At 35.0% G+C, this 288,358-nt stretch overlaps 7 protein-coding genes across 7 annotated transcripts; 3 read left to right on the top strand and 4 right to left on the bottom strand.

Annotated features, from left to right (window-relative positions):
- Positions 1-32,108: 32,108 nt before the first annotated feature.
- LOC124541940 lies at positions 32,109-44,213 on the bottom strand. The gene is made up of 5 exons (XM_047119878.1): positions 44,011-44,213; positions 41,379-41,459; positions 34,577-34,675; positions 33,492-33,583; positions 32,109-32,452 (listed from the first exon to the last, which is right to left on the bottom strand). The coding sequence occupies exons 1-5, from the start codon at positions 44,051-44,053 to the stop codon at positions 32,129-32,131; spliced, it is 639 nt and encodes a 212-aa protein (XP_046975834.1). The 5' UTR covers positions 44,054-44,213; the 3' UTR covers positions 32,109-32,128.
- Positions 44,214-60,732: 16,519 nt separating this feature from the next.
- LOC124541828 (mitogen-activated protein kinase-binding protein 1) lies at positions 60,733-214,076 on the bottom strand. Its single transcript, XM_047119737.1, has 36 exons — positions 213,793-214,076; positions 176,327-176,887; positions 112,835-112,926; positions 103,249-103,408; positions 101,185-101,253; positions 100,409-100,513; positions 99,527-99,637; positions 97,341-97,523; positions 95,575-95,735; positions 95,047-95,182; positions 93,609-93,779; positions 92,944-93,059; positions 91,983-92,187; positions 90,670-90,804; positions 89,493-89,603; positions 88,169-88,258; positions 87,301-87,431; positions 86,607-86,735; positions 85,974-86,096; positions 85,224-85,351; positions 84,718-84,815; positions 83,402-83,518; positions 81,339-81,428; positions 80,429-80,553; positions 79,680-79,794; positions 78,734-78,883; positions 77,347-77,460; positions 76,569-76,695; positions 71,123-71,230; positions 69,190-69,323; positions 68,499-68,640; positions 66,882-66,974; positions 66,508-66,615; positions 64,733-64,849; positions 63,237-63,368; positions 60,733-62,014 (listed from the first exon to the last, which is right to left on the bottom strand). The coding sequence occupies exons 2-36, from the start codon at positions 176,465-176,467 to the stop codon at positions 61,869-61,871; spliced, it is 4,413 nt and encodes a 1,470-aa protein (XP_046975693.1). The 5' UTR covers positions 176,468-176,887; positions 213,793-214,076; the 3' UTR covers positions 60,733-61,868.
- Positions 214,077-214,404: 328 nt separating this feature from the next.
- Positions 214,405-226,196, top strand: LOC124541949 (kanadaptin). The gene is made up of 10 exons (XM_047119888.1): positions 214,405-214,848; positions 215,927-216,059; positions 217,014-217,206; positions 218,296-218,473; positions 219,085-219,256; positions 220,840-220,985; positions 222,074-222,243; positions 223,379-223,564; positions 225,065-225,210; positions 225,870-226,196. The coding sequence occupies exons 1-10, from the start codon at positions 214,581-214,583 to the stop codon at positions 226,171-226,173; spliced, it is 1,896 nt and encodes a 631-aa protein (XP_046975844.1). The 5' UTR covers positions 214,405-214,580; the 3' UTR covers positions 226,174-226,196.
- Positions 226,197-226,624: 428 nt separating this feature from the next.
- On the bottom strand, positions 226,625-227,099 carry LOC124541948 (U6 snRNA-associated Sm-like protein LSm2). The gene has a single exon (XM_047119887.1). The coding sequence runs from the start codon at positions 227,016-227,018 to the stop codon at positions 226,731-226,733; it is 288 nt and encodes a 95-aa protein (XP_046975843.1). The 5' UTR covers positions 227,019-227,099; the 3' UTR covers positions 226,625-226,730.
- A 421-nt stretch (positions 227,100-227,520) lies between these two features.
- LOC124541953 (protein suppressor of forked) lies at positions 227,521-251,687 on the top strand. The gene is made up of 18 exons (XM_047119891.1): positions 227,521-227,737; positions 228,077-228,268; positions 228,911-228,943; positions 233,236-233,333; positions 233,869-234,022; positions 234,971-235,064; positions 235,731-235,870; positions 236,655-236,846; positions 238,027-238,164; positions 239,415-239,557; positions 240,173-240,330; positions 241,143-241,309; positions 242,440-242,547; positions 247,382-247,470; positions 248,146-248,246; positions 248,981-249,115; positions 249,629-249,735; positions 251,533-251,687. The coding sequence occupies exons 1-18, from the start codon at positions 227,711-227,713 to the stop codon at positions 251,635-251,637; spliced, it is 2,181 nt and encodes a 726-aa protein (XP_046975847.1). The 5' UTR covers positions 227,521-227,710; the 3' UTR covers positions 251,638-251,687.
- A 1,800-nt stretch (positions 251,688-253,487) lies between these two features.
- On the bottom strand, positions 253,488-263,493 carry LOC124541968 (NADH-ubiquinone oxidoreductase 49 kDa subunit). The gene is made up of 10 exons (XM_047119908.1): positions 263,357-263,493; positions 263,006-263,121; positions 262,090-262,199; positions 260,998-261,199; positions 259,817-260,004; positions 259,083-259,246; positions 257,030-257,149; positions 255,511-255,640; positions 254,450-254,595; positions 253,488-254,017 (listed from the first exon to the last, which is right to left on the bottom strand). The coding sequence occupies exons 1-10, from the start codon at positions 263,449-263,451 to the stop codon at positions 253,888-253,890; spliced, it is 1,401 nt and encodes a 466-aa protein (XP_046975864.1). The 5' UTR covers positions 263,452-263,493; the 3' UTR covers positions 253,488-253,887.
- A 1,199-nt stretch (positions 263,494-264,692) lies between these two features.
- LOC124541920 (protein SGT1 homolog) lies at positions 264,693-268,763 on the top strand. Its single transcript, XM_047119852.1, has 6 exons — positions 264,693-264,844; positions 265,417-265,533; positions 265,758-265,959; positions 266,780-266,865; positions 267,388-267,492; positions 268,523-268,763. Exons 1-6 carry the CDS (start codon positions 264,824-264,826, stop codon positions 268,628-268,630), a joined length of 639 nt encoding a protein of 212 aa, XP_046975808.1. The 5' UTR covers positions 264,693-264,823; the 3' UTR covers positions 268,631-268,763.
- Positions 268,764-288,358: the final 19,595 nt, after the last annotated feature.

The following is a 288,358-nucleotide window of genomic DNA, read 5'->3' as shown; positions in this document are numbered from 1 at the left end:
TATTCAATTACAGACTAACATTCACAAACAGAGCCGAGGTGGCCCAGTGGTTAGAGCGCGTGCATCTTAGCCGATGATTTCGGGTTCAAACCTAGGCATGCACCAATATCAATATGTGCTTAATTTGTGTTAAGGAAAACGTCGTGAGGGAAACCTTCATCGAAATTCTGCCACATGTACATACATTCCACCGACCCGCATTGAAACAGCGTGGTGGAATATGTTCCAAACCGTTAATGGAAGAGAAGGCATTCTACTCATGGGAAGTATGGCGGGGTAGCTAAAATAGTACTAAAACAAATTTGAATAAGTAAGACATAGAAATTGTTGTGTAAACATCAAACTTACAACTAACTCACACACATTTAGATACACACACACGTATTCATTCTTCTTATCCTTCATTGTTTTAATATCTTTATTTAAAGCATTCTGTTTGAGGTGTGTTTGTAAACAGTCTCTCTATTAAGGCTCATTCTCATAACCCATATTTGAAGTCGTTTTAAATGATTTCATCAAATTCTGTCACATAGTTAAGTGTCGTGATACGAAGAATCAAAACTGGTTAAGTAACATTCAGGTACCTACTAGTTCAATTAAATCATTACCGAGGTCCCGGATTCGATTCCCGGCCGAGTCGATCTAGACAAAGATCATTACTTTTCCATGTTGTCTTGGGTCTGGGTGTTGGTGGTGGATTAATATCCAGAGTCGTGCCAAGAATCAAAGTCCGAAGCCATGGCAAAGTTATGTGAAACCAAAATATGACGACCTCCGTGGTCTAGTAGTGTGTTTTCATTGGTACGCCACTCAGAAATCCTGAGTTTGATTACGGGCCGAGTCGATGTAGAAAAAGTTCATTAGTTTTCTATGTTGTCTCGAGTTTCGGTGTTTGTGGTGCCTTCATTACTTCTGGTTTCCATAACACAAGTGCTTTAGCTACTTACATTGGGATCAGAGTAATGTATGTGATGTTGTCCAATATTTATTTATTAATTACTAGCGACCGTCCCGGCTTCGCACGGGTGCAATAATGACACAAAATATAATATAATTTGTTATAAAAAGTTCTAAAATTATCAGCGTTTCTTTACTAATTAAATTGGCCATGAATTATATACAAAAACCTTCCTCTTGAATCACTCTATCTATTAAAAAAACCGCATCAAAAACCGTTGCGTAGTTTTAAAGATATAAGCATACATAGGGATATAGGGACAGAGAAAGCGACTTTGGTTTATACTATGTAGTGATTTTTACTAGGGGAGTTTCTAGGTTTGTAACGTAGGATAACATGTAGTATTTTATCAGAAGGACGACCTATTTCTACAGATTTTTTTATGATATACTTTGGCGGACGAGCATATGGGCCACTTAATGGTAAGTGATCACCATTACCCATAGACAATGACGCTGTAAGAAATATTACAATGCTTTACATCGTCAATGTGCCTTGTGAACTAAGATGTTATGTCCCTTGTGCCTGTAGTTACACTGGCTCAATCACCCTTCAAACCGAAACAACAATACTGAGTACTGTTATTTGGCGGTAGAATAACTGATGAGTGGGTGGTACTACCCGGAAGGGCTTGCACAAAGCTCTACCACCAAATAAAAGTAGTCTATATCAAAACAGTTGAAGATTTATGGTGTTCAAATTGAAATGAAATACAAACAACAAACGCTGGGGCTATCAGATTTTGACGCACAGACGGAATTGATGTTTCCGAAGCGACGTAACGTATGTTAAATACAGATAAATCTATAAACGATACGTATCCATGACGTACAACAATTATATGGGGGTTTATGTGAAAAAAAACCGAACCATATATCATTAACTAGTCTCGAACTACGGCGTTCTTGACGGGAGAATGTCTTAACATAGCTCGTTAAGGCGAAGAGAAAACACACATGCATACGAAAATTAACTCGACATTATTAATAATTACATGATTATGGAGAAATATTCAAGAGATTTTTGAGATTTCTTGGAATGTATATTATATATGTGGTTGTTTATTGCAATATACTAGCTTATCATCGAGCCTTTTTGTGCAAATAAAGTTACCAAATTAAGTCACCCCCCATTTTTATCTTGAAATTAAAAGATCAAAATTCTCTCTCAAAGGAAGGACTTCGCACGGGTGTAATGCTGATACTAAATACATACAACGTTCACAGCTTTTTAATTTGTACAATACTGTTGTACATTATTTTGATCTATCTCATAGGATTAAGCCAGCGTTTGCAACATGAGCGTAAAATAATATGTATGTTCAACGTCACATTACATATCTCTAAAATGTTATTTCTCTACTATATTGTGCATCTATGACACATATAAATCTTCCTCTTGAATCTTATGTAATGAAAAAAAAAATACATTAAAAAAAAACAAATAAAAATCAATAACTTCCGAACACGTGTAAATTTTGTTTAAACACAACTATCTCATACGAACCAAATACATTATATTAATATAAAATGCTAAAAGACTATTCGTAGAGCCTCCCCTTAACGCACAAAGCTCCGAAGCTCGAAGTCAGCTTTTGTTCGGTGGATTTTTGGTTGCTATCTGGCTGATTTATTGTGTATCTGTCTTTTAAATGAGCTTGAACCATAGTGTAGGAAATAGCGGAAAAAAAAATTAAAAAGTCATATGTTATTGTAAAATGAAGGTTTTATATAATTTCGAAATAAATTTACAGACCTATTCTTTAAAATATATTTTTAGAGATATTATATAATTAGCTTGTTAGCAATTAGTGACATTTTAGGTTATTTCTTCTATATCAAAATCAAAGTCAAAATATACATACTTTATTCAAGTACGCTTTTACAAGTACTAAATTGTCATTTAATAATTAAGTGAAGCTACCAATTGCTTTTGAATGCCCTTATCCATTATAAAGGGTACGTTACTGTACCCTTAGTTACAGCATCTAGCTCTTCTTTACGGTCAGGACAGGATCAGGACAACGATCAGGATTGCCTCTGTATTAAAAAAAAGTTTCAACGAAGCTAAGCATTATATTGATTCATTGAAAATAAACAAGCATTCACAATAAAGTCTTGTATATCATCGCCGATTATATTAACGTATGTATACAGCGTTTTAGTTCATAAGCGTTTATCAAACCGCTTCGCTTATCAGTGGAACGTTACCCGAACTTTTGTGTCCACTGGCATCAGTTTTTGTCCCCTGTCATAATAGGTGATATATATTTAGAGTTTCTAGAGTGAGATTTGATATTTTTTAGCATTCACTTAAGTAGATATTTTTATATGTAATCGTGCAAACTCTTTACTAAAACTATCTTTAACTTTTTTTATGGTATAGGTTTTCGGACGAGCATATGGGCCCCCTGATGTTAAGTGGTCACCATAACTCATAGACAATGACGAATGAATGTAGTTACACTGGCTCACTCACCCTTTCAACCGGAAAACAACAATACTGAGTACTGTTGTTTGGCGGTAGAATAACTGATGAGTGGGTGGTACCTACCCAAACGGGCTTGCACAAAGCCTTACCACCAAGTGACAAGTCTAGAAGATTTTAAATTAACATGGTTATTTTTATTCAGTCTCGTGAACAAGACATTCGTAGATAATGTCGAAATATCGAGCTCCACCGAATAAAAATAAAAAAAAAACCCGGTAAATATATAGTATATAATTACTACGTATAACTCGCCTTATTCCTTCCACTGGTGACAGGAGGGTTCATTTTTAACAACTGTGGAATGCTACTAAAAGTCTTGCTCACATGATAAGTAACAGTATCAGCCTGTAAGTTTCCCACAGCTGGACTTAGGTCATTTGATGAGAAGGTTAGGAACATATTACATGCATGCTGTTCTAACGCGGGTTGGTAGGTTTATTCAGGAAATTTATCCAATTAAGCTCATAAAAATTCAGTGGTGCTTGCTTGGGTTTGAACCCGTATTAATCGGTCATAATGTACGCGTTACGACTGTGCTATCTCCGCGTAATCGGCCGTGATTTCTAGTATAAATGTTTTTCTATTACCATTTGTATGTACATATTTAAGATGTCACTACAAAGGTATTAATCTATAGTAATATTATAAATGTGAAAGTAACACTGCTGTCTGCCTGTCGCACTATTACTGCAAATCCACTCAAACTAATTTGATGAAATTTGGTATGAAGCAAATTTGAACTCTAGTAAGGACATAGGCCACTTATATTGCCTTACACATGACAACCAAAGCCCTAAAAACAGAGAAGCCACATACAACTAGTAAGTCATATGTAAATAATTGTTAATATTATACAAATTAGAAAGCAAGTTTAGCATGAATACCAGAACCAAGAACAGGGTACGACACGCGCCCTCATCAATACTCGTCATGTAATCTATACACGTGCATCACTTGATGATAGCGCCAAGGTCATCACAGTTACATGATATAAATCTTGATTCAATTTACAGTGATAACAGTGATGATATTTTTAATAGCTCTGATATATTGTGCAATACTAAAATATTTAAATTAAAAAGAATATTATCACTACATAGTAAAAAACAAAGTCGCTTTCTCTGTCCCTATATATGTATGCTTAAATCATTAAAACTACGCAACGGATTTTGATGTGGTTTTTTTAAAAGATAGAGTGATTCGAGGGAAAGGTTTTTGTACATACATTTGTATAATATGGATTATATAGGTAGTAAAGAAACGCTGATTATTTTAGAAGTTTGTAATGTGATGTCGTAAATGAACAAATTCTGTAGTGTATTTAGTATCAGTATTGCACCCGTGTAACGCTGGGCGGGTCACTACTTTATAATAAAACAACACTCTAGTTAATTACCTATATCCACTTTAATTCGACTTCCGAAATTCCACCCAAAAGTACACCATGATTTTATCGAAAAACCATAATTAATTTTGCTAACTTAATTTTTTTTTGTATTGAACATAATTGAATATATATTTGTATATTAAATGAAATTGTTTATATTAAGCTTAATTTAATTATATTCTTATCGTTATAATCGTTAAAATATTGCATAACATCCGTATTTCGTATTCAATCTATACTAATATACATACATATATAGCTAGATATACTATATATACTTTTATACATAGCTAGAGAGTTTATTTAAAATACTTTATTATATTAATATGATCGATATTATTTAAATATGGTTCAAATCAAAGTATTTACAGCTTTTAGCTATGAGCTGAATATTTAACAATATCCAAACTTCAGCACTCTGGATGATTCTCTAGAGTTCCTTGAAGGGCCCATTTACCTTTACTGCTGTAGATAAGCAAGGAAGCCCTTTTAAAACAATCATAAACACATTTACATCGATTGTTCTTTCGTCTTTTGTTCAAAGGGATGACATTTGTAAACTGTGTATCGTAAAATCATAAAAATGTACGTTACTTTCGAATTGTTTTTGTATTACAGTTATTATGTAACAGTTATATAAGTTGTAACTTAAATACTTATATACAATTATGAAGGTAAAATATTTTCAATTGTTTAATAGATATACCTACTGGATTTTGATGTATTGTTCTACTTGAAAAAAACATTGATTCTACTAAGCTTTCACGTTTTAATAACACCGCTGTTTAGGTTTTTGGTGCAATACCGTCTGAGATATTACCATTTACTGATCACAAATGGTACCACCAAGTAGAGATACTTATTATTATCGTGTTCCCGTTTGAAGGGCTAGTGTACTACAGGCACAAGGGATATAACATCTTAGCCCATCGGTTAGCGATGCATCTGTGATAAAATAATAATTATTTTATTTATTTAAGCATATCATCACTGCGATGTAACAACAACGATGCAGTGTAAACAACAACAACAACTGTAAATTTCCCACTGCTGGGCTAAGGCCTTCTCTCCCTTTGGTAAGAAGGTTTGGTACATATTCCACCATGCTGTTCCAATGCGGGTGGCATCACCACACATGTGACAGAATTTCTATGAAATTAGACACATGCAGGTTTTTTCACGATATATTCCTTCACCGCTAAGCACATAGTTCTACTTCTCAACACAATTGAATTTAAAAAACACACTAGAATCAAGATTTTAATTGAAAATGAAATAAGAATACAATTAGTGTTTGTACTTATATTAATAAGTTTCATAAATTATGAAATAAAATAATGTAAGAATAATAATACTAAATGTATGTAATGTAAGGAATTAATTGTTTCTGAGAGCAGAAATATCTATGGGCAGTGGTGACGTACCATACGTGTAACACAGGGGAAGTCAATGACCACAAATCAGGAATTAGATATTATTTGATATGTCAGAGTAAGTCGATATATTCTTACCTATAATTTCAAACTTTGTACAAATCTTTGCGATATACAACCAATAGGCCAATGTTGGGCCAATCCACCCTTGAACTAGAAAACAATGATTTAAGGACTAATATTTAATGAAAAGCTTGTATCAATCCAGAAGGGCTAAAATATCGTTCGTTAAATTCAAAAACGATTTCAGAAGTCAGGATTAAAGGCTATGTTTATAAATAAAGATCCCATTGTAAAACAATTTTATTCAAAATCGATAAAGAATTTATGTACAAGATTAATCTCGAAGTAAATAAAGATATTCGAAGATGGCGTCCGCACGCCGCTTCACGTTAAATAAAAACAAAACAGCATCGCTCTGGGAGACGCGAAAACTTTTGTATTTCATACGATCCGGCGTCATCTTTGAAATATTGCCTTAAATGAATTAGAATTTATAATAACGTTATATAAAGTTCATTAGTTTTCCATGTTGTCTTGGCTCTGGGTGTTTGTACCGTCGTTACTTCTGATTTTCCACAACACAAGTGCTTTAGCTACTTACATTGGGATCAGAGTAATGTATGTGATGTTGTCCAATATTTATTTATTCTAAGGTAACTAAGTAGTCCTGTGTTCCTCTTGGAGGGGTTAGTGAGTCAGTGTAACTATTAGTACAAGGGATATTAAGTTTTAAGAATTAATATAAATAATAATTATAAATAATAATTGTTATATTCTCACAGTGAGTTAAGTATTGGTGAACACAGACCATTAAAATTAAAAAAAAATATTCTTAGCGCTAATCTTTGTTCCAGTTTTGATTTTCTGATCGTAGTAGGTTTGATTCAGAGTAAAAAAATAGAAAGGGACATAGGGATGATGATCAAAATGGGAATCGTTAACCAAACTGACGACCTCCATGGTCGAGTGGTGTGTACACCGGTTTTCATGGGTACGCCACTCTGAGGTCCCGGGTTCGATTCCCGGCCGAGTCGATGTAGATTACCATTAGTTTTCTATGTTGTCTTGGGTCTGGGTGTTTGTGGTACCGTCGTTACTTCTGATTTCCATAACACAAGTGCTTCAGCTACTTACATTGGGATCAGAGTAATGTATGTGATGTTGTCTCATATTTATAAAAAAAAAAAAAAAAAACTTATATTACACACACACATGTAAGTCAGATATAAGTTCGAGATGGTCCAGTGGCTAAAACGCGTGCATCTTAACCGATGATTGCGGGTTCAAACGTGGCTAGTTCAAAGTGGCAAGCACCACTGAATGTTCACGTGCCGAATTTGTGTTTATAGTTTATCTTCTGCTCGGCGGTGTAGGAAAACATCGTGAGGAAACCTGCAAGTGTCTAATTTCATAAAAAAATGCCAAATGTGAACCCACCAACCCGTCATGGATCAGCGTGGTGTAATATGCTCCTAACCTTTTCCTCAAAGGGAGTGGAGGCCTTAGCCCAGCAATAGAAAAATTACAGGCTGCTATTATTATACCATTATATTATATAAAACAAACTCCCGTCTGTATCTGTCTGTCTGAATGTTAACGATAAACTCCAAAACTACTGAACGGATATTCATGCGATTTTCACTAATAGACAGATTGATTCATGAAGGTCTAAGTATATAATTTACTTTTATGTAAAGAAGTTTAATTAAAAAGAAAATTGTTTTGCATAAAACCATTGGTGGATGCCCTCGATAGAGATGAATGGTAAACACACTTAATACTATCCTATTAATATAATTTATATATAACTATGTAATATATATACCATAATGAATATTACTATGCAAATCTTGCAAAGCACAACTAATACTTTGAAACTAGTATCATAAAATGACTTGAATAATCTTATTAGTGTGTATAAGTGTATTTTTTTATTTGAAATGGCCTTTTGTCGGAAAAAAGCAACAAAATAAATATTAATAAAAGGTAAAAATATAAAAAAACTTATATATAAGTCTTTTGTTACGCTATCTTGCCTCCCCGACGGTCATCATGATAATATAATATACATATACATAGCATAGCATATACAAAGAAGACATAGCATACAATTAATCCCGACTTTCCTCAATAAATATTGTAAAAAACATATTTTAGTTATGTCCATCCGTTTGTCATAACATTTAAATTTATTTACAAATAAACATTATACTTTTTTTACAATACAACACAACAATGTATTATGGCAGTATTTTGTTTTGGAAACGTCAAAAATTCGCAATAAAAAAAAAACATATATATATATTTTTTATACTTTATTCCGCAAAACAATTTATAAGGGACACAAATATATTATACTGAGCGTCATATATTCTGACAAACGCCCGCTGTTTGTATGATTTTCTTTTTTTAAAGAAATGCTGTATTTTAAATAACTCTGACTTATAATACGTTTCACTAATATATGTGCGTCTTGCACGTTTTAAAGCTAAATTAAAGAACAACATATATCAATTACGAAGGGTGTATGACAATGGGAAATCATCATCATTACATAGTATAAAACAAAGTCGCCTACCGCTGCCTGTCAATATGTATGCTTATATCTTTAAAATTACACAACGGATTTTGATGCGGTTTGTTTTAGTATATAGAGTGATTCGAGATAAAAGTTTTTGTATATAATACACTAGAAACTAGAATTTGTTTATTAACGACATCACATTAGAAACTTCTAAAATTTTCAGTGTTTCTTTACTATGTTATATACAAAAATCTTACTCTCGAGTCACTCTATCTATTAAGAAAACCGTATCAAAATCCTTTGAGTAGTTTTAAAGATTTAAGCATACAGAGATATAGGGACAGAGAAAGCGACTTTGTTTTACACTTTGTAGTGATGTAGAATATAGTAAAGAAACATGAAAAAATCAGTATATATGTATATATCTGTATATGTACCTGCATTGTATCCATGCGAACCCGGGGCGGTTCGCTAGTATCGTATAAAAATATACATCATCTTCCAGTATCCTCGCCATATTGAAGCCATTTCACACCTAGACATTATGAATCATTGTACGTATGTGAAAACCGCATGAAAAAATGCACGGTTAAATTTTATATTTTGCCGTTCAGACAGACAGACGCGCCGGATGGAACGTTGTTTTATTAAAGGACTACATGCTTAGGTGACAGGTAACATATATACTAACGTGACTCAGCTGAGATAGCTATATGGTACCCACGAAATGTTTTATGTTCTCGATGATAAAAGAAAATATCTGTTGGAAAATTGAGTATTGGTAAAAAATCTACTGCCGCTGGAACAGCGTGATGGTATAAGCACCACGCTTTCTCGTTTACAGGAACCTTTTGGCCAACGGCAAATTATGTTTACTGTTGGCTTAATGTAACAGCAATATATTGGCAAGTGATCACTGTAACATAAAGACAGCACTATCAGAAATATTGATAATTTTATAGACATCTAATGTAGGGCTATAGTAGGGCTTTGTGCAAGCCCCCCTGGGTAGGTACCACCCACTCATCAGTTATTCTACCTCCAAATAACAGTACTTAATATTGTTGTGTTCCGGTTTGAAGGCTGAGTGAGCCAGTGTAACTACAGGCACAAGGGACATAACATCCTAGTTCCCAAGGTTGGTGGCGCATTGACGATGTAAGGAATAGTTAATATTTCTTACAGCGTCATTGTCTATGGGTGATAGTGACCATTTACCATCAGGTGGCCTATATGCTCGTCCGCCAACCTATACCATAAAAAAAGTCTCTTTATATTTTGTACTTGTAACTATTTCCAGCCGAGCGGGTTCATCCCCTTCTCAATTCTGATCTGCCACCTCTTTCCAAGTATCAAGAGTCTCGTCAAGGAAAGGAGACTTGGAACTTAAGCAAGGACTTAGGGAGCGACTTATTACTTCCATAACCAGCCATATCAACAACAACAACAGCCTGTAAATTCCCACTGCTGGGCTAAAGGCCTCCTCTCCCTTTGAGGAGAAGGTTTGGAACATATTCCACCACGCTGTTCCAATGCGGGTTGGTGGAATACACATGTGGCAGAATTTCTATGAAATTTGTCACATGTAGGTTTCCTCACGATGTTTTCCTTCACCGCTGAGCACGAGATGAATTATAAAGACATATTAAGCACATGAAACTGCGGTGCTTGCCTGGGTTTGAACCCGCAATCATTGGTTAAGATACACGCGTTCTAACCACTGGGCCATCTCGACTCAAGAGCCATATCAAGAAAATGAAAACATACATCACCTCTTTAGCGACCGAGTCGGTTAAACAACGCACACTTATCAGACGAATGGTTCTTAGCTGTTATTTATGTATCCATGGAAACTGATTTCAATTATAACATTTCGAAATTGTTTATTTTGTATATACGTATGTTTTTTTATCGACGCTGGAATTATTTTAACGATAACGACGATAATATTCGTTAATTTTAATCGCATCGGTAATCATTTTTGACGGTTAATAAAATTACCAGGTCTCAGGAAATTTTATATATTATGTTTAAAATATCCTTTGGTAATTCGAAACCTATGACAGTATTTTTATTGCATTTAATTGTTAACTCTTTTACTTACATACTCTTTTACAATTACATTTTAAATATCAGGTAGTATTTATTTGTTTAAAAGGTACATCAACATCACACATATTAGTACTTCTACCCGTGACCACGAACGCTGTAAAGTGCTCGAAACGTCGGGATGTCAAAAAATAATTAATATACGCGATTCAAATCCGTTATAACTAGTTTTACCATATTTCAATGGATTTGGATGCGGTTATTTTAATAGATTGATTCGAGAGGAAAGTATATATGTATAATATAGATATATATATATGTAATAACATTGAAAGTAACCACAAAACCCCTTATGCTGTAAAGTTGTAACCGCCATGTCTAAGGGTCCCGCATACCATTGAATTAATTTATGAGTTTCAGAACCGGAAGTTGAACTGATATAGCCCAGTGGTTAGAACGCGTGCATCTTAACCGATGTTTTCGGGTTCAAACCCAGACAAGCACCACTATATATATGTGCTTAATTTGTGTTTATAATTCATCTCGTGCTCGTAAGGGAAAACATCGTGAGAAAACCTACGTGTCTAATTTAATAGAAATTCTGCCACATGTGCATTCCGCCACACATTGGAACAGTGTGGTGGAATTTGTTCCAAACCCTCTCCTTAATGGGAGAGGAGGCATTTGCCCAGCAGTGGGAAATTTACAGGCTGTTACTTTACTACTTTACTTTAAGCAAAACGAGTGAAATACAACTAAAATAGTTAAGACATGACTCATTCAAGGGTTGAATAACAACAATGTCAGTTCAACTAAAAACAATTACTAAACGTTGATGATAACTTATCATACTATCTCTTTCTTTTGTCTTTGATCTAAGGGAGAAAAACAGCTATTATCTTCAGGTACATAACAATGTAAGATTTGAAAACTATAGTACGACACAACTTAGATGTCGCATCGGCAATATTCGTAAAACCGTCCGTCGTTCGTAATCACATCCGAATTGAGTACGCATCCCAAATTATCAATATTTATTTCTTATGTGAATATGATCTTTACACAAACGCAATAACTTGTAATATCGTATGACCTAATATATTCGTCAATTTGACGCGTCGATTTACATGCACTCGCTTTCTCGGGTTGAACTGACGCGAGAATCTATAGCGACGAATAGCGTCGAATGGCGCGATAGGGAGCTGTTTATATTGGTCGTGTAAATCGGCAGTAATCGGTTTTATTGAATTTGCCGATGCTACATTTAAATTGTGTCGTACTGTACACAAATACTACCTACATCTTAATTGTCACGCTACAAAAAAAAAACAAATGACCCGAATTTATCTTCGTGTGTGTGACAGCTACGTCTACATTACTTGTGTGTGTATTTGTGGCCAAACATTGGCCAATAATATTGGCCAAGCTTTCTCAGTCCATCAAGACATATAAATTCCTATATATATAAATATTCATACTTATGCGTACTTGTAAACTGAGCCGAGCCATGATGGCCCAGTGGTTAGAACGCGCGCATCTTAACTAATGATTACGGGTTCAAACCCAGGCGAGCTCAACTGAATCTACATGTGCTGAATTTGTGTTTTTGTTTATTTAAATGAATTGAGCAACATATTTAGTAGCATTGAAGCAGCGTGGTGGAATCAGCTCTAAACTCTCCTCAAAGGTCGAAAAGATCTTAGCCTAGAATTGGGCTTATAATATATTTTTTTTAATTATAAACATTGTGTTATGTACATCGATTGTCTATATACTCGCGAACGGGCCACCTGAGGGTAAGTGGTCACCACCATAGATATTGGTAGGTTTTAATAACCATTCCCCACATCGCAAATGCGCCACCAACCTTGAGACCTCAGATGTCCCTTAAAACATTCTATTTGTCATAAAAATTTGACCACAAAAAAAAACCGATATGAAACTTACCATCCTTCATCCAAAGATTGAGAGATACCATAGAGGTCTTTTTTATTTTTTTTTTATTCAATAAAACGTAGATTATTATCATAAGGACACCCGAATTTCAAGATTTTAATCCAACTATGAGAAAGAAACTTTAAAAAAAAAAAAGTAGCCTAAGTAAACATTCGAAATATCAGTCGTAGTAATATTATTTTTTAAATTCTTTATGATCTCCGCCTGAGTCATAACTGGTTACAATAAAAAAAATAAACACCCGTCTCTTTCTAATGAATAGCGGACGATAGAGAGATCCGAGCGATCGTTTCATCTATGGATGTATAGATTGGTGTCCGCGTTTCGTATTTTTAAAGTTTTACAATACTATACAAATGTTTACTGTACTCTGAAATATCAATTAACAAAGAAATTAAATAACTGTTTCTTACCTTATTAAATATATAGCATAGGAAAGTGTCTTATAAATATACGTTCAATAATAATTATTACTAAATACATAATCAAAAATTAACTAACAAATTTAAGCGTCAATCTCAATTAAAAAATGAAATATATAAATCATATTTACATAACGTTATCATTTAAAGTATCTAAAAAGATATGAATTCTATAACAAAACAATCAATAAATAACTAAATTGGTCCAAGAAAAATATACTATAATTACATAATAAACATACAAAGTCAGTATATTTTGTAGCTTAGCTGTTTTCCTTACACTCTAAACAAACATATTGAGAACCTTAAAGTCTTATAAAAAATATTTAAAAACAAATAAACAAAACTAAATCTGTCCTTATCACGCATCCATAACAACACGTTACATATCGCGTGAATCAATTTACATATCTATGGTATCTCAAAGCGCGGGCAAGCGAAAGAGAAACAAAACCGATAGTTTCTTTTTTTCGTTCGAAATTTAAAATGTATTCCTTTTTTAAAATAAATATCATGGCGTCACACGCAGGGAGACAAATGCTCTGCGTTAAGCATTGAGGTCCTACGGCCTTTTAAAAAATAAAACGTACAATATTTAACGATTTAATTTCTTTTAGTGTGACATATTTTTTATGTATTTTAAAAGGGAGCACACATTGATGACTTTACGTCAAAGTTTTTGTTGTTTTTTTTTTTAATTTGTACAAGATTAGTGCAAGTTTTTTTTTTCACTGCTGACGCAGAGGTCATGAGTTTGTATGCCAAATAATAAAAAATGACATTTATAAGTTTTCGGGCCGTTTTTCCTCGCTATGAAAACTTCAAAGTCTTATCTGTTTTCCCATTTGAAGCGGGGGTAGGGGGTGGAATTTCCATCAATATTATATTGGATATTTGGCGCAACCCCTACTGGAATACATAGTAAAACACCTGTGCACCGTGGTATACCTATCACGCTGTTATCTATCTATCTATTATGAGGTATGACCAAAAAACGCGGCAAAAATATATATCTATGTAAATTATAAATAATAACATAAAATGATTTCCAAAACTAATCAAGATATCAAGAAACATCACAACAACCACTTACCATCACCCATAGACAACGACGCTGTAAGAAATATTAACTATTCCTTACATCGTTAATGCGCCACCAACCTCGGGAACTAAGATTTTATGTCCCTTGTGCCTGTAGTTACACTGGCTCACTCACCCTTCAAACTATTTGGCGGTACAATAACTGGTGTAATAAATTTTGCTTAACATATGATAACGGACCTCTAAAACGCGAACGAAACCACGGGAAATAACTAGTCTACTATAAAGAGTTTAGCTTCACGGTCAGTGGTTTGACGTGCTTTCCAAGACTTGTGTGTGCAAATTCTTGAGGATTTATTGGTGATCCCGTGATGCCCTCCCGAAGAGTTGTGGGTACCGCTCTGTTGTGGTATATCTTATCTTGCTTTTGATGACATTTTAATCAGAAAAATATTCTCTATCGACATATTCCTTGGTGGTAGGGCTTTGTGCAAGCCCGTCTGGGTAGGTACCACCCACTCATCATTTATTATTCATATTATTCATTTATTATTCATATTTGTTATTCTACCGCCAAATAGCAGTACGCAGTATTGTTGTGTTCCGGTTTGAAGGGTGACTGAGCCAGTGTAACTACAGGCACAACGGACATAACATCTTAGTTCCCAAGGTTGGTGGCGCATTGACGATGTAAGGAATAGTTAATGTTTCTTACAGCGTCATTATCTATGGGTGATAGTGACAACTTACCACCAGGTGGCCCATATGCTTATCCGCCGACCTACACCATAAAATAAAATAAAATAAAATAAAATAAATAAATGTATGGTACGATTAGGAAGCCTTACCGCCATAAATTGACGGTAGAATTAATAATCTCCAGTGTGCGGTGAGTATAACTCTATTATGTAAATATCAGCTGTCGCCCGTGGCTTTACTCGCATTATGTTGGGATATCATATTTCAGCTTCCAGATGTTTCTCGAATGTTCTAAGCTTAAAGACAAATTTAATTTTAATTTGCCAGGATATTAGGGATCTTTAACAAATAAAATATCAATTATTGTAAATGTTTCATGAGTCTTAATTTACTTATATCTGCGCTGGGTACCATCTGCTTATCATATATTTGATGACCTCAGTGGTCGAGTGGAGTGTACACCGGTTTACATGGGTACGCCACTCTGAGGTCCCGGGTTCGATTCCCGGCCGTTCGTTTCGGTAGATTATCATTAGTTTTCTATGTTGTCTTGGGTCTGGGTGTTTGTGGTACCGTCGTTACTTCTGATTTTCCACAACACAAGTGCTTTAGCTACTTACATTGGGATCAGAGTAATGTATGTGATGTTGTGCAATATTTATTTATTTATTTAAAATTATAAATAAAGATATATCAATCATTAAGCTCTTAGTAGTGCACAAAATGGCTGAGATATTAGCGATTTGCATGAAATACGTAAATATATGTTTTGTTTATTTTTTTCCTATATACACTGGGATATGCTATATATAGAAGAAGTATGCTATATATAGTAGAAGTAACGACGGTAGCACAAACACCCAGACCTTAGACGATATAGAAAATCTACATTGACTCGGCCGGGAATCGAACCCGTGACCTCGGAGTGGCGTACCCATGAAAACCGGTGTACACACCACTAGATAGAAATTTTACTTGCATAATTCCGATACCAGTTTCGCCAACGTTCAAAACACTTTCGCAAATCCATAGTAAATATCATATGTTATATATGTCATATCATGATCATATATCATTTTTATGAAGAAACAAATAAAGTTAATATAAAGTAAAAAGTAAAGTTAGGTCCTTTCCTTTACAGAGGACAGAGGCAGGCTTCCTCACGATGTTTCCGTTAAATGTATTAAGTCAAACGACAAGTAGTTACATATAATTAAATATAAAGAAAATAAATCTCGAATCAAAATATTCCACGCATGTCCAGCCTAGTCATCAATAACGAGGGCTATTACGATTACATTTAGACCAGACGACACGGCTACGACACGACATTTTATGCCATAGAGACAAGGTGCCCATAAATAGGCCACGTGTATCTATAGACAGGGCTGTCATTTTATTTTGTTTTTTTTTTATTTGTCGTTCTATTTAAACTTATTTACACAAAAACCTTAATAAATGATTAAACTTAACTTAAATTTTCCTAATGAATCTCTCTATCTATTAGTGAAAACTGTATAGAAATCCGTTCAGTAGTTGGGGAGTTTACTTTTTTTATGGTATAGGTTGACGGACGAGCATATAGGCCACCTGATAATAAGTGGTCACCATCATCCATAGACAATGAAGCTGTAAGCTGCGCCGAACACATTTTGGATCGCCATTATGATTATTACTGTTTAAGTAAAAAGGGTAAAGTAAAGTAAAGTAACAGCCTGTAAATTTCCCACTGCTGGGATAAGGCCTCCTCTTCCATTAAGGAGTGGGCTTGTAACATATTCCGCCACGCTGTTCCAATGCGGGTTGGTGGAATGCACTTGTGGCAGAATTTCGATGAAAGTTGACTCATACAGGTTTCCTCACGATGTTTTCCTTCACCGCCGAGCACAAGATTAAGTATAAACACAAATTAAGCACATATACATATATAGTGGTGCTTGCCTGTTTGAACCTAACCACTGGGCCATCTCATCTCTATTACAATGTAGTGCGATTATATTATTAATGGTAAATTGATTGTCGTTGAAAATCAAACATCATTGCTTTAGAGATTTTCCTAATTGTTTCTTCTGGTTCTAAAAATATATTATACGACGTGACGATATATCGTGACGTGTAAACGCATTGATCTTTTTAACGTCGGAATCGGTTAAGCGCGGTGACTTACGACGGGTGGCGGAATGTCCGTTTTTAGTGGATTTTTTTTCACAAAACCCAGGAGGATACCTCGATGATTCATAAGTTTGGTCACTTTTGTATCTATTCTTGTTATTTTTTGTGTTAAAATATATTTAAATACAGACAAGGTTATCTTGTTCTTGGTATATGGGTTTGAATGCATCGAAGTCTCGGATTCGGATCCCGGGTCGGACACAACTCATTTAGTTTTAAAAATATTTGACGACCTCCGTGGTCGAGTAGCTTGTCAACCGGTTTTCAAGGGTGCGGCACTCCAGGTCCCGGGTTCGATTCCCGGCCGAGTCGATGTTGAAAAAGTTCATTAGTTTTCTATGTTGTCTTGGCTCTGGGTGTCAGTGGTACCGTCGTTACTTCTGATTTACCATAACACAAGTGCTTTAGCTACTTACATTGGGATCTGAGTAATGTATGTGATGTTGTCCAATATTTATTTATTTATTAAATAGTTAAAAATAATAAAGCATTTATCGATATGGCATAGTGGTATTACATGTCTTAACGGATGATTGGGGGTTTAAGCCCAGAGCTTAATATCCTTAATTAACGTTAAAAACTCATCTTATTTGGTAAAATGTCGTGAGGAAACCTACATGCGATTTTTTTTTAACTTGGTGGCAGGGCCTTGTGCAAGCCCGTCTGGGTAGGTACCACCCACTCATCAGTTATTCTAAATAACAGTACTCAGTATTGTTGTGTTCCGGTTTGAAGGATGAGTGAGCCAGTGTATCTACAGGCATAAGGGGCATAACATCTTAGTTCCCAAGATTAGTGGCGCATTGACGATGTAAGGAATAGTTAATATTTCTTACAGCCATATATACATACCATTAGGTTGCCCATCGTCTGCCAACCTATACCATAAAAAAAATGACATTTGGTACAAATTTACAGATGGATATAACTAACCTCAATTGACAATTATAATTTCCAAACGAAACAAAATAACTAGAACTACCTTTTCGCAAAAGTCGGTTAAATTAAAAACCCAATATGTACCATAACTCATTAATTAAAGTCAAAATCACGTCATTTGTACCTGTCCGTCTGTCTGTTGTGCGAATACTGATTTTTCATTATGTAAAAATAATTACGAAGAAAATTAGCGCGCAGCGGGTATAAATTTGCTAGCACCGAATTAAGGAGGCTCGTATATGTTTAAATCCTGACTTTACATGTATTATATTTATATGTGTAGCAACACAGTAGATTACATTCAAGTCTCAAGATGGCCCAGTGGTTAGAACGCGTGCATCTTAACCGATGATTGCGAGTTCAAACCCAGTCAAGCACTGCTATATATATGTGCTTAATTGTGTTTATAATTCATCTCGTGCTCGGCGAAGGAAAACATCGTGAGGAAACCTGCATGCGTCTAATTTCATCGAGATTCTGCCAAATGTGCATTGGAACAGCGTGGTGGAAGATGTTCCAATCCCTCTCCTTAATGGAAGAGGAGGATTTATCTCAGCAGTGGGAAATTTACAGGCTGTTACTTTACTTACTCAACACGTTTCCATTCCCTCGATACGGGGTGTTTAAGACCTCGCATAAAACTATCATAATAACGGTACGGGATTTATTAGACCCATAACGTTTCAGGAACTAAAACTTGATGTTATGTGATCGAATTGTATTTTGACCATATATTAATGTAGGAACACCATAGCATTATATTTCCAATAGGCATCATATAAATATATCCATTTTCTTCCAATGTATCCAATAGATGTTACGACCTCATAACAGAAAAATCTATGTTGTTCTGAGTCGCACAAGGGTTACAAATACGGGGCGTATTAAACCTCGCGCCTCATAGAACGTGTTTAACGACTTCAAATTTGTGTAAACCACTAACCTTCAGGTATAATTTATTGTAGACTAATTCAATACTACGCTTTATAATAGCAAAATGTCGATAAAAAAATAAATAAATCCTAATTAAACATTTAGATGCTTCGACGTATAAATTAACCCCTCTTTACATAATATCATAGTATACATGGTCATATATTTACCACGAAAACAATAATATGTTATCAATGAACGGGCGATAGAACGCAAAATGACTCAGTATCAACATAATATATAATAATAATGAACATACTAGGCTTCGAACTCATATAGTTGCTGTTCAATTGTATATATATCGAATACCTGTTCCCTTGCTTGATTTTGCTCATGTTATCCATGCTAATATTAAAATGTATTTATGTCTATCTGTTTGTTTTCGACGAATCAACAACAACAACAACAACAACAGCCTGTAAATTCCCACTGCTGGGCTAAAGGCCTCCTCTCCCTTTGAGGAGAAGCTTTGGAACATATTCCACCACCCTGTTCCAATGCGGGTTGGTGGAATACACATGTGGCAGAATTTCTATGAAATTTGTCACATGCAGGTTTCCTCACGATGTTTTCCTTCACCGCTGAGCACGAGATAAATTATAAAGACAAATTAAGCACTTGAATCAGCGGTGCTTGCCTGGGTTTGAACCCGCAATCATCGGTTAAGATGCACGCGTTCTAACCACTGGGCCATCTCGGCTTTCGACGAGTCGTCTAAGCCAAATTTGATGATATTTACTATGCAAGATCAAAATAGATTATACATTATACATAGGCAACTTTTTTATGCTTAACATCTGACGAGAAACAAGATGACCAAATGGTAAAACTAGTGCATCTTAACCGATGATTGCAGGATCAAACATGCAAGCATCACTGCTTGTTAATGTGCTTAATTTGTGTTTATAATTTATTCTCAGCGGTGGTAGTATTCGCATGAAACCTGTGTGTTTGAATTTAATAAAATTAATACATAGGTATGTATCTAGCAACATGGATTGGAGCAGTATGTTAGATTAAACTCCAAAATTCCTTCTCAAAAGATAGGGCTTTAGCCCAGCGGTGGGGCATTTACAGGCTGCTACTACAACCTAACGATTAATACCTAAAACATGAGGGAAGCCGTGAGCGACGACTAGTCTGTTATAACGAAGAATTCAAATCGAAACTTATTACTCCAAGTTTTTCCATTATAACATGTATTACTTACATCTACCCAACTTGGTGGAACCAATTTTTTAGTAATAGAGTCGCACTAATGAATCATCTCACGATAGCTGATCACACAATCGCCCATAAATATTGGCGCTATAATAATTACTAACCAACCCTTTCATCCCCAACGCACCACCAACCTTCCATACTAAGATATCATCCCTTGTGCATTGACCCATCCTTCAAGAAACAAACACAACAATAACGTATTTCTACCCAATTTACAAAGCCTTACCAATAAAAATTTAAATATAAATAAATACAACATCACATACATTACTCTGATCCCAATGTAAGAAGCCAAAGCACTTGTGTTGTTAAAAATCAGAAGTAACGAAGGCACAAACACCCAGACCCAAGACAACATAGAAAACTAAAGAATCTACATCGACTCGGCTGGTAATCGAACCCACGTAGATGGTGTACCCATGAAGATCGGTGTATACACTACTCGACTACGGAGGTCATCAAAAAATGTTCATAACATAACCTCAAAACCTCCCCAAAAACAAGAAAAGCAACCAATGATTCCTTCGAAATAACTGTCATTTTAAATTTCAATTTACAAAACTAAATATGAACATTAATTATAAAAGATTCGTTAAATTGATTAAAAATATACATTTAACATACAGCGAACAAATTAAGTATAAAAATGGCCGCGATATAATTATAATGGCATTGTGAGCAATTTAAGAAAACAGCCTTCGGTGCACCAAAAAGTTAATTTTTTGTTTAATTGTAAAAATTTACGATCCGTTAACTTCTCAAAATTGTTCTCGATGAACGAAAGTCGTTAATGGACGTGATAATTAATAAAAGAGGTTTTATTTAATAATAATCAACAACAACAACAACAGCCTGTAAATTCCCACTGCTGAGCTAAAGGCCTCCTCTCCCTTTGAGGAGAAGGTTTGGAATATATTCCAATACGCACAATGCGGGTTGGTGGAATACACATATGGCAGAATTTCTTTAAAATTTGTCACATGCAGGTTTCCTCACGATGTTTTCCTTCACCGCTGAGCATGAGATGAATTATAAAGACAAATTAAGCACATGAATCAGCGGTGCTTGCCTGGCTTTGACCGCAATCATCGGTTAAGATGCACGCGTTCTAACCACTGGGCCATCTCGACTTATTTTAATAATCAATTGAATAAATAATCTCACTAATTCAATGAACGAATGAACGGTATAATGATATACAGCCTATGTTATTTTGTCTGTGATTTAAAATTAATGCATCTTTGTTTTAATTTATTTGACTATTACAACTACTAAATTAAAACTGAATTGTCTGTTAATATGTCTGTCTGTTTGTCAGGGTTAGCAAAATGGACAAAAAAACTACCATACTATAGTTAAATTACTATTATTATAGTTTTTTAAGGTACCACGTATTCTTTATGTAATCGAATTCACGCACATTTTAGCCGTAAGTTTTCAAAACAGTGTGTTTAATTAAAGTATTTTTCTGTTTAATTTTATTTCGTTTGTAACAATTGTGAAAAAAGGTTTCATTGCGTTAATTACTTTTATCAAAAAAAAAAAAAAAAAAAAAAAAAAAACTGAAGAAACTGTCATTTCATAGTTTTTGATTTATGATATTTAATCTGACAAAATCGAAATCATTTTTAATTTAATTCCCCATGAATATTTCTAAGCACAGTATCATTATGACGTAAGCAAATTTTTAATTAAACTAATTACATAAAATATAATAGAAATATTACATTGGAACATCCATTATTAACAACTCGACGAAGACCAAATAATTCAACAAAGAAATACATTTAAAAAAAAAAACCAAGAAATACCGACAGAGGGAGCAAAATAAGCCTAATTACTTACAATTGAGTATAACTCGTTGCCAAAATAACGCGCACGTTGTAAACTCGTTTCACCAGAAAAACAACCCATATTACCACAATCATAAGGACTATAACAAAAATTGGAACAGATCTAGATATATTTGCGAGCAATCCTCCAAAGTCCCGCCCAAGAGGGCATTTTTTGTACGAAAATTTTTGGACTTTAGGCGTGGTCTGTTTAACCCCTCCCATGTAATTACCTGGGGGGAAATTTAGCCGGAATCATTAACGTAAGCGACATATCATTTAACACGTATCTTCACACGTATACTTTGGATATTCCGATGGCTCTCAAATAAGGCGATCGAGACGTGTTAATATTTTAACAATTGCAAAACGAAATTATTGGTTGTAGGAACGGCGTTTTGTGCTAATAAGTCGATCATTGTACGACAGCGCCCATGTTCCAGCACGTGAATGCTAAACGAAGATTGCAGGTTCAAATCCGCGCTAGCGTTACTAGTAAAGAAGAATTTACTTGGTGGTAGGGCTTTGTGCAAGCCTGTCTGGGTAGGTACCAAACAACAGTACTTGGTATTGTTGTGTACCGGTTTGAAGGGTGAATGAGCAGAAGGGTCAGTGTAAATACAGGCACAAGGGACGTAACATCTTAGTTCCCAGGGTTGGTGGCACATTGATGATGTAAGGAATAGTTAATATTTCTTATGTCTATTTTCCATGGGCGTTGGTGACTTACCGTGAGGTAAAAAGCATAAAAACAAAAGAAATTTTAAGCGGGCTTTTTACAAGCACTTTTGAATCGTCATTTAACAATTAAGTGAAGCTACCACCGGCGCGGAAAGTAGATTCTACCGAGAAGAACTGGCAAGAAACTCAGTAGTTACTCTTTTTCAACATTTACAAAATTCAGTCATGTTAGTTAAATACAATTATATATGTATGTGATGTATCCTGCCTGGAAGTCAACAGGTATTAATTCGAGGCTTTTTATCATCTACAAAATCTTGTATCGAATAATATGCCTTTCTACCAATGTATTTTTTTACAAACGATTTGTATTTACGAAATGGCAAAGTTAAAAATGTCTGCGGAATTTTATTATAGAAGCGGATACCTTGCATCGAAAAAGAATTATTCAGATTTCAAGCTGGGTTCCTGAAACCCAACGCGGATTTTCAATGGTACCGTAAGTAGCTACAACGGGACATGATAACTCAGTTCTCAAGATTGATAGTACATTGGAGATGTAAGGAACGATTTAAAAACATCCTAATGTGTCACTGTCTATGGCCTGTGGTGTGGTGTGTGTGATCACTTACATAGTTGGCCTATTCGCTATTTTGAAAGTGGGGGAGACTACCCGGGGCACTGGACGCTGAGTGCGCCCAAGTACGCCGGGCTAACCCACTAAAAAACCAGCGGTACCCTCTCCGTCTTTCGGCGGACGCCACGGGATCGCTTACGCATGCTACCGTGACGCCCTGACGGTCGGCCCACCTTTGCGCGCCTCCAAATCCTAGGGGGGATTCCCGGGGTACTGGGACACTGCCTGGTAACTGCGGCGCCTATTGAGGCCCCGGTCGTCTTCTGAGGAGCGAGTCAGTGGCTGCATTATTTAAAAGGTCCTCATGACCCGACATGACTACCTTATGGTCAATGTCGATTCGGATAAAAATCCGCCTAGTATAAAAAAACCCACTTCAGTAATACACATAAACAGTATTGTCAAACTAGTTCAAACTAATTGTGCTTAAAGCCAGCCGCTAATCTATCAAGCTTGTTAGTATCCAATTTTTGCTACTGTAAAATTTAATTATAATGTATTACTTTATATAATATGAATTATTATTATCTGTATAATGCAGAGTACCTGTCACTGTCTATTAAATATTATATTTTTAATCTGGCAACGTTAACATTGTCAGTTATAACATCGGGAAAATTTGGCGGGAATATCCGCGTGGTATATCTATAATGCCGTTATCTACCTAAACTCAATTATAGCCATGAGCTAACAAAAACGCGGTAATAATGTAAACTATTGTTTGAAATTAGCTTAAAACAACAGTGTTACCTGAGCAAATTCTTACATAAATGTTACCAACACACATTGATTGTGAAGTTGCACAGAATGGTTGCAAGTTTCATGTGTGTGTTTGTTACATTGCAGCTGAAAAAGAAATTCCATTTTTCTCTATGAGTCTCCAACAAATTCACTCCAAATACATATGATTAAGTGACTAATGTAAGATTTACAAGTTGCCCCTTCAATTTCAGGAGACCACAGCATGTTAACCAAAAAATATTTACGCGTTTACGATAAAAAATAACACCTAATAGTTACAAAATCATTACATAGTGTAAAACAAAGTCGCTTACCACTGTCTGTCCCTATATATACTTTGATCTTTAAAATTACGCAACGGATTTTGATGCGTATTTTTCAATATTACCCTAAAACGTGAGCAGAGCCTCGGGCGACTACTAGTAACATATATAAATAGGTAATAAATAAAAATAAATAATGGACAACATCACATACATTACTCTGATCCCAATGTAAGTAGCTAAAGCACTTGTGCTATGGAAAGTCGGAAGTAACGACGGTACCACAAACACCCAGACCCAAGGCAACATAGAAAACTAAAAATAATCTACATCAACTCGGCCGGGAATCGAACCCGGGACCTCGGAGTGGCGTACCCATGTAAACCGGTGTTCACACCACTCGACCACGGAGGTCGTTAAAATATGGTGATATCGAAAAATATGTTGTAAGTATCATATTGATGATCACTTAAATAATACATTAAGTATGATAAACAGCTGTCGATTTAATAGAAAACATTCCCATAAAATTCCATTAGTAAAATCACTAACATATATCCTAATAAAATATAAAATTGTCCGTCTGTCCAATCTTGCGACTTAGGTCTATGATTTTATTGAAATTGTTCTTACATTATAAAGTAGTAAATTAAATTAAAATTATTTCTTTCATCCTTTCATCCTTCAACTCCGCTCTATTTAAAAATTTTAAAAATTTTTAGGTTCAAGTCACAATCGTTCTCTTCGTTCAGAAGATAATTTACTTTTAAAGATCCCTCCTCATTCGACCTCATTCTATACAAACTCCTTTACTGTTCAGGCTATTCGTCTGTGGAACTCTCTTCCTGTTGAAGTAAGACGTGCACAATCACTTGCTTCATTTAAAAATTCCTTGAGACACTACTATCTTGCTCTTTAACTGCTGTACTTAATAGAATTATTTACTTATTTTATTGTTTTTTTTTTCGCGAGACATTAATTTAATTTTTGTACATTATAATTTGAATTTAATTAGATAGATACAGATATGTATGCATTTTAAATATCAGGTACTGTACATTATTTTATATATTTTTTTTAATATATTAATATTACACTGTATTTATTTATTATGTTTATATCTGCTTTGTACACCCCTACCTCTTTCTATATCTCTTTTCCTCTACCTTAAGGTTGCATGGAAGAGATCGCTGTGTTAGCGCTAAGGCCGCCTCTTGTACATCTTTCATCTAACCGTGTATATGTGATTTATTTACTGGTGTACAATAAAGAGTATTTTGATTTGATTTGATTTAAAATTAGGCACGGTGGAGTGACGATATACGCAAGGCGGCAGGCAGGAGCTGGATGCGAGTAGCCGGAGAAAGACCACAGTGGTGTGAACTTGGAGAGGCCTATGTCCAGTAGTGGACAAAAACGGGCTGATGATGTGTGTATGTAAAATTATATTTAGGGGTACTTTTTCGTCCAAGCCTTTTAGGATAAATACCTTCCACTCACCATATATTCTATACTAGTCGCCCCTTTTCGCTCGCGTTTTAGGCTTGGTTATCACGTGTTAGCCAAAAAAAGTAGCCTGTGACCTTTCTTAGAGCTCAAGTTTGCTTCATACTAAACTTCATCAAATTCGGTTCATTAGTTTGGTTGTGAAAGAGCGACAGTCAGACAGAGTTTCACATTTATAATATTAGTGGAGAAGTATAGATTCTACCATCAAGCATAGGGGTACTTAATGGTAGGTGGTAGTACAAATCAAATCAAAATAAACTTTATTCAAGTAGGCTTTTACAAACACTTTTGAATCGTCATTTTACAATTAAGTGAAGCTACCACCGGTTCGGAAAGTAGATTCTACCGAGAAGAACCGGCAAGAAAGTCAGTAGTTACTCTTTTTTAACATTTAAAAAATACAAAGCTATGTTAATTAAATACAATTATTTATATATATCCTGCTTGGAAATCAACAGTTATTAACTCCACGCTTTTTTATCATCTATAAAATCTTGTATCGAATAATATCCTTTTTCTACCAATGTATTTTTTACAAACGATTTGAATTTACTAAACGGCAAAGTTAAAAATGTCTGCTTAGTGTACTTAGTATTATTGTGTTTATCATGCCAATAGGCTGTAGTTTTATCATTATATTTTCACCGGCTCACTCACTGTTCAAACTGAAACATAAGTGTAACAAATATTGCTGCACAGTTGTAAATTATATTATCAGTGGTTGGTACCTACCAAATGAGCTTACTGTTAACCCTACCACCAATTAACTCTTAATTATGCTGCTAATAAATTGATAGAATACTTCACAGATGTTTTATCTTACGCACTTTGTAGTGTATTTTGTTTTAATATATCCCAGAATGCGTTCAAAGTTCAAAATACTTCTGTTGCAAAATTAAAAAAAAATTGTTGGGAATGAAACGATCGCCTCCTGGCAGTTGCTTTTCATATACAATTATGTATCTTATTAATTTGACAAAAAAAGACCCGCTGAGTTTCTTTCGCCGGTTCTTCTCAGGTCAGGGTATTTTTCCGAGCGGTGGTAGTGTCTAATTTGACCATCAATTAGAAGTGTAATGCTTAGGAGCATTACATGATTGAAGGAATTTGAGTTTGAGTTTTAATTGATATAAGTAATACTAATATATTGTAGTGATATCTATTTTTAATCCCAGTTAAATGTATATTCATATAAATAGTGTGTTTCTGAGGAAAATAAAGATCTTTAAATCTAGAATACTTCAACCAACGCCAGAGGCAGCAAATAGTTTGTGGAATATTCGAAAAGTTTCAATCAGATTGAAAATTATGAATACGTGTATGCGACTTTTAAAAGCCATATTTACGAATGATGGCGACATCTTATGGCATTTTATTTAACTAATAATAATAATTCGTACTTCACACGAGTCTAGTACAAAATATTAAACAGATACCCGTCTCGGCTTCGCCTGTAGCCTGTAGCTTGAAATTTCAGTAGTTCGGGATGGCCAAAATAATAGTATCGTTTTACAATAATACTCGAATCTTTATCTCTTGTTACAATGCCACACTATCGTCCAATTGTTTTATAATGACACCTCAATCATATTTAAAATAAGAAATAGTGTTACATGCCTGTATTAAATGCTATGCCATATAAAATAATATTAATTACAGTTTTACAAATTATTGATTAATTAATTACAATAATAATTATATATAATAAAGTAAATTCAATAGCTCCTGCTATATTAGTAATATGCAATAGTAATGTGATATAAATTATGATATAGAATCAACTGTCATAACACCGTATTGAAGGCTCAGGTTACTCACGTAACAGTCTGTATAAAAAGTATATATTACAGTTCAAAACATACAATGAATAAATTGGGCTTTTTGGGGTCAGATATTTCTGTCCTACATTCCCCAACCTAAGGCAGATTTAACCCTAGATTAAAACTAGTCTGGTAAATTAATAATGTAGGACTACCTCTGAACCGCTGGTCCGACGACATTCGTAGGATCGCCGGTAGAAGCTGGATGAGGGAGGCAGAGAACTGAGTAGCCGAGCGTGGCGCGCTCTAGGGGAGGCCTATGTTCAGCAATGGACAGCAGTGGGTTGATGATGATGGTAAGTTAAATCGTTATCGGTACAGACTGACGTCATGATGCAGATCACAGTTATATCATAAGTTTTATAAAAACTTTCAAGTTTTAGGTAAAAACAAGATTCGATATATTGTCTCCAGTTATCAGTCTTCTGTTTTGGATACGGTTTACATGTTACCACTTAACATCCGGTACCTATCATCTGGTGGCTTATTACACTGACCGCAATATTAAATAAAAAAATATATATATATATTTCATAAGGATATGTAGCAGAGATCATAATTTAAGGCTTAATAAAATTCGTACATAACAAATTAAAGAAAATTAAGTATGACTTATTTTAGATATAAACAATCCGCTATCCAAACCATATTATTTACTAATATATAAAATACCAGTCGTCCGTGGGTCAGCTCGCATTTTAGGGATTAGTCGATAGGTTGAGCGTAAAGAAACTTCATCAAATTCGGTTCAGTGACTTAGCGGTGACAGTGCCACAGACAGACAAAGTTACTTTCGTATTTACAGTATAAAAATGCCCTTCATAATTGCTAAGTAAATAACAGTAAAAAAGTATAAACTTGTAGGTATGTGCGTCCCGCGCCCTGATCACATATCGCCTGATGTATCTATTAAGCATAAGCGGCTTACTGCCGACTTCGATTCCCGGTTGATTCAAATAAAACTATTACAAAGTTTGTGATCCGATTTATAAGAGGTAGCGTTTTTTTAAATTATATGCATAATGCGTGCATCTTAACCGATGATAACGGGTTCAAACCCAGGCCAACCACTGACTGTTCATGTGCTTAATACAAATTAAGCACATGAACAGTCACACGCACAAGCTTATAATTCATCTCGTGCTCGGCGGTGAAGGAAAACAACAAAAAAAACAAAAGGAAGTGTATTCCACCGACCCGCATTGGTTCTAAACCTCCTCAAAGGGAGAGGAGGCCTTAGCCCAGTAGAAAATTTACAGGCTGTTGTTGTTGTTGTTGTATTTGTTTTCAACTGCGATTTTTAAGTAATTTTCTGCCTCACACCTACTCCTTCTACAAGGCGTTTACTCACACATGCTAACGCAATTTCTTCAAAGATACGAACATCTGATTTAAAAAAAAAACTATTGATTTTACTGAATATTAAAACAACAATAATTTAGTATATTGCTTCTGACAAAAGACTAAAATTATTGAATGTTTATAACTATAGTTTTTATTTGGTCAAACATGTTTTTAGAGGTAACTTTGTGATTTCTTTCTATCGTATCAAATTAATTATACCTTTCTTTCAAAATATCAACTAGCTAGCATGTATCCTTAAGATTATCATTATTTTATTTGGTTGGCTGCATTGGATCATATACTTTAAATGCATTTTGCTCATACAGTCCCCTTAAAGGCCGGCAACGCACCTTTAACGCCCCCCCCCCTGGTTTTGCAAACGTCCATGGACGATGGTAGTCACTTTCCGTCAGATGAGCCTTCTACTCATTTTATGACATTAAAAAATGGTCTTGATGCAATGATATCTATCTTCAAACAACTATTAAACAGCGTAGTAATTAACTAATATTTTATCAACTTTCACTTGTGTTAATTTTTTTCGTTAACAGTTTCGACTAATCTTCTTTACTTAACATAAATTATAATTCGATTACCTCATTAGTGTAGTGGCAACCAAGTGGCAGATTTCAAGGTCTTGGACTCATACCGGATTACGGGATAAACGAAAAAATAACAGTGGAACAGCGTGGTGGAATATGTGCCAAACCTTCTCCTCAAAGGCCTTATTTACAGGCTGCTGTTGTTGTTAATTAAAATAACTAAAGCCTAAATATAAAATCGTGTTTTATTGTTTTTCTCAATAAATCTAAATATAAACGAAACCGCTGCCTCTCATGGCACGGACCAGCTAACTTTTATCTCTTAATAAATTGCTTGTAAGTGCCCCTTTGACGTTGTAAGTGAAGAGATTTTGTTTTACATGACATACATACATGCTTTTTGTATATTTATATATGTATTGTATTGCATCTTGTTAGCTTGAACATTTATTATATACGAGTTGTTGTCTGCGATTTCACTCGCTTTACGGATTGGACAACAGGATTTATGCATTAAAAAGTATCCTATGTTCTTGGACCTTAACCTAGCTTCATAGGGAATATCATCAAATTCGGTTTAGTGTTTGATTACAGCTAAAATACAAGACACCTAACATACAAAGCAACGGGCAAAAATTAGTCAAAAACTCAAACTCAAACTAAAACTGAAATTCCTTTATTCAATATAGGAGCATTACACTTATATATATATAGTCAAATAAACACTACCACCGGAAAAGGAAACACCCTGACCTGAGAAGAACCGGCGAAAGAAACTCAGCGGGTATCTTATTTATTTATTTTGTCATATATATGTATAAAACATTCCTCAATCTTTTCTAGCTCTAATTGCTGAGCTTGCAAAATGTCCTACAATTTTTTTATAAACCAAACTTTCAAGACCTCTCATAACTGTGAATGTTTAAGATAAAAATTGAATACGCCTGTGAATATATTTTAGTCAAATTGCTTTTAAGGATATTGTATGTAATATCAATCAGGCGCTGTTTTAATTAATTCAATTAATTAAAAGACATGATTGCCAGCATAAATTACTTATTGATGCAAATGGTAGCAAATAAAAACAAAAAGTAGCTAAGTACATATTTACTAAAGTATTAAATTTAATAAATTTAATTTGGTTCAAACGTTTTCAATTTTTAAGTAAGTTTAGATAGATACGGTGGTAAGTGGCAGTGGCCATTTATTCGGAATGTAACTTTAACTGTAATATTACTTTCGCCGGCGATTTTTCCGAACCGATACGACATGGGAACCTTCAAGAAAAGAGCGTACTCCTTTCTTAAAGGCCGGCAACGCACCTGCAAGCCCCCTGGTGTTGCAGATGTCCATGGGCGGTGGTAGTCACTTTCCATCAGGTGAGCCTCCTGCTCGTTTGCCAGCTATCATCATCATCATCATAAAAAAAACGTGGTAGGGCTTTTTGTAACCCATCTGGATTTTTAAGACTTTCAATGTTAACACCCCAGATATTCTTAGGAATGTCATGTATCGGGTTTGAGCCAGTGGAAATACAGATCCAAGGGACATCTTAGTTGCCTCGGTATAGTTTTAGAGCTAATTATAACCCATTTGGATGGATACTATTCAATCGTCAGATATTCTTAGTGTGGAGTTTGAAGAGTGAGTGAGTCAGTGTAACTTCAGATCCAAAAGACATCTTAATTTCCACAGTTGGTTATGACATGTAAGATATGGTTAACAATTCTTAACATACAATCGTCTGGATGGTGCTGACCACTTACCTTCAGGTACATTCCACTTTTCCACAGAAACAGTTTTCGTATCAAAATCATTGATCAACATCATCATACTCAACTTTGCCGTTTCATAAATTCATATAATTTGTAAAAAAGTTGGTAAAGGAGGCATTATTCAATACAAGATTATGTAGACGACAAAAAATCATGGATGTAATACTTGTTGACTTCCATGCAGGATATATTACATACATAAACAAAACAACAACAGCCTGTAAATTCCCACTGCTGGGCTAAAGGCCTCCTCTCCCTTTGAGGAGAAGGTTTGGAACATATTCCACCACGCTGTTCCAATGCGGGTGGGTGGAATACACATGTGGCAGAATTTCTATGCAATTTGTCACATGCAGGTTTCCTCACGATGTTTTCCTTCACCGCTGAGCACGAGATGAATTAATTATAAAGACAAATTAAGCACATGAATTAGCGGTGCTTGCCTGGGTTTAAACCCGCAATCATCGGTTAAGATGCACGCGTTCTAACCACTGGGCCATCTCGACTCATATTACATACATATATAATTGTATTTAACTAACATGACTGTATTTTTAAATCTTGAAATTGAAGTAACTACTGAGTATATTGCCAGTTCTTCTCGGTAGCCCTAATTTACAAAACGCTGGTAGCTTTACTTAATATAATTGTTAAATGATTGCTTGTGAAAGCCTACTTGAATAAAGTATATTTTGATTTTCATTTTTGATAACAACGAAAATAAAAATTACAAAGCCTTTCTAAAATTATTTACTCAATCCAAATCAACGTTAGACAAATCTTCTGTTATTTTCTTAACTTCTGCTTCAGTTCTTGTCTTCTCGACCATCTTCTGCGCCTCCTCCTTCTTCTGGCCGTAGAGTTTCTTCAAATTGTCCAGGACGTACTGTGACATGTGTCCCGGCTTCGGCTGGTGTATTTCGTATTCACCTTTGTCATTCTTCACCAGCTCCACCATGGAATCTTCTAGATTAGTAACTTCTCCGGGCTTGGGAGATGGACGCTTGACTGGCTTTGGGGGGGATTTCATTTTCTGCGCCCAGTTCTGGAGATATTTTCCCGCGTCTGATTGTAGGTACTGTAATCATAAAAATAATTTTGTTAGACTTTTTTGGATTATCATTTGGATTTATTATTCTTACTAAATTTACAGAGCTGAGGTGGCCCAGTGGTTAGAACGTGTGCATCTTATCTCTTGATTTCGGGTTCAAGCCCAGGCACGCTGCACTAAATATATGTGCATAATTTGTGTTTATAATTAATCCTGTGGTCGGTGGTGAAGGAAAAAATCGTGAGGAAACCTGCATGTGTCTAATTTCATCGAAATTCTGCCACATGTGCATTCCACCTACCCGCATTGGAACAGCGTGGTGGAATATATTCCAAACCCTCTTAATGGAAGAGGAGGCCAGCAGTGGGAAATTTACAGACTGTCACTTTACTTTACTAAATTTAAAACTTTTACAAAAACTTCTGAACTTCATTTATTATTATTCTTTGTCTTTTATATTGTTGTTCGATAACAACAAAGCGACAATTGTTATTTGAAATGTATGTATGTATTAATTGAAAAAATGCCGATGGTGTTTCGATAATCTATAAATAATATGATGGTAAGTGGTCACCACCGCCCATACACATTGTCCTAACTGTACTAAACTGTCCATAGCGACTCTGTTTTATACTATGTAGTGATTTTCAATTTCATTACAAATAATGTATCTTAATGAGTAAATATTTAATATTATATGTGCGAAAGTAACTCTGTCTGTTTACAAAGTGCCGAACCGAATTTGATGAAATTTGATTGATGATATCCAATGGCACTGTAAGAACCATTAACTATTCCTTATATCGTCAATGCGCCACCAACCTTGGGAACTAAGATGCTATGTCCCTTGTGCCTGTAGTTACACTGGCTTATTCATCCTTCAAATCCGAATACAACAATATTAAATACTATTCTTTGGTGGTAAAATATCTGATGATGAATAAAGAATGGGCTAGCACAAAGCCCTACCACCATGAATCCTGTATTATTCTGACACTAGAAGATAGAAATATGTATAAAAACCTCTAATCATTTTTCCTTTCGTAAATTTATTACAAAATAATACCTTGTCTTTATTCTTGTTTATTTTTGTTGGTGGTAGCGGTGGCGCCTGCCGTTTGTTGTTGCTGTTACCACTTTTGGGGAACGGCTGACCAGCTGTGGGAAATAACATATTTTATTATACATTTCAAAGTAACTTGTATTACATAATTTAGGATTTCCGTGGTCGAGTAGTGTGTACACCGGTTTTCAAGGGTACGCCACTCCGACCGGCCAGGTTCGATTCCCGATCGAGTCGATGTAGAAAAAGTTCGTTACTTTTCTATGTTGTCATGGGTCTGGATGTTTGTTGTATCGTCGTTACTTCTGATTTTCCATAACAAAAGTGCTATAGCTACTTACATTATGATCAGAGTAATGTATGTGATATTGTCCAATATTTATTTACATGTTGAAAGGTTGGTAATGAGCTTTTGAGAGTAGAAGGGTTTTTCTAACATATACAATATCTCAATATATTAGCTCATATATGCCCCAGTCGTTTCTGTCCCCGTTCAAGACACTTTCACAATTGAAAACTTCTAATACAATTATTAAAATTGGTAAAAATAAACTCTCTGAAAATATACTCAATTTGTAATTAATGTAGTAAGTTTTCCACCAACCAGCATTGGAACAGCGTGATGGAATATGTTCCAAATCTTCCCCTTAAAGGGAGAGGCCTTAGCCCAGCAGTGGGTAATTTACAGGCTGTTCTTTTTGTCAGTTATACTTATCTTTTAAATAAAACTAGTTATAACGGATTTTAATCGCGTATATTAATTATTTTGGACATCCCGACGTTTAGATTTCTTTCGACAACGATTTCTCAAGATACCAATTGAGAAATCGTTGGCGGTAGTTGCAAATAATATTTCTTTGTTCTTCAAATAGACAAATGCCACCTTAGTCTACCCGTGACCACGAACGCTGTAAAGTGCTCGTAACGTCGGGATGTCCAAAATAATTAATATACGCGATTAAAATCCGTTATAACTAGTTTTATTTAAATGTGTAATAATCGCGAAAATTTAAGGCAACATTATACTTATCTTTTAACTAAGTTAGCATGTATCTTAAATAAATAATTTGTCAATGGTGTTAACTTACTGAGATTCATAGTATTCGTCTGAGGGCCTAGCTCCAGCATCACTTGGAAGTCAGCATGGTTACCGAAAGCGAAGCCGAAGCCTATCCTTGAATCTGTACCTGTTTACATAAGATATTGTTATTCGGGAGAACAATTATTTCATTAGACAGCATGATGAATTTTTAATAAGACTAATCATCACGGGTCTTCCAGCCTGGCCTAGGCTAGGCTTGGGTTCGGGCCCCGAGGTTACCCTCCTTACCCGGGCTTTTCCTCCTCGGTAGCCTCGGCTACCGCGTCATTTATTCTTGACCCAATGGGTCAGGGTCCGTGGACCCAGTGGTGTCTTAAGTGGTGTCTTAATAAGACTAGTATCAACCAGAGGCGGATTTACATATTTGCCGATAGTGCTATTCAATTTTTACCGCCCCTACCGACTTTTGAAATTCAATACGTTATGTTGTCTTAAATTTTCGCGATTACACATTGAAATAAAACTAGTTATAACGGATTTGAATCGCGTATATTAATTGTTTTTGGCATCCCGACGTTTCGAGCACTTTACAGCGTTCGTGGTCACGGGTAGACTAAGGTGGCATTTGTCTATTTGAAGAACAAAGAAATATTATTTGCAACTACCGCCAACGATTTCTCACGTGATCTACCCGTGACCACGAATGCTGTAAAGTGCTCGAAACGTCGGGATGTCCAAAATAATTAATATACGCGATTAAAATCCGTAATAACTAGTTTTATTTAAACTATTGTCCTCATTACATCGGCTTTTTCCGTTGTTAGTATAATTATGAACTATGCTAATGATATTTCTGTCAGTTACTAGATTATTTAACCCACTACGTAGTGACAAGTAAACGGATTACGGACGTAATGTGTACATATAATTATAATTCTTTTTATTTCTGTAAGATAGTCACAAATTTGGGCTAAATTTGCCGCTCCTGTAATTCTGCCGCCCTAGGCTCCAGCCTACTTAGCCTATTGGTAAATCCGCCTCTGGTACCAACACCCAATCACATGGAATAACTAATATATCTACTGGTGGTACTGTTTTAATTGACTATCAATAAGAAAGTATAATACTTCTTTATTGAATAAAGTAATTTGAGTTTGAGTTTGAGTTTTACCCCTTTAATTAATATTAAAGGTTGTGCTTATAGTGAGCATGGGGGATTAAAACACATCATACATTACATAATATAAAAAAATGTCCCTTACCTCTGTCTGTCTGTGTATGCTTAGATCTTTATAACTACGCAACGGATTTTGATGAGGTTTTTTTAATAGATAGAGTGATTCGAGAGGTTTTTGTTTATATAATATGTTAACAATATAGTAAAGAAATACTGATAATTTAGACATTTCCTACTGTATTTAGTATCAGGATTACACCTGTGCGAAGCCGGGTTGGGTCTTTAGCATTTAATAATATTGAAATACAAATATCCTTACAATGTTTTTCTTCTACCAAAGATGACCTTTCACATACAAATTTAGGAAAAAAATATAGCATTGCTCATTCAGATATGAACCCGCACTCTTCGCTTAAAATCCAACTGATCTAACTGCTAGGTCACATCACACGGAATCGAACCCAGAATGTTCATAACAAACTATAGTAATAGATAATTTTAGACTTATGTAAACAACGTACAGTACGACACAACTTAGATGTAGCATCGGCAAATTCAATAAAACCGATTACTGCCTAACATAACCAATAGAAATAGCTCCCTATCCCGCCATTCGACGCTATAGATTCTCGTGTCAGTTCAACCCGGGTGCTTTCCCGGGTGTGTGCATGTAAATCGACGCGTCAAATTGACGAATATATTAGTTCATATGATATTACAAGTTATTACGTTTGTGTAAAGATAATATTTACATAAGAAGTAAATATTGATAATTTGTTTTATGAACTTTGCCGATGCGACATCTAAGTTGTGTCGTACTATAACTTATAGGCGTTTCCTTATAAACCAAATCTAGTTTTCTCGAACGATCGAACTGGTTTGAACCAGATTCGTCTGGTTACAGACCGATGTTAATAGAAACTTAAAAGCAATAACAATTGACCTATATTAAAAACCCAATGGTTTAACAACACTTGAATCAAAACATACTTTATTCATGTAGGCGTTACAAGCACTTTTGAATCGTTATTTAACAATTAAGTGAAGCTATCACAGGTTCGGAATGCAAATTCTACCGGAAAGAACCGGCAATATACTCAGTAGTTACTCTATTTCAACATTTAAAAATGCAGTCATGTTAGTTGAATACAATTATATATTAATCTAAGTTCAAATCCGCACCAACGAATTCATATATTTAATTTGTATTAATAATCGATATCGTGTTTACTTGGTGGTAGGGTTTTGTGCAAGCCCGCCTAGGTAGGTACGACCCACTCATCAGATATTCAACCGCTAAACAACAGTACGCAGTATTGTTGTGTTCCGGTTTGAATGGTGAGTGACCTATTGAACTACAGTCACAAGGGACATAACATCTTAGTTCACAAGGTTGGTTTACATTGACAATGTAAGAAATGGTTAATATTTCTAACAGCGTCATTGTCTTTGGGTGATGGTGACCACTTACCATCAGGTGGCCCATATGCTCGACCAACCTATACCATAAAAAAAAGCAATAACAATTGACCTATATTAAAAACCCTATGGTTTAATAACACGTGAATCGTAATAAAAATTAAAATATACTTTATTCAAATAGGTCATATAAGAACTATATTAATTGAAGTTACTACCGGTTCAGAAAGTGGATACTACCGAAATGAAACCGGAAAAAGTCAGTAGTTAGTCTTTTTAAATATAAAATATAAAAATGACCGTTTTTTAATAAATGCGAATGTATGTATACACAATAGATGTACTGAAATACATACGACTAAGAGTCGAGATGGCCCAGTGGTTAGAACGCGTGCATCTTAAGCGATGATTGCGGGTCAAACCCAATCAAGCATCGCTGATTCATGTGCTTAATTTGTCTTTATAATTCATCTCGTGTTCGGCGGTGAAGGAAAACATCGTGAGGAAACCTGCATGTGACAAATTTCTGAATGTGTGAAAATCTGGCTCATGTGTATTCCACCTACCCGCATTGGAACAGCGTGGTGGAATATGTTCCAAACCTTCTCCTCAAAGGGAGAGGAGGCCTTTAGCCCAGCAGTGGGAATTTACAGGCTGTTGTTGTTGTTGTTGTTGTTTGTACTGAAATAACATTTTTTACAATTTTGTCTGTGTTTGTTCATTCCGACTAATCTCTGGAACGACTAGACCGATTTTGAAGAGCCTTTAAATGAAGGATAGCTGATGTAACAAGGAGTTAGGCCACTTTTATTTTACAATTACATATAAAATTTAAGTCTAATTCAAGCAGACACATCAGTACCAAAATATAAAGTACAGTCAGCAAAAAAATGTATCGAATTGCTAAAAATCGACATTGATTATTATGCACAGATCAATGAATTATAAACTCGATAATAAATATAATTCAGCTTTTAAACAAAGGAAATGAACGGTTCAACTTTTATTTGACCTTCGATTTATGACTTATGTAATGTTATATATATACATATATATATAATTACATAACGATTAAAATGTCGTGTAGTAATATTTCCGTGTAAATGTTTTAATATGAATATAATGCTTTAAATGAAGAAATAAATAACACAAATGCTTTAAAAGTTTAAAGGAGGTATTTTTTTTAATTTTACGTGATACATATACTATATATATAAATATTAACTGTTGTTTTATTTCTTTTCTTAATTGAATACTAAAATTACACTTTTTCTTTACACTTGAATTCAACAGATTTGTTTAAATTTGTAAAGTTACATATAAACATTTTTTTTAATAAATAGATTGTTTTTTTTTTTTTAAATAATTTTAATTATTCTTGTTTCCGGTATATATGTATATGGGACAGCATCACATACAGTACTATAAGTAGCTAAAGCACTTGTGTGGAAAGTCAGAAGTAACGACGCTACCACAAACACCCAGACCAACAGCATAGAAAACTAATGAACTTTTTCTACATCGACTCGACCGGGAATCGAACCCGTGATCTCGGAGTGGCGTACCCTTGAAAACCAGTGTACACTACTCGACCACGGAAGTAGTTATTACTTCCTGCTTCTTCATTTGTAAAAAGGTTTTGGTGGAAACTCGACTGGTTTTTTGGATTATTTCAATGTTTTTTTTAAATTATATAAATAATAAATAAAATTTTAACAAAAACAAAAACCGACTTCAAACAAAACACTATTTTAAAACAAATAAAAATGCACTAAAAAGTAATAAAAATAATTGCATATTTAACATATTTTTGAGAGTCCTCCTAGGTAAAATGAAATGAAAAATATTAGACTACCTAAAAGTCGATTTACGATTATATAACGTAGTTATAGTTATTGTTATATTTGGAGCCGGTGTCATCCACAGGCACACGCTTCAACAATCAAAAGAAAGAAGCGATACGAGCCTCTTGATTGACCCAGTATAATATCGTTTAAAAGGTAATTTGTAAGAGATATTTCTTAAAGTATTCTCGTATTGTTTTTTGATAGGTATAGTATAGGGTTGGCTGACACCGACTCCAAATATAGCAATAATTATAACTACATTATATAATCGTAAATCGACTTTTAGGTAGTCTAATATTTTTCATTTCATTTTACCTAGGAGGACTCTCAAAAATATGTTAAATATGCAATTATTTTTATTACTTTTTAGTGCATTTTTATTTGTTTTAAAATAGTGTTTTGTTAGAAGTCGGTTTTTGTTTTTGTTAAAATTTTATTTATTTTTTGATTTTAAGTGAAGCTGATGTAGACTAACATTTTTTTCTTGATATGGATAGATTAAGCTTGCCCTTTATATGAATCAGAAACTACTTGGGGACTAATTTCAAAAGAAACTTTCGAATAAAGCTAAATTGGCATTCGAAAATGCGGCTTTAATACGTCATGAGGCATAAACTACAAGGTACCACCCTCGAATGAGCTGTAATCGACCTCAGTAAAAAAATCGTTGCAAAAGAGCTATTCGTATGCTATGTCGTACATCATATGACATCACATCATATACACAAAATTTGATTAAAGACAGAAAGAAATTCTGCCCCAAATCGCACCCTAACTGTAAGCCGTTTAGGAGTTCCGTCAATAGATAGTATATAACAAAGTCGCTTTCTCTGTCCCTTTATCTTTAAAACTACGCAACGGATTTTGATGCGGTTTTTTTTAATAGATAGTGTAATTCAAGGGAAAGGTTTGTGTATATAATAAATGAACAATATAGTGAAGAAACACTGACAATTTTAGTAGTTTGCATAGTGATGTCGTAAATAAACAAATTCTTTAGTATATTTAGTATCAGTATTGCACCCGTGAGAAGTCGGGGCGGGTCGCTAGTTGATTGTAATATTCGATTATGACAATTACATGAACATAACCACGTTCCGGAAGGTGATTCAAATATCCAAGTAACCCATAAATAAAAGATTCGACCGAGTATTGCTAACGTGCTCCTCAGAATTGTTCCGTTCCCTCCCGTTCCCTTAATTTGTCATGGATCCTGTGCTCAGAACCTGACCAAACTTTCGCCAAACTACCCTTAAAGTATATCCTTTATAATAAAAAAAGAATCATCAAAATTGGTTAACGTGATTTTGAGTTATTCAGATATTTGTCGCGCATATACATTATGCAACTTTAAGACTTATGTCGTTTTTATACGGATACCATCATCGGAAAAAAAAAAAAAAAATGGGACCCCACGGGAAGCACTACCTTTCAAACAAAAAAAAATTATCAAAATCGGTCCACCCAGTAAAAAGTTATGAGGTAACAAACATAAAAAAAAAAAAAAAAAAAAAAAAAAACAGACGAATTGATAACCTCCTCCTTTTTGAAGTCGGTTGAAAACAAGTAAATTCTATGTTAATTTTATTGAGACTGATGTATATCTTTTTATTGCAGTATGTTGTAACCTTTTGTTTCCAAAAGAATACCTGTTCATTTAAAGTTTTAAACAAATGATTTTCATTAACGACCCAATTAATAAATGGACCGGTAAATTATACAAATTATAATTACATTTAAAAACAATGTTTCGCAAGAAGTGAATTAACTAACGCATCCAATGATGTTGTAGTAAACAGATATGTTATTAACGCGCAAAAAGTGAAGACTAGAAAACGTCCCAATTGGGACGTTTGCCTTTAGTCGTTTTACGTAGTAATACGTGATAATACATCATAATTACGTAGTAATACGTTTTGCGTAATCAAAACATCTAATAATCCCTTTTACTTATTGTTTTTATCAAGCTATCCTTTTTATTTTTAACGAAATGTAAAAATAAACTAAAATAAACGGTCCCCGGCGCAGCACACTTTTTTCTGTTGTTTAGTATGGATATAACATATCTGTTTGTTAGAATATCATTGAACGCATCAGTAACTAATTAAGTTAGGTATAGAACGACACAAGTTAGATATAGCATCGGCAAAATTTGTAAAACCGATATCATCCGAATAAAATCGTGTACATCGGTTTTCATGGGTACGCCACTCCGAGGTCCCGGGTTCAATTCCCAGCCGTGCTTACGTAGAAAAGGTTCATTAGTTTTCTTTGTTGTCTTGGGTCTGGGTGTTTGTGGTACCGTCGTTACTTCTGATTTTCCATAACACAAGTGCTTTAGCTATTTACATTGGGATCAGAGTAATGTATGTGATGTTGTCTCATATTTATATATTATTACATACCTTTCTTTATAGGAGGGATGTTAGAATACGCCACAGATAACAAAGATGGCAGCTCTTCCGGTATGATGACGCCGCATGACACTGAAACAAAATTACATATGAAGTCAAGACATCGAAATATAGGTTTAATTTATATATATATTTATGGTATAGGTTGGCGGAAGAGCATATGGGCCACCTGATGGTAAGCGGTCACCATCATCCATAGACAGTGACGCTGTAAGAAATATTAACTATTCTTTACATCGTCAATGCGCCACCAACCTTGGGAACTAAGATGTTATGTCCCTCGTGCCTGTTACACTGGCTCACTCACCCTTCAAACCGGAACACAAGAATACTGAGTACTGTTATTTGGCGAAACGCAATTATGTAATTTACATAATGTGACCTCTAAACACGACTTCGCTTGTATCCGACGTATTTTACATTCACTACCTCGGTGTGCAGTGGCTAAATTGTAAAGCAGTAAATCCCGAACTGTGGGGTTCAAAACCTTAGGGCCTTATCTACAAGTTTGGAATTTGTTTTTTAGCTGCCATCTCTAAAAGTACGTAAAGATCCGGTCGAGTCAAATCAGATCCAACAATGAGCCACCTGGTCAAAGGCCACCAATGCCCATAGCTTTACTATATCTATATCTGTACATATAATAAAATAGGAGTGTCTTTTTGTAATATTGAAATAATCCCTTTTTATTAAACGTATGTATACACGAGACATAACCAAATTACTTTATTTTTTATTTTTCGGTCCTGTCGGTCTGTTTCGACTAATCTCTGCAATTAGTGGACCGATTTCGATGTGACTTTCATCGGGAAATAACTGATGTAATGAGGAGTAACTTAGGCTACAACAATAACTTTTTTTTATTTATAGTTATAAATGTAAATTATTTCAACTAACCAACCAAACTAGCTACCCGCCCCGGCTTCGCACTGGTAAAATGCTGATACTAAATATACTACAGATTTTTTTTATTTACGACATCACATTAGAAACATCTAAAATTATCAGCGTTTCTTTACTACATCGTCCATGTTTTATATGCAAAAACCTTCCTCTCGAATCACTCTATCTATTAAAAAAACCGCATCAAAATCCGTTTCGTAGTTTTAAAGATCTAAGCGTACATAGGGACAGACAGCGGTAAGCGACTTTGTTTTATACTATGTAATGATACAAGGTAGTACATTAATTATGACTTGTAATTACTAAGTTACTAATTATAATAGTTCTTCTTATCACATAATTTTTAATCTGTAACCGGCGGTTACTTCAAGTGTACCGAGGTTAAGATATGTAATTACAAATTTATAAGTAATTTTAGTAATATGTATAAGTATATTATCTATATTTATTTTATAGAAGTGATACTTCAAAGATGAGCGAGTGAGCTGAGATGGTCCAGTGGTTAGTACGTGTACATCTTAACCGATGATTGCTGGTTCAAACCCAGGCAAGCATCACTATATATATGTGCTTAATTTGTGTTTATAATTCATCTCGTGCTCAGCGGTGAAGGAAAACATCGTGAGGAAACCTGCATGTGTCTAATTTCATTGAAATTCTGCCACATGTGTATTCCACCAACCCGCATTGGAACAGCGTGGTGGAATATGTTCCAAACCCTCTCCTTAATGGAAGAGGAGGCCTTATCTCAGCAGTGAGAAATGTACAGGCTGTTACTTTATTTTACGTTACTAATACTTCGAAGCAAGGATGAATTAACAGCGTCCATGTTTAGTTGGATTGTTCTTTTTAACGGTCATTTTTGTGACTTCGTTTCTTTATTTTATTTAAAAATGGAATATGAACTATATAATGACCTTTAGATTATTTATATATATACAGATAGATCTGTATGTGATAGTTGACTTACCAAACGTCATAATAATGTAGTAGTTTGCGTGTACTTACGTACCAACAGTTACCCACTACATTTTTAGACACATAATATATGTATGTTAAATGTTTTGCCCATTAATGTATTATATTATTTCTTTTCATGACAAAAATGAAATCCACTGGTTTCTCTTAAAATTTGGCAAAATTATTTTTAAATAAGAAGTGATTTTAAAACAAAAGATTTTATTTAAATCATACACAAGAACGCTAAAGATCATATAACCTGACCTGTTTTTGTACATTTTCATATAATATCTATTTTATTTTATATATAACTCTATGCATATTATGTTTTTTTTTTAATTTACGATCTGAATACTTTTCAATTCATATAAATTGTTATAAAGATAAAATATATATTAAGGATTACATTAGGAATAATAAATAAAAAATGTTTGTAATATATTATGTTGAAATTTAATTTATTTATTTAATTGAAAAATAAACTCTGGGTATTTTTCGATAAATTAAATAAATTTATCAGTTTTTTTATGGATATAAAATATTATTATTTGCATTGAAAGTGTTAAATTTATTACAACTTTGTTGTAGTTAATTAAAAATTACAAATTACAAGTACATAAGAATGTACATTAATGTTTCGGCATTCAAGTAACTCGCCTTAACCTATTCACGCTTGAAAATTAAAATATATTTAAAAAAAAAATATGTTTGTCAAAAATGGCTGTTTAAAAATCTAAATAATAAATAACAGAAACTTTACCAAACGAAAGCAGGGCCGAGAAAATAACAAGTTTAATTTCCATATTGATTATTCACTCAACATTTAGTTTTTTTATATCATTTTCACAACACTTCACAGATTAAAAAAATATAAAACGAACTGTCAACGTCGAGTTTTGCCGCCAACTGACCGCAGAACCATATGATAGCAACTTTCACTATTGCGACAAGGATTTATCTAATATTAGCGACGTATGAATTAAAACCGTATTACGTAATGAATTAAGGTCACATTCTTTTGACGTGATTCATCCTTTAGGACTTTTCGTCATTAATGATTCCATGAGAACGAAATTCAAAATGTTTTGTCTGTAATGCAAAAATAATTACACATTTTCGTCAATCTTATTCCGTTGACTTAAGATTGCTTTTAAATTACACTTCTATACGTATTGCATGTGTGTGTTTCCATTCACCTCTACAAACGAAAGGATGTATTAACTTATGTTGAATATAAATTACTTTTGATTTTCATTCTTAGTTCATTGTAATAAGACATATTTTAATTTGTTATGTGTTTGTAGTTATAACGTTTTACTATTCAAATACCACCACTTTCATATTTGTGAAACCAAGAGTGGTGGACGTTTTCCTACTATCATAGAAAGCTTACACTGAGTGTAATAACTTATAACATATTATGACACAGTGTGACACTATATTTTCGGTGTTTAAAATCGAAATGCGTACGCTGTTCCGTCTTTATTTAGAAAGACATTTGGAATTTAATTTCAATATTTAAAATAAATATTTACACTGGAGTTTAAACTTTTGGGAACATATTAGTTAAATATTAAAATAGAAATTTTTAAGTAACTTAACAAAATGTGCTTGAGTGAGCCAGTATAACAGGCATACAATTGAGTATGCACTCACTGGCTATACATGTGATACTAATAATAACTGATGCTGTGATTAATTTGTGTGCAAAATAAAACCCCATACGAGTCCAAGATACTGTAGAAAAATACACCCATTAATAAATTTGTAATTTTTAATTTAAAATTAAAGAATGCCGGTTCAAATCCAAGTATAGCTGGGCTTAAATTATGTGTATAACTAATCTACTATTTATTTGGGGATATTTTGGCGACGATCAAAACGCCATTTTGTTGGAAATCCACAGTGAATATCATAGATTAATCAACCTCTCGACCAATAATATCTCGTTAATTTGGTGTCAAGTAAAATATATATATTTTTTTAAATATGAGACAACATCATATACATTACTCTGATCCCAATGTAAGTAGCTAAAGCACTTGTGTTATGGAAGATCAGAAGTAACGACGGTACCACAAACACCCAGACCTAAGACAACATAGAAAACTAATGATAATCTACATTGACTCGGCCGGGAATCGAACCCGGGACCTCGGAATGGCGTACCCATGAAAACAGGTGTATACACCATTCGACCACGGAAATCGTCGTTTAATTAAAAAAAAATCTATAATTAATAAAAGTGACATTTAAAATAATTCATTGATGCTTGTTGAGTTTGAACCCGCAATCATCGTTTAAGATGTACGCGTCCTAACCACTGGGCCATGTCGGCTCTATGAATTAATTACGTGTAATTATTTTGTTTCGTGAAATATATTATTTAATGTTATGTTATGTATACGGATATATGAATAACGTTTTACCGGTTACCTTGACTTTGTTTGTCGGCTGTTATTTGGTATCGAGTATAATTACTGATAAAGCCTTAAAAACAATTTTAGCTACTCTTTAAATATAGCACTATGCAAAAACTAAATTGTATATATTTTTTATGAAGGTTACCGTTTCCGTGCTCCATAACATAGCTGGTCTTGTGGTTAATGAAAAAAAAAATATGTTGTCTTAAATTTTATCTTATCTACCCGTGACCACGAACGCTGTAAAGTGCTCGAAACGTCGGGATGTTAAAAATAATTAATATACGCGATTCAAATCCGTTATAGCTAGTTTTATTTCGAAAAAAAATATTTGGAAAAATTCTCAATTGTAATACTGAATCAAGAATACCACAGTGGTACATATGGGTTTATGAAAATGAAGGAAAGTAATACATACTTATATCGTCCTATTAATATTGAATGTTTGTTATTATTTGTGTTTAGTCTATTTTCAAATTTCTATGTATATATATCGAGATGAAGCTGTAAATTTCCTTTTGATTGTACTTATGTATTTTAATAGAAGTTTTTTTAATGTATTTTTTTGTTATTGTGTTGTTTTAGGTTACGGGTTTCCAATCCAAAATCAAAATCAAAATGAACTTTATTCAAGTGGGCTTTTACCAGCACTTTTCGTGTTTGAATCGTCATTTAACAATTCAGTGAAGCTACCACCGGTTCCCAATGTAGGTTCTACTGAGAAGAACCGGCAAAGTTCAGTAGTACTAACGCAATAGTATCCGTCTGTTAAGCCTTAAAAAATAATAATAGCCTGTAATATTTACCATACATTGGCAAAATATACATCGCTCGTGACATTAGCGAAATAATCTGTGCGTTTTTGGCACAAATAAAGCCAAAAAAAAAGAAAAATGCATTCCTATACGCGCATTTTCATTTGACTCTTCAAAGACAAAATTAAGGAAATAAATTAATCAATCAGTTTTATTAATTGGCAAGTGATAGAATATTAATTATTAAAATTAAATTTATGTTTCCTTAATGCTTAAGTAAGAACTACAATTTATACGCGATGACAATGACTTTTAAAACAAAAAAAAACTTTTTGTTCATGGCACATTATGCGTTGATTAATCCTAATTACTGTGGGAATATTTCCTAGGTAATTCGAAAAACCTAAGAATTATTCTCACATCATTCCATATTCGGCCCCCATAACCGTCAGACCGATAATATTTAAACGGTTATTTGCATTTGACAGCGAAAACAATTAAATGTCAAAATGACATTTTTGATTATCTGTGTTGTGATTTTGATTTTTAAATGTGAGTATTCAAATGTGTTATGTTTAATTAAGTATATATGTGATCATGTCGCTATTCATTTAATACAGAATTTAAATAGACATTAAACATTAATCAATCTTAATTAAATTTTACTTAGTATATTAACTTTTTATTAAATAATAAGTATCTAAGTTTCTTTCACAAATTCTTCTCAAGTTCATCAGAGATAAAATGTTGTCAGTCAAAAGTGTAACTAGAATTTTGTAATTAAAATATATTTTAATTTATTTTTAATACAAATTTAGATATAATAGATAAATACTTACTCTAGTTGGCACGTACAGTTGTTGAATCTACGATCTTAAATGCAAACAAGTGACAAAGATGACGAGATCACTAACTCAATAATCGTTTGTAGCAATGATATTCTAATAAACAGATATGTCATACCCATACTAAACAACAGAAAAAAGTGTGCCGCGCCGGGGACCTTTTATTTTACATTTCGTTACAAGTAAAAAGGATAGCTTGATAAAAACAATAAGTAAAAGGGATAACTAGATGTTTTAATTACGCAAAACGTATTACTACGTAATTATGATGTATTATAACGTATTACTGGCATAATTATGATGAAAACGACTAAAGGTAAACATCCAAATTAGGACGTTTTCTAGTCTTCACTTTTTGCGCGTTAATAACATATCTGTTTACTAGAACATCATTGGTTTGTAGACTAATAATTTAACAAAACAGGTCGAATTGTCAGGAGAACTTCACTAATATTGTGATCAATTTCTAAACAATATATAGAAATAGGCAAAAGATTTGACTGGCATTTTAATGTGTGTTACTATTGAGAAAAAAAGTGTGTGTATATTGTGTGTGTGAGGAATTTACACACGGTACAAGTTTTAGCATATTCAAAACAAGCAAATTAATATTTTTTTTCTCATAAATAATCAAAATATATTGTTCATTGATAACTTACATTAGCTTAGATGAAATTAAAGTCTCAAATGTTTAACATTCTTTTCATGTTCAAAATTAAAAAAAATCTTTTTTTTTTAATATTTTCCGTATCCTTTTCTTATTACGCAAAGATTTGACCGAAATTTAAAAACACACAATTGCGAGTCGCTTATGTGTGCATGTTAGGGTGTCAAGGCTGCCTCACGTTGCCTTACCGACGATTACACAAAGCAAAAATTGTGTACAGTAAATGTTAACATTTACGGCCGCTTAAATTTTAAACAGTAGGTAAACACTAAGTACATTAATATTCGTTTCACTTTGCGACATTGCAAACTAGTTATCGACAGCGGCTTCGCTCCTGATGAAATTTGCTTCATAGCAAATTTCATCAAATTCGATTCATTGGTTTAGTAGCGAAAGAGTAACAGACAGACAGACAGAATCACATTCACATTTATAATACATATTACAACAACAACAGCCTGTAAATTCCCACTGCTGGGCTAAAGGCCGCCTCTCCCTTTGAGGAGAAGGTTTGGAACATATTCCACCACGCTGTTCCAATGCGGGTTGGTGGAATACACATGTGGCAGAATTTCTATGAAATTTGTCACGTACAGATTCCTTACGATGTTTTTCTTCATTTTTTGAATTATAAAGACAAATTAAGCACATGAATCAGCGGTGCTTGCCTGGGTTTAAATCCGCAATCATCGGTTAAAATGCACGCATTCTAACCACTGGGCCATCTCGACTCAATACATTATTAAGTATAGATTTAATTGCTTTACAAATGCTGTTTACTTTATTAAACGTTGAATTTTATGAAGTTTATTCATAAATAATCCATACTAATATTATAAATGAGAAAGTAGTTCTGTGTGTCTGTCTATCAGTTGCTCTTTCAAGAAGCCAGTGAGCTTATTCTGATTTAATTTGGTTTACAGCAAGCTTGAAGTCCAAGGACTTCATCTGCCTTTATAAACGTTCCTCACATTAATTCCCGTAGTATGAGCCATTTATTTTATATCTGATTTGGAAAACGCAACTAAGTATTCCATTACATCGAGATTATCGTTGTTATACATCATGATCAGGTCATAATCTTGCGTGGAATAGTGGCAAGAATGCTAGCAGTATTTCCCCCTTGAATTTACCTTAATTTACTTTAATTTACCTTGATAATTTTGAAATGTAATTCCTTTTTTGTATGTGATATTGTATCTAGCGTTGGGTGTCCCAATGAAAATAAGATAAAATAAAATACCTACTACCTTCTCATAGCAGTAAAAGGACTCACATAGGCAACGTTTATATGCCTAAGTCCTAATGAATACCTTCTAAATAATGAACAAAGCCGCGTTAGCCAACTAGATAGCAATATAAATGTGAAAGTATGTTTGTTATTTTGTCATGCTTTCTCGTTTTATTGATATATAAAATGACATACGGACAGTTAACAGTATACGGAGACAAATAAACTTTTTATTTATTTAAAATATTAGATATGATGGTAAGTGGTCACCACCGCCCATATACATGGTCGCTGTTAGAAATATTAACCATTCCTTACATCGTCAATACGCCACCAACCTTGGAAACTAAGATGTTATGTCCCTTGTACCTGTTACACTGGCTCACTCACCCTTCAAACTGGAACACAACAATACTGAGTACTGTTGTTTAGCGGAAAAATATTTGATGAGTGAGTGTTACCTACCCAGAGGGGCTTGCATGAAGCCCAACCAACAAAGAATAGTAATACTAATAGTTATTGATGGTAGGTTTCTCATCTTAATCTAGGTTACATTCGCATCCCCAATCTTGGACGTTTCTTAACAATATTTCTTGAGGGGGGGTGTCGTCCCCCTATACATCAACATCCATGCTCAACACCTTCCCTACGATATGGTTCTCATTCCTCCGCATAATATGCCCATACGGTGAGAGCCGGTTTTTTTATCTGTTTGCATCGGGACTTAATTATAATTAACTAGCCACCCGCCCCGGCTTCGCACGGGTACAATACTGATACTAAATATACTACAACAACAACAACAGCCAGTAAATTCCCACTGCTGGGTCAAAGGCCTCCTCTCCCTTTGAGGAGAAGGTTTGGAACATATTCCACCACGCTGTTCCAATGCGGGTTGATGGAATAATATACTACAGAATTTGTTTATTTACAAAATCACATTAGAAATTTTTTAATTATCAGTGTTACTTAACTATGTTGTCTATGTATCATATACAAAAACCTTCCTCTCGAATCACTCTTTCTATTAAAAAACCGCATCAAAATCAGTTGCGTAGTTTTAAAGATTTAAGCGTACATAGGGACAGACAGCGGTAAGCGACTTTTTTCATACTATGTAAAGATAATAAAAATAGAAAACAGGCCTTTGCATGGAAATCAATGTAAACCAAATATGCCTACGGAACGCTTGTGTGTAAAATGTTATTATACAATTAATGAGTTTATGATCGATAGCACACCTTGGGAATGCAACGATCGTCTCCCGGCTATTTCATTTCATATGAAATTATTTATATAATATATGAGACAAAAAAAATCCCGCTGAGTTTCTTTTCCGAAACGGTAGTACTGTTTCAATTGACCATCAATAAGAAAGTGTAATACTTCTATATTGAATAAAGAAATTTGAGTTTGAATTTGCCTTTAGGAGTTTACAAATACCCTCTTGACGAATAATTCTTTAGTCTGTCTTGAATGTCTTCCTTCTGTAATGAAATCGAGTTCATAATTATATAAAGTAAAAGTAAAGTAACAGCCTGTAAATTTCCCACTGCTGGGATAAGGCCACCTCTTTCGTTAGAGGGCTTGAAACATATTCCACCACGCTGTTCCAATGCGGGTTAGTGGAATGCATATGTGGCAGAATTTCTATGAAATTTGTCACATGCAGGTTTCCTCACGATGTTTTCCTTCACCGCCGAGCACGAGATGAATAAGACGAGTGCTTGTCTGGGTTTGAACCCGCAATCATCGGTTAAGATGCACGTGTTCTAACCACTGGGCCATCTCAGCTATTCATAATTATACATCTAAGTATATTAAACTCAGAACAATATTGTTCTTAGCGGGCCAAGATTAATGATTGTTATGGTTCGCTGACTATGAATATGATATTGTGTTTATATCTCTCACATAGTGTTATGTAAGGGAGAAAATCGCTAAACATAAAACCTTACAGCCTTGTCCAATCAAAAGAGAAAAGCCAAAACAACATTTGATAGCCAATTGAAGCGACGTCATTGGTCGATAATTTGAATAATTTATGATACTGACCAATCTATAGCCATAAGGTTATGGAATGCCCTTCCAGTAAACATAACAAAGGCTCCATCAATGTCAGTTTTTAAAATAGCCGTTAAAAACTATTACCTAAACAATAATTCAGACGACTTTAATTAATTATTTTATACAACATTTATTATGATTTTTTATGTATTTATATCATTTCACCTTCAGTCTTAAGTATGTATTAGTGTATGATAGAGATATATATTATTTATACATAATATTTATATATGTACGAAGTACAAGTATTAGTGTGTAACTATTTGTATGTAAGTTAATGACTGCACCGCTCTCTCTCCCTTTGACTGGGTTGTCTGGAAGAGACGGCTAAAAAGCCATAAGTCCGCCCGTTGTACAACACTCTTAATGTACTTCTTTTGTTTTGTTTTTTTTTTTAATTTTTTTTTTTTTTGTATTTTATTAATTTTGTCTTACATTCTTTTTTTTTTGTTTGTGGTGTGCAATATAGAATGAATTCTTTTTTAATAATTCATTCTATAGCGTAATGACTTTTTTTTTTTAAATCATCAAAATCGGTTCATAAATGGCGAAGCAAGCGGCGAACAAACATAAAAAAAAAAAGAAAAAATACTCGTCGAATTGAGAACACTCCTTTTTTTTGAAGTCGCTATAAAATATTTCAATAGATTAAATAACAAAACCCAAACTAATAATAAATAAATAAATTGTATGCTGCTGTCAGGAACGAGACGCTAATTGGTACTTATTAAACGCATGTCGTGTCTTAATGAGAAATGTAATTATGTGTAATTTTTTGATTGTCATTTTGTTTTGTAGACGTTTGAACATAAAATAAAAACTAAAGAAATAATAATATATACATTAGGTTTGCGAAAAAATTGCATTTTGAACGTAAACGAAACTTTATCGGCTGTTACTTTAGAAGTAAAATGTAAGATATGATATGTCTAACGCTTAAGACCTCTTTGATGTAGGTACCTATCAGTTGATGTGATTTCATCGAATTTTATTTCTAAAGGGCGGTGTATTTTCAAAGAGACTCCGTATAAGATACACCATAGCATTATATTTTCGATAGGCATCATATAAATATATTTATCACTTTTCTTAAATACATCAAATAGTTGTTACAGCCTCTGTACAACAGAGAAACCTATGTTTTTCTTAGCCGCACCGCAAGTGACTACGAGGTGTATTAGACTCGCTCCACATTTAACGTGTTAATAAAAAATATCAGGCGCAGTGTATATGGAAACTAAATAATAATAAGTATAATACTAAATTATCGCTTTTGAATTACAGGCTCCCAAACGAGCTGCTTTTTCTTCATCGTGCCTGAGGATGTAGCGATGGGGTTCACCGCGTACTATGGATTTGCTCCGAGGATATTTAAAGGTACACCTATACTGATTGAATCGATAAATATATTTTTATCGGCGATAATTTTCAAGTTAATAACAAATTGAGGCGCGATCTGAGAGCCTATTTTCGGTCTATTTTGTGTATTAATGTAAATATAATTTTTCGTACATTCGAAATAAAGTTTCGTGTATTATTTAAGTCAATAAAGTACTTGATTGAAACTTCACAAGATTATTAAAAAATGTTGCCAATTCGAATAAAATTCTCCATTTGATATAAAAGATTTAATAAAAAACAGGCACCCCAAGTTTCTAGCGACCGGTCCTGAATCTAATAACATATTACATTTCTATTAAAGACTTAAATTCGTTAATTAAATTAAATTAATTTGATTTTTTTCGTTATGAATGCGTTTTTTTATTATAATTTCCACACATATTCTCAAGATAAAATGGTTATTTTGAAACCGTTTTGCTATCTAAAAATACAAGGCGCTGACGAGCAATTTAAAAAGAAAGTATTTTGTCTTTATTCAGGTAACGATCACCGCGTAGGATTTGGATTCCGTTTCGGCAACCACGCCGATCTCCAAATTCTCTACGAGTTCGGACCTCAAACATCAACAAAACCCTTACAAGAAATAAGTGAGTTACTTTTTTTTGCTTACTCTTACTTCGGTAACTTACTGCTTACTTAGGTAATAATACACATAGGTGTACTTATAATTTCAAAATTATAAACAAAACAGAAAAGTTAAGCCATTAAAACAATTTTATTATCGCAATAAAGCACAATTTATTAAGCTACGCGACTTTCTAAGTAGATACTTAATGCATACTTTAGTGTGTATTTCCAATAGTCTTGAGTTAATGTCATAACATTTTATTATTGTATTAGGTACCTTAACATACGTAAAATGTGCAAATCAACGCTTTGATATTACTTTTAACTTTCATTCGCTTTCTATTAATATCTAAATTTTACACATACCTACTACTAATTTTATTTTACTATACTAGTTACTAGTTATATTCTAAGTTAAAGCTAACGATACGCTTGGCATATACTAGGTATATTGTGTAGACTTTTTTTTCGCTATTTCACTTTTGTTAACTTGGTTAAATGAATCCTTTGTAACAGGAGAGTACTGTCGCCTGAAATACAGGTTTATACCTAGCTCAGGGACAGTAGATTATATTTGCATATACCTTTTACTTTTATGCATTGTGATCAGATGTCAATGTCTGTACAATTGTGATGTGTTTTGAATAAATAAATTATTATTGTTATTAAAAAAAAAATTAAAAAAACACCTTATTCTTATTTCTTTATTGTTCAAAAAAACAGCAATTCCCAAAAAAACGTATGGGGATGACACTGGCCCAAGAATTCACGATTGAAAACTGCGAATTTCACATCACTAGCTCTGCAAACATTCTCCATCATATCAGTTGTAAATTTCCCACTGGGCTAAGATCTTGCCGTTTGAGGAGAAGGTTAGAAGTATACTTCACCACGCTGCTCCAATGCGGGTTGGCGGATTCAAATGTAGCAGAATTGCGTTGAAATTAGACACACGCCCTATAATTACGATATTTTCATTCACCGCTGAGCACGAGATGAATAATGAACACAAATTAAGCACAAAGAAATCTGTTGAACTTGCCTGGGCTTACAACCTCAAATATTGGTTCATATGTGCGCATTCTAACCACTGGCCCATCTCGGCTCTTAAGCGAAATATCTCTTATTTTTCTTTTATATATTTATATGTACATTTCTTCTTCTTCTTCAGAAGTGCCATCAGCTCCTGTACAGCGAGAAGTAAGACGTCCTATCATCGATTTTCTGCTTAGAACAGGGATTCTAACGAGGTTGTCGTATCGAAATAGCATTCGGCACGAAAAGACAGCTGAGATTATGAAAACGTAATCACCCAATAAATATATTCTTTGGAGAAAATTGCTCAACCCTTAATCGGGCACAGGGAACTATTTACCTTTAGGTCGTATTATTAACACAAAAATAATCTTAGATAAAAATACAGAATTATTTTAATGGTATTCAAGCTGTGCCCGCGACCTTGTACGCATTTGAATTTAATAAAAAAAAATAAAATAATATTGTAGCCTAAGCTACTCCTTATTATATCAGTTATCGGCCAGTGAAAGTACTGTCAAAATCGGTCCAGCCGTTCCAGAGATTAGCCGGAACAAACAGACAGACAGACAAAAATTGTAAAACCGTCCGTACCGTCTAACATACATATGCCTTGTGTAAAAAAGGGCTATTTTAATATTACAAACAAATACTCCAATTTTATTATATGTATAGATATAGCTTTCAAATTTCAAATATCAACGTCAGAATCATGACCCAAGAACATATACTTAATCTATGAAAAACTGATTTTTTGTTTTTTTCCTCCCTGATTAGAGGTTAAATAATTTCAATTAACTGGGTTGTTTTTTTACCAAGCGTTTTCACTCGAGTCGCAATTTCTTATATAAACTCTACTAGCTGTTACCCACAGCTTTTCTCAGGTAGAATATGAATATATTTACAAAATTAACTTGAAATATTACGTTGATGATTGGTATACGAAGAGGTCTTACCTCTTTGATTCCAAAAAATAAGCCTTTGTCCTTTCTCAGGCTCTCGATTTGTGTACCAAATTTCATTTAAAACGATCCAGTAGTTCTGACGTGAAAACGAAACAGACAGACAGAATTACTTTCGCATTTATGTTTTTTTTTATGGTATAGTTTGGCGGACCAGCATATGGGCCACCTGATGGTAAGTGGTCACCATCACCCATAGACAATGACGCTGTAAGAAATATTAACTGTTCCTTATATCGTCAATGTGCCACCAACCTTGGGAACTAAGATGTTATGTCCCTTGTGCCTGTAGTTACACTGGCTCACTCACCCTTCAAACCGGATCACAACAATACTGAGGTACTGTTATTAGTCGAATAACTGATGAGTGGGTGGTACCTACCCAGAGGGGCATGCACAAAGCCCTACCACCAAGTAGAATATTAGTATAAATTCCAAAAATAACAGAAGAAAAGCCAAATCAACATTTGGCAGCAAATTGACGCGTCAATTAGTCATCAGCAGAATGTAATAAAACAACAAATGTATTTTCTCGATGTTTTAATTTTTATCAAAAATGTTATCTTACACTAATCTGTACACGCCGTTTAGACGAAACGAGCCCTTCTCTTAGTAGGTTAAATAAATTGAGTTATTAGAAAACTACGTCACCTACAACTAATGCCATTAAATAGTTGATACAAAAACATTTTAACACTGTTTCAATATAGTCGTAAAGAACTCTGAATATAATTTATACTTCGGTTTGATTATTTATGTTTGGATTGACGAGATCAAAACTCAGAACGGGTAGAAAATTTAAAACCAACTGTTCACTAAGTAGATGTATACATCGTCACGGTAGCATGCGTAAGCGTCCCGTGGCGCCCGCCGAAAGACGGAGAGGGTACCGCTGGTTTTCTAGTGGGTAAACCCGGCGTACCTGGGTGCACTCGGCGTCCAGGGCTCCGGGGACTACCCCCCCCCCCCCTTTAACATCACGTGGCGGAAGCGCGTAACGCGTTTTTCCAGCGAGAAAAAAAAGTAGACGCAACAAGTAAATACGTGTGACCTTGAAGAATCAGACGTAACCGTTACGCACACTTACAAAATAACGTTGACAAGTTAGCTATTTTGTAGTGCGATATTAGGAGTTAGATATGGAACCCAATAAAGCTATAGCAAAGATTTATTAATTATTACAAACTTAAATATATAATAACAAAACGTAAGATCGGATATTGTTAAATCTCTCATTGATTAATTCAACAATACTACTGCATTACAAGCCTTTAAGATTTATATTATTAATTTCACTTGACCAGAAAATTTCATACAAGTTTCGTGAGCAACTATGATGTGGGCTATCAATGTGTGAACAAAAACGTCTTTATCTTATATTAATATAAGATATAGATTGGCATAACGTATATTATATCTATTACAAGAGTTGATAGTCGCCCAGCCTGCGACTAAACGAATATGATTTCGTTTCAACTCTTATGATTTACGTACACTTTATTTATTACTAAAATACAGCATAAAAATAATTGATGTTAAAAATGTAATCATATTTATTTATCTGTGTTATATATTTCAAAATTGATTTAAAACGCTTGTAGAATAGAATAATATTTAAATAAAATTCATTTAATTATCTATATTGAAACAGTGTTACACAAATGTCATTTCAAAATCGTAATCAAACAATATCATAGTTTTGATATATTATAACAATAAATAAATAAGAAATAAAGTTATAAAAAAATATGTCGACCTATTAAATAATCCCATAATTATATCAAAAATACTATTTGAAATGACAACAAAATAATCAAATTATTTCCCGCCATTGTAGCGACAAAATGGCGGATGACATAAATATATGCAGGCTCATAAATTTGAACGATTATTATATAGTTTTAGTAAATATATTTGATATAAATATACAATTTAAATTATTATCACTCAGATTATTTTTATAAATGTATTTATGCAAAATAATCGGGTTTTTAAATTTTTTTATTTTTGGCGCCAACTGTAACGAAATAGCAAAAATTTGAAACAGGTAATAAATGATTTGTCAAAAATATCGAGAATATTTAAAATTATATATGAAGATCCATATCAATCCTTAAAATTCCACGATAATAAAAAATTTAGATTTTTTAACTTATACGATAATTAATTTCATCAAATAGACTAATTACGTCTAATAATTAATGGCTGTATGGTGCTTTGTCTTTTCCAAAAAAAATATGTTATGGAAGAAAATATTCTATAGGTCATCGAACTATCACCCTCCCATTAACAATTTATTTAAAAGTAAAACATTTAAGCAGTTGTACAATCCGTACATATAAAATAGGATTATATAATATATATGTATGTTAGAGTTTGTTGAGCGATAATAATATATATTGTAATTAACCAAGTGTTAGTGTAAACATATAAGCTTATATACAAAGCAATGTGCAGTAAATAAATATATAGATACTATTAATGTGAATTCCATTCATTATTTCAAATCCCTTATCAATTCTTGTTCGTTAATCAAATAATAACAGTTCAATTAGGTTATTTCTTTAAGCAAGAGTTACATCTGTGCGATTACCCAATTACATAAGTAAGATGTGGCCAGAGTATTACATTTTATTCCTTCAATGTTGCTTTTGGTGAAATTATTTTACAATCGCAACTAAGCACATCGAATATATCAGTGATTTTCCATAGATGCGGCTACATCTGTGTCAGGACATGAAATATCTATAAAAAGGAATTATTTTGTCGGTGTCACAGATGTGGTCGCTGCTTAATGAATAATACTAAAAAGCAATCTCTCTGTAAGAATACTCAACAAAAGCAACGTATTTGTAAAGCTACAGCAACACCGGCGCCATAGCCTCTTTTTGTAGTCACATTGCTTAATTAAACAGATGTAATTATATTATAAATTAATCGTCGCCCATAAATACGTTTTCAATTATTCAAAAAAGTATTTAAGCGAAATTAATTTTAATATATATAAATAAACGATATTATCTGTAACAAATAACCGTTTACATAATATATAGAAACATACAATATACGCAAATCCTTGTTAAACATCATCAATTCCAAATGAAAGCACACCTTTGCCTTGTTAGTTGCAAAAATATTAAAAAAAATACACATGATCAATATACATATTAAAAATTAGTAGTATATCTAAACTTAACATTTATATTAGATAAAAAGCCATAAATGTTAGTGCATATTATATATATACAAATAATAAAAAAAAGAAAATAAAAAAAAAAAAAACAAAAAGGTCCATCAATAATTATTGTGTAATATCATGTACATATTATTTATATTTTATAACATTAGTCTTTTTCGTAAATGGCATTACAATTTTGAACATTAAATAATAATAAAAAATATATAATATCTACAACACTAACTTATCCACAGACTTCAACTACAATTTATTACAAGAGAATCGACGATGAGAACTGTCAATATATTATTAACATATACACAAAACTCACAACTATTTCACATAGCAATAGAGTTCAAATTAGAACATCAAATTGTAACTTAAATCTATTTATTACAAATCGCTTCATTTCACTTATAGACTATACCATTTTCAAGTAGTTACATATTCCATGAAATTTACTGACATATCTTCAATATTATTCATTGCAACCTTACTTATAATACAGTATAGTACGACACAACTTATATGTAGCATTGGCAACATTTAATAAAACCGATTACTTCCGATTCACACAATCAATAGAAACAGCTCCCTATCGCACCATTCGACGCTATTCGTCGCTATAGGTTCTCGCGTCAGTTCAACTCGCGAAAGCTAGTGCATGTATATGTCACGTGTCAAATTGATGAATATATTATGTCATATGATATTACAAGTTATTAGGTTTGTGTAAAGATCATATTCACATAAGAAATAAATATTGATAATTTAGGACAGCGATACAATACGAATTTTGCCGATGACACATCTTAATTGTGTTGTACTATACCATAGTGAACGATCAATGAAATAGCATCAATTCAAGGTCAAAGCTTTTTATTCGTCATTACTGACCCCTTTGATTGGAATAGACTATAAATAGAATATTTTTAAAATATAAAGACTCGTATTCACTGAATCAATTAAAAAAACACATTAAACAATCTTTGCTTTTGTCACCAACATGTGTTGTAAACACTGAAGTTATCGAAACTTCCGTAAGACAGCTTAATACTATTTTAATCTTACAATTGACAGTTCCCAAAGTACGGACTACGATGAAGTCAGGATACCTAGGTGGTTAAATTAATTCTGCATAACGCGGGAACACAACCCTCTCTAATTAAAATACAAAACTACAATATATAAAATTCCAATCACATAACTATGACAGAAGAAAAGATATTTATTTAAACATAGTATCAAAAAAAAAAAAAAAAGAATTTAAGAAAACGCTGGCAGTTTATCTACCGAAAGTTAAAAGGACTCATAGACAATACAAACAATTACTATTCAAAGTGTTGCCACAAAAAAATAACTACTAATAAGTATTAACTGAGCTAAATAGAAAATAAAATCTTACTAGTTCCGCATAATGCAAAATTAATCCAACCAAATCATCTCGTACGACCTCGTCACATCTTGCACAGACGGACGGACAAGCGAATATTCTATTTATTTAAAATAAGCTCTTGTGATTCGATTGAAGATGTAACATTCTCTTAAATACGATAACGACATAATCAAACTACGTAACAAAAATCTCTCATGCTGTCTCTTTCTTGCATCTGTCAAATTCACTGTCAAAATAAAAGAACGCATTTATTTATTGTTTTTTTTTTTTATAGAATTCACATATCTTGTTTGTAAGACGTATTTGGCAAATTACAACGTTATGTGAAAGTAACACGCAGGGAAAGTATTCGGTGTTTAGATTTGAAAAACGTCACCAATCAATCTACCTAAAACAGATAACATAACATCGGCGAAACAGACATCACATTTACTTTGACAACTGTCAAATTGACGTCTATGAATTTGACATATGTCAGACTGACGTTTGTGAATTTGACAGACCTTATATATTCGGTGGAAAGAGAGGCACTGACCGAGAGATATCTTACGTGTAAGTTATACAATAGTCATGAAAATTGTGACGCAACGGGATCTTAATACTAAAAATACATTTGACTCGTGGACGTTATTCTCGTGTTCTACTGTAACGTTCGAAATTCGAACTGAAATTAAACAGATTATACATTAATATACATCGCGTAACATTCTGTATACCTCCTCTCCCTTTTAGAAGAAGTCCTTAGCCCAGCAGTGGGTTTTTATCAGGCTGTTGTTATTGTCTGTGACACATTCATTAGCCGAAACATTACACATTTAGGTAAAATAATCATATCACTGGCAACACTGAGGATTCCTTCTCAACTTGACAATATCACTCGTAGTTCTTAATTTAGGTCATAAGTGGTAACATACACACATACATTATGTATCATGATCCTTTTGAATTATTTATGTATAATCACTTTTAATTTCAGCTCAATTCTGTAAAACTCACGCCATTGATGTATTCTTTTTATAATTATATTTCACAAATAAATTTGCTTAATGACACCTTGAGGTTTAAGAAATAAGGTTCAATATTGAAAATAAAAATTCTCAAGGTCAAACCGGCGACAAATTGCAATGATTACGTAGAATTTGATAAAGAAAAATACTATATTGACTTCAGACAGATATTCGTCGTTTTGTCACATATTATTTAAAAACGACCTTTTTTTGCCGGATTCAAATATCTCTGCCAATAACGCGTTAAAGAAAGAAAAAATTAACATCATATATTTTGTTTGTTTTTTAATAAATAAAAAGATTAAAAAATGTTCAAACGAGGCATGATCACAAAGTCAAATTTAAAGTTTTTAAAACAAATCGGTCACTTTCTTATTAGTTCACTGTTATTAACATCAAAATTTTATCATTTTCGTGACATCCCAAACATACACCAAGACTGGAATGTACATTCAAAAAGAAAATAAATGCTACTCGACTGGTTCAATAAATTGAGGTTTATGGGAGAGTAACCATCACAAGTTAATTATTCCACAATTAGTAATAAATACAATATTATATGTATTATTTTGAGTAATACTGAATTTATTGATTACAATATTAATTATGAAGTATTAATTTCGCATAATTACGCGATAAAACAACATATGATATTTTATATAAACTTGGGTCTTTGAATATGAAAAAAAAACAAATAATTCTCCCTCAAATAAAAAAAAAGAAATATTAATCAAAGCCATAATCTTACATTTTAAATTCCAAAAACATCACATTATAACAGATTAAAAAAAAAAAACGAGTTAGTTACGAGACGGTTTCTCAATTTACAATTAAAAAAAAAAAGCCTATACACAAGAACATTATTATCGAAACTGGCAACACTGCACTTAAACATCAAATTCTCATGACATTCCATCATTAAGAATTAATAACACATATCGTCCATGATTATTAACCGACAAAATCTGAATGCTAGTTAACAGTTTAATTTCCAAAACACACATAATAGTATTAAACGCTTCGCATATTGCATTTCGAATATGCACGGTTCTCACATAACTAACACAAGCGGTCACTTATATCACTAGCTGTCTTGATCCCGGGGCGTGGGGGGCAGGCTCTGGGGGCTCTGAGAGAACTGATTGACCATCTTACTCTGCATCATATTCAGTAGGATATCGGAGTACTGCTCGATCAGAGACATCGCCGGGTTACCGGCTGCTGTCGATTCTGAAACATAAATTATTTTATAGTACGACACAACTAAGATGTAGCGTCGGCAAAGTTCGTAAAACCGATTACATCCGAATTCAGTACGCTATCTTAAATTATCCATATTTATTTCTTACGTGAATATGATCTTTACACAAACGTAAAAACTTGTAATATCATATGACCTAATATATTCACGTCGCATGGTTGAAATGACGCGAGAATCTATAGCGACGAATAGCGTCGTATGGCGCGATAGGGAGCTGTTTTTATTGGTTGTGTGAATCGACAGTATTCGGTTTCATTGCATTTTCCGATGCTACATCTAAGTTGTGCCGTACTATACGTGTAAACTTTAATTTCGAAGCCCTATTAAATACTACCAACATTAAGTATTCGCCGATAAGACTCTGGTCATAAATGAGATGCATATTTGCATTATTGCAAATATGCATCTCATATATTTGACGACCTCCATGGTCGAGTGGTGTGTACACCGGTTTTCATGGGTACGCCACTCTGAGGTCCCGGGTTCGATTCCCGGCCGAGTCGATGTAGATTACCATTAGTTTTCTATGTTGTCTTGGGTCTGGGTGTTTGTGGTACCGTCGCTACTTCTGATTTTCCATAACACAAGTGCTTCAGCTACTTACATTGGGATCAGAGTAATGTATGTGATGTTGTCTCATATATATATTAAATAAAACTTAGATGTAGCGTAGGCAAAATTTTGTAAAACCGATCACATCCGAATTAAGTACGCTATCCCAAATTAATCAATATTTATTTCTTATGTGAATGTGATCTTTACACAAACGTATTAACTTGTAATATCGTATGACCTAATATATTCGTCAATTTGATACTTAATTTCGGCGTGGTTGAACTGACGCGAGAATCTATAGCGACGAATAGCGTCGAATGGCGCGATAGGGAGCTGTTTTTGTTGGTTGTGTGAATCGGCAGTAATCGGTTTCATTGCATTTTCCGATGCTACATCTAAGTTGTGTCGTACTATACATGTAAACTTTTATTTCAAGGCCCTATTAAATACTACCAACATTAAGTATTCGCCGATAAGACTGTGTTCATAAATGCGATGTATTAATTGCTTTACAATGCGTGGTGGAATATGTTCCAAACCTTCTCCTCAAAGAGAGAGGAAGCCTTTAGCCCAGCAGTGGGAATTTACAGGCTGTTGTTGTTGTTGAAGTGTTTGATAAGGTAAACCATTTCGTACCTTTGGCCACGAGATGGTCGAGCCTCTGTCGGGCAGAGTCGACGGCGAGCGCGCAGTCGCCCTCTGAACCGTTCTGCACGGTCACTGCACTCCGGAGGACTTTTTGTGTCTCGAGGATCGCTGCTTCTAGACCTAGAATTCAAGAATATTGTAAGTCAATATTAATTCATAATCCCTTCTCCATTTAAATGGGTATCTACCATCTACGTGTAGGAATAAGTCAATATCTATTCTGAAATGGGTGGAGACCTTAGCCCAATAAGCTGCCAATGCCACTTATGAAGCTAATCTTTTCTATCCATATGGGTAGCTACCGGTGTAGGAATAACTCCATATCTATTCTGAAATGGGGGGAAGCCTTAGGCCATTAAAGCTGCCATTGTTACTTATGTAGCTAAGCCACTGTTAGAATGGACATGAAATTATGTCAAGACAGGACTCAGTCCAATTTTAAGGAAATTTAATGTTCACTTTGAATTTCCCTAAAATTCTAAATGTTTATTTAAAATGTAAATAATTAACTCAACTAAAATGTTTGCTATAGTCTCCTCACATTATCACATATGCATCATAATAGCATCCCGGCCCAGCATCAAAGTTTGCCCCCCCATTGGGCACCACCTACATACTTATATGCTGCACTCATATAAAAGATGAGTGAACCAGTGTAAGAAAAGGCACTAGGGACTTAACACCTTAGTTCCCAAGGTTGATAGCACATTAGCAATGTAAGGTACTGATAATATTGACGACCTCCGTGGTGGACTAGTGTATACACCGGTTTTATACTCCGAGGGTTCGATTCCCGGCCAAATCGATGTAGAAAAAAATCCTTAGTTTTCTATGTTGTCTTGGATTTGGGCATTTGTAGGACCGTCACTACTTCTCATTTCCATAACACAAGTGCTATAGCTACTTACATTGCGATAAGAGCAATGTATGTGATGTTGTCCAATATTTTATTATTTGTTTCTCAACTGACCAATGTTATTAGTAGTGATCACTTGCCATCAGCTCACTAAGTATGGTAGTGACCACTTACATTCAGCTCACAAAGTGTATTAATGGTAGTGACCACTTTTGTCCAGCTCACAAAGTGTATTAAACTTCCTGAAAATAAGACTTGAAGGTATGGGTATAATGTGTTACCTAAGTATGGTAGTGACCACTTATGTCCGGCTCACAAAGTGGATTAAACTTTCTGGAAATAAGACTAGAAGGTATTGGTATCATGTTCACTAAGTATGGTAGTGACCACTTTTGTCCGGCTCACAAAGTGGATTAAACTTCCTAAAAATGGTGCAAATTCAAGGTATGGTATGGTATGAGATATGTTACCGCTTATAACTAAGTATGGTAGTGATTAAACTTCCTGAAAATAAGACCTCAGGGTATGGTATGGTATGAGATGTGTTACCGCTTATAACTAAGTATGGTAGTGATTAAACTTCCTGAAAATGAGACCTCAAGGTATGGTATGGTATGAGATGTGTTACCGCTTATATCAGCAGCGCAGTCCGGCTCGCGCTGCAGCGACCGATACAGCTGCACAACTTTGCTGGCCGTCCTCGTAAGCTGTTCCGTCAGCGCCGAGCACAGCTGGGACGAGGATACTGTTGGACAAACATGTAAGCCTATAAAGTATTTTAACTATAAAAAAAAGTAAAGTAACAGCCTGTAAATTCCCACTGCTGGGCTAAAGGCCTCCTCTCCCTTTAAGGAGAAGGTTTGGAACATATTCCACCACGCTGTTCCAATGCGGGTTGGTGGAATACACATGTGGCAGAATTTGTATGAAATTTGTCACATGCAGGTTTCCTCACGATGTTTTCCTTCACCGTTGAGCACGAGATGAATTATAAAGACAAATTAAGCACATGAATCAGCGTTGCTTGCCTGGGTTTGAACCCGCAATCATCGGTTAAGATGCACGCGTTCTAACCACTGGGCCATCTCTGCTCTTATTTTAACTATAATATTTATAAATAATCATTAAATGTTATATAACTTCTAGCTGTTGAGCTATATTCAGTCACAGAATTATATGAATGTAATGAATACTTTTTGGTTTGACATTTTTATAAATAAAAGTAGAAATAGAATATTATTACATTTGACATGGGAATTGTTAATCTGCCTTTAAATACGGAAGATAATGGATGATTGTAAAGAAAACTGTAAAAATAAATATTGTAAACCATATTAAATATTGTTAATTATTTGATGTTCCTGTTTATCTGAAGCTGGGTTTACAAACACGTGTCATTGGTTATCTAGCAATGGTAACATTATGTGTCAATTTGTTTGAAACGCATGTAACAATAACATAGTATCATTTAATATTGTTAATGGAGTTCCATCCATTTTCCTTAGTTATGTGACATTCGAAATATGAACAAAATTACATAAGAATCGTTGGAAAAGAGTAACTAATTTGGGGCCATCTTTATTTAAAAAAAAAGATGCCCCAAATTTGTTAAGATATCACTAATATGTATTACAAATAATCTCCACTAGATTCAGGGTTTCTGGAAGAGATCTATTGTTAGATAACTTATCCCTTTGTACACATTTTTCATTTATATAATTTTCTGTATACTCTGTTGGTACATAAATAAATAAATAATATTCCTATTATCCCAGGCTTTTTAATTTATCAATTGTGTTAGGACTGATAAATGCCGTCTTTTTCGGCTATTTGTCGGTTCTTTCCGGTAGAATCTACATTCCGAAGTGTCAATTCTATATATTTGTAACACTATCAAGACTAAGTCTATTAATGTAATCGTAACGAAATTCACACAGAGGGCCTGGAGCCTGGAGACAGACATGTACAGCGAAATATATAGCATACAGTTATATCAAAAAAATCAAAATCAAAATATACTTTATTCAAGTGGGCTTTTTCAAGCACTTTTGAATCGTCATACAACAATTAAGTGAAGCTACCACCGGTTCGGAAAGTAGATTCTACCGAGAAGAACCGGCAAGAAACTCAATAGTTACTCTTTTTCAACATTTAAAAAAAAAGTACAGTCATGTTAGTTAATACAATTATTTAAATTAATATATCCTACTTGGAAGTCAACAGGTATTAATTGCACGCTTTTTTATCATCTACAAAATCTTGTATCGAGTAATACGCCTTTTTTACCAATGTATTTTTATAAACGATATAAATTTACGAGACGGCAAAGTTAAAAATGTCTGCGGAATTTTACTATAGAAACGGATACCTTGCCCCAAGAAGGACTTATTGACATATACATACAGTTGGTATCCCCTGGCGACTCCTTCGGGCGCGGCCTGGAGTTGGAAGTCAGACGGGCCGTCACCTCGCGCGCCTTCGCCGATATGTCGCGCTCGCTTCCGCTGCGACCTGACACAACACCACCATTACCACTAACTATCTTTTACTTACCTACAATTAACTTTAATCCTCTGGTGTCAGTAATCGTGACGTTGGGATGGTACCACCATAGTTATGAAGGTAAATTTCTATGATAGGGGTTACGAATTCAGGACCTTGAGGGAGTCCCATAATTGGGTTTGGGGGGGGGGCATAGTTATGAAGGTAAATAAGCCTTACGAATTGACCTTGAGGAAGACCCATAATGGGGGGGGGGGATTATTTACCGAACTCACCGATGCGTCGCGGCGCTCGGTCGACGGAGGCGGCGCGAGGTCGCTGCGTGTCCTCTGCCTCGGAGCTCGACTCGGAGCGAGCTGAAACAGCCTCTATTCTGTGCGTGTTAAGGACTACTGACGCGTGCGCTACGCGTGCGGTTAGTTCGACTGTCACTGATTCCTTCGCGAGGGACTCGTTTGGACATCCCGGCCAAGTCGGTTTGATATCACCAACGTAACATAAAATTGGAAGAATTTATGTGTAATTAAAGTGAACATTTTTATTCGTTTCTTCCATGTCATACACAATTTTTTTTCGATCAACCATAAAATTGTCTATGACATAAATAGTCAGTCAATAGTTTAGTACATGAAACGTAATCGTGGAAAATTTTCAAGTAATTACAATACAAAACTAAATGTAAAGTAAAGTAAAAGAAGTAAAGTAAAGTAACAGCCTGTACATTTCCCACTGCTGAGATAAGGCCTCCTCTTCCATTAGGAGAGGGTTTGGAACATATTCCAAACATAAAACTAAATGAAAACATGCTTTTTTTTTAAGCACGTAAAAATATCAAAGTTCAAAATCATTATCGGTAAAAAAAATTTAACAGCCTGTCCGACTACAGCATATAGAGCTCCACTGCTTTTGACAGGAACGCCAGAAGCATATTCCAGCTTCTCCAAGACAGATGGAAAATCAATCAATCAGGTATCAGTAACATCGTGTAAATTAATACGAGTTATGGCAAGCCATCTAAATATTAGAACTGTTTAAGTTTAATTTAATTATACATCTATTTAATTAAGAAATATTTATTAATGAATGGATGTGCAGATTATATAACTGTCTAGACTTTGGCAAATGGCTGTATCGATTGGCATAGTCAGTTTGAAATGGTTACACAAATAGCAAATATTGTGGCAAATTTGAAATACAAGATGGCACTTTCTAAATAGATGATAGTAACTTGACTCAGGATGTGAATCATCCCTGATAATTACTACATTTCCTTGCTAGTAAACATCGGAATCGAGTCCATTAATTATACCTAAAAGGCAAAGCTTCAAAGGCCCTACGAATGTATTTTGTATATGCATATTTAGGTATAATTAACTTTTGAATAAATCTGAACATATGTATAATAATCCTGCAGGGTTTCGTATCAAATAGTTACGAAATTGTCCGTATTGCTTTGCGCTAGCCAAGTGACCCTTGTCGATGCCCACACTGGGACTGATTCTTAGACAAAAAGTTCTCACGAGACTTCATATTATGTGTATAATTTTACAATATTTTTATCGATCCATCTTTTGGTATCGAATCAGACTGAAAAATGACAAGTGACGACCACCACTTTGCATCAAATGCCATCTTGTAAATCAAGTATAGTTAGGTGGTTACAAGCCAGATAGGTTGGCATAAAGCCATAACACCAAAAAAAATCATAGATTAGAAATAATTACCATATCAAAACTTCAGTTTATGCCTATCGCAAACGCAAAGAACGGAAAATGCCGTTTCAAAAATGCCCAATACTGACTGGACCAATAGATTCAACGACCATTCGATCTTCTGCCAAAGCCAAAATATTCCCCCTCTATCATGTTAGAGTACTGTGTGTGCATTAATACCTGCGCCATAATTGTTCGCGAGGCCTCGACGCCTCGCTGTGTTAGCGGCTGCCTTGTTGGCCGACGATATGGTCGGTCGCATCAGCCCTTGGTTACGGTTGTTTTGTTGGCGGGGGGGCTGAGGATCTGACTCGGAGTCGCTCTGTGGACGTTTTGATTGACGTATAAAATTTGGTCCAGAAATAACTTTACAGGATTTCCTTCACATAACGATTGTTATACCAAAATCATGTCAAACTCATAGACCTAAGAATTTCATTTAAAATAAAATGTATCGTGGGATACAATTATATTGCTTTCCTTATCCATATATTATGTATTTAGACACAGTGAAATAATCCATCGTTTGAGAATAATACAAAGACTAGAAATGAAAATTTTGAATAATTACCAAGTCCAAAAAAATGGCCAAACAGACATGACGAATCTGTAAGTTTTTTTACCGATTGGCTTCGGAACCCTAAGAATACCTTTCAATAATGTTATCTTAAGCCGTATACCGAGAGGATAAGCTAGCATGGAAAACGCTTTGTCCTTACGTCAAGAGTAGCCAGTTTTACTTGGAACCACGTAAAAGAACTTCCTTCAAAGAAAGCGATAACTCTCTTCAGTCCGACCCTAGGAACAAAGGACCCCATTATCTGCCTTACGGTGGAAGTAAGGCATGTTCCCACACAGCTGATACCCATACCTGGTTGTTCAGCACTCCAACACTCGAGCTCCTCGTCATGTTGGACTTGTTGCCGTAGCGCGGCGCCGGCCGGACGAACCCGCTCGGCGACTTGTTCGTATTCGCGTTCGATTGCTGCGCCGGTTTTGATGCGGCTGTTGGGTTTTATCATTCAAAATTGATCCTTTAATTTCGTCGCTACTACGTTCAAATAATGCTTTCATATAATTCACATGTATATGAGCGAAGAAAACATTACATAAGTGCATTACACCTTAATAACAATACATATGCAAAATTTGATGAAATTTGGGACAGGGATGGTTTGGTCTGAGTGAAAGACCTACCTACCTTTTTTTAGTCGCTTCTTGAGGAAAATAGGGGATTTGTATAATATTATAATAAAATTTTAGCTTCATAATTAAATAAAACTTTTCTAGCGTGTTAAAACGCAGTATCAACAACATCTATATTTAATTTAAATAATATGAATACTTACCTAGACACCAGATCTTAATCTATAACATTTAATTAACAAAAAATAGCGACATGAAATGACTTGTTTTACATATTTACATTAAACCTTCCGAGTTACATGATTAATGAATATAAAAAGCTCTAATTAATTAATAACTAATTACTAGACATGCGAGTATTAATTATAATAATTACAGTAATTATAATTAATTAACTACAGAATAATATACATTTCTAGTTGGTTTAAAGCTGTGTTAGTATATCTATACAGTCCTCAATCAATTAATTAGTAAGTAATTAATAACAGTTTTAGTAGTCCTAATAATACGTTACTTAAAAAAGGCCCTGGAATCCTAAAGAGGGCCACCCTTAAGGGGCTAGTTAATTATTTAAATTCAGTTTACTCCCGGCCACCGCTTAGTATCATATCGCTAGCTGATATAATCATTTGACATAAGGGATGTTCATATACAGAGTTATTGGTAATTTGACATATATACGTTAAGAGGTGATAGGGGTGACTATTTGCAATAATTTTAACACCCATATGATGAAAAAAATAGATTTTTTTTGATATTTTTTTCTAAATAAATTTTTGAAGTTGCATTGCATTTTTGACAAAATTTGACAACTCGAAAATGTTTCACTTTTCGATCATGCATATGGGGGTTAATTTATTGCATATGTCACCCCTATCACCTCTTAACGGATATACGTCGAATTACCAATAACCCTGTATATACATACCTACAGCGCCACCAACTTTTAAAGCTACGAATATAGAAAGAGACAAGAGATCGAACGAAAGAGATAGGTATTTAGCGAAATGGTTGATCTATTCTTATAACTTTTATTTTCTCAGTGTTCACTAAAGTATATTACTATGAACACAATAGAACATTTGTTTTACAATATATACCTATATAATGGTGGAATAATACACAAAAATTTGTACTATCGTGTCGATAAGTGCTAGTGTCAAAACAAATGCATTTATATATATTTAGTTTCACAATAAATGGTATAGGTTGGCGGACGGTATGAGCCACCTGATGGGAAGGGGTCACCATCACCCATAGACAATGACGCTTTAAGAAATATTAACTATTCCTTACATCGTCAATGTGTCACCAACCTTGGGAACTAAGTTGCTATGTCTCTTGTACCTGTAGTTACACTGGCTCGCTCACCCTTCAAACCGGAACACAACAATACTGAGTACTGTTATTTGGCGGTAGAATAACTGACGAGTGGGTGGTACCTACCCAGACGGGCTTGCACAAAGCCCTACCACCAAGTTATATATTTTTTAAGTTAAATTAAATGGAATATGAAACACCACCACCACAAAGAAATAAAATCAAACAAATTCAACTATACAAAGTGTATACGTGCACGAATCAATTTACCATCTACTGAATGTCAAGCACCACTCGACCATCTACCACCACCGTGTGACCACCACTAAGCTACCAACCTTGTGGTGTTCTAGGCGCTGGCACGGGTTTGGCTGCGAGGTCCGACAGCGATATCGCACGTCTCATTCCCGTCTCTTCGGGCTCGGAAGGTGACAGATGGTTACGCGCTGTCACATCGATTCAATTTATAATCATGCAATGCTAACACAATTTGGTCAAACGTTCGATCAAACATTACAAACTTTGGCAAACGATTTTAATATTTAAAAAACGTGTATAAGTTATCTATTTCAATAGACACGGATATTGCCAACGTTTGACCCAATTTGGAACAAAAAAATTAAGCGAAATAACTTTTAAAAAACCGTGCATCGTCGCAAAAAAAACATCAACGAGATCATGCTGACATCGCAAATATAATAAAAGCATCGATTTGTGATATGTTGTGACGTCAAACGTCAAAAACATAGTTACATGTTTTACTCACAAGAAATCACAAATAACCTAAAAACATGAATAGGTATAGTACGACACAACTTAGACGTAGCATCGGTAAATTCAATAAAGTCGATTACTGACTATTCACACAACCAATAGAAAGCTCCCTATCGCGCCATTCGACGCTATAGGTCGCTATAGACTCTCGCGTCAGTTCAACCCGAGCAAGTGCTTGTAAATCGTGAGTCAAATTGACGAATATATTAGGTCATATGATATTACAAGTTTGCGTAAAGATCATATTCACATAAGAAATAATAATTGATAATTTGAGATAGCGTACTCAATTCGGATGTGATCGGTTTTACGAATTTTGCCGATGCTACATCTGAGTTGTATCGTACTATACAATAGGACATGTAAGACCAAAGAAAAATCTAGAAACGAAGCGCAAATAAAAGGGACCGCCACGACAAAGTTCATGCGAATCCAACCTGTTATTGGGTAAAATTTCGACGGTAGAACTGGAGCATGACCTATGGGCAGCTTCCGGACCAATCCCCTTACGGCATTCCCTGAATTCAAAACCGGTCGGATTCTCGCTGACGCAATGTACTGATTATCCATGTACAACCTCGGCGCTGGGACACGAATTATTCTTCTAAATGGTGTTTTTGGTCTATTGAAACCGTAGAAGCTCATCCGTTTGGGCGAATTGGTGCAACTGGAACTGGTGGTGGATGATTCGTAATTCTCACTATCCAAATGTACGTCTGTTTTCGGTATGACCATCTCGTTGTACACCCTTTGTGGGAGTGACTTAGGTGGCTTTATAATGTTTTGAAATGTGTTGTTCAGTTGAGTCTTCGGTTCAGGTAATTCTTCCATGTTCTCATTGCCAGCCTCGTTGGACACATCCACACCTTCCACTGTCAAGCCGATCTGATCTGTATCGAGTATGTCCGGAAGACTCAAATTACGTTTAATCTCTTTCTGATCGGAATTATCAGTGTCAGTATCTACTTCCTCTAGTGTCAAGGATGCAAAGTTAGGGACAGTGGTTTGTTTCGTAGCCAACTTTTCAAATTTTCTCGATAAAACTTTGACAACGCCTTTACCGTCGTTGATGTTAGCTTTCAAAGGTCTCATGCGCCATTCTTTAAGTATTTTCTCTTGCAATATTTTCCGTTCTTCCATTTCAACAAGTTTGTTAATAATTTCTAACTTTCGCTCAATGTATTTAAACTTTTTGACTTCATCACTCTCTTCTGGTGCTATGTTTTCTTTGGACTCAATGTTCTGACGGCTGTGACAAGGCATATCTAAATCATTTTTGGCGAATTTGAAATTCTTTTGATCTTTAAGCGACTTACTATAGTATTTACTTTCTTGTTCCGCGTAATAGTCTAGGGAATCCTTGGCAAAATCATGGCTATCTTCGATAACGTCTAAGGAGTCCATGCTTACGTGTTTCATCCTTTCGATTCTTTGCATCGCATACACCTCGAGACTGTCCAATTGGATTTCAGATCTGTTTTCATTAACATCTTTTTCTTTGACGAAAACATCAAACGTTTTCTCGGAATTATCCGGCGCTTCTTCCAAATTTGAATTTTTGTCTTCTTGTTTCTTGTTGGAAATGAAATTTTTATTATGCAAGCCGTCTAATTTAGCTTTGTACTGTGAGGATATGGACGAACTAAGAGCTGATTTATCTAAACCGGCTTTTAACCGATTGTTAAGCTTGATAGATGATGTTCGCTTAATAGGTTTCGGAGGTTTGTGGGGCACGAATTCCATTGTAATTTTAACGTTGTTATTCTTCTGTCCGGAATCCCTTTCAAGGCTTTTTGTTGCGTTGTTATATTTTGCAACATTTGCTTTCTCTTTATTGAGTTGATTTTTATTAATTTTACTTTGAGTATTTTTCCTTATTTGATCTTCGAATTTCTCTAGATTTTTCTTTACGTGAGAATTTCTTTTCTCCATTAGATTTTTCAAGGGATTCGGTTTAGACGCTGGTTCTAACACCACTTCGAAGCTACAGCTTTTTGATTTAACCATTGTGCTTTGATCACAACCTTCCATTTGACTTTTATACTTATGTTTCTCTGCAAATTTCGGTTGTAGGGATTTACTTGTATGTGCCATATAGTCTCCTTGATTTAACCTTGGAATTTCATCCATATTTTTCTTTTCTTTATTATACTGTTGTATGTTACTTCCATCAAAGTAATACGCGATATTTTTAGCTGGCGGTGGTTGTTTTGAGGCGGAGTCGTACAAACTTTTAGATCGTGTAACAGTTTTGTGCCCCGAAAATTCAGCTGCTGGAACTTCGAACCCATAAACCTTATGAATTGGAGGTTTCGGACTGACGACGAGTGGTACTTGGTCTTTATAATCCATCCTGGGACTAGAACCTTCAGCGAAATAGTTGTTGTACATATAGCCACTTAAATGAGGTACGTTATTTGGACTCGAGCCATAACTCTTCGACGAATTGTCGAATTCGTAACAACTCTGACTGTTGGGTACTCCTATGGGATTGTTTTTAGAACGTATAGTTTTAGTTCCTTCGAATAACATTTCTAAAGGAGCACTTTTCGTACACTCAGAGTCATCAGACAAAACGCTTTCCAATGAATTACAATTAGTCCTCGATAAATGATTATCATTATCGATAAACTCGTCTGACAAGACGGATTCTTGACTGCAGCTCGTTTTCATGTACTTCTTCTGATTCAAGAAGAAGCTGGCGCTGCTGTGTCGATGGTTCTCTAAATATCTCATATCCGGTTCGTTGATATTTTCGAATGAACAATTCTGCGAATCGTTTAAAATGTAACGACTATCCGTGAATTTAGCTTGTTGGAAGGCAACCTCATTGCCGTATTTTAAGAATATTTCGTTTGATACACTGGAACAGTTCGAGTGGTCACTCAGAACGGATTCGTTTGATCGAGTAACGCATCGTTTGGTCAGTACACTTTGACATCTATACATGGAGTAGTTGGGATTCATGTCTTCATCTATGATGTCATCTAATGGGATATTTGATGGCATATTTCGCGGCAATGTCGAGCTCTTTTGCGAGACACACAGCGGTTTTGCCGGGATCGTCGGTTTGTCATACGTTCCACCGTATATTTCATAGTTCGAAACTGCTCTACGTGGCATGCCACTCGTTTTATTGTGCTTCTTGCATATTTTCTTAGAATAAAGCTTATTCTTGCAACTAACGTCCTGACTCAAACTACAATCTTCCAACGAATCAGATGAAAAGTTACCATCGTCTCTCTCCTCTATTTCTTTAGTCGGTTGCAGATCTAAGTCATTTTGGGCATTCGGTTCAAATTCATCCAAATCTCCGTACTTTTTTGTTATCTCAGCAATCATTTTCTCCGTATCGCTCTTGATAGTATCAACAATGTTCCTACTATCTTTGATCTTACTTTCTAAGCCAACAAAGAAGCTGAGCGAGTTTCTTTTTCTGGTATCGACTGGGTTTTCTCTTGGTTTATCAGTCATCTGGTTGTTCTGGTTTTGAGCGACTTTGTCTGCCCATTTGCACTCCTCGGATACAGGAGAAACGGGACATGATTTATAATTCTTGAATATACTCCTCGCATTGGGCTTAGGCGTTTTCGGTTGCGGTTTCTCATTGAGATTTAAATGGAAATTACGAGGAGGTAACTTGGGTGGTTCTTTATTCGTGTCACACGCGGTCGGAAACAGGCGATTAAAAACTTTCGACACGGGTTTTTTAGTCATATCTACTGTGAATGACATATTTGATTTTTGGGGTATATTTTCCTTGAACACAACCGGTTTCGCTGTCGATGGTAAATTTATATTTCTCTTTGGATTCTGTCCAGATTCTAAGTTAACCCGAGGAGGTATGTACGGAGGTATATTGTCGAAGTATTCCGGTATCATTTTATGGTTTAAATTCGCGGGAATGGCGTAAGGGTTTTTGTTACGATAATCCAAATTAACATTTTGATAGTTGAGACTGTCAAAATAGTTTGTCGACATGCTCTCTAGATTTTCTTCGGGACATATGGGGGGGTTAGAAAATCCTGGTCAGCGTTAGGGGAGGAACGACATTTGTTAGTAAGAAATACACATTATCCTAAACATATAATACGTATGTTTGATCGTCTAGCGACTTATATTTTTGTATGTGACATATTATATAATATTTATATCTTTAACAGATAACTTCTTTCATAATTTTATCAATTGTGCAACAATCAATTCTTTTATTAAATCAGACATATATAACTCAAAACATATTTATTAATCAATAGTATATAATATATAACGTCGAAACACATTAAATACATAAAGTTCAAATGTGTACGAAATCATTCAAAATTCAATTTTATTTTGTCGTGTTAGTAAACTTATAACAATAAAACTACCCCAAGTGCTTTAAAATCGTAAACTTGGAGAAACTCTTAGCGTGTCTAGCAGGTGATTTACGGTATATACTTTAAATGAGTATGTTTTTAAACTTCGTTAATTCAATTAATGAGAATTTTAATTGTGATACAATAGGCTATTTGACTGGTTTTCAAAATCCATTTTATATTATTTAGTAGAGGTTAAGGAACGCAGTAAAAGTTGAATTTTTTAAATCTAGTACATATTTGCCGAATAATATCATATTAAAAATTCCATATTTAAATGCGCGCGAAAACGCTACTTGGACAATATGGCGCTGCAATGGGGTCGGTGACGTCACTTTGCTGTATTTTAATCTGCGGTACATATAGTAGAAAAACAAGATTTACAAAAAAGTGACTTCATCATAAGCCCGGCCAGTCAGGAGCGTTTTGTGTCACGTGACAAAAGTTTGAAAAAATGCATTTTTATTTATTGATTTTTGAATAAATTAAGTATTATTTTCAAGTTTCGTTAGTAAAAACCATTCTTAAACTCATAATATACACTGATTACAATAATTCACAATTTATTGTTCGCATTGTCAAATAGCCTATTAAAAATCTTGTACAAAGTGTGTTTAAAATTGATCAGTGATTTAATATCTTATGTGCTCACCATATGGTCTAGAATTGCTCGGCACGGCCATAGACACAGGTCTATTTCGTCGGGAGCCATCCTTCTCCGGGATGTAGGACAGGTCGGTCGTCGACTGACTCGATTTCAAATTCGACCGGAACGCCACCTGGAGGCGTTTCAATTGGAATTTGAATCTATTAATTCACCTCCAATTTTTAACATGTTTTTACAAATACATAGTTTAAGCTACACTAAGCGAAGTGCGACGTGAGTTAAGATGGCTTAGTGGTTAGAACGCGTGCATCTCAACCAATGATTGCGGATTCAAACCCAGGCAAGCACCTCTGATTCATGTGCTTAATTTGTCTTTATAACTCATCTCGTGCTCAGCGATGAAGGAAAACATCAACAAATTTCATATAAATTCTGCCACATGTGTATTCCACCAATCCGCTTTGGAACAGCGTGGTGGAATATGTTCAAAACCTTCTCCTCAAAGGGAGAGGAGGCCTTTAGCCCAGCAGTGGGAATTTACAGGCTGTTGTTGTAAGCGAAGTGCCCGAATAGTTAACATTGGTTTTAGTACTCAGACAGCAGACTCCACTCATTTATTTAGTTTTAAAATAGAAAGGCAAATGGCCCACCATATAGTATCTCGACGGTCTATGAAACATCAACCATTCCTTATATAACGGCCACTGACGACTGGCTCTATCCCTTACAACAAAGTAAACAGCGCCAAGTGCCGGCAGGTGGCGGTGCGTCTTTCGACAAGGGGGGGGGGGGGGGGCGTGTGAAAGGGGGGGGGTGTACTCACGCTCTCGAGCTGTCTGCGCGTCTCGCGGATGCGTCGCTGCAGTTCGTCCCGGCGCCGAGCCGCTTCGGCGTCCCGCGGCGCCGGCGCGCGCGACAGGTGCTGCGACGATAGCGACTTCGTGCCTGCGCACGCGCACACACACCGTCAACACGTCAAATCACATCAAAACGTACTTAATTCGAGTAGCCATTCCAAACACTTTCGAATCGTCATTAGAAAACTATATTAAGACTTCGTGCCTGCGCACGCGCACACACGCCGTCAACACATCAAATCACATCAAAACATACTTAATTCAAGTAGGCTTTTACAGGTACTTTTGAATCGTCATTAGAAAACTATATTAAGTGAAGCTACCACCAGCAGATTCTATCACGAAGAACCGGCAAGAATCTCAGTAACTACTCATTTTTCTGTTAGTTAATTACAATTATATTTGCATGTAATATATCCTGCCTGGAAGTTAACGAGTAACTAACACAAGGGCAGCCATGCCCCAGATCGACCCACGTGCGAGGGACGGGCGCCTGGCGTCGAATCTCCATAGGATTGATCATCCGGTATTAGAGGAGGGCAACTTATAACTATGTTACTAATAACCATTTTAAAAAAGTTACCTAGACAAATGGTAAAGACATTTTTATATAAGATTTTAAATTAACATGGTTATTTTTATTATTAAAGTGATTCATTCCGGGATATTTACCATGTTTTTTATTTTTTGTTCGATGTCTTGTTCAGTATCGTGAACAAGACATTCGTAGATAATGTCAAAATATTGAGCTCCACCGAACAAAGATAAAAAACATGGTAAATATCCCGAAATGAATAACTTTAATAGAGACATTTTTGCTACCATGAAATGTAGTATTTCCAAAATCTATGTCGAAAATGCTCTTACTAATCAACGAGTTACCCAGCACAGCTTTAACAGATATCGGTATACGAAATAATTATTTGAAAACACGAAAACATACATATACACTAGTTCCTCGTACATATACATGCTTCTAAGATCACAAACATTTATCAAGTATAGTATAAGACACAAATTAGATGTAGCATCGGAAAATGCAATGGAATGAAAATAAAACCGATTACTGCCGATTTACACAACCAATAGAAATAGCTCCCTATCGCGCCATTCGACGCTATTCGTCGCTATAGATTCACGCGTCAGAGAAAGCAAGTGCATGTAAATCGACGCATCAAATTGACGAACATATTAGGTCATATGATATTACAAGTTATTACGTTAGTGTAAAGATCATATTCGCGTGAGAAATAAATATTGATAATTTGGGATAGCGTACTCAATTCGGGTGTGATCGGTTTTACTAATTTTGCCGATGCGACATCTGAGTTGTGTCGTACTATAAGTAAGTACGTTACCTGACTGTGGGGTGTCCTGGTCGGGGTTCCCGCTGAGGCTGTCGAAGGCGGACCGGATGTAGCTCTGCCGGCCGGCGCGCTCGAGCGACTCGCACGAACCGGACAGCGGGTTCCGATCCGCGTTATCGCCGGACGGTGTCGAAACCTGTACATATAGAAACAATTTTAAATATGATCATAACATCCTTGACTAAACCTTCAAGTATACAGGAACTATTAACAAAATTAAATGAAAAATAGTGCACAGTTTCTTGGTGGTAGGGCTTTGTGCAAGCCCGTTTGGGTAGGTACCACCCACTCATCAGTTATTCTTCCGCCAAATAACATTACTCAGTATTGTTGTGTTCCGGTTTGAAGGGTGAGTGAGCAGGCACAAGGGACATAACATCTTAGTTCCCAAGGTTGGTGGCACATTGACGATTTAAGGAATAGAATATTTAATATTTCTTAAAGCGTCATTGTGTATAGGTAATGGTGACCACTTACCATCAGGTGGCCCACATGCTCAAATAAATAAAAAAAAAGTGTAAACTCTAATCACAAACAGTACAAAATCGTACACACTTTTTGGTCCTTCAAGCCGGATTTTCTATTTCAATAGATAAATAAAGATATCGGTCATTCACAATTGCAGTATTGTATACAATATCTATTACAAACGATATACTTTTATTTGAAGACTTACATTGGGATCAGAGTACTGTATGTGATGTCGTCCCATATATATCTATAGTTTTAGATGATTATTATTATTTTTGAATATCATTTCAATGACGACTAGCAATTCAGTAATAGTTAAGGGCCTGGCAGGAGCTGGATGCGAGTAGCCCAAGAACGATCTCAGTGGCAATTGGAGAGGCCTATGTCCAACAGTGGACGGAAATGGGCTGATGGATTGGATTGGATTGGATAAGGGCCTAAAGGGAACAAAGGGGCGTCACCTCGTCGTCGGAGTCGTGAGGGCTGCCGCTGAGCGAGGCGCAGGGCGCGGCCCGGCGCGCGCGGCGCAGCGACTGCCTCAGCTCGCCCGCGTCCATCGCGTTCACCAGGAACTCGCTGGACAAAAAGGACAAACCCTGGACTACTTTGCATTACAAAAGGCTATTAAGTCACCAAATGGTAAGCAGCCGCCATCGCCCGTTGACATTTACGCCGGCGGTTTTTCCGAATCTATACGACATGGGAACCTTCAAGAAAAGAGCGTTCTCCTTTCTTAAAGGCCGGCAACGCACCTGCAAGCCCCCTGGTGTTGCAGATGTCCATGGGCGGTGGTAGTCACTTTCCATCAGGTGAGCCATAAAAAAAAAAAAAATCGCCATAGGAGCTAATACAAAATCCCTTATATCACCAACTGAGTTGTAAACAACGACGAGTGAGCCGTACGTACCCAGATAGGACCGAGCGACTTGGGAGTCAGGTTATGTAACAGTATGCCATGTCGCCGATCTCCAACTTACTCGTATTTTATTAATCACACTTTTGGTTCAATATTTTATTTATATCACTTTGTGTGTCACGAAAACGGAACCGCTCTTTAGTGGTACTCTGATATTTCTTCCTTACACCGATCATGTCATAAATACTCAAACTTATTTACTAAAAGCCGTAGTACAAAACTACCACAATTTTTATACAATCTAGTGACTCCAATTTGTTTTTCCTGAAATGGTAAAATGTAACTATTACATACCTCGGCGTGTCATCATCATTATTCCCGGGGTAGTACGTCGGCCGGTTTCCCCTCTCCGACGAGGACGTCCTCTCGCCGTCTGATATGTCCTCGATATCACCGTCGTGCTCCGTTGACTCTTGATCCTGGAAACAATACAATAAAAATATATAAAACAAACCAGTATCACCCTTGTAAGTATTATAGTAAATTAAATTTATCAATTGACAAGTCATCAGCTAATGCACCCCCTCGCTACTGATAATGAACAATTCCGTTAGGTGCGAACATTACTTACAGACCTGACATTTTACTCCTTAAACTGTCAGTCAAACGTAAAGCATGAGTGACCCAGTGTAATTGAAGAGATGAGCGGCAGAAGAATTAAAGCAAAGGTGACCACATACCAACAGATACCACATAACCCATCTTGTGTGATTAATTATGAAAAACAATACCAAAAATATGGGCAAGAGCGAGATATAGAACACATCCAAATCTACAGACATATTACAACCAAAACTTTCGATAATCTCTGTATTGATCTTCAAAACTCGCCTACAATTATATCACAAAATAACCCTTAAATTTACGTAGAAAATACATGCGTTGCCATTTTTTGTTTTGGCGACGCTACCTTACATTTGTGAACGGTACATATATATTCATCTCCTTCACATATTATTAATGTTAGAAAGAGAACACAATAAATAGTCTTAGAAATACATAATTTACATGAAAAAATAATCATATAGAAGAACAAGTCGTGAGGAAACCTGCAATTATTATAAGAAAACGTAAGATATCCACCAAACCACGATAGCCCAACTAGAGGTTCGCAATTCACTAATCTGACATTATATTAAAAAAAAAAGACAAACGAAACAATTAACTTAAAATAAATTAAATAATAAAGAAATAAACATCAAACCTCAAATTTAAAACTTCCGAGTGACGAGTCGTCTGTATGGTGACGCGTGCGTGCGTCGGCAGTACGATTTTTCGTTAAATTTAATGTCACCTATACGACGAAACGTAAAATAATAAAATAATACGCAAAACAATAATATAATAATTTTCAAATTAATAATAATAACAATAAATAATAATGAAAACAATTAAAAATGATAATGATAAGCGTGTTATGAATGAAGCAAGCTATGGTGTTGCCAACTTTTATATTGTTTTTTTTTTTCCAAGATTCCGAAAATAATCTCAAGCCAAAGGGCTGGTAGTGTGAGGTTTGCAGCCTCGTTACCTCAGAAAAAGTAACAACCTCTATTATTGTTGTTAGGTTTCCTAATTAATTACTACTGTACAAGTCATAGACAATTCTACTTTTAAATAAGTCAAATTCAAGCATAGACAATATTTCTAATACTATATTATTGTAATACTATATATTTCTAATTCTTGTAATAAAAGTTGGCAACATCATTGTATATGCGACGTGTAGAGTACCAATATATGTATGTTAATAATATATAAATATAATGACATTTAACTTTTTTTATATAAATTTAAGGTGTGGATATACGCCAAGTAGAAAATTTGAGTGACATTGATCACCTTTCTTTCCCGGAAAACAAAAATAAAAAAATAGATATAGATATCTAAACGATTAATAACATGTCCTATACATAAAGAAAAGAAAACAATTAAAAAGAAGCAAGAAATACTTAAGAAAAAAAAATATCCCCTGAATTAATTATTATTATTATACTTTTCTGAAGCCGTTTATTAATCTCAAAGTAACATATTAATGTAATCTCAGTTTATCTTATTAAACAGATTACGATATCAATACACAAATCCATCCCCACCATCGGCAAATAAATCAGTTCGGGAGGAGACGTCGTACCGAACGGACGTGTGTCACTTTGCTGCGCAATAACAGGACACAGGGGGTGTGAAGTAACCGCACCTTATCGTTATCGCTAACGACCAATCGTGCTCAAGGACAACGACTTATAACCACATCTTAAACTACCTTATAAACATTGTTAAGTAGTGTTCAGGTAAACACTGTGTTATCTCTTTCTAACATAATTGATTTGACGTTCGAAAAAAGAGGACAGCATCATACAACTAATCACCGCTTAAACAACATTTATTATAATTTGTTAGTACTCGATATTGATTCATTTTGTAATATATTAAATTAATAATTGTTAATACAAACTATTTTTAGTGCTTTGTGTAAATTAGTTAATCTACTGCTAACTCTACTATTACTATATTCCATTATATAAACTTGTCATCGTATGTTACTGTATATGTTATACTAATAAGAAAAAAGCAAATTATTATTAGATATCTAATTTCACCACCATCAAAAATTAAATTTAGTTAAATAGTTATACAAAAAAAATATTAGTACAGACACCAATTAGTTAAATTTAACTGAAATTGAGGAACGACAACTCACGTGACTAAACGATACAACGAACTACATCTTTCAGAAAACATCCTAACCATTACAATAGATCATCTAACTAAACTTGCTACAACAAAAAATAATACCATTGTATTTTGTCAACGTTAAACTTGATTTATAAAAAATATATATAATAACTAGCTGTGCCTGCGACATTTTTACGCGTTTGAATTTAACAAAAACAATATTGTAGCCTAAGTTACTGCTTATTATATCAGTTATCTGCCAGTGAAAGTCCCGTCAAAATCGGTCCAGCCGTTCCAGAGACTAGCCGGAGCAAACAGATAGACAAAAATTGTAAAAAATGTTATTTTGATATATGTACCGTGTATACATATGCATTGAGTAAAAAAGGGCTATTTTAATATTAAAAACAGGCACTTCAATTTAATTATATGTAATAGATAATAAATGTATAACACATGTATGTAAAGTGCGTAGCGATACACATTGAACACACACACACATACACACAAAAAAAAGACAGTACACGATGCTCTGATGTGTGATGAAGCGAATGTCATATAGCGATGCTTGAAATTATAAAATAACGAAACCTTCTCGAGCCTCGGCGATATAGTTAATATATCGTAGGTGGCTTTCATTGTCGCGTCAAAATTTCTGAAGAGTGCTTCGACGCGCGGCAGTTGGGATAAGTTGAGCGATTTCGGCCTCTATTTCACATAGGAACAACAACCATAACCGCTTGACAGACATTTGAATCACATTAATGCGTCCACGGAATGGAATTCAAATGATCCTTGTAAACAATCAAAAGATACATTTGATTGTTTATTTAAATTAAAAAAAATAAAAAGAAATGATTAAAATAAAAAACATAAAATCCACCACCGTTACAGATTGTGAGTGATTTAGACAGCACGCGTTAGTGACAACATTTAAACTATTAAAAATAATAACAACAAATAAAAAAAAAATCATTGTAAATATATTACATGAGGTAGCTATATTCAAAAACATTTAGTTTTGATTAAGGATATAGAAGTGTCTTACATTAAAAATTTATTAAAATTCTATAATATCTTTTATTCCCGAATCCATAATGAATGTCGCAGATTATTTAGGATCTCGTTCAATGAAATTGCATCAATTCAAGGTCAAATATTGTTTACCTGCCTTTACTGTTTATCTCAGTATTCGTTGTTTGAGTGAGCCAGTGTAACTACAGGCACAAGGGACATAACATTTTAGTTCCCAAGGTGGCACATTGACGATGTAAGGAATAGTTAATATTTCGTACTGTGTCATTGTCTATGGGTGATGGTGACCGCTTACCATTACGTGGCATATTTGCCGCGTCCGCACGCCTATACTATAAAAAAAAAATTCGTCACTTGTAGCCTTATTATGCCTTATATAATTATCTTCTCTTAGCAAATTCTACTATCCGTAAGCAAAACGAATTGTTTTTGCAATATAGTAACCTAAAAATAATATATTTACAAAAAAATTGCAACTCATAGGAATTTATCGAATGCAAAATAATTTCGAATGCACCATAGATAACAAAAAAAAAAAATTAAAGTGCATTTAATGTCAAAGTAGAAATTATCTGATACAGACAAGACTGTCAAGTATAAGTTGGCGTTCCTGTGGCAGCACTTGCTACAACCTTTGTGTTGCCACTTTTTTGTTTATTTTACCAATATCACCCTAGAAAATAATTCTCTACGTCTCATTTTTAATACATTATGGGCAAGTTTTCTTAATAAGGGTAAATAAAACAAATAAGATATAAATGAACAAAAAAAATATAGTACACGTTTTTGCCACACGCCAACTTACACTTGACGCTATATTAACATCGTACGACCACAGATAAAAAAGACAGTGGGTAGTGTCGGCTACGAACCTGCTTACCGCCCGCCTCCCGGCGCTTGTCGTTGTATCGCGTATCGGTACCGCTGTCGATCGAGCTGTCCTTGGAGCCGTCGGAATCTATGCGCTTATCTACACAGAATAATGTATATATTTAATAAGTTTTGATTTACTTCGGTTTATTTGCTAGACATTATTAATCGAATTTTCATGTCAAAATTGTAAATTTTCGAATTTTCATGTCAAAATTGTAGATAAGACATATTAGTAAAGGAAAATTAAGCTCAGGTGGAATACTAAAGTCGTGAATCAGGGTTTGGGACTGAGATTTCTAATTGAGAAAATTTAGGAAGAAGTCCAAGTTGTTTGCCAGAAAAGAAACAATAATTTATACTAATTTGATACGGCCTATATAAACATCATCTTAAACTTAAGGGTTTAATTGAAAATGATATGAATTTAATTTCCGCTTGCTTGGACATAATTGAATACATATTGCTAGCTAAATATACGACTCTGTGTGTGTGTGTGTGTACGCACCGGCGGGCAGCACGCGCGCGGCCCACTTGCCTCGCGCGGGCGCGGCGGGCGGGCGCGGCGCGCTGTCGGCGCACAGCTCGTCGCCCAGGCTCTTCTTGGCCCACGACGGCAGCTTGCCGATGCGCAGCCTGTAACGCACGCGCGGGTCACAATCCAAGCCCACCAGGGACTCACTTCTCACACACATATCAACATACTATACATGTACATGTGTACTCCAAGTTACTTGGACTTTTTTATAGCGCTGGAAAAACGCCTTACGCGTTTCCCTCCATAAAGTGGGGGGGCGGGGTATGTGGGGCTCACCGCTCACATTAAAAACAACAGTACCCTCTCCGTCTTTTCAGAGGATGTCACCGAAACGCTATCTCATACTACTGTGACGAAGCTACTTGAGCTTGTTGTATTTAAAGCATATCGTCATCATCGCCCAGTGGTTCGAACGCGTGCATCTTAACCGATGATTGCGCGTTCAAACCCAGGCAGGCACCGCTGATTCATGTGCTTAATTTGTCTTTATTAATTCATTTCGTGCTCAGCGGTGAACGAAAACATCGTGAGGAAACCTGCATGTGACTAATTTCATAGAAATTCTGCCACATGTGTATTCCACGAACCCGCATTGGAACAGCGTGGTGGAATATGTTCCAAACCTTCCCCTCAAAGGGAGAGGAGGCCTTTAGCCCAGCTGTGGGAATTTACAGGCTGTTGTTGTGTCATCATCGTGTTTTTTAATCTAGCACAACTCACGTGTAATCCGGTACGACGGGCGTCGTAAACTTATCTTCTGCCACGACCTCACGTGGGGGCGAACCCAGGTGGGAGTCCGTCTCGCTTTCGAGGCCTGACATTCCGTTGGCCGGATCCACTTTCCTGTAATACGACATGACCAATGATTGGAACAAATTAAGTGCTATGTGTTGTCCTGACACAAACAACGCACAGCCAAAACTAATGCATCTAGAATTTTTATATTTTTTATTGTGTTAGTTGACGGACGAGCATATGGGCCATCAGATGATAAGTGATCACAATCACCCATAGACAAGGACGCTGTAAGAAATATTAACTATTCCTCATATCGTCAATGTGTCACCAAACTTAGGAACTAAGATGTTACGTCCCTTGTGCCTGTAGTTACACTGACTCACTCACCCTTCAAACCGGAACACAACAATACTGAGTACTGATACTTGACGGTAGAATAACTGATGAGTGGGTGGTAACCTACCCAGACGAGCTAGAAAAGCTACATTTACATCGTTAGCTAATATATGATTTTATGATATTTTAACTTCAAGGGAAAAAAAATTAAATTTACGTGAATTTAATTTCTAAGTACGAGTATAAGTAGTATTATAAGTTAAGGAGAATACCACTTACCGTCCGCGGCGTATGGCCTGCTGCGCGAGACGCGCCCGCATGGTGACCACCATGTCGTGCGGCACCCGCCACACGAACACGCAGCCGTCGCCCGACGCCGACACCAAATGCTGGCAGTCTGGTGTGAACCTACCACCACAGACAATATTCACGATCTGACAATTTTGAAATTTGAACCTACCACCACAGACAATATTTACGATCTGACACTTTTGAAATTGGAACCTACCACCACAAATATTATTTATGATCTGACACTTTTGAAATTTGAAGCGCACTATCAATTTCGAACAAAATGCTAATCAATTATTTATGAAAGAGGCGTGGGGTTTTTGATTATGATGGTAAGTGATCACCACGTAAAGGCCCACATACACTGGCGCCGTAAGTATTTTAATAACTCCTTGAATGTCCAATGCGCCCACAACCATGGAAACTCAGTACCTCTGTGCCTGTAGCTACACTGGCTCACTCATTCTTCAAACCGAAACTTTTGAATCTAAACATCAAATCATTGCGACGCAATATATCATTCTCGGTCGGTAAAGCAGATTATCGCTCGTACTGAGCACACGAAAATAGATCTTAAGGTGACGAACCTTTTCTTACCGCGACTGTACATACGATCAGAATGTACGCAGCCCTGATATTATTTATAACTTGTACGTGTATGCTAAAGTATAATCATTCTCACCGTAAGCCGGTGACGATTTCCGAGTGCCCATACATGGTCGCCATGCACTCGCCCGAGTAGTAGTCGTATACGCTCAGGATCTTGTCCGTACTCGACGTTGCCAGGTATATCCCGCTGCTGTCCAGGGAAACCTGACGGGTAAACGAACATTTGAAATTGTCTATATATAAAAAAAAACTGTATTCAAGTAGGATTTTACGAGCTCTTTTAAATCGTAACTTTACAATTAAGTGAAGCTACCACCGGTTCGGAAAGTAGATTCTACCGAGAAGAACCGGCAAGAAACTCAGTAGTTAAATCTTTTGCAACATTTAAAAAATACAAAGTCATGTTAGCTAATACAATTTTTTAAATTAAGTTATCCTGCTTGGAACTCAACAGGTATTAACTCCACGCTGTTTTATCGTCTATAAAATCTTGTTTCGAATAATATGCTTTTTTTACCAATGCATTTTATATAATGAATACAATGTCTGGACAGACCGTCATTCACCCAATGTTCATTTGAATGGGGGGGCGGTTCTTCCCCTAATTTTACTTTAAACCATAGTGAAGAATATAACGTCTAACATTTAAGTCTCACAAATATTTAGATGTCACCTAGAAACTTGAACACACTTTAGGGTTTAAGTTTTAACCCCCACTTCAAGTTATCCTCTGTGAAGCCGGACTTTTGAGACATTAATACAACTTCCCAGAATGTACACCAAATTATCTGATTAAAACTAACATAGATTTGTGGTCTGTAATTTAGTTATAAGTAAAGTACGTATAGTAGGAGCAATTATGATTATAAACTCAAAAATATAATTCATAAAGAAAATAGCTATCATAACAACAGCAACTAGTAGTACAAAAAGACATTTACCTTGATCAGGGTACCGTCTTCAGCGGTGGTACCACGGAAGGTCTTAGTGTGGCGTCCATGCGCCGCGCTGTACACACGCACATTACGATCCTGAAATACGACAAATACAACTGATTAAAAAAAAACTATTGTCTGTTGATAAAGTTGGTACCATCGATTTGAGTTTTAATAAATTACATTTATGTTACTTATGGGAGCATAGGAAGCATAAGGGGGACTTCCCCGATCTACTACTAGTTTACTTGTCGGTAGGGCTTTGTGCGAGGACGTCTGGGTAGGTACCACCGACTCATCAGATATTCTAGCACCAAACAACAATTCTTAGTATTGTTGTGTTCCGGTTTGAAAGGTGAGTCAGTGTACCTACACAAGAAAACATCACACATACATTACTCTGATCCCAACGTAAGTAGCTAAAGCACTTATGTTATGGAAAATCATAAGTAACGACGGTAACACAAACACCCAGACCCAAGAGAAGACAGAAAACTAATGATAATCTACATCGACTCATCCGGGAATCGAACCCAGGAACTCGGAGTGGCGTACCCATGAAAACCGATGTACACACCACTCGACCACGGAGGTCGTCATAACAAGGGACATAACATCTCAGTTATCGAGGACGGCGCATTGCCGATGTGAGAAATGTTTCTTAGCAAGCAATAGCACCAAAGATATGCCTTAATCCCTTGGTGGTAGGGCTTTGTGCAAGCCCGTCTGGGTAGGTACCATCCACTCATCAGTTATTCTACCGCCAAATAACAGTACTCAGTATTGTTGTGTTACGGTTTAAAGGGTGAGCGAGCCAGTGTAACTACAGGCACAAGACATAACATCTTAGTTCCCAAGGTTGGTGGCGCATTGACGATGTAAGGAATAGTCAAAATTTCTTACAGCTACATTGTCTATCGGTTATGGTGACGACTTACCATTAGGTGGCCCATATGCTCAAATAAATAAAAAAAAAGTGTAAACTCTGATCACAAACAATACAAAATCGTACATAATTTTTGGTCCTTCGAGCCAGATTTTCTATTTTAATAGATAAATATATAGATATATATATATATATATATATATATATGTGTAACTACAGGCACAAGGGACATAACATCTTAGTTCCCAAGGTTAGTGGCGCAGTGACGATGTAAGGAATAGTTAATATTTCTCACAGCGTCATTGTCTATGGGTGATGGTGACCACTTACCATCAGGTGGTCCATATGCTCGTCCGCCAACCTATACCATAAAAAAAAATAAAAAAATATATATATATATATATCTATCCACACACTATACCATAAAAAAAAGCCCGGCCTCACCTGGCAGGCAGTGAGCACGTGTCGGCCTCCGGCGTCCACCTCCATGTCGTAGAGCGTGCTGCGACCAGACACGTTCTGTCCGCGCGCGAACTGGTAGCTGCCGTCCGACATCTGCAACCCACCACGAGCCACACTCACTCACTGTCCACTGACCATCACTCAGACCTCAGACCATGATCCTGATATATAGAGCATGGACGCTCATTGCCACCATATCATTATCATCATTATTGAATATGCTATTTGACTGGTTATTAAAATACATTTTATATCGTGCCGTATATGCACATAGGTAATTAAAGTAAACAGTTATAGTACGACACAAATTAGATGTAGCATCGGAAAATGCAATGGAATGAAAATAAAACCGATTACTCAATTCGGGTGTGATCGGTTTTACGAATTTTGCCGATGCGACATCTAAGTTGTGTCGTACTATAGTAAAGTTACATATTCTATGACTAAAATATTTCACATCTGTGTATCTCATATATTGGCATATATCATGTATAAAAGTCGAAGCATTGCATATGTAAGACAGAGTGTCTATCAAGTGCGTCACAGTCCGTATAATTGTACCGTCTCGTTGATAAATCGTGAACTAATTAGTGTGTCTTTCATTATCCTCTACACAAACCCAGCAACGATATTATTTAGTAGAGGTTAAGGAACCCAGTAAAAGTAGTTTTTTTTTTTATTTCTAGTACATATTTGCCGAAAAATAACATATATTCATAAAATACATACATATATAAATAAAAATTCCATATTTAAATAGCGCGCAAAAACGCTACTTGGACAATATGGCGCTGCAATGGGGTCGGTGACGTCACTTTCCTGTATTTTAATCTGTGGTACATATAGTAGAAAAGCAAAGTTTACAAGAAAGTGACATCATCATAAGCCCGGCCAATCAGGAGCGTTTTGTGTCACGTGACAAACGTTTTATAAAATGCATTTTTATTTATTGATTTTTGAATAAATTAAGTATTATTTTCAACTTTCATTAGTAAATAACCATTTTCAAACTCATAATATACACTGATTACAATAATTCACAATTTATTTTTCGCATTGTCGAATAGCCTATTACACAGATATAGATATGCACACGTATCACACGTCGTATATTTTTTACTTAACAGTAATTTTACAAATTATTTCATTTGTTACTTACAGTTCTCAATTGTCTAAAAAGTATAGTCTTATCAGCCCCGCACGACACCATCTGTAAACCGCTCCCCGAACTCAGGAATCGTACCGCCGTTATCGACGACGAGTGTTCGTCCAGGGTTTGGAGAATTTGGTATCCCTGAAAGACACATACCAATACATCAGCCATATGTACATATTATTTATAGCATGTCACTGTGATAGAACATAAAACCTCTATTTTACTTGATAATTTATAGACGGATTACCAAAAAGTTATAGTTCAAGACTATTTTCAAAAGTAAACTCTTATAAAATCCAATGAAATTACTTTTATTTGTGTTAGTTGACGGTAGTACATCGTGAGAAAACCTGCACAAATCTGTTTTGGTATAATTCCAAACGTTTTAATAAAGCTATAATGAAGCTATAATGAGAAAAGATAAAAATTCATTATAACACACACATACACGCACACGCACACGCGTACGCGCACGCACACGCACACGCACACGCACACGCACACGCACACGCACACGCACGCGCACACGCACACGCACACGCACATATTGGATTCCCACCCGTAAACAGTTTTACTTTTACTACCGTCTTTTAGTTAATGTTGTCTTAAATTTTCGCGATTATTACACATTTAAATAAAACTAATTATAACGGATGAATCGCGTATATTAATTATTTTTTAAAACATCCCGACGTTTCGAGCACTTTGCAGTGTTCGTGGTCACGGGTAGACCGCGTGACCACGAACACTGCAAAGTGCTCGAAACGTCGGGATGTTTTAAAAAATAATTAATATACGCGATTCATCCGTTATAATTAGTTTTATTTAAACGTCTTTTAGTTATTAATATGTTTAAGTTACCTGTGTAATACTATTTTGGTTTTAATTATAGTCAATATATCAACGTATGTATAAAAACTGTTGGATTACCAAATAACCTTTCGTATGTTAAATGACATTAGCCCACCTTGTGTTACCTGTTATACCGGGAGCCGGTATGGTCAACAGACAGCCCAATTTTGAGACAGACTTTTGTTGTAACTAGATTTTCTCCGTATTTAGTACGAATCAAGTCAATTCAAGTTATGAATCTTATTGTATATTGAATAATCTTTATTTACTTTCAACCATTTCTATATAAATACTCAATCATAGCTAATATATAAACTTTCAACAAAGGGTACTTCAAAGCGAATAACAGAACACACTTAGCCATACCGGCTCCCGGTATGTCAACAGTTGCGGCTAAAACGTGTTTATACCGGGAGCCGGTGTTTCAACAAACAAGAGGTTATATAAATAAGTAATACACGTACCCTGTCGACGAGGAATACGTGCACGAGTCGGTCCCGCGATGCGGAGGCGAGCAGGCGCGGCTGTTGCGAGTACTCGACGCAGAGCACCTCCGCGTCGTGAGCCTCGAGCGTGTGCAGCGCCGCGCCGCCGCTGTCGAACACCCACACGTTGCCGGCGCGGTCGCCCGCCGCCACGTGCCGCCCGCACGGTGACACGCGCACGCATCTGCAAACACGCACACACCGTCACACGCACGCACACAGCGCCGCCACGTGCCATCCGCACGCACGCACACAAGCACACACACAGCGTTACACAGCGCCGCCACGTGCCGCCCGCACGGCGACACGCGCACGCATCTGCAAACACGCACACACACACCGTCACACACCGTCACACAGCGACGCCACGTGCCGCCCGCATGCACGCACACACGCACGCAGGCACGCATACACGCACGCATACACGCACACACAGCGTTACACACCGTCACACAGCGCCGCCACGTGCCGCGTGCCACCCGAACGCATACACGCACGCACGTACGAACGCACGCACACACGTACACACGCACGCAAGTACGCATGCACGCACGTTCGTGTACACACACACAATTTCCTTCCATATACAATAATTCCAGCTGAGAAGGCCAAGTGGTTTGAACGCGTTGAAACCGGGTTGAAACCCAGGCAAGCACCAATATATGTGCTTAATTTATTTTTGTAATTTATCTCGTGAAGGAATCATCGTAAGGAAACCTGCATGTGTCTAATTTCATTTGAAATTCTGCAACATGTGCATTCCACCAACCCGCATTAGAACAGCGTGGTGGAATAAGTTCCAAGCCCTCTCCTTAATGGCAGAGGAGACCTTTAGCCCCGCAGTGAAAAATTTACTGGCTATTACATTACTTTTTTTTACTTTTACAATAATTCCTTACAAAATAATTAGTAAATAATTTGTAGTATTACTGAGCGTTACCTGACACCCGTCTTGTCATCGTATGTTTTAGATTTATCCTTATCGCTGGTCGCCGTCAAGTCGACGTCCTTGAGGAACTTAAGCTCGGGGTCGATGTATAACACTTTGGTCAGTTCCTGAAAGAACAACATGAAACCATATTAGTGTTCACTAGATGATGATAATGATTATTTTAACTACTGAGTGTTGATTTTTTAGACACAAAGACATGTTACCGAACAAGAAAAGATCTTAAAAATAACTACTTGTAGTACGACACAACTTAGATGTAGCTTCGGCAAAATTCGTAAAACCGATTACTGCCGATTCACACAACCAATAGAAACAGCTCCCTAACGCGTCACTCGACGCTATTCGTCGCTATAGATTCTCGCGTCAGTTCGACCCGAGACAGCGAGTGCGTGTAAATCGACGCGTCAAATTGCTGAATATATACGATATCACAAGTTATTACGTTTGTGTAAAGATCATATTCACAAAACAAATAAATATTGGTAATTTGGAATAGCCTACTTAATTCGGATGTGATCGGTTTTACGAATTCTGCCGATGCTTTACTTGTTTCTATCAAAAATTTAAAGAAATTACTAAGCGACACTTAATTGTGTCCACTAACTTGGTACCACCACTAAAGTAGTATTAACCTAAGACGACAAAATACTCACGTTGCTGTATATGTTGCTGGCTGTAGAGGAGTTCCCCTGCAGCGTCCACAGTCGCACGGTGTCGTCACTTGAGCACGACAGGAAGCTGCCGGCCCCCATGGGCCCCCCCGGCACCATATCCAGGCCCCAGATACAGGCCGAGTGATACAACGCAGAGTGGGACTTGCCGACCTGAAAATTACATATACCAAGATAATGTTGTCTTAAATTTTCGCGATTATTGCACATTTAAATAAAACTAGTTATTACGGATTTTAATCGCGTATATTAATTATTTTGGACATCCCAGGGATGTCCCATCACAGGGATGTCCAAAATAATTAAAATCCGTAATAACTAGTTTTATTTAAATATAGCAAGATTATAATTAAATTTAGGTATATAATATTTTATTATATTTGCCTTTTTATCTCTTTACATTGCAGCTATTTTAAAGTCTAGTAATTTTTGGCTGATTACTATTTACCTTTGAGTCATCATATTATTAACCGACTTGGAAAAAAGGAGGTTATCAGTTCGACATATATGTATGTAACATTGTTAGAATTGAATTATATTTAAGTATGATAATCTATTTAGACTTCCAACCACGTGTTTAATTTCGTAAGTGTATGTTTGTATGTATGTTTGTTTACAAGTTTCTCGAAAACTAAAACTCGTATTGAGTAGATGATTTTTATTAAAGTTGGTCTAGTAGTTTCACAGACATATTTCATTAGCTATTTCTAATTTTGAAATCGTTTTTTTTATACATTATTATCTACCATTCAACAGCAACAAAAAACATTGGCTGTTTTTCGGTAAAGGGTGAACGACCGATTGGAACAGAAACTCAACTAAAATATCATCAGTGACTTTGCTGTGTATTATTTACATATTTTTTTTATTTTTGTGCTTACATGTATTTACTACCAGGCATCACCACAATTAAAGTTTAAATATTGTACAGTCATATTTAAAATTTACTTATAGAAGATTAATAAAATCAAAATCAAAATAAACTTTATTCAAGTAGGCTTTTACGAGCACTTTTGAATCGTCATTTAACAATTAAGTGACGCTACCACCGGTTCGAAAAGTAGATTAAACCGAGAAGAACCGGCAAGAAACTCAGTAGTTGCTCTTTTTTAACATTAAAAAAATACAAAGTCAATTACGGATTATAAAGTAACATACGGCTTAATAGTGCCCACAATAGTACAATCGTGCGAGTACCCGAATAGTCCCTTCTTTTCATAAAATACACTTTAGTTTATTAGGTTGGATAAAATCTTCTGACACTATGTAATACTATATTATCAGAAAGGAAACTCTTTTTCAACATTTAAAAAATACAAAGTCGAGTTAGTTGAATACAATTATTTAAATTAATATATCCTGCTTGGATCTTGCTTATATATATATATATATATATATATATGTTGTAAGTTCCACATACCCGCTTGATATCCCTGACGTCCCACACATACAAGCTGTGATCGTTGTACACGCACGTCAGCTTGTGATTTCTCTCGTCGTATGTCAGAGCTATGGCATCGGGATACCGCGCACTGTTAGGCTGACTGAACATGTGACTGAAAATTAAAAAAAAAAAAAATACTAGTTATTTATTTTAAACAGTTAAAATAGCATCGATTTTTGAAGATAAAATTATTTTGGCGTTGTGTTAATACTTAAGACCGTCTGATTATTGACACAAAAGAAGTTACATTCCATCATAAAAAAAATACTTATTTATTATTAATGAGATTATAAGAGAAGTTTTTAAGGGGAGTGAGCGATTTTAACTACAGGCACAAGGGACATATCTTAGTTCCCAAGGGCGATGGTACATTGGTGATGTGAAGAATGTTTAATTAATATTTCTTACAGCGCCATTGTCTATTTTCGGTGGTGACCACTTAACATCGGGTTCATTTACTCGTCCACAAATCCATAACATAAAGTACGTGAAATTGTTTCATACCTAATATTTTGCCCCTGTGACACATCAACCCCGAGGTAGTGGGTTCGAGGCAGCGTGGTGACATATCGGAGCGAGGCGGGAGCGAAACAGCGCACGATACCTTCAGCACAACCCACGAAAATATATTCGCTCCCAATCGCCATACAATTAGCTGAAGTTGTCTGGAAAGGAAATAACAAGCATTAGCAACATATATTAATCATATAATTTTTACTTAAGTTTATATAAATAAATATAAATAAATATATCTTAACTCACACAGAGAAAATACTAAATATTGAAATTGAACACAAATTACTTAAAAATTTAGTATCATACATAAAGTATAATATTTATGTCAAGAAAATAAAAATAGAATTTAATCTAATTATTTAGAGATATTCTAGCGCTAAACAACAGTATGCAGTATTGTTGTGTTCCGGTTTGAAGGGTGAGTGAGCTAATGTAACTACAAGCACAAGGGACATAACATCTTAGTTCCCAAGTTTAGTGGCACATTGACGATGTAAGGAATAGTTAATATTTCTTACAACGTCATTGTCTATGGGTGATGGTGACCACTTACCATCAGGTGGCCCATATGCTCATCCGCCAACCTATTACATAAAAAAAAAACAGATAAATTTCCTTTAATGTCATACAGATATAATTAAAACAAATATTTTAAAACAAATGAATATTGCTAAACTTCTATTCGTCGATAGATGTCGCTACTAATCTTAATGAAAACCGCAATATATCACTTTATTACACTTTATTAATAGATAACAAGATATATTGGACCCACTTTCTAAGACAAGCTTAGGAAATGTCAATAGGTTAACGACGATAACGTTAATTAAATAAAACTATTTATTTTTATTAATGCTCCGAGTCTAAAATTGCGAAGAACAACTTCTTACATAACAATATTACACACTAAAATCTTTTCCGAAAATCAATTTATCTTGCGCAATAATTTTGATGTATATTTTTTTAGTATTTTTTCAGTGAGACTTTACTAATGAATACACCCACAAGGAGGAGAGATGGCCTAGTGGTTAAAACGCGTGCATCTTAACCGATGATTGCGGTTTCAAAACCAGGCAAGCACCACTGAATATTCATGTGCTTAATTTGTGTTTCTAATTTATTTATTTAAAAAATATCGCGAGGAAATCTGCATGTGTCATATTTCATCGAAATTCTGCCACATGTGTATAGTTAGAACATTTTATAGTTCTATCTTTTATAGTTTAGGCATCATACGCAAAAAATCAATCATTTTTGGTAGATGTACACGCACGTACGTAGATGTACGTAGATGTACACCTTTTTTGTCCGAAAAACCCAAAATATCTTACGGAACCCTATTTCAAAATAAAATTTAGCCTATGTTATGCGGGATTAATTTAGCTTTTATAAGAATTTTTAAAATCGGTCCAGTAGTTTTTGAGCCTATTCATTACAACCAAACAAACAAAGATTTCCTCTTTATAATATTAGTGTAGATTTATTTATTTATTTCTGACGACCTCCATGGTCGAGTGGTGTGTACACCGGTTTTCATGGGTACGCCACTCTGAGGTCCCGGGTTCGATTCCCGACCGAGTCGATGTAGATTACCATTTACACGTTGTCTTGGGTCTGGGAGTTTGTGGTATCGTTACTTCTGATCTTCCATAACACAAGTGCTTCAGCTACTTACATTGGGATCAGAGTAATGTATGTGATCTTGTCTCATATTTATTTATTATTTATTTATTAGGCTGTCGCCGTGCACTCACCCGCAGTTCCACCCACTTGTCGAGCAAGCGTCGGCTGTTAAACTCGCAGAGAAGACCTCCACGCGTGATTGCGTACGTGCTGTCCGAAGCGTCGCCACGCCCGCACACAACGTCGCAGAACTCATTGTCCTTTTGCTCGCCCAGGATCGCTGAGCGGCCCATCAGAGGCACCGGCTCCTTGATCTGGAATACGGAAACGGAAAGTTAAACAATGGAGTCACACAAGCATACACCTATGGGTGTCGCTGGAGAAGTGCGATACCCATAAGTTGCGTGATTAAAAACCTAACATGACACGGAGACAAGAAATTCCCCTTCGAGGGAAGCAAGTACATTTCGAAAGATTTCCGGAAGAAAATAAAAAATATTACAATGGAAACAACAACTCTTCATTACAAACAGCAACACAATTATTTATTGCAAATTATTCAGAGACCGACCACGACTTTGGTGTTTAATGGAATATACTACAACGAAATACAGTAAAACGTTTTATTCCTATATATTATCATTTTATTCATGATATCACAACATTATTTACAAATCTTATTTATTTATTTAATAAGTACACTAACAATATACATATTAATTGATTGCTTACACAACATCCAAAAAAAGAAAAACAACTTCTGATATGTACATCGATTACAAGTGTACATAACATTCATAGTGTATCGTGTCAACATATTTGTTTAAAGTTGAAAATAAAACATATTATACAATTAAAAAAAAAATTACCTATGCTATCGTCGTTTATAAACGTAATAACTATAACTAAATAATATAACAGAAAAAAAAAAAACAGGAAATCAAATCTATCTTCATTATTTACAAATTAAATACTCAAATGTATTATACCTCAAAACATATAACATGATACCTCACCACATTTGGTGATAGCAATTACAACAGAAATATAAAGGTAAATAAGGTTCATAAACTAACTAAAAAAAAATTAACATCAATGAAATTATAATAAAAATTAGACCTTTTGATTATTGTTAGTTCTCCTACTTGTCACTAGATGGCGAAACCAGTATGACTTCCAACAACCCTAACCGCTTTTTGAAATGAGTAAATTCCATTTGACACTAATATATGTGCAATTGTCAAATATAGCATTTAATTCATATAATTTATTGAGTTCAACTAAGCTCACTAAGGCTATATAAAAAAAAATCGGTTAACAAACAAAGAATTAAAAAGTTCTACTATTTATTTACCTACGTTTTTCATCGGTATAAGATTAATCTTCACCGATAACTCGAGTTCAATTTGAGTTTGCTATTTATTTAGTGCGTTGAAGGAAAACATCGTAGGGAAACCTACAATTAGCCAATGAGAATCCACCACGTGTTCCATCAAATCGCAAAAGAGCAACGTCATACTGCAAGATCGAAAACACTGACAAATAATGCTGCAAAGCATTATCATATTCAAAAGTATGATATCACAATATGAATCACAAATTGCATTGATAATATTATCAACATCCTTTATTGTTTTATGAGTTTGATTTAAGATTAATCTGATATCAATTAAGCTCATTTCGCTGGAAAATGAGTATGCAACTACAACATACACATATATGACATATATAAATTCGCAAAGGAAATATTTAATTATTTAAACCTTACATACATAAAATCAACATTTTTATTCAAGTTGACTCATAAATTACATTCGAATTATCATTGAAAAAGGCATTTGAATTAAAGTCAATTAAATTGAAGATTTATGACTATAAATAAATGATGATTAATATATAAATGCTGGTAGCATTCTTGCCACCATTGCACGCGGTCAAGATTTATACAGTAAGTAGTTTTAGTCCATATTTGTATATATTTAAGCATTTAATGTTGTTAATTCATAAGTGTGGTGTCTGTAGTTAATGTGTAATGTAAATACAGATTTATATAAATCGTTCATAAATTAGTGTAGTACTAGTATTTTAGGATTTGAAATATTTGATAGCTTACATATATATAAAATAAATCTGTCGAACTACAGTCGACATAAGTCTTAGCCCCCAATGTTTGTGGACCATTGGTGATATAAGAAATTGTTAATATTTCTTACGGTACGGTGGTAAGTATCAATGGGCTACATTGAGTCACCATCAGGTGGTTTACCCCCTAAAAGCAGGTGAAACATAGTAAACAAAAAAAAATGTAACAAAATACCTTAGCATTCCTAGAGTACTCCAGATACCAGAATTTGACATGTCTGAAACCGACCGTCACGAAATAGTTGCCACTCTCTGAGAAACTGACGGCTTTGACACGTGATGACACCTGGAAATATATTAACACATATGATATATATGTTCCCTTTCTTTTATTTGGTTATAATGTAATCATATAACATTATTATTATTTTTAATATAACTACATATTATAAAACAAAGTGCCCCGGCGATATACCCCAAAACTACTGAACGGATTTTGATGAGGTTTTATGATAGACAGAGGAATTCATTGGGAAGGTTTAGATATATAATCTATTTAAGGTTTTTGTGTAAATAAGTCGAAAATGACAATTGTCAAAAACATGTCGGAAAATCGCAACGAAAAATAAGTAATAATAACACGTGCTCCAAAATTTATGTCATCTTCAACTTCATCGTCCACGTTTTTAATATAAACACCCAAGAAATAAGAAATAATGTACATAATTTTGTTTTTAGCTTAATAACTAAATCTAGGGTTATTACATTGTCATCTTTTGTAGTAGACCTCTGACTCTAACACATATATAAATTGTGATATTAGAGTCAGCGATTCCTCAAAAATTAATTGCGCACTAGATTTTTAGAAACGAAAAAATAAAATAATATTAAAAAAAACCATTATGTCCACCCGTGCGAAGGCGGGACGGGCCGCTAGTATAATATAAAACTCACATCACCGACCAAAATAAATAGATCAGTAACAAAACAAATAAGATTTTTCTACATACATTTATTTAAGTTTATAATTGTAGATTCAATTCACATCTCGTAGTGTAGAATCTTGATTACAATGTATGTGTGTTTGTGCATGTTAATGGCGTCTGTTATATCTCACCTTATTACTGGCAAGCTTCAGATTGGCACGCCAGTCCCAAACATTGACAATCATATCATGTTGAGATCCCACCGACACTAGATACTTCGATGAGGTTGAGAATGCCTGAAATAAATGGAATTAAAATTAATTATCTTGCAGACAACCACAGATTAAAATTGAATAAATGTTAATAGTACATAAAACAAATTGGAGTTGCAATTACAAATAAATAATGATGATACTATATAACATTGCTACCAAAACACTAATTTGCATAATTTGAGCTCTATTAAGCTTGTGTAAAACTTGTAAAAAATTCTGTTGGAAAATATGATCCACAGACACAAATGGTTGAAATAAAGTAGAGCAAACTAACAGTCCGTTTATATTACATAGCTGTGCTCTCTTAGTAGGGATAATGTTTGGACTTCATAGTATAAATGCAACTCATTTACCACTGCAGAGTTGCATTTATACGTTTTTACAGATGTGTTCCTTAACACAAAATAAATATTGAAGGAAGCGACTTTGTGTTGAAAAATGTTGGGTAGTTTAACCTGAACATAGGTAGTGTAACCATGAATTGGGTCAGTATAACGACATGCCTTAAGGTTGTCGGTGTAGGTTATCGTTTATGGTTGGATCAACCATCAGGGTATCACGGTAGCATCTGGTAACGCCCCTCAAAGAGATATTCTAAGATAAAGACACCGCTACTCAACACCAATAAAAAATAAGACGTATTTGTGTGAGTGTGTGTGTGTGTGTGTGTGCTGGCTTCAAAGAAAACTTACCACACAGTTGACGCCGTGCGTGTGCCCAGGGAACTCTGCGATCTGAACTGCACCTGATGCAGTAGGATCCTGAAAGCGACATCCAAAGCATATAATAATTATTCGTTGTTTGTCAAGCAGAATATTTTCATGATAAGTAATAGCGCGCAATGGTAACTTTTGTCTTACATGTATGGAGGTGCGCGCAAGTTACGACGTAACAATTGGGTGACATTTGTGTCTGCATCTGTACATATTCACGGATTTGACAATTTGGCGAAACAGTCACCGTGACAAAAATTACCAGTGCGCGCTAGTCCTTATGTCGCAAATTTAGTACCAGTTCAACAATAGTAACTACTGAGTTTCTTGACATACTATTAAATTATTTTGATGTTTAATAAATCTGCAGTATGGCTGCCATACAATAATAATATCATAGCGCAATTTTGTTTAGAAATATTTTTTCTTCTACTCGCCACTAGATGGCGCTGATAGTATGAATATTAATGTGAAATGTTCAATATAAATATTCTAACACATTTAAAATTAATTTTCAATATAAGTTTGCATTGCATCACAAAATTCAATTTCATATATTTTCCAAGTCGTAAATATTTTCATAGTTACATTTTCTTTTTTTCAGAAACAACAGATTTTTATCTCTGGTATCCCCTATAAAAAAATATTTCAAGAAGGATGTATATTATTCACATAGCTACTAATCCAGGAAGCAGTAGTAACGAATTAACCTTAAATTTACATATTCCGTGCGATTTGCTGATAACGACATATTATATGATAACGATTTTGCACTACTGACGAATTATATAATATCTATAATAATACATCACTAATCCCCTCAACTATAGTGATATACATTTGAACTATACTTCCAAACGTAATTGTTTCGTATCTATAATGAATACAACTGAAATATTTCATCTCGATTCTCGACCAATGAAATGACTCCAATTTAAGGTCAACGTTGTTTACATGACTTTACTACTCATGCGATTAGTATATCAGAGAATATAAGTGTAGTAGTAATATTGCTGAAGAGGACTGGAGCTCATCCAACCAAACTACTCCAATGCGAAATTAGACACATGCAGCTTTCCTCACGATGTATAAAAACAAATTCACATGACAATTCAATGGTGCTTGTCTAGGTTTGAACCCGCAATCATGTGTTGTAATGCACGTGTTCTAACCATTGGGTCATCTCGGTTTACCTATATTAATATTACAAATGTTAAAGTAAGTCGAACTGTTTGTCTGTCTGTCGCTCTTTCACGAGCAAACCGCTGAACCGAATTTGATGTAATTTGGTATGAAGCAAACTTGAGCTCCAAGAAAGAACATAGGCTACTTTTCTTGCCTAACATATGACAACTATATAAGATTTTAAATTAATATGGTTATTTTATTATTAAAGTTATTGATTTCGGGATATTTATTAACCCCTACCTCTTTCTATATCTGTTTTCCTCTACCTTAAGGTTGCCTGGACGAGATCGCTGTGCTAGCGATAAGGCCGCCTCTTGTACATCTTTCCTAACCGTGTATATGTGATTTATTTACTGGTGTACAATATGGAATATTTCGATTTGATTTGATTTGATATTTGCCATGTTTTCGGTGGAGCTCGATATTTCGACATTATCTACGAATGTCTTGTTCAGTCTCGTAAAAAACAAAAAAACATGGTAAATTTACTTATTCATGGTTTATTTACTTGGTGGTAGGGCTTTGTGCAAGCCCGTCTGGGTAGGTACCACCCATTCATCAGTTATTCTACCGCCAAATAACAGTACTCAGTATTGTTGTGTTCCGGTTTGAAGGTTGAGTGAGCCAGTGTAACTACAGGCACAAGGGACATAACATCTTAGTTCCTAAGGTTGGTGGCACATCGACGATGTAAGGTAATATATCTTACAGCGTCATTGTCTATGGGTGATGGTGACCACTTTCCATCAGGTGGCCCATATGCTCGTCCGCCAACCTATAACATAAAAAAAAAATCCCGAAATCAATAGCTTTAATAATATGACAACTAGTTGCTAACATATATATGTGCGTTACCTGTAAGTCCCAGACACGCACGGCGGGCGCGTGTCCACACTCGCCCGTCGCCAGGTATCGTCCGTCGGGCGAGAACGCGACGCACGTCACGCTCTTCCGTGACGCGTTTAAGACGTGCGACTGACGATTCTTTCGTACATTGTAGAGGACAACCGTACATCTGAAAAATAACAAGGAAAATTAAAGTTATCGGACATTAACAGTAACAGCCTGTATATTTCCCACAGCTGGGCTCAGGCCTCTTCTTCCTTTGAGAAGAAGTTTTGGGGCATATTTTACATGTGGCTGAATTTCATTGAAATTAGACACATGTAGGTTTCCTCACGATGTTTTCCTTCACCGCCGATAAACACAACTTAACTTGTAAGATTTTTTTATAAATTAGATTAAATATTTTAAAAGCAGAAAGTTTATACACATAGTGTTGTATAGCAGAAATTGTCTATATTTAAACTTTGTATAGAAATATAATGCATTTTTTAAGACTTTTTCAAGTGTCCAACTATCACGGTTCATGAGATACGGGCTGGTGACAGACGGATATATGAACGGACAGCAGAATCTTAGTGATAGGGTCCAGTGCCCTTTGGGTACGGAACCCTGAAACGAGCATCGAACCATTACCTACACTATTCACGAAACGGTTTGTATCGAGACGATTTCAAATAATATGTCGTCAACAATTCTACAATCCAACAACAGCCTGTAAATTCCCACTGCTGGGCTAAAGGCCTCCTCTCCCTTTGAGGAGAAGGTTTGGAACATATTCCGCCACGCTGTTCCAATGCAGGTTGGTGGAATGCACATGTGGCAGAATTTCTATGAAATTTGTCACATGCAGGTTTCCTCACGATGTTTTCCTTCACCGCTGAGCACGAGATGAATTATAAATACAAACAACCGTTGTTAATTTATCGTCATTGTTACTTTATTGGAAATTATTGTTATCAGTGTGACGAAATACATAACTCAGATCGGAGGTACATACATACATATATGCGAAACGGAAGTACAACCCTTGCCACGAGCGGTCGAGCCGCGCCCCTATACTACTAAAATAAGAAGGATAACTCGATCGACGTAATATTGCTATACTAAATATACTATTGTATTCTTCTTGTTTATTTACTATATTGTCCATTTGTTATACACAATAACCTTCCAGTCTAATCACTATCTATAAAAAAAAACCGCATCAAAATCCGTTGCGTAATTTTAAAGACATACGCATACATAGGGACAGACAGCGGTAAGCGAATTCGTTTTATACGAACAATCAATCTAATAATTTGAAAAACTATTCGAGTTTATTCTCGCTGAAGGCCGCTCTCGGTAGAGATTGCTAGGAGGCTGGTAACGAAGGTAGATTTTGACGCATCAGAAAAGCTTCATTGTAAAGTTTACTCGAATGAAATATATTTGATTTCACATGATAGAAACATCAATAATTATTTATTGGGAATGCTCTTGGGGATCCGGAAATACTGAGATCATGCACACATCTTAGGTGTTAATATTTTTTGAAAATGTTGAACAGAATCCCGCTGGACTAGCGAGATAACAGAGAAGATTCGTGTTATGAAGATAACCAATGATATTTGTTATTTCAAAAACGCCAGTGTCATATACAGACAGTAATAAATAAATTCTAATAACAGAGTATCGTAAGCATTGAAACGCCGGTTGTGACATATGCAATTTACAATTAAAAAATCGTATAGAAACATCTCTATGACCATTATAAAATAACATCTGAGTATGAGCAATGAACATCAGTCAAACAATTTCGAAGTCTATCTTAAAAAAAAAAGCAACATATTTTTTGTATGCATGAGATAAGTTAGACATATGATTTGTTTACTTTATTTGTAACCGCGCGAGGTCAGGGCTGGTAGCTAGGATGTACTAACTCTATCTATATTAATACTATAAATGTTAAAGTAACTCTATCTGTCTGTCTGTCGCTGTTTCACGACGAAACCGCTGAATCGAATTTGATGAAATTTGTTATGACACAAACTTAAACTCCAAGGAAAGAGATAGGCTACTTTTTTTACCTAACGTATGACAAAAACCACTCAAAAATGCGAGCAAAACCTCGGGCGATTACTAGTTGTAAACACACGATGGTGTTACGTTAAAGCATTTATAGCTAAGAGGACAGTACGAACATACCATCAATCCGTGAGAAAGGCCGCGTCTAAACATTCGTCATACATACGAATAAGGTTGATGTTACGGCGTTGTTACGGTGACGAGCGAAGCGATGAGCTTTAGCGATAGCGGTTATAACAAATTAGACAAAAAAAATAATTCATTGAACTTTGACAGCAGAAAGTATACGTATACAATCCAGGTGTCTTTTGGAAAATATGTATTATATACATATTTTATTGTATTCAACTAATATGACGTTGTATTTTTAAACGTTGAAAAAGAGTAACTACTTCTTGCCGGTTCGTCTCGGTAAAATCCGGTATTACCAATTTGTGGTAATTCCGGATTTTAATAATATAGTTCAGTTAGAGTTCAAGTAGAGTTAGATTCAGTTAATATAGTTTGTTTAATGAAGATTAAAAAATTTGATTGAATAAATATGTTATTATTTCGATTTTAAGGTGTTTAAGTGGTTCCCTATGTCTATTTGATCTGTTTTTATATTGACATACAAAGCGTTGCTATTTAATACATTGCCTTGATATACATTAATTTGTGGGAGCAATGAGCTTCAACCCGTATAAAACGGCGCGAACAACTATTACTTATTACAAAGGGGTCTATCTCCCTTTATTATAAAACTATTATCATACAAACTGAAACTGTTTCTAAGATACAACACAAAAAGCAACACTTCCAAAACAATTTATAAGAAACAGCTAATAGACCCGCTCTTCTTATCAAAGTGATATCAGCCGAACGACGTGGCTCAACCATTAGGCGTCCCGTGTAAAGCCCATTGTCGACTTAACTGACGCGACGGCCACTTAGTATTTACACCGTGTTCTATGAGACTAGAGAGAGTGAGATATAGTATATATGCTTTAACCTGTATAATGTATTGTTATTCGCATATTGAGATAAGACATTTCACATATTCTACACTAGCTGTTATCCGCACCTTTGCTCGCCTGAAATATGAATGATGAATATATTTACAAATTAACTTTGATTAACGTTGATGATTGGTATACAAAAAGGGTCTTACCTCTTTGTTTCCAAAAAAGTAGTCTTTCTCGGGTTCTAGACTATTTGTATACCAAATTTCATTTACATCGGTCCAGGATTTGACAGACAGACAGACTGACAGAGTTACTGCGATGATGCGGTTTCAAAAGGAAGTTTTTTGTATACATGGGTAATATAGTAAAGAAACACTGATAACTTTAAAAATGTCTAAGTATTCCGTAGTATGATTAGTATGACTATGGCACTCGATATGATATATAAGAAGGCGGACGGCTAAACATCTAATAGTAACTTAACAAAAACTACCATAGACATTGGCGCTACAAAAACTAACCAATCCCTACATCGTTATCAACCTTGGCAACTAAGATGTTATCAATCCGATATCATCTTTTTCAGTATACAAACAACTGTGAACGATGGAAACTAAAAGCTTTAGTTTTAGTGGCAAAATCAAGTATTTTACTTTACCGAAGGCGACATAGTCAATCCACCATTTAAAACTAACGATCATATAAAGATTTGGAAGACATTTGAAAGATAAAGACAGAGCAATGCCTACCTTACAACTCTCCAGGTGTAAGTAATTTTAACAGATTATAAAATAAAAAACAATAAACAAATCGACGATACATTACGCGAGGGGAAGTCCCGCTATTTATCATCCCGTTGTCGATGCTACATCACATAAAGTTTCATGGTTTATGGTTTTCGGAACAGGAAGTCGGGGTCTATGAACTGTAGTGGTTACTTTTCGAAGCCGTTATTATCGTTGACATTGTTTATTACTGTTATAAAATTGTCTCAACAATGTATGCTATGAATACGCGGATTATGTTTTGTTACTTTCAATTAAAAAACATCGGTAATCTTATTAAATTAATATTTTATAAATTCGAGATGAAAGAGAGTCGTGATGGCCCAGTGGTTAAAACGCGTCTTCCTAACCGATGATTGCGGGTTCAAACAATCTTTATAATTCATCTCGTGCTCAGCGGTGAAGGAAAACTTCGTGAGGAAATCTGCATGTGACAAATTTCATTGAAGTTCTGCCAAATGTGTATTCCACCAATCCGCATTGGAACAGCGAGGTGGAATATGTTTAAAACCTTCTCCTAAAAAGGAGGGGAGGCCTTTAGCCCAGCAGTGGGAATTTACAGGCTGTTGCTGTTGTTTATAAATTCCATGCTAACGCTGGTAAGATTTTTACCAATCAATCGTCAAGTGTAATGCTGGGATTGGTACAACGAAAGCACAATCTATTTCAAAATGCATTGTTCGTATACACGGTGCATATATCGAATTTTGACGGGAGTTCCACTGGTAATAAGGAGTAGGAGGAGAGATAACTGATGTAATAAGGAGTAACTCAGGCTACTTTTACTTTATAATTAGTGTTCAAATAAAATAAATATGAGACAATATCACATACATTACTCTGATCACAATGTAAGTAGCTAAAGCACTTGTGTTATGGAAAATCAGAAGTAACGACGGTACCACAAACACCCAGACCCAAGACAACACAGAAAACTAATGATAATCTACATTGACTCGGTCGGGAATCGAACCCGGGACCTCGATCACGGAAGTCGTCAGTGTCAAACGCGTTTCAAGTCTTTGCACAGTTGGCTATAAGTAAAATTATATTCAAGAACTATTATTATCAGTGTCAAATATAGCTAAGCTTAAATTAGCAAATTGCTTGAAACACATAAATCTAAGGTTTGAAAATCTTTCTTTGTAATATAGTCTATAATAATATAATGATATTTTCCAAACAAGCAAACACCAGACATCCATTTCAAAGTTTAAAATACGTTTATCGATGTGGGGGTGTGTCGGCCGCACCCACCGGCCGCTCCCAGCACCACGCACTATCCCGGCAATTACTTTAATATAATCATTCCCCCATCGTGTAAATAACATTTGTAAAAGTTTGAAGGGTTCAATGCTTTTTGAGTTATAAATATAAAACATTTTTATGATATCATGGTACACGAAATAGACATACGACTTAAATTGACTATGCTTTTTGACACGGAACCTTTTAGGCAAATACGATAGCCATTAGACCAAGCGGTATCGAAATCAAAATATACTTTACCAGTAGTGGCAGCAGCTTCGCTGACTTTCTAGAGTTTTGGTTGTCAATGGTTCGACAATGCCTAGCCCGTGTCCTTTGTTGAAGTTCAAGTTTGCTTCATACCAAATTTCACCAAATTCGGTACAGCGGTTTGGTCGTGAAAGAGCGACAGATAGACAGATACTTTCGCATTTATAATATTAATAATATAAATTTTAGGCTTTTGAATAGTTATTTCCCTAGCTATTGCTATTACCACACAATGGGTCAAAACTGTGATTTGAGGGACTTAGGGTAAGTTTGTTTTAACAGTTTTTCCTTTATGCTTATCTATAGAGAACATTAGCCGGAGAAAGACCACAGTGGCGTGCACTGGGAGAGGCCTATGTCCAGCAGTGGACAAAAACGGGCTGATGATGATGATGATGATGATGATAGGGAACATTAACGCAAATTATAGTTGTTTTATACGATTTTGAGCCAATCATTACAGTTTGAACTGAAGAAATCATTCATTGTTTTGTATTAAACCCATCAAACAATACTGAATTCTGGTGAAGTCTTGTTAGATCCCGCCTTCTAACTTTCCATCCAGCCATCTTAGTCTAGTCTACTATTGTAACACATAGTAATTATATGCATATATTTACAATTCTTTGAGATAAAAGGATTTAAAAAACCAACAGGAAAATAAGTAGTAATTAGTTAAAGACAATGAAACATTTACTAAGAATCTATCGTCAAAAAAGATCACTAGTTATTCAAAACTTGAAGCAATATACACTAAAGTACAGTCGGGGTAAGAAAAGGTTCGTCACCTTAAGATCTATTTTCGTGTGCTCAGTACGAGCGATAATCTGCTTTACCGATCGAGAATGACATATTGCGTCGCAATGATCTGATGTTTAGATTCAAAAGGTACTAAAAGCTTAAGACTTGATAACGGAATGAATTTGAAAAATGACGAAGGTTTTCTTACTCTGTACTGTACAATTTAAGTATCCACAGTAATTATTGATGTATTAATATAAATTCATTATATAAATTTCTAGAATCATCCACGCTGCCCAACTCGACCTGTCTGTCTGTGTGGCTCATGAAAATTCTCCATTCGCACGTACATATCTTTAGCATAAACTTAAGGCGGCGGATGTGACGTACAGACACACCACATAATTGGTTATGTTATATCATTATTACTCGAGATGGGTCATCGACCGAAGACGAATCTTTCTTTTGATATGTTCAGGTTGATTCCTTACCATCGATAATATATACACACACAAGCCAACACAAACACTCGCAGATAAGCACACACAACAACAGCCTGTAAATTTACCACTGCTGGGCTAAAGCCTCCTTTCTCTTTGAGGAGAAGGTTTGAAACATATTCCACCACGCTCTTCTAATGCGGGTTGGTGGAATACAATGCAACACAAATTAAGCACATACATGTTCAGTGGTGTTTGCCAGGCTTTGAAGCCGCAACCATCGGTTAAGATCCACGTTTTCTAACCATTGGGCCATCTCGGCTCCTACACTATAGCTTAAAAGATTTCCATGGAATGTCTGATGGCAGAAAGGGATCTGCGTGGCTGGAATTCTACTCGCATAAAAGCTACGGTATCGATAATGATCTTTGACATTTATTTAATACCTTTAAACTATTTCATTTGCGGATCCGTCGCTATTCCAGTATCTTACGGTAGTATCGAGCTAAAATACGACCTATAAAAATCGATCCTGCCCTCTTGGGTGACTTGACTGCCTTGTTTATGTAGTGGCTAGATATAAGGCAGATCCCGAGGCTTTTCCACACCTTAAATCTCACTCACACTTGAAATATGACAATTCTTAATTAAACTGTTTGTCAATGGAATATGTGATGGGTGCGCGCTACCTACCCAGACGGGATCGCACAAAGCCCTACAACCAAGTCAAATCATTATAACTGATAATGAGTTAGGCTACGATTAAAACGGCCTTAGTGGTGGGAACATTATATCCAACGAGAGAAGCACTCTGTCAAACTTTTAGTACAACGTTTTGACCTATATCTCGACCGACTTCGTAAAGAGGTTAAAATAATTTGCTGAAAATTCAAATTAGCTCTGCAATTTTAGGGCCTCGGCGTTCGCGAGCGCGAGGGAACGAAATGGATACGAAAACCCCCTCACCCCTAGCCCAGGGTAGGTATACAAGTAAATTTGCAATTTGAGATTAATTACGGTGATATATTTTTTAGATCACACCTTATTCTTAGTAATTCGTATGAAGTTTTAGATAAACGATCAAGCTCGTATATCTAATCGAACTAAATACTGAACGCTCATTGGTCGACTATGACGTCATCGGGAGCATCTAACCAATGACCATTCAGATTAATTAGGTAGGTTGAGGTAATTTGTAAAAACACATAATGTATATTTGTAAATACTAAGTTTTATAAAAAAAATTTAAGCTTATACAAATGAGGTGTGACCATTTGAATATTCAAACATTAATTTATATGTTTTGTAATTTAAGAGCAACGAAGAAGTACAAGTATATCTGTATATTTCCCCCCCCCCCCCCACCATCTAAATTAAGACGAGGAAGGGGATGTTAAATATCTGAGTACTCCTAATGTTGTCTTAAATTTTCGCGATTATTACACATTTAAATAAAACTAATTATAACGGATGAATCGCGTATATTAATTATTTTTAAACATCCCGACGTTTCGAGCACTTTGCAGTGTTCGTGGTCACGGGCAGACTAAGATGACATTTGTCTATTTGAACCACGAACACTGCAAAGTGCTCGAAACGTCGGGATGTTTAAAAATAATTAATATACGCGATTCATCCGTTATAATTAGTTTTATTTAAACTGAGTACTCCTTTTGAATCCAGTCGAAAAGCACATATACGTGATTAAATTTCCCTAAACAATTTGACTAAACCTCAAATTACAAACAACAGTGGCGGATTTACAAATCTGCCGCTAGTAAGCTATTCAATTTTTGCCGCCCCTACTTTTTATTTGCAACATTTATGATTTGCGTTCTATCGTCCTCATTACATTGGCTTTTTCCCGTTATTAGTGTGATTATAAACTAGGTGATATTTCTGTCAGTTACAAAATTTCATTTTCCAACCCGCTATGTAGTGACGAGTATAAGGATTACGGACGTAATGTGTATACATATAATTATAAGTTTTTTATTTTAATTTCTGCAAGACAAATTTGGGCTAAATTTGCCGCCCCTCTAAATCAGCCGCCCTAGGCTCTAGCCTACTTAGCCTATTGGTAAATTCGCCACTGACAAACAAAAAAAAACATATGGGTCTCATATCTAACTATAATAAATAATATAATAAATATGAGACAACATCACATACATGTATTACTCTGATCTCAATGTGAGTAGCTGAAGCACTTGTGTTATGGAAATCAGAAGTAACGACAGTACAAACACCCAGACCCAAGACAACATAGAAAACTAATGGTAATCTACATCGACTCGGCCGGGAATCGAACCCGGGACCTCGGAGTGGCGTACCCATGAAAATCGGTGTACACGCCACTCGACCACGGAGGTCCCTGCTTCATATTAATAATTCGAGGTCACATCAACTCAATATTCACTCGGGGGCGGCTGGGTTCAATAATTAAACAAGGTAGATAGTTTTATCGCGTCGTGAGTCCGTAAATACAGACTTAATATAACTTGTTCTTGAATAATATATGTTACAAATTGAGGTCGCACTGAGAGCAGAGCAGAGCACACTGGAGATATTTTATGAGGCTTGTAAATGTTATACACGATAGACATTACAACCGCTTTCAAATGAAATACATTTATAATTGAGTATAGTAGTTGTAAAGTGATGAAAAAGAATAACTAGTGATTTTCTTGTCGGTACTTTTCGGTTTTATTTAATTTAACATTTATTTCATCACAGTAACGCGACGATTGAAAAGTAATTTTACGGGTGCACTTTAATACAACAACAATAAAAGCCTGTAAATTCCCACTGCTGTGCTAAAGGCCTCCTCTCCCTTTGAGGAGAAGGTTTGGAACATATTCCACCACGCTGTTCCAATGCGGGTTGGTGGAACATGTGGCAGAATTTCTATGAAATTTGTCACATGTAGGTTTCCTCACGATGTTTTCCTTCACCGCTGAGCACGAGATGAATTATAAAGACAAATTAAGCACCTGAATCAGCGGTGCTTGCCTGGGTTTGTCCCGCAATCATCGGTTAAGATGCACGCGTTCTAACCACTGGGCCATCTCGACTCTGTGTTATGTATTAAAAATCAACTTACCCTGCGGGATAGGCGACGACTTCTGTGTTCGGATCGCAATCGAGCGCCGCGTTACTGCTGACAGTCAAACCGAATACTGTTTCCAATTTAATCTGTGGACAAAGAAAATATAAAATTCATTATTTTCAAAGAATATAGTCACAATAATATATCTGTTCACGTTATTCTAATTGAAAAAATAGTAAAGATAACCCTTATATATTTTTTACAGTCATAAGGGTACATGATGGGAGGCCTCCACAGTCCGTAGACATAGAGCACGAGATGAATTTTAAACACAAATTAAGCATATATATATATATATATATATATATATATAGTGGTGCTTGCCTGGGTTTAACCCGAGATAATCGGTTAAGATGCATGCGTTCTAATCTCTGGTCCATCTCATCTCATTCCTTATACCATCGCAAACTAGGGCACTAATATATTAATATCCTTGTGCCTTTATAACTACTGACTCACGCTTCCTTCACACCGGAACACAACAGTACTACATATATTTTGGGCTGCTTGGCAATTTAAGATTCCGTGCGTTTGCTAATACCCGTGCCATATATTAAAAACATTTCTATATGTATATCTATAAAATACAACACTGGTATATTTGACTACAAAAGTTCCAGTAACAAAGTCCTCGCAAATCTTCCTCGAATCCATAATGAATATGACGTCACAGGTTCAATATTTCGACCAATGACATCGCGTCAATTCAAGGTCAAAATTGTTTATATTTCCGATCCTCTTATGTTTCGAATAGGATATACATGAAAACTGTAACGCATGAGAGATTCCATGACTTATGCTTGGTTGAACGTATTTCTTTTACATAAAGTCAAATGCCCCACGACTGGGCATAGGCCTCACCTCCCTAATGAGGAGAAGGTTTGGTTATTACTCCACTACGCTGTTCGAATGCAGGTCTTACATATAACATAAGGAGTCGTTATTATGTCGTTAAAGCCATTTCCTAGAAGTTTCGTCAAATCTTACGCTTTTTATAGGTACTCGTTCGAATTATGGTACGCACACAATTCTACCACCAAACGGTTCGATCGAAAAATCAAATAAAAGCTTATTAGTAAAAACAAATCTTTTATGCTATGATTATTAATAAGAATTCATTATCGATCACAAATTACCTTTTAAAATATATAACCCATACATATTTAAATACGTACAGTGCGTAATTTCTGTAAATATGTGATAAGGTACAGATAACACGTTCTCTAAGCTAAAAACCATAAAACGAAGGTAAACAGTTCAAATTAAACGTACCTACATAGAGGCACAAGGTTACGTAGTGTTCAAACATCCTAAACAAAAAAACCTTCAAATGATACGTGTTCATGGCAAAAACATGAAATAGTCTAATCGTAAAAAGTTTCGGTCAGGTCAGTGCCGAGATAGCCATGAATCTTTGACGAAGATTATCAATTCGAATCCTGACCTGGAATTCGCTATACTATGTGTTTAATTTAAATTTATATTATACGTTATCTGTTATTTGTAAGTAAAATTAAAGTAGTTATAAGTAGTAAAGTAAAAAAGTAACAGCCTGTAAATTTCCCACAGCTGAGCTAAAACCTCCTCTAAGACTATTATATAATTAAAATATATACTATATAATTAAAACTTTTGCTTACAAAAATGAAAAATAATTTAATAAATAATGCTCTAAATTTTAAATAGGTTACAACAAAAATGGGTTAGGTTAAGATCACAGTCGTGTCACGTCGCAAACGGGATCGCCTCTGATTATGCTTTTAAGTTGTCAAGTTTTAAATAAAATTTACCTCAATTTCAAGCGAATCAATTCTCAGTAAGCATCTAAATGTTATTAATAATTATATCTCTTAGTCCAGTTGAGATGTACGAACGAACTTGCACATTTAACTTAACGAAAACAACAACAACAACAACAGCCTGTAAATTCCCACTGCTGGGCTAAAGACCTCCTCTCCCTTTGAGGAGAAGGTTTTTGGAACATAAATAAATACATCCACCACGCTGTTCCAATGCGGGTTGGTGGAATACACATGTGGCATAATTTCTACGAAATTTGTCACATGTAGGTTTCCTCACGATGTTTTCCTTCACCGCTGAGCACGAGATGAATTATAAAGACAAATTAAGCACATGAATCAGCGGTACTTGCCTGGGTTTGAACCCGCAACCGTCGGTTAAGATGCACGCGTTCTAAACACTGGGACATCTCAACTCTTAACGAAAACATTTAGTTATAATTTAAGTAACTACGTGACACCTTAAAAAAACAGCGTTAAAAGTAGGTATATAGTTGGTGGTAGGGCTTTGTAGATACCACCCACTCATCAGTTATTCTACCGCCAAATAACAGTACTCAGTATTGTTGTGTTCCGCTTTGTAGGGTGAGTGAGCTAGTGTATCTACAGGCACAAGTGACAAAATATCTTAGTTCCCAAGGTTAGTGGCGCATGGACGATTTAAGGAATAGTTAATATTTCTTACAGCATCACTGTGGCCCATATGCTCATCCGCCAAACTATACCATAAAAAATATATATAAAATTGCTTACAAGGGTATCAAAGCCTATTTCAATTTTTAAGTGTTCACCTAACACAAATTTAGGCCTATTTACTAATAACATGTCGGGTATATAAAACAAATAAACAAAACACGCCGTCAATATCGATCATAAAAAAAGGCCGTTCACGTGCGATGTAAAAGTTAATCCAAATTCTTTGACGATTTCTTATATGCCTGTAATTGAGATTATTTTTTAAGATTATATCTTTATACTATGTGGCCTTAGTTCTTAAACTATACATCATGTTCTTATTCCGTACGTCATCTGTAAAAACATCAAGTTTTCAACTATTACGGTTCGTGAGATACAGCGGGGTGATAGACGGGCAGAAGAATCTTACTCTTGTCCACTGAGCAAGCGATAAGTATAGTCAGGTCTTCCGTACTTAGTTCCTTGATGACTAGTGGTTATACAACTACACGAACATACAAAGAAGAACCTCCCCGCTATTCATAACCGAAGTTTCAAGAAAGTCACCCGAGTGTGAATTAGGAACAATGATGGCAGCTCACATCTCTTCCAAGGACGACCGGCAGCCATATTGGATCATATTACGACCTTGTGTACCCGAGCTATGATTTCATATCTAACTAGCGACCCGACCCAGCTTCGTACGGGTGCAATACTGATACTAAATACTCTACAAAATTTGTTTATTTACAATATTGGAAACTTTAAAATTATAAGTTTTTCTTTACTATATTGTCCATGTATTATATACAAAAACCTTCCTCACGAATCAGGCTACCTCTTAAAAAAAAAAACGCATAATCATCCGTTGCGTAATTTGAAAGATCTAAGCATACATAGGGACAGATAGGTAAGCGACTTTGTTTTACACTATGTATGTAATGAAATCATTAACACAATGATTTAGACTTTGACTTTTGGATGTTTGGATAACTTTAAATCTAACTCCGACGACCTCCGTGGTCGAGTGGTGTGTACACCGGTTTTCATGGGTACGCCACTCTGAGGTCCCGGGTTCGATTCCCGGCCGAGTCGATGTAGATTACCATTAGTTTTCTATGTTGTCTTGGGTCTGGGTGTTTGTGGTACCGTCGTTACTTCTGATTTCCATAACACAAGTGCTTCTACTACTTACATTGGGATCAGAGTAATGTATGTGATGTTGTCTCATATTTATTATTATTATTATTTATTAACTAAAAAAAGGAAAGAAATTAAAAACTATATATTACATTATAAATGAGAAAGTAAGTCGGTCGGCAAACCACTGAATATAATTTGACTAAATTTGGTGAGAAGCGAGCTGGAACTATTAGAAAAGGACATAAGCTTTTTATGTGTAACATCCAGCGATCAACCTCTAAAAAACGAGCAAGGCCGCGGACAACCACAAGAAGTGTTGAATAATTTTGATTTCAAAATGGCTTCACAGTCTGTAACCAGAAATCATTAGCATTACTAAGTTTAGGCGTAAATTGAATGCCAGTGCCTATCTTCCTCTTGTACCCTTTTACTAACTATATGCAGCATATATATATGTACAATGTTTATCATATGACATAAAATTTAAACAATACAAAGCTATAAAACACATCTTTACAATCTAACATGTAAACAGTAAGCTTAATAAAAAACAAAGACGCGAACGACATAATCGTAGCTAAGTACGTTAAACCGGAAATAACCGGTTACGTTAACAAGTGAACTGGTTATGTCCGGTTTTATAAACATTCACTTTTAAAGACCTTGCGAGGACGAGCGTCCTTGCCATAAACATGCACTCGGGAAGGACTTTATTCCATTTAGGAATAACGACATCACACCTATCCACTTATATCGCATTTGCAAAAAAAATCTTAAGACTTATCTCCTTTAAAAAAAACCTTTTAAAAAAGCCTGGATTTAGGCTCGAGTTCCATCACAGGATACTAAGTATTATTATATATTAAAAAACAGCATTGTAAATCTGTTTATTTGAAAGAATTTCTTCTCGCTGGAATTTCCTTTTCGAAACGGTTGTAGTATTTGTCTCAAACAGGCTTCATTATGAAGTTAACTTGTACAAAATTGATTTGCTTTAATCGTTTAGAAGATGTGAACATTATATTTTAACAAGCTAAGTTATAAACTCTCCAGGAAACCATTGCATGTAAGATATATATTTAATCTATACTTTATAACCTACATAAAATACGACCGAAAATACGACCAATTACAACTAATTTACAACCGTTACGATGCGTTTACGATTATATTGCGATACAAGTCCAAAACGTAAATTACTTGGTGGTACACCAAATTTACTTGGTGGTAGGGCTTTGTGCAAGCCCGTCTGGGTACTGGGTAGGTACCACCCAATCATCACTTATTCTACCGCCAAATAACAGTACTCAGTATTGTTGTGTTCCGGTCTGAAGGGTGAGTGAGCCAGTGTACCTACAGCCACAAGGGACATAACATCTTAGTTCCCAAGGTTGGTGGCACATTGACGATGTAAGAAATAGCAAATATTTCTTACAGCGTCATTGTCTATGGGTGATGGTGACCACTTACCATCAGGTGGCCCATATGCTCGTCCACCAACCTATACCATAAAAAAAACGCAATTGGGTACAAACGTAGGGTTAGTAGAATGCAATGGGGTCGTAGGGTTAGTAGAATTTTTTTCTACTATCAGCGATAGCGTTTCGATTCGACTGCGATCAAGTGACGATTCGATCGTAGAATTTTCCTAAACATTTGACATAGTGTCACGGCTTGGCAGGAAACGCCAATCCGTATGCGCCAACACTCCAACCACGGGCGGCCAATTGTTGGGTGACGCATACGATACATCGAGGGGCGCTCTTGATCATATTAATGACAGTTATTTTAACCTTGAATAAAACAATAACGTTCTCAATATTTTACTTTTCGCACGTGTTTCCACAATTCACCTAACTTCCATCCCAATTTCATTGAACTGATAAAATGTTATATTTTACATTAACAGCATGTAAATTGCCCACTGCTGGGCTGCCTCTTTCAATTCCATGATGTTCCAATTCGAGTTGGTGGAATACACATGTGGCAGAATTTCGATAAAGTTAGACCTCGTTTGATTCGTTTTGAGCCTTCGATTTATGAGCATTAAACAGCTAATCAAAATCAAAGTATACTTTATTCAAGTGGGCTTTTACAAGCACTTTTGAATCGTCATTTAACAATTAAGTGAAGCTACTACCGGTTCGGAAAGTAGATTCTACCGAGAAGAACCGGCAAGAAACTCAGTAGTTACTCTTTTTGAACATTTAAAAAAATACAGTCATGTTAATTAATACAATTATTTAATTTAATATATCCTGCCTGGAAGTCAACAGGTATTAATTCCACGCTTTTTTATACAGGTTATATCTACTACACACTACAGGTCAACATTAAGTGACCACCACAGGAGAACGATATAATGATGGCCAGCACAAAGAGTCACGTCCAAGTTAAAACGTCAGAAACTCGAAATTAAATAAATGTACACTAATATTATATATGTGTACGTATCTCCGTCAGTCGCTCTTTCACGACTAAACCGCTGAAACGAATTTGATGAAAATTTGGTGTGAAGCAAACTTGTATTCCGAGAGAGGCTACATCCTAAAATGCGAGCAAAGCTGCTGGCGACTACCTAATAAATAAATATTAGATATTATCACATACATAAAGTTGAATTTGAATTTCGATATTTTTTATTACGATTAGAAATGAGAAATCATTACAATATTTATCGAATATTACGAAACGATAATTACGCATACAATTTTAAAATTATTTGCAAAAAGAACATCATTAATATTCAGAAATTGTATAACACTAGTAGTCATATATAGGGTTCCGTAGACATTTTATTTTTTATGGCATGGTTTAGGGGACGATATATGGGCCACCTGATAGTAAGTCATTACCATCGGTCATTGACAATGACGTTGCAAAAAATAGTAATCATTTTTTACATCACCAATGCGCCACCAAATTTGGGAACTTAGATGTTAGGTCCCTTGTATCTCGGGAGGGGCAGCGGACGTGCTGCAAAAGCGATCCCACAGCATCTCCGTTTTACGTGCTGATGGCAGCCATCGCAGGGTTTTTAGTGAGTACAATCACACATAACCCGACATCCCCCCCCCCCAGGAATCGGGTATCTATGAAGATTTTCCCTGCATTAAAAAAAAGTCCTTTGTACCAGTAGTTAATGGCTCACTTACCCTTCAAACCGCAACACAACAATACTGAGTACTGTTGTTTAGCGGTAGAATATCTGATGAGTGTATGGTACCTACCCAGACGGGCTTGCACAAAGCCCTTCCACCAAGTTATATTTGTATTAAGCTTCGGCGGTTACCAATATTACTTCACATCACATCTTTATATAACATTATGTACTTGTATATTAGGATAACTAAACCTTAGTAAAAAACGCATCTCTATTCAACCACAAAAAACACAATTGTACGGAACCAATGCCAAAAAAAACTGGACACGTTTAGCATTTTTAAATGAATAATTACGCTATAGTGTTTTTTTGAGTGACGGTGAACTTTCGAATTGCGATTAAAATTAATAAACGTAACAGAATCGAATCCGCTTTCTCCCGATCCATCGGACTAGCGATTCCGATAGGCACGAGATGCGCTCTTTGAGCGACGAATAAATATTTAACTGAATGTTAATATTAGATTAATGTATCATCTATTATTAGCTATTCGACAATGCGAAAAATAAATTGTGAATTATTGTAATCAGTGTATATTATGAGTTAAAAAACGGTTATTTACCAACGAAAGTTGAGAATAATACTTAATTTATTCAAAAATCCATAAGTAAAAATGCATTTTTTCAAACGTCTGTCACGTGACACAAAACGCTCCTGATTGGTCGGACTTATGATGAGGTCACTTTCTTGCTAACCTTGCATTTCTACTATATGTACCATAGATTTAATGATGATGAAATTTTTAACATGATATTTCTAAATAAAAAAAATCAACTTTTACTGGGTTCCTTAACCTCTACTAATGAATATAAAATGGATTTTAAAAAAACCAGTCAAATAGCCTATTACGGTAGCAATCGGTAAATTTCCTTCAGCTGGGATAAGATCTCCTCTACATTTGGGGAGAAGGTTTAGAGCATATTCCACCACGATACTCCAATGCGGGTTGGAAGCAGAATAGAGAATTGAGGTAGGACAAGGCTCGCAGACCCACTCCGTCTTATCACCGCTACTATCATGCTACCGTGACGCCCCGTGGGCTTCCAAGCTAGGGAAGTTCCCGTGCTCAATGCTTTCTTAAACTATTCAACAGATTGTGATAAAACTTTCGTGAATACGAAACCACAAAAAAGATCCCACATGTATCAAAATAAATGAAAACAGCTGCTCGTTTGGGAATAATTTCCGAACCAAAAGAGAAAGTGCTAATAAAAAAAAAAAAAAACAAATCCTACGTTTCCCCGCGTGGGCACTGATCGTATTTACATCTGTTGAAACTATTCACTAATGCATTTCATCAGACGGCCCACCGATAACCGTTCTTGAGCGGACCTTCAGATTTACATAACGCGTATCGCCTATTCAATTACATAATTTCACCTAAACACGAATTCTACACACGGGTGACAATATATTATTAGAAAAGCTACACGGTTCGATAGCGCACGTATACAATTATGTCAACGTCAGAATGGAATATGTTACAAACCATCACCTCAATGGGAGAGGAGGCCTTAGCCCAGCAGTGGGAAATTAAAAAAAGTGTTACATTGAATCAAATCAAATAAAATCAAATCAATTTTATTCAAGTAAACTTCACAATGAAGCGTTTTTGAATCGTCAATAATCAAATACTACCACCGTTTCGGAAAGCAGCTTCTAGCGAGAAGAAACGGCAAGAAACTCGCATAGTTGCTCTTTTCAAATAAACACATTTACAATGCTGTTATTGACAGTAATTAGCGTCCTATGATGGAACCCGAGCCTAACTCCAGGCGTTTCTTTCTAAAAAGTACTCTTTTAATGAATAGTATGATTTATTTATTAATTTAGTCTTAATAATATTTTTAAATTTTGAAAATGGTAAATTGATGTTGTTATGGTTAGCAGTTTTACCTCTACATATACAATCTATAAATATAATAAAATTGGAGTGTCTGGTTGTAATATTAAAAGAATAATACTAAATGCATACGTAGACGGCGCATTTACCAAAATAACATTTTTTACAAAAAAAATTCAGTTAGTCTGTTTGTCTGTTCCGGCTAATCTCTGGAACGGCTTGACCAATTTTGACGGGACTTTCACTGGTAGATAACTGATGTAATAAGCAGTAACTTAGGCTACAATAATAACTTTTTTATTAAATTCAAACGCACACGAATGCGCGGCTACAACTAGACACAAATATAACATAACATAGTAAACAATATAGAACATAATGACATATAACATACAAAAGCCATACATATGGAAAACTATCGGTTAAAATGTATAATTGAACGACGGGTAACTTTCGTACCATCAGCGATTATTTTCGCTCCAGTGAAAGCAAGCGCTCCCATTGGCCATTGACACAGAACGTGCTGCAGGTGATTACGTCACCAGCGTAATCTACAGCCAAGTTCGAACCGGTTACGGATTCTATGAGTTCCGTAGACAAATTATTTTGATCGAAACTAAAATTGCTTTGCAGGGGGCACTGTGCAAGACCGTCTCTGGGTAGGTAGTACCCACTCATCAGATATTCTACTGCAAAACGACTTTACTTAGTGTTATTGTGTTCCGATTGGGATTGTGAGTGAGCCAGTGTAACTACAGGCACAAGGGAAACATAACATCTGAGTTCTCAAGATTGGTGATCCACAGACTATGTAAGGAATCTGTAATATTATAAATGTGAAAGTAACTCAGTTCGTCTGACGATTTTTCACGACCAAACCGCTGAACCGAATTCGATGATATTTGGTATGAAAAAAACTTGACCTCCGAGAAAGGACTAAGGCTACTTTTTTGCCCTACACATGACCCTGAAACGCGAGTGAAGCCGGCGTCAACCACTAGTAGTTAATATTTCTTACAGCGTCATTATCTATGGATGGTTTTTGACGTCAAAATTATAATGACCCTAAATTAAAACGTTCATTAAATACATGTGTTTATACGCGCACCTTATAAATTCACTATGGATAGGATAATACATTATTTACATTGAAAATTTAAACGAGCATGCACAGAATTATAATTACAAATAGCTGTTTGAAAATTAAATCATGACCGCGTGGAATGTTGGCGAGAATGCTAGCAGCATTTCCCCGTTGAATCTCAAGTAAACACGACAATAATTATATATAATTATTCATCATGAGACCTCGGAAAATATATTACCGATTGTCACATTTATTTACTCTTTCCGTAACAAGAAGAATTTTTTGAGACTTTGCATAGTAAAAATGGTGTTTAACGTTTTGTAGCCTAAAGTTTATAGTTTCAAGGGTACAACATCTAGTAATAAGTAGCTGTATATATAAGCTAACCCAAAACGGATTCTTTTCTTAAACTCTACTAGTCGTCGCTCGCGGTTTCGCTCGCATTTTCGGGGTTTGGTTGTCATGTGTCAGACATAATATAATCTATGACCTTCCTTTGGGTTCAAGTTTGCTTCATACCAAATTTCATCAAAATCGGTTCAGCGGTTTCGTCGTGAAAGAGCGACAAAAATGACAGAGTTACTTTCACATTTATAATATTACTATAAAATGACCTTAACTGTTACCAAATCATAATCATAATACGTACTCCACAAATTTTGACCATTGGTCAAACTATTCTATCCTCCTCAAACCTCTTCTTGAGAAGTTTTACTTTTGCACAATCAAATGTAATTCAGTTATATACACTATATAGGCACGTATATAACTCAAATGCTATTATAAATTCGTTACAGAAGCGATGCCCTACGAACGTTTAATCGTACATTAATTCGATAACTTTCTGCATCCAATTGATTTTAACAGAATTACTGTAACCTTCGTCTTATGCTAAGTTGGTAAACGATTGAGAGAATCTCTTGATGGTAAGTGATACCATCGCCCATGAACATCTATAACACCTGCTTGCAAGTTGGGTCGTTTAAGTAGCAAATGATTAATCTTTCTTGCTCGCTCTTTACTATAGCCGATCCTAATGATAGAAGGAGTAAAGAATAAATTAACTTTGACCTTGAATTAACATGACAAGATTTATCGATATTTAAAACTAGTTGTCCCCTGCGGCTTCTCTCGCTTTTAAGGGAGTTGGTTGTCATGTGTTTGGCAAAAAACGTGCCTATATCCTTCCTTGAACTTTCAGTTTGCTTCACGACAAATTTCATCGAATTCGGTTCATTTTTGTAATATCCATTTACTTTGTAGGGGTCAACAAAGTCCTAAAATACATAAATAGATATAGTATATAATTTTTACTTTATATTTGTAAGATATTGTGCTTTTAAGCGATTCCGCAGCCTCTCCGTCTCCGTGCTGCCATCGTAGGAGTTTTTAATATTTATAATCTCACATAACCCGACATCCCCCCAGGAGTCGGGGGGGATAAATGTTATAATGATATACAAATATGTAATAAAATAATATCAAAACTTATAACAACACGTTATATCTTTTTTTCTTAGCTTTGTAAAGGTTTAAATGTGTTTTCCTGTTTCTTTTTATATTTATTATATATATGTATATATAATTAAATTCCACGGTTATTATGTATTAATTACTTTTAAGTGAAAATTTGATTGATTGTGTATAATTAAATTAATATTTGAATGTAGCTTTAAACATTTATAGTTTTTGGATTATTAATTTTGTACTTTTACTACTGAGGTTACCTGTTCTTCTCAGAAGAATCTGCATTTTGAATCGGTGGTGGCGTTAAATAATCCGTATGCACATCAAATATATATATATATATAAACAATCTTTATTGCTCGGTTGGGTAACAAACGTAATTGTAAATATTCATTGAATAGCAAAACTCGTCGTTGACGTAAGACAACATACCGACGTTTAAAATAACTGAAATCACAGAGTCTCTTACAAAAAATCACGCGACACTCGATCATTGAATAGTTCCAAGTATTGCTCGTTACCGTGAATTCTATTGCGTACTGCAATTTGTATTCAAACGGTGTCACGATCGTTACTCGATCGAGATGAACGGAACGACAACACTTCAAATACTCTGTATCAGTATTAGTATTGCAATTGAATTACTTTAATTGTGATTCTGTGTGCTAGTAAAGATATTCAAACACAACGACAACAACAACAGCCTGTAACTTACCCACTGCTGGGTTAAGGCCTTCTCACCCTAGATGAGAAAAACAAACATATTCCACCACGCTTTTACAGTGCAATTTCACAATTTCTATGAAATTAGACGAGATGGCTCAGTGGTTAGAACGCGTGCATTTCAACCGATGATTACGGGTTCAAACCCAGTCAAGCACCACTGAATTTTCATGTGCTTAATTTGTATTTAATTGTGCTCGGCGGTGAAGGAAAACATCGTGAGGAAACCTGCATCTGCATGTGTCTAATTTCAATGAAATTCGGCCACATTTGTCAAAATAGAGAATAAGCCTTAGCCCAGCTCTGGGAAATTTACAGGCTGTTGATGTTGATTATAACAATGTAGCCGTTTAGTATAAATCCGAAAGCGCAAACACAGTGAGCATAATATCACAAATTCCTACAGCGCTGTCGCCTGGAATGCGGTTCGGTGGGTGGCGGAACGGTGGGCGTGTTTATCATCAATTGACCGCAACCTGCTATTGTATCGCTATTATCTAAGGTGGAATACGTTCGTTAAGGATTTATAAGTATTTATATTACCGCAGTGGACCCCGGTAATCCCACAGACGTTTTGCAGGGCAGTGTTCGACTATCGAAATCAAAATCAAAATAAACTTTATTCAAGTGGGCTTTTACAAGCACTTTTGAATCGTCATTTTACAATTAAGTGAAGCTACCACCGGTTCGGAAAGTAGATACTACCGAGAAGAACCGACAAGAAACTCAGTAGATACTCTTTTTTTAACATTTAAAAAATACAAAGTCAATTATCGGATTATAGAGTAACCTACGGCTTAATAGTGCCCACAATAGGCGTGCGAGTATCCGAATAGTCCCGTCTTTTCATAAAAGACACTTTAATTTATTAAGTTGGATAACATCCTCTGATATTATGTAATACTATATTATATTGAAAAAAAATATATAATGCCTAAAAGTTCCAATTTTTTTTAACATATAAACGGAGAGGTTGTTTAAGCTTTAAATAGTTAATTTAATGTTGTAAAGTAAATTATATATAAAATTTAAGGAGCTGACTTATGATGGCGTGAAAAAACGACGCTATAATGACAAAAAGTCACCTAGTGCATAACCTAGTAACAAGTTTAAAGCAAGCAAGGGCTACCAGTAACGGAGGGGAAGTAGGAAAAGCTGATTTAGGGCAGAAAAATCGGTGCTTGACTCAAGATGGATTCCGGATATTGATACAAAACAAATAATACTATATTATATTGTCAATACACCCAAACATGAGTGAAATATTACAGCTCAATAGGACGGTTCAAACTGGTTTAAGATTACCCACACAAAATAATTTACACAAAGCAATTTCTCCACCAACATATCAATCACGAAACCGTAACTATCATTATATGGAGTTCAATGTCAATTTTCCATATAATAAATAAAACGAACATTTAAAATCGAAACCATTCAAGACCCTGTTCGCTAGCGAGGTGAGGCACGCGCTAGGCCATCGGCATATCCTTGACACACTCACTTATCTCCGTAACTATTGAATATTCAACGAGTTACGAAGTGCAACCCACTTTCGTAACTAAAAAAACGCCACAAACCCACTCAAATTTGATCGCATTTGTTTATACACTAGCGACTCGGCCCGGCTTCACACGGGTGCAATACTGATACTAAATATACTACAGAATTTGTTAACGACATCATATTAGAAACTTCTAAAATTATTATCAGTGTTTCTTTACTTTATTGTCCAGAAAAACCTTCCTCTCGAATCACTCAATCTATTAAAAAAACCGCATCGAAATCCATTGAGTAATTTTAGAGATCTAAGCATACATAGGGACTGGCAACGGAAAGCGACTTTGTTTCAGACTATCTAATGATAATTAAGTATATCTACATTATCATTATATATGTGTATCTGTATGTAAAACTATCACGGGCAAATCAATGATTATAATGATGAAATTTGGGTACAAATTATCTCAAGCCCCAGGGACGCACTTAGCTGACCTTTCTTACACTAAAAGGGTGGGGGGGGGCTTAAATTGATGACATTAAATTGATTGGAGTTCATGAACCATTTTCGTCACAAACTAGTTCACAAAGTTATTACGAATATATATTTTTGTGAGATATACATAATATATATCATTATGTAAATTTAAAAGCAGAGATGGCCTAGTGGTTAGAACGCGTGCATCTTAACCGATGATTGCGGGTTCAAACCCAGGCAAGCACCACTGATTCATGTGCTTAATTTGTCTTTATAATTCATCTCGTGCTCAGCGGTGAAGGAAAACATCGTGAGGAAACCTGCATGTGACAAATTTCATTGGAACAGCGTGTTGGAATATGTTCCGAACCTTCTCCTTAAAGGGAGAGGAGGCCTTTAGCCCAGCAGTGAGAATTTACAGGCTGTTGTTGTATGTAAATTTTATTGCAGAATTAATATTTTAAATGCGGTATCTTCCACGGCCCGTACATATTTAATGACCTTCGCTATACGACCTTCACTTATCTGACGTACGAATTTACAAGTAATTCATCTGCAAAAAATATACATACAAAAAAAGGTAGTAAAGATTGGCGCGAACGAGTCTAATTTTGGATTATCGATTTTATCGCAATTAAAAATATATATTTACGTATAGTCTATATTTGTATACCAAAGATAAGCCATTACAGTACATTTGTCATCGAAGTATCACGATATTATTGGTTGAGATCTGGGATAATCTATGATATTTTTTATGGATTTGTAAAAAAATGGACGTCCACGTAAATAAGCAGTTTGAAATAGGCTATTTGACAGTGCGAAAAATAAATTGTGAATTATTGTAATCAGTGTAGATTATGAGTTTAAAAATGGTTATTTTAACGAAAGTTGAAAATAATACTTAATTTATTCAAAAATCAATAAATAAAAATGCATTTTTTCAAACGTTTGTCACGTGACACAAAACGCTCCTGATTGGCCGGGCTTATAATGAAGTCACTTTCTTGTAAACCTAGCTTTTCTACTATATGTACCACATAATAAAATAAATAACATTAAAATACAGCAAAAAGACGTCGCCGACCCCATTGCAGCGCCATATTGTCCAAGTAGCGTTTTCGCGCGTTATTTAAATATGGAATTTTTATTATGATATTTTTCGGCAAATATGAACTAGAAATAAAAAAATCTACTTTTACTGGGTTCCTTAACCTCTACTAAATAATATAAAATGGATTTTAAAAACCAGTCAAATAGCCTTATTTGTATAACTTATTAACTTTTAAATATTGAAAAAGAGTAACTACTGAGTGTCTTGCCGGTTCTTCTCGGTCGAATCTACTTTACGAACCGGTGGTAGCTTCACTTGATTGCTAAACGACGATTCAAAAGTGCTTGTAAAAGCCTACTTGAATAAAGTTTATTTTTATTTTGATATGTCAAGAACTTTTAGTGTACAATACATCTGAACTAATAGCAAATATCGTGAAATATAGGAATCTAATTTTTAGTTAAACTTGAGTTCTACTGTTGTTTGTATTTATTTCTTAAACTCATTGATTGATCACTTATAGGTAAAGGTAAAAACGGTTTTATCCTATAAATTATTTCAATCACATCAACTTTGTGATGGGACTGTTAATTAAGTGCCCTTGATGCTTCTAAGAATTCAATTGCTGTTTCTTAATGGTTTTTTATTGAAACCAGGTAACCGAGGTACGGTTTATATATTAAATATTGTGTTTTAAGAATTAAATGTACACTCGGTGGTAACTAATCCAGTCTGGCTTACCCATAGCCCACTATCACCACCATTAACAACACCACTCATTCACATCATATTAAAACACCTCATAATACAATATGTTTTGTGTTCCGGATCGAAGTTTGAGTCAGCCAGTGTAAATACAGGCAAACATCATAAGTGACACAACATCTTAGTTCCCAAGATTGGTGGCGCGTTGCGTAGGTATATAAGAAATGTCTAATCAAAAATTACATTAGATGTAACTTCTAATATCTGTATTGGCATGAGGTGGCCAATTTGCATGTCCGCCTACCAATGATATCATGAAAAAAAACAAACGCCTTTGTAAAAAAAATTAATTGTCCATAAGGTTAAATATATTTCATACCTTATTGTTTATAATAATGACTTTTAACTTTTGTCATTTTTTGTCTCTCGATACTTGTTATTCTAAATTAGTGGATGTAATTACTCACGTCTGACATTAATTGAATTTAAGATAATATTCGTTTAGTATCGTATTTGCTACATGAATAATCTTTTAAACTTGCCTGATCGGATTCCTAGTGGTTAGAACGGGTAGGTAATTCTTAACAGAAGAGTAGAGTGAGTCGGTACAGGAACAGTTCCAGTGATTTTGATGGTATTGATTTGTAAGGAGGAATATATAGAGTGTATCAACCAAACCGCATTGGGGGGGGGGAGTTGTATGGAAATGGAGTTGTAAGCATCCTCTTCTATAGAAAGGAAATACTTCCAACCTGCCATTAGGGAATACTTATAAATAAATAAATAAGAGACAACATCACATACATTACTCAGACCCCAATGTAAGTAGCTGAAGCACTTGTGTTATGGAAATCAGAAGTAACGACGATACCACAAACACCCAGATCCAAGACAACATAGAAAACTAATGGTAATCTACATCGACTCGGCCGGGAATCGAACCCGGGACCTCAGAGTGGCGTACTCATAAAGACCGGTGTACACACCACTCGACCATGGAGGTCGTAATACTTAATCCTGACTTAAAAATAATTACATTATTAAAATGAATAAAGCTTCCAAATGAATAATATCCCTGTAGCCGAATTTGAATTTTATCCGCAAAGTCCATTACGACTCCTTGCTATTCGAATCTAGCCTCTACATAACAGATCCTAAAGTTCAATGTTGTACGCGCGTGCAGTCGCTTATAGTCATAATTCGATTAGACAGTAATCAACCAAAACAGAAGTCATCGCGTCTAACATTGCCTACATCCTCAAAAGACTATTAACGAAATTTTCTTTAGAAATAAATTAAATAAAAACTTGTTATCGACCAAACTTCATACCAGGACTCCAATAGATACGGTGTCATTAGAACAATATATTGTATTCAAATGGACTCTTACTAAAGGGAGTTTAATGTTTTTTCCAATTATCAAAAATCAATTCTTGGTGGTAGGGCTTTGTGCAAGCCCGCCTGGGTAGGTACCACCCACTCACCAGTTATTCTACCGCCAAATAACAGTACTCAGTATTGTTGTGTTTCGGTAAGTGAGCCAGTGTAACAACTACAGGCACAAGGGACATAGCATCTTAGTTCCCAGGGTTGGTGGCACATTGTCGATGTAAGGAATAGTTAATATTTCTTACTGCGTCATTGTCTATGGGTGATGGTGATCACTTACCATCAGGTGGCCCATACGATCGTCCGCCAACCTAGACCATAAAAAAAATCTCCAAATTGTTGCAAGTGTTAGTGCAATCAAAACAACACAAATGAGATACCTCAAAAGCAACGAGTGAGAGATGAAATCTTCATAACGTTAACAAGTCATAATCTAAGCGAGAATGATAAAATTCGGAATGAGGTCATAGTTAAGGATGTCACATCTATACTTAGAGGTGAGGAAACGAATTACTTCACTAAAAAAAGGTCATACAATATAATGTCAATAAAGGTTTTTCAAGAAAATATTTTAGTACATGATGTTATAATAAGTTAGGTTTCGCAGCTTCACCTGCTGTTAATTTACATTATAGACTATATGAACTAACGCGAATTTCTTCTCTTGTAGTCACATAGAATTACACAATTAAATCAATCTATAATGGACGGGCAATTAAGTAGTCAAATTGAAACAATTAAGAGATATGTATTAAATTATAAAAAAAATAATAAAAAGTATCAACATTTTATCTACACTGCACAGGAATTAATTTTATCTCGATATAAAATCATTATAATGTCCCTGTCGATGTCCCCTGTCTATAGTACAAGAGTGAGTGAGCCAATGTAACTACAGACACAAAGGACTTTGTTTACGATTTTTTCTTTTCTGTGGTCGTTCTTTAATATACAAGTTGTATATAGGCTTATTTTATACCAATCTAAAGTCGAGAAGAACATAATAAAAATATAAAAGTAAAAACATTAAAACAAGTGTTATCGTGTTATAGCGTTATTATTACAATACCTATTAGAAATACTATATATCAGGGGATAAATAAAGTCAAATATGACATTAATGGAAAATAAAAAGATTGCCAGTGCCATTGCCAACCCTAATGTCAGAACAAGCAAATCGTGCACATGTATCTCCAATTGTGCGCAGTGGGCGTCACCCGGCATGGCGGCTGATTCAAACTAAATATGACAATGAGCTACTTAATCGCGCACATTACTACGTTTGAATAAAAGAAAGTTACCATGGGTAACTATGTATATGGTGTATTTTGAATTTCAAAGCGAAATATTATTCAAAGTAAGCACATGATGGCTATTATATTTTATTTAAATCATTTATTTATTTATAAGTAGATATAATTTGCGATTTCACATATGTACAGTATGGGTCTATATACACATTTTAGATTGTTTGAAATATCCTACATTTTCATTTACCAACTTCAAAAACCTTCGTGCACTGAGTGTAAAAAAATCAAAATAAACTTTATTCAAGTAGGTTTTGTCATTTAAAAAAAATAAATGAAGCTACCGACAAGAACCGGCAAAAAACTCAGTAGTGACTCTTTTTCAACATTTAAAAATACAGTCGTGTTAGTTCGATAAAATTATATATGTAATATGTATGTAATTGATCAAGCATTCAATATGAAATTAAAAATAATTAAATCTTATATTATGTACACTAAGTTATAGCGACTTCTCACAGTTACAATAATATGTATAACTTTTAGATAATCATGTATTATAAATAAATACATATTGTCGACATCACAGTCACACACATAACGTCACCTAAATTACTTTGAAAAATCAAAATTAAATAAACTTTATTCAACTGGGCGTTAACAAGCACTTTTGCATCCTCATTTAACAATTAAGTGAAGCTACCGCCGGTTCGTAAAGTAGATTCTATCGATAAACATTTGTATGTAATATATCCTGCCTGGAACTCAGCAGTTATTAATTCTCTCATCTTTAAAATCTCGTATCGAATAATTTGGCTTTTTAACAATGTATTTTTTACAAATGATTTGAACTTAAACCATTATAGTCATTTTTAACTTTGCCGTTGTGTCGATATGCCGAGTAGCTATAGTATTATTACTATTGTATTATTATAGCTATTTTATTATGGGAAATCAGAACTAACAACGGCACAATATTGATCCGTTGAAAATAATGCGCAATCAAACAGACAAACTAATAGCATTAACATCTTAACGAAACGCAGTCGGTTAAAACGATCAACGATAGCAAGTTACGAATAAGTCGATTGCCGTAATCTTATAAACACGAACTTTAATACTTTAAAGCAATAAAATTAAATGCGACAACTGCAAAAGTACAATTCTAACTTAAGAACAACTTCATAAGGATTCTAAGCGTTTAAGTTCATGACTACAAAGAATTAAAAGGTATCTTAAAATTTAAAGGTAAGTTATAGCGCGTGCATCTTAACCGATGATTACGGGTTCAAACCCAGGCAAGCACCACAATATATATGTGTGCTTAATTTGTGTTTATAATTCATCTCGTGCTCGGCGGTGAAGGAAAACATCGTGAGGAAACCTGCACGTATCTAATTTCATAGAAATTCTGCCACATGTGTATTCCATCAACCCGCGTTGGAACAGCGTGGTGGAATATTTTCCAAAAACCTTCTCCTCAAAAGGAGAGCAGACCTTAGCGCAGCAGTGGGAAATTTACAGGCTGTTGTTGATGTTTTTGTTGTTGGGACAACATCACGTTATTTGTCTTCTTGTAGAATACTAAGAAGTATTTTGAATTCTTCGGTCGGCGTGCTTGACGTAGTAGTTATATTGAAATGAATGTCTGTCGTGTGTACAGTCTTAAACTATCCATACAATTTATTAAAACTAATTAAGTTAAAACAGTAACACATTTAAAACAAAAATATTTCGTATTTTGATATTTCAATGTAAACTTTTTAACAGAGAGAATTATCGTGACGAATAGATACAGTTCCACTTTATTGTTTCCTAGAAATAAACATTAATGGAAATTATAATTATTTGATTTCGAAATGCCATTTTTATAAAAGATAAAGTCACACGAGTACAGTCAATAAAAGACAATATACATATGTAGATAGCTGTATGTTTCACGTTGGTATGCATGCATCAACTGAAGATGGCCACGTGGTCTATTCTCCAGAGAGCCTGCGGACGCGTGATCTAGTGTTTGCAAACACAAATGCATTCTCTGATACCTATATATCCATACAATATGATCGAAAAAAACTGACGCGGGCTTGATGAACTTTCCGAACACTTAACTAACTTGGAAAGTTCAAACAAAGAGACGGACAGAAAAAAAAACTTTTTAAAAACCCTATGCATGACTTAGATGCAGGACTCTGGGATCTGCAGTATCTACGACCTATGTTTAGTCTGTAAATATCCACAGTTGAGACCTCACTTCTCCAAAAGACTGTTTATAAACCAATCCAAAAAATAAACATGATGCTATAATTGAACCACCAATTGGAAGAAGGGAATAAATCAGAGAAGGCAAAAAATAGGAACGGAGATAATAAAAAAAAACTTCATAACTATAAGCTTCCAACTTATAAACTTACAGTACATCAATGATTATTAAGAAAATATCAATCCTGATTTATTTACCGACAGACCTGACTTTAATGTATAATATGTATTTAGCCCTACGTCTAAAGAATAGAAGAGTGTAAAAGTGAATATGTCGAAAAGTGGCGTTTATTCCCTTCTTCCAATTGGTGGTTCAATTAGGAAACATTAGTAAACTATCTCTTTCCTTCATCATGGATTTGACATTCGTTAAAATAAGACATAAAATTGCTTAACTTTTAGTATATAAATAAGCTCGATGGTCAATAAAACCCGCATTATAGACTTCCAATGTGAAAAAAAAACACAATTAGCGTCAGCATTAAACAGTCGTCGAAATACTTAAACAAAAGTGCAATGTTTTCATTGAATTTAAATATAATTCGTCATAATTACCCAATAGCAATTGTGTATCAAAACGTTTACGTCACCATCATCTCGCACACCTGTGACTTACGAATTCTCTTCGAGCCTGATAACACACGTTCGTTTAATTACTTACAATTGTATTAAGAATCTCCTTACAGTGAATTCAACAACAAGTCTATTCACTACACAAAGGTAGCCTTCGTATATAATTAACAATGTGTACAGTATAAAGTATGATATTCGAGTCGAGTCGAGATGGCCCAGTGGTTAGAACGCGTGCATCTTAACCGATGATTGCGGGTTCAAACCCAGGCAAGCACCACTGATTCATGTGCTTAATTTGTCTTTATAATTCTTCTCGTGCTCAGCGGTGAAGGAAAACATCGTGAGGAAACCTGCATGTGACAAATTTCATAGAAATTCTGCCACATGTGTATTCCACCAACCCGCATTGGAACAGCGTGGTGGAATATGTTCCAAACCTTCTCCTCAAAGGGAGAGGAGGCCTTTAGCCCAGCAGTGGGAATTTACAGGCTGTTGTGGTTGTGGAAAGTATGAGATTTCCTTTTCCTCCACTTATAACCTGGGTTCCTTCAAACGTGGCACCCTATGTCCCGACATGGCGAGGACACCTAGTGCAATTCATCCTGTACCCTTCGATACAGTCTTCGCGATTGCACTCCACTACCACTTACCGTGAGGTGAAGTAGAGTGATCTGCCTACCCGATCCCTTGTGCCATCATACTAAGTATTGCTATTTGGGGATGGAATATAGGTACAATGAGTTGGTAAGGCCTACCCAAAAATGCTTTCACAAAGCCCTCGCTAGCAATTGGACCATGGTAAAATACTTGTAGTCTTTAGAAACAAAAACACAGCATCATAGATATAAGAGCCTAAGAGCCTTGAGAGTGCAGTGGTTAGAACGCATGCATCTTAACAGACGACTGCAGGTTCAAACTCAAGCAAGCACCACAGAACATCTTAAGGAAGCTTGCACGTCTTTAATTTCAATGAAATTCTGCTACATGTGCAATCCACCAATCCCCATTGGTGCCGCGTGATATAGGTTTCTGTAGTAAGGGGAAAGAGGACTTAGCCCAGCAGTAGGACATTAGGCTGTTACTTTATCTCATAACGGTTGAAAGCACGTACATATAGATCCGTGGAATGTGTGAGACTATGCAGAGAGATTACCACTTATCAAAAGTGGAACCTAAATCCTCGACTGCTCCAAATAAAAAGGAGATAACTCACGATTTCACTTTAATTACAGTGTGTGAAATCGACAATTCACTTGTGACTTATCATAAACATTAAAAATAAAAAAAAATAGCAAAACATTCAAAGATTCACGGTCACCCATCCAAATCTAGTTTCGACCATCGTAACTTAACACCCGTTCTGCGCGGTTGCGCTAATATCAACCGAGCGAGGTGAACGAACTCTTCGACGTGACTGAATGCCAGCTGTCTGTTTCATTTCCTAGATCCTAAGACGCTGAAATTAATTCGAGCAAATACTATATATTCTGAGGTTACTTTGGCGAGAGATCTTAGTGTAACGAGACCGACGTTTAGTCTCGGTCAATTATCGTATATTTTATATTTAACGAGCCATAACGTCGAGGAACCTTCAGGCCAGAAATATTCACTAGGTCTGTCCTCTTCTTATCACTGAGGTCTTCTTATCTTACTAATATTATGAACGGCACCTGTATATTTAGGTGTTCGTTACTTGAAGATGATCGACAGCTGATCTTTTTAAATATGGAATACAGATAGATTAAACCCTCATTTAATTCCACCTGATCCGGATAGGCACCACTACGATCTGGATTACCCTCCTAACCTCTGTATTCTGTAACACCTACAATATGGATACCTTCAAGTCTTAGAATGAATAGGCATCTTCTAGTCAAGCGTGTTCCACCTAAGACTGTAACATCACTTTCTACACAACAAAAAAAAAAAGAAAAATATTTGTGATCAGTGGAAGGCACATTAGCTACTAGCCATACTCAAACTCAAACTGAAATTCCTTTATTCAATATAGAAGCATTACACTTACATATTGATGGTCAAATAAACACTACCACCGGTTCGGAAAAGGAAACACCCTGACCTGAGAAGAACCGGCGAAAGAAACTATTTACCGAACAAGACAATAAACTTCCAAATATTTCTTTAACACAATTAACTCACCTCATATGCTGGTGTGTGCAGACTATCCTTAATGACTGGAGCGCTGTTCCTCGGTGCCATAAGCGCCATATTATCATTTTATATATAAATATTTATATTCATGAAACATATATCACTTCACTCCACTGCGTTACACTATATCTTCGATTCACTTTTACACTATTTCTTTTAAATATAATTATGATGATATACTTGATTTTAAATTACACCGTCTAGAGAAGAAAGCGTCTAATTAAAATTGTTGATGTTAATACAGTATACAGAAATAACGTCGTAATTTTACACTAATATTATCATAGAACTAGGACGATTAAAAATAATATTTATACGCTAGTCGCTAATATATATGTGGATCGAATAAAAATATAACATAAAAAAATCACGTTTTACGTTTAAAGATAAAACGCACGAAGCAACTAGTAAATAAGAAAATTATTTTTTAAATAGTAAGCTTGGAATTTTTGTTGATTAAATATCATAAATCTACCATCAGTTCAAAACGTCATGACCCCTTTCTTGGGACATGTGGGACTTCTACTGTGGATTCAGATCTGATCGAAGACCACTATGTAAGTCAAGCATATATGCCATATGCTTGACTTACATCGCGAGTGACAACCTACATGAATCAGATCAAAATTTACTATATCTATGCATACCCGGAAAAGAGCAACCGACTTTGAATCCTCACTCTTTCGTTTAGTGACGACCTCCGTAATCGATAGTGTGTATACTGGTTATCACGGGCACGCTATTCTGAGGTCCCAGGTTCGATTCCCAGCCTAGTCCATTTAGAAAAAAACGTCGCCGCCGTTGCTTCTGATTTTCCATAACACAGGTGCTTTAGCTTACATTGGGATCAGAGTATGTGATGTTGTCCAATATTTATATTATATTTTTGTACAAGATCATTCGCCAGTAATACGTAAAACTTTTTAATATTCGCAAATTTCACGGTCGTTACACGTATGTGGGTACAAATTACAGAAAAAAAATGGTTCGCGTGCGACCCACTGACTAACGCGTGTATCACAACGGTTCGACAGACTTTACCGAAATTGATCCACTGTTATATTAATAACGCCGCTGAGCGGTAAAACTCTCTTCTAAAATAATCTATTGGAAATTGTAGGTCATGTACATGGTATATAAACATTTCAAAAAGTTGTTACTTTCAAAAATAAACATATTCATTTTTTCTTTTAGACGCTTACGTAATAAATATTCGACAGAGTGTCCCCCCTGTTATCACCTGTCCCCCCCCCCCCGTCGACCCATTATTATTCTTTCTTATAATTAATTCTTATTTTGGAGCCAAAACTAGCGAAAATAACCTTACGTAATATATATTAAACAAGTTGGAGGGCGTCGACCTATTCTTATTTTTTCTTATGATGGGGGGGGAGCAACACTAGCGAATGAAATGAATGATCCTTAAGTTGTATGATGTATTAATAAGGATATATAAGATTAGAACATCTATTATTGTACCGTTAACGAGCAATACTTTGTGTAGTAGTAGGCTTTAGTAGGCTGAGGGACATAACAGCTTAGCTCTCAAGGTTAGTGGCGCATTGGCGATGTAAGCTATGTTAAATATATCATATTTGCGCTAATGCCTGAAATACCGACTCATTCGTCCTTCAAACAGGAACACAATAATATCAAGTATTGCTATTTGGAGAACAAAGTATAACTTCGTTAAAGTTATTTTAATACAAATACTAATGCCTCATTGGTCTAGTGGCTAACTTATAAGGTGAATCCAGCGGTTCAAAATCCAAAACAAAAAGTTAACATTATTAACACACTACTGCTTTTCGATATACATATAATATATTTCTATGACCATGAAGGAGCCATTGCCACTTCATAACGAGGAATAATACATTATTTAATATCCTCTGCTTAGTATGAGAATTTTCTGAATAATGATTGTGACCATAACGTGGCCAAATTTGCTAACATCACATCATCGACGACCTCCGTGGTCGAGTGGTGAGTACACCGGTTTTCATGGGTACGCCACTCCGAGGTCCCGGGTTCGATTCCCGACCGAGTCGATGTAGATTATAATTAGTATTCTATATTGTCTTGGGTCTGGGTGTCTGTGGTACCGTCGTTACTTCTGATTTTCCATAACACAAGTGCTTTAGCTACTTACATTGGGATCAGAGTAATGTATGTGATGTTGTCTCATATTGTCTCATATCTGTATTTCTATATTATTATTATAAATTTTAAAGTAACTCTGTCTGTCCTATCTGTCACTCCTTCACTAACAAACCACTGAACCTAATTTCAACTTCAATAAAGGATATTTTCGCCTGACACATGACAACAAACGCCCTAAAATGCGAGCTAAGTCGCCACTACCACTATTATATAAAACAATATTTCTATATAATAAAACTTATTACACATACGCTTTAAGTAACACATATTTACACGTTTAGTTTATATACTTCCTTGTATTCATGTAAACCAAGGCGAATCGAGTTAACACTTTTTTGATAGCACCGACATTATAATTACGCGTATGCATTAATATCTCAGCAGAGGCTTTAACAATAATAAAAATATAAACAATTTATAAACAATTAAACCGACCTTAAAATTAGAAACAATAAATGAACTAAAAATAAAAAAATACTACTTGACCGATTTTAATGAAGCTTACACTGTTCCCTAAGGTGAAGTGTATATAACTCAAATTAAAAATGGTCGTCTCATCACGCCCTTAAGTTTTCGAGAAATTCGTGGACAAACATACATTTACGTTATACACGTGCTTGGATCTCAAAATAGATTACAAAAACAGCATGTAAACTCACACTGCTGGGCTAAAGGCCTCCTCTCCCTTTGAGGAGAAGGTTTGGAACATATTCAACCACGCTGCTCCAATGCGGGTTGGTGGAATACACATGTGGCAGAATTTCTATGAAATTTGTCACACGCAGGTTTCCTCACGATGTTTACCTTCACCGCTGAGCACGGGATGAATTATAAAGACAAATTAAGCACATGAAACAGCGGTGCTCGCCTGGGTTTGAACCCGCGATCATCGGTTAAGATGCACGCGTTCTAACCACTGGGCCATCTCGACTCTTGACGATATAGCTCATTGGTAGAGCATTCGACTGCAAAATAGATTATCACACTCAAATAAGATAACCTTCTTGTTTTAAGACGTCGGTTAAAAAGACAATTCAAATTAATTAAATTTAATAAACAGTAATCACATTAAAAGTTATTACGATGAGATTAATTAAAATCAACATAATTCAGATATGTTTACTAGAATCTGATACGACGGCCTTCGTTTTTGCGATCCTCCCGTTGTAACCAGTAGTGTGTGTCGTTTTTTTGGGATGTAATTAAATATCGTTGTCGCCTTCTGTGAGTAAGTAGTTACTATTTGAGATTAATTATAAGCTCTGTGTCACTCGAATTCCATGCAAGATTTAATTTAATATGAATATAAAATAAATATAGTAAATATTGCACAACATCACATACATTACTCTGATCCCAATGTAAGTAGTTAAAGCACTTGTGTTGTGGAAAATTAGAAGTAACATCGGCACCACAAACACCCAGACCCAAGACAACATAGAAAACAAATGAACTTTCTTTTAAAATTGTCTCGGCCGGCCTACTCGACCACGGAGTTCGTCGTCGCCGTTAATTATTCAGAGAAACAAAGATTTTATAATTATACTTTACTATTTCAGAGAACCGAGATGGCACAGCGGTTAGAACGCGTGTATCTTAACCAATGATTGCGGGTTTAAAACCAGGCAAGCAATACTGAATTTTCATGTGCCACCGCAGTGGAATATGCTCTAAACCTTCTCCTCAAAGGGAGAGGAGCAGTGGGATATTTTCAGGCTGTTAATGTTATAATTTCGAACATTTTCATTGAAACTTTTAAGTAATCGGATTTTGGTAAAGTTTCGGATCATTCGATCCTGCAGCTTTATAATTTAGTCACAAGAACGACGAGGCATTGTGTACCTAGTTATATATACACGATGATATATATGTAGTTAAATACAAACACACACACAGACACAGACACAGCTTATCACGAAATATACATCGCTAATTAGTAATTACGCATAAAAACAAAACGGTACATTATAATATAAACAAAAGTATACCATAGAGAAAAAAAGTTTGTTGTTGATTTTAATGGAGAAATTCATGCCATCGATAATCAAAATTAAACCATTGAATTTTAATTAAAATAACTTCTTTTAACTGAACAATCGATAGAGGATAAAGCGTGTCGTAATTACAAAACAGTTGTTAATTACTAACGGGGACAACAAACGGTCGATTAAATTAATTGACAACAACAACAACCTGTAAAATTTCTTACTGATGGGCTAAGGCCTCTTTCTCACTTTGAGGAGAAGGTTTCCAATGCGGGTTGGTGGAATACACATGTGACATGTATAATTAACGTATTTGGTTAAAGTTGTTTTATTTAATACAATAAAAAATTAAACAAACTTGCTAAGCCCGAGGCATTACCTACATGACCTACGAATTTATATCATAATCAAAATAAACTTTATTCAAGTGGGCTTTTACAAGCACTTTTGAATCGTCAATTAACAATTAAGAGAAGCTTCCACCGGTTCGGAATGTAGATTCTACAGAGAAGAACCGACAAGAAACTCAGTAGTTACTCTTTTCAACATTTAAAAAATACAAAGTCATGTTAGTTAATACAATTATTTAAATTAATATATCCTGCGTGGAAGTCAACAGGTATTAATTCCACGCTTTTTTATCATCTACAAAATCTTGTATCGAGTAATACGCCTTTTTTAACAATGTATTTTTTATAAACGATTTGAATTTACGAAACGGCAAAGTTAAAATAAATTAAAAAAAGGGTCAACCTATCTCCATACCAAATTACATCTAAATCGGTTTAGCGGTTTAAGCGTTAAATGAAAAGAGACAGTTACTTTCGCATATAATATTAGTAGGGATTAACTTTATATTTAATTGCGAATAATTAAAATTAATTAAACATGCGTAAGTTTGCTAATAATTAATGATTTCCTTGTTCCTAGCATTTGACGAGTATTTAATGTATCAATTCAAGAGTTGTGAATGGATACTTCATTCAATATCTATTCATTTTCTAAAGAAACATTAAATATTAAATCTTTAAATAATATCATGACCTGTGAGGAAGGGTGGCAGGAATGCCGGCCCTTCGGTCACCAACGGAGGTAAGAAGCTTATTGCCCTACTACTCCAAAGTCTGAGTGTATCAACAGTAGAATATATTTAAATTCATATATAACTTTATATCACGTTAGCTATTGTTTCAAGGTGAACTAGATAGAGTAGGCTTTTAAAATACATTCATACGTGATATTATATGAAATAGAGTTAATATTTCAAAATAGTCACAAAAAATCTACCCATACGTAATCTCAAATATCAACAAAAAATATATATATAACCGGAAATTGCGTGTATATATATAATATGTTACAGGTAAATAAGTCTACATAAATTTAAAAATATGAGGTATAAAGTTACAACAACAGCCTGTAAATTCCCACTGCTGGGCTAAAGGCCTCCTCTCCCTTTTAGGAGAGGTTTTGGAACATATTCCACCACTTTGTTCCAATGCGGATTGGTGGAATACATATGTGGTAGAATTTCTATGAAATTTGTCACATGCAGGTTTCCTCACGATGTTTTCCTTCACCGCTGAGCACGAGGTGAATTATAAAGACAAATTAAGCACATGAATCAGCGGTGCTTGACTGGGTTCGAACCCGCAATCATCGGTTAAGATGCACGCGTTCTAACCACTGGGCCATCTCGTCCTCATAAGTACACTGTATTTAATAAAACATAATTCACACTTGTTTCGTGATATTGTTGTAACTCACAAGGGACTTTGAACGACAATTATATTGCTCTTCATACTATTCTCAAACATTGTTTCTTTATTTCAATGTTATTTAATAAATAATATATAACGAAAGCAACTAACTAATCGGGTGTGTCGCACGACACAACGCGTTTTTTTAATTCACATACTTTAATACAGCAAATGGGTAACTCGAGTTTAAGTTTAGTTAAGTAATTTTTATCCCTTTTTTACATACATGCATTACATTACACTATCTCCCTCACTCTCCAAATACACAACAATAACTATATACGTGTGATATATTAAAGAATACTAATTATCACCGGCGACTTCGCTTGTGTTTGCGGGGTTTGGTTATCATGTGCTAGGCAAAAAAGGTAGCCTATGTCCTTCGAGTTCCAATTAGCTTCACACCAAAATTCCATCAAATTCGTTTCAGCAGTTCGTGAAACAGCGACTGACAGACAAAGATACTTTCACATTTATAATATTACTATATAATATTGCACCAGAACGGGCTTCCAGTACCAGTTCCGCCTTCACCATCACAAGCGCTAAACAACGCCGGGAGGCAATCACGAAACGAGAAAGCGTTTCAATTAACCCGACAGTTTCACCGGTGAAAGTAAAGGGTGTTTGTAACCTTGTATGGTTATATCTTTAATGGTATAATGTTATTGCTATATCAAATAGTTGAATGAACCGAGGCTAGTTTATATACGAACAATAGCGAGCGATTGATTGAGGATAATTTATCTTACATATATGTAGTTGATGCTTGCGGCTAATGATTTGGCAAAAAAGTTGTTAATGTTTAAGCTTACTTTATATAAAAATTTCATCAAATTCGGTTCATTGATTTAACCCTTCATGAGTGACAGACAAACAGTGTAACTTACTCCTTTATAATATTAGCATAAGAATCATAAAGGCGCGCGCTTTATTTGTTTGTGTATTTCATAATTAATGATTAGAGTAATTGCCGGTAATATTTGATGACTGATTTATGGCAACGCCAGGCGTTATTATTTGACAAGTGTCTAGAATGCGATGGTGACTTACAAACCCAAAGTCCCAATTCCACCTGTTCCTCTAACATATATGCATATATTATATAATTTAATAGTATTACAGAATCATAACATCCACAAAATCGTTACGAAAACTATAAACACTTAATGTATTAACGATTCAAAATTAACAAAATATTCCACCCCGATTTCTCGTAATACGTTACCGAATAATTATAATCGAAACGAGCGCTGAATGAGAAGATAATGACGTTTCAATGAGATGAAAAAAATAATGAGAAACAAAAGGTTACACCGAAGAATTCGCATCTCGGCTACGATCGGCAATGCTCCGTCGGGTCAAGTGTTTGAAAGGTTCGTGAACTGTAAACAACTGTTACGCTTTACAGACGGATGGGAAATACAACGAACGAAACCTTTGTTATATGGGTTACATGTTCGACGAGATGGCCAATGGTTACAACGCGTGCGTCTTAACCGATGATTGCGGGTTCAAAACCAGACAAGCATCACTTATTATTCATGTGCTTAATTTGTCTTCGTTCTTGGTGGTGAAGGAAAACATCGTCAGGAAACCTGCATGTATCAAATTCCATATGTGTCAATCTTCTTCTCAAAGGGAGAGGAGGCCTTAGGCCAGCAGTGGGAAATTTACAGACTGTTGTTTTTGTTCGAAAAGAGCGATATTCGAATCGATTTCGATATCGAAAATTACATACAATATTGTGATAATGCTTGACTATTATTTAAACATTTGTTATTCACAATAAAAACTTAATTTCCAAATGCTTAGATTTTATGCAAAACCGTATAATATGGAAATCTGTCAAATATTTATCTACCAAGACCTTCACCTAAGAAAGCTTAGCCTTAGCCCAGCACATATACAAGCTAATGGGTCTTTACTAGTATTAACAAGCTGAAGTGGCAGTGGGCTGGTCATATTTGTCGTAGAACCGACAACCGTTGGGGAAAACGTGTTCTAGAGTGGAGACCGCGTCTCGGCAAACGTAGTGTAGGACGTCCTCGGGCACGGTGGAGTGACGATTTACGCAAGGCGGCAGGCAGGAGCTGGATGCGAGTAGCCGGAGAAAGACCACAGCGACGTGCACTTGGAGACGCCTATGTCCAGCAGTGGACAAAACGGGCTGATGATAATGATGATGATGGGTCTTTACTAACATGAAAACCGGCGTACATAGAACTCGACCAAAGAGGTTAAAAATTAAACTCGCAATTAAAATTACACATCATAATATTACCGTGTGAGGTTTCGAATTAATTTAAGTTTAAACATAAAAGACCATAGCACCAAGACTGCGGGTTTTTAACGCTAATGGTATACAAAAAGCATTAAGGAATTAATTTAAACGAAAGCTCGAGTTAGAAATATGAAAAGCGACTGAGCATATTATTAATAGAAAGGAAATTATAAAAGAAACTTACAAACAAGCTTACGTTTAATTAATAATAAAAGGAATAAAGGTTCATCAATTTGGCGATGTGTACACCGGTTTTCATGGGCACGCCACTCCGATTTCCCGGGTTCGATTCCCGGCCGGGTCAATGTAGATTATAATGCCATAAAATAACACGATTGAATATATACGGTAAAAAAATAATGTGATATTTCTATTGTCCATATAAATCAGCAAGTTTCATCGCATTCGTCACGGCTGACTTCGAACGAGATACGAAAACGCTCTTTCATTGATCATCGATCGTTATTCACGACCAATCTATACGAGTATTTTATACTAGTATGTAACGCACTAAGCTTAAATACGAATTTGAAGATTTCTTTTTTTTCTGTTTTCGATGTGGATGACCTATTTATTAAGGTTAGTTAGGTAAGTTAAAGACTATGTATATATCACGTCTAGATTTAATCATCATCAGCTGACCCGCTTGTCTTTGATACTAACTTATAATGTTTATAAGACAGACATCAAAATCAAAAATCAAACTAAACTTTATCAAGTTGGCTTTTACAAGCACTTTTGAATCGTCATTTAACAATTAAGTGAAGCTACCACCGGTTCGGAAAGTGGATTCTACTGAGAAGAACCGGCAAGAAACTCAGTAGTTAATCTTTTTCAAAATTTAAAAAATACAAGGCATGTTAGTTAATACAATTATTTAAATTAATATATCCTGCCTGGAAGACAACAGGAATTAATTCCACGCTTTTTTAGCATCTACAAAATAATACTCGAATAGGCCTTTACACACCCGAAGGTTTTTTTTATGGTATAGGTTGGCGGATGAGCATATGGGCCACCTGATGGTAAGTGGTCACCATCACCCATAGACACTGACACTGAAAGAAATATTAACCATTCTTACATCGTCAATGTGCCACCAACCTTGGGTAGTTACACTGGCTCACTCACCCTTCAAACCGGAACACAACAATACTTAGTACTGTTATTTGGCGGTAGAATAACTGATGAATGGGTGGTACCTACCCAGACGGGCTTGCACAAAGCCCTACCACCAAGAAAAGGTGGGATGGGACGCAACTTCGAGAGTGAATACCTGTGTGTACCTTTATATATATGTGTGTGTGTGTGTGTTATCTATAACTAATGTAACATATAAACACGGTCATTAAACAATGCTATTTCACTATATCGATTCAAGTCGACGTGTCACGATTAAACTCGAAGTCACGAATTCGATTCTCGTACCACGCCTTCGATCAACTAAACTGATTATTATAAGTGAATGTCTGATCTATTTAATAAGGATTGGGAAACGCATAGGTTGATTTTTTGGTTATCTGTATCGCCTGTTAAACTGACGACAGAAAGTACACAGAATTTAAGGCCCTAGACCGAAACACGGTCGCAACACTTGTAATGGCAAATTTACATACATATTAATCTTGTATGTGTGTGTATTTAATTGAACAACGATTGGACCAATTTCGATGACTTTCGTGTGTAGCTATCGATTGGTTATTGGATGGTGTATATAGCGCTGCTATCAATAAGAGCATAAAGTCAAAAAGTCGGGACAAGCAGCTGACCCGCTTCCCCGAAGAAAACCGGGGAGAAGGCGTCTTTGCTATATAACCTATATAACCTTCTCTGCCTGCCATAAGTTGCGCTGGGGTAGGGGTCTCTGTACCCTGAGAGACCCCTAGGAATTGGAGTACCGCAGAGGTGAGGCTACCATAAGGACGTCACACGGTAGTACGTATGCGCAAACGATCCCTTCACGTTCCCCCTAAAAGAAGGAGTAGTTGGACCGCTTTTTAGTGGGTATTCCGGCGCCTTTAGCGCCAACGAGCCCCGCATACAGCCACAGCATGTGGGAGAAACGTGTAATACGTTTTTCCAGCGAATAAAGAAAGGCAGCTAATGTATAAAAAATTAAAATTTCAATATCCAACTTCAACAAATGCATCGATTCCCTGCGGAGTTTTATGTACATTGTACAAACTTAGGCTTAAAAACAAAATTGATGATTCAATATTTTAAAATTACTGCTACTGGTGGTTAATATTTACACGTTATATCACTTACTGGAACACAGTGCTTCTCTAATTATTACCTAATCAAAACAAGGCTACGGGTAACAACATTAGTTTGGAACCAATCAAGTAGAAAGTTAAAATAACCGATGATAAAACAAAGGTTGACGTGACAAGAAGGAAGATTAAAAAATAAATGATAACGAAAAAGTTAACAACCGTAAACCTCCTTTCACCATAAAAGAAAAAAAAAAAACATTGCAATATTAAAGTGTTATGTACACTAAACAGCATATAATATAAGTAATATAACGACAATAACGAATCATTAAACATATATATTGATTGTCAAAATCATATTAACAATTGAAACGAAACACTACCAAAGAACTACTACTACTACCAAAGAAAAAAAAAACGAAAGGTCAACAAAAATACATGATTGACTAAATTTTATCCATAACTAGAGACCCGCCCCGCCTTCGCACGGGTACAATACTGATACTAAATATTCTACAGAATTTGTTTGTTTACGACATCACATTACAAACTTCTTAAATTATCAGTGTTTGTTATATTGTCCATGTCTATCTTACCAAAAGAATTGCATCAAAATTAAATGCGTAATTTTAAAGATACAAAGGAACATAGGGACAGAGAAAGCGACTTTGTTTTATACTACATAGTGATGAAATAGATAATATAACCCATTAAATACAACTCTATATATAGTAATCGATCAAATGCTTTCAAGAACTTAACGCTAAACAAGCCGATTTGAGTGTAATATCTTAGGAAGCTTCGCCTTAAGCACTTAGACACTTTCGAAACAGACGTCCGTCACTAACGATTGCCCGCCAGCGAGTGACATTTGACGCGTTCAACGCGAAATCACCTCTGACCCGTGATTGGTCAATCACATTTTGATCCAATTTATGATTGGTTATTGACATTTAGAAGTCGATTTCATCACGTTCCATCATTGATACAGTGATGTACAGACAATATTTTGAAATACTTAATTCTGTTCATAGTTTATCGATTTTTTTATTTTTATTAAGTACTAGAATTAAGTAATAAGTACTAGAGTTAAGTACTAGATTGATAGCACACCTTGGGAACGAAACGATCGCCTCCTGGCTATTTAATTTCATTTAAATTGTTAATATAATACATGAGACAAAAAAAAAAACCCGCTGTGTATCTTTCGCCGGTTCTTCTCAGGTCAGGATATTTTCTTTTCTAAACCGGTGGTACTGTTTCAATTGACCATCAATAACAAAGTGTAATACTTCTATATTGAATAAAGCAATTTGACTTTGAGTTTTTGTCTAGCGACCCGCCCTACTACTGAATATCATACAGCATGATATGTCCTTGCGTTTTTAATCTATAATGTCTTCTAAAATAATGTTTTAAATTACATACTATGAAGGACTGTATTAATTTATGTTTAATGCATAATGTATTTAAGGTACTTGTTTGGATAAAGATTAATGCTGTAATGATTAAAATCCCAAAAATATGTTTATTTACATCACATTAGAAACTTCCAGAACTATCAGTGTTTCTTTACTATATTGTCCATATATTATACACAAAAAAATCATACATATTCACAGACCGCAGTAAGCGACTTTGTTATTCTATGTAATTATAACAACCTAACTTGGTAAGTATATTTTAAATACTACTTTTTGCTTCGTAATCGATCATAATTTAAACTAGATCACGAAGATTAAAATCCCATCTAATATAAATTCAAAGCTTAATAAGGCAACATATAATGCCCTTGCACATTACAACACATATATATTTATCGAGAAAAGCTTCCGTGAATGTGACAGCGCGGACAGGGAAATCAGAAAGTTGGAACGATCATCATATCGTATGACGCTACTTCCGTTAACCGGTGCCGAGATGAAAAAAAAGGAATTCCGTACACATACATAGTACTTAAGTCGTCAACGAGATGTATAATTCTCATGCGGAAAAGAAGAAACTACAACGACAAATATACATACCTACTGATTTTTAAGAAGCTAAATTCTGACGTGTGTTACACGCTTTACTTTTACGCTTATCGCTGTCTGTCTCTATGTTTGCTTAAATCTTTAAAATTACGCAACGGATTTTGATGCCGTTTTTTTATAGATAACAGTGAATCTATAAGAATGTGCGACCAACCTTGGGAACTAAGATGTTATGTCCCTTGTGCCTGTAGTTACACTGGCTCACTCAGCCTTCAAACCAGAATACAACAATACTGAGTACTGTTGTTTGGCGGTAGAATAACTGATGAGTGTGTGGTACCTACCCAGACGGGCTTGCACAAAGTCCTACCATCAAGTAAATCGGGGTCGGGAATAATCATTTTAAAATCAATCCCAGACTATAATCTCACTATAAACAGAATAGTTGTAATACAGAGTAGGTAAAACCGGACATCATCAATAACACAACACTAGTATCGATATAAAAACATCGATTACACGAGAGATATCGAAAGTTGTATTAACCGACCAATCAACTTCGCTTTTATCGACACCTGTTCGTGTATTTACTTTCTATTGGGTAATTGCATTATTTATTCAATTAATTCTGTAAGCTACTATCTAGTTATAAAAACTTTACTTTTTTTTGTTATATACATTTCCTATTATGATTTTTAATTAAGTTTAAATTAACGTACTACTTAGAAAGAAAAAACGGTAACCAATAATTTTATTTTGTTGAAGTATTTTTTAAAGAATCGTTGCAATGTAAAGTGTAATAATTGCAATGCAATTAATAAAAATCCTATTTATGTATATTAAGCCTGAAGCTTATGGCAGTGGTGAGGGAGACACTAACCCAAGGTGTCAGGATCAAACCTGCGATTTTTTTACATCGCTAGGCGAACTAATAACCATTGAAATCAAATCAAAACACAATTCAATCAAGTAGGCTTTTACAAGCACTTTTAAATCGTCATTTAACAACTATTTTAAGAGAAGCTACCACCGTTTCGGAAAGTAGGTTCTACCGAGAGAACCGGCAAGAAACCCAGTAGTTGCGTTCAGCTCAAATTATTTATAAGTGAAGTGTTTGACTCCTGAGCTAGGTGTAAACCTGTGTTATTGAATTCATTACCACTTAAAAACATTGTCGATTGTCTGTTGTTGAAATAATACTTTACGTTAAATACATACATAGCTATTTATTTATATAAATGAAAGATATAGCATTTATCAAAACATATAAATAATAACTATATTTAGGCGTTCTCAAGCACTTAAGTGGTGTTTTTTTGGGTAAATATTATCATTTATACATTATCTATACTAATATTATATATGCGAATGTTTCTCTGTCTGTCTGTTACGGCCAAACCAAAGAGTAAATTTTCAAGTATCGTGAATTATACTTATTGATATAAAGATAAATCGTGTGTTAAAAATTACAGATCAACAAATTTTTTCTTTACAGAATTCATAAAACAATGTTTCACGTAGGAGATAGCTTAAGATATTTAATAGATACGGGCAGATGAACGCATATCACTTTTACTAACTTTCTCGATTGTATATGTATAGTGACATAGTATCGAACAATGGGACCGTTGTCTGTCTGTACGTTGCGGCTTGCGACATGATATATTGCTATGAGAATATAAACCCGCTGTACTTACTCTTAATCTTTGATTATTTTATAATGGAATTCACGCTTGTCACTTCAATAGTACGAATTTAATCTATCTTTTCTATTATAGATGCGAAAGTGATTCTGTCTGTCTGTTACGCTTTCACTGCTGAAGCGCTGAACCGAATTTGATGAAATTTAAATTTACTATGAAGCAAGTATTATTTATATATTGTAGATGATAAAAAAAGCTTGGAATAAATTACCGCTGACTTCCAGGCAGGATACATTACATATATGTATATATTGTATTTAACTAATATGATTGTATTATTTAAATGTTGAGAAAGAGTAAATACTGATTTTCTTGCCGGTTCTTCTCGGTAGAATCTACTTTCCGAACTGGTGGTAGCTTTACTTAATTGTTAAATGACGATTCAAGAGTGTTTATAAAAGCCCATTCGAATAAAGTTTATTTTGATTTTGATTTTGATTAACTGCTAGGTTGACCATAGGCTATTCATACCTGATAACTAAGGTATTGTACTACAATACAATACTATACAATTCCTCTTAATCGATGTATTTGAAATTTTGATCAATCGTTGAGTAGGGACGACGTAGTGGGTGGGCTAGGGCCCTCAATCATGGCTGATGAGACGTCATGTCCCTTGTGCCTATACTAAAGAACCCTTGAAAGCCTACTACACTACTTGGTAGCTGCAATGTATGATGAGTGGGTGGTACCTATCGAAATGGACACTAAGCCCTACCACCAACAACCACAACTTGTCTATGTCGCATAAAATAATAATCAAAATAACATAAATTAACATATATTGATAAATCTCTGTCTAAAATTAATAACTCTATAACCATTCATGCATACTTATAGGTCAAACTAAGATCCTCCTTTTTTGAGAACAAATACTTTTCTGAAAACCGTACCCAAATTTCTTCAGCCAAAGGCGAGATAATCGAGGACAAATATACATACTTACAGGTCAAACACAGAACCTACTTTCTTTAATCGGTAAAAGCACTAAAACCGTCTCCTGAATATAACAAATACTTTTCTGAAAACCGCATCCAAATTGCTTCAGCCAAACGCGAGATAACCGCGGACAAACATACCTACATACATTTTTAACCTCCTTTTTGTTAAAGTCGGTTAAAAACTACCAAGTCTGAAACTATAAAATAGTTGTAATTAAAAAACAATCCAATAAATAGTCTACAATCTCAAGTTTCCATGATTGGTTCCGTAAGCCGCATATGGGTGTTACATCGACCGCCAGCCAATATGGAGTGCCGGAGTTCGATATCCGGTTCCAAGATGGAGTTTCCGTTTGGCGCCATCTACCGGTATACCAGAATGGTTTGTTGTTAACGGTTTGTGATTATAATTAGATAATTATAATATAATTCACGATACTTGAAAGAGTTGTTCGATTAAGATTTTTAATTAATCACATTCAGACGATGTGAGGTTGAGATGAGATAAATTTACTCTATGGTTTAGTCGTAACAAACAGACAGAGTTACTATCGCATTTATAATATTAGTATAGATAATATATTTACCTTTTAATTAAGATTTAAATAATTTTCAAATTAGTTTAAGATGTAATTGTTACTTTTTTAAACAATTGTGACACTTAGAATATAATGTTACTATTGTTATATTTAGCCGAGATGGCCCAGTGGTTAGAACGCGTGCATCTTAACCGATGATTGCGGGGTTCAAACCCAGGCAAGCACCACTATACATACATGTGCTTAATTTGTGTTTATAATTCATCTCGTGCTCGGCGGTGCAAGAAAACTTATAAACTTTTTTTCTGCATCGACTCGGTCGGGAATTAAATCCGGGACCTCGGAAAGGCTAATGAAAACTTACTAATGAAAACCGGTTTACACACTGAGGTTCAACCTCTGAGGTTGTCAAATAAAAAAAAAACTTCGTTTCACTACACTTACAGAAACATGTTTAATTAAAACTTTTCGCTTTATCTCTTTTCGCTTAATACTCGTTAAAAAAAGATTAAAAGCACAAAGTAAGAGAATAATTCTTTCATTAAAGAGTTAAACCCGTCTGAATGGACGCTAATGATATATTGGCCTTGAAGTCGGGAGGCTGTGAAGAGATCTACCGTCGCAGATCTGTATGTGGTTAATAGGTCAGTTGGTTAGTGTGCAAGTAAATAGGGTTGCCATATATTCAAAACATATAAATAAAATTTTAACAAAAAGAAAAACCGACTTCAAACAAAACACTATTTTAAAACAAAAATATACTAAACGGTAATAAAAATAATTGCATATTTCACATATTTTTGAGAGTCCTCCTAGGTAAAATGAAATGAAAAATATTAGACTACTTAAAAGTCGATTAACAATTATATAACGTAGTTATAGTTATTGTTATATTTGGAGCCGGTGTATGTACATAATATATATAAAAAAATAAAATTAAAATGGGACCCCACGGGAAGCACTACCTTTCAAACAAAAAATATCAATATCGGTCCACCCAGTAAAAAGTTATGAGGTAACAAACATATATAAAAAAAAATACAGACGAATTGATAACCTCCTCCTTTTTGAAGTCGGTTGAAAATAGAATATTAAGTGAAGCAACAGTTGATATCCCATGGCCCTACTCCCTCGATTCAGGAGTAGCTTTGATGATTACCACAATGTATATAAATCATCAAACAACAACACATCCATCCATGCGGATATCCTTGGATTGAGAACAGTAACCTAGGTTTTAATGTAACAAAATTAATTCTGCGGCTTCAGTGATCAGTCTGGGCACATTACATGCAATAAGTTTGCATTTCTAATGCGGAAAACAACATCTCCGAACTGCACTACTTGTAACGTACACATGCATGTGAATATTCAGCGGTGCCTGTCTGGCTTTGAACCCGCGACCATCGGTTAAGATGCACGTGTTCTAACTTATGGGCCAGCTCGGCTATGTATACCATGCCATGATATACTTGTCAGGTCCTCATACTCTACGTGCTGTTACAATATTCTACTTTCCAACAAAAACAAATTAAACACATAAATTCATTGTTGCTTACTCCGGGGTTGAACTCAAAACCACTGGCCCAATACGGCTCTTAAATGTATTCTATAAAACAATGTTATTTTTATTAGATGTACATCTTTAAATAGTTTGAATTCAATGGCAGGACGAGTTAAAGATAAATAAACAACTTCGACCTTGAATCGACGTCATGACATCATTGCTCGAGATCTATATTATGTATAGTACGACACAACTTAGATGTAGCATCGGCAAATGCAATAAAACCTATTACTGCCGATTCACACAGCTATCGCGCCATTGGACGCTATTCGTCGCTATAGATTCTCGCGTCAGTTCAACCCGATACAGCGAGTGCATGTAAATCGACGTGTCAAATTGACGAATATATTAGGTCATATGATATTACAAGTTGGTACATTTGCGTAAAGATCACATTCGCATAAGAAAAAATTATTGGTAATTTGGGATAGCGTACATAATTTTGCCGATGCTATATCTAAGTTGTGTCGTACTATACTCGTGCAAAAATAACGTTTTGAATGTCGCTAAAATTATTAATAGAAACTTGAGAGTATTATCAAAGTGAGTATAAGTTGTTAAGCGAATCAGTGTATCTGTCTGTTATCTCATAAAGCCTAAACCGTTCAATCAATTCAGATGTAACTTGTTGATGGGGTACTTTTAATTCACCCTTCCAGATGGTTAAATGGGAGGGGTGAGGTCAAAAAGGAAAATTTTATAAATTTCAGATTCAGCTAGTTATATATAAATATATATTTATCAAGAATATATATGTATCAGATCTATTAGCAAATCCCAATGAATCAAAGATTTATTTATATGTACTACTCGTGCCATTGGAATAATGTATGGGCATACCTTACCAATGGAGTTAAATAAAACAGACTCATCATTAGATCATCACGCTAATTAATCGTTAATCGATAACCAATTAGAAATTTTAATGTAACTAGCGATCCGACTTCACACAGTTGCTGTCTTACTGTGTTGTACTGTACTAAATATGCTAAAGAATTTGTTTATTTACAACATCACAATAGAAACTTCTAAAATATATTTTTTTTTTACTATATTGTCAATGTATTATATACAAAAACCTTCCTCTCGAATCACTCTATGTATTAAAGAAACTGCATCAAAATCCGTTGCGTAATTTTAAATATCTAAGCATACATAGGGACAGACAGCGGTAAGCTACTTTGTTTTATACTATGTAATACAGACTATACTACCAGTTTACACACGTGCCTTCATCTATCTGTGATTATTGTAGATTTTTAGGTGGTTTATGTAAAATGACAAAAAATAAATCGTTCGAATTATACGTAACATGCAAACTTACTTTCGCATATATATAATTATATATAATATCTGTCAAGCTAAGAAATGTAATATTCATAGTTACTATTTGGTGAAGGGCAAATCTATGAAGGTGAGAGTCGCAAGCTTAAGCTATTTGCTGACATTTAAGAGACCAACCGGCCACAGTGCAAACGAATCAGATTTAATAACATAAAAATACATAAATATTTCTCAATACAGAACAATGTATCTCTAGAAACGTAAATTTAGGCCTAAAAATTTACTAAAAAATCTCAACCTATATTCTATATTTACATTATAAATGTTAAAGTTACTCGTTCTGTCTGTCTGTCTGTAGCTCTTTCACGACCAAACCGCTGCACCGAATTTGATGAAATTGCATACGAAGCAAACTTGAACTCTAAGAAACCATAATATAATATATAACTTATATATAAGTTGTATATTATATTATGAAGTATCCTTGAGTATTACAGTATACAAAAAATATATATCGCATAATCTTCACAACAACAGCCTGTAAATTCCCACTGCTGGGCTAAAGGCCTCCTCTACCTTTGAGGAGAAGGTTTGGAACATATTCCAGCACGCTGTTCCAATGCGGGTTGGTGGAATACACATGTGGCAGAATTTCTATGAAATTTGTCACATGTAGGTTTTCCTTCACCGCTGAGCAAGAGATGAATTATAAAGACAAATTAAGCACATGAATCAGCGGGGCTTGCCTGGGTTCGAACCCGCAATCATCGGTTAAGATGCACGCTTTCTAACCACTGAGCCATCTCGACTCGCAAAATCTTCAACCAAACTTAATTTAAATCCAAGACAAGCAAAGTTACGCTGGCAGCTTGTATGTATACATTTTTACACCCACGACGTCCGTATCGAGCTTGGTGTTTACGCTAATATTTCACGCGTTATTATCATATGTTAAATCGTCTTCATAATCATTGTTGCGCCATCCTTGGCCCATTGACGTTGTTTGCTATTAGACATTGTCTTGTTAATATGGCATCACGTGACCTTCTACAACGATGGTCACATTTGTTTTCAGTTCACCCAAATATGGGGTCGATTAGTGGCAAATTATTTCATCTAAGTAACTCTCTTCGAAATGTTTTTAACAAAGTAGGAATACTCACTGTTGCGTCACAATATCATTTGATTACTTTGATAAAATCTGTGATAATCATTGTATGTGCATAAGTAAGGATAAGCTTATAACGCCAAGTTTACGACTCCGCAAAGTCAATACAGGATGTATACAGATGTATTCTAGGAGCAAGGTATCCGTTTGTATGATAAAATTCCGCAGATATATTTAACTTTGCCGTTTCATAAATGCAAACTATTTAAAAAAAAAATACATTTATAAAGAAGGCACATTATTTAATGCAAGACTGACTGAGACTGAGGGGATGATAACAAAAGCTTTTAAATAATACTTTTTAACTTACAGGCAGTATATATATTACATACATATATGATATAGGTATGGTAGCTAACTTAACCTAACCTAACCGGGGCTTGTAGTACATCTACCACTAAGTTTTTGGCTTTTCTACTATTCATGCGAATTCTTATAAAAATATACGTAAATAGGACAGAATAATATAAACATAACATTATATTCTAATTCCGTACATAATGTATTTCGCAAATACATATCATTTCAAGCGATCTGTGTAAACGAATAAACATCATTTACAGTTTAAACGAAAATATACTTTAAATTGAATGAATTTGGATTCATTTTGACTTGAAAATATTTACAAACAGACATCAATATGTGTAACTTTTTTGTCAAAACAACAGAAGACGAAAAACTCTTGAGGAAGGTCGTTTATCTGCCTGTTTATGGACGCTTAGATCTTTAAAACTACGCAACGGATATTGATGCGGTATTTTTAATAGATAGAGCGATTCGAGAGGAACGTTTTTGTATATAACACATCGACAATATAGTAAAGATATACCGATCATTTTAGAAGTTCTAATGCGATGTCGAAAATAAATAAATTCTTTAGTACAGTCAGAGTAAAAAACCTTCGTCAATTTTCAAATTAATTCCTTTATCAAGTCTTAAACTCTTAGTGCCTTTTGAATTTAAACATCAAATTGCGACCCAATATTTCATTCTCTATCGGTAAAGCAGATTATCGCTCAAACTGAGTACACGAATATAGATCTTAACGTGACGAACCTTTTCTTACCCCGTACATTTTGTTATCAGTTATTGTAATCTGTGCGAAGCCGGGCGGACCGCTACAGTAAAATGAAATCGCTATCCGCCGTCTGTATCTTTTCTTACATCTTTTAATCGGGGGGTAAAGTTACTGTTACATATATCTAAATGAGTTTTTCCGACTGTTCGTGTAGAATGTTTACACGCATCGTTTGAATGCAACGTTCAATTCTTATTGGCGAGTTCACGAAGGTTTTGGAAGAGTACTATCAATGTATATAATATGAGTATAGATGTGAAAGTGACCTGTTTGTCTGTTGCTATTTCAAGACAAAACAGAGGAACGAATTTATTAAAATTTTCTACCAATAAATCTAGAACTCCAACTAAAAACATATGCCTATCAACTTAAGACCAACAGACAAAACACAAGCGAATCCACGCTATACAACTAACACCAGTTACATGTACATACAATTACATAAGACGAGAGTAACTTTACGATGCCGCATCCAAATCGGTTCTTCAGTTCGTACTTATTCTAATTACTTCATCGTAATAGTCATTAAGTGTTACGCGAGTCTTTTTGTTACAGACGTTACTTCACGTTCAATTATAGTACGAAATTATACAATTCGCTTTGCCTTCCGTCCTGCCGTTTCATATGGGGGGGGGGTTATTGTTTTAACGATATATGATAGTCGAGATGGCCCAGTGGTTAGAACGCGTGCATCTTAACCGATGATTGCGGGTTCAAACTCAGGCTAGCACCGCTGTTTCATGTGTTTAATTTGTCTTTATAATTCATCTCGTGCTCAGTGGTGAAGGAAAACATCGGGAGGAAACCTGCATGTGACAAATTTCATAGAAATTCTGCCACATGTGCATTCCACCAATCCGCATCGGAGCAGCGCGGTGGAATATGTTCCAAACTTTCTCCTCAAAGGGAGACCTTTAGCCCAGCAGTGGGAAATTTACAGGCTGTTACTATACATGTATACAAAGGAGTCAAATGTGTATCTATTTAATATCATTAATGTGAAAGTAACTCTGTGTGACTGTTGCTTTCTCGCGACCAAACCGCTGAACCGAATTTCATGAAATTCGTAATGAAGCAAACTTAAACTCCAGGAAAGGACATAGGCTATTTAAGCGTCTACTGGTGGATATATAAATGGCAATAACCTCGCTTTTTAACTATAGCACAGGTTGAACTACAGATTTTATCGATACTTGAAATTTGGTGGGACGCGTTATTTTTTGGTTTAATAATAATAAAAAGTAACAACGTGATGATATACCACTGCTGCAAAAGGAGGGAGCTTATTCCAACAGGAAGATATAATATGGTTTGGTAAACACACATGCAGGTTTCCTTACGATGATTTGTTGCACTGGCAAGCACGAGACGAATTATAAACTCAAATAAACACAGACATGCTTGCCTTGATTTGAATTTTGAACACAGAGTCGTGGGTTATGATTCAATGGCCATATTGGCATTTCGTAATATTGTTTTTATTATGAGGAATCACATCAACTTTCTTTACTTACTACTTACTAGTATCTCTATTATTATCTCCAGAAATCTCTTGTTACAGGCTTGTCAAACTTCACTATTTAAATATGCTCCTATCAGCTCCAGCTGGCGCGTCCAGTCTCTGCTTAGTGTTGCCATTAAAATTAATAACTACCGAACAGCATCCATAGTTAAAATAACACTAAACCCTCGCTCCCATTAACGATGAGATAAATTAAAAAGATAATTAATTTATGAATGATTAAGTTATAATCAGAATACGACCTTGGTGACGGCCTCACGTTCGCGATTAACGTGGTGAATAACTCGCCATCTTCACACGTCACGGTCTGGTGGGTGTTGCCGTTGCGTGAACTCGGTCTACTTTTTACTTATTCTTGACTAGTTATTATTGTGATCTCGTCTGTTATTGAATATTTTAATAAAGGATGATGTGATATGTTTATTTATTAGGTTCGCATGAGAAGAAAAAGTATCTAACATATGACAATCTAAATTATTCATATTCAGTCCAAATGTAAACATATCTTTTTCTAATAAAATTGATATATATTTCTTTATGAGCCTGTTTCTTTGTTCCGGCTAATCAATGAAACGGCTGGACCGATTTTGACGGGACTTTCACTACCCGATAGCCGATGTAATAAGGAGTAACTTATTATATTATAATCGTATATAAAACAATAAAATCTAATTGAAATTCAAATGTGCACGAAATTGCGCGCAAAAGAAGGAAAAAACACCAGGAGCACTTATGCCAATCACCGCGAATATTTTTAACCTTCCCAAGTTCTTTAACAGGATACATCGAATGAACCGTGGAGCCGTAAAATGAATTGAGATAAGTGATCTTAGATCATATCTATCTGGGGATGACGCTGCGTGTGGGTGATAACTACTTGTATGTCTGTAGATTTGCACTGTCTCGAAAAGAAAACGATGATTCGACGCTGCTTTTTGGAGACTTTTTCAATTTCATAACACAACTGTTTAGGAGCCATTATTTTATGACGTAAGAGGGAGTAAAGTTGACCATTTCTTATACGGGGTTGGGGTAAGGAGTTTCGAGAAGATTAAAAATGAAACGTAAGATTAAAAAAAATGGTCAAAGAAAAAGGGGGGGGGAAACCGCGCGTTTGCCGAGGGTATCTCGGATGCGTACCTTTAGAACCTTTGAAATTACAAATAACCACACAAAAGGTTGTCACTTTGAAAAATAATCCAAACGTGTATTCATTTTCTTTAGATTCTTACATAATGAAGAATTAAACAGTACAGTACAGGGTCGACCTATTCTTTTTTTTATTATAATAGGGAGTCTTACATACTCTTACTTAAATTAAAGGTCCCTTACCAAAAGCGTGTTTATTTTTTTAACATAGATTAACAAAGAATTTAGCTGTGACATCAATTACACCGTGCACGGAAAAATTCAGACTATTTTCTTTGTCACACCGCTAAAAATTGGAATTCCTTCAAACGAGGCGTGAAGAGGCATCTTAGCGATTAGTCCAATTCATTCTAACAGAATTTACTGGCCGTCTTTGCGTTTGGACCAGTAGCACTGAATACAGACAAATTAAAAAAAAAACAATTAGGAAAACAAAACAGACTTCAAATTAAAACAATACACCCAATACAATCAATGCCAATCGATTGCCAATAAAATGCCAAACGTGCCAAGCGTGAATTTTGCCGAGTTTAATACAACAAAACATACATAGCATCGTCTAGGCGAGACCTTCAATTATTTACACGACATAAAATCCATCATAAAATCAATTTATTATTACGGACAAATAGTATAAATTAATGATACTGCGCATTATTAAACGTGATGTCATACGATTTAGATGTTCACAATAGCGATAAGTTGCATTACATAATACGTACGTACCGACGACTTTTATAATAAACTGGTTACTTCCACACAGACATTTTTAACTTTGCCGTTTCGTAAATTTAAATATAAAAAAAAATGGTAAAAAGGCATAGTATTCGATACAAGATGTTGTAGATAATAAAAAATCATGGAATTAATACTTGTTGACTTCCAAGCAGGATATATTAATTTAAATAATTGTATTAACTAACATTACTGTGTATTTTTTTAAATGTTGAAAAAGAGTAACTACTGAGTTTCTTGCCGGTTCTTCTCGATAGAATCTTCTTTCCGAACCGGTGGTAGCTTCACTTAAATGTTAAATGACGATTCAAAAGTGCTCGTAAAAGCCCACTTGGATAAAGTTCATTTTGATTTGATTTGATTTGACACCGAGGCATACATTCAAAAAGAATTATATTTCATAAATAGATTTTTTGATTGTATACATAATCAATAGTATGTAAGTCTTCGATCACTTATATAATCTAAAAAGTAACCGACTGTAATTATCATACTGCATAGATGTAGTCATTCATTCATTCATTCATTCATTCGAGGAAAACATTCCGAGTGTATTCCACCACGGTGCTCCCATTCCTAATGGCGCTTTTGCTCGGAGTTGGTACTTAGAATATTCGGTTTACAATATTAAACTAAACTTTTATGTAAGGTTACACGTGCTTTATGTGAAAAGGGCATTATTTCGATAGTATCACGTAGTACGAAAGATATAAAAACGACGGTAAAAAAAAACTATATCACCTGCCATTACGGACATTCAAGCTAATGACAGTGACAGCTGTTAGTTTCATATGGGAGTTTATTCGATTCCGTAAGCCGAAATGTGCTCGCTAGCAAGTGAATCAAAACTGACGGTTGCTGGTTCAAATCCGGCAGTCTTCCTAACAAGTGAATACAAGCCAATGGTTGTGAGTTCAAACCCGGAAAAGTTTTTTATGACTTAATTTGAGTTTATTTGAGTTGAGTATATACAGAGCCGAAATGGCCTAGTGGTAAGAACGCGTGCATCTTAGCCGATGATTGCGGGTTCAAACCCCGGCAAGCACCACTGAATATTCATGTGGTAAATGTGTGTTTCTAATTCATCTCGTGGTGAAGGAAAACCTCGTGAGGAAACTTGCGTAAGTCTAATATCATAGAAATTCTGCCACATGTGTATTCCACCAAACCGAATTGAAACAGCGTGGTGGAATATATTCCGAACCTTCTCCTCAAAATTGAGAGGAGGCCTTAGCCCAACAATATACATTATACATTTACAGACTGTTATGGTTAACTCACAAACCAGTGTTTAATTAAACAAATTAACTAAATCATAGCAAAACAAAACAAAACGCTGAAGAAATAGAACCAATAATGCAATTACCGTATTAACAATTCATCGAATGCGATCGATACTTCCGTATACAACACACAGAGAGGACTATATAAGGTAGTTAACGCGGTGCATTCCAGCGCTAGGTCTCATTATGGCGCCCAGGAAGCCACTCTGACGTTCGTTATACACAATATCCTAATGTTGATTCTAATTCATACACCATAAAGGAATTACTTGTTATAGCTTTGTTTAATGGTGATATATGGCTGCGTATATTTTGCGTATATAATTATTTTTAGTATTCTTTATATGTGGCCTGATCAACAACAACAACAACAACAGCCTGTAATGTTCCACTGCTAGGCTAAGGCCTCCTCTCAATTTGAAGAAAAGGTTTTGGAATATTTTCCACCACGCTATTACACCAATGCGGTTTGGTGGAAAAGACATGTGGCAGAATTTCTATGAAATTAGGCACATGCAGGTCTCTTCACGATGTTTTCCTAAACCACCTAGCACGAGATGAATTACAAAAACAAATCAATCGGTGCTTGCCTGTGTTTGTCCCCACAATCATTGTTCAAGATGCACGCGTTCTAACAACTGGGCCGTCTCGGCTCTCCGCTCTCTAAAATTAATTATTTGTTAAATCGTAACGATTTACTAAATTGCAATCAAGAATCCGATTCAATCTATTGCATATCAGACCATAACCGATTTCCTACGAGCAGCTGTTGTCCAATAATCACTGGGTCAAAAATCGGCTTACACTGTTGATATATAAAGATACCTGTTGACTTCCACACAGGATATATTCATTTAAATAATTGTATTAACTAACATGACTTTGTATTTTTTAAATGTTGAAAGAAAGTAACTATTGATTTTCTTGGCGGTTCTTCTCGGTAGAATCTATTTTCCGAACCGATGGTAGCTTCACTTAATTGTTAATTGACGATTCAAAGTGCTTGTAAAAGCCAACTTGAATAAAGTTTAAAAAAAAAAACTATGATGAATGACTTGTACCTACCCAGCCGGACTTACATACAGCATGTACAAAAAACAATAGCATTAAATGCATAAGGAACCTCTAAGGTTACGTCGCTAGACGGATATCAATCCATACTGTCAAGTCATTGAAGCCTTAATGTTGCCAATTAATTGCATTTAATAAATCATTCAAAGGAATACATTCTAAATTTATCATATAGATTTGCAAAAGTAAGACAAGGTCACGAATATTAAATACTATCTTCTCAAAGTTTCAACAATCGATTCGTACCTACATAAACGTATACGCGACCTTTACGACACCAAAACTCCTGCCTACTGAACCATTAAGCCCACATCGAGGAATGTCCCCACAATATTAATATTATAAAGCGACCATCAGATATTTAATACAATAAAATCACTCAAACATATCATATCGAAATATATTTTTTTATATGGAATAGTAAGTGGCAACCATCACCAATAGACAATGACGCTGTAAGAAATATTAACTATTCCTTACATCGTCAATGCGCCACCAACCTTGGGAACTATGATATGTCCCATGTGTCTGTAGTTACACTGACTCACTCACCCTTTAAACCGGAACACAACAATAATGAGTACTATTTGCCGGTAGAATATCTGATGAGTGGATGGTACATACCCAGGCGGGCTTGCACAAAGCCCTACCACCATGTAAATTAAATATATTACAAAGATCGATGAAAAAGAATCGTAATTAATAAAATTAAGTCAAGGTTACAACGTTATCTAAAGGCCTTACCATGGTAACTATGATATGCGTTTTATTACGTCATAGGTTCACAAATAAACTTTCAACTGGCTGAACCTGCGTCATAAGCTACATATTTTTATATGTTTTTTATATGTGGTGGAAAGTGACTACCACCACCCATGGACATCTGCAGCATCAAAAGGGCAATGCAATGCGTTGCCGGCCCTTAAAAATAGGCAAATTTTATCCAATCGAGAGGCAAACAAAAAATGTGTGCAATATCTGTGTCATTGACCAATTAAAATGTAATAATGTAATAATAAATAACTTTTCCTGAGACTACTACTCATATCTACTCATAACTACTTTAATCTGACACTCAACGTTAGTTCAACGACTATTTTTAACGAGTGAACACAATACATTACTATGATCTACCAATTATATATAGCCATCTATGACGTCATATCAATACAAGGTCAAAATTGTTTATTTATTTTTACTCCTTAAAAAAATACAATACATATATATCTAATACGTTTGATATTTAAAATAATAGAAGACATGATTTCAACTCCATCGCTTTGCACAATACATGAAAAATTTTTTATTTTTAATCGAGCACAAGATAATTATAAAAATATTACACATTCATACATATACCATTATAAAATCGTTATGTTACAGAATTAAATCGTACTACCTTCGGTTCGAAATATAGATACCTACTATGAAGAAGGAATCATAAGGAAGGATTATTTACTATAAAATATACACTGTCCGCTGTAAATTTAAGTCAATTAATACGAACATCCGATTTTACACGACTTCTCAAAAAATAAGTCACATTTACAGGACACATGTATGCGTGTATATTATATATGTATGTATGTGTGGGTTTCTTTACACCACCACAACTTTTAGATTCCCGAAAAGCTTTGGATGTGTGGGGTATCGTTAACACCCTAATATCATTCAGAGCGACACTCACTAAAAATTGACTTTGTAATCCATTCACTCATTCAAATCAGTCGTGTTGATTTTTATATTAATAATTGTAATAACTACGAATCATTCTTATATTATGTAACGAGTCTTATCAAATTAACAAAAGATTAAAACGTATTATTTACGCAGTTAAAAATAAATACATTATGCGGTATTTTATAAAAACTTCTTACAAAAGATAACGAACTCAGAAGAAACAATAAAAAACACGTTTATTACGACGACGTCTTTGAACGTCATCATTACACCACAAGAATAAATATTGTGTACTTAACCACAAAACTATACCGACCGAAATAATTATCACTTTAGCCTAAAAGGAAAAAGACAAAAAAAAAACAATAGCGTCTTATTAGATTATGTTAATTTCAAATTGATTCGAAAACGTTACGACGTAATAATCAAATTTATTTTCTTATTTATCTAAACGAATACGCTGGCTCGTTTCGCCATCACCGGAAGCTGGCATTTTTTTTCTTCACGATATAAATGCAGGCGTTAATTAAAACGTACAACAGGGAATTCGAAAACTATAATTACGTTGTGAAAGTTTGCTATTACATCGAATAGAGAAAGACACATTGGAAACTTTTGCCCGATAGGACTTAGTGCCCGCCTGAGTAGGTACCACCCACATATCACATGTGTTACGTGCATCTACAAGGTTCAAGGGACATAACATCTTATACCAAGGTTTTGTAAGAAATGGAAGATTTCTTACGACGTTTATGTGAGTGATTGTGACCTCTTAGCTTCTTAGGCGACCTCTTTAATCAGCATAGCAATTTATAAGAAAATAAACCGATCGTAAATATATCATAATATTTTTTCTACATATATATAATTTCTTTCACATGGTCTTATCTTTGCCTTTTTTGACATTAGCTGTATAGCTCCGTTATATTCTTATCTATACTAATATTATAAATGGAAAGTAACTGTGTGTTTGTCGGAAAATAATTGAATTTTTCATAATAATGAAATGTATTATGAAATAATGTTGAACCGTGAACGTCAAGTATATAGGCTACTTTTTAAGTAACTTGCGACGAATTATTTATACACGATAACCCTTTAACATATACATATTGTCTATATTGTCTAAATAAATTGACAAATATGACATTTATATATTTCTACGAGTCGTTTGTAAATTGTTCCCTATAAAAAATCCTCCGTAAATTACGAAGACACACTGACGACTGTAACAGCCTTATTCGTTAAAATTCGTTAAAAATTTCGATTACTTTTCTTTAAAGATATATATAATAGTTTCAATTTAATCTATAAAATGTACTTGTCTATTAAAAAAAATTTGTTTTACTTTTTTTATCTTTTTCATTTAATTTTATAATAAGAAACAAATTTGTAACCTAACATCTGGGAAGGAACTGACTTCCAAAACACAGCAAAAGCTAGTTTGGAAATCAGGGCTGACATTAAATAATGTAAACAAAACTTGTGTGTGAAATAAGTAAAATTGAAATAAATAAAAAATTGCTTTTTGTCATACATATAAAATACTTGTTTATATGTTATTTAATGGTCTCAAACAACAATTTGTACCATACGAAATCACTTTATCTTGCTGTAAAAGACAAACTACTGAACTATCTTAATATATATATATACTACATACAAACGCGGCCTCTTTATATATGTAATTATTTGCAAATGGTATCACAATTTACTTGAACTATACGTCGCTTTAAAATTATAATCTCTTGATGAACCAAGTTAACAAAAATACTAATTAAGACTCTATTGCTATGTTCTTAAACATACAAATAGTTTATTTTTATATTAGAAAAACTATTTTTACGATTCGAACTAATTTAATTTCTATTTCAGACTATATACAGTTAGATTTTTAACACCGAATACAGATAATTATGAAAAATTCGTTGTACAACACGGGGTCACTGAACCGAGGGTTATTTAAAAAGTTTTTCTTTATGATTTATATATGAAATTATTTATTGTAAGACAGATCTTTACACAGTTAAAAAAAAATCTTTATTTCGATTCGGTAGAAAATTAAAATACACCTTATGGCGCTAGATTTAAAGATCATATTAAATCATAGAATGTTTAATAGCCAAGCCCTAAACGATTCAGTACACTAACATAGTTATTAAAGTACTATGACATGTTAACTAGTAAAGATGATTATGTCCTATGTAAAACTGATTCTGATCATCTTGAACAGATGCTGGGTTAATAAGGGTACCGCTTGAAGCTTTTGATTATCAGAAAAATTACTTGCTTAACCCGACCTGGATAGGTATTTAGTATCTCATTATATGCAGACGTACACGAAAGCCACTAGACCTAAGAGGCAGCTTAGTCCAAATGTAGTTTATTACATCGAGAGTTACATCAAACAATTTTCTATTTAGGACAAAAACCTAAACTTTGACGAACAAACAAACTTATATTCTAAATGGCGAATTAATTAATATAGTTTCATAGAATATGACATTACGCGAAAATCGAACCGAAAACATGAAGATCACACTATCAACTTAACCCTAACGAACCTTTAAACGACCGGAGATAAAACATTTGATATAGTTACATACATCAAAATTCCACATAAGATTCATAGAACGCACAAAAATTTTCAAACCATTTCCACTACTGACCACTGGAGAACACAGCACAGAACACACACACACAAACGGCACAGTACGAAAACGTATACCAAAGACTAATCGTAAAAGAGAAATCTTTTAATTACGAACGAAACGTCTAGCGCTCGCGACGTGAGCGGCGACACTGAATAAGTGAATACAACACCGGTTGACGGTGAATAGATACAGGGTTGCCATTCGCAAATAAAACTAATTTAATCATTGAGCATTTAATTAAAATAGTACATATATCATATAAAAAAAAACGACACCTACAAAATTTTTTAGAGATCAGATTTACTGGAACAATTTTTTTTTGTGGTATGGGTTGGCGGACAAGCATAAGGGCCACCTGATGATAAGTGGTCACCATCACCCATAGACAATGTCGCTGTAAGAAACATGAACTATTCCTTACATTGTCAATTACCACCAATCTTGGGAACTAAAATGTTATGTCCCTTGTGCCTGTAGTTACACTGGACAACAATACTGAGTGCTGTTATTTAGCGGTAGAATAACTGAAAAAAAACACAAACTTCCATACCCCTTAAGGGTGCAGTTTTGTGAAACATATACGCATACCAAATTTCAAGTTTGTAGCTGTTATGGCTTCTGATATTTCATGATTAATCAGTAAGTGGTACATTTATTTATATAGATTAAAACAGCTGTCTCATTATACAAAAACGTTTTCTTAAATATCGAGACAAAAAATAAAATTAATAATAAATAAATAGACTAAGCAATTGCACATAAAAATTAATATACCATACCTATATATTTATTTATAAAAATCCATATATTAAACACAGTAAACGAACGCCTTCATATACTAAACAACCAGCATCGTTATCATCGGATGCTGGTATATTAAGAGATTAATATGTTATTAAAAATGTTTCTAAAGTCAAAAGAACGCGATTCTGAACAAGAGAACAAGCATCGGATTTAGGAGGTTCCTTCTAGGCTTGCAACGCACCTCCCCTTATCAGCAACTCCTTAAGTTTCGGGAATCATCAGTTGGAACTTCTGCTAGTGTGACACTGATCAATTTTGGACTGACAACTTGAACAAGATGGTGAGAAACCGCTGCATTAGACGCAAAGCATATTGTTATTAGTAACCCCTCTAACGGATGACTTCAATTTATTTTAATTGTAAATTAAACAATATAGTGTTAATTTTCCCATGTTTATAAATAAAATAGGACTTTTAGAAGTTAATTTCTGACAGTGGAGGAGTAAAGCATAAAGGGTATAAATAACACAAATTGACACCCGTAGATTCACCGGCGATAAGGAAGTATTAGATAGCTATTTATTTACCATAGTCGTTGCATAAAAGTAATCATATTTTTGATCTCGCTGGAAAAACGCTTAACGAATTTCCTCCACACGAATTAGGGACTTTCCTCTCTTATGGCACATACCGTTACTCAAAAGCTTAGTGCGTCCGGAAATACCCACTTAAGAAAACCAACGGTCCCCTTCGAACCGTCTCTTCGGGAGAAGTCACAAGAACAGTTGTTAAAGGAACCTAGTCAATCTATATCATAGAACCTTCGTAAATAAACGTTCTGTCAAACACATAAAGAATAAATCTCATTCTTTACATAGTATATAACAAAGTCGCTTACCGCTGTCTGCCCCTATGTATGCTTAGATCTTCAAAATTAGCAACATATTTTGATGCGGTCTTTTTAATAGATAGAGTGATTCGGGAGTAAGGCTTTTGTGTATAACACATAGACATACTAAACACACGATAAAAAATCTGTAGTATATTTAGTATCAGCATTGCATTGAAGCCGGGGCAGATCGCTAGTACTCAATCCAATACACGCCTACCTCTGAATCAAAGATGTAATTAAATCTAATGTAACCATTACGTAACACAGATTATATCGAGAAGAACTGACAAAAAACTCAGCAGATATTTTTTCACCAATTAAATTATAACATATCCTGTTTAATATCAACGAATTCCACGCTTTTTTATTGAAAATATTTTATAGCATAATATGCCTTATTCGTTAATATTATAGGATGCTATTTGGCAAAGTTAAGTTAATTATATAATTGAACATTTGGTCAAAGCGAGGACGGAAACTTGGGTGTTTAAGTAATTCGACTTTTTTAATTTTATTGTTTATAGCGTACTAGTTGTCAGGTGTTCTGCAAAAAAAAGTAGCCTATGTCCTTCCGCGGAGTTTAAATTTTCTTCACAACAAAAATCTGTAGTATACTTATTATCAGCATTGTACCACTTAGATGTAGCATCAGAAAATACAATGAAATCAATTACTGACGTCAAATTGACGAATATATTCGGTCATATGATTTTACAAGTTATTACGTTTGTGTAAAGATCATATTCGCAAAAGAAATAAATATTGATAGTTTGAGATAGCGTACTTAATTCGGATTTGATTTGATTTTACGAAACCCATGCTACATCAAGTTGTGTCGTACTATACTTAGTTCACAAAACGTATCAATGTTTGATGACTTCAAAGGCGAACTATCACGTAACGTTAGCTGCAGTGAATGATTTCTTTGAAGAAACATCATTTACTACACTATTCTCTGGAGACTGAACGTTTTTCTAACATTAATAGTAAGTATTTAACACTTACACTCGAGTAAAAGTCTCAGATCTTTTAAAGTCAAAGGTCATTTGAATCTACATTACTTAGTGAGTCGAGATGGCCCAGTGGTTAGAACGCGTGCATCTTAACCGATGAATGCGGGTTCAAACCCATGCAAGCACCGCTGATTCATGTGCTTAATTTGTCTTTATTATTCATCTCGTACTGGGCGGTGAAGGTTTTCCTTCATTGTGAGGAAACCTGCATGTGACAAATTTCATAGAAATTCTGCCACATGTGTATTCCACCAAACCGCATTGGAACAGCGTGGTGGAATATGTTCCAAACCTTCTCCTCAAAGGGAGAGAAGGCCTTTAGCCCAGCAGTGGGAATTTACAGGCTATTGTTGTACTTAGATAGTGTGAATCCGTATACAAAAATATGTAAGTTATTATAAGTTGTTATTACTTTGAATAACTAACATAAATTAGGCACGTCAGATCGTATGGTCCACTAGGCAGGGAACCCGTATCGACCAGGGCACAGGCAGACAGAATTAGGAAATAAGGATTTATAAAATCAATTCGTATTGAAAACATTCCTATACATATAAATATATTATATCTATATTAATTTATATAAAAAAAACATTGACCTTTTAAATATTATTTCATATGAAGTTCTTCGTGGTATGTATTTATATCTTATAATTTTCATATATGTAGTTTACGATCGCCGATGGTGTCGCTACTCACATAATTTTAAGAGATTAATTTTCGCCCGCGACTTCACACATATCAGGAGTTTCTCGCAAGCTGTTGGGTATCAAAGGTAGCCTAACCTTAGGAAGCAAGCTTGCTTCATACCAAACAGAGTTACTTCTGCATTTATAATAGATTTCACAACAATGTTACGACATTAAATAATATTTAAAATTAATAATATTTCAAAGCAGCAACCCTACGCCGTAACGGTTGTGTAAGAGTTTATTAGAAATGGCATCGAATATTTAGTGCAAGAACGAATGTAGCCTAAAGTCACACACATTCTGCAATGCATTCCGAATATTTCTTTCAAAACATTTATTTATTGACTATATATTCTTAATAGACTATACTATACGCTCTTATAACATATACGGTGTCCGAGATGTTAATTTCCTTTAAAACCGGTGTTAGATTGACTATCACTGAGCAAGTGAAACACTTACATATAAAAGTGTAAAGTAAAAAAATGTAAAGTAACAGCCTGTAAAATTCCCATTGCTGGGATAAGGCCGCCTATTCCATTAAGGAGAGGGCTTGTAACATATTCCACTACGCTGTTCCAATGCGGGTTGATGGAATGCACATGTGGCAGGATTTCGATGAAATTAGTCACATGCAGATTTCCTCACGATGTTTTCCTTCACCGCCGAGCACGAGATGAATTTTAAACACATATTAAACACATATATATAGTGGTGCTTGCCTGGGTTTCGACCCGCAACCAAAGGTTAGGATGTACGCGTTCTAACCACTGGACCATCTCAGCTCTCTGCTATAAAAGTGAAGGCTTATCAAAGCACACAATAATCTATGTATATCAATAATTTATATCATTAATTATTTCGTAAACTGGGGGCAGAACTGATAGTAAAATATAATAAAGATAACTATTTCATACGATTAAATCTCATCATATCATTTTATATATAGAAAAAATATGACAATTCTAATACACAGTTCTTTCAGACTAATACGTCTTCATTAAACAATGAAAACATTCTTTATTCAAAAAGAAATATTGCAAACAATTTTCACTTCAAATAACATAATTATATTGAATATAAACCAAGGACAAGCCGGTAATATATTCTGTAGTCATTTCCATTATTTCAATAAAAACAAATAAAGTACTACTACTCTTAATCTTTAAGCTATTCTTAATCACAAATTATTCTTTTAGATACGAAGAAAACGTTTGGCATTTCTAAAATTCTTTGCTCTATGGACGTATTATATCAAAAGTTAAATGACGGACCAACGGTGCTTTTGTTCCGTTTTCTATGTATTGTTTTAAGTTTTGACGTCTAGCGCTTTAATCGCTTCATTCCCGTGTAACCTCGCTGGATTTCAGGTGGGCACCTGACGCTCATTCTCACTGGGATTACATAGCATACTAATATTATATACTAGCGACCCGCCCGTTGCGATAATGATACTAAATATAATACATACAATTTGTTCCTTTACCACATCACATTAGAAACTTCTAAAATTATCAGTCTTTACTATATTCCACATATTACATTTAAAAACATTCCTCTCGAATCACTCTATCCATTAAAAAAAATCGCATCAAAATCCGTTGCGTAATTTTAAAGATCTAAGCATAGATAGAGGCGGACAGCGGTAAGCGACTTTGATAACACTATTAGATTATGCAAAAGTATATCTATCTTTGTATGACGATTTAATATAAAGCTAGCTGATTCTACTTCGACAGATTTTCACCCGAAACGTGCAACTTATCTTGCGATGTTTTCTCCTTTTCACTCATTTCTCCTCTTCACTCATATGAGTTATTACATCAAAAAAATAAGTGTGCATTCGCGGTTTTAAACCCGCTATTACGTATTCCAACCACTGGGCCATCTTAACATTTATTATATACTCGTCAATAATCATACATTACAATATAAATATTTATATCCATTCAAACTATGACTTGTGGGCGGAACGTGTTAACTAATAAATTAAAACTAATCGAAGCAATGTGACCTTCAATTACGTAACTACAGAACTGAGTGAATATGTATGTATGTCTTTTTGTTACATACTAATGACTAAATGCACGTCCGATGCAAATATTTGTACAAAACTAACTGTGCCCGTGACCTTGTTCGCGTTTGAATTTAACAAAAAAATATATAGCTCAAGTTACTCCTTATTATATCAGTTATCTGCCAGTGTAATTCCCGTCAAAATCGGTCCAGTCGTTCCAGAGATTAGCCGGAACAAACAGACAGAAAATGTTATTTGGTATATGTACCGTGTCCACATGTGCCTTTAGTAAATAAGGGTTATTTTAATATTACAAACAGACATTCCAATTTTATTATATGTATAGATTGCTGTCGCAAATCTACTTCGAGTATCTCTCAGAACAATATTTCGACACCAACAATTTATACAACGCTAACTCGGAGTGTGCTCACACTCCACTAATAATGGTTAGCGTAATTATAATCGATTGATTTCAAAAATTTGCTTTTATTTAGCGTTGTATTGAATTTGTAACTTCGTTAATTTTGTATATTTCTTCACGATACAACATATAAAATAAAATATTCACAGTCACACACTTTTCCAGCGACAAAATGTTCTTTATGTGGTTCCATGGCGTCCCCCACCTTAAATTTACATGATCCGTTAATGATAAAAAAAAAATAAAAAGTTTTGACCACTTTTGAGCTGCAGCCCTGATTCGACATATTAAAAAAAAACGATTTTCACTAAAATTCGAGTTATACCTAATTTGTTGGTGTCGATTTGATGATGATCTCGCTCTGTCCGATCACATCGTCACATCATGGAAGACCAGCTCATCAGCTCAGAGCCATATTTATGTGCTTTGTTTTCTTATGGCCCATGTTTAATGTCCTTTTTATTTTTTTTATTATTTATTTTACAACATCCACAGGCTCGCAGATGCCCGTGCCTTTCTTTACATTTTAAAGTAAAGTAAAAAGTAAAGTAACAGCCTGTAAATTTCCCACTGCTGAGATAAGGCCTCCTCTGCCATCAAGGAGAGGGTTTGGAACGTATTCCACCACGCTGTTCCAATGCGGGTTGGTGGAATGCACATGTGGCAGAATTTCGATGAAATTAGACACATGCAGGTTTCCTCACGATGTTTTCCTTCACCGCCGAGCATGAGATGAATTATAAACACAATTAAGCACATATATATAGTGGTGCTTGCCTGGGTTTGAACTCGAAATCATCGGTTAAGATGCACGCGTTCTAACCACTGGGCCATCTCAGCTCACAGCTTTACATTTTATTTTAAACATTTTGGCGTTTTATATTTTACAGTAAACATCAGCAGATCTTCGCTAGATTTAATTCTTGTCGTCTTCTTGGGAGACGTGGCCCACACTGACATTTTTTTTTAATATTTTAGAGTAATATATACATAATCCATAATAAATAATATATAATAAAAATATGTAGCAGTATATGCGTAATTCTTTTTACTACAATCCAGCGGGTCCTGGTCCGCGCTTGATCAGAGAGAGTACAGCCTCGGCGACTCTGATGTCGCGTTTATGTAATTTTTGTATTTTTTATTCCTTTGTGATGCGGTGTACAAGTTTAAACACAGATGCATTCTCTATTTTGTCACTCGTACAATCCAATGGGATGGGAAGACCCTGAAAAGATCGACCCAGCATCAACGGCTCTACATGCTTGTCCAGACACAGGAATATCCAGACTTCGAGGAGAATTATTCGACTGCGATACTCAATAATTTATTTGACCTAGGATTTGAAACCTCAGGATCTGTGGCTTTATACTAATTACTAGACCATCGAGATAGTCAAGCGACACAATACATAAACATACAATACATTGATGATGTATGTAATGGAACAAAATTGCCATTAAAATTTTAAGTTGTTATTATGTGTATATTTCATGTATATTAATATTAATTTTTTTTTTATATTATCATATATTGTCACAGCCCGTCACAACCACACAGGGTACCATTGAAAATCAGTGTTGGGTTCTTGGAACTCAACTTGGAAGCTGAATAGTAAGTAACCTTTAGGACACGTTAAGTATCATTGTGTTGTTTTGTATTGTTGTAGTTGTTGTTTTTCTTTTTTTTGTTTTGAACTTTTTATACTTCTTATTATTTTATTATGTGTGTTTAATATGTATTGTGTCCTATTAAACATTTATTTCTTTCTTAATGGCTGAAATCTCGCCCCTTATAGAACACGATTCTACCTATTGGTGCGATGTGTCAGCTATTTCGATACATGCAGATTTTCTCACGGTATTTTCCGCCATAACAGACCACGAGATTAATTATAAACACAAATTAAGCGTATCAGAAATCAGCGGCGCGTGTCCGAGATTTGAACTCGCGAATCATTACGAAGGCTCTAAAACTAATTCATGTTCATAATAGTGAAGAATACCGCAGTCTTATTCGAAGTAGTAGTAAAGCAATATTATAATTATAAGTCACTTAGTCCTCTAAGTGACTTATAATTATAATATTGCTTTAATATGCGAACTGAGAAATCTGTGTACTACAGGATGGTAGGTGATTGATATAATACAGGTAAGGAATAATAAAGGTCCCTAATTTGGTGAAATAATCTGTCCCCTTTCGGCACAAATAAAAGCCAAAAAAAGCAGATACCTTATGACGTAAAAGCACCACCAGTCTTGCAAAATAACGTAAGGCACTATGTGACCTTAAGTGAGTTTACTTCAACTGGCTCACTCAGTCTTCAAACCGGAGCCATCCGTTACTTATTAACATCGTGAACCGAAATCTCATCCAAACCCTATAATCTGCTAAACTATAACGTATATTTACTATAGCTAAACCACAACGTATCGTCCTATATGTGAGAGTTACGGTGACCTGATCCAACTCAAAACTCAAACTCAAATAACTTTATTCAATATAGAAGCATTACACTTTCTTATTGATGGTCAATTGAAACACTACCACCCTAAATACATAGTTAGCGTCAGCAATCACAGTTTTCCGAATCGATACAACTCAGACCATTCATGAAATTTCTTGGTGGTAGGGCTTTGTGCAAGCCCGGCTGGGTAGGTACCACCCACTCATCAGTTATTCTACCGCCAAATAACAGTACCCAGTATTGCTGTGTTCCGGTTTGAAGGGTGAATGAGCCAGTGTAACTACAGGCACAAGAGACATAGCATCTTAGTTCCCAAGGTTGGTGGCGCATTGACTATATAAGGAATACTTTATATTTCTTACAGCGTCATTGTCTATGGGTGATGGTGACCACTTACCATCAGGTGGCCCATATGATCTTCCGCCAACCTATACCACAAAAAGGGGCCTACTAACCCTTCAAAAACCAAATTTTGTAATGGCCATTTACAAAATCGAAAAAAAGAAATTAAGGGTAATCCCCCACGGAAATCAGATTACCTCATAATTTAAAATAAACAAATCACATTACATAACGTGACTAAGATTCACGACGTCAAAAGAAAACACTAAACGACCACTCCAAAACGTGAAGAGCCTCTCTAACACCACATCAGACGCCCTGAGGTTGCCAAGAGCCATTATGACATAATACCATATCGTCTGACGGCTATGAAGAAACCGCCTTTTTAACCGGCTACAGCGTTGAATAAGTATTAATGGATTAATTATGTTTGTATCTAGAGCCTTGTGTCAAGAGTCTGGACGTGTATTTATGGCCTAAATACATCGCCATGCTAATGTATATGACGTCATCATGACATTTATGGTTTATGGAAAACATCTTTCCTAAAATATTTCAGTTCTATTTTGCAACGTAAACAAATAACGAATTAGGTATAACCTATTACACGAATAAACTTTGGACGTAGAATTATTATTATTACGATATATCGGATTCTCTAAAAAAATATCGTCGAAGTTGTAATCGAAACTTTGGAAGTAAAATTAAATTTTATGTGAATATTTAAACCTATTAATAATTATAAATATTATTATTAGTTTAATATCCACTCCACCTTTGATTAAAAAAGGTTACATACGTCTCTAAAACATTTAACATGAGCCTTGTAAATTACGCGAAAAAAAAAAAAACAAACTCACCCGGTCCGATATAGCTTCTTCCATTTTCCCGCGCTTCAAGCCAGGCGCGCGTATGACATTCACCGCTGGCGCCACGACGGCGGACGGCGGAACGTTGCCACCAACGCCCGCCGCACCAACCGGAATAAAACCGGCCTCCATTCTAAGCGAACATCGCCACTCGACAACAGATGGAGCTGTACACTACTAATTATTAAATCAATTCCACATCGCGGTAATAACACCCAAAAATGAATTAATCTAACACTTTTTTCACTTGTAAAAGCACATCAATTTATTGTATGGACGTATATTTACGATTAAGTCACTAGCCATTTTAAAGGAACTGTTTTTATAGAGCGTTTCGTTTGAGCGTTTTAGGAACGGAATTATTTAATATTTTTGACACTATTATCACTTATTAAGCACTATGGAAGATTACGCACGAAATATTATAGATCGAAAACACTGTCACGACACACAACACCGAAAACACGTCCTCTCGACAATGGGCAGCGGCGATCTGTCTATACGACACAATGCTGGCGACTACGTTACGTTTTCCCTTTCTCGCCTTACTACCTGGAAAAGAGACAGGTATATTATTATTATAATTTACATATGAATGATACAGGTTCGGGGAGAATCGTAAATTTCGTACAATCAAAGATCAAGGTTCTGAATGGATGTCATCAATGCCTACTTAAGATAATAGATTAATGTACAAATACGTTTTGCCCATGATCCAATTATATCTATGGAAATATTTCGAAATAAGATTCTCTTGCAAATTATCATATAGACTTACTAGCTGTACGACCTTGTACGCATTTGAATTTAACAAAAAAATATATTATTGTAGCCTAAGTTACTCCTTATTATATCAGTTATCTACCAGTGAAAGTCTCGTCAAAATCGGTCCAGCGTTTCCAGAGATTAGCCGGAACAAACAAACAGACAGACAAAAATTGTAAAACATGTTTTTTTTTTATATATGTACCGTGTATCTGTAGACCTATTTTAATATTACAAACAGACACTTCAATTTTATTACATCTATAGATTAGTATAGGCAAATACATATGTGGATGGTTAATCTCGATCTTTTGGCACTGTCAAAATATTTCCTCTAAACCTTGGGAACTAAGATGTCATGTCCCTTACGCTTGTAGCAACACTGGCTCACACAACTCTCAAGGCATAACAATACCAAGTATTGCAATTGTTGGTAGATTACTGTACGTGGTACGTGGTTTGGTACCACCCAGACGGACTTACAAAACCACAGAGTCATTATCAAAGTCTCATAAGAATTATAATCTTGTATCTGTGAATACAATCATCTGTCAAATTTTCCCGCCTCTAGCTGCTGTCACTTTTTTTTTTTAATTTCACAAAGGTATGAGTGAATTCGGAAAAATTAATAATGCATCGAATATCGAAACAAGGTAACTGTTAAGTCATCAATAATATATCATGCACGAAGCATTCGTACAGAAATACTTTTAACTTATCCTACGTGACTTTTTCGAAATAATTGGTTTGCTAAAACTAAACCAAAAACAAACAATGTATTTTGTTGACAAAAACATTGTTTGTAGTATAAGATTTATTGGACTTATTATTGGGACACACTAGTACTTTCAAAGTGTATTATAAAAGTAAAACTACAAATAGGTTTGGTATTTAAGTCAAAATGTTCAAAAGACCAAAATTTTATCATTTTGTTTATTTTTTTTAAAGTACAGACAACCGTTTAACAACATACTTTAATGTAAATACATAGTAGCAGCCTTTAAATCTCCCACAGCTGGGCTAGGCCCTCTCCCTTTTAAGAAAAGGTTAGGAACACATTACACCACGATGCTGAAATGCGGATCGGTGGATCGGAAAAAAATAGACAAGCATAAGATGAATTATAAACAATAACTAAGCAAATGAAAATTCAGTGGTTAGTCTGCGTTTGAACCCGCAATCATCGATTAAGATGTACCCATTCTAACTACTGGGCCATGTCGATTCAATTAATGTAAACAGACATACATATTTATGTAGAAGCCGCATCATTATAATACTTTTATTTTTCTACTCAAACTCACATATATTATAAAGTATTGCATAACATTAAACAAAAAAAAACATTAACAATACACATACGTTTGGGATTTAAAAAAATCTTTGTTAAGTCCGATCTAAGTCCGACCTTTGTTATATAACTGACTAACCTTTGCTATAATTAAAAAAAAAGAATGATAGATATGACATTGCTTACGTCACAATCAGATTTGTTCATAATCATACTTGCACATGATATCTAAAGGTGCGGTCGGTAAAAATTTGCCAATTACTGTTTTGACATATAACTAGAATACTTCCATTGAAAATTTGAAGAAAACATATAGTACGACACAACTTAGATGTCGCATCGGCAAAATTCGTAAAACCGATCACATCCGAATTGAGGACGCTATCCCAAATTCTCAATGTTCATTTCTTATGTGAATATGATCTTTACACACACGTAATAACTTGTAATATCATATGACCTAATATATTCGTCAGTTGTGTAAATCGGCAGTAATCGGTTTTATTTTCATTCCATTGCATTTTCCGATGCTACATCTAATTTGTATCGTACTTATACAAGTACATTATTTTCTCATCTCGTATTTTCGTAGTTCAAATTAAAATGACAAATAGAGGAGGAAAGGGTTTGTCTTTACATATGTACATATGTACGTGGGATGTTGTTGATATATAATTTCAGCTGAAAACGGATATATGATTAATATTCAACCGGTTTCAGATACGGTTACGAAATTATTCCGGATAATTCGATCGTTTCGAATAGTTTCAATTACGGATATTATAAATTGCAAAAGAAAAACTTACAAGGTCACAACTTAACTTAATTAAGTATTAGGTAGAATCACAAAAAACAGCTTAAAAATACAATAATATCATCTCACTCTATTTAAGTATAAAAAGGATGCCCAGAGGATCGGAATTGCGATTCAAGGGGGAAATACAGCTAGCATTCTTGCCACCATGCCACGCGGTCATTATTATTTTGTACGGTAACTAGTTTTAGTTCATATTTGTATATATTTAAGCAATTAATGTTATTAATTATTATGTTAACAAAAAGTATAAAAATATTCGAAAACGAAATTATAATAAATATTTTCCCATAGATTCAATTCCGGATATTTTCTTTTACGGTTCCGGGCCATAACGTCCCTGCGACTTACACACTATATAGATACTTTAGAAAGATTGTTTACCATTTGTAACTTACAAGCACGATACACATTATCCCTTGGCAACTGTAGGTACCAATCGACATCACAGTGGTTGCCAATATTTCCTTTTCGGATACCCAGCATAACATCTCAAGTCTCAAATATAAATTGCAATCTTGGAACAGTCGTATCGTCAAAGTTCGAAACAATTTTCTAGCAAGTCGATTGATTTCAAAGAAAATACTTCAAAACAAAAGATACACAACGTTTGTATGATAAAAAATAAAAGAATAGCAACAAAATCTGAACTAATATTATAAGTGCGGTTAGCGGTTTGTTTGTAAAAAAATTTTCTGTCATAAAGATCATGCAGTTTTATAGACGTAGTGAAGTGTACAAGAAAGATAAAGGTCTAGTACGACACGATTAAGATTTAGCATCGGCAAAATTCGTAAAACCGATCACAACCGAATTAAATGACGTCAAAATCATGAATCTTTATTCATTTCTTATGCGAAAATGATCATTGACGATCAATCATTATTTTTTAATTCGTACTGTACCCGAACGAAGCTTCGAAAGGAAACCAGTCTATACTAATATATATTATAACCGCGATAGTAACTCTGTCTCTCTGTCGAACTGAAAAAAAAAGCGTAATAATAACCGTAACACACGACGGATACAGGCTACCTTTTTATCTAATAAAACCACCAACGACAAAACGAAAAACGCTAGCGAAGGAACGGGCGACAACTGGTATCTCATAAAATGTTTTTAAAACGTTTTACTGCGAAACTAACGAAGAAAATATAAGGGTCGTTCAAAAGATCCTATCACATACATACATAAAATATTGATTATTTAAAACAATTTAAATTATATGTAATGAAACATTACCGTAAACAGCCTGTAAATTGCCCAATGCTTTTGCTCTTTGACAGAATTTCGTTAAAATTAGTCATATGCAAGTTTCCTCGTGATATTTTGCATCACTGTCGAACTCGAGATGACACACGACACACGACACCAAATAGACACACGAAAATTCAGTGATGCTTGGTTTTGAACCCGAAATCATCGGTTAAGTGCACGCGTTCTAACCTTTGCCATCTCGGCTGAAATTAAAGCAATTCCAATCCACATATGTACCTTTTTCTGCCTCATATACAATCTTACTATTCGTATACAAGACAAATTGTTTCTTGAATATTGTATATAGTATGGATGTAGATATGACGATAGAGTTTCGATTTTAAACTATATATCAATAGAGTCATATTTGCTACTGACAATCTATTAGGTCTATGTCATATGTCAGGTTTAAAAAGTATTCTAGGCGTAATTAAATGCTGAAACAACAATCACCTATTTGAAGTCAACAAAAATCGTACGACGTCGAATCGTTAATGACGTATACGTTTATCAATCAAAACAAATATATTATGATGTATATGTAAACGCGCAATTTTAATTATGAATCATTGTATGTGTAACTAATTTACCAATTCTAAATGTCTTAAGATTTTCAAGAAACAACCTTCAAGAAAAGAGCCGTACTCCTTATAATGTTAGACTCGGGTAGACTCAACCCAACGGGTAGACCCGTGACCACGAACGCTGTAAAGTGCTCGAAACGTCGGGATGTCCAAAATAATTAATATACGCGATTCAAATCCGTTATAACTAGTTTTATTTCAAGCAGTACTCCTTCCTTAAAGGCCGGCAACGCACCTGTAAGCCCCCCAGTGTTGCAGATGTCCTAGGCAGTGGTGATCGCTTTCCATCAGGCTAGCCTCCTGCTCGTATGCCCCCTATAACGTAAAAAAAAGAAAAAGAAGACATAATAATAATTATATCTTATAATATTCTTCATTATTAAATTGTTTCCGGGCGAAGTCGGGCGCGTCCCGAGTTACATACGATCTTCTATACTCCCATTATCATTTATCATACAACGCACACACACCGTTAGCGAACAATGGGTAATCGAAGGCGGGGCCGAGAACTAGTCTAGCAGAAAATAATGAAATTGTGGATTATTCAAATTAATTCTGAAACAAACGACAGACTTGACTTCAGAGCGTCACGACACAACGATTTGTAACCACTAGCGCGTATCGAGAGAAAATACTTTGGTCACTCGTATTACGTACTGTGTATTCGATACTGAATTAATTATTCATTTTAATATTAATTATGATACGACTATATAGAGGACATTTTTTTTAGTAATACGACCAGAAACACATTGTTTACCTTATCAGGTTACAAGTTGTAGTATTTACTTTTATGAAACAATCTTTCATGAAACAATAATAATATTACGTATCGTATAATACCGACATATTAAACAGGTAGAACTTTTTAAAGCTCGTTGTAGTCTGTGCCAGTCACTTATAAATATTCAACTACAAAGCACCAATACTTTGTATTGATTTTGTATGACATAAAGGGTAGGTAAATGACACAATAACGAGAAACCTAGTTCATATACATATAGTATAGATAGATGGACAGACAAACTACATTGTGGCCGTAAAATAAAAAAAAGCCTTATATCGCTAAGAGCCAACCCTGAGAACTGAGATTACCCTCGTGCCTGTAATTAAACTGGCTTACCCTTGAAACTGTAACACAACAGCACTATGTGTAACTGCTTAGTGGTAGATTATAGCATGAATGGGCGGTACTTACCCAGAAGGGCTTGCACAAAGCTTTTTCTATATTAAATAACAATACTATCGAAGATAGACATTACAATATCGCTTAGTAGAGATATCGCTTTAAGACAATTTTTACGGTCTATAAATAAAAGTATATAGTACATTCCAAGAGTAAATAAAGGATACATATTATGTTTTAAATACAATCAAATAGTAGGCTTTTACAAACACTTTCTAATCGTCATTTTACAATTAAGTGAAGCTACTATTAGTTTGAAATTGTAATGCCCTCCGAGAATAAGCCTCAAAACTATATATCCACCACGGCACGTATGTGCTACCAAAAGTGTCATTTCTAATATTAAAATAGACCTTTTTTTTCAATGTATATGTATGTATACACGGCACATATACCAAAAAACCATTTTTTATAATGTCTATCTGTTTGTTTCGGCTAATTTCTGGAACAGCTGGACTGATTTTGACGGGAGTTTCACTGGCAGATAACTTATATAATAAGTAGTAAATTAGGCTACAATAATATTTTTCGTTAAATTCAAACGCGTACAAGGTCGCGGACACAGCTAGTATTACATCTTTATTATGAAAAACAAAAGACTCGCGCCAGTAAATGACTTATCTTTTGTTAGCAAAACTTATAAGATCGTTCGACACGTGAATCATTATATACCTAGACAAACACGTGTGACATTGGCTTTGTTAGGATGACGTCTTAATATTTTACGCTGAGATGTTCCAGCGGTTAGCACACGTGCATCTTTACCGATGATTGCGAATCATTTCATGTGTTTAAATTGCGTTAGGTAGTCATCAAGAGGAAAACGATTCTTGTGAAATGTTGTCAACTCTATTCAGTAAACAGCATTCAAGCAGAGTAGCGGAATAATCGCAAACCTTGACTTTTATATCTATTTTAATATTATAAATGTTAAAGTAACTATGTATTTTTGTCGCTTTGCCAAAATCATAATGAAACTTGATGTTAAGCAAACTTGAACTCGAAGAAAGGACACAGGCTACTTTTTCTGCCTAACACATGACAACCAGCACCCAAAAACGCGAGCAAAGCCGCGGGCAAATACTAGTAGAGCATAGGCCGTATCCCAGCAGTGAGGCAATTCCAAAATGTTGACTTTCCAGATACGTGGTACGATGATAATTGGTAAGATGGAACAGCGCTTACAACGCGTGCATATTAAACCCATCAAACTCAGTAGTACCAATCTCTAACCGACCAGTAACTTATCCCTCAATATTAAATCTTTGTTAAATCACAACAATTTAATAAAAGGCGATCAATAATCTTTCTTTATTTTCCAGCACATCTATGATTGAGCACTTCAAAACGAGACCATAACCGATTTTCTACATGCAGCTTTCGTCCCATAATCACTGGGCCAAAAATCGGCTAACACTATTAGTACATCAGATGTAGCCGGATACAAAAAATGTCTTAATAAAAAAACTGTTACTGTTATAATTATCAGCGTGGAAAAGATTGTATAAGATCAATTTAAATGATAATGTATCTGTCGATTCAATCAGTACTTACTTTCTCTTTCAACAAACAATTTAGGTATTGTTCAGCCTCTTTTTAATCTGTTTATAACAAATGTTCGGACATCGAAGAACGTTGTTAAAGATTGTTTAAACTTATAATAGTTATACGAAATTGTTACGTAGGAATATTTTTTATACTAAAATAAAGCGGAGAATGTTTCCCACGGCTGGACAAACTGCTCTTGTTAATGCTCTCTCTTTGAGAATTAATTCTACCATTCTACATTACTCTGAAACTGATACTGAGAAATTTTGATCGAAGTTCAAGAGCGGAACCAACACCTGTAGGTGTTTTCTTAGTGTTTGGTATTTAAATTCCGCCAATTTTTTGGGTCTGGACTGCTATTAGTCTGATCTGGAATTTGATTCTACGTTACACAAGACACCAGCAGCTCATTTTCATTTTATATCTAAAGCCTTCGTTCAAATTAACTTACTAATCCCTAAAAATATTAAGTTCTAAACGATTATATACACTAAAATTAACAGTAAAATATATTTTTATAACAAAATCATATTGTTCTGCCAACTAATTATACCGTTGACATTTTGAAAATAAATTGATTATAAATATTAACCATAGATGAACGCTATGTTCTATAACATTGATAAAAAAATCTTAAGACAATTTATATAAAAACTTATTTTGTATTTCTTAAAAGCATCAAACACAACGTCATTAACCGTAACAACTTCGGAAACTGTCAACGGCGTATGCTCTACTTGGCACGCAATTTACGGGATGTGGAGCATATTTTTTTTTTATTAATAATAGATTTTATATGCTGTTTTAGCGGATATTATAAATAAATTAATGAATAGTTGAATTTCCCACCATCTCTGCTTCCGTTAGAGGAATATCAATTTTAGAATACGTGCATATTTTTATAATAATAGTCGGTCTTGATTTTGTTTTCGCTTTTCTTGCTTCACTTTAGAGTTCCGCGCACTCTATTTGCCTTTTTTTGTAATATTTATAATCTCACTAACGGCCCGTTCCAGCTTTACACGGGATGGGGACATAGCTTTTTTTATATATAACATTTATTTATACTTTTCTGTTGCTTTTTTCGACATGTTTAATTCCTTATGAATCCCCCTGTCTATTAGTGAAAACCGTACGAAAATCCGCTCAGTAGTTTTGAAGTTCATAGCGAACATACAGACAGACACGGCCGGGTGACTTGTTTTATAATATATAGTGAAGATCAGACAAAGCAAAGCATATGTAACAATGATTTTCCTTCTTTTTAAGGACAAGATATTACTAATTACATATGTAGGTTAAAAGCAGAGCTAATGGGCCACAGCTGGACTGGGTTGGAGAATCATTGAAATTACACACATGCAGGTACCCTCACGACGTTTTCCTCCGCAACCGAACACGAGATAAACGTCATCAAAAATCAAGCACATAAAAAATCAATGGTGATCAAGACTGACGTTCTAGTCACTGGGCCAAATTGGCTCTTTGTTAATATGTGTATTGTTTTTGTTTATATTTATTGTCAATGTGTTTTATTTATATTTATTTTTACGCAGCCTGAAATGCATACTTAATACGCCGACTTATTTGAAATTCAACGAGGGAGAAACTGGGGAGAGAAAAAAAATATTAAACTTAAAGAAACTGCTGATTGGGAAGTAAAGCCACCTTTGTAAACCGATTTTTTTGCAATAGTATTCAATTCAGTATAAATATTTTGTCTTAATACACACACTCAATAAAATCGTATAAACAGGAAACTGTGGTACCCAATTGAGATTAGTGTATAGTACGACACAACTTAGATGTAGCATCGGCAAATTCAACAAAACCGATTACCGCCGATTTATACAACCAACAGAAATAGCTTCGTATCACGCCATTCGACGCTATTCGTCGCTATAGATTCCCGCGTCAGTTCAACCCGAGAAAGCAAATCGACGTGTAAAATTGACGAATATATCAGGTCATATGACATTACAAGTTATCACGTTTGTGTAAAGATCATATTCACATAAAAAATAAACATTGCTAATTTAGAATAGCGAACTCAATTCGGATGTGATCGGTTTTACGAAAATTGCCGATGATACATCTAAGTTTTGTCATACTATGCTTTTAACATAAGCGTGAGTTTATTCACGTGTATCCGCTACACAATCAACGTACGAAATTAGAAATAATAACACATGACTGATAACTTTGAAAGTTTAGGAGATCTACTTTGACAGATTCGAAAACGTGCAAACATACATGGTTTTACTTTGTGCAAACCCGTGCCAGGTACCACCCACTCATCATATATGCTACCACTAAGTAGCAATACTTAGTAATTTGAAAGGTATGTAAGCCAGTATAACTACAGTTACAAGGGACATCATTGTTCCCATAGTTAGTGGCACATTGGCGATGTAAGGAATGGTTTTTAAGGCGCCATTATCTATTGGCTTCTAAGCAGGATATATTAATTTAAATAATTGTATTTAACTAACATTACTTTGTATTTTTTAAATGTTAAAAAGTAACTACTGAGTTTCTTGCCGGTGCCGGATTTACTTTCCGAACCGGTGGTATCTTCACTTAATTGTAAAATGACGATTCAAAAGTGCTTTTAAAAGCCTACTTGAATAAAGTTTATTTTGAATTGATTTGATTTGGCAATAGTGATAAGTTATCATCACATGGTCTAGTAACTTTAAACAGAACATTAGTCAATTAAATAGCACGCACATGCTTCCTTATCACCAATAGAGATCTTATACAGCTTCCATACTGATAAACAACCCACTGATACGAACCAATACTGCAAAGTTCAGACAGATCATCACGCTGTCCCATCCTCTAGGTATTTAGATTTTAATCGAGAGAATATTATATCTTCACTTACTTAAGCCATTTGGTTGCTGTAAGCAATGTCATCAGCAAAAGTATTCCTAAAAAGGAATGATTTAAATCGACTAGTCGTAAGTGTACCAAATCCAGATGATCAAGATTTTTGCTCTTTTTTGGAATATGTTCTCCAAATTAGTGAACACTTTTACTAGAATCTTAACTAATGACCTAGTTCTCGCTAATACCGTTGTTAGGTGGAAAATCTGCTAAATGCATAAACCGCATTCGACCAGCAAGATCGCTATTAGTGGAAAATACTCCAATCCATTTCTCCAAGATAAGAAGCATACATTGGGGCATACGAAAGCCTTAGCTCAACAGTGGCACATTTCCAGTTACGTAACTGTTAAAATATATATCAAAATAGTAGAAATTACAGTAAACGATTGCCCTGGCACGTTGAATTAATTATGAGAAAAATATATGTCCCATGTTACACTAAATGATTTATGGTTTCAAACTTTGTGTCATATATCCAAATCTTTTTAATCATTTACAAGTTACGACGGCATATTAAAATATCACACTTGATAACATTACGTTCCTTTGTTGAACAGTCGTCAACAAAACTCATAACAGACAAATCATAACAACGATTTGCGTAAAACGGAATGCAATGTTTACAAAAAAACATACTAAGGTAATAGTCATCACGTGTACATGACTACTAACGGAATTTTGGCGGTGTTCCAACCGAGATTAAGGCCTTAAATGTCATAATCCGACAACGACGAATCATTTTCAACTCTATCACAATACCATAGAGTTTAAGGTCCAATAGGATTACATCGAAATGATATTTAACATCGGGTCACTGAATAATAAGTTTTCAATTAAAACGAGATAAGGTTGAAATTGTTACGAATGCATTATATATTGTTTGTTCGAATCCAATTATAGATGTTCGGTTCGGTTTTGCTAAATTGACACTAAAGTTCCTTTAAACTGGGGGCGTAGACCAGACGGCACAGTCGATAGTCGAGAACAAAGACAGCGGATTCGACGTTTTATGTCTTAAATTGATCGCATAATTTATCCCAATAACAACAACAGCCCGTAAATTTCCCACTGCTGGGTTAAGGCCTTCACTCCCTTTGAGAAGAAGGTTTAGAACATATTCCACCACGCACCCAATGCGGGTTGCTAGAATGCACATGTGACAGAACTTCTAAGAAACTAGACACTTGCAGGTTTCCTCACGATATGCCTAGGACGAGATAAATTATAAACACAAATTAAGCACATATAAATTCGGTAGTGCTCGCCTGGGTTTGAACCCGCAATCATGGATTAAGATTCTCACGTTCTAACCACTGAGCCATCGCGACTTTCAGACAATTTTTATTATAATTTATCCCATACGTTATCAAAAAGATTGAGAACCTTATCCATTAGTACATAATTGAATCTTATGTTAGTGATGGCTCTACTACTTAGAGAAGGACCTTTTTGCGTAACTGTGACACAGCTATGAAATGCCTATCATCATTATCATCATTACATAGCATAAAACAAAGTCGCTTACCGCTGTCTGTCCCTATGTATGCTTAGATCATTAAATTACACAACGGATTTTGATGCAGTTTATTTAATAGATATAATGATTCGATAGGACGATCTTTTATATAATACGTGTACAATATAGTAAAGAAACAGGAACATATCTGTAATTTATTTAGTATCAGCATTGCACCCGTGCGTAGCCGGGGCGAGTCAGTATTAAATTAAACGTCAACTTATCACGTCTAGTGAATTACAACACGAGAAGCAATAAGGCACAAGATACTCGACTGGATTTGAACCCGCTATCACTAATCACGTGTTCCACTAGGCTATCTCGGCTCTGACATTATCGGGTTCTGTATAAGGACCATTTATAACAGGAACATTTAGAGTAACAATACCTCATTGTAACGTCTTGAGTGTATGTTGCTACTATATGTTGTTTCTGAAACGTCTGTACGTCTATAAAATGTATAAAAAGACATACAAATCCTTTAAAAAAATGCTTTTTATTATATTTTAAAGATAACTTAGCTGTACCCGCGACATTACGCATTTGAATCTAACAAAAAAACTTACTGTTGGAACCTAAGTTACTCCTTACATACATCATCTATCTGCCAGTGAAAGTCCCGTCAAAATTGAACGATCGTTCTAGTGATTAACCGGAACAAACAGACAGACAAAAATTGCAAGACATGTTACTGCCATATATGTATCGTGTATACATACATTTATTAAGTAAAAAAAGTAAAGTAACAGCCTGTACATTCCGGCTCCTCTTCCATTAAGGAGAGGGTTTTGGATCATATTCCACCACGCTGTTCCAATGCGGGTTGGTGGAATGCACATGTGGCAGAATTTCGATGAAATTAGACACATGCAGGTTTCCTCACGATGTTTTCCTTCACCGCCGCGCACGATATGAATTATAAACACAAATTAATATATATATATATATTTAGTGGTGCAACCCTGGGTTTGAACCCGCAATCATCGGTTAAGATGCACGCATTCTAACTACTGGGCCATCTCACATACCTATGAATTACGTAAAAAGCAGGTATTTTAATATTAAAAACACACACTCGAATTTAATTATATGATAATATAATATAGTATATATCTTATTCCAATAGGAGTACCTTAAATTGACATGACATCATATTGAGATTTAAAATGCTCCATGCATTTTAAATCATGAAAAATAACCATTTCAAAATATCACCCATGTTGTGAACTTCGGAACTAAAATTCATATGGATATATAAACTATATGGAATAGTGTTGTTTTATAAATACAGATGTATTAATATATGTTTAAAATGCATAATATAGCAGAGGTATAAGAAACACGCATGTAATATGTAAATAAATTATCAGAATACATGTATCTGTTTTAATATAAAATACGTATCATTATTTACTCAGTGCTGACGAAACGGATAAAACGATTGTTCGAATATTCATTAAATTAAGTATCATATTTATAACTATTTAGGCAATTTCTTTTATTTTTTGTAAAGTCAGTATTCATTCTGACTACATTCATCTGAATAAAAATACTGTTATTCATGGAGTCGGTGTCATCCAAGAAAACCCTACAACATATCTAGCAAAAAGTAATACGAGAATACTTTATATTTTAGACATATGTTTTTACAAATGACATTTTATATGATACTGTGTCAATCAAGGGACTCGTATCGCTTTTGATTGTTGGGCCGCGTGCCCATGGCTGACACCGGCTCCAAATATCGTCGATTTACGATTATATAATTGTAACTACATTATATAATCGTAAATCGACTTTTAATTAGTCTAATAATTCCATTTAATTTACTTAGGAGAACTCCAAAAAAATATTTTGAATGCGTAATTATTGTTTTTCCTTTCTAGTACATATTAATTTGTTTTGAAATAGTGTTTTGTTTGAGGCGGTTTTTCTTTTTGTTATTTTTTTTATTTAATGATTACATACGAATCCAGGGTATTAGCTTGTATACAATCAAAGCTGCGACGGTTACCGATGCGAGTAAAGACAAAGGCAGGATGTTGAAGTAATAAATTTTTAATGCAATCTCTTAAAATGCCACAGTCGTATCACGGACTGTATGAAGCTCATGAAATGCTATAAAAATTAATTATTTATACCATACGTAGTATCGAAACACTTGGAAAGATATGTTAATAAATGAATTATATATCGAAAACCTCCTTGGTTGAGTGTGTACACCGGTTTTTAAGAATACGCCACTCCGTAGTCCTGGGTTCGATTGTCGGCAGAGTCGATGTAGAAAAAGTTCATTAGTTTTCTACGTTGTCTTCAGTCTGGGTGTTTGTGGTACCGTCGTTACTTCTGATTTTCCATAACACAAGTGCTTCAGCTACTTACATTGGAATCAGAGTAATGTATGCCATGTTGTCCAATATTTATTTATTTTATATACTTTATATAAATACATCATAGTTATGCCCCAGTAAATAAATAGACCATGGAATGGAAGACAAATACACTCTCTTTCAAAGAAACACCGCGTAACTTGTTATGTAAGTTATGTATGTCTATTATTACTGTTGTGTAACTTACAGTGGAAACACTTAGATCTTGGATTAGGAGTACACCTCGCCTTATTGGTGACACGAGAGCTGGTACATTTTTTGACCAGAATATCGGATTTCAACTGGGAAATGCTGCTGCTGCTAAAATTTTTCTTTGTATATAATTACAGTATGGTTAATGCTCATAATCTCTATGTTAAGTGGAATAGTGTTATATTATAAATAAATATATTAATGATTTTATGAAAACCTCTTTTTTACACCTAGAATCGAATGATCGATATTTGAAATATTTTTTTTTATCGTGTATTATAAAAGAAGATTATCTTTACACGCTTATCTGGCGTGTAAAGAGGAAATGAGAGGTAAAGTGCACCTAAGGCAATAAAAAGCTTATATCTTGAGGAGACAAAAAGAGCTTGGCTTTATTCCCAAGAGACTGTTCGGACAATCTGTAATTGGAATAGTCTATTCAGTTTCAGAAACTAATATAATAATTATCACTGATTAATTGTTGTATTAATCTTTAGCTTTACACTACAGAAAACAGTCACTGATATAAATAAAATAAACCATTAATAAATAACAATAAAAAAAAGTCTTAATAAAAATATTAAAGCTTCATATCGCTCGAGATATCTGCAACGTAGACGATGTACTTAACGAGGTTTATTCATCGAAATAACTGAACCGATTTCAATGAAAAATCTTTGCATATACTAATCATTCGAGACAATGAAGACTCAACTAAGAATTATGGGTGACTTGGGTGGGCTGGACAAAATGGATTCCATCTAGTCGACCGTAGTCGTAGATATATGGTTTTTATAAATTGGTAGGGATTTATATAAAATAGACACACACTGGTGTTATAAGAATTAATAGTCATTCCTTACATCGCTAATGAGCCATCAACCTTAGGAATTAAGTTGTTATGTTGTACCTGCATTTGAGCTGAGATGGCCCAATGGTTAGGACGCGTGTATCTTAACTGATAATTGCGGGTTCCAACCCAAGCAAGCACCACTATGTATATTTGCTTATTTTGTGTTTTTATTAATTTCGTGCCGACGGTGAAGGAAAACATCGTGAGGAAACCATGCATGTGTCTAATTTCATCGAAATTCTGCCACATGTGCATTCCACCAACCCGCATTGGCACAGCGTCGTGGAATATGCTCCAAACTTAATAGAAGAGGAGGCCTTATCCCAGCAGTGGGAAATTTACAGGCTGTTACTTTACTTTTACCTTGATTTACTCTGGATAACAATCACTTATCGCAGACAATATAAGTTTGGCGGTAGAATAAGTGATGAGCGGCTGATACCAACACAGAACTCACACCAAGTCAGTTCACTACTCTTGAATTTAATTCCTAAAAATGAAAAAGAAAATGCGACTTCTATTTCCGATACCACAATCGTAGGTTTATCAACGAAATCATACAAAACCGTACAACTTAATCACCTTTGAAATTAGTAAGCCCATTTCCGTTCACGGACAATTAATTTGAACGTCAAGTATTTAACAGACAATTAATAAAACGAAATGACTAAACACAAATGTGTGAGAATATTAACGGATTTTTGTTTTCACGGAATTCTCGACGGAAATTATTTTCCTCGTTCACAACGGTATATCAGGACAACATAACCTAATTAATGTTATAAATGCGTTCGTCATTTTTTATTTTAAACGCTTTCATTTTGCATATATATTATTTAATTTTGCAAATATATTATATTGTATTGCAGGGATATATTAAAGGATGAGTGAGCCAGTGTAACTAAAGGCACAAGGGACATAACATCTTAGTTCCTAAGGTTGGTTGCACATTGACGATGTATGGAATAGTTAATATTTCTTACAGCGTCATTGTCTATGGGTGATGGTGACCACTTACCAGCACGTGGCCCATATGCTCGTCAGCCAACCTATATAATAATAAAAAAGGACAATCTTTGGAGGATGAATTTTTTAACACAAAGTGCATTTCAAGTGAGACAAAAAACATTTGGATAAACTCATACTAAGACAAAAAAGTAAACTGTACATATCCATCATTATAAGTAAAATACAATCCCAAGACTTTTCGACTTTAGACCATATCGTCTATAACTTAAGAAAATGTGTAAAGTTTAGGTGCTTTAACGGAAAAGGTTTACCTTAAACCTCCACCTAACAACACACACACAAAAGGTTTGTGTGTGTGTTGTTAGGTGTACCTAGTAACACTTTTTATGGATGTATAATAAAATTGGGTACAAGTCTTGACTGCAAGAGTAGAAAGACTTACATAAAAGGTTTGTATCTTAACATATCAATTGGTCAGCATATATTTTCTGTCTCCAACAATCCCTATCATATTTCGGACAATTTACACAAAATCTTAATACACACTTAAACCTTCCTATTTATCGCTCCGATCATTAGTGAACCGTATACAATTTGTTAGACAGTTTTTAAGTGTATAGCTTAAAAATGAAAATAATAAACCAGTCGCGGCGAGATTACTTTATTTTATAGAAAATAAAATGTAAGACGAAAGCTGTTGTATATTCTTTTGACACTGCCTGTTCAGCATCAATATGTTCTTCACACAAGTAAAAGTGCTTCTAAAATTCTTAAAAGCACTTTTGACTTTGTTAAATGTCGACCACCACCACTGGTTCGTAAATATTAAAAGAATAAATATAAATAAATAAATAAAAGACAACATCACATACATTACTCTGATCCCAATATAAGTTAAGAGCTATAGCACTTGTGTTATGAAAAATCAGAAGTAACGAAGGTACCACAAACACCCAGACCCAAGACAACATAGAAAACTAATGATAATCTCTATCGACTCGGATCGAATCCTTCAAAACCGGTGTACACACCACTCGACCACGGAGGTCGTCAAAATGAATGACAGACAACTAGGACCATTGAAGTAATCTGTAATCTTTTTATCCTGTGTATGTATTTATATATTGTTATTATGTGTATATTGTATGTATATTAATATTGTAGTTTTTTTTATATGATAATATATATCATATATTGTCACAGCCCGTCACAACCACACAGGGTACCATTGAAAATCAGCGTTGGGTTCTTGGAACCCAACTTGGAAGCTGAATGGTAACTTTTAGGACACGATAAGTATCATTGCGTTGTTTTTATTTTTTCTTTTGTTTTAAATTTTTTATACTTCTTATTCTTTTAGTATGTACTGTGTCATAATAAACGTTTCTTTCTTTATTATAACGGACATTATCAAGATTAGAGTAAAGATCGAATAAAGGTAACAGGGCATTGATAAGAAGTTAATATCTAAAGGGAAGATACCACATAATAACCAAGTGATTTGGCAAATAAATCTATATTCAGGGCTTGGTAAAACTCTATATTAACAGAAGATTTCCATCTAACAGAATGTTTATCGCCCACTGAGATCATATCTCAGATCGTACAATCAATTCTGACGTAAACCAAAAACACACACCATAAAAAATATATATCCGCTGGAGGTATTATTAATCATCCGTACATAACATACAGTTGAGTGGGTAAAACCCAAAAAGCTATATATTGCTTTGAAACAAATTGCATTTATTTAAAAACAATTTGATTCCATTACGATACCTGTACTTAAATTACTTGCCATAGTTACTATGATAACCCTTCAAAATACATTAATAATAAAAAAAAATATTAAATATAGTAATCATAAAAAATCCTGGAGCAAATACTCGATGACTTACAGGCATTTACATACACATATAATTGTCTTTAACTAAAGTAACTTTGTATTTCAGATGTTTGAAAAGAGTAACTACTTTACGTTACTTTCTTGCTGGTTCTTCTCGTTAAGGAGAGTAAGAGAGTGTGAAAATTGGCACCTCGGACATGAGAAGAACCGGCGAAAAAAACACAGCGTTATTTTTTTAATTTTCTTTTTAATCCTAACTAACAAATGTCACAAGATCAACAAGGTTATTCCTGAAAATTCATTCGAAGCTCATAATAAAAAAAAAATTGTCATTGACGTTTATATTTTTTGTAAATCTAACGGAATGTCGTATGAATGCTAAATTAAAACGTATTAAACGAGCTAACTCATTAATTATATTAGAATAGATTAACCAACGAATAGCGTTTTTTGGGATATTCTAGATTTTGAACTTTGACCTTGAATTTTTAAACGATAACCATTTCGCAAACTACTTGACAAAGAAAGATGTTTATTTTTTATATTTAAATGGGTTTCTGATTGTTTAATTTACGTTTTTAATACATAAAATATATCTAAATATTTTTTAGTCGTTATTTGTTTCTTATTGGAATTCAAGCTTGCTTTATTTCCAATTTCATCGAATTCGATACAGTGGTTTGACCGTGACAAACGGACAGACAGATAAATTCGCATTTATAATATTAAATACCGATATTTTATTTAAATTATTTTGTGATATCTATGGATCATTTACAATCACTTTTCAATTATCTAGATTAAGTATAAACCAACGGTACTCTCAATAATCTAGGAAAATATATACGATTTCAAAGCGCTGATAACAGATTAAACTATCAAATAGCACAAATCTAAGATCAACTCAAATCTCCAATAGTAAGAGTAAGACAATTAAAAAAAAATAATAACCAAATCTCAACAAGGACTATCCTTGTGTAGTAGCTAGAATAATGGCCACCCTACCCGAAAAATACTAATTAATTATTCACAACTTGTTTACTCATCGTGACACTGGTTCCGTAGCATTTCGCCGTCTATTTCATTATAATACGGTTCAAAATATCGATACAATTCTCGTAAATGTCAAGGACTAATATAAAGAGGTGCTATCCCAGACAATCCGCTACTTGTTATGAACCGACTTCTGAAAATAGGAGGTTATCAGTTCGACATGTATGTATGTATGTAATATCGGTAGAACTTAATCAATACTCATATCATAAATGTGAAATTCTAGTTGACTGCACACCTTGGGAATGAGATGATCGCCTCCAGCCTGTTTCCAATAACAAAAATATATTTGTGTTATTATTAAAAATAAATTGTATATGTAAAAAAACATTAAAAAAAAAATAGATTCCGCTGAATTTCTTTCCCCGGTTCTTCTCAGGTCTGAGGTGTTAAATTCCGAATCGGTGGTAGATTTTATGACAATCAATAAGAAAGTGTAATCACTTCTATTTTGAATAAAGATTTTTGACTTTGAAAGAAACTCTGCCCATCTTTCTGTCAGACGCTCTTTCACTGTGAAACCACTGAACCGAATTTCATGAAACTTTGTTTGAAGCAAATTTTAACTCCAGGGAAGGGAATAGACTACTTTTTAGCCTAACACATGACAGCCAACCCCGTTCAACGCGAACGAAGACAACAACTATTTATAAATATTTGAAAATCCACATCAGCGCGATTTCTTAGACATTTTCGGCCTCGCACAACCAGTTTGTGGAACCAGCTTTCGCCGGCGGTTTTTCCGATCCGATACGAAAACCTTCAAGAAAAGAGCGTACTCCTTTCTTCAAGGCCGGCAACGCACCTGCAAGCCCCCTGGTGTTGCAGATGTCTATGGGCGGTGGTAGTCACTTTCCATCAGGTGAGCTTCCAGCTCGTTTGCCACCCATGTCATAAAAAAAAATTGAGTATAATGATCCATTTATCTTTCCAAGCATGTGTGCATAATTTCATAAGTGTATGTTAGTCCACCAATATCTCGAAAACTAAAAGTCATAATGAGATTATCACTTTTAATCTAATTTTGGTACACTTATACACTTTGGTACAAATGAGCGAACTGTTAAACTTACATTAAAATCGGTCTAGTAGTTTCATAGATTCTTTTATCTTTAGTTCACAAGCTTTTTTCTAATTTTGATTTATTATAAATGATTTTATTTATACGTTGAATATATATACTAAGGTCATTGACTTTAGAGAAATATTTTATAACTTTGTATCGTCTCGAAACCAGCCAATACATAATAAATTAAGGTCCGTCTGATATACAGACTGCAGTTTCGGACCCAGGTTAGAAATATAAAGCTGTTTTATAGACTCGATTTTTTACATCAATTTGGAAAACAGTACATGTGTACACATTTGGGCACTGATTGGGGGCCTTGGAAAACTCCAATCCACCAGTGGAATTGATACCTCAAAAGTAGACCTTCACCAATTTATAGGCCGTTAGTTTACTATTCTTTTTGTAATCCGATCAAAGGAAGATCAAATTCAACCAATTCGTCATACCAATCGGTCACAGAATATCATACTATTGGTCGAAATCTATATTATAATATTATAATTGTGAAAGTAACTGCCTGTTTGTCGGTCTTTAAAAGCGAAACCACTGAACAGAATTGCATGAAAATTGACATACAGCAAACTTAAACTCCATGAAAGGACATAGGCTACTTTTTTTGTTTGACACATGATAACAAACACCCTAGAACGCGAAAAAAGCCGCGGGCTACTAGTTTAAAATAATGATAAGTTATATACATGATATATAAAATCAAAATCAAAATAAACTTTATTCATGTAAGCTTTTACGAGCAATTTTGAATCGTCATTTAACAATGAAGTGAAGCTATCACCGGTTCGGAAAGTAGATTCTACCGAGAATAACCGGCAAGAAAGTCAGTAGTTGCTGTTTTCCAACATTAAAAAAAATACAATCATATTAGTAGAATACAATTAAACATGTATGTATATCCTGCCTGGAAGTCAACAGGTATTAATTCCACGCTTTTTTATCACCTACAAAATCTTGTATCGAGTAATACGCCTTTTTTACCAATGTATTTTTTTTAATATGATAATTATAAATATTCGAACTTCTTAAATAAAATTAACGTTGATATATACTAGTGTCTCTCCCGTGAACCTTCGTGTTGGACGTTTATAGTAAAAATGTTCTTTAATTTTCTTTACCTTCTTTTTTTTTCTTATACAGCCGTAGTACCGCTATCTAACCGGCCAGTTACTTTCTTCACTGTCTAATATTAAATCTTTATTAAAACACAATCATTTAGCAAATTCCAATCAAGAATCCTCTTTAATAATCTGCACATCTACGGATCTAACTGTCCCTACTCTTCCTTTATCTTTCTACCTTGCTATCATCTCATAACCACTGGGACAAAAATCCAATTTTTCTATATAATATATCAGTTTTTCTAAATGTTAAAAAAGATTAACTACTGAGTTTCTTGCCGGTTCTTCTCGGTAGAATCTACTTTCCGAACCGGTTGTAGCTTCACTTAATTGTAAGGTGACGATTCAAAAATGCTTGTAAAAGCCTACTTGAATAAAGTCAATGATGTTGTAGTAAACAGATATGTTATGAACGCGCAAAAAGTGAAGACTAGAAAACGTCCCAATTGGGACGTTTGCCTTTAGTCGTTTTACGTTGTAATACGTTATAATACATCATAATTACGTAGTTATAGGTTTTGCGTAATTAAACATCTAGTTATCCCTTTTACCTATTGTTTTTATCAAGCTATCCTTTTTACTTGTAACGAAATGTAAAATAATCGGTCCCCGGCGCGGCACACCTTTTTTCTGTTGTTTAGTATGGATATAACATATCTGTTTATTAGAATATCACTGAATAAAGTTTATTTTGATTTGACTTGATTTAAATTGTTGTTGTAACTAAGACCTCACAAAATTGGTACCAACGCAAGGCAAACAAATCAATAAACTTGTACGAATCAAAATACTCGTTTCAAGTATTTCGAATTATTCATCTCTTTCACCGGTAATTAAACAATTGCAATTAACTTCAATTACGCAGATAGCATCGAAGCAAGTACCTCGGCTTTCAAAAGTCGGTAAGGCAACAAATTACCGAACAATGCAAGAACACGTTGCATTACATAGCGTATACACATAGAAAATTAACAGAACGTTAAATTACAACGACAGAAATGGATGAGGTATCGAGGTACCGGGTTCGATTTCCGGCCGAGTAGATGTAGAAAATTTATTAGTTTTCTATGTTGTCTTGGGTCTGGGTATTTGTGGTACCGTCGTTACTTCTGATTTTCCATAACACAAGTGCTTTAGCTACTTACATTGGGATCAGAGTAATGTTGATGTGATGTTGTCCAATATTTATTCATTTATTATTGTTTACATATGTTCTGGCTTCATAAAAAAAAATCGAACGATTTTTATCTCTTCCTTGCAGTTAGTGATTGCTTTATAACAAATTTCATTAAATTCGTTTCAGACAAACTTACTTAAGCATTTCTAATAGAGCATTTATAATAGAACAAAAAGAATTCATCAATATAATAGAAAGAATAGATTCAGAGAACACAGCGCATCTCGTAGGAGTCGTAGGTCTTCATTTATAATATTCTAATACAGTAGCTATATTGCATGTACTGAAGTTTGGCATATCCATCAAGTTTTATAAATGTCGTGGAAAGTCAATCATTTTGATTAAAAGAAGCTTATTTGATTATTATAGTAGTGGGTAAACGCGGTGACGTCATGGAATGTTAAAGTCACGTGGACAGAGTCGTGTTGGAGAGTATGGGGACTGGATAACGACACTTGCGTTTGAGTAACTGATCAGCCCACATCTCCAAGGCGAAACTGTCGGTTTACCTACTTAAGAACCAAGTTGTAAATCCGTAATAAAACTTCTATCGCTATACCACGTGTTATATCAATTCATCGTGATGGGCCCCGTACCAACGAACACCGAAAAGGACCATTCTACCGCTCAGCCATCGCTGCCGCCGATATATATAATTTTTCTTTTTAAAAATAAAATGCAAACTACAGTCTTTCGTGGTTAAATTTCGTCCACAGATCAAACAGAAACATGTACATATATCTGATATAATAATTGTCGCCCGAGGCTTCGTTTGCATTTTAGGTGGTTACAAAAACAGCGTGTAAATTTCTCACAGCTGGGCTAAGGCCTCCTCTGCCTTTTGAAAAGGTTTGGAACATATTCCACCACGCTGTTCCAATGCGAGTTGGTGGAATACACGTATGGTACATTTAGTTATTCGTCAGTTTACTTGGTGGTAGGCCTTTGTGCAAGCCCGTCAGGGTAACCTATGTGAACCTGGCACCCAACTTTAGAAAATCAAATTTTTGTTAATGCATTCTTGAAGTGTTTGGTATGTAGTTGATTGTAGTGAGAAAATGTTTGTTTGTAGTTTGACCAAAAAACCAATTTGGGTCACCCAAGAATGGCCATCCCCCGGATTTCGAAAAAATCAATTTTAACGGTTGATTTGTATAGGAAATCGTTAGTAGTTGATTGTAGTGAACGAATTTTCGTTTGTAGTTATTTGTTGAATTTTTTTTTTATTTATAATTTTTTTTTTATTTATAATTTTTTTTTCTTTAAAGTTAATCGTTATTGAACCTTTTGCCTAAATTGTGCTTCGAAGTAAAAGAATTTTCGATTGTGGTAAAACAGCAGTTGATAAGGAGCAATCAACTTGAGTCAAACTCGCTTCGAAGTGATGAAGATTGAATTACTCCGGTTGTGAACACTAGACGACTACTACAAACGTCGAAAATGACTCAAAGATGCTTGTTGTAGTTTGTAGTAAAGGAATTGTTGATTGTAGTAGAACGGAAGTTCATAAAAAGCGACCAATTTGAGTCTAACTCGCTTTGGAGTGATTCCGAGTGAATTACTCCGATTGTGAAGATTAGACGACTACTACAAACGTCAAAAACGACTCAAAGATACTCGTTGAGGTTTGTAGTAAAGGAATTGTTGATTGTAGTAGAACGGACGTTCATAAAAAGCGACCAATTTGAGTCTAACTCGCTTTGGAGTGATTCCGAGTGAATTACTCCGATTGTGAAGATTAGACGACTACTACAAACGTCAAAAACGACTCAAAGATACTCTTTGAGGTTTGTAGTAAAGGAATTGTTGATTGTAGTAGAACGAAAGTTTATAAAAAGCGACCAATTTGAGTCTAACTCGCTTTGGAGTGATTCCGAGTGAATTACTCCGATTGTGAAGATTAGACGACTACTACAAACGTCAAAAACGACTCAAAGATACTCGTTGAGGTTTGTAGTAAAGGAATTGTTGATTGTAGTAGAACGGACGTTCATAAAAAGCGACCAATTTGAGTCTAACTCGCTTTGGAGTGATTCCGAGTGAATTACTCCGATTGTGAAGATTAGACGACTACTACAAACGTCAAAAACGACTCAAAGATACTCTTTGAGGTTTGTAGTAAAGGAATTGTTGATTGTAGTAGAACGAAAGTTTATAAAAAGCGACCAATTTGAGTCTAACTCGCTTTGGAGTGATTCCGAGTGAATTACTCCGATTGTGAAGATTAGACGACTACTACAAACGTCAAAAACGACTCAAAGATACTCGTTGAGGTTTGTAGTAAAGGAATTGTTGATTGTAGTAGAACGGAAGTGATTGCTCCTTATCAACTGCTGTTTTACCACAATCGAAAATTCTTTTACTTCGAAGCACAATTTAGGCAAAAGGTTCAATAACGATTAACTTTAAAGAAAAAAAAAATTATAAATAAAAAAAAAAAATAAGTAAAAAAAAAAATTATAAATAAAAAAAAAATTCAACAAATAACTACAAACGAAAATTCGTTCACTACAATCAACTACTAACGATTTCCTATACAAATCAACCGTTAAAATTGATTTTTTCGAAATCCGGGGGATGGCCATTCTTGGGTGACCCAAATTGGTTTTTTGGTCAAACTACAAACAAACATTTTCTCACTACAATCAACTACATACCAAACACTTCAAGAATGCGTTAACAAAAATTTGATTTTCTAAAGTTGGGTGCCAGGTTCACATAGCTGTCAGGGTAAGTACAGTATTCAGTATTGTTGTGTTCCGGTTTAAAGGGTGAGTGAGCCAGTGTAACTACAGGCACATGAGACATGACATCTTAGTTCCCAAGCTTGGTGGTGCATTGACAATGTAAGCAATTGTTATATTTCTTACAGCGTCATTGTGTATGGGTGATGGTGACCATTAGGTGGCCCATATGCTCGTCCGCCAAACTATACCATAAAAAAGGTATTAGGTATAAAAATCTTGACCTACATCCTTCCATAGAGTTGTCTAGCCGTGAGAGAGCAACGAATAGACATACGAGTAACTTTCGTATATATTATTAGTATTACCACATCCAATGTACAGCTCACTTCAATGTAAAACATTATGTTATATTCGCTTGAAAGATTACGTTTTTTTTTTCTGTACGTGTGTGCACGTAATAAGTGCAACACTTTTTACACGCGCTTATTTGTGTTTACAACATTAACATTCAATATTTAAATTACTGTGTTATATTGGTTCCGCATACTATATTATAATAAGACCTTTGTAAGTTTATATGTAAGAATCTCACTTTTTTTATGGTATAGGTTGGCGGACGAGCGTGTGGGCCACCTGATGGTAAGTGGTCACCATCACCCGTAGACGATGAAGTTGTAGGAAATATTAACTATTCCTTCCATCGTCAATGGGAATCCACCTTGGGAACTAAGATGCTATGTCCCTTGTGCCTGTAGTTACACTGGCTCACTCACCCTTCAGACCGGAACACAACAATACTGAGTACTGTTATTTGGCGGTAGAATATCTGATGAGTGGGTGGTACTTACTCAGACGGGCTTGCACAAAGCCCTACCACCAAATAAACATACTACAAATTCGATTTAAAAAAAAATTATCAATAAAAGTATGGTTTGTAAGTCAAAAAAAAGGCGAGATGACCCAGTGGTTAGAACGCTTGCATCTTAACCGATGAGTCGATTCAAACCCAAAAGCAAACACCACTGAATTTTCATGTACTTCATTTGTGGTTATACACTATCTCGTATTCGGTAAAGGAAAACATCGTGAGGAAATCTGCATGAGATTAATATCACCAAAATTCTGCCACACCAATGAAGTACTACATGTGTACCTACCCATCAATGAAGCAAAGTGGTGGAATATGATCCAAAATTTATCCTCAAACTGAAAGGAAGCCTTAGCCCAGCAGTGGGAAATTTACAGGCCGATGATGCAACAGATTAAAATAATTATACGATTTATTTACGTCTGAAACGGAGTGTCCGTTAAGGAAAACGTTAATTTCAAACAATTGTATTTATAACTGTCTTAAAATTAATTTCAGGGTAAGTTAATAAAGTCGTATAACTTGTTTTGTGTTCATTTATAAATCATACAAGCTCTGCCTGCGAACTTGTACGGGTTTGAATTTAACAAAGATAAACACAGATCCTCCTTTCTTATTTAGTCGGTTAAAGCACTAAAACCTTCTCCTGAATGTAACAAATACTTTTCTGAAAGCCGCATCCAAATAGCTTAAGCCAAACGCGAGATAATCGCGGACAAACATACCTAGAAACAATCGAACTGAGAACCTCCTTTTGTTAAAGTCGGTTAAAATTATTATTGTAGCCTAAGTTACTCCTTATTAAATCAGTTATCTGCCAGTGGAAGTCCCATCACAATCAGTCCAGCTGTTCCAGAGATTAGTAGGAACAAACATACAGACAAAAATTGTAAAAAATGTTATTTTGGTATAAGTACCTCGTGTAAATACATATGCATTGAGTAACAAAGGGCTCTTTAATATTACAAACAGACACTGCAATTTTATTATATGTATAGATTAAACAAGTTTGTTTTATGTATTTTTTCTTATTATTAAATTGCGTTTCTTTCAAAAGAAATCTATAAACCAATCAATCAAAAAATATTGATAAACTGTAGCTTATCGATATTTGTGTGTATTATTTTCCTTCACCGCCCAGCACAAAATGAATTACAAACACAAATTAAGCACACGACGATTGAATCCGCAATCATCGATTAAAATGCACGCGTTCTAACCACTGGGCCATCTATGCTCTGTCTGTTTAGCTGTCTAGGGTATTAAAATACAAATGGCGTATTATTTGCTATTAAATTTATTGGAGTTAGAGAGGTCTAATAAAACCAGTGTTGTGATTAGGGTCATAAGCGCTTCTGGCAAGATATCGAATTAACACATAGACGCAAAATCGTTTAATCGATACGACACCTATGAAGTTAAATAGGGTAGCTCCATTCTACACAAGGCCAAGAAACAGAAACGATATAAGGCTAAAATAACATCAAACCAAAATAAACTTTATTCAATAATAAATAAAGTATATTTTGGTTTGATTTAGTTCTTACAAACACTTTTGCATTGTCACTTTTTTAATATAAACCAGGATTAATCAAAAAACTAGTAGGTGCGCCGCGAATCTTCGCGTTTATTCAAAAGAATTGTAGTTTAGATAGGATTTTTTTTATTTTGATTACGTTTTTCATTTTTTTTCCTTGTACAGCCGTAATACCGCTCTCTAGCCGGCCGGTAACTTTTTTCCGCTCTCTAATTATCAAATCTTTGTTATATCTCAATAATTTAGTAAATTGCAATCAAGAATCATCTCGCTAGAGACATGTTATATATTTTTTTTTATGTCATGCATGTGGGCATGCTCGTCCGTCAACATCACATGGTACAACACTAGATGGTAAGTGGCCACCATCACCTACAGACAATTGAGCAGTAAGAAATATTCATTTAATAATTTACCGTTCCTCACATCGGCAATGCGCCACCAACCTTGGGAACTAAGAAGTTGTCCCTTATGCTTGTAGTTACACTGGCTCACTCACCGTACAAACCAGAACACAACAATACTGAGTGCTGTTGTTTAGCGGTAGAATATCTGATGAGCCCTACCACTAAGAATATAAAACCAAGTAACGACTAGCATTTAAAAAAAATGCGTACTGGCACAAACCTGTACAATTTCTTTTTTCATTGATTAAATAAAAAAAAAAACAAGAAAACTCGAACGAGAATCCGAGCGATCTATTTTCAGTAAATGTCCCTTACAAGTCGCGATGCTAACGACCGCAAATCGTATGACTAATTCAAGCGGACATCGAACTAGTTACGAGGGAACCGTTGCCGTGTGGGAATATGAACAATGAGGTACATTGTATTAATATTATAATTAAGAACGTACTGTACCGCGGCGATATAAGAACTCGTTTCGCATCTCACTTTTGTAATGTTGACAATCGACTTACGGTTGATGTATTTTTTATTAATTAAAAAAAAAGTAACGTCGTCAAACGGGCTACATCATAGTGCCTTAAAAGTTACCATATTAAGTCTAGTACTCAGAGCAGTGGCGAATTTACCAATAGGCTTAAGGAGGCTGGAGCCTAGGGCGGCAAATTTAGACCAAATTTATCTTACAGAAATTAAAAAAAAAACCTTATTATATTATGTATACACATTACGTCCGTAATCCGTATACTCGTCACTACATAGCGGGTTCGAAAAATTATCTAGTAACTACAGAAATATCACCTAGTTTATAATCATACTAATAAGGGGAAAAAGCCGATGTAATAAGGACGATAGAACACAAACCATAAATGTTGCAAAAAAAAGTAGGGGCGGCAAAAATTGTAAAGCCTACTAGCGGCAGATTTGTAAATCCGCCTCTGACTCAGAGTCGTCTCATTCAATGCTGGGGTAGTTGGGCACTCATTTATTTAAGGTTTAGTAGAAATTTGTTACTATGTACAAAATAATTTGCTCATAGCTAGACCTTAAAAGTTAAGTTTACAATAAACGGTACGTCAATTTTCGTAAATTCGTCGTATTCTGATTGGTTGTACAATCTTATGGGTTTATTATACCTTTTTCTATAATGAAGAGCACGTCTTAATACATTTGGTATGAAGCAAACTTGAGCTCCGAGGGAGTACATACGCTACTTTTTTGTCTGACATGATAAGCAATCCCTAAAACGCGAGCAAAGCCGCTGGTGACAATTAATCTACACTAATATTATAAAGAGGAAAACTTTGTTTGTTTGGTTGTAATTAATAGGCTCAAAAACTAATGGACCGATTTTAAAAAATCTTTCACCATTCGAAAGTTAAATTAATCCCGCATAACATAGGCTAAATTTTATTTTGAAAAAAAATAGGGTTCCGTAAGATATTTTGGGTTTTTCGGACAAAAAAGGAAAAAAGTTGATTTTTTGAGTATGATGCCTAAACTATAAAAGATAGAACTATAAAATGTTCTAACTCCGGTCATTAGAGGGCATAATGGCCTCCGACCCTAAGAACCTCATCAGATTCGTGGCTGATGTTGGTCTGGCTGAGGTGTTGTGATCACCAATTTGAGGTTTATCACAATAGATCCAAGCGCCGGTTGCAGTAATTCTTCAAATGTGACCATGCCTCAGCAGTGGGGATATTAGTAGACTGATTATGAACCGTTATCTACGCGGGCGAAGCCGCGGGCGAAGACGCGGGCGACCGCTAGTAATTAATATAATGACACTCAAAAGTGTTTAGATTCACGCGTAGTCACAATGGGCTATGTCGACCAAACCTTTAACCCATTTCCGCGCAATTTTCAAATCAAATCAAAATAAACTTTATTCAAGTAGGATTTTACAAGCACTTTTGAATCGTCATTTTACAAATAAGTGAAGCTACCACCGGTTCGGAAAGTAGATTCTACCGAGAAACCGGCAAGAAACTAAATAGTTACTCTTTTTTAACATTTAAAAATACAAAGTCATAATGTTGTCTTAAATTTTCTTGTTGTCGAGTCTGCCCGTGACCACGAACACTGCAAAGTGCTCGAAACGTCGGGATGTTTAAAAATAATTAATATACGCGATTCATCCGTTATAAATAGTTTTATTTAAATACAAAGTCATGTTAGTTAAATACAATAATTTCAAATAAATATATCCTGCGTGGAAGTCAAAAGGTATTAAGCTCCACGCTTTTTTATCATCTATAAAATCTTGTATTGAATAATATGCTTTTAATACCAGTGTATTTTTGTAAAATTTATAATATAAAATGTATACACTGTATGTATAAATATACAAGCAAGTGGAAATTATGCATTAAATGTTTTCACATTGCACTTAAAAATATGTAGTTATATCTACTTGACTTTGAACTTGGTCATAACGACACACTCTCCACTAATTCGAAACAATTAAATCTAAAAAGTTCTAAGATAAAAACTAAAAACAAAAAAAAAACAAAAATTAATTAAAACCGCAATTAAGATTTCTTTGTATAATTTTACATATATATAAAAAAAAATACATTAAAAAGCATTATACGGTACTTTTGGAAATTAATTCGAATGTGAGAAATGAAAGACGAGTGGTTAGAAATATCTACACGACTTGCATTACTTGAAATATTTACGGAATTTGAACATACAGAAACATTTTGTATACTTGATACATGCCCGCCTGGGTAGATAGCACCCACTCATCAGATATTCTACCGCCAAACAACAGTACTTGGTATTGTCGTGTACCGGTTTGAACGTGAGTGAGCCAATGTTATTAACTACAGGCACAAGGGAAATAACATCTTACTTCCAGAGGGTGGTGGCGCATTGGAAACGAAAGAAATGGCTAATGTTTCTTACAGCGCCTTTGTCTATGGGCGGTGATGATCAGGCCTATACGCTCGTCTGAAAACCAATATCAAGAAAAAAAATGTTTACAACACACAAGTGGAGTACATTGTGTGGAGGCTTATCAAACAAAATACGGCTTCAATTACGTACGTAGTAATATCAGTTACGACGGATGACGTATGTCGCTTACGCCCTTCATGTATCAATGGTAAAGCCTAATCAAACATTCTACCGATAAACAGCAACATCAACAACAGCCTGTAAATTCCCACTGCTGGGCTAAAGGCTTCCTCTCCCTTTGAGGAGAAGGTTTGGAACATATTCCACCACGCTGTTCCAATGCGGGTTGGTGGAATACACATGTGGCAGAATTTCTATGAAATTTGTCACATGCAGGTTTCCTCACGATGTTATCCTTCACCGCTGAGCACGAGATGAATTATAAAGACAAATTAAGCACATGAATCAGCGGTGCTTGCCTGGGTTTGAACCCGCAATCATCGGTTAAGATGCACGCTTCTAACCACTGGGCCATCTCGACTCCATAAACAATAATAATAAACAGATAAACAGCAATACTTAATCGAAAAGGCAAAAATCTTCATTCAATATTCTTTTCAAGAGCGACTAAGCTCGGGTTTTAGACTTTTTAGAGATTATTCGTCAGTGCTGGACATAAAAAGTAGACTATATTCCTCAAAGTTCAAGGTTGCTTCATACTAAATTTCATCAAATTCGGTTCAATGATTAGGCCGTGACAGAACAACAGGCAGATAAATTGAACTACTTTCGATTTTATTATATTATTATAGAGAGAAGCGATGATGTTGTAGTAAACAGATATGTTATTAACGCGCAAAAAGTGAAAACTAGAAAACGTCCTAATTGGGACGTTTGCCTTTAGATGTTTTACGTAGTAATACGTTAAAATACATCATAATTACGTAGTAATACGTTTTGCGTAATTAAAACATCTAGTTATCCCTTTTACTTATTGTTTTTTTCAAGCTATCCTTTTTACTTTTAACGAAATGTAAAAATAAACTAAAATAAACGGTCCCCGGCGCGGCACACTTTTTTCTGTTGTTTAGTATGGATATGACATATCTGTTTATTAAAATATTATCGGATAGAAGTATTATGCTTACTTATTCTATTGTCAAAACAATCTACCACCGATTTGGAAACGCCTTAGAGACTTAAGAACCGATGAACTAAAACCCAGCAATTTTTTGCATATATCTTTATATCCCATAACTGTATTTACGATGCAACCATTCATATATAAAATGACCTTGAGGCAAACGCATGAAACATTTACTAAGTCCAAAGGTTCCAAGGTGTGGTAACACTTAAGACTAATGACATCCTGTAACGAGCAAATTTCCTTGACCGTTTTTTTTAATACCTTGCAATTGGATAACTATAAATTTGTGTTTAGATTCCTTTTGTAAAATATCCCAAAACAAGGGAATTTTGTGGAGTGATAACTTTTATTAGGGTAGTATTTTTCTATGTTACTGGGAGTAAACGAGCAGGAGGCTCACCTGATGAAAAGTGACTACCACTACCCATGGACATTTGCAACGCTTGCTTGGGGCTTGCAGGTACGTTACCGTCATTTAAGGACGCACTTTTCTTATCGCAGCCAACCGATTCGTTACGTAACGCGTTACAATGCCAGTCCACTTTCCCATTCTCTAACGCATACGGCAGCGATTAGTTTAAGTCATCACTCCTGTCATGGAACCCGAGACGAAATCGTATCTGTTTCTTAAATTCTTATATGTTCTAGTTTGATGAGTGAGTGAAACAGTATTAGTTACTACAGGGAAGGAAATTAACTTCTTGGATCCAAAGGTCGGTGGTGAAAGACAGCGCCAATATCTGTATTCGGTGGTGTACTATCAAGTGGCCATTTACAGTTCGCAAATCTATTTAATCGCATATATGTATATCTTTCTGATACTTCACGATAGTATTCTGAGGCATTTTTTTTTGTTCTTAAAAGATAGTTGAATCTTTGATTATTTGTTGGAAACAATAAATTATCCTGGTTTTATGCTGTATATATAGGAATAAAGTATTAAAGTTATACATTTCGGGATATTTACCATGTTTTTTATTTTTGTTCGGTGGAGCTCGATATTTGACATTATCTACGAATGTCTTGTTAAACAAGACAAAAAACATGGTAAATATCCCGAAATGTATAACTTTAATAATAAAAATAACAATGTTAATTTAAAATCTTATAGTATTTTTAAATGGTTCACTTAAGAATTTCCCAACCGTCATATGCACATATATTACATTAACAGAATCGCGTCAAAAATGAGGAAGTATCATTATCTACTACGTGTAACATTGTTTTCATCGATACAAACGACCTTTAGATTAGCGTCTAATTAAATTAATCGATCAAGGACTTTAATCGAATGACGATTCGCGAACTATCGATGTTTGAATTAATTTACGATCAATTGCAAAGATAATTAGGGAAAGGTTCGTGTTAGAGGAAGTAAAAGGGTACGTTACGTCCTTTTCTATAACATTGATAATGTGGTAGCAAAGTTTCATGACAATCGGTTGAGCTGTTAAGCCGTTTTGTAATATTAGTTAAGATATATATCAGTCCAAGATGTAAACTATTGAATGTAGAACCACCAAAGAGTTATCTGTAGAAATCATTATATTAAAAAAATACAATTTGTGTACACAAGTGCCATCTCGACAACTTTTTTTCCTCGCATTTCGAGTGATAAAAGTGTCAGTTAACTTATGAACAATCAGAAAAAATCATCATAAAATCAGAGGAACCAGCATGGAGAACAGTAGAACCCACCAAAGAGATTATCTGCCATCCTAACCCACACAGACGACTGCTCCAAATATATACAATACAATAGTAACTTAATATCCGTCTGTTAGCTAACACTTAAACTATCGTCATGAAAATCTTTGGAATATGGATCAGGTCAGAAGTCAAATATATCTAAAAATAAATTTGACCTAAACATATCGTAAATGCAAAATAACTAATAACTTTTGTTGTTACTTCTTTACGCTAAAACCTCAGAAATAAAAATAATTTAACGTATGGAGATAGATGGATGGAATCCCGAGGAAGAACACAGGGTAGGTTTTTATCACGGAAATAAGAGATGATTACCTTATGACATATAAAAGGAAGAGGTGAATTTTGTACAGAGAAAGAATCAATACTTGTGTGGGAGTAAAACGTTTGTGATCTGTATATTAATTTCGCGCACGTAAAGCCACGGGCTCAGCCAGTAACTCAAATATTAAATTTCAAGACAATCTTAATGTTAATTACTTAATTGAACTACTGATGATAAGTGGTCACCATCACCCATAGACAATGACGCTGTATGAAATATTAACTATTCCTTACATCGTCAATGCGCCACCAACCTTGGGAACTAAGATGTTATGTCCCTTGTGCCTGTAGTTACACTGGCTCGCTCACCCTTCAAACAGGAAAACAACAATACTGCGTACTGTTGTTCAGCGGTAGTATATCTGATGAGTGTGTGGTACCTACCCAGGCGGGCTTGCACAAAGTCCTACCACCAAGTAAAATTGATTCAAGTTCATTAGATTTCCCTTAATATAGAAATAAGTGACATTATATACACTATTTCAACAACAACAACAATAAAAGGGGAAATGTCAAATTAACAACATTTGATAGCAAATTGGCGCGATATCATTGCTTGAGAGCTTGATTAAACTATGATATTCATTGCAGTTTGGCGAAAAAATTGCTTATGAAAAGTCGACGAAACCGCTATCGGCTTTTGCAAATAATATAATTGTGGAAACAAATAGTTATAACAGCGTTGTATTATAAATAAATATATGTTGATCTTAAACTCTTAGTAGTGCACAAAATAGCCGAGTTATTAGCGAATCACATTACATACTTAAATCTAAGGTTGTTTAAAGTTTAAATAAAAAAAAAAATTAAGTAACTTTGTTTAATGGTGATATATGGCTGTTTATATTTTGCGTATTTAGTATTTATGTTTTTTATGAGTGCCTTGATCAACAACAACAGCCTGTAAATTTCCCACAGCTGGGCTAAGACCTCCTCTCCCATTTAGAAGAGGGTTTGGAACCTATTCCAACACTGTTCCAATGCGTGTTGGTGAAATCCACATGTGGCAGAACTTCGACGACGCACGCACGCGTTCTAGCCACTAGGCCATCTCAGCTTATTGTTTAGTTTAAATATTTTTCCCTATTTCCATTGGATTAGGCTATATGTAAACTACAACAAAAAAATACACAGCTAGACTTCCATTTACGTAATATAAAAATTTCGTAGTTTAGTAATAGACTACCTGTAATCTCCATAAAAATATCACTACATTTGTTAACCTGTATACTATTATAAACAATTTTAACTAAAGATAACTTATCACATACGACGGCATCTGCAATATTATCACTCATATTTAGAGCATCCTATATATTCATACTACCTAGTTGATAAAAAATAATATCAGTTAATGCAGTCCATGGCTTTGACTGATAAGAGAAACTAATACATTACAACTAGTTTATCTTCACCGAAATATTCTGATAAACCGATATGTTCTATGATAAAAATCACACCATAAATAATATTAGTATAAAACATAGTTCCAATATTAACATAAGAATTAATAACATTAAATGCTTCAATATATACAAATATGAAATAAAAAGAATTGTCTCATTGCCTCCACTGGTGACAGGAGGGCTGGTTCGTTTTTTGCCCAGATGATCGGAATTGCGATTCAACGGGGAAATGCTGCTAGCATTCTTGCCACCATTCCACGCGGTCAAGATTTATATAGTAACTAGTTCCAATGTTGGTTTCATTCTATTTCATTTTGGGAATACTTTGTAAATAGTCATAACTATGTATATATAGTCTCTTTAAATTTCTTAAATGCATTTGAGATACAATGTGTCAGTTGCAATGTATTATCAATATTATTATCAGCTCCAGTCAGCTGGGCAAATGTCATACCCAATTTTTCCTTAAATTATTTCACTCAACACAAACAATAAATGAACAAAATTTACCTCATTATTACAACACAGCATGATCATAATGTTATGTTTTTTAATTTTTATGCTAAGAGAAGCAATGGCAAAAAATCATTATGCCTAATCATGTGTTATACAAATAAATCTATTCTAATATTATAAATGTAAAAGTAACCATCTCTCTCTCTAGCCTTAACCTAAGCCTAACTTCTTTTTATGATTAACACCTTGATAATCAAACCCTAAAACACGAGCAAGTTGTGAGCGACAACTGGTTCACCTTATAATTATATGTAAGAATTTAATTTGATCACAATCAATTACCAAATATCAATAAATAAAAAAGCTTACTAGCATTAGTAGATAGCCCTGACCCAGAACAACTTGGGTAATAAAAGTTTTATTAAAAATTTATGTTCTAACAGATTATTTATTTACGATCATAACAAAACTAGTGACCTGTCCTGGCTTCACATGGGTTTAATTTAATAATATAATTAACTGATACAATATAAATATAATCTACAGCCTATGGCAGTCATGAATAATGTATCATTATTTCAGTAAAAAACAAAGTTTACTTCTGTTTATATTAGTATAACATAATTTTTTTTTTTTTATGAGTCGTTAACATCAGTAAAATATATGTATGTCGAAAACTGTGTATGGGTTTCAAACAATGGTGGTGTCTTACAAGATTCCCTCATTGTCTGAAGCATTATTATTTCAATTGATATTAGATTAAAAAAAAAATTTTTTTTAATTGTGTCACTTTATTTTTTAGTCATGTATTGTTTGTTATTATACATTATAAAAAGATGAATTATGGTCTATGCTATTTTGAAATTATGATAATGTGAATAATGTTTTAAACTTCCCAATCATTATTGTATACGGAATAAATTTGAAACAAAATTTGAATTTAAAAAAAAATAGATAGAGAAGATTATTTATTACTATATATGGATATAATATTAATATTACTTTATTTTTAATTTAATTACATATTGATTCGATTAATCTATAATCGTTTATAAAATTGAAAGTCTAAAATCCAACCTTTCAACCTTGAATTTAAATGTCGATATTCTATCGATACGAGAATGTTGACAATTTTCTATTTTCACACTCAAACACTAAGAGATTTATTCTCGAGTACTAAATGAATTATGTAAGGTATGTTTGAAATTGTATATGTTAAACAAATAAGTTTAATTTAAGTGAAATCTCCATCAAGTCACGATTGCGGAAAAAAAAGATAATAACTATTTGAAAGGTCAAAACAATGAAGTATTTATTATTTCTCGTCAGATTAAAATACTTTTTCTCGGTACTTTCACCAGTCTTCAATGAAATAGTTTAAATATACAGCATATAAGCCGATTACGATAAAAAAACGTACACAAAAAACCGTTGATTCGCTTAACGTTTTAACTTAAAATTGCATTAATAATCACTCACCTGCAACAAATACGTGATATAGGACGTCGGTCTTGTAGCGGAATAGAAAAATTATGATAAGATTGTGCGATAAAAGCTAATTACAACGTAAAGATTTTCGTCGAAAACAGTGCGTTGGTACAGCAATATGTCGCGGTCACTCACATTGTTCACTGCACTAAAAAACAAATAAAAGGCAACAAACTTGTACACATGGACACAGACTGCGAAATGGCTAATAACTATTTATGAATTGTAAAAAAAAAGGAAAACATCCGCGGCGACACATCACCCTCCCGAGCCGTATCGGTACAAATTACAAAATTCTTTTGGTTTTTAAATTGATTGATTGATTAGTACCATGCCATTCCATTCAAATTCCAAATCACTCATTCCGTACGTTACAGGTAATAAATAAGTCTGTCAATTTCAAGTATTCATTTATTACAAAAAAAATTATTCAATATTTAAAATGTCCCGATTAATTAGAAAACTTCAATTGGAATTAAATAATATGCCTTTAAAAATCCTGTCTAATTTAATTTTACGCCAGCAATAGCAATCTTATTTCAATCTACAGTAAACAGTTCACTTTACATTCTATTGCCAGATGTCATACGTCGGTGTGACACATATTGAGATGACAGTTCGAGAGTTTATTTTATACCGTGAATCGTGTTACTAAGAGTTAAAAAATAATATAATTGTATATTATTGTACAGCTTACAAAAATAACAATTGATATTTAAGTATCTAGTTATAGTATTTATTAAATAAAATAAAAACGAACGCATGAAAGTGTAATCACAATGTCTGATGATAAAGAGAGCTCCGTCCCGCCAACTCAAGAGAAGATTGAATTTAAAAAGCCTGTGCTCATTGGTCGGATAGGTAAACTTCCTAAAAAAGTGAAAACTGACGAGGAGAACCCTCCAGAAAGTAGCAGTCAAGAGAAAAGAAACGAAAATGCGTCGGAAATAAGTGTGAAGAGTTCATTGCCGCCTGCTGTTTTGTTGAAGGAAATATTGACTCCTATACCTTATAAAGAGCCTAAATGGTCCGGGTTGTGTCCTGACGGTAATTATATTGATGGAAAACTACGTAACACACAGCATAAATTCATTTTACTTAATAATCATTAAGCAAACAAGAACTTATGCTTGTTTTCTAATTCAAATAAGTTTAAGGAGGAATGTAATACTATATTATAAACATTCTTACATAGTAGTAATGTAGTCATGCAAAGATAGGGAACTCTTCTCTTTTTAAATAGAAGGTTTGAATCTCTTTTACCACACTGCTTCAATGCCCGTTGACAAACAAATGCATGACCATTTTATTGAAATTAAACACATACCAATATCTTCACAATGTATACATCCCAGAACACTTCTAACTTTACTTGATGAAAGATTAAAAGTTTATTCAAACAGGCTCTCTAAAGACTACTGAAGTCATATTTTTATTTCTATGCAGGATATGTATAGATTAAAATGAATTTGAGTAACATAGTCTAACAATAGCAATTATGTATAAGACTAACTATTGAGTTTCCTGCTGGTTCTTCTAAGTAGAATACACATATCTAAAACAATAGTATCTTTACATTTATATCAGCACTAAAATTACTATTCAAAAGTTCTTTGACTTTCAAATCAAATCAATTTATTCAAGTAAACTGTACAATGATGCATTTTTGAGTCGTCAATAATTAAATACTACCAGCGCTTCGGAAAGCAGCCTCTAGCGAGACGAAATGACAAGAAACTCGCATAGTTGGTCTTTTCATATAAACAAATTTACAGTCATGGAACCTGAGGCAATTTCTCGCATAATGATGTCTTAGAGCTAATATTATAGTAAATAGATCAGATAGCACTTTTCTGCAGAATAAAAACAACTTAAATATCGGCTGCATTACCCCATAACAACATTCCATATGACATAAGACTGAAAATTACTAAAATAAACTAGTCTAGCAGTACTTATGTTATTTTAATCAATTATGTATGTATGTATGTAGTGTATATTTGGGTTAGACAAACATCAATATTATAATAAGTCTAAAGAAAGTTTTCATTTATCTTCATTAATTGTACGCCATCATAGTTTAATTATATATGCTTTTGATCTTAGATTAAACAAATAATTTCAGGTTCCGAATATGGTTTGGAAGTTTTGAAATCAGGAATGATACTTGAAAAGATTGAGCTGACAAATAAACCATACTATGTGTTTGGACGACTTGCAAACTGTGACATTGTGATGGGACATCCGACAGTATCCAGGTATATCCAATAACAATAAATAAATATAAATAAGAGAGTTTGATGATGCTTGTGGACAATTTAACGACACTTGAATTAAATTGTGACCAAATGAAATTCAAATAATGTTATAATATATTTTTAGAACCAGAAGTTGGAAGTAGGCTAACCTCTAAAACAATTATCTTTAATTTACAATAATAATCAATCTACCACAAAAGAAAAACATTTAGCATAAAACACATATAACCATCAATAATCACATTACACCGTAATAATCATAATTGCCATCTCAATGTGTCAACCACGAATCTCCCGCCTTTTTTTTTAAGGGAAGTTGTGTGACTTGACGCTGATGTTGCTTGTTTATTCGAACTATATATATATAAAACCATATACAATAAAGAGTGACAGAGAGAGTAAAAGGGAGGTAATAATAATTTTGGGGGGGTGGCATAGCAGTTTTATCTAATGTAATAATTTATTTGCAGTAAGCTGTATTAAAGAAGTTGTAAAAATATATTCAGGGAGCGTTCAAGTATAATGTAACACAATTTTTGGAGATTTATGATCCTCTGCTCTCACCTTGTAACGCGCCGTAACGTTATTTTGTACCCCCCTCCCCCTCTAAACATCATGTAACAGTCAGGTAGGGCCACCTAAAGTCGAAAAAAGTTATCTTATAGTTATTATCTTTTGGTATAGTTTTAATTGACTTTGCGGTAATGTTATTAAATAAAACAAAATATTTTTCACACACACCTGTTTTTGTTAATTTATTAACAAATTAAAAATGACGATCAGACTAATACAAACGGGGTTTCCCCGTAAAACTTAAATGAAAAGGGAAATTTATTAAAAAAAAAAAAAAATGTACGTTACGTAATTAGTTATCATTTACTGTCTTATATTTTTTTATATTGGTATGTCGTTACGTATTTATTTACGATTTCATTAACATTTTTATGGATACAGGCATCATGCTGTACTCCAGTACAAAGCCTTTGCAGAGGATGGAGAGCCAGCTTCGGGCTGGTATATATACGACCTCGGCAGCACACACGGAACATTCATCAATAAGCAGAAAGTTAGACAGAATCACTACTTTAGGGTCAGGGTTGGTCACCAGATCAAGTTCGGGTCGAGCACGAGAACATACATTGTCTTAGTAAGTATTATATCATTCATCATCATCAGCCCGTTTTTGTCCACTGCTGGACATATGCCTCTCCAAGTTCACGCCACTTTAGTCTTTCTCCGGCTATTCGCATCATTATATCATTACATAGTATAAAACTGCTGATGCTGCTGAAGCTGAGATGGCCCAGTGGTTAGAACGCGTTCATCTTATCCGATGATTGCGGGTTCAAACCCAGGCAAGCACCGCTATATATATATGTGCTTAATTTGTGTTTATAATTCATCTCGTGCTCGGCGGTGAAGGAAAACATCGTGAGGAAACCTGCATGTGTCTAATTTAGTCGAAATTCTGCCACATGTGCTTTCCACCAACCCGCATTGGAACAGCGTGGTGGAATATGTTCCAAAACCTCTCCTTAATGGAAGAGGAGGCCTTATCTTAGCAGTGGGAAATTTACAGGCTGTTACTTTACTTTACTTTATAGTATAAAACAAAATCACCTACCGCTGTCTGTCCCTATGTATGCTTAGATCTTTCAAATCACGCAATGGATTTGGTTGCGGATTTTTTATAATAGATAGAGTGATTCGGAGGAAGGTTTTTGTATGTAATACATGGACAGTTTAGTAAAGAAACACTGATAATTTTAGAAGTTTTAAATGTTACAGTCAAGTAGGGTTTTACATGGTGGTAGGGCTTTGTGCAAGCCCGTCTGGGTAGGTACACACCCACTCATCAGTTATTCTACCGCCAAGTGAGCCAGTGTAACTACAGGCACAAGGGATATAACATCTTAGTTCCCAAGGTTGGTGGCACATTGACGATATAAGGAATAGTTAATATTTCTTACAGCGTCATTGCATATGGGCGATGGTGACCACTTAACATCAGGTGGCCCATATGCTCGTCCGCCAACCTATAACATAAAAAAATGTGATGTAAATAAACAAATTCTGTTGTGTATTTAGTGTCAGTATTGCACTCGTGCTAAGCTAAGATGGGTCGGTAGTACATGTTAAATGATACGATAATTAACTTCATTCAATATGTAGAGCCTTTTTTTTGTAAGTCGGTAAAAATTTATCATAATTAATAATTATTTACATATTTTTTAAGGGTCCCGATTTCGATAGCGAAGGTGAATCAGAGTTGACGGTTACGGAAATAAAGAAGCGCGCAGTGAATATGAAGTTGGAAAGAGAAAGAATGATACAAGAGGCCGGCGAACAGAGGGAGAGGAACAGATTGGAGGAGGAGAAACGCAGAGAGGAACAGGGCATTGATTGGGGAATGGGTGAGTGTATTTTGAGATTTTAGTGAAATTTTTAAAAAATGGTTCCTTTTTACATGCATATGGGGGTAGAAATGATCGTTAAAATAGTCACTCCTATTAACTCCTGACTACCAAATACCAATAATCCTTTATAATATATGATTAAAATAATTTATATCAGATATAATTTATAAAATGAAAATGTATAGTACGACACAACTTAGATGTAGCATCGGCAAATTCAATAACAGCGATTACCGCCGATTCACACAACCAGTAGAAATAGCAACATATCGCGCCATTCGACGCTATTCGTCGCTATAGATTCTCGCGTCAGTTCGACCCGAGAAAGCAAGTGCATGTAAATCGACGTTATTATTACACGTTATTATATTACGTTTGCGTAAAGATCACATTCACATAAGAAATAAATATTGATAATTTGGTATAGTAACGAATTTTGCCGATTCCAACTACATCTAAGTTGTGTCGTACTATAGCTGTAAGAAACATTTGTTATTTATCGCAATTATAGTGTAAAAAAAAATTTACTATTGGACCATTATCCAATTTCTTCCTAATAAAGACTGTGTCGGAATAATGAGAGGTATAATTGAAAATATATTTTTCAGGCGAAGATGCAGAAAACGAAACAGACCTAGCAGACAACCCATACGCTTCGACCGCCAACGAGGAGCTTTACCTGGATGACCCGAAGAAGACGCTCCGAGGATACTTCGAGAGGGAAGGGTACGAGCTCGTGTATGACTGCGAGGAGAGGGGAGTCGGACAGTTCCTCTGCAGGTAAGGTTACTTGTCAGTTATTTAATTTAACCTTTGGAAAACATATTATTTCTTTATACAAGATAGATTATTATTGTCTTTGCTTTTTGGTCAATATAAAGATACAACTTGTTGATTTCCGAGGCATTTTTTCAAATATAGTTTATTTATTTATTTAATGCCATATTGTATAGATATTATTACAGGATTGTGCCCCAAATTGATATTACAGCACTTGAAAAAACAAATTTAAAATATCTATCCATGTTATAATATAATACTAAATTGTATATGATATATTCCAAGCAGCAATTATTGTGAGTTCACTCAGGCTGCAACAAAACAAATCCACTCGTAATATACGTTTTAACTCCTCTGTTTTATAGGTGTGCGTTGCAAATTGAACATTTTTTTTATTAGCATCGTTTATAAACATACGATTTGAATCTTTTGGACCCAAAATTATTACCATGGCATATTTAGTTTTATATAAATGAATTGTACTTGGTATCATATCGGAGTATTTACACGAGCCTTGGCAAAGTAGCTGTTAGTCAAACAATCAAAATCAAAATAAACTTTATTCAAGTAGGTTTTAACAAGCTCTTTTGAATCGTCAATTAACAATTAAGTGAAGCTACCACCGGTTCGGGAAGTAGATTCTATTCGATTCTTTTTCAACATTTAAAAAATAAAAACATGTTAGTTAATACAGTTATTTAAATTAATATATCCTGCGTGTAAGTCAACAGATATTAGCTCCACGCTTTTTTATCATCTACAACATCTACATATGTATCGAATAATACGCCTTTTTTACCAATGTATCTTTTAAAAACGATTTGAATTTACGAAGACGCAAAGTTAAAAATGTCTGCGGAATTTTTTTATAGAAATGGTTACCTTGCCCCAAGAAGGACTTATTGACTTTGCGGAGTCGGAAACTTGGCGTTATAAGCTTATCCTTACTCCTAGTGCATATAAAATGAGTCTCTCTGTGTTGTGTTGATATATTAGGTTAATGTGTTATTTTGTTGTGGAATATTTCTGACTATTGTGCAAATATTTAGTCATCATCACTGTCATCATCCTCCTGCCCTTATTCCAAATTTAGATCGGTGCAAAATGTCCTTTACCATACTTCCCCATTTGACGTCATCTCACAAGTAATTCTTTCCAGCCATATCGTCTTTCACACAATTCATCCATCGTTTCTTTGGTCGTACCCAACCCATACACATCCATGTGCAAGTTTATTATCATTGAATACGATTGAATAAGAGCAGAGATGGCCCAGTGGTTAGAACGCGTGCATCTTAACCGATGATTGCGGGTTCAAACCCAGGCAGGCACCGCTGATTCATGTGCTTAATTTGTCTTTATAATTCATCACGCGCTCAGCGGTGAAGGAAAACACCGTGAATAAACCTGCATTTGACAAATTTCATAGAAATTCTGCCACATGTGCATTCCACTAACCCCTAACCCGTATTGGTATTGATGGAATATGTTCCAAAACCTTCTCCTCAAAGGGAGAGGAGGCCTTTAGCCCAGCAGTGGGAATTTACAGGCTGTTGTTGAGTGTAATCGGTGTCGTGTCGCAGGGTGGAACTGCCGCTGGAGCATGCGGGGGGCTGCGTGCGCGCGGAGGCGCTCCACCGCGGCAAGAAGAGGGATGCTGTGGTGGCGTGCGCGCTGGAGGCCTGCCGCCTGCTAGATCGCGCAGGCCTGCTGCGACAGGCCAAGCACGGTGAGTCCCCATACAGATACATGCTGATACTTTGCTTTTACGTTACGATAATATATTCATGTGTGCGTGGGGGGGGGTATTTTAAGTTATGAAACATACGGTAACATAATTATGTCGCTGACCCATTGCTTTTAGGTTACAAATATATATTTGTGTGAGAGTGTGTGGGGGGGGGTCTTTTAAGTTATGAAACATACGGTAACATTATGTACAGCAAGTGGTTTTGAATTTTGAGTGTGTGTGTGGGGGGGGAGGGGTGGGTATTTTAAGTTATGAAACATACGGTAACATATTTAAATACAGTAAGTGATTTTGATCATGTGTGAGTGTGTGTGTGTAGGGGGGGGGGGGTTTCTTTTATGTTATGAAACATACGGTTACATAATTATGTACAGCAAGTGGTTTTGAATTTTAAGTATTTATAAACGACCATTTTACAATAACAGTACTCGTTGGTATATATGGTATTCATTTTATTCTAAATTTAAAATGTTTAGATAAAATATCAAAAGTTCACAATCCTGTTCAAAAGTGTGATGTATGATGCAACGCCATCTAGCGATGAATTAAATAATCTATTCAAGTATTATAAATGTAAAGCAACTATAAGTATATCTATCTATTGCGGTGTCATGATCAAACCACTGAATCGAATCCAATTAAATCTGGTATGAAGTAAACTTAAACTCCAAGGAAATACATAAGGTAATTTGACGCTTAAAATCACGACTGACCCCTAAAACACGAGTGAATCCGTAGATCACAACTATATGTTTTGACGACCTCCGTGGTCGAGTGGTGTGTACACCGGTTTTCATGGGTACGCCACTCCGAGGTCCCGGGTTCGATTCCCGGCCGAGTCGATATAGATTACCATTAGTTTTCTATGTTGTCTTGGGTCTGGGTGTTTGTGGTACCGTCATTACTTCTGAATTTCCACAACACAAGTGCTTCAGCTACTTACATTGGGATCAGAGTAATGTATGTGATGTTGTCTCATATTATTTTTATATATATGTACCAAATAAATCTGAATAAACTTTAATTGAATTGGTTTCATCAAACTGACACTTAGATTGCTTGTTTAGAATCTCGACGCAGGAAGCAACGCGACTGGAGCGCTGATGACTACTACGACTCTGATGAGGACACGTTCCTGGACCGAACGGGCAGCGTGGAGAAGAAACGCCGGGCCAGGATGGAGAAGCACGGCGCTGTTGAACAGGAAGTCAGCAAACCGCTGACTTACGATGACCTTGTAAGATTATTTAAACATTTTTTTATATTATTGCTGGGCTGACGTTGAGGATAATGAAAGACACACTAATTAGTTCACGATTTATCAACGAGACGGTACAATAGGCTATTGGACTGGTTTTTAAAATCCATTTTATATTATTTAGTAGAGGTTAAGGAACCCAGTAAAAGTTGATTTTTTTATTTCTAGTACATATTTGCCGAAAAATATCATATTAAAAATTCTATATTTAAATAACGCGCGAAAACGCTACTTGGACAATATGGCGCTGCAAAGGGGTTGGTGACGTCACTTTGCTGTATTTTAATCTGTGTTACATATAGTAGAAAAGCAGGGTTTACAAGAAAGTGACTTCATCATAAACTCGGCCAATCAGGAGCGTTTTGTGTCACGTGACAAACGTTTGAAAAAATGCATTTTTATTTATTGATTTTTGAATAAATTAAGTATTATTTTCAAGTTTCGTTAGTAAATAACCATTTTTAAACCCATAATATACACTGATTACAATAATTCACACTTTATTTTTCGCATTGTCAAATAGCCTATTATACGGACTGTGTCGCACTTGATAGACACTCTGTTTTACATATGCAATGCTTTGACTTTTATACATGATATATGCCAAAGAATATGAGATACACAGATGTGAAATATTTTAGTCATAGAATATGTAACTTTACTGAGTGTTTACTTTAATATCTATGTGCATATACGGCACAATAAATATGTATCAAAAAATTAAAAGATCTTTTATATAATGTATAACCACTTCGTTGGCCAATGGTTAACCAAAGAGGGGTACAAGGTTATAGATGCCATTTACCTTATCTTGGGTTGAACAATAAAAAAGTAATAATATCATACAGACCAATTTTTTTTTATTTTTAACCAAGTTGAAATTCAGGACAATTATATTTTTAAATGTTGAAAGGGGTAGAGAATGTTGTAACTACTGATTTTTTTGCTGATTTTTCTCGGTAGAATCTTCATTCTACAGTGGTAGCTTCAATTAATATAGTTTATTAAATCATTCAGAAGTGCTTGTATAAGTCTACTTTAATAAAGTATGTTTTGATTTGAATTAATAATAAAGTGTAGTCAAAGATAACCAACTTAATGTCCTTGTCCACAGCTAAAACAGATAACAGATATAGAAAACAAGATATCCGCAGAAGAGAAAGCATTAGAATGCCTCAGGGCTACGAATAAACCAGTAAAGGAGACGAAGGAAGGGGAGGATGCTCTGGATGAGTTCATGAGTACTCTGGGCAAACAGGGACAGAGTATGGCGCAAAAGGCTGAAATATCTAAAACGAAGGTAAAATCCTACTGACTCTCTTACAGATAATCTTTGTGATCAAGACTTTTGTGTTCTAGGGGTTGTCCATTAATCACGTGATCTTTTTTTAGCATTTTTTAACCCCCCTCCCCCATTGGTGATACGTAGTGAGGTTTAAGACCACCCCCCCCCCCTTCTCAACATCACGTGTATTTTTAGTACCTAAAACGAATCTTAAAATTTTCTGAATATTATCTTAATTTAAATACAGGTATAAAGTATAATCTTATTTTATTCTGAAATTAAGGACCATATTTGTTTAAAAATCGCGCATTAGACGAAAAAATAAATACACGAGATATCTTACTACAGACGACCCCCCCCCCCCCCCTTGTGTTATTTTCGTGATTTTTATCAAACCCCTCCCCCCCCCCTTTCATGCCTCACGTGATTAATGGACAACCCCCTATCTTGACACAAATACCTATTATGCCTATGTTATTATTATGTTCGTAGGAACGGAGAAAATACATGAGCTTGTAATTAACCATGTTATTCCGAATACAGCTTCAATGTGTCACACTGTTATTTAACACACCCACTTGATTCACTTTATTATTTAACAAAGGAAAAAAAAGCAAATAGTAAGTTAAACTATTACATGCTATATTCTTTCTGTTGTTTGGTATCCTATCAAGACTGCAGATGTTTATGTCTCAGGCCAAAGTCAATAAAGCAATTGAATTTTTATGTCTGTGTCGCTCTTTCACTACCAAACCGAATTTGATATGAAACAAATTTTAACTCCACAGAAGGATATAGACTAATTATTTTACCCAAGTAACAACTAATAATGTCATATGGCCTGAAATTTTAAAGTGGGTTTTGCTTATACTCCTATTGATTCTAGTGAGGAATAGACAATATTGTCTCTTCTAGGGCAAGCATATGATCCAGTACTGCAATTATTTCTTTAATCTATTCAATGATGAGAATTAAATAACTCAGCAAGCCTCATTGTGGTGTTTATAGCTACATGTTTTACATATATTTACATTATAATAGGCTATTTGACTGGTTTTTAAAATCCATTTTATATTATTTAGAGGTTAAGGAACCCAGTAAAAGTTGATTTTTTTTTATTTCTAGTACATATTTGCCGAAAAATAATATATTACAACGCTACTTAGACAATATGGTGCTGCAATGGGGTCGGTGACGTCACTTTGCTGTATTTTGATCTGTGGTACATATAGTAGAGAAGCAAAGTTTACAAGAAAGTGACTTCATCATAAGCCCGGCCAATCAGGAGCGTTTTGTGTCACGTGACAAACGTCTGAAAAAATGCATTTTTATTTATTGATTTTTGAATAAATTAAGTATTATTTTCAAGTTTTGTTACTAAATAACCATTTTTATACTCATAATCTACACTGATTACAATAATTCACAATTTATTTTTCGCATTGTCAAATAGCCTATTATTAACATTAAGGGCTTAATTTAATGATTAATAAAAAATATATATGTTATTTATAGATGAGCATACAAAAGCTTAAAGCGGAGCTATCGAAAACACAGCGACTGGCTGAGCTGGCACGGCCTGCGAACGCGCCGCCATTACTTAAGAAGGACGACACAAAGATGGCCGTCAAACAGACCAACTCTGTTATTTATGGCAAAAGGTAAATATAATAATTTGTGTTGAATTGAATATTAACAAAAACCCTATATAGTTCAAATGTTTTACATATAATTTCGTGCGTAAGTTAACCACTAATAACCACCAAAAAGTCAAGTGACTAATCGGCTACAGATATTATAAAAAAGTAATATTGAATTGATCTTTAATACTATATTTTCCTGCCTTAAAATGATAAATAAAAACTAAATATCTATACTGTGTCCTGATTATATCTGTACTTCAAACTAAAACAATTTTAAATTCAGATTTTCAGCATAATTTCGTATTTATAAATTAATAATTTTTTAATTTATTTTTAATTGAATTTGAAGAATCTCTTTAACACTATTAAAATTCTATCCATTATATGGAGTCCAGCAGCACAATTGTGTAAGATATCACTTCACATGTCACTCGTGTATTGTTGACAACTCACTTATAGACTGATGGCATTTCAATGTCACATTTTGACATTTCACTCGTGACCTGAGATGAGATTCGAGTTTCTTTTTACAGAATAACCCTACTGATCCAAGTAGAAAATCCATGCTAGTTAATTACTGTCCATAAGTAAAACTAATTGTTTCTTCAATATAGTATCTAGGTAAAAGTTTATAAATGACAACTATATGCAATATTGTTCTTTGTTTTTCCTTGTAGGTTGCGATTAAAAGAGGACAAAGAAAAGCGACCAAAAGTTAAGAAGGAAACAAAACAAGATGAAGAATTTGTTGAAGAAATGGACTCAGATGAAGAACCAGAACCATCTAAAGATGAAGTTGCTGTTAAGAAAGAAGTAAAATTAGAAGATAGTATGCCAGAAGTAAAGACAGAAGAAAAAGAACAGACTGAAAAGAAAATGTACGGTCCGATGAGACCTCCAGAGAATTATGTTGTACCTGATAATTATTTTGACCAAGAAACGGACAGAGATCTGCCAGAAATAGAAGAAAAAGAAACATAACAGTAATAAAAACTTGACAGTAATTTATTGGTTTTATTGAAATTAAAAAAACAATTAAGGCTGTATAAAAGTGGATCTTTAATTATTTGCTAATACTAAAAAGCTACATGTGAAAATCTATACAGGTTTCATAGAAATTATTTAAATTATTTGGACGTAATGATATTTAGGCCATTTCTGCTTGCCTATAGACATGGACAACATAAAGTAGTAGAAGTAATTAAACACGATGGAAATTAAATAAAATAGGTGTATAATTAAAAGTAATGATATATTTGCATTCAATAAGCCCATCTAACAGTGCTAATTACTGAATAATGTAATTGCAGCTTTTTCTAATTTAATTAATTTGAAATTTGGTTTGTGGTATACTGAAACCAATAGAAAATTTATAGTTTTTTTCAATCTCAATAACACTTTATATGATTAGGATAAAAATATATGCAGATCATGTTCTTAATAAAATTTATTTCCATAAGCCTTACACTTAAATTTATAAACGAACACTTTTAAGTCCTTAAACCAACGGTCGCATATCAACATAGAGGTTAGGTTGGCTATCTGGTCGAGACAGTCGCTTCTTTCCTTGCCGCATCTTGGAGCAGCTGTGTGTCTACTTCATCAGCAGGTAACTGCACGTAACGCACGACTGAACCCCGAATGAAACAGTTCTTTACTGAAAGCATATGAGGGTATTTATCCGAGTCGATGACGCTTATATCCGACAACTTTATATTTAAATATTGATCAACGGAATGCAACGTCCCGCAAATACTGAGATCGTTTTTTAACTCCACCACAACATCTTTGCCTACGAGTGATTTGAAGAATGAGTAAAAAAGCATTTTTGTTTATTTTGATTCACTGGGCGGCAATGGTGAAACAGAAATTAAATAAATTTGCAATGACAACTGACAGTATTTTGACAACTGAAAATGAGACAGATTATATATGAGGTTTTATGTATGAGGAGGTTGTGGCCGAGTGAAAAATAGCGTCCCAATTTTTTTTAAATAAACTTAATTAAATAAAAATCGGCAGATGTTTATAACTTCAAAACAATTGGATTTATGTTATTTAAATATTTCAGCATCCAGCATTTCCAGCATAATACAAATTCACCGAGTTTCACCTAAAATCGAGTTTAGTTTGTAGTTATATTAATAAATAAATAAAATATAATTTTATATTGACATGAAATAATATGAGAAAAATATTACAATAGTTACAGTTCATTTTGAAATAACAACAATAATAACATTTTTTTTCTCGAGAAGCCATTTATTACAAACACCAATTTATAATATTCTATGCAACTGTCATTGTATTGTCATATGTCAATTTTATTTGCATATTTGTGTTCGTTGAAGTGCATGGCGTCGGTGTAGATTCTTTATTTTATTTTATATTTAATTAAATAAAATGTATTTTTAACTTCAGTTCAACCCATAATAGTGCTTATATAATAATTTCACTTCTATTAGATTAGTTGTAGTATTATTTACTTTTGTATAATTGACAATAACATATTACCGACATGACGGCGGATGAAAGCGCAGAGATCGTAAGTTTTTTTGTACACCTGATACTATATACTTTATTGTACTGTAGATATTTAGTGGTATATTTGAAATGTGGATACAATACCAAAATAAACGTTTTACTGATTTGTATTAAATTTAAAGCTACCACCGGCTTAGATTACAGATTCTACCAAGAATTATCATTCGAAATAAATTCAATTTACATAAAATATCCTTTCTGAAAGTTAACAAGTATAAGCTGCACGCTAGGATTTTTATTAATTAATGTTTTTTAAAAAATTATCTCGACATATGAATTGGTAAAGGAAAAATATGTGCGTGGTTTTATCATACTGATAATATGTTAAATGCTTTAACAGGACTGGGGAAATGAAAGGTTAATCCGCGCTCACCGAGCAGTGGAAGCCAATGTATATGACGTGGATTCCTGGTCCCTCTTGATCCGAGAAGCCCAAACTAGGCCTATAAATGAAGTACGGTCAATGTACGAGAAGCTCATCACGGCTTTTCCAACTACTGGCCGTTATTGGAAAATATACATAGAACAGGAGGTTAGTATGAAGTATACTTGAAAAAATAGTGATGTATCCATTTAACATAAAATTTATCCTGGATGAAACATCCCAGTCATGAAGGGGTACATCAGACTAGATGCATTTTTTAGTAATGTCTTAAACTAGTGTTGCCAGATATATTCCAACAATTGCATGCATAGAATTCAGCACAATATACATTTATTGAGTCTGACTGGCTCATTTTTATTACAGTTGTAGTTGTGACTACTTTGCCATCAGGTCGTACATTTTCCTGCCTAACTATAAAATAAAAGTTTGCATGTAGTACATGTCCCGTAAAATATAAAAGGGACTGTAGCTGAAAGCAATATCACATATATACCACATATCACAGTAGTTTTAACATCCTTAACAGGTATCTCATTATCATGGTGCCTTCAAATCCGAGATAGCCTGGTGCAACAGTAATAAGATTTTTATTACTTGTATCTAGATTAATCTTTCAGGTTCATTTTGATATACCCTTAATAAACTTCTTTCTTAATTCTGGAATCATATTTTATTCAACTGCAAAATTTAAAATTACCCTGTGGATCTCACGGCTTATTTCTTAAGTTATTTCCAGTTTAGGGAAAAATATAATATAAACAATTCTTACTAAAATTAATTTATTTGCAGATGAAGGCGAGAAATTTTGAAAAAGTTGAAAAGGTTAGTAAGATGGGTAAATTGATAGGTTGTCTGTGATAAATATAAAAAAGAGCAGGTATTATCTGCGGGGAAACAAGACTGATATAATGTATAGTTATTAGTGAAATAAATAAAGACAAACATACTATAACATCTTTTTTTTCAGCTAGGGTGTCTGTGTTCAGACATGTTGGAGGTGATTTTTTTGGCAAATAGTAAAAAAAAATGCACTCATGAGATTGTGAAGTGAAGTGAAGTGAAACTTCTGAAATGTATAGCTCTCTTTTTTATTACATCACTTCTTTCTTATGTACAGAGAAACTCTAATTAAATGTATCTGAAGTCAAATATTAAAACACATCCTAAGAAGTTTCACTTCTGTAATTATTTCACTTGTGCATTCTGTGTTATATGTGTATTGAATTCATATGTCATTATAAGAAAGATTATCTGTGTTTTTATAAATACTTACTTTTACAATTAGGGAACATTTTAATAGGTAATTATTAAAAACAAATATTTGCCTCTAAAGGTCACTTTTGACATGTATAATTATCCCTGATTAATATTTAATTACGTACATAATATATTAATATATTTTTATTTATAATGCTAAATACGTGTGAAATATATGTAGTTAGTATAGTTTTAAATATATAACCTAAAACATTGTTTAAGTCAGCTTAATTAATTTGTGTTCGATTTGAATTGTCATTGGTCGATGAAAATCGATGGCAAAAACGCGACCAATGAGCGCTCAGTATACAGCCTAGTTAACCTGACTTTGACCAATGTTTCAGAACCAATTAGGCTTGGGCGATATCCTAATTTTTTGATATCTGTTGTGTAACGGATATTATAGACGATTAAATATCGGTTTTGACATTCGATCAGATGTCGCCCTTTCTTTGTTTAGCTTTAAATTGCACAATATGTGAGAAAGAGAAAGGAATGCTATATCGAAATCGGTTCCACGATCTCTTCATCTCTTTCTCACAAATGGATTAGTGTAAAGTTAAAAAGAGATAGGGCGACTTCATGAGTTTAATGTTAGTACATTGAATACTTTGACGTATAAAACTATATTCATAGTTTTTTAGATGCGGTGAAAACGATTACTCGTTAACATCTAATCGATATCATCTGATATTCCGACTACATCCGATTTTAGATTAGTTTCGATATACCGAACACATGCCTAGAACCTATAGACGCGTCCAGTTTTAGATCATAGTTTTTGAACAATCGATTTATTTACGATTATTATCGTGATTAAAATCGGTTACAGTTACTAATAATATAAAATGTCTTAGTTAATTTAGGATTAAGTGATATAATAATTAGTAGCCTTACGCGTCTGTCTGTTTGCTAATTTAGTTATTATTACCAAAAAGGTTTTCGGGTATAATTCATTCGTAATGTGTTATCATCATTCTCCTGCCCTTATCCCAATTTTTTTTGGGGTCGGCGCAGCACGTCTTCTCCTTCCATACGTCTATCACACAATCCAACCATCGTTTCATAGGTCGTCCTCTACCTCTATATCAATCCACATCCACGCTCAAGGCCATCCTCACAATGTGTTCCTCATTCCTCTGCATAACATGCCCATACCATGAAAGCCGCCTTAACTTCTCGGCTATCGGTGTCACTTTCAAACTTCCTCTTATGTACTCATTCCTTACTTTATCGCGTTACCCCACAAATTCCTCTCAGCATTCTCATCTCAACATGCAATTGTCTTTTATTACTACCTTTTGTAGCACAACACTCTGATTCATATAGAATAAGAATAACAATGATGATAATAGTTAAGAAATATATGTTTTCTAATCAAGTAAAATAAACAAGGGTTTATGGATTACTTTTACTTGAAGTACAGGAGATAAGTCAATTAAGGGCCTTAGAGTTACCGACTGAACCCCGCGATACAGCATAAATGAATATTTTATACTGAAGATCCAGAGACCACTTTTGAGTTTAAAAAATTGAAGTGTAACTGTTATGCTAATTTCTTTAACGTTTCTCAAAAACACTCATATAATATTTCCCTTATATATTGATATTTAAATGTGGTGCCCATAACTTTGACAGGTTGGTTTCTCTAGGACAGATATAAAAATTATTTAGTTTGCAAACTGTACGAAAAAGGTTGTGAAACGTGGATATAAAATATCTTGGCTCGTTATTTGAAACTCGTATTGGTTTTCCAAGAAAAGCCATGATATAAAACTAGTACGTACAATATAAAAATTGTGTTACTGCGAAAAATACCGAGGCCCTACTGTTTTTATTAACGAGATAACATTTCCCCACCTCCTGAGTCACGTATATAAACTTTCAAAAGTTATCACCAACCACCTAACGATGTGTAGAGTTCTAGCATTCAGGGTGAAATCAGCTCGTTGATTAAACAGAAAGATCAAAGAGCACAATCATATGGTTTTTTGTGATTAGTAAGAAAACCCTTGACTTTAAAACTTGGATAGCTATATCTATTGTAAACCTAAAAATATGACATAGTTATCGATATGTCTGTATACCGTCGCTATAACGACTCCAAATCCAGGACTGACGAGAATTTTATATTCACCAATGTGTTTCAATACGTTGGACTACCCTGAGTATAGATTCTAATATAAATATATGTCATAATTACAGAAATGTTGGTCAACAACAAGTCGAGTTATGTCGGTCTCGGTATAAATCTTGAAAATAACGTTGATCTGGCCACAGAATTTTCAAACGGCGTAATTCCAGAACCAGTATACATCAAAGTAAAAACTGTTGATTTCGTCTTAGGAAATATCTGGTTCATATGAATCTCAGTAGGAATGACTTGGGGGCCGTAAGAATATTGTCTGTTTAGGCAAACAAATATGTGGCAACGTTTGTCACCTCTTTAGGTTGCCTATATGGCAATATTTGGAGTTTTATATGCGAGCTACGTGCCATATAAACATACTTTTTTGAAATTTGGACACTGCTTGCGCAAATAGTCCACTAAATCAAGCTCAGAGTGTCTTTTAAGGACATAATCTGATCACCTGATTCCGAAAGTAATGACTTATTAAATTGAAGAACCGATGGCCATTACACCAGACTAATTAGTCAGGTAAACGGATGTCCTGCAAGACTCGATTGATACAAGCCAATAATTTTTGGCGCACTATAGAATGGCGCCAAGCCCAGAACTGGACGACGATTGATAATTACATTGATATTAAATTGAATAAAGTTTAAAAGATAAAGAGATATTTCTTGATGTCTTTAAAAAATATTCTCCAATTTTGACCAGATAAATAGGTATTAGGCCAGAAAAGAACATTTCCGTGATTTCTTTGACAAAAACTAAAAATGTTTTACTTTATTGTAAAGCAACAGCGAAATTAATTGGATTAAGTTCAAACTTTCTCTCCATAGAAGAGGAGACCTCCGATCATCCCTTGCCAAACCAGTTCATCCCCCAAAACCTTCAAATCTGAGCTCATTGAGCTTGAGTTCTAATCAACACATTCTTCTCCAGACATCATAAAGAATAAAATACAGAAAATATAATATAAACCATACCTAATCAAGTCCATAATCTCGTCTGTCCCGTTCAATCTCCATCATGTCTTCTCCATCCGAGACATTTCACAGAGTTTTTTTCTAAAGACTTTTCTTTTATTTAAGAAACTGAATATTTATCAAAAAAACCCAGTATCTATCCATATTTATGCCGTTTCGTATTGTTTCTAAAAATAAAATGGTAAAAAAGGCATATTATTCGATACAAGATTTTGTAGGTGATAAAAAAGCTTGGAATTAATACCTGTTGACTTCCAGGCAGGATACATTACATACATATATAATTTTATTTAACTAATATGATTGTATTTTTAAATTTTGAAAAAGAGTAACTACTGAGTTTCTTGCCGGTTCTTCTCGGTAGAATCTACTTTCCGAACCGGTGGTAGCTTCCCTTAATTGTTAAATGACGATTCAAAAGTGCTTATAAAAGCCCACTTGCAAAAAGTTTATTTTGATTTTGATTTTATTTATCTATTTTTTCTTTCATCCGTAGCCTGATCCGTAAGTAGCCAAGCCAATGGTGGTTTGCAAATATTGCCTCGTATGTTCAACTGAGCTGGTTGTAATGAAAGTCAGTAATTATTAAAATTACGAGAATTTTAACATATAATAAAATAGAACAATTGTAAATAATCACCCTCAACTAAATTAAGAAATTTGAGTGACTTTCGTAATCATTAAAAATTAATTTGATTGTTGAATTAAATGCACTTTTCTCATAACCCTCCGTGCCTGACCAGTTGTTTCAGAGGTGCCTCATGAAGATCCTGAATATTGAACTGTGGAGGCTGTACCTGAATTATGTGAAAGAAACAAAATGCATGTTACCAACTTACAAGTACGTATATCTCTTTACATTATCAATTTAATATTATTTATCATTAGACATCATACATATATTTGTATTGCCTATTCCAAGCAAGAGAGGGCAAGAGTCGAAAAGACTAAACATTTATTAATTCAAGCATTTAGATTTGTTAATAAATATCACATTTTACAGTTGATAACTATTTCTTAGACATAACAAACATGTTATATAATGCGTTAGATCTGATATTTAACCGTTTAACTTGGTGGTAGGGATATTTGCAATTCTGTCTGGGTAGGTACCACCCACTTTTCAACCACCAAACAGGTTTGAAGAGTGAGTGAGACAGTGTAAAAAGCACAAGATATAGGACATCTTCCCAAGGTTGGTGGCCATTGGCGATGTAAGGAATAAAGCACAATTGTCTATGGATGTTGGTGACCACATACCTTCAAATGGTCCATTTACTCGTCCACCAACATGCCATAAAAAACTGATTTCCTTTTGTAATGATTGTGATTTTGAGACGGTGACGGTAATATTTATATTTGCGTAATTGTTACAGGGAGAAAATGGCTCAGGCATACGACTTCGCGCTGGATAAAATAGGCTTAGATATACATGCGTATCCCATATGGAACGATTATGTTACGTTCTTGAAATCGGTCGACGCTGTCGGATCATACGCTGAGAATCAGAAGATATCTGCTGTTAGGAAGGTAAATTTATGAATCCTCTTTATTAAGGTCAGGTGATAGTTATGGTGTCTTCTTGACTGACTCACTATAAAATATCTAGGGAGTCTAACAATCTGCATATATAATAGTTTACAAGAGTGTGTTCTATCGTAAGTGCAATTTCTATTCCCCCATTATCATGATAAGACATGACGAGAAAGACTTAAGGTGCAGACCTAACACCTTTACGTATTTTCTTAGGCAATTGCAATTTAAACAATATGGCCAGCTATTGTAAATATATTGATGGCATTAACCTACCTTTAACCATTAACCATGGACATTACACCTTAGTTCCCAAAGTTAGTGGGTGGGTGTAAGGTGGGTGTAATATTTTTTATAGCGCCACTGTCTATGGGCTATGGTGGCCACTTACAATCTTGTGGCCCATATGTTCGTCCGCAAACCTATCACATAAAAGAAAAAATACCTAATAAATATATCTTGGCAATTTTATAAGCTACCTTCTAATTGTGACATAATAAGCATAGTTGGAAAATGCCTCCAGACTAATTATGAAACCTCTTTAATTAAATCAACTTTTAAGACCGATGATGATCTTCATGATAATCCTCATATTATTTAAATTCTTCTATTTAACAAAATGAAAGCGGTTTTGCTTCTCTATTAACTGATGTAAGGCCAGTATAACTTCAATTGCATATATGTTTATAACCTCTATGTACAGTCGGGGTAAGAAAAGGTTCGTCACCGTCAAGATCTATTTTCGTGTGCTCAGTGTGGGCGATAATCTGCTTTACCGATCGAGAATGACATATTGCATCGCAATGATTTGATTTTTAGATTCAAAAGGTAATAAGAGTTTAAGACTCGATAAAGGAATTCATTTGAAAACTGACGAAGGTTTTCTTACTCTGACTGTACACGATTCAATAAGGGTGTTTTTTATTTGTTGTAAATCGTTTTTAGGTCTACCAAAGGGCCGTGATAACACCAATAATTGGAATTGAAACATTATGGAAGGATTACATAGCTTTCGAACAGGGCATCAATACAATAATCGGTAAGATGTTATCATAGTCGGGTGTTGGCTTATACTCGCGGATGCTGAGAGGGCCTGGCATTCAACAGATTTAGAGGAATATTATACGGTATCAGTATTGTTGTGTTCCGGTTTGAAGGGTGAGTGAGCCAGTGTAACTACAGGCACAAGGGACATGACATCTTAGTTCCCAAGGTTGGTGGCACATTGACGATGTAAGGAATAGTTAATATTTCTTACAGCGTTAGTCTATGGGTGATGGTGACCGCTTACAATCAGGTGGCCCATATGCTAGTCCGCCAACCTATACCTAAAAAAAAAACACATCACGAAAAGAACTTAAAATATCTTCGTTCGATATAGAAGAATTACTTGTTGATTGTCAATATAATTTCAGTGGAATTCCTTCGTCAGATTTTGTATTTTACAAATCTATTTAATATTATATATGTGAAAGTTACTCTGTTTATCTGTCGCTCTTTCATTACCAAACCGCTAGCCCGAATTTGATGAAATTTGTTTTGAAGCAAACTTGAACTATAAGAAAGAACATAGGCTACTTTTTTGCCTAACACATGACAACCAATCGCTAAAACGCCAAACCCCAATGACTAGTTATACATATAGAAATGACACAACACGTTTTATTTTAAACTTTAAATAGATTTACATATTCAATGTTTCTAGCTGAACGTATGGCCATGGAAAGATCCAGAGAGTACATGAACGCAAGACGGGTGGCCAAAGAATTGGAGACTGTCACACGAGGCCTGAACCGAAACATGCCCGCCACCCCGCCCAATGTCGACAGGGAGGAGATGAAGCAGGTTTGTCCCATGATAATGAACACTTACAGGATTTTGGTGTTTAAGTCTTCACTAGAGTCGAGATGGCCCAGTGGTTAGAACGCGTGCATCTTAACCGATGATTGCGGGTTCAAACCCAGGCAGGCACCGCTGTTTCATGTGCTTAATTTGTCTTTATAATTCATCTCGTGCTCAGCGGTGAAGGAAAACATCGTGAGGAAACCTGCATGTGACAAATTTCATAGAAATTCTGCCACATGTGTATACCACTAACCCGCATTGGAACATCGTGGTGGAATATGTTCCAAACCTTCTCCTCAAACGGAGAGGAGGCCTTTAGCCCAGCAGTGGGAATTTACAGGCTGTTATTGGTAGACCTTGTTCGGTACCATCCGATCACCACATACTTTACCGCCAGTAAATAACAATAAACATTGGACACCATCACATACATTACTCTGATCCCAATGTAAGTAGCTAAAGCACTTGTGTTATGGAAAATCAAAAGTAACGACGGTACCACAAGCCCAGACCCAAGACAACATAGAATACTAATGAGCTTTTTCTACATCGACTCGGCCGGGAATCGAAGTGGTACCTCAGAGTGGCGTACCCATGAAAACCGGTGTACGCACTTTTCGTCCATAAGGCAAAAGGGACATAAGTAATGAACTTTAATTCCCAAGGTTGTTCGTGCGTTGGTGATGTAAGGAATGTTTTTTCTTTTTTCGGTTTCAATGTATGTGGTCACCATTTACCGTCTATTGCCACCGTCTACCTATCAATACCATGATGTTTTTCCTAGGTGGAACTTTGGAAGAAATACATAACCTGGGAGCGTTCGAACCCCCTCCGTTCCGAGGACACAGCGCTCGTGGCGCGGCGAGTGATGTTCGCCATCGAGCAGTGTCTGCTGTGCCTGGCCCACCACCCCGACGTGTGGCACCAGGCAGCGCAGTTCCTGGACCACTCCGCCAAGCTTTTGCAGGAAAAAGGGGTAAGATTGCAAATGCCTCAAGATTCTTTCCCGCAAACTTTGATCTTGTATTTCATAGTACTTGCCTTTCATCATTGTTTGGACTTAATATTGTTAGCTATATTAATATTGTAAATGTGAAGATCTGTCTTTCACGACTAAACCGCTGAACCGAATTTGATGAAATTTGGTATGAAGCAATTATTGCGGGTTCAAACCCAGGCAAGCACCGCTGTTTCATGTGCTTAATTTGTCTTTATAATTCATCTCGTGCTCAGCGGTGAAGGAAAACATCGTGAGGAAACCTGCATGTGACAAATTTCATAGAAATTCTGCCACATGTGTATTCCACCAACCTGCACTGGAACAGCGTGGTTGAATATGTTTCAAAAACCTTCTCCTCAAAGCGAGAGGAGGCCTTTAGCCCAGCAGTAAGAATTTACAGGCTGTTGTTGTTGTTGTATATGACAACCAACACCCTAAAACGCGGCCGAAGATGCGGGCAACTACTAGTTAAAAATAAATTACAGATATAATTCTATCATAATGTGTAGCTATCGGAGAAGATTGTAGTTATTATATAAGTTACTTTTCATTTATTACAATATGAGCCCATTTAAAGGAATTACAAATATTCCTATTTACCCCACCTAATAAGTTCTGCTAGGAGTAGGGATGACAATAGGCTATTTGACAGGTTTTTAAAATCCATTTTATATTATTTAGTAGAAGTTAAGGAACTCAGTAAAAGTTGTGTTTTTTATTTCTAGTAAATATTTGCCGAAAAATATCATATTAAAAATTCCATATTTAAATAACGCGCGAAAACGCTGCTTGGACAATATGTCGCTGCAGTGGGGTCGGTGACGTCACTTTCCTGTATTTTAACCTGTGGTACATATAGTAGAAAAGCAAAGTTTACAAGAAAGTGACTTCATCGCAAGCCCAGCCAATCGGGAGCGTTTTGTGTCACGTGACAAATATTTGAGAAAATGCATAAGTATTATTTTCAACTTACGTTAGTAAATAACCATCTTTAAACTCATAATATACAGTGATTATAATAATTCACAATTTATTTTTCGCATTGTCAAATAGCGTATTCACTGAGAAATCACGATCGACTGCGACATTTTTAGGCTTTTCTTTTGAGGGTCGATTATAGTTCACACAATAATGACCCTTCTGCTATTGGCATAAGGACTCGAATGCGGCGCGGCTGTTCTCGGACGAAGCGGCCGCGGTGTACGAGCGCGCCACAAGCGGCCCGCTAAAGCACTCCACGCTGTTGCACTTCGCGCACGCCGACTACGAGGAGAGCCGTCTGCACTACAACAAGGTACGCTGAACCCTGACACCACAGGGCTAGCTTTGCCAAAGGGGTCTTGATCTTTGGCCAATAGATTCCGACGAGTATGTAGTCAAAGTATCAAACTACAGTTATCATACTAATGATTGATAACTTACTGGTATATGGGTATATTCCGACGAGTATGCAGTCAAATGTGTCAAACTACAGTAATCATACTAATGATTGATAACTTACTGGTATATGGGTAGATTCCGACGAGTATGCAGTCAAATGTGTCAAACTACAGTAATCATACTAATGATTGATAACTTACTGGTATATGGGTAGATTCCGACGAGTATGCAGTCAAATGTGTCAAACTACAGTAATCATACTAATGATTGATAACTTACTGGTATATGGGTAGATTCCGGCGAGTATGTAGTCAAATGTGTCAAACTACAGTAATCATACTAATGATTGATAACTTACTGGTATTAGGGTAAATAATTGATAGACTAATTTGTATGAGGTAAAAAATTTGTTCGATTTAATTTGTAATTTGCGCCTCCAAGCTTTTCTTTTGTAGTTCTAGGGTATCCGGAACTTGGGCAAGTATAAATTGAAGAAAGTAAACGACTTAAATTAAATTAAAATCACGACAAAATAGTTATTGAAGATTCCGTGTGAATTAAAAGAGTAACAAGATTTATTTTAGAGGGAAGGGATGGGAAGAACACCTAGGGGAATAACTCTCTATCCTCATGTGATGATTACTGCCAGTTCAGTCTACTAAGAGACGCGTAAAGAAATATCGTTAAAATATATTTTCTCAATCGAAAAAAACAAAAAAATAAATACAATTATAAAATAATACAATAATTACTTGGTGGTAGGGCTTAGTGCAAGCCCGTCTGGATAGGTCTACCCACTCATCAGTTATTCTACCGCCAAATAACAGTGCTCAGTATTAATGTGTTCGGGTTTTAAGGGTGAGTGAGCCAGTGTAACTACAGGCACAAGGGACATAACAAATTAATATTTGTTACAGCGTCATTGTCTGTGGGTAATGGTGACCACTTACCATCAGGTGGCCCAAAAAAAAACAATTAAATTGGTCTAAGAAATGCCTCTAACTCGGCAATTATGACATAACCTGGAGAAGGGAATTTGTGACATGTGCATCCCCATACAAAACCCCATCATATCAGAAACAAGATCCAAGCCATCCTTATAAGAGTATGCTTACCCAACAGCGTTGATATTTTTGTAAGATATTCATGATTCCTTCTCACCAGGTACACCAAGTGTACACCCGCTACTTAGACATGGAGGATACGGAACCCACGCTCGCCTATGTGCAGTACATGAAGTTCGCAAGGCGCGCCGAGGGGATCAAGTCTGCCAGGACCGTCTTCAAGCGCGCCAGGGAGGACCCCAGGTAAGGTCACGGACCTACATAGGATAACAATAATAATAATAATATTCTTTATTGTACACCAAGACAAGTATAACACACAGGAAATAAATATAAGAAAATAAAGCATGGCACAAAAGTCGGCCTTATCGCTGAAAAGCGATCTCTTCCAGGCAACCTTGGGGCAGAGAAAATGGTCTATTAAAGGCATAGGTGTCAGTTTTTATAAATGGAATATTCAATATACATACATAAGAGTATATTTGTGCATACAAAAATAAATAGATACATATACACAGGCAAACATACATATATAATCAATAAATATTCGGATAGTAAAACATTTAATTAAAATTATGTTATGTACTAGAAATTCGTCCAAACCCGTCTGGGTAATAAGAGGCGAAATGGCCCAGTGGTTAGAACACATGCATCTTAACCTATCTGCTAATATCTGTTGTCTTCCAGGCAGGATATAATCTAAATAATTGTATTTAACTAACATGACTTTGTATTTTTAATTTTTTTTGTTTGTCTTATGTATTATATAAATAAACAATTGAATATGAGATGAAATAGCCAGGAAGCGATTCAGGCTGTATAATACAAGTTGCTCATATAAAGGTATCTTATTCCAAGGTCGCGCTACCACGTGTTCGTGGCCGCCGCCCTGATGGAATACTACTGCTCCAAGGACAAGAATATCGCGTTCCGTATCTTCGAGCTAGGCCTCAAGAAGTTTTCCCACATACCGGAGTACGTCCTGTGCTACATAGACTACCTTTCGCATCTCAACGGTGAGTTATTTCGTACTACCGACACGGCCCGGCTTCGCACGGGTGCTTTATATGTGATGTATAACTCAAGTACTTCACTTGGTGGTAGGGCTTTGTGCAAGCCCGTCTGGGTAGGTACCACCCACTCATCAGTTATTCTGCCGCCAAATAACAGTACTCAGTATTGTTGTGTTCCGGTTTGAAGGGTGAGTGAGCCAGTGTGACTGCAGGCACAAGGGACGTAGCATCTTAGTTCCCAAGGTTGGTGGCACATTGACGATGTAAGGAATAGTTAATATTTCTTACAGCGTCATTGTCTATGGGCGATGGTGACCACTTACCATCAGGTGGCCCATATGCTCGTCCGCCAACCTATACCATAAAAAAACGTGTAAAATGTCATCATAGTTTTTTCGTGAAAAAGTAACAAAGATACATATATCCATCCTCACAAACTTTCGCATTCGTAATATTAGTACGATCTGCGTGCGTCTATGTTTGAGTGCGTACTTGTGTATGTGTGCATGCGTGCGTACGTGTGTTAGTATGTATTAGTTAAGGCTACTGTCAATTGTAGGGCTTCGTAAAATAACAGGAGATGTTGAAGATTTCATGATATATTTGTGACTTTCAAAGCATAAATCATATTGTTTCTTTGATTTACTAAGTTTTTATTACAAACTTTTAACTACCATGAATGTATGCCCTGAATATACAGGATTGTATATCAATCAACGGCTTTACGTTTCGTCCCACCGCTGGGCAGAAGCTTCAAAACTGTGGTGCTTCCCAAATATAATTAATTTTAATTAATTATGATTTTCTTTTGCCAGAGGACAACAATACTAGAGTTTTGTTCGAAAGAGTGCTCTCCTCTGGAAGCCTTAAGCCGGAGAGCTCAGTGGATATTTGGAATCGATTCCTGGAGTTCGAATCCAATATCGGCGACTTGGTGAGCATAGTCAAGGTTGAGAAACGTCGACAAGCCGTGCTCGAGAAGGTAAATATTAATTAATAGATATTAAATTAATGTTCTTAGATTACAAAAACAACAACAACCTGTAAATTCCCACTGCTGGGCTAAAGGCCTCCTCTCCCTTTGAGGAGAAGATTTGGAACATATTCCACCACGCTGCTCCAATGTGAGTTGTGGAATACACATGTGGCAGAATTTCTATGAAATTTGTCACATGCAGGTTTCCTCACGATTTTTTCCTTCACCGCTGAGCACGAGACGAATTATAAAGACAAATTAAGCACATGAATCAGCGGTGCTTGCCTGGGTTTGAACCCGCAATGATCGGCTAAGACGCACGATTTCTAACCAATGGGCCATTTTTAGATTAAAATCGATATATTCATAATGATTTATTTTTATAATTTTTTAATCTGTGGTCATAAACGAGTTGTCTTAATGAAATATACAGCTTTTTTGTATAAACTCATATATGTTATAAGACATGTATCCTTATAAAAATATATGGTAAGGCTTTGTGTGAGTTTATCTGGATTGGTACCACCCATAATATATCCTACCGTCCAACGACAATACTTGTTATTGTTGTGTTCCAGTTTGCCAGTATAACAAGCTGGTGCCGCAGTGTTTAAAAGTTTTTTCTCGGCTTCAATATCTAGGAAGTGGTGACCATTTACCATCATGAGTGGTCACTTGTTATTAAGAAAAGCTCCGCAGCTTATCCAACTTTAAATGAAAACTATTGATATAAAAAGCGTCACAAAATCTCAGGCATAGTTTTGCACAGATAACATTTTCTTAACTAAAAAAAGGATAAAATAAAGTAACAGCCTGTAAATTTCCCACTGCTGGGCTAATGGCCTCCTCTCTCATTTAGGAGAGGGCTTGGAACATATTCCACCACGCTGTTCCAATGCGGGTTGGTGGAATGCACATGTGTCAGAATTTCAATGAAATTAGACACATGCAGGTTTCCTCACGATGTTTTCCTTCACCGCTGAACACGAGATGAATTATAAACACAAATTAAGCACATATATACAGCGGTGCTTGCCTGGGTTTGAACCCGAAATCATCGGTTAAGACGCACGAGTTCTAACCACTGGGCCATCTCGGTTCTCGGTTTTCTTAACTATTTCTCATTCATCCACCAGATCAAGGAGTTCGAAGGCAAGGAGACGGCTCAACTGGTGGACCGCTACAAGTTCCTAGATCTGTATCCCTGCAGCATCGCTGAGCTCAAGTCCATAGGATACACGGAAGTATGTATATATCATTTTAAAAGATAAACTCATTTGTAAATCAGTCAAAACACAACTATAGTCTGTTCGCGTTAAGAATGCAGTGAGTTGTCATTGTTTACCGGCATGACTCCGCCCCCTTTGACCAATCAAATCTTTTCAAATTACAAAGTCAAGTTCACATTTAATTAATTATTAACTGATATTTTTATAATTTAAATTTTGTTCATTTATATATTTATATTTAATTTATTCAAGCTGTACACGTAATAATTAATGTAACCAATAGCTACTAGATGACGTTATGGCAAAATATGTAAATTTCTACATCGCGATGGCAAGATTCGCAAACGATTGTATATAGTGTTAAGAATTTTGTTGATTAAACACCCCGATTCGATTTCTTACTTTAATGTGTATTTTTTAAATTCATTATACTTAGTCTTTAAAACAAATATAATTTGTTGGAATTTCAACACAAATATGCATACACCTTCACCCTGCTGTTAAAAAAGATTTGATGGTCAGGGGGCGGAGTAAAGCCGGTAAACAATGACAACTCACTGCATTCTTAACGCGAACAAACTATAAGTATAGTACGACACAACTTAGATGTTAATACATCTAAAATCGGTAAAATTGGTGTATTGGTGTATCCCAAATTATCAATATTTATTTCTCATGTGAATATGATCTTTACACAAACGTAATAACTTGTAATATCATATGACCTAATATATTCATCAATTTGACACGTCGATTTACATGCACTCGCTGTCTCGGATCGAACTAACGTGAGAATCTATAGCGACGAATAGCATCGAATGGCCGCGATAGGGGGTTGTTTCTATTGGTTGTGTAAATCGGCAGTTTTATTGAATTTGCCGATGCTACATCTAAGTTGTGTCGTACTATAAACTATATAATTAGGTTCAGGCCCGCCGCTAGCTGTTTTGTCGCCCGCGTGCAATACCTATTATGCCGCCCTTTTTTTCGCTGCAAAAACGCATACCACTATTCCTCCACATGAGGTGGGGGCGGGGTGTATACCTGCTAAAAAACCAATGTTAGCGACCCACTCTGTATTTTTGGAGGATGTTACGAAATCTTTTGTGCATACTACCGTGACGTCCGGTAGTATGCACAAATGGTAGGCTCACCTCTGCGGAGTTCCACTCCCTAGGGAGTTCTCAGGGTACAGAAACCCTTAACCCCGGGACACTTATGGCGGGAGGCGAAGACATCCATAGCGAAGACCCCTTCTACTGGTCTTCTTCGGCAAAGCGGGTCAGCAGCACTGTTCCCACGGTCCCGTAAGATAAGAACCTTGTTACGAGCATTAAGGGAGTCCAACCAAATAGGTGTATTTTCCGTCCAAGTACAGAATCAGCAAACAAATCCCATATCATTGCATCAAGGTGTGAGACGAGGGGACGTTATTTCCCCCAAATTGTTTACTAATTCAATGGAGGATATGTTCAAGACGCTGAACTGGAAAGGACATGGCATCAACATCAATGGCGAATACATCTCTCACTTGAGATTTGCAGACGCTTGCTGATTCTTCTATGCGTATCGGCCTACGGATGAACTTGGATAAAACCAAGGTCATGTTCAATGAACATGTTCTACCGGATCCGATTGCGATATACGGTACCGTCCTCGAAATTGTTCAAAAATATATCTACCATGGGCAGACTTTGCGATTAGGTAGAAACAACCTTGAGGACGAGGTGAATAGAAGAATTTAGCTGGGTTGGGCAGCGTTTGGAAACTTACGTCGAATCTTTACATCGTCGATCCCACAGTGCCTTAAGACGAAAGTCTTCAACCAGTGCGTCCTACCCGTCATGACATACGGAGCCGAAACGTGGAAACTCACGGCAAGGCCGGTCCACCAGTTTAAAGTCGCTCAGCGTGCTATGGCAAGGGCTATGGTCGGCGTTTCTCTGCGGGATCGCATCAGAAGAAATGAGGCGACCCGCCAGAGAACCAAAGTCATCGACATAGCCCACCGGAATCCGGATTAATAAGCTGAAGTGGCAGTGGGCGGGCCATATTTGACGCAGAACCGATAACCGTTGGGGAAAACGTGTTCTAGAGTGGAGACCGCGTCTCGGCAAACGTAGTGTAGGACGTCCTCGGGCACGGTGGAGTGACGACTTACGCAAGACGGCTGGTAGGAGCTAGATGCGAGGAGCCCAAGAACGATCTCAGTGGCGTGCAATTGGAGAGGACGGGACATATCCAGCAGTGACCGGAAATGGGCTGGATTGCATTAGATTTATTTATTTACAATAAATAAAAAATACAATGCCATAGAGCGCACGCAGGCAAGGTTTTTGGTTTAGGAGGTCCTCCTACGTTGGCATTAATGAGCTTTAAGCTGAGTTGGACAAAATGTTGCACGAAGCTCCATCCAGGATGGAGCCATCGGGACACCCATCCCGCGAGGTCGGTGCCCGCAGGAGCCAGTCAAACCAACTTCAAACGCCGGACAAGTCGTCCATCGCTCCCTCCCATTGGATCACCTGATCCTGGAGGTATGCCCCAACGGCCTTCTGAGATAGGAAGGCAACTCGTGATATCGAAATGGTCCTATGGTCTCGAAAGGAAGACGGCGAGCTTGAAGTCTAGCGAATATCTGCTGATGTTAAGTAAAAATATAAAGTATAAAACGCCAAAGTGTATAAATGTAAAATATAAAAAAGGCATGGGCCTATGAGCCCGTGAATGCCGTAAAAAAAGAAAGTAAGACTATTGAAGTCGTTCGCCACGTCCGGTGATACCGTTAGGACTACGTTCCCTTGGACCACCGCCTCCATTGTCCGGGTCTTCAGGGTGTTTTAGGGCATCGATGGTTGAATGACCCGCCCTTTTCCCCGGAAATAGCTCCCCGATCAGTCGCAGGAGCTCTGGCGGTAGTTATTCCGTAACAGGAGCGCCGTATATTCGGAGCTTCCATCGCAAACAACGATAGGGGCGCCCCTTTGCTCTCTGTTTACTTAACGCCTTTTCTAACTCTTTTTTCAACTGACGATATGCAGCCCGCAGGTGTACCTCTAAGTTTGCGTTGAGCACGTTGCGCCTGCGACAGCGAACGTATGCCCTCCGCGCCCGGTTTAACGGTGCCCGTAGCTCTGCTATTTCGAGCGACCACCAATATAACTTACGGCGTGATATCCTTCAAGCCGCCCTACGACAACGCGCTACTACAAGTAACGGATACCTAATCTACCAATTGATAAGGAAGCTTAAAGGGGATTCTCCTAATTTCGACAGTATTGTTTTTCATAGGATAGCAGACGACGGACTTTTAACTTTATTGAGTGCGATATTTTTCGATGCTTTGAATAATTTGTTTTACTTAAGGATTTGTGGGAATTATAATAATGACTTGAATAAGGTACGTGATGTATTGCTCAATTTGCCGCCCCCTGGACGTGCCGCCCGCGTGCGGTGCACGCGTCGCACCCCCGCTTACGGCGGCCCTGATTAGGTTGAATCAATAAACAATTGATTATACAGATATTAAGTAAATAAAGTACAAAGTTATTATATTAATTTTGTATGAAAACTGTGTATATGTAATTTATTCACTGGTGTACAATAAAGAGTATTTTGATTTGATTTTATGATTTATGTATTTACTATCGACCCGCCCGGCTTCGCAAGGGTGCAATATACAATTTAAGCGCAAAATTAAGATACTTTAAAGCTTCTAAAATATTATTCTCTAGTAAATTGAGCACGTAACACATGTAATAACAAATATAAACCTTCCTTTTGAATCAATGTATTAAAAAATCGCATCAAAATCCGTTGCGCAATCTTAAAGATCTAAGCATACATAGCAAGAGACAGGGGTAAGCGTCTTTGTTTTATACTATGTAGTTTTAATTAACCATAAGAGGAAAGAAGTTAAATAAGCAACATTTGACAGAAAATTCACGCGATATCATTGGTCGAGAGCTTGATTAGTCTATGATATTCATAATGGGTTCGCGAAAAGACACTTGATGATATGCCTGTGGCGAATGCACAATGCGTCTAAACGCAGCACAAATATCACCTGATCAACTACGTCATTGATTAGGTGACGTTGCAGTGGTCTGATGTATGTCGTCACACGTATGGATACACCCCTTCGGCAATTCAAATCGTTTATAAAAAATACATTGGTAAAAAAGCCGTATTATTCGATACAAGATTTTGTAGATGATAAAAAAGCGTGGAATTAATATCTGTTGACTTCCACGCAGGATATATTAATTTAAATAATTGTATTAACTAACATGACTGTATTTTTTTTAAATATTGAAAAAGAGTAACTACTGAGTTTCTTGCCGGTTCTTCTCGACAGAATCTACTTTCCGAACCGGTGGTAGCTTCACCTAATTGTTAAATGACGATTCAAAAGTGCTTGTAAAAGCCCACTTGAATAAACTATATTTTGATTTTGATGATTTTGATAAAATGGTCGCATGCGCATCTATTTTCCTCGCAGTGACGTCACACGCTTGACCACACCCCTATCAAGATGGCCCCATGCATAGGAGGAGGTCCCAAAAGTGGCAAGCACGCATGGTGGTCATTGTGAGCGGGGAATGCCTATATAAGCGCTGTTGTTGTTGTTTATTTCAAATTAATTATTTCAATTATTTTTACTATACGATCTAATGTAAACACTGTTGACGTGTCACAATAAATAATTCTTAAAGTCTGCCGGTTTTTAATTGGTGGTTAAGCTACGACTCTCTTCATGCCCTACCTACATAGGGCATATCATTATACAGGATATAAGTTTTAATAATAATTAATTCCCCAACAACACTAATGTTGTTTTATTACCCAGGTGGCGTCTATGTCAAACAAGTCGTGGGCGCTGGGCGGCCCTCTGGCGGGGATTTCGCCGGAACTTGCGGCCGTCATTCTCGGACAGAAGTATGTATTTTATATATGTTAATATATTTATTGTAGTTCTTAAAATAATCAACATACAACAACAGCCTGTTAAAATAAATTTCCCACTGCTGGGCTAAAGTGTCCTTTCCCTTTGAAGAGTAGGTTTTGAACTGCTCCAATGCGGTGGAAAGAACATGTGGCAGATTTTCTATGAAATTAGACACATGTTTACCTTCACCGCAGAGCAAGAGATGAATTATTAACACAAATTGAGCAAATGAATATTCTGTGGTGCTCGTTGTTTGAACCCGCAATCATCAGTTAAGATGCACGCGTTCTAACCACTGGGCAATCTCGGCTTATAATTAACATATTTATCTTTATCCTATGTAAGATTTAAGGTAATTTACCTACAATATAGGTAAATATAGCAAAATCATAATTCTAAAGATTATTTTTGAATGAAGGAAATTTTAATTTCGAGTTCTAAAATACTTTACTTGCCCATGGTTGACTGGTGAGAACCAACTATTAATTATTATATAAGAATTTTAAAACGAGTCCTTTTTTTACCATTTGAGTGTATAATGTTCTTGTAATTGGCGTGTTGCATCCTCTTAGTATATCTTTATTAGAGGATAAATGACCTAGGGAACTATTTATAGTCTAATAAAGATATACATAAAAATTAAACCATTCTTTATTCCTTCCCAGAGACAACGATCCCAATAAGGACATAGCGAGACCGGATACGAATCAAATGATCCCGTACAAGCCGAAATCGAACCCTCTCCCAGGGGAACACCCCATACCGGGTAAGTGGTACAGATAAGGTTGATAAAACAATTACAAACCATGAAAAAAAAACAGTGTTTTTGTTAAATCAGGGAATAGGAGTAAATTGTCTATGGGAGATACTTGTTATTTTGATCAATATAAAGTATATATTATATTTGACAGTACCACAGGATGCTACGTATGAATGAAATTCCGCAGACATTTTTAACACTTGCCGTTTCGCAAATTCATATCGTTTATAAAAAATACATTGGTAAAAAAAGCATATTCTTCGATACAAGATTTTATAGATGATAAAAAAGCGTGGAGTTAATACCTGTCGACTTCCAAGCAGGATATATTAATTTAAATAATTGTATTAACTAACATGACTTTGTATTTTTTAAATGTTAAAAAAGAGTAACTACTGAGTTTCTTGCTAGTTCTTCTAGGTAGAGTCTACTTTCCGAACCGGTGGTAGCTTCACTTGTAAAATGACGATTCAAAAGTGCTTGTAAAAGCCTACTTGAATAAAGTTTATTTTGATTTGATTTGACGGTGTCAGATAAATCTTAAACTATTTATGAATATTGAAATTTCTTGTATTTCATTGTAGATATTGAAGTATTAGTTATCGAAGAGGTTCGAGTTAATAGAGATTGCAACACACTTACTACTTTACCATATCATAGCTAAGTCCTGAGGCTAAAGCTTCCGGTATTTTTGGGGCTCCCCAAATTCTATGTCATAATATGTATATGTATTCCCCCAGGTGGTGCGTTCCCGCTGCCGTCCAGTGCAGCGTTTCTGTGCACTCTTATGCCGCCTCCGTCCAGTTTCAGAGGACCCTTCGTGGCGGTCGACAGACTCATGCAGCTCTTCAACAGGATCTCTCTACCTGATAAACGTGAGTGAACATCTTGATCTTTTGTTAATATGTTCACCTATCTCCTGGTCTGTTAAATCAATGTCAGGATACCTACATGTGTTAGGTAAATTTCCGCAATATGGTAACCTCCAAATGTTCTCTTTAACTTCATCTTAACCGATGATTGCGGTTTCAAACCCAGGTGGGCACCACTGAATATTCATGTGCTTAATTTGTGTTTATAATTAATCTCGTGCTCGGCGGTGAAGGAAAACATCATGAGGAAACCTCCATGTGACAAATTTCATAGAAGTTCTGTCACATGTGTATTCCATCAACTCTGGAATATGTTCCAAATCTTCTCCTCAAAGGGAGAGGGGCCTAAACCCAGCAGTGGGAAATTTACAGGCTGTTGTAGTTTGTGCTCGTCTTAAAAACATGATGAAGCCTTGTTTTGTGGGTGTTTTAAACTTGTATAAGTTGTTTGGCCTCATAACGCCATTGATGTGGGTTTTTGAGGTTTATTTGTTAATGTATATGACGTGACCGCAGCTCCGGCCCCGAGCCAGGAGAACGGCTGCGACACGAAGCTTTTCGACCTGGCGCGCTCTGTGCACTGGATCGTGGACGACGACGGTCTGGCCGCCGTCTCCAGCAAGGTACCGTCCACCACCTATAAACTCCACGACGGTCGCTAGTACATAGGATTTCCGATCGGGTGGTCAGGTTCTTTTCCAAGGTCATACCAAAGATTTTGGCACTAAACTTGTAGGAAGTCCACTTATAAACTGTATGACTGTCGCTCGTACGATTTCAGATGGTCAGGTTCGTTTCCATACTAATGAAAGTTTTTGGCTATATAGTTCTAAAAATATGTCATATTTATTGATAGACAAAGTAATTGTCTGCAGCGTTACCTTTTATTTATGTACGCCAAAAGGCTGTGTCCGGGATCTACTCGACAATAATGAATACCTTAATAATGTGAAAGACAAAGTAAATTAGTTTTGCGCTCGTTTACTGCTTATTTAAGTAAAATAGAATACTATTAATAGACTTGTCTTGGCACAGCCTTTTGAATAGAAGTTGCTTTCGTTTATATACAAAAAAAAAGTTTTGACGTTTTGAATTTTTATTTATTAGCTCTGTTATGCTAATATAGTACATTTATTTTAATATCCAATGTTCCAATGACAACTTCTTTGAGTACGCCATGTTTAGCGAATCCGGAATGAACATAATATTATTCAAGATATTAATACCAAAGCTTATTATTTTTCTATGATTGGAATAACTTGTATGTTTGTATCGTCACGGTAGCATGCGTAAGCGATCCCGTGTCGTCCGCCGAAAGACGGAGGGGGTACCGCTGGTATTTTAGTCCAGGGCTCCGGGGAGTACGCCCCCCTCCCCACTTTCCATCACGTAGGGGATCAACGCGTTTTTCCAGCGAGAAAAAAAAGTTGTATGTTTAAGGCTCGCGCAAACTATAGCCGCGGCGGGTCTCAAAGCATCGCATTGCAAAATTGCGCCAAAGCATATAGCAGACGCATCGGGACCCAATATCTTATAATCAGTCAGGTTTTGGCAATCGAAGAAGATGGATAGTTCTGACGAAGAGCTTTTTTTTTTAATATGTTGTTTTATGATTCCGCCTTTCTCTTGCCATATTATTCCTTCTCTGTACATCGTCATATTTGGGATGTTGTAGGTCGTACAATTCCTTGTACTGTTCTACTAAAGAAAATAATAAACTTTAGTACTATAAAAAAATACCTGAATAAATATTGTTGATGATTCGGTTTCTGTTTTATCAATTATTTTTATTAATTAATTATGGTAATTCGCGAACTAATTTCGTCGAAATGTTGCGTCTGCTAACGCACACTGAGACGGGCCGCATTGCAACGCATAACATCGCCGTAAAAATTCGCTAGTGATACGCCAATGCGTTGCGATGCGGCCCGTTGCGGCCAGCCTGAGGTGTGCGATAGCCCATACAAAATGTATGAAACTGATGTTAACACTTGTGGGTTTTCAGAAATAAAACACTTAACACACTCTCAATTTTATATACTCGTGCAGCGTAACGTTATACAGGTATATTTTGAAAAAACAGAATGGCGTCTCTATTGGCGCGTCCTATCTCATTTAATAAAATAGTCGGAAGTCAGTTGACGAACTAGTGAGGTTAAATTATTGTTAATTTAATAAACATGACGAATAACGTAATTATAAATAAGACATTATAATAATAATAATAAAGTATAGGTAAATAAATCAGGATATAATATATTATTGAGAGTTGTTATTATATGCCTCCTCAGCTGGGTGCCTATGTTCCACTTGTTAACACTGATTCAGGAGATTTTTTGTTATGCGTTGCGGCCCGCCTTAGTGTGCGCCTATCTTTATATACACGTTATGGTGGGTTATAATGTATTATATGACGGCAGGTTCGTCGAAGGAAAATAGGCGAAGACTCGGACGACGACGAGTTGGGCGTGGCGCCGCCCGTCAACGACATCTACCGCCAGCGTCAGCAAAAGAGGGTCAAGTGAACGCTGACTTGCAGAGTTATGGAAATAAACGTTTTAATACACACACTTGAGTTTTATATTGCAATTTAAATCGGAAATTTAATCGTATATCTAATTATTTTATAATCTACTATTTACCAAAATACTATTCACAAAAAAACGCAATTGCATTTAATATACAGCAGCCTGTAAATTCCCACTGCTGGGCTAAAGGCCTCCTCTCCCTTTGAGGAAAAGGTTTGCAACATATTCCACCACGCTGTTCCAATGCGGGTTGGTGGAATGCACATGTGGCAGAATTTCTTTGAAATTTGTCACATGCAGGCTTCCTCGCGATGTTTTCCTTCACCGCTGAGCACGAGATGAATTATAAAGACAAATTAAGCACATGAATCAGTGGTGCTCGCCTGGGTTTGAACCCGCAATTATCGGTTAAGATGCACGCGTTCTAACCACTGGGCCGTCTCTCATTTAATATAAATAACAAAAACATAAAACAATACATGAAATATGCAACTCAAATCTTTTTTTTTATCCTGTCTCAAATAATATGGCCGCCCGTCGCCTGTCACATATCTTCTGAAACGCTTCGTCGTCTGTCCGGTGACGTCACACATTTTGGTTCAACATTATATTTCAATTGAGTTTTTAGAAGAATGAGTCTGAGTCAGTGCTTCGCGAACCTTCTTCAAGTCAGAATCAAATCCTTGACCGGAGTTTTTGCTATATTTTTCTTTTAATTTTATACTTTATTCTATTTTTAACTAAGTATTTTGTTTGTTTGTTGATTTGTGTGTGAACTATTATATGACATAGTATATATAGTACATCACAACTTAGATATAGTATCGGCAAATTCAATAAAACCGATTTACACAACCAGTAGAAACAGCTCCCTATCGCGCCATTCGACGCTATTCGTCGCTATAGATTCCCGCGTCAGTTCAACCCGAGAAAGCGAGTGCATGTAAATCGACGTGTCAAATTTTCGAATATATTATGTCATATGATATTACAAGTTATTACGTTTGTATAAAGGTCATATTCGCGTGAGAAATAGATATTCATAATTTAAGATAGCGTACTTAATTCAGATGTGATCGTTATTACGAATTTTGCCGACGCTACACCTAAGTTGTGTCGTACTATATAGCGTCTGTGTTTGGCGATCCTTCTTCAAGTCAGAATCAAAAACAAATCCTTTACCAGATTTGTCACAGAATATTATAAAATGTGATACAATATTCTACTTTTAAATCAATTAGTACTAGTGTATAATGTTTGTTTGTTGATTTGTAGACGTTTAATTATATGACATAGTACCAAAAAGGTGCAAAAAATTTGTCGAAATTTAAATATGTATTAATATACTAAAAGCTTTCCAATTTATTAGACTTGGTTAGGCTAAAATAACACCTGAATTATTTTAATTAGTTACAAGTAACAATCAATGGACAAAATAAAATAATATAAAACTAAAACAGATTGGATATACAAATAATTTATTTGTTATACTTATAATGTACATTTTATTTCTTCTACGATATATTTAAAAAAGCTTATCTCCGTATTCGTTTCAAAATCGCCGATGAATGCGTTACTGACAACCTAAGAAATAATATAATAAATCCAATTTTATCTTTGAATAAAAATTTAATTTATCATAATATATTTTCACCTGAAAAAAAAACTAAACCAATATACATAAAACTTATACACAAAATATACACTGAGTTTCGGAGTTACAATATTATTATATAAAAATGCTGCTATATCAGTTTCACAAGCTTTAAATTTAGATTTAACAGGTGTAAATCTTTGTCTTGTTCTAAACAAATAAAACAATATATGTATATCTAAAAGCGCTGTTAAAATGTTATGTAATCTGTTGATACATATTAAATTTGACAGATGACAGCAACGCACACAGTGGACGAATATTAAATGCATTTCTAATAAAACCTCTTTCGTAATCAAGCAAAAATGTCATTTATAACTCACAGACAAAACATCGAAGCCTAAACTTAACATATTTCATCTTAAATTTTCCTATAGTCCAGTCAACGAATCAAACTCCTAGATGGGAAAATACTTGCATATCATTGGTTGAAACAGACGAAATAATATCAAGGTCACGCTTATTAGCCAATGGGCATGTGCCATTCTCTTCGATAGCTCGTTTCGTGCAAATGCAGTGGTTTTATTATCATCATAACAACATCATATATATTTTTTTAATCTGTGGACGAGATACGGAGACAAGTTTGGTGTCTATCGGTCGATCTCCCCAAACACGACGTCGAGGGTTCCTATGATGGCGACGATGTCAGCCAACATGGAATTCTTCCCGACTTTCTCCAGTGCCGCGAGGTGAGCGAAACCTGGCGCCTTTATCTTGCATCTGGAAATTATTAAATGACATAATTAATTTTCATTTTTCTTTCTCGTAAATCAACTTTTGGGAATTTATGTATAATAACTTAAAATCCTTTTTTTTATAATATAGGTATAACGAGAAATAAATAAACATTGGACAACATCACATACAATACTAAGTAAGTAGCTAAAGTAAGTTACTGGGAACAATAACTTTACAAAATAAAAAAACAACCGAGTTTCTAATGAATAAAAAATGCTTTATTTATTAGAAACACATTGGCTGCGGCATCCTCTCTTTATTTTTTAATCCTGCGGTAAACTATCATAATACCGGTACGGGACTTGTTAGACCCCGTAACGTTATGTTTTTCTTAGCCGCACCGCAAGGGAGGCTCATACGAGGCTTATTAGACCTCGTTCCGCATTGAACGTATTAATATTGTGGGGTGTGTACCGGTAAGGCTTGGAACTGCCATCGGATACGAGGTACACGGCGAATTCTCCCTTAGGGGCCTCAACGGCGGTGTAGGTGGATCCAGGGGGCACGGCATAGCCCTGAGTGAACAGCTTGAAGTGATGGATCAGAGCCTCCATCGATGTCTGCAAGCATAAAGTACAAGTTAGAAGTTAGTTCAGAACGCTTGAACCAATCGAATTGAAGCTCTTTTGAAATTCCTGCAATTAGATTTTCATGAGTGAAATATTTTACATTTACTTAGTATGTATATTAGCAAACAGACTATTATAATTTATGAAATTATGTGATTAAGCACTTATTTTTAATAGTTTTTCGTTAAAAGTTTCATTAATCAAAATCAAATGAAAATGCTCTCTATTGTACACAAATAAATAAATCATTTAGACACGATTAAGAAAGATGCACAAGAGGCGGCCTTATCGCTAAAACGATCTCTTCTAGCAGCTTTAAGGTAGAGGAAAGAAAGAGATATAGAAAGAGAAGAGAATTAAATGAATCACTAAAACACACTTAGAATGATTAAACGTAAACCTTTAATATATCGATATGGCCGATATATGAGCCGAGATGGCCCAGTGGTTAGAACGCGTGCATCTTAACCGATGATTGCGGGTTCAAACCCAGGCAAGCACCGCTGATTCATGTGCTTAATTTGTCTTTATAATTCATCTCGTGCTCAGCGGTGAAGGAAAACATCGTGAGGAAACCTGCATGTGACAAATTTCATAGAAATTCTGCCACATGTGTATTCCGCTAACCCGCACTGGAACAGCGTGGTGGAATATGTTCCAAACCTTCTCCTTAAAGGGAGAGGAGGCCTTTAGGCCAGCAGTGGGAATTTACAGGCTGCTGTTGCTTTAATATATTTGTAATGTGCCTAAAATAACCGGCAACAAACCAAACAATATTTCTTGTGCCTATTATACCCCCTCGATATTCTAACTAGGCCATACTGGCACAATCCCCCCCTCCTACTTAAAAGGGGGGGCAACACGTAAAGCGTTTTACCAGCGAGATAAATAGGAGACATGACTGACCTTCATCTCATCCCGGGAGGGCGGCGTGAGTTTGGCGTCGTCCGTCTTCACCTCGCCGGCCGGCATCTGGTTGAGGCACTGCTCTATGATGCGGAGACTCTGACGCATCTCTTCCACGCGGATTAAGTATCTGCACGTATAAATATTGTTGGAGGAAGACTAATATTTTTTTTTTTTGATTTGACAAAGTAAATTTTATTAACATAAGAATTAACAACATTAAATGCTTAAATATATATATACAAATATGAACTAAAACTAGTTACTGTATAAATCTTGACCGCGTGGAATGGTGGCAAGAATGCTAGCAGCATTTCCCCGTTGAATCGCAATTCCGATCCTCTGGGCAAAAAACGAACCAGCCCTCCTGTCACCAGTGGAGGCAATGAGGCGAGGTGTTATACTTTTGATCAAGCTTTTTGCACCACTACTCCAAGGGCCAAGCGTTTCGACAGCAATATAATATTTTAATTTAGCAACACCACACCTGCCTATATAAGTCGAGATATTGGCGATAAGAGATCATTCATTCGTTAACTTTTGAAGTGTGCGGAAGCTCTACCCGAATAATTAGCGATTACTAATTTTTTTATGTTTGTTTAATTTTGTTTAGTCATAAAATTGTGTATGTACTTGAGGCCGAAGGCCATATAAATCTTTTTTTTTTATTTTTATAATTTTGTTGATTTATAACAATATAATATATATTTTTAGAACCAGAAGTAGGAAGTAGGTTAACCTCTAAAACAATTATCTTTAATTTAAAACAACAATCAATCTACCACAATAGAATAAAATTCAGTCTACGACACAAATAACCATCAATAATCACATTACACCGTTATAATTATATTCGCGATCAATGTGTCAACCACGAATCTCCCGCCTTTTTTTTTTTTTAAAGAAAAGTTGTGTGACTTGACGCAGATGTTGCTTGTTTATTCCAACAATATATATAAAAACTGTATTACTGGAGATGAGCCGAGATGGCCCAGTGGTTAGAACGCGTGGATCAAACCCGCACCGCTGAATATTCATGTGCTTAATTTGTTTATATAATTCATCACGTGCTCGGCGGTAGGAAATCCATCGTGAGGAAACCTGCATTTGTCTACAACAACAACAGCCTGTAAATTCCCATTGCTGGGCTAAAGGCCTTCTCTCCCTATGTGGATTTGAGAAGGTTTGAAACATATTCCACCACGCTGTTTGGAACATATTCCGCACTTCTATTTGTCTAATTTCATAGAAATTCTTCCACATGTGTATTCCGCCAACCCCTTTAGAACAGTGTGGTGGAATATGTTCCAAATCTTCTCCACAAAGGGAGAGGAGACCTTAGCCCATCAGTGGTCACTTGCCGTCTAGGGTATAGGCGAGTTCCACATAAGACCCCCCCCCCCCCTTCACGTGGGGGAAGCGTTTAACGAGAAAATGCGTTCTTCCAGGAAGATCAAAAATATAACAAAAACCCTAATATCTAATAAAGTAACTATGCAAAGTTTTTGCAGTAGGTCACCTGTCGTAGCAGTCGCCGTGGGTGCCGACGGGCACGTCGAAGTCGACGAGGTGGTAGGCGTCGTAGGGCTGGCTCTTGCGCAGGTCCCACTTGATGCCCGACCCGCGGAGCATCACGCCGCTGTAACCGACAGACATCGCTACCTTACATGTGTGTAACTTTACAACTTTTTTTTTTTTTTTTTATGGTCTATGTTGGCGGAGTAGCATATGAGCCACCTGATGGTAAGTGGTCACCAAAGTGGTCCTACAAAAAGGCCCGATTATTTATCTAAAGGTAGAGCACAGTGTTAAAAAAAAAAACAAACAAAAAAATTGGTTAGAACATATGAACCCCAATAGATGACAGCGAAGTCAAATCCGGTGCTGAGTTTGGGTTCGTAATTCATTCATTGATCGTTGATTAAGGTTGATTTACATTTTTTTTATGCATATGGCAACCTTATGGTGAGTGGTCACCATCACCCATAGACAATGACGCTGTAAGTAATATTAACTATTCCTTATAGTCCATTCCAATGACAAAAGGAAACATTCAAAACATACCGTATTTTTCAATATCACAAGTGTTTTGTTGATAATTCCACTATAAGATTAACTACAAACAGTTCTTGATTAATATATCTTCATTTGTAATACAACAATATTTCACTAAACTACATAGATCCACTTTAATTTCACTTCCAAAGTAACGAAAACAGTTTTGTCGACATTCAAGACGCCATTTCTCGATGACGAACATTAAAAATAGAGGCCTCAACTAGGCATGTTCGCTAAACGAATGTAGACGAATGAATTTATACAGATAAAAAATATATTATTTTAGTTTTAAAATTCATTATAGATATTTTTTTAAATATATTTATTTAATTGGTTGTAATATATAATATGAATTATTTATTAGAAACGTAAAAAGTTACCTAACGATAGATAAAAAAGTTATTTTTATACAAGTAAGGTTTTTACATAAAAATAATATTTTTACCAAAAATGTTAAAAGAATTATTTTACTTAAAAATAATCTCTTATCTCGAAATGTAGATCAGTTTTGTGCATAGCAATTTTATAGTTTTAAAAATAATACAATGTTAAGAAAGACATTCGTCTCTCATCTTTCGTATCATGTGCACGGATGCATATTCGGAATTCTCTGAAGTTTTTTATTACGACCTGACTTTGTTTAAACGGAAAATTTCTTTTTAAATCACAAAAAAAAATATCGTTCTTTAGCATTAATTACCCATTCATTCAATTATTTTTAACTCACTAGTCGAACGCAAATGACATATCAATTCAAGGTCAAAGTTGTTTATTTACCTTTTCTCCTCTTCCCATTGGAATAGACTATACATCGTCGTGCCACCAACCTTGGGAACTAAGATGTTATGTCCCTTGTGCCTGTAGTTACACTGGCTCACTCATCCTTCAAACCGTAACACAACAATACTGAGTACTGTTGTTTGGCGGTAGAATAACTGTTGAGTGGGTGGTACCTACCCAGACTTGCACAAAGCCCTACCACCGAGTTATCATCGGCTAGTCAATTTTTTGTAGGAAAGCTAATCAAAGGGCCGGAATCTGAATTACACCTAATCATCAATTACCTAAATTACCTCCCAAAAAAAAAAATTGCCTTCAACGCTCCATCAACCACAGCATAATCCCAGACATTCCCTGTGCTTGTAATAACACTGACTGACACACTCTTCAAACCGAAACTCAGCAATTGATAAGATTTAAATTTATCCACACAGGATATGTTAATTTAAATAATTGATAAAACATGATTTTGTATTTTTTAAACGTTGAAAAAGTCACTGTTGAGATTCTTGCTGGTTCTTCTCGTTAGAATCTACTTTCCGAACCGGTGGTAGCTTCACTTAATTGTTAATTGACGATTCAAAAGTGCTTGTAAAAATAAAGATTATTTTCATAAAACGGCAAAGTTAAAAATATCTGTGGAATTATATTATTGAAACGGATACCTTGCCTCAAGAAGGCTATATTGACTTTGACTAGATACTGTAAGTGGTATTCATGGTGGTGGTGATCACCTGAACCCGTAGTTGAGCGCGTCCTGAGCAGTGACCACGCCCACGTCCTTGGTGCGCTGCACCCAGATGCGGTTGCTGGTCAGCACGTCCTCTACCTCATCCAGACGTTCGGAGAACTTACTCGCGAACTCATATATGTCGTCCATCAGACCCATCGGCATATCCTGAGAATTGGGGGGGGGGGCGGCGTTTAGATTTTAAACCAATGGTACGGACATAAGTATATTTTCATTAATATTACTTCATTTATAAATGCGTAACGAGAAACAGGATGAAGATTGTTATGTGCTGTTTTCTGATTTATTAATTAATTAACAAATCATCCTAAAGTTGTATAGTTGTGGCAACATGAACTGGTTCTCTTAACCGATGATTGCGGGTTCAAACCCAGGCAAGCACCGCTGATTCGTGTGCTTAATTTGTCTTTATAATTCATCTCGTGCTCAGAGGTGAAGGAAAACATCGTGAGGAAACCTACATGTGACAAATTTCATAGAAATTCTGCCACACGTGTATTCCACCAACCCGCATTGGAACAGCGTGGTGGAATATGTTCCAAACCTTCTCCTCAAACAGAGCGGAGGTTTTAGCCCAGCAGTGGGAATTTACAGGCTGTTGTTGTTGTTTGTTGTTTATATATAGTATATAATTTGAACTCCAAGACCTAACATATGACAAAAGACCCCTAAAACGCGAGCAAAGTCTCGGGAAACAACTAGTCTAGAACTACTTACCAAAGAAACACCTCCGGGGCGAATGTAGGCTGCGTGCATTCTCGCACCGCTGACCCTCTCGTAGAACTCCATCATTTTCTCACGTTCCTCGAAAAGCCAGAAGAATGGGGTCAGCGCTCCGACGTCCAAGGCGTGCGTGCCGACCGCCATTATGTGGTTGAGGATACGGGTGATTTCAGCGAACAAGGCTAAAAACAATTTTTAATTATAGTACGACACAAATTAGATGTAGCATCGGAAAATGCAATGGAATGAAAATAAAACCGATTACTGCCGATTTACCCAACCAATAGAAATATCTCCCTATCGCGCCACTCGACGCTATTCGTCGCTATAGATTCACGCGTCAGAGAAAGCAAGTGCATGTTAATCGACGCGTCATATTGGCGAATATATTAGGTCATATTATATTACAAGTTATTACGTTTGCGCAAAGATCATTTTCGCATGAGAAATAAATATTGATAATTTGGGATAGCGTACTCCATTCGGATTTGATCGGTTTTACGAATTTTGCCGATGCGACATCTAAGTTGTGTCGTACTATACTAATATAACCACACAGTTACAATATTTTTTCAAAAAAATTAAAGTACTTTCTTGAAGTTATTTTTCGTCATTATAAAATTAGTTGAGCAATTTATATATATATGACTGTTCATCAAAGATATTTGTAAAATATATGTCACCGCAAGACTACAAAATTCGTTAGATTAGTGTCTCGACAGATTTTAAACTGTCGTAATATTGTGAACCGCAAAATATGTTTGCAATGTAATGCATTATTTTTCGCTAAATTGTAATCTACCGATGTGAAGCGGTCAAATTGTGAACTGGCGTAGAACGGATGCATGTCGTGCGCTGATTGATTGAAAGTTATGTGGGCCCCGCCAAAAAACCTAAAATTGCAAATACCCTTAAACTATAATCTATTGCGCACAATTGTATAATGTCGATAGATTTTTAACCGTTAATTAAATTTTCAAACTATAAGATTATAATCTATCCCTGAAGCTCTTTAAGATGTTGTCAGTTATTTATAGATACGAAAACTAGAATGGGACCTAAAATCGGTCCTTGTGTAACACCCATTCTTAGTACAAATATAGAAGACCATATTCCATAAATAATGTTCTTATATTAATTTATATATAAAAAACTTACTGCAAAACTACACTTACTTCTAATATATTTGGCTCTCAACGGTATGTCAATATTCAGTAGCTTCTCAATCGCTAAACTGTAGCACTGTTCATTACACATCATAGATACATAATCAAGACGGTCGAAGTACGGCAACGCTTGGGTGTATGTCTTGTATTCGATCAACTTTTCAGTACCACGATGGAGGAGACCAATGTGTGGATCAGCACTGCGTACAGTCTGAAAAGAATACATTAATAAACCAGTAGGATTAAAGATTTATAGGAAAGAGCTTTGTCTGGTAATAAATTTATATCTTATGTTACTAAATCTTTCATTATAAGGCTTGTAACAAATTATAGCAATATATAAAACAACAATGCTAAATTTGTCTTCGAAATTTTTCATTCAGGAAATATGTTACTATATGTTTCTGATCAGTTATATTTGGGGACTCATTTATATAATTTGTTTGCTAATGGGCATATAAGCTACTTTCATAGTCAGTATTTTCTACAGACAATGTAATAAACTGCAAGAAATATTAACCATTTCTTACATCGCAAATGTACCAGCATCCTTTTAAACAAATGTTAGACTTTCATTGTCAATATCACATTCAATTTAATTATGCAATATAAATTGTGAAAAGCAATGAGCTTATTTATCATCTACATTTCGGTGAAGTCGGTGAATACAGGAAAAATATATTATACAGCTTTTGGAATATATCTATGCTATTATCCTGGCTTGATACAGGATATTATATAACAAACCAAACATGTACTTTCTATTTCACTACTGTTCTAGTACTATGAGATGGCTTAGTAAGTTATTGTATTCAAACAATATAAGATAATACAACAATTTGTGTGTATCTATCTTTAAGGAGTAGTGCGTTGGTTATTTGGGTTAATATATTCAGTAATCATAAAATATAACACTTCCCTTTTTATGTGTGTGATGTTGTATGTGTCAACATTTGTGTATGGAAGATAATCTGTGTATCACTTATAAGTTAAATTGCTTGTAAATGTTTTGAAAGTTAAATCGAAATAAATTTTGTTCATAGCCAATTGTAAGCATATTCAATTAAATTTCATGAAACCAATTAAAATTTCGATATTCACCTCACCATCGAGCTCCATTACAAGTCGGAGCACACCGTGAGCAGCCGGGTGCTGAGGTCCAAAGTTGAGTATCATATTACGGACCTGCTTCTCGGATGGTGTCACAATGCCTGGGAAATTTTACTTAGGGAATAAATAGATATTTATACCAGTGTGATACACTTTCAAGGCCAAGACGGTAGCTGTTTCGTAAATTAATGAGAAATATAAATGAGAAGCATCTAAATATAAACATAGGAGGTCGGACAAATACCCTCATGGTACTGAGTAAGTATAGCAGTGGTTGAAATCGCATTATTATTGGGATAACAACGTGGGTGTCATAAACCATTTATGATTTAAGGATTACATAATAAATAGCTATCCAAGGAGTTTCCTCATGTATTGTGCATAATTGTGTAGATTTGATTACACATAGGCAATTTTGTGACTGATATCATATTTACCGAAAAATAAAATGTTATAATATAGTTAAAATTGAGTTTAGTTTTTGATTTTATTATTGATTTGTAATTATTATTGGTGAAATTTTGATGGTATGATATTGAGCTACAGCTATTTTATTGTAACAGTGTAAGCTATTTAAGTAATTATTACATTACTAGATAATAAAAGCAATGCAATAGATTGTGTTTACAGTCAAGTAAAATATGCAGACAATCATATTATAAGTAATAATAACACTGCAAAACATGAATACAAGGGATACAATAAAAAATAGAGTAATTTTAATTTTTATGTTTACATAAGTAAAATTTACGATGAAATCTTATGAATTTTAACACATTATCAATGCAGTACATTTTTCGAATATCTTTTAATTAAAAACTGATCATGTATAGAAATTTAAATACTTAGAAAATAGATTGATAGCTGGTTTCTGTTTAATAGGATATTTAGATATAATTAAACTTACTGTTGTAAGGTGGGTGTTTCATGAGGGCAGTGATTCCTTCTGGGTACATAACAGCCCCCTCGAACTGCTTCACGAAATCTTGGTCGGGCATCCATCTATGAGCTTTTCGTTGAGAGCTGAAAAATAAGCACGTAACAGAAATAGAGTAGATACTCAGTTATACTGTAGAAATAAAAGCTTTCTTCAAAAATTTACTTATTATTATAGAAAGATAAGCTGATAATATTGAATATAAAAAAGAAATAAATATTATGTATAACCTTAAATGTTACATAATTTTTAAATGACATTATAGCGAATTAATAATAATACTTTATATAAATATATTTTTTTTTTAAATTCCACACTCACTTCACATTATTAACTATCGGTATATTCCCCAATAAGGCTCTTGAATTGCCTAAATTTGCACTTTTTCGCAGCAAAACATTTACCAACGAAGACATTTTCGAAGGGACTGCGTTCCGTTACAGATAAAAATGTCAATCGAATGATTTGCTAATGTCAATTAAATTTACAAATTTTTACAATATTACATTTAAGGTCAATATTCAAAAATTATTTATATTATAAATTAATATTAGGTTTTTAAAAAATAGGACACTATCCTCAAATTTCTGAGGATCTTATTTATTTGTCTAAAAAAAAAAACGGAATAATTTCATTGATTTATCGTAAAACGTAAATCACGTCAGATGTTTTGAGTCAATTGTCAAGTATTTTTTGTGAGGTAGGTAATTCTTTCACTTTAAAAGATAAAAGTATTGCACCGTACAGCCTTAACTTAAAATAAAACTTAACTTAAAATGTTTTACCTAACTAATGTGTACGAATAACTTCAACTATCTAGGTTCATTTGTAAAAATCAAAAGAGGAAAAGTTTGTATTATATTTTATTAATTTTTCGCGGTATTTCAAATTCTTTACAATCTCATCATCATTATCATCATCAGTTATAATTTATAATATTAAAAATATAAAAATAATATATATGTATAGTTATCGGTTCGCAACATATCGAGTCCATCACAACATATACACAATAGTTTATGCCTGAGTTTTTTACTGATATTTAATTACCATCAAATATAGACATTGAAAAAAGTCAAAACACTCAAAATTGGCAATCTGAAAACACATTCTTATCAATTATTCAAAACATATTTGTAACTATCAATAACATATTTATATTAATGCTCGTTAATTCCTATTATATCCAGTTCTATAATTAAAATCACCTTCGTAGTTAATAATTATGCGCAGCCTTTCTTAAACTACCTATATACTCATTGTTTATATTTTAACGGCAAGTAACAATACTCATAATAAAGTTTTACTAATATATTTTATCTAGTCTGAAAACCGTTATAAGTAGCGAAATGTTAATGCAAATTAGTACTTTAGAAATTTAATCTAGAAAAGTCTCTGACTTGACGATTTTTAGATTGTTGCCCTTCTCGTGAATTTACCCTTAAATTTGGAAACATATTTTTTTGACTTAGGTTTTAAATACTGTGAAATAACTCAGATTTATGTTTCAAATGTTTTTGAATAAAATAATACATTTGGTAATTCATATTTATAATTTGAGGATTTAAATAATTTATAGTATTAAATGTTCCTAATAATAATACCACTATTAAAACTTTTTCGAAATTGGCAATTTGTATAAATTTCGCCTGTTGTCACAGTGTCATACTGATAGTTGATACTTGTCATTAGTAGTTAAAATTAAAAATAAACAGCGGTTGCTATAAGTTATTTTTTCTTCCAAGTAGGTAGCGGTAGACCTAAATCTATAAGAATAAAGAAGAAATCATGAGCGAAACGTCGGCGGAGGTTAGTAAAGTTATTTTACTTGCAAACTTCGTACGTTTAAAATGAGACCTTTGTGTAATTGTAACCAAAAAATTCTAACTGAAATCCAATAGCAGATAATAAAAATATAATGTTCTTCACAACCGTCATATATAGCTATTTTTTTATTATCGTACTAAATGTTCTTTAAAATACTTTTAAATATATAGAAAAAAAACCTTTTGAACTTTTCGTAAAACTTTTTTGTTTTAAAGAAACAAAACAGATACGAGTTTTTTGGCTTGATTAGAATTGACCATTGCTTCTCGTCTATTAAAAATTTACTTGAATTAAAATTAGTAAAGTATGTATAATGTATATTTAATGTTCATGTTTTGATTTTATAAATACATTTGTAGATAGTACAGTTGCACAGTTATTATAAAATGGTTTCGGCTAGAAAAGCCGATATCTTAGGACTATTTATAGGATGTGGCTTTGCGTATTAGGCGTAAAAAAAAGGATTATTGTCTGTGATTAAGTAAAAGTCAGACAGTTATTTTGTGTTCATAACATTACTATAAATAATACTAACATTTTTTTTCATGTTTCAGCCAGTGAAACCTAAAATAAAACATGACTGGTACCAAACAGACTCCCTCGTGGTTGTGACGATACTACTTAAGAATGCCTCCAGTGACAAAGTGAAAGTGCACTATGGGGATAGGAGTGTAAGTTTATTTTTTAAATAATATTGAAAATATTTTGAATAGAAATTGTGCTTAAGTATTGCAATGCTGGCTGCCATGTACATATGTGGCAGTATCTCTTATTCCAAGTATGAAACTAATTAATATACACATAAATTACACGCTAAAGCACACGTGGACTTAAGCCTACCATTTTTACTAAACAGTTATGAACTATACTTTAAAAAAATTGTTCTTATTTACAGCTTTCGGTTTCAAGTGTAATACCAGATTCGGATTCAGAGTACAGCCTAGAATTAGAACTGGCGCATGAAATAGTTCCATCTATGTGCGTGCATGTAGTTTCACCTTCCAAGATAGAGGTGAAATTAAAGAAGAAGGAGGGACTGAGGTGGAATCTTCTTGAAGGTCAAGGTCAAGAGGAGAAGATCAAGGCTATACCGCAGGGTGAGCCCAATTATATAATTCTAAGTTTTCTATGTTTGCAAATTGTTATTTGCTATAAGTAACTAATCCCTTCGATTTTCAAATAACATCTGTTCTTATTGGTTGTAGGTAATTAAAGTTTATTTTTAATTGTAGCTTTTGTTTATGCTGATAGCGCACAGATTATTTCTTATGTACCAGATATTCTATGGCCAAACTGTAATACTAGCAATAAATGCTTTTTTCTTTCGGTTTGAAGGGCGATTGAGCTATTGTAACTATGAATACAAGGAACATGACATCTTATATTCTAAGGTCATAGTGTATTTGTCATATTAGGAATGCTTAATATTTCTTACAGGGTAAAGTCTATAGGGGGTTGAATATACATATACTTATAAGCAGGGTAGTGACGTCATCACGTCAACTAAAACGACGATAGTCCATGTTAATTTAAGGCTGACAAAATTATAGAAAAAACAAATGAACGAGTAATAAATAATTCATATTTTATATAAAACTAGTAATTACCCGTGGCTTAGCTCGCGTTTTAGGGTGATGGTAATGTGTCAGTCTAAAAAAGCCTATGTCCTTTCTTGTAGTTTGCTTTATACTAAATTTCATCAAATACGGTTCAGCGGTTTGGTCGTGAAAGAGCGATATGCAGAACAAGAACTTTTGAGTCGTTATTTAACAACGACATATATTAAGTGAAGCTACCACCGGTTCGGAAAGTAGAATCTACCGAGAAGAACCAGCAAGAAACTCAGTAGTTACTCTTTTTCACCATAATACACGGTGTTCAAATGTTGTATTAAAATTTAGTATGTTTTTCTTCCAGCCGTCTTAGATGCGTCCGGACCTAAGAAACCGCCGCAGATCTTCAAAAAGGATTGGGATAAAATAGAGAAAGATATCAAGAAAATGGTATGTTTACAACTAATAATAAAAGTTTCCTTGTTAATATATCTATTGTGTCCGAAATTTCCAGTTGAAAGAGCATGCTCTTTAGTGTGCTTATCTATCTTAGTATAGTACGACACAACTTAGATGTAGCATCTGCAAATTCAATAAAACCGATTACTGCCTATTCACACAACCAATAGAAATAGCTCCCTATCGCGCCATTCGACGCTATTCGTCGCTATAGATTCTCGCGTCAGTTCAACCCGAGAAAGCGAGTGCATAGAAATCGACGTGTCAAATTAACGAATTTTTTAGGTCATATGATACTCCAAATTATTATGTTTGTGTAAAGATCACATTCGCATAAGAAATGAATATTGTTAATTTGGGATAGCGTACTCAATTCGGATGTGATCGGTTTTACGACTTTTGCCGATGCTACATCTAAGTTGTGTCGTACTATGGTATATTAGGCTTGTAACAAATATTTGCGCAATATTGCTCGTTTTTTATTAAGTGATTGTTTTGTAATTATTCTTTCAGGAGGAAGAGGAGAAGCCAGAAGGTGATGCAGCCTTGAACGCACTCTTCCAGAAGATTTATGGTGAGGGTTCCGATGAAGTGAGGCGTGCTATGAATAAGAGTTTTGTAAGTATCTTTGTTTATACTCCACTCATTATAATTTACAACAACAGCCTGTGAATTCACACTGCTGGGCTAAATGCCTCCTCTCCCTTTGAGGAGAAGGTTTGGAACATATTACACCACGCTGTTCCAATGCGGGTTGGTGGAATGCACATGTGGCAAAATTTCTATGAAATTTGTCACATGCCGGTTTCCTCACGATGTTTTCCTTCACCGCTGAGCATGAGATGAATTATAAACACAAATTAAGCACATGAATCAGCAGTGCTTGCCTTGCCATCTCGACTCCCTATATCATCAGTCTCGACTCATTATAATTTGTTTTATAAATATACGTTACTAGCGAAACCTGACAGACGCTGTAATGCCAGTATATAGTAAAAAATAACTTAGAAAAGTAATGGTAGTAGGTATGTATAAGTGCGCAGCGGTGCAATTCAACCAAAAGGAGAACACTCAGTATACATAGAAACATGTTAGCTTCTACACTGATTTTCAGTGGCCTCCTAATGTCATGACTGACAGCCGTTACAGATAAAATCCTACTACTATTATAAAGGCGAAAGTTTGTAAGTATGGATGTATGGATGTTTGTTACTCTTTCACGTAAAAACTACTGAATGGATTTAAATGAAACTTTACCACAATATAGCTTATACATCAGAATAACACATAGGCTACAATTTTTGAGGTTTCTAATGTGAGGTCGTAAAAAAACACATTTTTGGCGCTTACATTGCAAACGCTGACTGAATCCTACAAGATAGATCAAAACAATGTACTTACTACAGTATTGTACAACTTAAAAAGGTCTACAAAAAAGTCCGTGATGGTATATGTTTATCTCTTAGGAATAACCCAGAATAACCATTTTTTATCCTTTACTTTGTACGAGAAATAATGACTTATTTACGAAGCGATTTTAAGCGATTACTAGACTAGACGGGACGAACCTGAAGTCCACGCGAACGAAGTCGCGGGCAGAAGCTAGTATATAATAATTAATAAATTAATATATATTTATTTCTTTCAGGTGGAGTCTGGTGGGACAGTTTTGAGCACGAATTGGAATCAGGTGGCAAGTGAGAAGGTGGAAGTAAAACCGCCAGACGGTCTCGAGTTCAAGAAGTGGGACAGCTAGACGGACAAATAATTATAATATTTATTATATATAATAATAAAACAAAACTGATTATATATACATAGATGTATTGTGAACTCATTGCGATAGAATTTGTACGATTTTGTTTAAAAGAAATGTTTGTGTTCAAATTGTCATTTTTGTTTTTATTTTGGGTTTAAGGTCAGAGGGGGCTATGTTATATCTGTATTTCAAGTCCTTTTACTGTATACTTAATGGAGGTAGGGCTTTGTGCAAGCTTGTCTGGGTAGGTAACACCCACTCATCAGATATTCTACCAAAATCAAAATCAAAATAAACTTTATTCAAGTGGGCTTTTACAAGCATTTTTGAATCGTCACTTAACAATAGGCTATTTGACTGGTTTTTAAATTCCATTTTATATTATTTCACTTTGGTGATGTCACTTTCCTGTATTTTAATCTGTGGTACATACAGTAGAAAACTATTTCACCATAAGCCCGGCCAATCAGGAGCGTTTTGTGTCACGTGACAAACGTTTGAAAAAATGCTTTTTTATTTATTGATTTTTGAATAAATTAAGTATTATTTTCATCTTTCGTTAGTAAATAACCATTTTTAAACTCATAATATACACTGATTACAATAATTCACAATTTATTTTTCGCATTGTCAAATAGCCTATTAAGTGAAGCTATCGGTTCGAAAAGTAGATTTTACCGGCAAGAAACTCAGTAGTTACTCTTTTGCAACATTTAAAAAATACAATCATATTAATTAAATACAATATATATATGTAATGTATCCTGCCTGGAAGTCAACAGGTATTAATTCCACGCTTTTTTATCATCTACAAAATCTTGTATTGAATAATATGCTTTTTTTACCAATGTATTACCGCCAAACAACAGTACTCAGTATTGTTGTGTTCCGGTTTGAAGGGTGAGTAATCCAGTGTAACAGGCACAAGCGACATAGCATCTTAGTTCCCAAGGTTGGTGGCGCATTGCCGATGTAAGGAAAGGTTAATGTTTCTTACAGCGCCATTGTCCATGGGCGGTGGTGACCACTTACCATCAGGGCCCAAATGCTCGTCCGCCAACCAATAGAATTAAAAATAAAGAAATAACAAAATACTAGCGACCAGTCCCGGCTTCGCACGGGTACTTTATATGTATCGTTATATTATGACCAAATTACATAAAATCATTATAAATTGTAGCCTATGTATTATCCTAATGTGTAACCTATATTACTGTAAAGTTTCATCGAAATCCGTTCAGTAGTTTTTTCGTGAAAGAGTTACAAACATACATACATCCATCCTCATAAACTTTCGCATTTATAATATTAGTGGGATGTATGTATGTATGTCTGTTGCTGTTTGTTAAAATAGAATAGCGTCATATAGTTGTCAACAATTTCGAAAATCGATGGTCTTCGGTGCTACGGGAGTTGCAACACCTTCGTCTTCGCCAAAAACACAGGTATTGTGTATCATCAACGCGCTTTCGGTTTCTAGAAAAATCTAGAGGTAAGGTCGACAGGACTACAAATGTAAGGGCGTTTATTTCAATGATCTTAAAAAAAAGTCTAAAGCATATTATAGTACGACACAACATAGATGTCGCATCGGCAAAATTCGTTAAACCGATCACATCCGAATTGAGTACGCTATCCCAAATTATCAATATTTATTTCTCATGTGAATATGATCTTTACACAAACGTAATAACTTGTAATATCATATGAACTAATATATTCGTCAATTTGACGCGTCGATTCAAATGCACTTGCTTTCTCTGACGTGTGAATCTATAGCGACGAATAGCGTCGAATGGCGCGATAGGGAGCTATTTCAATTGGTTGTGTAAATCGGCAGTAATCGGTTTTATTTTCATTCCATTGCATTTTCCGATGCTACATCTAATTTGTGTCTTACTATACTATATTATAAGAAAGGAAGATGACTTGGTTGATGTCAAACTCAAACTCAAATAACTTTATTCAATATAGAAGCATTACACTTTCCCATTGATGGTCAATTGAAACACTACCACCGGTTCGGAAAAGAAAACACACTGACCTGAGAAGAACCGGCGAAAGAAACTCAGCGGGTTTTTTTTTGTGTTTGTCTTATGTATTATATAAATAAACAATTTAATATGAGATGAAATAGTCATTCAGCTAGATCAGTAGTTCCCAAACTTATTTTTCTCGTGGACCACTTTTAAAATGTTATTGGTTTCCGTGGACCCCCTGCCTGGACCCGTGGCTGCTACATTTCTAACTCATTCTTAAAGTCGCCGAAAAATAAATAAAAAGTGTCGCTTCTGAGTTCTGTCCCTATATTCAGATAGGTAAAATAATAACGAAAAATAGTACATTTTCTAACACTTTACTTATTAAAAGAATAAGATTACAAGAAAAAATTAATAAGGTAATATAACTATGCTTACATTTTTGCTCTTTACTATCAAAAGCAGATAAATTTTCGTAGACCCCCATTAACATCTTATGGACCCCCATTTTTTATTCACACCTACGTAGACCCCCATCTTGTCTCCCGTGGACCCCTGGGTGTCCCCCTGGACCACTTTGGGAATCACTGAGCTAGATTATCATCATCGTATACTAAAGTGGCTAGGCGTTTCTCTGAATGAATAATTTAACCAAATCGCTGTGACTAACACGTGCACGCTCAAATATTGATGCAGACTGACGCATCCTTGTCTTCATGTCAGCAGCAATTGACTACTGTCTAGTGTAATTTCACTAGATCGGGATGGCGAAAATAAAAACACGTTTTACAACGATGCTCGAATCTTTATCTTTTGTTACAATCTCCCGCTAACGTTCAATTGTTTGCTAATGACAAAGTCCAGATGGCTCAATGGTTAGAACGCGTTCATCTTAACCGATGATTGCGGGTTCAAACTGATTCAAGCACCACTATACGTGCTTAATTTGTGTTTATAATTCACTGTGAGTTCGGCGGTGAAGGAAAACATCGTGAGGAAACCTGCATGTGACAAATTTCATAGGAAATCTGCCACATTTGTATTCCACTAACCCGCATTGGAACAGCGTGGTGGAATATGTTCCAAACCTTCTCCTCAAGGGGAGAGGAGGCCTTTAGCCCAGCAGTAGGAATTTACAGTTATTGTAACATGCCAGTATTAAATGCTATGCCATATAAAATAATATTAATTACAGTTTTACAAATTATCGATGAATTAATTACAATAATCATTGTACATAATAAAGTAAATTCAATAGCCCCTGCTATATTCGTAATATGCAACAACAATGCGATACAATCACTAATACAGAACCAAATGCCAACACCGTATCGGAAGCTAGGGTTATTCGCTAACACTAGCTTAATTATATTTTGCATTTAAATCTTGGATTGGAATAATAAAAAAAAAATATTGGAATTTTGTGTACAAATATCTTTACGCCTTCGTCAAAAAAAGTAATAGAAAAATTAAATACACGTTTCTGTAAAGTTTGTTTAAATACAAAGTCGTAGCTTGAAATATATTACAGATAACATTTGAGATTCGAAAACATTAGTGAAGACTTGGGATAGTGCATACTATAATACTTAAAGCACATTATAATAACCTAAATTAATTATAATTGTTTTTTGTATTTAATTTGGCTTTGTGAAATATATACAGGTATAGGTAAGTACCACTCATCAGTTATTCTACCGCCAAACAAAAATATTTAGTACTAGTAGTGTCGCTTCGTAATTGGAGTGTTGTTTGTCACGTGTCAGACAAAATAAGTAGCCTATGTCCTTTCATGGAGTTCAAGTTAGCTTCATAACAAATTTTAACAAATTCGGTTGACCGGTTTGTTCGTGAAAGAGCGACAGATAGAAAGACTTTTACTACTAGAGTTACTTTCACATTTATAATATTAATATAGACTGTTGTTTCTTAGTTCGAGAGGTGAGTGAGCCAGTGTAGAGCTACGAGAGACAACTTAGTTACCAAGATTGGTGGCGCATTGGTAATGTAAGGAATGGTTGATAGTTCATACAGCGCAGTGGTGACCACTTTTTATGAAGTTTTCGCCATTTCGCCTATGTTATAAAAGTACAAACTCTTAACAATTTATATGCATCATACACTAGCGACTCGCCCCGGCTATACATGGGTGCAATACTGATGCCAAATATACTACAGAATTTGTTCATATACGACATCACATTATAAACTTCTAAAATTGTCAGTGTTCCTTAACTATATTATCCATGTATTATGTACAAAAAGCTTCCTCTCGAATCACACTATCTTTAAAAAAAAATCATACATAACAATAATAATAATAAACCCCCTCGAGGGACCACCTTGTCGTGGTGAGGGGGCTTGCGGGAAGGCAGGACAGAACCTTAAACAGAGCCTGAACATCCTGAGCTCGACCCTGTTATTGGAGATACAAAAAAGCAACCATCAACTTTGCTACCCTTCCCAAACCAACGGTCCCAAACATCCGCCAATCCAAGGTCTGCCGTGCCGAGGGATGCGTGATCGGGGGCGAGTCCGATCATAAGCGTGCCACGCCTGGAGCCAGGGCGAACTCCAGGTGTAGCCTACATTAGGTCTACAGCTCTTATCCCGGCAAGCGGGGCTCTGCCGGGACCGACCTTATTTTACCCTAGCTGCTCGTGGGAACAAAATGAAGAGAAATTTAAACCAACCAAATGAACGATATAATTTACGAAGTCGCCAGCAACCGATTGCGTCTTCAAGCAAGAGCAAACCAAATGCTCTCGGTAGTTATATACCCAAAAAATTAGGCACTAATTCTTTGACGTCCTCCCCACCATCATCAATCTCATCAACTTTTAGCCTTTTTCCGTCTCCTAACTCTTCCCCCAAATCATACGAAAGGTCAAATTCCCGAGTATCAACTATATCTCCAGTGTCAGTTAATGTTATACCGGAGGCAACAGCCGACGACCCGGAATCCATGACTGGCTCAAAACGTGCGCGAAAGAGATGGAGTAATGAAATGAATGAGTACATCTTACGCACATACTTGGAACTTACAAATTTGGGAACAGGCACTAAGACTTATCTTACTCCCCTACACACCAGATTTTCAGAAAGATTTCCAACCATGCATGTTACACGTCAAAGAATAGGAGACCAACGTAGGGCTATAATAAACAAAAAACTGCTTTCTGAACAGGTAATAGAAACGATATACAGGGAAGTCAGCATCAAACTAGCAGGTAATATCTCCCAAACAGTTCGCGATACACTCAACACCCAAATGCCTAACATCACTCAAACAAGCCAACGTATGAGGTGGTCTAATGAACATAATGAGACAATTATCAAAGCGTACTATAAAATAACACATTTAGAAACAAATAAAACAGTTTATAGAAAATATTTACATCAAGAATTCATTAAAAAATTCCCTGAATTATCTAACATAACTGAACAAAGAATAGCTGACCAACGACGTTTAATTATATTAAATAAATACATTGACTCTAACCGACTAAAAAATATTAAAGAAGAAGTAAAAAGAGAATTACAAACAGAAAAAGACAATTATCAAGAGGCTTTGAATCAAAGTTCTAGCGATGAAAACGCTCATACCATACATCCAACTACGTCAATAGGAGAAGTAGCCCGAAACAATATCATAGATAATATAAATCCGGAAAGATTTTCAAACACGCCAACGTTAAATTATGAAAATTGTGATATTAATTATGCTAAACAGATAGATGAGACTTTTATAAAAGCGTTAGAATTCTATATACAAACAAAACCTACAGACAGAAATTTTATTCCTAAACAAAAATCTTCAAAGAAATTATCAAAACTATTACACTATATTAACAACTCAATATTACCGAAATATTTAAACAATGAAACTGAGTACGATCAAATGCAACTTATCATCTATTGCGCTGCTTGGACAGTGGCCAAACTAAATGGCTCCAATATAACTATGTCACAAACGAGTGAAATTCGAAAAAGGAAAGAACCTAATAAACCTAAATGGCAAGTAAGACATGAAATTAAAGTAAAAGACCTCAGGGCTAAAATAGGAAGACTCACACAATACATCAACGGAAATAGAAATCAAAATTTGCAAAGACATATAAACAATATTACTGAACAATATAAAATTCATTCAACACACGACAGATCCAACACACAATTGATACACTTTCTAGATACCCTTAAACAAAAATTAAATGTTACTAGCAGTAGACTTAAAAGATATAAAGATTGCACTGATCGGAAAACACAAAATAAAAAATTCTGTACAAATGAAAGGTTATTTTACAGAACCTTGAAAAATTCTACATCTAATAATATAAGTTTTAACACAACAAACCAAATTATGCCAACATCAGAGAACCTTCAATCTTATTGGGCTAATATATGGGAGAACCCTGTTACTTATAACGACGAGGCGGAATGGATCGCTAAAGAAAAAGAAAAATTTTCAAACGTTACGACAATGCCATTTGAATTTATAACAATAGATATGTTTCAAACAGTTCTTGCTAAATTACATAACTGGAAAACTCCTGGATCGGACTGTATACACAACTTTTGGTATAAGAAATTTACACAAACACATCCTTATCTTCATACACATATTAATAAATTTATTTTACACCCAGAAACAATACCAAGCTACCTCTGTGAAGGAGTAACATATATGATTTTAAAAGATCCTACTGATCCTTGCAACCCCGCTAAGTATAGATCAATCACGTGCCTCCAAACCTTTTATAAAATCATAACTGCATGTTTATCACAGGTAATATACGATCATTTAAACAACAAAAAAAATTTTAACTGAAGCACAAAAGGGTTGTCGAAAACTCAGCCAGGGTTGTAAGGAGCAGCTTATAATAGATGCTGTTGTTATGAAACAAGTATATAAGATGAAAAAAGATCTATATAGCATGTATATAGATTACAAAAAAGCCTTTGACTCGGTTCCTCATGACTGGCTCTTACAAGTTTTAGATATCTATAAAATTAATCCAAAAATTGTCAACTTCATGAAAAATATTTTACCTAAATGGCAAACGCAATTAAAACTTAATACAAATTCAAATACAATATTAACTGAAGTGATTAAAATACAGCGTGGCATTTTTCAAGGCGATGCATTCAGCCCGTTGTGGTTTTGTTTGGCTATCAATCCATTATCAAATCTTTTAAACTCATTAAATGCTGGATATAAATTAAACATAGCGAGAACCGATAATGACTCAAATAATCAGCTGCATTTTAAACTGAACCACCTCATGTACATGGATGACATTAAATTATTTGCTTCCACCCAACAAGAATTAGAAAGTTTAGCCGCCTATACTGAAGCATTTTCACGGGATATAAAGATGGATTTTGGCATAGATAAATGTAAAATTAATTCTGTACAGCTAGGAAAAATTCACCAACATTGTTACCAACTACAAACCGGAGAGGAAATAGAATCACTTGAATTAAATGAAACATATAAATATTTGGGATATCATCAGTCTAAGCACATACATTTTAAAGAAACCAAATCAGAGTTAATAAAACAGTTTAAACATAGAATCAGATCAATATTAAAAACACAACTTAATGCAAAAAACATGACTAAAGCAATAAATTCTTATGCTATTCCTATTTTAACCTACTCATTTGGGATTATTAATTGGACCAAAACAGATTTAGCTAAATTACAACGCATTATAAACACTTCCCTTACAAAGCACCGTAAACACCACCCGCGATCTTGCGTACAACGATTAACATTACCTAGACAAGAAGGAGGCAGGGGTTTGATTGATATAACAAATCTCCACAATAGACAAATCACATCATTACGCAGCTACTTCCACAATAAAACAGCATCTACCCTACATAATGCAATAGTTCAAAATGATACAAAACTTACTCCTTTAAATTTACAAGACAGATTACGACAAAATAACGAAACTGTAATTGATAATAATAAGAAAATAGAAGAATGGACCCTGAAATCTCTTCATGGGAGACACCGTCACGATATCAACCAACCTAACGTTGACAAGAGTGCGTCAAACGAGTGGTTGATACGAGGCGAACTTTTCCCAGAGACGGAGGGGTTCATGATAGCCATCCAAGATCAAATTATAGAGACCAGAAATTACCAGAGGTATATCATTAAAGTACCAAACTTACCCACTGACATATGCAGACGATGTTACAGTGCTTCGGAGACAATACAACACATCACGGGAGCTTGTAAAAGTATAGCAGAGACGGACTATAAGCATCGTCATGATCAAATCGCAAATATTATTCATCAAAAACTGGCACTAAAATTCAATTTATTACCATCTGGTCAACCAACTCAACCCTACTACAAATATAATCCGGAAACTGTATTAGAAAATACCACTCACAAGTTGTACTATGATCGAGCAATCCTAACAGACAAGACTACACATTACAATAGACCCGACATAACACTTGTAGATATAATAAACAAAACAGCACAGATAATAGACATTGCAATACCAAATACTCACAATATACAAGACACAATTGCCACTAAACTCAGCAAATATAACGAGCTCAGAGATGAAATAATAAGGATGTGGAGGTTGCAGAACGCAGTAATAGTTCCAATAGTCTTATCTACAACAGGAGTCATACCAAAACAGCTTCACCAGTCCTTAAAAACTTTAGATTTGCCTAAAAATACATTCATCCAGTTACAGAAAGCTACCATACTAAATACTTGCAGAATAGTGAGAAAATTTCTATCCCAAAATACCCCACCAATCCAATCAAATACCCCACTCTAAGATAGATGTGCACTTAGCCTAGGCCCGTGTATGTCGACTAAATCCGGCAAAATTATGCCGAGTAAAATTTACATAAAAAAAAACAATAATAATAATAATGAGTGAAAATAATAATAATAGTTTATTTGCTCGAATATGGGTTAACAAAGGTATTTCATATATTTACAGTGGTCCTACATATTCTGCCGAATTTTCGTACTATAATATATGTTAAACTACTACTTCTACTACTACTTAGTAGTAGTAGTAGTAGTAGTAGCGACTTTGTTTTATACTATGTATAGATAGTTAAACTTTGTACATAAAGCGTCTTTATACTTAATAGTTTGAATGTAATTCATACAATTCCTTATTCCTTCTTTGGTTTTATTCCTATGTTAGTTTCAATTTTAGACATAAGGCCGTAGATCCACAAGTACTTATTTTAAACCCCAAATCAGATGGATAAAAATTATGGTCATTTTTTACGGAAATTTTTGAATATCAGCCGAAGTGTGGTCGTCGGAAGTGTGAGCACTGTCGTGCCTCGGAAAGCGCGTAAAGCCGTTGGTTCTGAGTCTGAACTGTTACCGGTTATGTCGATTGAACTGCCCTATGCAATTATGGGAGTGAGGAAATATACAGTGCACCTATTTTTGCGTTCATATGTATGACCGCCGAGGAGCCGAGATGGCCCAGTGGTTAGAATACGTGAATCTTAACCGATTTTTGTGGGCAAGGCAAGCACCGCTGAATATTCATATGCTTAATTTGTTTTTATAATTCATCTCGTGCTCGGTGAAGGAAAACATCGTGAGGAAACTAGGCTGTTGTTATTGTTATGTATGTCCAGTTTAGTCTTGGCGATCTCCCCTCACCGCCATGACTATGGGACTACGAGATATGGAACAAGTGTTTTGTTTGTGCTAGAGACTCTCTTCGGGATGTTTTTAACAGAGTAGGAATACTCACTGTTGCGTCGCAATATAGTTACAATTACAACAATATTATGTATATTCACAGTAACATTGATCACTTTGATAAAATCAGTGATAATCATTGTATATGCACTAGGAGTAAGGATAAGCTTATAACGCCAAGTTTCCGACTTCACAAAGTCAATAAATCCTTTTTGGGGCTAGGTGTCCGTTTCTATAATAAAATCCCGCAGACATTTTTAACTTTGCCATCTCGTAAATTCAAATCGTTTATAAATAATTCATTGGGAAAAAAAATTATAATTAAATTATTCGATACAAGATTTTGCAGATGATAAAAAGGCTTGGAATTAATACCTGTTGACTTCCAGGCAGGATATATTAATTTCAATAATTGTATTAACTAACATGACTGTATTTTTTTAAATGTTGAAAAGAGAAACTACTTAGTTTCTTGCCGGTTCTTCTCGGTAGAATCTACTTCCCGAACCGGTGGAAGCTTCTCTTAATTCTTAAATGACGATTCAAAAGTGCTTGTAAAAGCCCACTTGAATAAAGTTTATTTTGATTTGATTCATTTGATTTGTGTATGGGTGTATAACGTGTGGACGTCGATTTTTGTCAATTTTGATTATAATTAATTCTCGGGATTATAAGGTTTATAAAATAAAACAGATATTTAAAAACAATATTTTGTACTTATGTACTTATTACATATAAATGTATATCTTTATAACTGATACAAAGTAATAAATATTTTAAGATAAGACGAAATTGCGTAAAATTACAATTTTATTAAATTATTATTTAATAATCTTTAATACTTATTTTATCGTAATTAATATTACAAAAAACCTACAATTTGAAGAGCAATTAATCTGTTCTTGTTATTGAAATTTTGGGAATAAATGGCGTTTTATAAATATATAAGTTTTTATCTAAACTGTGGAAGTAGATTTATGTAATGTGCAATTGTCTTTTAAACGAATTGTGCCCCACGTTTTTAAAATTAAATTTGTCTTTCATGGAAATAAATCGAAACAAAAAAGCTTGATAAATATCCTGTCATGGAGTAGAAATATTTATTGTAGCTTTGATTCCGTTTAACAGGTCATAACTACAGGCACAAATTACCTAGTTTGGTGGGTCGCACTGGCAATGTAGGGGATTGATAGAGTGCCTAAATCTTTGACGGTGATGGTTAATGTGTTATTATTGTAGGCCATTTATATAAATATAAATAATAAATAAATATTGGACAACATCACATACATTACTCTGAGCCCACATAAGTAGCTAAAGTATTTGTGTTATGGAAAATCAGAAGTAACTACGGTACCACAAACACCGAGACCCGAGACAAAATAGAAATCTAATGAACTTTTTCTACATCGGCACGACCGAAAATCGACCCCAGAATCTCGGAGTGGCGTACACATGATAACCGGTGTACACTACTCCAAATCAAATCAATTTTATTTAAGTAAACTTCACAATTAAGCGTTTTTGAATCGTCGATATTTAAATAATAACACCGTTTCGGAAAGCAGCCTCCAGCGAGAAAAAACGACTAGAAACTCGCACAGTTGCTCTTTTCAAACAAACAAATTTACAATGCTGTTCTTTACAATAATTAGAATCCTGTAATGGAATTTAAGCCTAACTCCAGGCGTTTTTTGTTCTAAAAAGTACTTTTATTGAATAATAACACTTTTTTTTTATTAATTTAGTCTTAATAAACTTTTTTAATATTGTAAATGTAACCATGGAGGTCGTTTTGTCTGTCTCCTATAAAAAAATGAATGAATTGGAACAAATTTGAATATTATTATTGAATCACGCTTCAAAGTACTGGGTAACATTAGACAATGCATGAAATATTTATGCCGCAACATAACAAGAGATAATAATTTATTAGTTGATAAAAAATAGAAGATTTTGTCACAAATTAGAGACTTCATGAGTGATAACTTTATATTGGCCTCGAGACCTGGAGATAAGCATAATTTGTAATATTAAATTACAAAATTACCAAACATCGCAGTTTCCTAATTTACGATTTTAATATATTATGCAAGGTCGGAATAGAATATAAGTAATTAGTTGAGGATGAAGCCGAGATGGGCCAGTTAGAACGCGTGCATTTTAATCGATGACTTCGGGTTAAAACCCAGGCAAGCATCACTATACATATGTGCTTCCTTTATGTTTATAATTCATCTCGTACTCTGCGGTGAAGGAAAACACGTGATGAAACCTGCGTGTGTCTAATTTCATCGAAATTCTGCCACATCTGCATTCCACCAACCCGCATTGGAACAGCGTGGTGGAATATGTTCCAAACCTTCTCCTCAAAGGGAGAGGAGGCCTTTAGCCCAGCAGTGGGAATTTACAGGCTGTTGTTGTTGTTGTTGGAGTGTCTGTTTATAATGTTAAAACAGCCCTTTTTTACTTAATGCATATGTATGTACACGGTACATATACCAAAATAACATTTTTTAGAATTTTCTTCAGTCTGTCTGTCTGTTTATTCCGGCTAATCTCTGGAACGGGCCGGCTTTCACGGGACTGCCACTAGCAGATAACTGATATAGTAAGGAGTAACTTAGGCTACAATAATATTTATTTTGTTAAATTCAAACGCGTGCAAGATCGCTGGAACAGCTAGTTTAATTATAAAATGAACAGAATTGGATGCCAATCGTGTAATGAATTAAATAAACTTAAAACTATACCATTAAATTTAAAGGTATCAGCAAATTTAGTGGAAACTCGCGGAAAGTCTGGTTCCCATAGATTCCTTAGTTGACAAAAACTGGGTTCAACATAACTCTTTAATATATTTAATAATTTAAGTTGTGTATTAATTCTCATGAACTTCATTATTATGTGATACTTTGTATTTAATCTAAGTTTTTTCCGATTACCAAATATCTTCTCATAAAAACCTTTTTATTTCGTGGAATTAATGTATAAACAAAATGCTTAAATACAATATCTGTTTATATCAATTAGATACAACCAATGATATTCTAATAAACAGATATGTTATACCCATTCTAAACAACAGAAAAAAGTGTGCCGCGCCGGGGACCGTTTATTTTACATTTCGTTACAAGTAAAAAGGATAGCTTGATAAAAACAATAAGTAAAAGGGATACCTAGATGTTTTAATTACGCAAAACGTATTACTACGTAATTATGATGTATTACAATGTCTTACTACGTAAAACGACTAAAAGCAAACGTCCCAATTATGACGTTTTTTAGTCTTCACTTTTTGCGCGTTAATAACATATCTGTTTACTAGAACATCATTGGATACAACCTTATAAATTCTGTGGGACTTTTGTGACTTATAAAAAAAAAATACAAGTTACTACTGTTCTAATAGTTAATTCGTAATCATATAATTATTTGTTTTCCTTCTAAGATTACTAGAATTATAGTTGTGCAATGTTATTTGTTGATAATATTTCTAATAATTGTTTATAAATAATGTTATACAACATTATTAAATCAAATCAAAATATACTTTATTCAAGTAGACTTTTACAAATATATTTAACAATTATATTAAGTGAAGCTACCACCGGTTCGGCATGTAAATTCTACGGCAAAAAGATCAGTAGTCACTCTTTTTCAACATTTAAAAATGCAAAGTCATGTTAGCTAAACACAATTATATATGTATGTCATATATCCTGGAAGTCAACGCCTTAATAATGATAGCTGATTCCATTCTAATATTTATTGGGTATTGTGAAGTATAACCTCTGTTGTTCCTCTCATGAAGTTCCAAGGGTGATAGTACTACTATAAAACTATTATAAAACTAGAAGTACTATACTAGAAGTACTATAAAACAAAGCTGCTTCCCGCCGTCTGTATGCTTGGAACTTTTATTTATTGTAAAAAAAAAGTTACGCCATCGACTTATCACTAAACACTTAAAAAATAAAATATTTAATACTTATAGGTGACATTCGAGGTGATACATCTTTATAGGTGTAAACAACATTAACTATTAAACCATTCAACGGATTTTAATGCAATTTTCATCAATTAACAGAGCAGTAACAGTACTAGTAACAGTACCAGTAACAACCTGTAAATCTCCCACTGCTGGCCTAAGGCCTCCTGTCCCATTAAGGAGAGGTTTGGAAAATATTCTACCACGCTGTTCCAATGCGGGTTGGTGGAATGCATATGTGGCTGAATTTCTATGAAATTGGACACATGCAGGTTTCCTCACTTTATTTTCCTTCACAGCACGAGATGAATTATAAACACAAGTTAGGCACTTATATATTGTGGTGCTTGCCTGGGTTTGAACCCGCAATCATCGGTTAAGATGCACGCACAGTATATTAGTGAAGTGCTTGCATGGGTTTGAATCCGTAATCATCGGTTAAGATGCAATCGTTCTACCACTGGGCCATCTCAGCTAGCAATGAACAGAGCAATACAAGACACAGGTTTGTATGTATTATACATGCACAGTATATTAGTGAAAAGCCGGCCTTTCATATCCGTCATTCATAAAATATTTAAAAAAAAAAAACTACTCTTATTACCAAAAAGTTTTTAATGTCAATTAAAGATTATATTGAAACACAAGTTTGTTTAATGTTAAATGTTTAATAAAGGGCTTAGATAATATTTATTTCATTACACTTTAAACACAACAACTCCGATTCAAGTTGAAAATACGAAAGGGTCAAATTTATTATTAGGTAAGGTTAATCAAGCAACGGCGGTCACTGTCCGATTTGACACATATACATACTTATAAGTAGGCAGGGTTGTGACAGTTGTGAAAGATATACAATCTTTACTAATATTATAAATGTGAAAGTAGCTCTGTCTATCTGTGTGTCTGTTTCTCTTTCACGACTAAATCAACGAACCGAATTTGATGAAATTTGTAAAACAAACTAGAATTTTAAGGATGGACATAGACTACGTTTTAGAGTTGAGATGGCCCAGTGGTTAGAACGCGTGCATCTTAACCGATGATTGCGGGTTCAAACCCAGGCAAGCACCACAATATATAAGTGCTTAATTTGTGTGTATATTTAACCTCGTGCTCGGCGGTGAAGGAAAACATCGTGAGGAAACCTGCATGTGTCTTATTTCATCGCAATTCTGCCACAATGCATTCTACCAACCCGCATTGGAAAAGCGTGGTGGAATATCTTCCAAACCCTCTCCTTAATGGAAGAGGATGCCTTATCCCAGCAGTGGGAAATTTACAGGCTGTTACTTTACTTACTTTATAGGCTACGTTTTTGCCTATCACATGGTAATCGACCTCCTAAATCACGAGCGAAGCCGCGGGCGACATCTAGTTATCTATAAATATGTAAGAAATACAACTTCAGATGAAATTTTATCTCTTAACAGATTTAAATTTTAAAAAAGAACAACTACTGAGTTTCTCTAGTTCTTCTCGGTACAATCTACTTTCTTTAGTGGTAGCTTCACTTAATGTAGTTGTTAAATGATGATTCAAAAGTGCTCGTAAAAGCCTACATGAATAAAGCGTATTTTTTCAAGATATTTCATCATGATTGATTGCGAATCACAGATAATCTATACCAAAATAATAAATGTAAAACTGAGTTTGTTTGTTAAGTCTTCGTCAAACTGAGCCAAACCGTTGAACGGAATTTTAAGAAATTTCTTATTAAGCTAGCCTGATCCCAAGAAAGAAAATGTGTCATATCAATAACTGCGCGAAATATGGCCGAAAACTTATAACTGTGTATATTTCAATAAGTGAAGCAACTTTTTAATGCTTCTTAGGACAATTATTTATGGAGATATGTGGAAAAGTATGAACTAAAAATGTCTGTCAAATTTCCACCAATGAGCGACCTTTATTTATAATAAATCCAATCTATTACTACAATTAAACATGGCGTATGTTTCATGATCATTTGCGACCCTCTCAAGCAGATAAAGCTGTGGAAAATATTGCGTCTCATACCTTGTTTCATTGACTCTACAGCCCTAATGCGAATCGCCATACAAATGAATAAATGGACACTTCCTTCGGTTTCGGTCTAGACACAAGATTATATCGCTTAGGTATTTTTCTGCTTTAAACTAGAAAACACGAGACAAAGTACTCAGGGTGAATTTTTAAGGAAATATTCTAGACTCTAAAACAGAAAAATTTATTTCTCTGTATTTATATTTGGTGACGTGCTCAACTGTGAATACAAGTTAGATGAATACATATATCCTATAGTAGATTTTAAGCCAATACAAGATTTGACTTGGTGGTACTTGCCCGTCTGGGTAGGTACCACCCATCAGTTATGTTCCAGTTTGAAGGATGAGTGAGCCAGTGTAACTACAGGCACAAGGGACATAACATCTTAGTTCCCAAAGTTGGTGGCACATTGACGATTTAAAGAATAGTTCATATTTCTCACAGCGTCATTGTCTATGGGTGATGGTGACCACTTACCACAAGGTATATGCTAGTCCGCCAACCTATACCATAAAAAAAAATGTAAATCAACCTTAATCAACGATCAATGAATGAATTACGAACCCAAACTCAGCACCGAATTTGACTTCGCTGTCATCTATTGGGGTTGATATGTTCTAACCAATTTTTTTGTTTGATTGTTTTTTTTAACACTGTGTTCTATCTTCAGATAAATAATCGGACCTTTTTGTAGCACCATGATGTGCGTCTCCCCTATCAAAACAACTGCGATTGTCCTCTTCAAAACAAAGGGATGCTACAGGATTGTGTTCACTGCGTTCCGGTCGTAGCTTATCAGCATTTTTTTGTTAAAAATATACTTATTCCATATACAAGAATAATAATATTAGTTACAAGTTGCAGAGAGTATTATAATGATTCGGAAGAAGTTCCGCAAGTAAGTAGCAATCTGTGAATATGCTACTGTGGAGCTACTTTTAAGGATTAGGATGCAGCTTATTCCAGGACGTTGCAAGTGAAGTATTCTATTTAAATTAGAGGCATGCAGCCTTACGATGTTTTCCTTCACCGCTGAGCGAAGTATATGATAAAATAGTGGTGCTTGTCTGGGTTTGAATCTGTTATCGGTTAAGATGACGCGTTCTAAAAACATTATAAATTTTGGAACTCTAGCCTGGGGCGATTGATTACATCCCGTTTAGATACGAAACCGTGGATATTTAAAAAAGATTACAAGTATTTTTGTGGCGAGATGGCCCAGCGCTTAGAATCTTAACCGATGATTACGGGTTCAAACCCAGGCAAGCACCACTGAATATTCATGTGCTTAATTTGTGTTTATAATTCATCTCTTTTTCGGCGGTGAAGGAAAACATCGTGAGGAAACCTGCTTGTGTCAAATTTTATAGAAATTCTGCCACATGTGTATTCCACCAGCGTAGTGGAATATGTTCCAAACCCTCTCCTTAATGGAAGAGGAGGCCTTAGCCCAGCAATGGGAAATTTACAGGCTGTTACTTTTTACAAGTTTTTTTGAATCATTATATCCTTTTTACTCATAGTTTCCTTTTCTTTTACCATTAATGTGTATTTTTTTAGTTGATTTTTTCAAATAAAAAGCCAAAAAAATATATTTCGACAAACTTAAACGTGTCGTGGAAAGCCGATCATTTTGATTAAAAGAAGCTTTTTTGATTATTATAGTAGCGGGTAAACTCTGTGACGTCATGGAGTGTTAAAGTCACTATGGGGAGTATGAGAACTGGATAACGACACTTGCGTTTGAGTAACTGATCAGCTCACACCTCCAATAGCCCAGGCAACGAAGGCCAAATTTCACGAAATAAAACAAATAAATACGAAAGTTTTGAAATTTGGATACAATGTTCATTCTGGCTTTTTAATGAACGGGTTTAAAGTCCTGAACAATTGAAGCTCCGGAATCGCCGCCATCTTGAAAAAAAGGTGCAAAAGTTGGAGAGCATTACATTTTATTCAAAAACGGTTCATAATTTTTTTAATAAAACAACGCGAAACTGTCGGCTTATCTACTTAAAAATATAGTTGTTAATCCGTAATAAAACTTCTGTCGCCATACCACGTGTTATTTTAATTCATTGTGATGGACCCCGTAACAACGAACACAGAAGAGGGCAATTCTATCGCTGCCGCCGATAAACATATTTCCCTGCCATAACACTAAATTATCTAACTATTCTAAGCCTTTTTGATTCCCGCAAAAACGCTGTGAGTCATTTTGGTGACGTCACATTGATGAAAACAACAGTTGTATACATACTAGCAATCATCAAAGTTAATAGCAAAAAATACATGGTGTGTTTTGGGAAAATAATGAGTTGTAATCGCCGTCCTTGGTATGTAATGTACAGTTAGAGTAAAAAAACCTTCGTCAGTTTTCAAATTAATTCCTTCATCAAGTCTTAAACTCTTAGTAACTTTTCAATCTAAACGTCAAATCTTGCGACGCAATATGTCATTATCGATCGGTAAAGCAGATTATCGCTCGTACTGAGCACACGAAAATAGATCTTAAGGTGACGAACCTTTTCTTACTCCGACTGTACAAATACTAGCAATAAAACTCCAGAAAATTTGTTTATCAAAGTGACAGTTGTTACAGAAATGTCAGTTTTTGCCTATCTGACTCAAAATACAGACTAAAAATAACGTATACATCCATGCAGCCTAAGTACTTGTAATTTAATTTTTATCATAATTTATTTTTCACTATCCATAATACCCAATTTTATTAAAATCTTCTTCGTAAATAAATAAATAATATTGCTTGTATGTTTGTCTATCCGCGGAAAGGCTCCTGTCTCAAAAGAATTCCACGTCTGTCCTTTAAAATAAAATAAATAAATAAATATTGGACAACATCACATACATTACTCTGATCTCAATGTAAGTAGCTAAAGCACTTGTGTTATGGAAAATCAGAGGTAACGACGGTACCACAAACACCCACATAAAAGGCAACGTAGAAAACTAAGGAACTTTTTCTATATCGACTCGACCGGGAAACGAACCCAGGATGTCGTCATATTAAAAATATATAGTCCCTTATTCTCTATGGAAGGGACTGGTGGCTGCTATCTATAATATATCTGTGTTATTGACAGTTTGATAAACAATAAAAAAACGGAAGTAATAATATTCGAGTAATCAACCTTATCAGCCCTCTGTTTCGTTGTTATCTTTTACTATTAACACGCCATCCCTAAGTTCGTTGATAACGATATAAAAATAACGTTATGTTCGAGTGCGTTTTGTTTATGGTGTTTTTTTTATTGAAATAGATAGGCAGCCTCGCATATGGACCATCATCCAACCATAGACATTATCAATTAGCCTGTATGTGTGTATTATTGTGTTCCGGTTTGAAGGGTGAGTGAGCCAGTGTAACTACAGGCACAAGGGACATAATATCTTAGTTCCCAAGGTTAGTGGCGCATTGACGATTTAAGGAATTTCTTACAGCGTCATTGTCTATGCGTAATGGTGGCCACTTACCATCAGGTGACCCATATGCTTGTCCGCCAATCTATACATTAAAAAAAAGCATTAACTCAGTAGCCAAGATGGCCCATAGCTTTAAAAAATGTAGTTTTACAAGTTTTTTATTCAGTTTATACTTTATTATTCAGAGGCCTGGAGTGAGTCTCCGCTTTCACTCCCTGTTATTCCACCACTGCATTAACTGTTCCTGACATGTAAATGCTTCACTGAACTCAGGGCACTGGAGGCCCAGGGCACAATAGGATAATGGGGCCCCTATGACTTTGACAGAACACTATTTTGTTATGGTCCGGGAGGAAGCGTTGCTAATTCAAAAGTCGTAATAAGCCGGCTGATATTAACATCGATAGTTGATTTTATATGAACAAAAAATAAAAAAAATATGTAATAGTATGCTGGCTGAAACTTTTTCCATAAGTTGATGTCATACTGAGAAAAAAAAATATCGTCAGCTGCATCGTAAATTTGTAAAAAAAACGAAAAATAACGTCATAATAAGCCGAATGAAA

This window comes from Vanessa cardui, chromosome 29, assembly GCF_905220365.1.
Source record: "Vanessa cardui chromosome 29, ilVanCard2.1, whole genome shotgun sequence".
Taxonomy (NCBI): Eukaryota; Metazoa; Arthropoda; class Insecta; order Lepidoptera; family Nymphalidae; genus Vanessa; species Vanessa cardui.
The sequence above is the reverse complement of the archived record's forward strand: the minus strand, read 5'-3'. Positions and strand labels throughout refer to the sequence as shown.

What these genes read in the sequence shown, in the direction of transcription:
- LOC124541828 (XM_047119737.1), bottom strand. Translation starts at nt 176,467, where the DNA reads ATGGAGGCCGGTTTTATTCCGGTTGGTGCGGCGGGCGTTGGTGGCAAC. An exon ending in TGAAGCTTGCCAGTAATAAG is followed by an intron (nt 99,638 to 100,408) that starts GTGAGATATAAC and finishes ATATATTTCCAG; the next exon opens with GTGTCATCACGTGTCAAAGC. An exon ending in ACGTGCTCACTGCCTGCCAG is followed by an intron (nt 88,259 to 89,492) that starts GTGAGGCCGGGC and finishes GTCGTATTTCAG; the next exon opens with GATCGTAATGTGCGTGTGTA.
- LOC124541920 (XM_047119852.1), top strand. Translation starts at nt 264,824, where the DNA reads ATGAGCGAAACGTCGGCGGAG. An exon ending in TGCACTATGGGGATAGGAGT is followed by an intron (nt 265,534 to 265,757) that starts GTAAGTTTATTT and finishes TCTTATTTACAG; the next exon opens with CTTTCGGTTTCAAGTGTAAT. An exon ending in GTGCTATGAATAAGAGTTTT is followed by an intron (nt 267,493 to 268,522) that starts GTAAGTATCTTT and finishes TATTTCTTTCAG; the next exon opens with GTGGAGTCTGGTGGGACAGT.
- LOC124541953 (XM_047119891.1), top strand. Translation starts at nt 227,711, where the DNA reads ATGACGGCGGATGAAAGCGCAGAGATC. An exon ending in ATTTTGAAAAAGTTGAAAAG is followed by an intron (nt 228,944 to 233,235) that starts GTTAGTAAGATG and finishes GTGCCTGACCAG; the next exon opens with TTGTTTCAGAGGTGCCTCAT. An exon ending in AGATATCTGCTGTTAGGAAG is followed by an intron (nt 234,023 to 234,970) that starts GTAAATTTATGA and finishes AATCGTTTTTAG; the next exon opens with GTCTACCAAAGGGCCGTGAT.
- LOC124541968 (XM_047119908.1), bottom strand. Translation starts at nt 263,451, where the DNA reads ATGTCTTCGTTGGTAAATGTTTTGCTGCGAAAAAGTGCAAATTTAGGC. An exon ending in GAAACACCCACCTTACAACA is followed by an intron (nt 262,200 to 263,005) that starts GTAAGTTTAATT and finishes AAAATTTCCCAG; the next exon opens with GCATTGTGACACCATCCGAG. An exon ending in GCCCCGGAGGTGTTTCTTTG is followed by an intron (nt 259,247 to 259,816) that starts GTAAGTAGTTCT and finishes CCCAATTCTCAG; the next exon opens with GATATGCCGATGGGTCTGAT.
- LOC124541949 (XM_047119888.1), top strand. Translation starts at nt 214,581, where the DNA reads ATGTCTGATGATAAAGAGAGCTCCGTCCCGCCAACTCAAGAGAAGATT. An exon ending in GGACATCCGACAGTATCCAG is followed by an intron (nt 216,060 to 217,013) that starts GTATATCCAATA and finishes TTATGGATACAG; the next exon opens with GCATCATGCTGTACTCCAGT. An exon ending in CGAGAACATACATTGTCTTA is followed by an intron (nt 217,207 to 218,295) that starts GTAAGTATTATA and finishes ATATTTTTTAAG; the next exon opens with GGTCCCGATTTCGATAGCGA.
- LOC124541948 (XM_047119887.1), bottom strand. Translation starts at nt 227,018, where the DNA reads ATGCTTTTTTACTCATTCTTCAAATCACTCGTAGGCAAAGATGTTGTG.
- LOC124541940 (XM_047119878.1), bottom strand. Translation starts at nt 44,053, where the DNA reads ATGGAAATTAAACTTGTTATTTTCTCGGCCCTGCTTTCGTTTG. An exon ending in GACGAATACTATGAATCTCA is followed by an intron (nt 33,584 to 34,576) that starts GTAAGTTAACAC and finishes TATTTCCCACAG; the next exon opens with CTGGTCAGCCGTTCCCCAAA. An exon ending in TAAACAAGAATAAAGACAAG is followed by an intron (nt 32,453 to 33,491) that starts GTATTATTTTGT and finishes TTATGATTACAG; the next exon opens with TACCTACAATCAGACGCGGG.